Below are 263,014 nucleotides of genomic sequence, written 5' to 3'. Positions count from 1 at the left end.
CCTGGCTCAAAGTCTCTGATGTCAATAAACTTGGATTTGTTGATAAGTGAAATCAGTATTTACTGAAGAAGCACGTGCTCATACGGGAAGAAATATTCCTAATGAGAACACAGCGAGGGCTGCATTTGTGCTGTCTCATTCCCAGTCTGGGGACCATGTGTGCCTTTCCCAGTCCCTTCTGCAAGGCCAGAAGGGACCCCAGTGGTACCATTCCCCTCCCCAGCCAATATCAGCCTCCTAAATCGTGTGTCTGTCACCATGAACCCCAGTGGTGGAGCTGCTTCCATGCCATGCCCACAGCACCCCATGAGCTCAGGATTTGGTGCTGGGATGGCTTCACAGGCTCCTTCCCCCTTGATCTGCCATTTCCAGCACAGGGGGTTTTGGGGGGCTGTGCCAGACACATCCCTGGTTTTAGCAGCTCTTCCCACAGCAGCCAGCACGGATTAAAGGTCTCTGCCTTCACTCAGCTGGTTCTGGCTGCCATAAAGTTGGAGTTTGATATTTTAGAGGCACCTGATCTGTTCCCTGAAGGTGAGGAGCTGGAAGTTGATGTTCCAGCCCATCTCGTGGGGTCTGAGCCCACCTTTCTCCCTGGGGCAGGGGCCAGGACCAGTCCCAGGTGTTGCTGTGCTGCTCCCCAGGGCTGCAGGGGGGGAAGCACAGAGACACCATAATTTATGTTGTTTTATGGTATTTAACAACAAGGAATTACAGGACTCTCCTTGGTTATAAGGAAAAAAAAAAAAGTGATTCCTCTCCAATTGCCCAATATTTCCAAGAATTGCACAGGGAGGGGGTGAAACCTTCAGGCTGAGCACAAAGTGGTGTCACAGCTCTCTCCCCTCTCCCTGGCTGCAGCTGGGACACATCCTGCACGGATGCAGGGGTGGATCTCTTGGCCAGGGTCAGAAGGTGAGTCCTGCTGCTTCCAAAGGACAGACCTGCACTGTGGGACCCCCAGGAGCAGCTGGATGCAGCCCCAGCTCTGCAGAGACATCAAGGACCAAATGGGGTCCCTGGAAATGGGGTCATGGGGCCATTTTCATGCCTTCAAAATCCAGGATGGGGCTTTCTGGGCCCTCTGGAGCTTGGCAGGGAGGTTGTTTGCAGCCTTGGGGATTGATTCACGTGATGCCGTGTGCTGACGCCACAGATAACACTTCCTTTGAAGTTTGGGAAATTTCTCCAGAGCAAACACCAGGAAAAGAGAAATTAGTTAAATCTCAACTCCTACCTGGCAGGGAGAGCTGGGTCACCCAGGTCACTGCTCTGTGCTGCCTCAGCTCCCCCCATCCCACCAGACAACCTCTGTGCCCACCCTCATGGAGATTTTCTCTGCATGGTTGTTTCCATGGCTCCCTTCCATGGGAGTGCACCTGGCAATTCCTTGGGATGAGAGGATCATCCCTACCATAAACACCCCAGCAATGGGGATGCAGGACCAGCTCATCCACAGGATGCTTCATCCAGGAACATTTTGGGAGGTGGAGGCTGCATCCTGCAGTGCTTTCCCTGATGGTGGTGGTGACATCCAGGAGCAGGGACACATTCCCAAAGGCTCACAGGGACACATTCCCAAAGGCTCACAGGGACACATTCCCAAATCTCACAGGGACACATTCCCAAGGCCATTCTCTCCTTTGTGACCGCCTGTTACCCCGTGTTTGCTCTGCCCAGGGAAGCTGCTCTGCCCTGCCCCAGGACAGGGACATCCATCAGCCCTTAGGTGGCAAACACACACAGAATAAACACGGTGGCAAACACACACAGAATAAACACGTGCTGCAATCAGGGCGGCACGTGTGGCGCTGGCAGCACCGGGAATCCTCCATTCCCAGCCCGCTCCCGCTTGCTGAGTCTGCACCTTGGCTGCTTGGGAAGGTGGCAGGGAATGAGGGGCTCAGGGCTCTGCTGAGGGCTCCCAAACCCATCCCAGCACTGAGGCAGAACCTTGGCTTTTTTGCCAGTGGTTGGGATTTGATGTAAAAGCAAAGATGAGCTTTGAGGTTTGGGGGCAGTTTGGGCACTGCATTATTGGGGATCCCTTAATCCAGAGAAAGTGGATTAAGGGATCCCCAATAAAGGGGACACGGTAGGATTTATCTTTGCATCATTTATTCTTTGGGGAATAAACCAGCCTGTTCTAGCCCTGCTGTGTAGGGAAAACAATTTGGATTTTAATTGCTCGCAAAGCAATGGGTAGAACGCCCTGGTGGGAAACTGTTCCCATGTGGGAAACCCGTGTGCTGGAGCCCAAAGAAATGCCATGGGCAGGATGGGCACCCCAGGGCTGAGCTGCTTGGGCTCTGCTGGCAGCTCCATGCTCAGGGGTCTGGGATGCAGGTGTCACTGGTGTCCAGGGAGAGATTTGCAATCTCCCCCGGTGCTGGAGAGCAGCAGCAGCAGCGCCCCATGGGCACCGTCCCCTGCCCCAGGCACCAGGACGGGCTGGAGGAGGCTCCATCCAGCCCAGCCCAGCCCATTTCCACCCTCACTCCGGGGGCCCTTACGCACAGAGCTCCTGCCATGAGGCAGAGGACAAGTTACCAGGGCTGTTTTCTTTAATTTTCACTCTCAAAAGCCGCCCCAGACAGCCCGGTGAGCCGGATCCTCCTTGGATCCCGTTTCAAAGGAGAAGAATGGCAGGAATGTGCTGCTTTTTCCATGCTGCATTTTCGACGGGAGGAGCTGTTTACGGAGCACAGCTCCTTTCCCAGCCAGGGCTGCAGGAGGGCTCAGAGCCCCCAGAGTCCTGGCAAGATGTCAGGGCCAGGCTCTGCCTCGAGGGAGCCTCGAGGGTCCTGGATTTGGCCACGGGCTCAGCCTTTGTCCTGCTCAACTCCCCAAATCCCAGCCCCTCCATCCCTCAGGAGCTGATGTGGGGCCTGACAGGAAACATCTCCAGGTTCTGAGCCCTCAGCCCTGCTGCCCCTTCCTCAGCCAGCTCCTGCCCACCCAGCTCCTGCCTCCTCCTGGGCTCTCGTTCTGTCCTGCCAGCCCTGCCAACCATCTCCATTCCATGGGAACCTTCCTGAAACCCACAGCAAGGCCTCCACTGGGGTCACCAAGCCCCCCTCTCCCCTCTGCCTTGTATCCCAAGCCCAGCTGGTGCCTGTCTCTGGTTACAGGTGACATTTCTCCCTAATCCCAGAGGAGCTGAAGGAAACTCTGCTCTTTAGGAGGGAGCAGAAGGTGCTGGAGTTTGGGGACACGTCCAGGACATGGAGACACCTTTGTTCATGCTGGCAGGATGTTGCATGACCTGTGGGCAAGAGGATGGGATGAAAGGAGGTGGAAACTGGGAGCAGGAGATTTCCAGGTGCTCCTGGCTCGGAGCTGCACCGTGCTGAGCACAGGGATGGTGTCTCAAGGGACCTCTTGCCACTCCTTGCCTGGGTAACTCCAGGAACTGGGATTTGAGACATCCCGGGCTTTCAGATTCTCTGTTAATCAAATCCCAAGTGCTAAAAGGAATCAAGAGACATGAAAAGTGTTGCTGAAGAAGCAGGGGGTGGGGGAGGGAAGCAAATAAAGCCACCCCCCATTCCCCAGAGAAGGAGCAGCTTCTGCATCATATCTCATCTGGGAAAAATTATATTTTGGGAATTACGTGCTTCTTCTGAAAAGCCTTAAAGAGATTTAATAAAATGAGACAAGCTAATAATATAGGGGATGAATAGCAACCCTGGATTCTGCATCTTGATTTAATCAGATGCTTTTCCTCAGGGGGACAAGCAAGAACTATGGCTAAAGCCTCCCTTCCCTTCCCTCCCCAGCTGCTCCCCTCTTCCTCTGGCCATTCACTCCTTCTCCCACCCCAGAGGAGCAGCCAGAGCAGGATTTGGGGGCCCACAAGTCCCTGGTGTTCACCAGCAGCTGCTGGGAATGCGCAGCCCACGCTGGTTCGTTGGGAGCAGGGTAAGGAGCTGGACACCAGCTTGCTGCACACCCCCAGGGAGAGGGGCCCTGTCCAAAGGACAGTCCTGGGGGAGAAAAGCAGGAACTGGGGAGCCAGGAGAGCTGGGCTTGGCTCCATGTGCGTGGTTGCTCCAGAGGCTGGGAGTGCCGTGTGCTGCTGCAGTGGGGATGGGCCCTTGGTGGGGTGTGAAGCATCTGCTCAGCAGCTCAGGAGGGATGTGCCCCTCTCCGTGCCTGGGACAGCTGCAGGCTGTGCCCGTGCCAGGTGGGAAGGACACAAATGGCTCTCCCAGTCCTGTTTCACTGCTCAGGACCCAGGCCAGCCCGGCCCCGGGGGGATGATCCTTCCCAGCTCCGCAGCACACTCAGAAACCGAGCTCATGTTCTGATGTAATTGTCCTTTTCCGAGTATCCTCCGCTCGCCTGTGCCTGTGCCGGGCACCCCGGTGCCGCTCCTGCTTCCTGGAACATTTTGCTTCCCACATTTCTGCCGTGGTGCTGCTGCTGCTGCTGTGAGCTCTGTTTTGCTGCTGCACAGCTCGTCCAAGGCAGGCCCTGGGGAGTCTCGTGTTCTGTCGCCGGGATGTTTGTGTGACTTTCGTGGAATTTCCTTCCCTCAGCCACTTGCTCACGGACACAGGGTGGGTTTTGCTGGTTGGCAGGTGGCTGGTAAACCGAGGAGGGTGAAAATAGGGAGGGAAATAGCAAGAGAACAAGGATTGATCTGTGCTGGAGGTGATTCTGTTAAAGGTGTCGCTGGGGTTCGTGCAGAGCATCCTGCCTGTGGCTCCGGCTGTGCTGAGCTGCTGCATGAAAGGGATTCTATCCTCCAAAACCAGGCAGGGAGCAAAACATCCCACAAATAGCAGGGACGAACTCTGGCAGCCGCGGGGGAAATGCCCTTTTAGCTGCCTCTGCTTTAAGCCTTGGGCTATTTGCAGTCAGGTCAGAAATAGGTGGTGATTTGTAAAAGAGTCATAACTGTGGGAAGGCTTTGCCTTGCAGCGAGTGGATCCTTTATCATCAATCACTGGCAGCGGCTCCCAGCAAATGGGCTTTGCTCCTACAGGAGATGAGTTTGTGGATGAGCCTGGGAGGACTCAGCTAATGCTGTGTAATGCTCCCTGCTCGGGCTCTGCGTGACTCCATGGGGAGCTGGCCTCTGGGAGGGCACAGGCAGTGCCCACGGCCTCTTCTCTGAGAGCTCCCAGCACCAGCAGCTCCTCTCCACCCACCCCAGGCCCCTGACACCCTGTCCTTGCTGCCAGGGGCTCCCTGGCTCTGGCCCCACTCCACCAAGCCCACAGGATCCCAGGGCACATCTGTCTCATGGCATGCTCTGCCCAAAGAACTGTTTAGAAGGAGCAAATGGATTTTTTTTTTCCTGTCAGCCAGGAGCAGGTTTCAAGCAGGCTATTTTTACCTGTTCCTGACTCTATTAATAGTTGTACGGCCAGCAATAAATGCTGATCGAGAGATTCGATTTGTCTGTCCTCCAGAGGTTGCCACTTCCTATTCCCCCTGTTGTTTTTCATCAACTGCTTCAATTAAATGATCTTTTTGTTATTTGGGGTGATACACTTGGGCTTTGTGTTCGGCTATTAAACTTCTTGGCTGTCTCACACACAGATGGATAAACACAGGAAACTGTCCCACTTTCTCCCCTCCAAGTGTCCTTGTGCCTCCGGGCAGGATGTTTCCCTGCAGGCAGGGACATCAGGGGCTGTTCAGGGCTGTTTGAGCTGCTGCTCCCTTCCAGACAGCCACAGACAACCACAATCCCTCTGTAAGCCTTCTGAGGGTGTTTAAATTAATATCCAAGGGTGACACCACACTCAGGGGAGATGAGAAGCTCAGCACCATCCATTTCCCAAGTGGTGCTGATGAAAGGCACTGCTCTGCCCCAGTCTGTGTGTTCTGGCTGTCCCTGAGGTCCCTCTCTGTGTTATAGGTGAGGCTTCTGCTGCTCTGAACCTTATCAAAGCATCACCTTTTACTAAGATTTTTTTTTTGGTAAGTTGGGTTTTTTGAATATATATTTTAAAATTATTATTTTATTTTTATCATAGAACAGGCTGGGTTGGAAGGGACCTTAAAGCTCATCTTGTACCACCCCCTGCCATGGGCAAGGGCACCTTCTGCTAAGCAAGATTGCTCCAAGTCCTGTCCTACCTGGCCTTGGACACTTACAGCAATGGGTGCAGCCACTCTTGGCAACCTATTCCAGTGCCTCACCACCCTCAGAGGGAACGATATCTTCCCAGTATCCCATTTAATTCTGCCATCTGTCAGCATGAAGCCATTCCCCCTTGTCCTTGTCCTGTTCCTCCATCCCTTGTCCAAAGTCCCTCTCCATCTCTCTGGGAGCACCTTTAGACACTGGAAGGGGTTTTAAGGTTCCTTGGAACCTTCTATTCCCCAGGCTGACCATTCCCAGTTCCCCCAGTACAGCACTGCTCCCATTCCCATTCCCATTCCCATTCCCATTCCTATTCCCATTCCCGTTCCCGTTCCCATTCCCATTCCCCATCTCCATTTCCATTCCCATTCCCATTCCCATTCCCGTTCCCATTCCCATTCCCCATCTCCATTTCCATTCCCATTCCCATTCCCATTCCTATTCCCATTTCCCATCCCCATTTCCATTCCCATTCCCGTTCCCATTCCCGTCCCCATTTTCCATCCCCATTCCCGTTCCCATTCCCATTCCCGTTCCCATTTCCCATTCCCATTCCCGTTCCTGTTCCCGTTCCCGTTCCCGTTCCCATTCCCGTCCCCATTTCCCATTCCCATTCCCATTCCCATTCCCGTCCCCATTTCCCATTCCCATTCCCATTCCCGTTCCCGTTCCCATTCCCGTTCCCGTTCCCGTTCCCATTCCCATTTCCCATCCCCGTTCTCGTTCCCGTTCCCATTCCCGGCCCTGCCCGCGCTGCCGCCGGCCGGACTCTCGCCTGTCCCCTAGCGGGCAGAACCGGCGCTGCAGCGGCACCGCTCGGCGCCCGGCGCCGGGACCAGGACCGGGATCGGGACCAGGATTGGGACCGGGATCGGGACAGGAACCGGGACCTGAATGAGGGTCGAGGCCGGGGTCAAGGGAAGCCGCTGTCCTCAGAGCCTCCGCCAAGATGTCACCGCGCGGCCCCAGCCCGCGCTGCAGCCCCCGCTGGGACCGAGACTTGACCGAGACTTCTCTCTGCTCCCGGCCCCGCGCGTCGGAGCTCGCACCGAAAAGGGTCTTTTCTCCCGTTTTTCGGGCATTTGCACCGGGCAAATGTAAACCGGAGCAAAATCACGGCAGGGAGTGGCGTGGGACACTCTGCACCCCCCGCCCCCGGTTCCTGAAGTTTGGGGTCACCCCACTCCCCGAGCCCCGGGAACCGCGGGCCGGCTGCGGGGAGCCCGCACCGGGCTGAGAACGGGACGGGTACAAAGCACAGGGACCCCGTACTGAGATTCTAAGAGATCTTTTTGCAAACGGGACTGTGAAAGGGACCGGGAGTGCGAGCGGGAGTTCGAAGAACCAGAGTTCCAACCGCGCTGCGAACGGGACCGGGCTGTAAATCCCCGAGAGCGCAAACCGCGATGGGGACGGGATCTGTCAGTGCACCCCCGGGAGTGCGAACCGGGATGGGAACGGGACCGGGCTGTAAATCTCCGGGAGCGCAAACCGGGATGGGGACGGGATCTGTCAGTGCACCCCCGGGAGTGCGAACCGGGATGGGAACGGGACCGGACTGCGCAGCAGCGGAGCGCGAACGGGGCTGCGGACGGGACGGGGCTGCCAAACACCCAGAGCCCCAGCCGGGCTGTGAACGGCACCAGGCGAGCGAGCCCCAGCAGCGCGAACGGGGCTGCGAACGGGAGCGGAGCGCGCAGCCCGGAGCCCGGCGGGGGGCGCGGGCCGGGCCGGGCGCGGAGCCGGGCGCTGACTCAGCCGCCGCCGCCCCGGGCCGTGACGCGCCGAGGGGCGGTCGCTGCCGGCTCCATATAACGCGGCGGCCGCCGTGCAGAGCTCACACCGACCCTTCCTGAGAGGGAAGAGGGGCTGAGCAGCCGGGCAGGCAGCGCCTTCCTCCTTCTCCTCGTCTCCTTCTCGGCGCAAGCTGCGCTTTTGCCGGCGTCAATGAAACTGGCAGCGATGATCAAGAAGATGTGTCCCAGCGAGGCCGAGCTGAGCATCCCCGCCAAGAACTGCTACCGCATGGTCATCCTGGGCTCCTCCAAGGTGGGCAAGACGGCCATCGTCTCACGCTTCCTCACCGGCCGCTTCGAGGAGCAGTACACGCCCACCATCGAGGACTTCCACCGCAAGTTCTACAGCATCCGTGGTGAGGTGTACCAGCTCGACATCCTGGACACCTCGGGCAACCACCCCTTCCCAGCCATGCGCCGCCTCTCCATCCTCACAGGTACTTGTCAGGAGGTCCCTGTGCCAGATTTCTGCTCAGTTTGGGGATGGTTTTGCAGTCCTGGGAGGAGGGAGGTACAATTTTGAGTGTTCAAGTGGTTGGGCAGCTCGTCTTGGTGCTGCCTGGTCCTTCTCTCTCCAAGCCTGTATTTGGCTCAGGAGTGGGTCTCTCTGCGTCCCCATCCCTGCAACCATCTCACCTTCCCTCTTTGTCCTCAGGAGACGTTTTCATCCTTGTGTTCAGCCTGGACAACCGAGACTCCTTTGAGGAGGTGCAGCGCCTGAAGCAGCAAATCCTGGAGACCAAGTCGTGCCTGAAGAACAAAACCAAGGAGAACATCGAGGTGCCCCTGGTCATCTGCGGCAACAAGGGCGACCGGGACTTTTACCGGGAGGTGCAGCCCCGGGAGATCGAGCAGCTGGTGGGAGGGGACCCCAAAAAATGTGCCTACTTCGAGATCTCGGCCAAGAGGAACAGCAGCCTGGACCAGATGTTCCAGGCGCTCTTCGCCATGGCCAAGCTGCCCAGCGAGATGAGCCCCGACTTGCACCGCAAGGTCTCGGTCCAGTACTGCGACATCCTGCACAAGAAGGCGCTGAAAGGCAAAAAGCTGCTGAAGGAGGGCGGCCGGGGCGGCACGGAGGAGGCGTACGGCATCGTGGCCCCCTTCGCCCGGCGGCCCAGCGTGCACAGCGACCTCATGTACATCCGGGAGAAAGCCATCGGCGGCGGGCACGGCAAGGAGAAGGATCGCTGCGTGATCAGCTAGGAGCCCCCGCTCGCCGCGGGGAAGAAGGAAGGAAGGAAAGGAGGAAAGGAGGAAAGGAGGAAAGGAGGGGGGAAAGATGCTCGTTTCCAAATTGACTTTGGGCAGGTGCCCAGCCGGGCAGAGAGGGCGTCGCCTCTCCCCCAGCCTCCCTCCTCCCTCTTTCATCATCTCCCTCCCCGGAGATTTTGGGAGCGAGGGATGCGAAGGGGGAGGCTTTGGAGGGCAGGAGGGGATGTCACTGGGAACAGCCTCCTCCTCTGGGCAAAGAGACAGGGAAAGGGTGAGCTGCTGGGCAGCCAGGTGGGAGGGTGAGTGTGGAGGGCACAGACCTTGGTGTTTCTTTCCCTCCCAAACCACCCAGCCTCAGGCACTGCCTTCACGAGGGAGGGCAGGGGCCTGGTCAGCATCTGCCTGGGGCTTTGGGGTTGGTTCTTGATTTTATTTTTTTTTCCAACTTGAGAAGCTGTGCACGGACTCTGGCTTTGTGTTGTGTGTTCATCTGTGTCTGCAAAACACATGCAGAAGACACTCCTTAGCTGTTGCAAAGACATTGCAGAGTTACAGCCCCGATGGACCAAAAAACTGACTCTTGTTTACATTTGTCTTGTTTGATTTGCAAGATTTGGGGGGGGGGGGGAGCGGGAAGGGTTTTACAAAATAAAATAATAGGCACTTTATGTAGGTATTGTTTGTCATTGACATGAACAAAAAAAAAAAATCTTCAAGTGTTTCTACCGTGGGTGAAACTTGATGTTTTATTTTTTCTACAAATTAATAAAATCTTTTTAAAAATTACCCCTGTGGGTTTGCCTTTGCTTCCTTGCCCTATCCCATAGCAAAGCCTGATCAAGAGAAGGCCTGAGCTCCGAGGTGACAAAAGCAGCCTGTCACTCCAGCCCTGTATTGCCCCATTTTCCCCGACTCCCAGAGCAAAGGTTCCCGCCTCTGCGAGCCTCTGCGAGCCGCCGGGTTTTGCCACACAGGGTAAGGAGGGGCCGGGCAGGGAGCTGCTCGCTGCAAGGGGTCACCGAGCCAGCACTCTTTCCTCACTGCACTACGCTGAGAGTGACGGTGCTGGCAGCCCCATGACACGGCGGGCAGGGCATGTCACTGCCTGCAGTCACCCAGCAGACTGACATCACTCCCTTCCAAAGAGCTGATTGTGTTTCATGCTCTTTGCCGACTAACTAAGCGCACTTTAATGATGTCAACACAGACTGATTCATTGGCACCCCAGCTGGGATATTGTTTTTACTCTGCAATATGAGTAAAGGAAGTACTTTGCTCGAAAGGTCACCTTTACATCTGATGGTTTTTAATCTCTTCCCAATAACACGTTGCAGTAATCATTGCTAGAAGTGAAAGGGAAACGGGAGCACTCTTCAAAGAAAGCTCATTTTCAACCTCCGCTTCCCCCTCATGCAGCAGCACAAATTTGTGTTTAGTACATATTAATGGCTAAAAAAAAATCATACTGAAGCCACAAAACAACGGTGGGGGAGTGAGGCTGCAAAGCAAACCTTCTCGGTTTCACTTGAAACTTGGATTCAAGTTTACAGAGTTAACTTGCTCCTGAGCTAAGTGCCAGACATTTCTTTGGCAACAAGTTGTTTCTTCCAGCTCTGCCTATGCCTGATTTCACAGGAACAGCAACTGGCAAAAGAATGGAAAACATCATCCAGGCATGAGACACAGGAATTTATTGAGCTGAGACAGGCAATGGCTGGTGGAAAGGCAATTTCAGTAATAAAAAAATGTGTACATTGTGCTTTGTTTATCTCGGTGTTCTGCTTTACTCAGAGTTTACACACTGGCACCTTCCCAAAGAAAGTACTAGTACAGTATCTCGGTGGGGACAGAGTAAATCTCTGAGCTACAGGTGAGTTGCAAACATCCCACTGAGCAGAATGACCTGTTCCAGCTGCTCAAATGTTTGTGGTTGTGGGAAGCCCCTGGATGTGGAACTTACCTGTCCTGTTGAGCCTGACTTTATATGGAATAACTAAAAGCTTTTATCATTTATGCCCTTTGTTTTGATTCTTGCCCTTCCTCTGTTTTAAGAGGGAAAGATTTTGGAGCTGGGCTCAGGATCCCATGTGCTGCCAACATCCTGCCCCTGCTCCACCCACATCCACTCGGTGAACACACAAGAGAGGCAGTTTGGAACTTATAAATCTTTATTTGACTCATCTCAGACACAACCACCAATTGTTTAAAAAGAGAAATACAGAAGTAACTGAAGTAATCATTCCTCTTCCAACACACAGGGAATGGAAAGTGTACCAGAGACTCTTTCCAGGAGCAGGGCCAAACAGTTCATGCTTCCCTCTTATGTTCCCTTTTGATGTTTGGCCATTTTTAAGTAAAAAAAAAAAATTGCAGAAATGCCCCCTTTTTCACCAGCAGGTACTTTGACCCTTAGTGAGGAGAAAGCAAAATGTCTCCTGCTTGTTTGAACGTAAAAAAGAAGAACCTCACCCTGAGAGAAAACAGGAGATGGGATATATAAGTGCACAGTCCTGCAGCTGATCAAGGGAACATGCTGCTGCCACCCTCTCAGGAGAGCACACGGTGTCCTGGCCCAGTGTCACACACCCATGGTGCACACAGGCACAGCACCCTGCAAACACAAAACCTAAAGAAAGAAATGTCAACTTCTGCCACCCTGTTCAGCCTGGACAGGAGGGATCTCAGACCCAGAGAGTGGAGCTGTGTCTTTCCTACTCCTTGGGGATTTCAAACATGCAAAGGCTCTTGTACTTCTGCAGCAGCTCGTTCTTGGTCCGGACCTGCTCCCGCAGGTTCTGCAGCTGCTGCTGCTGCTGCTCTGGGCTCACCCCGATGCCAGGCATGGAGCTGATCAGCTTCCTCATCTCCTGGAACTTGTTCTTGAGCTCATTCAGTACCTGGTGAACATCCTGGCTGTCCTTGTCCATGCTGTAGAGGAGAGAAAATCGAGACACTGAGAATTCTCCTATTGAAAACGCTGTAATTTCCAATGCAACCAGGGTTTAAACTGGAATTCACTGGGAAAATTGCTCTTGGTATCTAGGTACACACTCCTGATTCACCTATCCCAATAAAATGACACATATGGATATAGACTGGGTAGCTACGGGGCAACCTGGTATCCTGCAAATTTCCAGCACACAATCCAGTCACCTCAGGATGCATTAATCAGGTTAGGAGCTGCTCTGCAGCTTTCAAACATCACCCTGGAGCAAGCTAAATTCTCCCTCTGAACTCCTGTACCTCTCTTTGGGGAAGGTAAGATTGCATATGTGTTGTGTGTAGTCACCTGGAAAAAAAGACCTCAGTCTCACCCGTGACCTGTTGCTGCTATAATACAAAAAAAAATCAATGCAGCCAAACAGCTCGACAGCAGAAAACAGAAACTGCTCCCCAAAGTGTCAGAGAGTGTCCAAAGGCAGAGAAAATGGTACTTGGGAGCTTTAAAATGAGTCTCTGGGGATTATTACTTAATAAAAGAGAAGCAGCGGGGGTTTTTTGGGGTTGGTTTGGGGTGTTTTTTTTAAGAGCAGCAGAATTGGCTCTGCAGCCAGCTCTGTGCTTTTCAAGGCTCAGTGTTGTCTGAGGCAGCGTCTGCCCTTGAACCCTCATTAGTATCTGACTCAGCTTTGTTAGCACCAGCAAGAAGTTTTACTGATTCCAGGCAAAAGCAAGTCCCCGCTTCCAGGCTGCCTGTTAACAGGGAGAGCAGGATTCTAATGGTCTTTGAAAAACTGGGAGCCTGTTCAATAGCCAGACCTAAAAATAAATCTGCTTGGCATGACCAGGGCAGAGAGGTGCTCGATTATAACTTTGGGGAATCGTGACATGGCTGAGAGCAAAACTTTTAAGCAGATGGCAGCCGCTTGTTTCAAAAGCCTGTTGGAACAAAATATTCATTATTCCCTTCTAAATAAAACTGCAGCTGGTACTATAATGTCTCCCCATTATGCAGGCACTCAGGGCCAGGTTGGCAGTGGAAAAGTACAGAAACAGACACACAACCAACCCCACGGCACATCTGGGGAAGGATGGGGTGACACTGCCTTTCATCCACCACAGCTGCAGGCTGGCTTTGACAGGGGCGTCCTCCCCACATCCCATTCCTTCCCCACTCAAAGAGAACTGACAGCTGCCTGTTGCCTGGTTGATGCAAAGGGGTAAATATTTCAGGGTTGGTGGGGTTTTTTCTTCCTGATGGGTAGTTTTCAAGCCACCAAAGCAATTCATGGAGAGGTAGGAGTGAGAAGGTGTGGGAAGAGCCTGCAGCTGCCTGCACTAACACAGGATTCAACACAGCATCCAACCACAGCCTGTGCTGATACAGTGGGCACAAAACCTGCCCTAAGGCACAGTGCCCTTCACCACACCAGCACAACCCACCATTCGTAGAGCCACACAGAAGGGACCTCAGCAGTGATGCCACTGACTGTGCGAGGCTGAAAACGCCAGCAGACTCTGTTTAGAAAAACTTTCTCCAGACCCAAACAACAGGAAACAGCACCCATCCTTGAATGTCAGCAAATGTACGCGATACATCCTCGCTCCGGAGCACAGAGTCACCTTGGAGATGTGTCCTCACAGCTGAGTCAGTGTCAGAACAGCAGGGCTGGGCTCTGCTACTGGAGGCAGAGGTAGAGGACAGCCCGTTTGCCATCTGTCAGGGACAGGAGGCACAGCATCCCACCGCTGGCCACCCTGGTGCCACCTTTCTGCCACAGTCGCCCAGGAAACGCCACACACCAAGCCAAGGGAGGCAGCTGGGCAGCAGGAGTGGGTGGCTCGGTGGGACAGGGCACAAGATATCCCTGGGACTGTCATCTGTGAGTCACTACAGCCTGATCAGTGACACATCACAGCCTGGGAGGTCTCAGCCCATGGCTATGGCCCACTCTGGTGATGTACAGGCACACACCTGGCAGGGGATTTAGCCTCACTCTATGGTCTGCACAGATCAGAGAGAATCAAGGTCGGGGGGAACCGGATGGCCTACAGCTAGCACAGTGGGGAAACTGAGCAAAATTACAGTGTTTGTGTTCTTATGCCCATTCTGGACTGGTGTGTCAAAGGTATTCATTGCATGGGCAATGGACTGGGCTGCTTGGGCTGCAGAGTCATTAAGGATCAACATCCCTCACCTTTTAGACATGTTTGCTCCAAGTGAAACATCAGCAGGACACACATCAGCTCCTCAATGAGTGCACAGGGAGAAGGCAGAAGACAGCAATTCATGCTTCCTATGCCCACTGCCTCACCCTGCCCAGGTGAGAGCACAGAGCCTGCCTGGATGGATTTCCGTGGCTGAGACATCCCCTTTCCGGGAATTCAGATAAGCATCTCTGGAGGGGTTATCCTGGCCCAGAAATACATCAGTTCTCAGGACTCTTGTACCAGCACCTTTCACCTGTACAGTGCTTATCTTGAGCTGGGAAGAGAACAGTGTATGTCCCACCGAGGAAGCCATCCCCCTTTTTACAACTTCCCAGAAATGGGCTGCATTCCTGATGCACTGCCTGCACTTCCTGAGGCTGTTATCAGCCAGAGTAGAGTTCTCTGGAGCAATAACCCAGCGGACACACAGTGCTCCTGCTCTGGGGTTAGTGGTGGGGCAGTGTACCTGGGCCATGGGAGCACCTGCACTGCTCAGGTGACCCTGACACCACCCAGGTAGGACTCAGAGTGCAGATGTGCTTGGGGCTGTGCCAGCTCCCTGCAACACTTTTCCCAGGAACTCCAGCTGAGATAAAAAGGGCGAAGGAGATGCTGGCAAGATGGAGAGCATCACTAGAAGGGTGACACCATTGCCCTGCTACCTCTTCAGGGCATCCTGGGGAAGTGAGGGCTGGGAGAGCATCACTTGAGGGAGGATCCAACAGCTCAGCTCCCTGTTCAAGGCACTGTGAGGATGCTAAGGATGAAAAAAACAACTTAGAGGAAACCCCATAACTCTGCTCCCTGTCCAGAGCGATGCTGGGAGCCGGGTAGCATCACTAGAGGGGGCATCCCATTGCCTCACTCCCTATGCAGGGTACCCCCGCGGATGCTGTGACTGGGAGAACATCACCGGCGAGGGCCCCCCTTAGCCCCGCTCCTCACGCAGGCCCCCGAGAGCTCCGGTGTGAGGCAGCACCGTCCGAGCGGTGCGGCTGCGGCAGGGCCGCGGCTCCCGGCAGGGCGGGGGGCGGCGGTGGCCGTGCCCGCCGTTACCATTTGATGATGTCGTGGACGAGCGGCAGGAAGGAGAACTCCTCCTGCGCGGGCGGCAGCGGCGGCGGCTTCTGCTCGGCGGGCGGCTCCGGCGGCGGCGGCTCCTCAGCGGCGCGGCCCGCGGGCCCGGACGCCATGGCGGGCCCGGCAGTGACGGAGCGGGGCGGGCCCGGCCTGGCTCCGCCTCACGGCCCGCACGGAGCCGCCGCCGCGGCCCTCACGGAGCCTGGAGCCGGGCAGCGGTCGGGGCTGGGGTGTGCGGCTGTGCTCTGCACCCGCACTGTGATCCTGCTGAGACTCCAGCGATCCCCCCGAAACCCCCAGTGATCCCCCCTAAACCACCAGTGATCCCCCCTAAATGCCCCCACTGTGATCCCGCCTGTGCAGCAGTGATCCCTCTTCACCCCGCCAGTGATTCCCCTGAGACCCTCAGTGATCCCCCTGAGATCCCTCAGTAATCCCTCCTGAAACCTCCAGTGATCCGCCAGAGACCGTCGCTGATCCCCCTGAAACATCCAGTGATCCCCCCCCAAAAACCCCAGTGATACCCTCTAAGTGCCTTCACAGTGATCCCACCTGTGCCCCAGTGATCCCCCTGAGATCCCTCAGTGATCCCCCCTACACTCCCCAGTGATCCCCCTGACACCCCCACAATGTTCCCACCTCCCACCCGAGCCCCACACAGCAGGTGGGGGATTGGAGGAAGGAGAGATTGTGAAATCCTGCCCCCCAAGGTCAGGGTGAGGAGAATGGGTTCCAGGAACCATCCAGGTGTCCCAGGAGCCGTTCAGGGACCACTCGAACCACCCAGAGGTCCCAGAAGACATCCATGTGTCCCAGTAGCCACCCAGGGATCCCAGGAACCATCCAGGGATCCCAGGAACCATCCGGCGATCCCAGGAACCACCCAGCAGTCCCAGGAGCTACCTGTGGGCTGGCCATGGCTCCCAGCCCCTCAGCACACTTGGATTAGTGTCCCAAGTCTCTATACCTCCCTATCTTTCAAGCCAAATCTGAGGGGGAAATTGCATTATTCTGTGTAAATAACCACAGCAGGGTTTTGCTGTCTCTTACATCCCAGCTTTTCAACATATTTTTTTGTTATTTGGAGTCCTCAGTTTGACTTTAATGCAAATGGGGATGATATGGGCTGGATGATGAGGTTGTGATCCTTGAAATGCCTTAAGGACAGATGTTTATGTGGGACCAGAATTTCTGCTCAAGGGAGGAAGCATGGCCAGCATCAGTTGGAGGGAAAGCAAGCTGGAGTGTTGGATGAGAGCCTGGGCTGGAGACTGGAGGAATCTGGAGGAAGAAGAGAAGTGTGATGTCAGGGTTGGGACTGCTGTGAAGCTGGGAGAGGGAGAAGAAGGGAGAGAAGGCTGAGAGAGCTGGGGGTGCTCATCCTGGAGAAGAGAGGACTCTCGGGAGAGTCCCTTCCACTCCCTAAAGGGGCTCCAAGAGAGCTGGAGAGGGACTTTGGACAAAAACTGGAGTGACAGTACAAGGGAGAATGGCTTCCATTCCAGAGGGCAGGGTTACCTGGGATATTGGGAAAGAATTCTTCCCTCTGAGGGTGAGGCCCTGGCATAGGTTGCCCAGAGAAGCTGTGGCTGCCCCATCCCTGGAATTGTCCAAAACCAGGCTGGACAAAGTTTGAAGCAAGCTGGTCTAGCAGAAGGTGGCCCGTGGCAGCGGACTGGAAGCAGGTGATCTTTAAAGTCCTTTCCAACCCAAACCATTCTGGGATTCTGTGAAGAAATGGAGCTCTGGTGTGACTGACCTACCTGCAGGGGGAAGAGGTGGCTCGGGATGGTGAGTGGTCAAGGCTGGGAGAGGGAGGGTGATGCCCCTCTGCACCAAGCAGCCTCAGTTTGCTTCAGTGAAGTGCTGCCCTTGTGTTCAAACCCCTGTACCCACACAAAGCATCACAGCATGGATAATACCAGCCACAGTTGAGAGAGCTTTTTTTCCTGGTTTGGCTTAGACAAAACGCATTATTTAATTTTTCTTTTGAAATAGGCCTCCCTGCTCAATGGTTATAGGCTGAGGAAGACTGGGAAGGCAATTTTCTTTTTTAAACCAATTTCTTTCTGAAAACAAACAGAGGCTATTTATACATCTAATGAGAATGCTGGCAACCATTTAAATGGGGGATATTGGCTGTTTGCTCTAAATATAGCAGATGCAATCGCTCACTTTGTTCCTACTGTCAGGAATAGATCCTGGTTCAGTAACTGATGCTGGAATGTGCAAAGGAGCCTGGGGGAGCCCAGATTCCACTGAACAGATCCCTGTGGGAAGGCTGGTGGTATTTATGGCCCTTGACTGAGCCAAGCAGGAGGAACAGGATGCTTTGTCCTTCAGATGGGGCTGAATGGTTCATTTCTGCCTCTTTTTAAGGGCTGTTTCTAAAGCAGGAGTTGATTCAGGCTCTGTGGGGGACACTTCCCTCTGTACTGTGCTGGTTTTAATTCTCCCCTTGGCTTTCTGGAGGAGGGCAGCAATAATTGCTGGGTTGCTGGATGCCTGCCTCTGATGTTTGAGTCAGGCAGTTGTTCCAGCAGGTGACAACATGCAGATACCATTCAGTACCTAAAGTGCTGTCAATCAGCATTTCTTTTTGCCTTTCCATTTCTATTTGGAGTCTCGTGTTCCCAAAGAGCTGGAACACAGCTTTACCTCGATGCTGTATCCCTGCCTTTTACCTTCTCTTCCTTGTGGGAACAGCTCCTCCAGCTCCCCCAGGTGACCCATGTCTGTCCTTTGGGGCTTGTTGTGTCTTGTGGCAAGTCCAGGGGACAGCAAAGGTGTTTCACAGTTTTCATTCTAGATTTTTTCACCTGCTATCAGTTCCTCAGCAGAAAGGTTTGAATGGGCAACCTGTGAAAACTCCATGTGAGGCAGCTAAAGCAGGAACAAAGACACTTAGTGATGAATGAAATGAATAATTTCCCCCTGGATTTGGTAATAAACCTGAAGTACAAATGATCGACCTGTTCCTCGATTTAATTGTGGCTCTTTGTACAATTCATTTGCTGGACAGGCAGTGTCTGAAATGTGTGAATGTTTCCAAACCATCTGATTTTCTGTGTACATTCATTGCTCACCCAGACATTTCATTAACCCATTATCCTAAAACCCAGCTGATCAAATAATCCGTATCCAGAGTATCTTTTGTTATTGCCTGTTTCTTTATGATACCAATGTTATTCTTTCTTCTCCTGTCATTTCTGTACAGATTGTACCTCTTGTCCTCTTCCAAAGGGAACTTTTGAGGTATTTACCACCAGTTATTTAATTCAGCACCAGGTGACTCTGTGCCTTTCACTATTTCCTTACAATGACTTGATGTTTTTGTATTGGTGGTCTGACATTTCACTGGGCTTCACTTCTTGCTGTTGGACCATCTGGAGCTTGTTGTGCTGTTGCCACCAGCTCTGTTATCATTTTTTACTATGTGGCTATCACCAGGTTGAACTTTATCTCTTCCTCCTGCTTCTGCACTGTATCATCAACTGAATTTTCTGTTTCAGTCTTGCTAAGCTGCCGTGGTGGGATAAGTCTGCATTGCTCAGTCAGGGAGGTGTTGTGGCCACCGGGGAGGGGGTGATAGGAATGAGAAGTTACTTGGCTGTGGTCGGGGCACCTTTTTGTTAGGTCATGGCTGTGATCCTGCAACTGCTCAGGTTTGTGGCTAAGATCTCCCTAATTTTGACCAGATGTGAATTTGGTTTTGGGCTCTGCCCTGTCTTGACTCCTGGGATCATTTCAGGCTCTGGTGTCTCAGTCTTCTCATGGAGGTGCTGATGGAAGTGGCAGGTCATAAGCCAAGCTTCATCCTTTGAAACCATGTTTTACCACAGGGGTTTAGGCCCTGGAGGTCTGGCTGCCCCAACACTCAGCCCAGCGCTCCCACATGCTCCCAGGGCTGCTGGTGCCCCAGGTGCCATTGAGATTTAAGATCTATAGAAGCAGCACCAAAGACATCCACATCACCCTAATGCCTCCTGGAGTCACTGATGCTGGGGAAACTGGGCTGCCATGGGAGGAGGGCCATCATCCCCTGACCCAGGAGATGCCACCCTCGAGGAGAGCCCAGCGTGCAGGACAGAGCTTAGGATAAGAGGTGACTCAGGAGGCTTGGCCAGGCTGCCTGTAGCAGCAGTTGGGTGTCACTGCAGGGCATTGGCCTGGCCATGCAGGCCAGTGCCTCAGGAGATGAATGCGGATGATTCAAGGCCACAGGGAGTGTGCAGTGACCTCCCCATGTTCTCCAATGCCACCCCAGTGCTGACCAAACACGGAGGCTGGCCCAGGCCACCCCAGGGGAGGCACCCTGGCCATTTCGTGGGCAGAGGGAGTACTGAGGACTTCTTGCACAAGATCAGCTACGCAGAAACATGGATCGAGGAAAACACGCAGGCAGAGCGGCCGCAGCCTGGCCCAGCTCCAGCTGCAGGTGGCTCTGGAGCTCACTGTCTCCTTTGGCTCTGTGACTGTGCAGAACCCCAGAGTGCTGAGTTCTGGGAGCCACCAGTCCTGCAGAATCATCCCACAGCCAGCCTTGAACACTCCAAGCTGTTTTCCACTCAGGGCAAAGGGGGAAAAGTCACCTTGCAGGAGCAAGAGAGGAGCTTGGAGTGTGAATTTGGGGTGTCCCTGAGGAAACCTATGCCTGCAGAGAGAAGTGCCCTTGTTACCACTGGGCAAAAGCAGCCCTGAATCCCTGCTGGCTCCTGCTGCAGTGTGGTGAGTCAGCAACGTCCCTGCCATTATTTAGAAATAATGAGTGAGGCTCCGAACACGTGCGGCCAAAAACATGAGGCAGCAACAGTTTCACTCTCAATATGCAATCGTGGCCTTAAAGCCATGCTGCAAGAGCCTGCACTGAAGGGCAAGGCTCAGCCCAAGCAAGGATTTCTCTCCTGAGCTCCTGGATGCCTACCCAGCATGGTGTTGGACTGGGACAGCACCTATGTGTGCATCCCTGTGCACATGCATCCATGTGTGCTTGTGCATTCCTGGGTGCATCTCTGGGCACATCCTTGTGCTCTTGTGTCCCTGTGCTTGTGCATCTATGGATCCCAGGGCACCACTATCCTGCACAAGGACACTGTGGCTGTCACAGAGGACTGATAAATTTACCTGGATGCACACAGTAGACACTCACTAATGGGGTCAAATTAAGGACATTAATGAAATCCCAGCTCCCTTTCTTGGAGTCAGTTCTTATTCTTCCAAAGTGGGTCAGGCTTTGTTTGTGTGTTTGTCAGGGTCCCTTCAAGTGTGGCAGAAAAAGCCATTACCTGATGCTGGAGCCCTTCAAAATATTTCTCTTGGGTTACTTAACACAGGGGGAGAGGAAATGAGCTTTTTTCAGACTTCATTTTGGCACCACAGAAAAAGCATCTGGTTAAGATTTTAGCCCATCCTTCACTTGAATTGCAAACAACATTTTGCTATAATTGGCCTAATTACTGAAATGAGACAAAATTTATATGGGCTTTGCAAGATCAGTCAGGTGTCCTCAAAGAATAATTTTACATGGCAGAGCAGTGGGTTTCTGGGGCAGCACTTGCACTGTGGGAGACATATCTTGGCAGGTGGAAAAGTCTCCCTCCAGCCCCAGTGAGAAACCATTTAATCCTTCTCCTGACCTGGGGAATGGTGCATCTCCGCAGGGCCATGGCAAGAGCAGTGTTTTGCTGAGCCTTTCTCCTCCTGACCCTGGGCTTTGTGAGCCCTGGGCATTGCCAGGATGCTGCCTTCCTCCCCCTGGAGCAGCCTGTCCCCCTCCTCAGCCACACCAGCAGCTCCCACCCAGTTCTGGCGCTGGCACCCATGAGTGGCTTGTCATAGTCACGTGTCCCTGGCCCCAAGGATCCCTGTTTGCCAAAGGCTTAATGTTTAGCTGCTAATAAACAAGGCATATCAGGGAGGTTTTGATGACCAGGGAGCTAAACTTTCCTGGGAAGTTTACTGACTCTTGTGGCACAAATAAGGCCAGGATGTGGTGACATTTTTGTCTCAGATAAAGTTTTAGAAGTTTACCAGAGCAGGCTCCAGTTCCTACTCCCTCACTCCTGTGCATTCCTTCAGTTGGTGATCCAATGCTCAGCCGTGTCCCATCCTGCCCAAAAGCTTTCTCTCCATCCTGGCTGCACACTGATTTATCCAACGAGGAGTTGTTTATTGGGGTTGGATTGGTTTGGGGGTTTGGCTCTAAGCAAATGCAGGGGAATCAAAATAAGGTTTTCAAACAATGTCAAGGGGGAAAAGAAAAACCCTCCTTGTTACTCTGACTTGAGAAATGAGTGAATTTGTCCTTTCTGCCTTTACCTCATGGGCATTTCTCAGCCAAAAGCCTGATTTTTTTCCCCAAAGGAATATGCCCTAAAGCCCAGCTCAGCAGCTACTGCCCATCTCAGTGACCACCAGGTACCCACGGCTCGATCCAGCCTGGAGCCAGGTTTTGCCATTTTCTACTTTGTGGATTAGCTGTGCCCATCCTGGCTTCTCTTGTGGGGGCATCCAGCAGAGAGGAGGCTGGAGAATCACTCAAAGCATTTCGATCCCTAACACCATCCTCTTCATCCTCTTACCCCAGTGTGGCTCAACTCATTCATCATTGATCCAAATGCAAACAAATGTCATTAAAGAGGGACATTTGGCATTCAGGTAAACACTGACCCAACCTCGCCCTCACTCCCATGCAAAACCAGCCCAGCTGGCACTGCAGGAAGCTCTTGGGATGCTCCATGCCCTCCATGGCAATGGCAGCTGCTGGAAGGTGGGCACTGCATCTCTCCCTCCCAGGGATTACAGCAGGACCTGGCTGCCGGCCGGCCCGTTCCGGCATCTCTCAGCAACTGCAGAGATAATTGCCATAAGTCTAATTGTTCCTGCTGGATAACGAGTGTTTTGCATCATCATCCCCAGCTGCCGAGAGCATCATCTGAGTTGCTATTTCAGGGCTGGAAAGCAGCTCCTCTGAGGCAGGAAAGGCCAAACCAGGCTGGATCTGGGCACCTGAAGCAGAGTCCACACGCCGGCCACAGTGCCGGTTTGCCAGGCTGCTTTGTTACTGTGCAGTTCTGCTCAGAGTGTGATGAGCTGTGTGTGTTCTGGTGGTCTCCCTATTCTGGGCAATGCCATTGCAGGCAGCAGGGTTTGTCACAGCCTCCCCATGCTGTTCCTTCAGGCAGAGCTGCTCCATGCTGCCAGGACACACGGCTGGCCAGGACCACAGCAAGTGTCACCCTCTCCCCCATGCGATGGGTTGGATGAAACAGCCACGTGGCAGGAACCCCTGACTGGGCATTGATTTCTCCTCCACCAACAAGCACTCTGCAAGATCCACCACCTCAGATCAGGGCTGCTCAAGTGCACGAGGCTGGCTTGGCAGCAGGGACGGCATTTGAACAAGGCAGGAGCGCAGTGCTTCTCTCCCTGCACCCCATCTGGCACCTGGAATGGCTGCTGGTAATTGCTCCGTGCTGCAGGATGTATTGAGCAGCCAGCTGTGGCATTCCCACTCTGCTCATGCTCACAAACATGTGGGCTTGAGGCAGCGTCAGCAGAGGCTGTGCATCCCATCCATCCCATCCCACAGCTCCCAGCTCAGCCCTGGGCTCTGCACCTCACTTGCTTTCCCTTCTTCTCCACAAACCAGCTGCAGACAACTGTCAAGTGCAAACCTTGTTCTCAGAGCAGCACCCCTTGAATTAACCCTCCTGCCTTGGTGGCTGGAAGGGGTGTGAGGACACCCATGTGGCAAAAGGGTTTGGCTGCCAGGTTGTCACTTGTGCCCCTCGTGTAATACACAAGCCCCAAGAAATGAGTTTGCAAAAGATGGTGCTGAGTTTGCCTTGGGAAGGGGTGGTTTGGTGTTTGAGATAAGAGTCCTAGGAGCTGGCTGGGAAAGGAGAGAGAGGAAAAAATGCATCAGGGCAAGAAAGGGGAGAGATAAGTGACGCATCTGGGCTGGGAGCATGAAGCCAATGGCCTTCCTGGCGCCATGGGGCTGCAGGGTGGCCAGATCCGGGCTGTGACAGCCTTGGTTGGAGCTGGCCCTGTGGCAAAGGCTGCTTGCTGGCCAGGCTTGGCAGCCCTCTGCCAAGACTGCAGAGAGCAGGGAGGAGGCAGCCCCAGCCAGGGACCTGCTCCGGCTCCTAAGGGCTGTGGGGAATGGGTGATGGGGATGATGATCCCCAAATTCAGGCACCTGAACCCCACTCTCTGCTCCATTCCCTGCCAGTGCTGCCATCCCAGGACACAGGATGTGGTCTGTACCAGGGCATGGGTTAGATGTTGATTTTTCACCTTTGGGGAAGCCCTGACTGTCGTACCAGCTCAAGCTATTGAGGCTGGGGTAGGTTTTGTACCAAACCCACCTCTGCTGCCGCCCAGAGGAGGGTTTGGATGGCCAAGATCACCCAGAGCAGTGTCTTCGGGAGCCAGCTGGGCGCTCGTGGCCGATTTTGTATGTTGTCTCCTAATTGCAGTTCTTCATGTTCCCTCAATGCAAAAGGCGCAGTCAGCTGGAGGACGGGAAGTGCGGGGATCCGGCAGCAGTCGGGAGCTGCTGGCGAGGGGGCGGCTCCCGCTTTAGCAGGATCCCTTCTCCCCCACCGAACCAGCCGCTGGCATTTCTCCTGCCACCACCTCCGTCCTCCTCCCGTGGTGCCACATCCGCTCAGGCATCCTGGCAGGAAAACCGGGAGCTGGCAGCAGCTCCCTGTCCTCATCCCAGCACCGCCCTGTCCTCATCCCAGCACCGCCGCACCCCTGCGAGCACACAAACACTTCTCTCCTGCCAGCTCCCTATTTGCAGCACTGTATATACAGTATAATCCACCCACGGGCTATCCAGCCTGTACTTGGCTGGGAAGGACAGAACATCCTTGTGATTCAAAAGGTCAAAATGAATGTCAATACATTGTGAGCAAGAATGCCAAATTCGCCTTGGGGACATGGGCTGCTCATAGGGACCCGGCTGTCGGGTGTGCTGCTCCCTAACAACAGGCATGGGGTGCCCAAAAAGCCTCTGCTTGCTACAGGGTCAAGCATGGCAACTATCCCTGAGAGTACAAATTCCATGGTGTGCTAACACCTTTGTCTGTTCAGCCCACAGGTCCCTGTACCCTCTTTCCACGCCTGGGTAGTGAGGGGGTGAGCAGGTTGTGATGCCCCTTCACAACCTGTCCCTTCCAGTTTCTGGCTCTAAAGCCCAAAACTCTGCCTCCTCCTCAGGGCTCTGGTGCAGAATTTTCTTCCCAGAGCTCGGGTGTGGTTGAGGTCCATGGGCAAAACACAGCTGTTTGCTCTGATATCCGGAAGGCAGCAAATCCCAGTGAGCACCAGAGCGGGAGAAACCACCCCTCCTCCTCCTCCTCCTCCCAGATGGAGTGAAACTGCTGTCATTTCAAGCCAGGCTGGAGTGGAGGAAGCTCAGCTGGAGCGGATGGCTGGGATTGATTTCCAAGTGACAGAGGCACTCGCGTGTCCCTTGAGCTGCCGGCCCTGTGCCTAACGATTTTCCCTGTTAATAATCTCCACTGAGCAGCAGCAGTGCAGGCACAGGGCACGGGGATGAGTGGGATCATTCAGAGCCTGACGTGGCAATGGCAGGTCCATGCTGTTCTTCCTGACATATGGATCCTTTCCATTCCTCCTCAACCCATCCCAGCAGGAGTGCTGCCCACAGAGCCCTTGATGCCAGCAGCACCAGCCCCCATAATGATGGCCCTATTAAATGAAAACAAAGTCTCAGGGCTTGGGGAATTTGGAGGGGAATTAGGAAACTCCTTCACAGTGGCAGAGAAACTCCCAGGAGCTGATGGTGTTTTGCAGGAGGGGTTTGAAGACTTTGGAGCTGTGCTGAGTGCAGGGGTTCCACAGTGTGTCCTCCTGGACACAGCATTCCCACCCACAGAACTATGGAATGGCCTGGATTAGAAAGGACATTAAAAGTCATGCAGTTCCAATCCCCTGCCATGGGCAGGGACACCTTTCACTATCCCAGGTTGCTCCAAGCCCCATCCAACCTGGCTTTGGACATTTCCAGGGATGGGGCAGCCACAGCTTCTCTGGACAGCCTGTGCCAGGGCCTCACCACCCTCACAGGGAGGGATTTCTTCCAAGTATCCCATCTAATCCTGCCCTCTGTCAGTGGGAAGCCATTCCCCCCTTGTCCTGTCACTCCATGCCCTTATGCAAAGTCCCTTTCCAGCTCTCTTGGAGCCTCTTTAGGCACTGTAAGGGAGTCTAAAGTCTCCCTGTCACCTTCTGTCTCCAGGCTGAACACCCCCAGCTCTCTCTCACCCCCAGGTGTCCCCACAGCAGAGCTGCTCCAGACCCCTGGAGCATCTTCGTGGCCTTCTCTGGATGTGCTCCAGCAGCTCCACATCTTTCTTCCCCTCCCTCTCCTGACACAGTGCAAGGAGCAGGAACAAGAACATGAACTCGGGCACATGATTCTCCAAACACAGACTTTTGGGGACACCCCCAGCTGTCACCATCCCAGTGCTGCCAGCGAGGAGCTGTGTCCAGGAGGAGCAGTGGGACACTTCTGTCCCTGCTGGAGTCGAGGTCGGGGCGGGCGGCGGGAGCTGGCAGTGCTGCCCAGCCTGGCAGGGCTCTCATGGCCCCGACCTTTCTGGCTTTGAAAACAGGATGGGAACAAGACGCACTTTTGTTTTCAGTTTGGGAGCTGGAACAGGACCTTCAGGCTGTTCCTGGGATGTTGCAGCCTCCAGGCTGTGGTGGGGGTGGGGACCAAGCTCTGACACCCCAGGCAACCTCATAGCTCCTTTGCATTCATCCCATTTTGTCCTTCATCAGCAGATCCCAAAGCTGTTCCTGTCCTCTCCCACAGCCAGGCTGGCTGGGGAAGCTCCCCTGGGAGCACAGGCAGGGATGAGCAGCTCTCAGTCAGCCTTCAGCTGGAAACCCCCCTGGCTCTCACCACGTACTCATGTTCTGGGGAGCCCAGGGAGGTCAGGGAGTTTGTGGTGCTGCTCCATGAAAAATGTGACTGTTGCCCTGGGTAGCACAGGGCACTCAACTAGAAAACCAGCACACAAGGATTCCAGGTGCCTGCACCTTATCTCACCTCTAAAACCCCTTGGTGGCCACCAAGGAGCTGCTGGCAGCGACCAGCTGTGGGGGACAAGGCTGGGGACAGGAGGGCAGGGAGCAGCTGGGGCTGGCAGCAAGGCCATGCTTATGCTCACAAAATGGAGGAAAATGGGATTGAATCCCACATCCCACCATGAGCAGGTTGGCTGGACCTTACTCAGGGAGCAGGGGACTCTGAGTCACAGAAACTGGGGACAATGTGACCCTGCACCAAAATCAGGAAGAGCTCTGGGCAGTCTCTCCCTGCACAGGGCTGGCAGTGGTTCACTGCTCAATATATCACCCATGAGGTAGGCACCCTCATCATCTGCTGTGGGTATTTTGTTCCTCTGGTGTGGCAAGGGAGATTTCTAGAAGAAAAAGTGAATCACTACAACCCCTGATGGCAGGAGGGCATCTGGCACTTTGTTGTCACCCACCACCTGCCCTGGGACAACCCCAAGGACAAAAAACTCGGTCTCTCTGCTTCCTGGCCCTGCTCCTTATCAACCTCCCACACCCACAAATGGAGAAATAATCTGCCTGGTTCCTGTGGAAGAGATTGTGAGTGGCCAGTGATGAGAAATCACATGGGTCCTGCCACGTTGGTGCACGTGCAGGTACACAGAGGCTCCTGCAGCATTTCCCAGAAAATCCTTGGATTGTGCCAGTAACTCTCATGAGCCCCTTTTGCTCACCCTCCATGGTTTTCTGCCCCCTTTGTGTGCTGAGATCCCATTTAATCTCTTCACTGACAAATTCATACCACCTTTTGCAGTCTTGGGTTTCCTGTGGCAGTTGTCACAGCAGGAAAACAGGCTTTTTTTAAAGAAAATCAAGATTCCCACAAAATTGCTACTGTGGGGACCTCAGGAGTTTACTAGGAAAACTAAACCTGATCTCAACTGCCTGTATCATGGAAAGCCAGGGTGAGGCTGTTTGTGTGTTCTGTAGTGTTTGGCCCAAAATCTCCCCAAATTCTTCTCCTGGCTGAACCCAACCAAGGCTGAGTGAAGACAGGTCCCCACAGGCCAGGAGCTGCTATGGGCCTGGGAACATTGGGGTTTGCAAAGCACAGAGCTGGAAAAGGGACACCCAGGGCAGCTCCATCCCTGTCCCCTTTGGCCACAGTCCCTCTGCAGGGCAGGAATACCCAGCATTTCCCTGAACCCCCAAACACGATGTATTCCTGCCCTGTGTCCCCATTGCCCTGCTCAGCTCCTTTTCCTTGTGCTGACATGAGGATTCATGCAGAAGTCAGGTCAGGGACCAGATTCAGCTGGGAGTGTGTGCCCTGCCAGAGGTTTGTGCCCCGAGTTGTCCCTGCACGGGTCCGGCTGGACCGGTGCCGCCCCGAGGTGCTGCAGTGCCAGCACCCTCTGCTCCAGGGCCTTGTTTGTGCCTCTGGGTGATGTTGTCCCTGTGAAAAACACGATCCTTGTTTTTGCTACCTCAGGGCTGAACTGCTGCCCTCCCCAGGGACGGGTCCCTGAGTGCTGGCAGGGATTTACAGCCTGCCATGATTTATGGTGGAGGTGGAGCGGGATAGAGCTGTCACAGCCAGCACCAAAGGAGCCCCGGCATTGGTCCAGCATGACCTTACCTGGCCATGCAGGACGAAGCTCTGAGGTCAGAGAAGTGTCCCCTGAGGACAGCAGTGGCATCCACAGGATGGGTGACAGTGTGCATGTGTTCAGTCACCCGTTCCCCTAGTGGAAAAAAACACACATGAGAATTTCAAATGCGAATCTTTGGCTCTAGTTCAGAAGTTTGCTCATCTGCCACATCCAGGAGGGACATGGCAGGAGCTGGCACTGCCACGGGGTACAGCAGGTGACCCAAAGACAAAGCAAGTCATGCGGAGTGGCAGCAGATGTGGTGTTGGACTCAGGGGAGTCACTCAGCAATAACACAAAGCAGAGGAGCTGTGAAAATACAGGGCTCCCAAGTAACTGGGATCTGGGACACCCCTGGCCCTCAGGGCACCTCTTCTCCTTACACCATCACCCTCCTCTGCAGGGAGGCAGGGAGGGGAGAGGGCAAAGCCAGCCCCAAGTGCCAGCTCCAAATCCAAGCCACTTCTCATTCCTCGACTGTCACTGCTCCCTTCCCATCCAGCTCCTCCTCATCCATGCAGACCTGCGACCCAGACAATTAAATGCATTCAATACAGCATCTTGTCTTCTGCAGAGTGTTGAAATCCAACCCTGGGTTCTCCCAGACTGTCTGCCCTCCTCCTCCCCTCCTGGGTGAGAGGTCTGTGGTTGCCCAGCTCTGTTTACTAACCAGGAATTTTTCCCCTCGAGCTGTTTCTTTATTTTCACTGCAAAGTGATGCAGAACTACCTTGACCAAGAGCAGGTGAAAGCCCAGCACTGATGCCTGCACCAGTTCAGACCAGCAAGAAGCTGAGCATTCTCCTGGGGGCATGGGATCAACATGAAGGGACATGGAGAGGTCCCTGCAGTGGGATCAGGTGTGCAGATTTGGGGTCTGCCATGAGCTGGAGGACACTGCAGTGGTGGCACGTGTGGGGTCACACTGAAGCCAGCGCTGCCTGGGGGAATGCTGGAGATCCCTTTCCTCTGGGGACTCCAGTGGGTTCTGGGGCTGTCAGGATGGAGCTGTCCCCCTTCTCAACCTGGGACAGCATCACCAGCATCCCTCCTAGGACAATTTGAGACAGTGGCTGGTCTTCCAGACAAAGAGCCTTTGGTGTTGAAATGCCTCTTGAGCAGCTCCATACCAGACTGACAACCAGCCCGTTCTGAGGTCACGCTCTTCCAGCTGGGTTGCCACCAGCCAGTGAGTTATTGCAGGAGGGAAGAGAGGATTTAGCCTTTGTTTATCTTTGCTGCAAAAAGCTGGGTGTCTCTCCCCCAGCCCTGAGCATGGATCTGAGGCTGTGAGCCTCACCCTACTCCCTCCACGGCCCCCATGCATCCCTCAGTGCCCTGCTCCTGCAAGGTCCCCACTGCCAGCGCAGTGTGTGTGAGCTCATGGCAGCCCCCTGCACAATGTAAGTGTCTTCCAACACATTCCCCACTCACCAGAGTTTGGGCAGACCCTGGATTATTCCCATTTTGGGTCCTCCCCAGGCTGGCCTTGCTGTGCAGAGGAATGGCAAACAGTTCCAGCACACAAGGGCTGTGCCAGCCCCGTCCCAGCCACGGGTTCTGGGAAATACCCCATGAGCCTGCAGGGTTGTACTGGCAGGAGTGATACCGATCCCTGTGGCTGATAACAGCCTTCCACGGCTCTGAGCCAGGCTCTCTGGGAGAGGTGAAGCAGTTCAGCCTCCCACAGCCCTAAGGAGAGGAAAGGCAGGTGCAAACAGCTAAAAATTAGTTTGGGGAGAGCCAGGGCCGTGCTGTGCCAAGCCCTGCTGCGTTCACAGCGTGTCTCAAAGACGGTGTCGGGCCCCAGGAGAGCCCCTTTTCGTGCCACAGACCCCCCACTAACACTTTCCACCTCCTGTGCTCATTTTCACCCAAATTACACTGGAGGTAGAAGTCAAAAGGCAATTTCTATGCGCATCAGGAGAATTGCTGATGGAGGATAGAGAGGCGAGACAGCCCCTGCTGAGAAAAACGCTGCAGCGTGAGCCCAGCCCTCCATCAGCCGCCGGAGCAGCCGCCCGGAGGCCAAACTTCCTGGGAAATCTGGTTTCCTTGGGCTGGCCACTCATGGTGTGGCTGGGTTTGTTTTGTTCTGGGCTTGAGATACCGGTGGGATGAAAAAAATGCTTTTTAAGTGTTGAATTAAAAGGATGATGCAAAAGCTGCAGGGTGCTTTGGCTGGGAAACGTGAGCGGCTCGCAGTCAGCCCCGACGGGGCTCGGGCTGTTTGGAGAACATGGGGTTTCTGTGATTAGGCTGCTCATATGACTCAATATATAACCACCAGTTACACAGTAGATTTAATCTTGGGTCAAAAGTCATGGATAATTCAAACCACGCAGAAAATGTTGATCGCCTGCTTGCCGGAGCTGTTTTTCTCTGCAATTCTTTGTTTGGGCTAAACAACCTCTGCAAAGCAAATGCAGCCTGGCTCAGGGCAAGAGTGGAGCCTGTCCTGGCTGGAGTAATCCCTGTTCTCACTCCAGGAGCTGTCTGCTCTGCCTGCATCTCACATCCAACTTTCTGAATCTCATTTCATCTCAGGCATTTGCTGTGGGGGAAAAATAAGGATGATTCACGCCCTAAACTTCCCATTGGAGGCATCCCATCAGTCCTCAGCCAAGTCACCTCATTGTTTGGGCAGTGAGAGTGCCTTCCTCACCCTGAGGGAGCAAGGTTGGTAATGCTGCCTGCCATGTTGCTGTAGTAAGTTGGAAACCTGGCTCCCTGCATTCTGTATTTCATTTGGTTCCTCTCAGGGACTGCTCCAGTTTCTTCTTTTGGGCAGTTTCTTTCCCGACCAAGTCACAAAAAACACTCTGGTATCTGAAAGATGCCAGTGGGGATGGTTAGGAATGTTCTGCCTGGTTGGGTTTAATGAGCAAAGGATTCCCAAGCAGGAATGTCTTGGAAACATTGATCAGGTCAAAGATCTGTGCCTGGTGAGGGACTGGAACTGGAACCAGAGAAGCTGTGGCTGCCCCATCCCTGGGAGTGTCCAAGGCCAGGTTGGATGGGGCTTGGAACCACCTGGGATAGTGGAAGGTGCCCCTCCCATGGAAGGGGACTAGAACCTCATGACCTTCAAGGTCCCTTCCAACCCAGGCCATTCCATGATTCCATGATCTTGAGCTCTGAGTGTGTCTGTGGGGGGAGTTTGCTGCTTCATGAACCTGTGAGCAGATGCTTGTCCTTTCACAGCTTTCCAGAGGCAGCATCCCTGATTTCTGGTGAGTTGCTTCTCTGCTAAAAGCTTCACTGGGCAGGAAGGGGAGAAGCCATCCTCCTCCAGCCTTGCAGAACACTGCCTTGCAGGACGGCTGTTTGCAGGGACTGCAGCGTCCCTTCTGCCGGTGCAGCAGACGTCACTGCTCGGTTGTTGCACAGGGACGAGGGCCTGTCGTGGAGCATGGCTGAGCTCATCCATCACTGCACTCCTCTGCTCCTCAGCCTCCTCTCAGGTCATTAGGAAGGATGAGTGATCCCTCCCTTCCCCTACAAACCCCTTTGCCATGCAGTGACAGAGAAGGATGTGAAGAGCCCCTAAGAGCACGGAAAAGCTTTTCCCTGTGGGAACACAAAGGAGGCAGGCAAGCAACATCCAGTCCATTTTGCAATCAGGAGGGGCACTGAAACAACCACCTCACCCAGGCCTGGGCAGGATGATGCTAAACCCCATCTCTGGGCAGAACCTCCTCCTGCCCTCACCATGGAGCTGCAGGCACAGCCAGAGGGTTTTACCAACAAACCAGGGATGTGAGCCTGGGGTAGAGCCAGCACAGCCTGAGAGGGCTGATTCCTCTCCCCACACATCTGCACAGGAAAGAGGCAAAGCCCTTGGGGATGAGGAGAGAAAGCACTGGAACAGGCATAAACAGCTTAGTAATAATACTAATGATAGCAGTTAGCACGTCGGCAGCGGTTTGCAGCGCAGAGCTCTGTACAAACATTAATTAGTGCAGGCAGACAATTCAGTGATATGGTTCCCATTTTGCCAACTACCATGGGCAGAGAACCGACCATCTGCTTAAATCCTCTTTAATTTAATCCCAGTGCCTTCATAGGAAAATCCTGAGTCCGTTTCAGCCTCAGATGAAACTGCCCAGGAAGGGAGGGACCCTTCAGACTCTCCTGGATGCCACCAAGGGATGTTTGAAGGGTGTTGGTGGCTGTGGGCTGAGCCTGGAGGTGGAAAACACACGGTGGCTGTTTTCTGTGTCAATAAATACACGTGGTGTGGCCAGAGCACCAGTGGTTTTCCTTCAGACACGTGTTGCTGGAGTCTTTGGGGTTTTCCAGTTGGAGGTGTAGAGTTGGTTTGGGCTATTCTCATCCTTTGCTGCCCTGCCTGTGGTAGTTTTTATGACTTGTTGGGACAGCTGGTTCATTAATAAAAAATAAAGCAGATGGGATTAAAGCCCTTTGGGGTGTCTGTCCTGGCTCCAGGGACACGTGTGGCTGAGACTGCAGGCACCAAACACCAGGATAAGCTCAAATTGCTGAAATGGGGGGTTCCAGGGCTTTTTTTCTTTAAGGATTATTGCACAACAAGCACAGACTGCAGCAGGGTTTGGCCAAGATAGGGGGTCAGGTCTTGGGGCTTGGTTGAAGCCCAGCATGAACCAGACACAGGAACAGCACCCCAAAAATTCCTGGGGGAAAAGCAGATATTGCAGGAGGGTGAGCCAGCAGGGTGAGCAGCTGGAAGCAGAGCTGTGATCACACCTCAGCACAGCAGGGCAGTGCTGCTGGGGGTGCAGCCATGCCTGGGGCTTTTTTGCAGCCCTCCCTTGCTCTACAGATAATTCCTAGGCAGGAAAAGAGGCAGATGGAACCACAGGGGATGGAAAAGGCCAATGCTCCCACAAGGAGATCCCCTTCTCCTTCAGCAGCAGGAAAACATGTTTGCCTACTCTTAAGCTAATATTGAAACCACTGAGCTTTCCCAAACACTGTGTCTGAATTTCCCACTGCACGTGAACTCATCAGCCCTACACATGGAAGAACGTGCTCAGCTGCAGCACAGGCTGCTTTTCCTAGGCTGATTTATCAGGATTAGTGGCTTTTTTTGTTTCACTAGGTTTATATTTAAAAGTCTATAATGGTGGAATTTTCCCTCTTCTCTGGGCAGATGGGTCCTAACATAGAGTCAAGAAGGGTTTGCAAAGAATTTTATTTTTTCTTTAGACAAAAGAGCTCCTGAATCACTTTGTCCCTGACTGAGCACATCTCATATTTCATCTAAATCCTGCACTGAGCTGAGCTGAACCTGCAGCTAGATTGCAATTATGCAGAAGCTGAAATGCTTGGCTAAATCAGAGCTTTCCTCCTCTCACCATCTCCCAGGGCCTTTTCAAATTATCCCCCAGCTCAGCCATGTTTGGAGTCCAGGATGGTGCAAATGGTGCAGATAATGCTGATTTCAGCAAGATCCTCCAAGCTTGGGCTCTCTCTCAGTTTTGTCTTGTGAATGGCATCCCCAGACAGCTCCTGCATCCCATCTCCATACCAGGTTGCCTTGTTAAGTGTCTGATTTTAATTTCTCTCAATCAGAGCTGGGCCCGAGCAATTACGTAGTAACGAGCAATTCATCCAGGGGGAGAGTGTGGATCTGGGTTAATTGGTCTGACAACTGAACTCAAGCCTTTCTGGTTTTGCCCAGTTTTCCTTATTTTTCTCTCCTTCTGCACAATCTCTGCAAAGCTCTCAGCCTTGTTAATTAAGGAGGTAACTTCACCCCAAGGGCTGTTTTGTTCTCCCCTTCCTCCTTCGAACGCAAGAATAAAAAAAGCAGCAAGAACGAGCTAGTTTGGGATGAAACAACCACCTCAGAGCAGGACAGAGCCGGCTGGAGTCAGACTCTGTGGAGCTGCTGCTGTTCTCCTGGGCTTTGGGGAAACAATGCTGCGTGGGGAAGGCAGGTGCTGGGCCAGAAACACTCCTTCAGGCACGTTTGACGTGTTCCACAAGCACACTGCAAAGCAGGACAGGGTGGAAAACAAGGGTCCCTAGGGCTGGGGGGGTTCTGGGTCATGGCTGGGGCTGCAGTGATGCAGATTTTTGGGGACAGGTGCAGGAGGGTTTATGGCTTCTTGGGAACATACAGCCCTAAAGGTGTAGGCATTTCTGAAACCCTTTTTGCTACAAAACACTGGCAAAAGCCCTGTCCATGGGGGGCTCTGCCCTGTGGCCACATCAGGAGGAGTAGAAATGAAGCTTTGCCTTTTTTTGTGGTCTCTTTTTATGAATTCCCGTGACAAAGCTGGGCTCTGTCCATGCTGGGCAGGGTGGGACACTCAGCTGTCAATTTTCCTGTATCCCTTAGACGTGGGCAGTCCCAACCCCACTATACAGGAACATATTCTCTGCCTCCATTTTCATCATCTGAATGGTTGTGGGCAACCCAGAGATCAGTTTTGGAGTGAGGAGATGCCAGTGATGTTGATAGTCAGACATTTCCCTGCAGACTGGTATGTCCTACAGAGAATAAACTGGCCCTAGGGCAGGGAATCAGTCCCAAAACATCCCCTGTGCTCTGAGGGTGGCTGAGGCTGCCACTGGCACCAGTGCCTGTCCCCAGGAGCCACCCAGGAGCGTTTTCCCTGGGATAAAAGAGGATGTGGACAAGACGCATGAGCAGGAAGCACAGCAGTGAGACCGCTCTGCTAGACTGGAAAAGGAAAATCTGTTCTAAAACAGGCACCCAAGGCATGAGTTTGCTTTTCCAGAGGCTGTGAGAGTCAGAGGGTCTGGGACTGGGAGCAAAGGAGATGCCTGCAAGAGGAGGGGTGGTAACACCTGGAAAGGTTCAGAGATTGTTCCTCAGGGCTCTTGGAGTCCTTACCTGGCATGGCTGTGACTGGGAGGGGAAGGAAGCAGGGCTGGGGCATTGAGCCAGGGGGTTCCCAGCTGGCCAAAAGCCTCGTGCAGGTGGGCACAGAAAGGGTAACACAGGCACCAGGGATCCATCCCAGTCCCACTGAGGTGGGGAGCTGGCTGAGAGCTGGGTCTGGCTGCTGCCCACACCTGGATGGAGCCTTCAGCAGTGGGATCACAAAATGGTCTGGGTTGGAAGCTCAAACACCATCCGGCTCCAGCCCTGGTGACAGCACTGAGCCCTGCCTGGGTGGCAGCAGTGTGGTGTTCAGGTGCTTTGCAGCACCAAGTCCCTGCCCTTCCCATCCCTTCTCCTGGGAAGGGCTCAGCCCATGCAGCAGGAGCTGCTCCTCATCCTCACACATCCCCTGGCACTCACAACAGGGCCCTCTTGCCTCACTTTTACTAAACAGAAGCCAACTCCCAGCCTCCACAGCTGCTGCCAGTGCATCTCCCAGCACTTTTGGGAGTTTCCCTGAGCTCTCTGGTGTTTTGAAGCCGTCCCCAGAAGCTGTTGGGTGACTCACCAGAGGGATGTGAGGGCAGCACAGGTGCTGCCCAGCTGAGGCTCCCACTGGGATGGCACGATGGAAAAATTCCATGGGCACACAGGGGCTCACAGGCTTGATTATAGCTCCATAGACCCTCAAATGCTGAACTACAGCCCTTCAATAATTACTGTTCATCTCCCTCCCCTGGATCTCAGGAAAACAAACCCAGCTCCAGCCCTGGTTACCTGGAGATGCTGAAAGCAGATTCAGGTGCATGGAGTATTGAACCCAGACACAAGTTCACCCCAAATCTGGCAAGTTAGAGTTTAAAATAGTGCGTGTTGAGGGTGTGTGTGTTCTGGGAGAGGAGCAGCACCGTTTCTCCAGGGCACCTTCTCCATCCCAGGATCATTGCTGGCACCCAGCAGCTGAGGAGGAGTGGACAGGTGAGGGACAGGGATGAGCTCAGGGTGGTGTGGGGTGTGCAAGCTCAGCTCCAGTGAGGTCTCTGCCCACGGTGTGGCCTGACAGCAGTGCCCTCCCCTATGACGGGTGTTTACAGAGCTGGACAGGATCCCTGGAGCCCTCGTGTCCACGTCCCTCTGGCTGCAGGACACCAGGGTTCTACAAGGTCAGACCCTTCCCCCAGCTGCATCCATGAGCTGGGGACCTCCAGGAAAAAGCCCTGAGCTGGGAAGCTCCAGGAAAAAGGCACTGGTGGGATGTTGCTGGCAGGTTTGGTGGTTGGTGGCCTCGTGCTCGGTCCCGGTGGTGCTCTGAGTGCAGCGTCAGCTGGATTTTGGCAGCTCTGAGCCCTGGCCCCTCACTGCCCACAGGCCTGGCCCCAGGGAGGCAGGGAGAAGGTGGCATGCTCACGTCTGAATACAACATGTTCCCCAGGCATGTTTGTTAACATAGTCACAAATAAACATTTTGCAAGATTTTTGCCAGGAGGACGGGCTTAATGTGTGTGGGAGCCTTGAAGGACAGGAGAAAGCCAGTGCAGCCTATCATGTGGGCTCTGGTCTGGCCTCCCCAGCACTGCTGGGGCAAGGGAAGTTGATTTCTCTCTGGGGAGTGCATTACTCAAGTCCCTGTGCACAAATTGAGAAGCAAATCCCATTAATCCAACCTGGAGGGAAATAATATCATGGTGCTGGGGGAGGGTGGAAGGGCCAGCAAAACCCACCAGGAACCACCCCAGTCTCCCTGTCCTCCCCACTGGCAGATCTGCCCCCACTCTGCTCCCCAAAACAGCCTCTGGCTTCAGAGTGAAGGAAAAGGCAAAGTCGTGTTCCAGCCCCTTGGGAGATTTCAGGCTTCTGGGGCAGGATGAGCAATCTCAGGCCTGGGAGAGCTGTGGGGTCCCAGGGGGAAGCAGGGCCAGAGCTGAGCAGGGACAGGAGGGATGCCCTGGGCTGTCAGGGGGCTTCAGCCTGTGATTTTTCCAAGGATATTTTCTATATGGACCCTATAGGTGCCTAGCTCATCTTCTAACCCACAAGTCATTCATGTTTTTGCCCATCCCATTCTCTGCCCCATCCAGCTGGAGAGAGAGCAAGTGGCTGGGAGGAGGCTCAGCAGCTGATGGAGACCACCCCAGAACATTTCCCCATCCCTGGGAGTGTCCAAGGCCAGGCTGGATGGCACTTGGAGCAACCTGGGCTAGTGGAAGGTGTCCCTGCCCATGGGTTGCAATGAGATGGTTTTTAAGATCCCTTCCAGCCCAAACCATTCCACGATTCTCTGATTTTCCTGGCGGCTGTGGCTGCCCCTCGGTAGCCCTGGAGCATCACCCAGTGCCGGTAATCGGTGCCTCCAGCGGGAGGGGCGCCCTGGAGCCTGGGCTGGGATAACCGGGAGGGCTGGAGGGAGGGATGGCACACGGCGCTGAGCGCAGGCTGGCAGCTCCACACGCGATCACACAGTCCCCTCTAGTGGATATTCCTCTTCCATCCACATCCCATCCACACGGATGCCCTGCCCGCACTGCCTTGGCACCGCCGGGCTCCAAACCTGGTCCCAGCAGTGAGCCTGGGGCACCATCCCGCTCTTCTCCTCAAACTGGGCACGGCGGCAGAGCAAAGCCCATCCAGCTGCCTCCAGCTGCTCCATCGCTTCCTCCTCTCCTTCCCCTCCTGCGTATTTGGGTGACTCATCCTCCCTCCAGCCCCGTCCCTGCCCTGGCTTTGTCCCACACCACCCGCTGCCCTTGCGTCAGGGCTGGCCCCGGCTGCCCCTGCGTTCCTGGCTCTCCCCTCCGCTGGGATTTCACACTGCTCCGAGGTATTTGGGCAGTGGCCAACATGAGCACGAGCTAATGAGCACCAGAGCTAATGAGCACCAGAGCTAATGAGCACCCACTGGCGACTGCTTCCAGGACCTGGGGCGAGCATCGCTTGTTCCCACCCTGCCAGGACCTGCTGCCTTGGGCCAGCTCGGGCTGGGGACAAGTGGGATGCCCTCAAGTGGGAATCCCCTGAGGGGGGTGAGTGTTTGCACATTTGTCCAGCAGCTCCTGCCCATGGGAACGGTGCAAAGGCTCCCACCAGCACCTTGAGCACTGCCCTGTGCCCTCTGTACCACCTCCTTACCCCTCCTCTCTGCCTCTGCCTGCTTTGGAAACTGCTTATCACCTGGAATTTATGTGATATCTGCAACCTGAGGCTTTCCAAGGGAAAAAAAGCCACGTAGGAGAGCGTGGAAGAACAGACACAGCTGCAGACCAGAAGTTCATCATGCTCCATCAGGATGCAGCCCTTCCAACTTGCCCCATCTTGTACTGGAAACATGACACTGGTCCCAGTGCCACCATCCAGCAGCCCCAGCTCAGGCAGAGCTGATGTCAAACCCCCTGCCCCCATCCCTGGGCCAGGGAAGGACGGGGTCTCCTCTGGGGAGCTGAGGCCTCCAGTGAAGGCCAGGGCAGGGGGGATGGAGGAGGAGCTGTGGCCCAACACTGGCTGCCAGGAAGCCCCAAAAAGCAGCTGGAAGGGCAGAGAGATGCTTGTTGCTAAACCAGCCCTGGAACAGCTCTATGGGCCCCACAGCAGCATCCTGGGGAGGTGTACACCCAGTTCTGTTTGAGCTGGCAGCTGAATCACCTTGTCCCCATGCTGGCCAGGAGTCCCTTGGTGTCCCAGCTCCAGCAGGACTACAGGTGTGACCCTGGTAACCCCTTGTGTCCCATCCTGGAGCCACACCAGTCCAAGGAGCACACAATCAGGTTCTGCCCTGTAATTCTGATTTTCCCAGCCCTGCTGGGATGATCCCACAGTCCTCCTTCCCTGGCTCTGGTCCCGTGTGTCCAGCTGGGCCATGGCACTGCTCACAGTGTGCAGGTTCTGGTCAGGCACAGGGATTCTCATGGCACAGCCCCATAGCAGGGAGGGGAGTCCACAGACACCTCACAGGAGTGTGTGGATGTGGAGCAGCCAGCAGTGATGGATAAGGCATAAAATCCCAGGGAGAGGTAGCCCATGGCAGTCCCAGCCCCTTTTGTAGCTTCTGCTCTGTGGCCCAACAGGACACACACTTCACACCTTTATTTATTAGAAAAGATCTTTAGGAAGATGAACTCTACTCCAAACCACCCCTTGGCTTTATTTCTGCCCACAGGGACTGTGTCTAACAGGGTGATGGCACTGCCAGGGCAGCAGGGCTGGTTCCAGGTTTTCTGGACAAGGGGACATTCCCAAACCTGCCCATCCCCACACAGAGCCACGGCTGGGAAACTGCAAACCCCAAACTCCATTTCCAGGCAGCTGGATGCCAAACAACCCAGTGTTTATTGCAGTGCTCCTCATTTGCCTCAGGTTTATAGATGTACATTCAAAAAGAAAAGCTCTGTGTATCTCAGCTGGACACAGACAGGCTCGAAGGACGAACGAGCCGATCCATCAGCGATGGAGTCACCTCCAGGTCCCGAGTGTGGGAGCAAACAGTGCAGCTACCAGCTCAGGATCTCTGTGCATGGAGCTGGAGCCTCAGGCATGAGAAACTCCAGCTCTGCTTTCAAGTATATTTGGTGTGGTGTATTTATCTCTGGCATCACATCTCACCACGGGGAAAAGTCCTGCTGGCCCCAGAGAGCCACATCCCTCGGGTCAGCCCCAGCCTCGGGGGAAGATGAGAGGTTTGGGCGGCTGCTGGAGAGATGTGCCAGCTCATTTTGGCTCAATAAGCAGGGAGAAGGCTCTGGGGATCTTGGGCAGCTCATATTTACAGGGTACCATCAGAAAAAAAACAGCTTGGACCCCATGAGGTCACCCTGGCTGCACAGAGGGGCCAACAGCTGGTGGAGGGCTGGTGGAGCCAGGGGGTTCCTGATGTTCAGCAGCTGCAGCAGCTGCCCATGGTGCTCCCACACTGTCCCAGTTCCCAGCCTGCAAACCCCCCAGCCAGCTCTTGGCCAGGGGGCTGCACATCCTAAATAGACCCCTCCAAACCAAACCCACCGCCCAGAGAAGCACACAGTGGTTTAAACAGGAAAGAAAAATGAAAAAAAAAAAAAAGAAAGAAAAAAAGATGCTTGTGGTATGTAAATCCTACTGCCCTGGGCCAACCATGCTGACTTTCTAAACAGGGCAAGCCCCAAGTGAAGAGAGGCCCCATCCCTGGCCCTGCAGCACCCAGGGAAGGCACAGGTTCCAAAGCACCAACTCCAGAACCCCTCCAGCTCCTGGGTACAGGAGGGGTCTGGCTGCCACTGCTGAATTACATTATTTGTTGGTTATGTAGCTTCAAGTTCATGTCCTTTCGTTGATGGGGGTCCACAGGAGAGCAGAGAGGCAAAGCAAAGGTGTGAGCACGGGGTGCAGGGTGGCAAATCCCAGCCAAGCCCTGGCCACCACCTCTGCCTGGGGGGTTAAGTGTCCAAGTGGGGGAATTTTACTGCTGCAGCCAGCAAGTCCTTGGGCCAGGGATCCTGGACAGCGTGGGGACACACAGCAGTGGGGGCCAATGGCCTCTGTGGTGTCAGCAGTGACACACCCAGCTCATCCCTGGGGCTCTGCCTGGGGTGGCTCAGCAGCAGCTCCCGCTGGGGACAGCCAGGCTGTGGCTGCCCTGTGGCAGTGCCACAGGCAGGGAGGGGATGCCAGGCTCTCCCAGCAGCTGGGATGTCTCTCTGAGGCCAGCAGCAGCAGCAGCAGCAGCTTTCTCCTGCCAGACAGGTGGCTGAAGTTCAAGGCCGGACTGCTGCAGGCTCAGAGAAGCAAAAATGAGACAAACAAGGGAGGAAGAGGCTGTGGGCACAGCTATGCCAAAACCAACCCTCTTGGAGCTGCCCCTTGGTCTAAACCCTCCCTTTTTGGGGGCCAACTGCAGCTTCCCAGCAGAGCTGGCTGCTCCCAGAGCTCAGCAGCCCCTGCACTGTCCCCTGGCAGAGGGGGCTGGACCAGCTGTGACCCCTTTGCACCAGCCAGGCACTGAACACCTCTGCAGGGGCCGAGAGCCAGGGGAGTGGGGCTGGCAGCACACTCTATCCCCAGACATCCAGAGCTGGGACATGGTGGAGCTGCAGAACAAACCACCCTGGGCACCTCTCACGGGCTCCTGTGCTGCTTTTGGCCAGGGTAGAGTTAATTTTTTTCACAGCAGCTTGTATGGGGCTCTATTTTCTGTGAAGAAAATTAACTCTACCCTGGCTGAAACCTGCACAGCTCCCCAGTCTTTAACAGCAACATCCCCCCAACATCTTCCATTGCAGTACGTGAGAACTGCAGAGAGCATCCATGGATGTGCTTGTGACAATTCCCAGTGCAGGGAGCCTGGACAGGCCCTGCCTGCTCTCCCTGCCCTTCCAGCCACCCCTCTCCCCAGACCCAGGCACTGCCAGGGGGAAAGATCTCCTGAGGCAGCCCCTTGGGATGAAACCTTGCTAAACAAGAGCTAAATAAAACACACACATGATCCCTGACCATGCCGTGGAGGGGAGGTGCAGAGCTGGTCTGTGCCATGCAGGGCCCCAGGCAAGGGCAGTGACACCCTGAGGGTGTCCATCAGGAACACCAGGCTGGCCCTGTGGGGGTGCAGATGCAGCACAGAGGGCAATGCCCCCTCAGCCAGGCTGTCAGGTCCACAGGCACAATCCTGGGCTGGGCTGGGCTGGGGTCTGTTTTTCAAGTCCAGGTGACTGTGGCGCTTCAGCTCACCCTCCTCTTCCTCTGTGCAGCAGGGACAGCCTCTGTCTGTCTGTCCATTCGTGGCTGTGGCCTTCAGCAGGACTCCACAGGGACACAGGCAGGTGGCTGCAGCCCCAGGTGGCCCTGGAGGCTGGTGTTTAGGTGGCCTGGCCGGGTGGGAGGCGTTTGCTGTCCAGAATGGCCTTCCAGTCATCAGCCCAGGAGTGCAGCCGGCGGCTGGGGGGCTTCAGCTGCAGGTGCTTGTTGTGGCAGGCAGTGAAGAGCACGTGCTCCCAGCTGGGGTTCTGCTCTGCCCCTGCAAGGGAAGGAAGGTCAGTGCTCTGGACAACTCCATGGGACACTGAAGTTGACTTTACTCCAACATGAAGACCTCAAAGTTACAAAAGCCAAACAGCACAGAAAGACCAAGACCCATCCCTGGCTGCCTCCAGTCAGTGCTTCACCCTCACCCCTTACCTGTTATATCAGGTCTGTCATCTATAAGCAGATCAGCAGAAACCACCGTCTTATCTCGTGTCAAAACAATCTGCTCAAGAAATTCTGGGCCAAAGTGCTTCTCCACCCAGGCATACTGGAAGGCAAGAGATGGCTGGTGAACTCAGGGAGGGCTGATGGATGGGGCAGGGGGTGGAGTGGAAGCAGCCCTGGCCCCCACACAGGGAGGATCTCTCTCTTAATTACGTTCATTAATGGGATGGATTTGGATGCTGCTGGAGTAAAAGTTCTTTGAAAGCCAAGCAGCTTTTGATGTCATGATGAAAGACTAAGACCAAGAACCTCATTGCATGCAAATGGATGGAACAGGTAAATTTTACAGCCAGAGGCATGCAGGGGTCAGACACCTTTCACTGGGCAGTGTGGATGGGAGGGGGAGCTGGGATTTGGGCTCACTCACCTTCTCATAAGGGCAGTACCGGTACTTCTTGATTGGGCTCGTGCAGATGAACACATCAGTGCTGCCACAAGGAGAAAAACAGGGCCAGAGTGTCATTCTGGGCCAGAGCAGGCAGCAGCCCCAAGCCAACCCCCACCACACACAGATCAAACAGATTTAACACATTAATCCCCCATCTCCCAGAATCCCACAGCACAATTGTATTCCCCTTTTCACAACCTTTGCTGGAGCAGAGAGCTGAAGGGAAGAGGCTGCACATGGCTGATCTTCTAGGTGACTGCTCCAGGAGTCAAAGCCCTCTCTCCCCTCCCTTCCCTGATGGCTGGGAGATATTTATTTTTAATGCTGTTGTTGTATCAGCACTTCTGCCAAGAGGTGGAAGTGAAGACACAGCTGCTCCTCTGTCCATCCCCACAGACAGGTTCATACTCACTCTGCCAAATTTGCCATTTGCTTCACAGCTTCCACAGCCCCAGGGAGTGGGTCTAGCTCGATGAAGAAGTTCTTGGATTCCCAGATGCTGATGGCTTTTTCCTGTGAGGGGAAAGCAAGCAGTTACTGCACTTCTTGCAATTTTTCCTGCATATGCATCCTCCTCACCCTTTGCTAGGACAGAGGAGGGGACAGGGAGAACAGTGGGAGCACCAGCTCCAGTCCCTCCTGCTCACCTCCCCTGCCTCTGTGGGTGCCTCTGCTCCCCACCCACCACCCTGCACCCACCCCATACAATTCAGATTGGAGATGGAACAAAAAAACAGGGTTGGTTTTGCCTCTGCAGCCCCACACACAGAGGGAGCTGCACCTTCCTGTAAGGCCAAACACCAGAGATTATCCAGATCCAAACCAAACCCCTCCAAGGGACAGATCCACGTGGATCCAGCTGACATGGCCTGGTGGCCCTGCTCTACCATGGTGCTGTTCAGGCACAGGTGCAGTCTGGCCTATTTGTCTCCATGAGATCACTTAAAATAGCAGCCAGGCTGCTCTCCCAGGAGCAGGAACATTACAGGAGGAACCACATGTCAGGATGAATGCAGATGCTCCTCCTCAGGGAAGCCTGGACAAGGTCTAGCAGGCAAATAGAGCATCTCCAGGCAAGGATTTGAAACACAACATCCAGGACAGCAGCCTGGGTGCACTGGTATGGCACAGGGAGAACAGAGAGGAGACCACAGGGAGCAAAACCTTGGGGTGAGGGCAGAGTCCAGGGGCTGCCTGCCATGGGTCCAGCACAGCTCTAAGGAACAGCAGCCCCTGCACTGCCTCAAACAGGTTAGCAGCTTGCCAGGTGCCAAGGAAAGCTATTATTTTGCACAAACACTGTCTCGTCAGGGAGGAGAGCTGGGAAGAAGCAGAAGTAGCCAAGCCCCAGTGCTGTGGTGCAGCTGAGGAGCTGCAGATGCAGAAATGCCTCCAGGCTCCATGGCAAAACCAGCCAGCCTGAAAGTTTGCCAGGAGGCCATGCAAACCTTCAAACTCCAGTTGCTCTGCCTCAGACATAGCAGTAATGGGATTTTATTTTTAAGATATTGTCTGTAGTTGCACGAGAGACCCCAGAGAAAGCCTCGTGCAACAGAGCACTTCAAACTGCACTGAAGTGTTCTCTTACAGCAGCACTTCCACAGCTATCCCGCTTCCAATTATGTCAAAAAGCATTCTGCAATCAAGCTTGACGAGGGGAGAACTATGCTCAGCTTGAGGAAAAGACCCACTCCACTCAAAGAGCCAGAAAAAATCCTTGTGACACCGTGACCAGCATGCTGACCAGCAGATGGAAAAATCCCCCAGGCTGGGAATCCCACCATGGGCCAGGACAGACCCTCCGCCCCATAAGGAATTTCCCTGCCTGTCCAGGGCTCTCCATCCCTCCAGGTCTGTGTGCTTGCTGCATTGCAAGTGATCTCCCTCCCTTTCTTTCAGAGCTGGGACCTGCAGCTCCTTGAACTCTTTGGCTCCTATTTTCTGGTCCCAGAGACTGGAATGGCCCACGTGTCTCTAGCAGCTCCTACTCACTTCAGCCCTGCCCTGAAACCATGGGGAAAACCAGGACTGCCCTGAGGTCAGACAGTGCAGGTTTTGCTACTTGTTCAGCCCAAGGTTTTGGTGGTTTTACATGATCACAGCAGACACAAGATGAGCTCACTTCATTTAACACATCCAAAGTAGTTAGGATCAAGGAAGAAAAAAATTGTTATCATGTGTTACCCCTGCCAAACAGGGGTTAGAGCAGCTGCTTTACTGCACAAATGATATCCTGCACTTCCCTCTCACCACTCCCAGCCAGGAAGGACACTTTATTCCTTCAGCTCATCAAGCTGTTTAGGACTTTGCCCATGGGAGAGCCCTGGACCTTATTCCCACTCCTTTCCCTGTAACCATCATACTCCTAACAACAGGAACACTTTTATTTACCCGAACACATTTCAGCCAGTGCAACTGTAACCCATGGATGAGACCACAGACATCCACTAGGATGGGAAATTTGTAGAGGCAGAAACCAACTCTCTACAGCAGTCAGCCTGTTGCTGAATGCTAAATTACAACATTGAGAGAGCTTCTGCTTTTAAGCTTTAATTATTAAACTGAATATAATAATTTCTGGCATGGAAGGGCTTGGGTTGTTTTAACCATAAGTAAGCCTTCAAATGAAGCAACAATTGCTTGGTTTGTTCTGAATCGCTCTTCTGCATCCCACCCCTCACATTGCTCTTGAGGAGCTAAATAATCCATCTAGGAATGGTACCAATCCAAATCAGAGCTAGAAAAACCCAGCTATACAATCTGGGGTATTTCAAGACAGATGTTCTGAAATACCCCCTTTCCTTGCATCTGTCTCCATCCAGGCATGCAGAGAAAAAGCCCACTAGACCATCATATCAGCCTGGTCTAGTGGAAGATGCCCCTTCCCATGACAGGAGGTTGGAACAAGATGCTCTTTAAGGTCCTTATCAACCCAACCCATTCTAGGATTCTAAGAAAGACACAGACGTGCACGAAGAAAAATAGATTTATGGGGAAAAACCCACTACTGGATGCCCTCCTGTATTTCTGTGGGAGCTTTTTGGTGGCCCCCACAAGGAACAGCACTGTTCCCATGACCTGGGGCTCAGAGGGTCCCTGAGGAGGACAAGCCCACGCGGGGGAAGCACAACTCACACTCAGCTCGGGTCCCAGGCGCCCGTACTGCTCCGACACCCAGAAGCCCCTCCGGTCCTCCAGGGCAATGTAGGGCTTGTCGGGGTACCTGGCCCTGAATTTCTTCAGGAAGCCTCCCTCGAAGTCGGCCAGCACCCCGTCCATGTCCACCAGCACCCGCAGGGCCCGGCGGGACCCGGCTGAGGGGCCCAGCCTCCGGCCCAGCCCGGCCAAGGCGCCGCAGCCCCGCCGGGGCCGCAGGTGCAGGAAACAGCTCAGCAAAATCATCCTGGAGAGGAATTTGGGGAGGGGGGATCTGGGGGGTTTGGGGCAGGGGACTCAGGGGAGGGAATGGGAGGATCAGGGAAGCAGGGCCAGGGCAGGGGATGGGGGTTTGGGGCAGGGAATGGGGCTCAAGGAAAGGGATGGGGGACTTGAACAAGGGGATGGGGGCTCAGAGTAAGGGGGTTCAGGGAAGGGGATGGGGCTTGGAGCAGGGGAAGGGGGCTCAGGGAAGGGCAAAGGGGCTTGAGGAAGGGACTGGGGAGCTTGAGGAAGGGAATGGAGCTTGGAGCAGGGGAAGGGGGCTCGAGGAAGGGGATAGGGGGTTGAGAAAGGGACTGAGGAGCTTGAGGAAGGGGATGGGTCTTGGAGCAGGCGATGGGGCCTCCCAGAAGCAGATGGGGGGCTCGGGACAGGGGATAGGGGGCTCAGAGCAGGGCTGGGGGGCTCTCCAAGCAAAGGGGGTGCCTCTATTTCAAGCAGGCACCGAGGCAGCGGGCAGCCCTGCCGAGCGCATCCCTTTGCAGCAGGAGGAAGGAGCGGCCGGGGGGTGCACGGGGGAGCGGAGGGGCAGCCGGGGGGGATGCAGGGACCCGTCCTGGCCCCCAGCGCGTCTTCCCCGTGCCCGCCCCATCCCTCCCCGGCAGCGAGCGCGGAGCGGCGGCGGGAGGGCAGCGGGGACAGCGGAGCTCGCCCCGACCCGGCAGTGCAAAGCCCAGTTCCTCTTCCCGGTGCCTGCCGAGCCCGGAGCGCCGGCACCGCCTTAAAGCGGCACAAGCGCCCTGCGACAGCGCAGCAGCTCCGCCGCCCGCCTGCCTTAAGGCTGCCCCGGCACCGCTGCTCTTCCCCTCCCTGCCTCAGTTTCCCTCGCTGTCAGTCTTTGAGATACCCACTCCCTCCCCATGCCCGTGTCTGCCTGCAGAGGTGGTGGGTACATCTGGGGACACACGTTAAAATGGTGATTTTCTGCATGAAACGCACTCGTTTCTGACAGTTCTTTGACAGCCGTGTGACAGGAACCCTTAAAAGCCGATCCCTGGAGCCCAAAGAAGCACGCACGGTACCAAGAAGGGCTCGGTGTTCTGATCAGACACCAAAGATCTGTTCAAAAAAACATTTTGGTGGTTAAAGCTGATGGAGAAGAGGGAGTTCTCCAAGTGGTAATGACAGGTTTAGGCAACCACTGAGCTGGGAAATAAAAGTTTCTGCTCGACAGCAATAATAAGATTCTAAAATACCTAATTTTTCAAGTCCAGAATGTTTTCAAGTGGAATGTATTGTCCTTGGTCCATAGAGAGGGCAAACTGCTGTTGGGATCGGGTGACCTAGGGAAGGTCACGGTGAGGGAGGAAGGAAGGGAGGGAGGGAGGGAGGGAGGGAGGGAGGGAGGGAGGGAGGGAGGAAGGAAGGAAGGAAGGAAGGAAGGAAGGAAGGAAGGAAGGAAGGAAGGAAGGAAGGAAGGAAGGAAGGAAGGAAGGAAGGAAGGAAGGAAGGAAGGAAGGAAGGAAGGAAGGAAGGAAGGAAGGAAGGAAGGAAGGAAGGAAGGAAGGAAGGAAGGAAGGAAGGAAGGAAGGAAGGAAGGAAGGAAGGAAGGAAGGACTGGCTGGACACGATGGTGATCTCAGCTGAGGCTGGGAGGGGAATGTGTCAAGTTCAGGTCTGTGTTTTGCTTTCACTTGCACCGCAGGCGTTTTGCTTCCTGCGAGGAACGGGATTTCAACACAGCTGGGTTTTCCTGACTAAGCAGGGAGGGAATGCATGCAAATTTATGGCTCCCCAGGGCAGTGGTCAGGGCACGGAGCCTGACAGCTCAAGGAGCATGTGGAGAACGCTCTCAGGCACAGGATAGGATTTCGGGCTTGTCCTGTGCAGGGCCAGGAGTCGGACTGGATGGTCCCTTCCAGCTCTGGATATTTTACAGTTCTGTGATCTCCACTCAGGCTTCCATCACCTTCATGGATACCGAACGACCAACACATTCCCTGCCTGCAACAGCTCTGGTACACGCTGCTGCAGCTCCGGAGAGATGGAAAATACAGAACACGTATTAACCTGAGGGATTTACATCCCATTCCCTGACACCAGAGCACACATTCCACGCAATGAGGCCCCGCCAGAGGGGACAAAAGGGATTAAACCTCTGCTGGTGCAGCGCGGCCATTCGGACAGCGGAAGGGACCGGCCACCCGTGTCGGGGAGGGCCCGGTGTCGGGGAGGGCCCGGTGTCACGGGTGGCTCGGTGTCATGGAGGGCCCGGTGTCATGGAGGGCCCGGTGTCACGGAGGGCCCGGTGTCGCAGGGGTCCCTATCGCAAAGGCCCTCATGTCGCGAGGCCCCAATGTCGCCGATGTCGCAGCTGTCGCGCAAGGCCTCGTGTCGCGGAGTGCTGACGCGCCGTGACGTCACCACCCCCCCCTCCGGCGCTGCTGAGTCACGGCCCCTCCCGCGCGCCTGACGCGGGCTCGGCGGTTGCCATAGCGACCGCGCTTCTCGCGAGAGGCGGCGGAAGCGGCGCGCGGGCGGCGGGCGTCTCGCGGCCCCCGCGGCGGCCCCTGATTGGCGGGCGGCGGGCGGCGGCTCCCGGCGCGCGCCGCTCCCCCCGCCCCGCCCCTCCGGCGCGCGCGGCCGCGGCGCGAGCCGCCAAGATGGCGTCGGCCCTGGAGCAGTTCGTCAACAGCGTCCGGCAGCTCTCGGCCCAGGGTGAGGGGGACGGGGCCCGCCGGGGCCACCGGGAGGACGGGGCGGGCCCACGGGGCCGAGGGAGGACGGCGAAGAGCGAAGGAGCTCGTCAAACCGCGCGGGTGGCGGGGCGGCGGGCCGGGGCCTGGCCGCTCGCACGGCGCTCCCTCAGGCGCGGGTCCGGGGCGCTGCACCCCCAGCGCGGCGGAGCCCGGGCCGGGGTCAGTTCGGGGCAGCCCCGAAGGGTTCCCGGAGGTGTGACAGGGCACGGGGGACCGGCGGGGCTCTCACGGAGCTCCGTGGGTCTCCCAGGGGTGGTTTCGGTAGCGGAGCCCGCACCGGCGATCCTGCCAAAATCCGAGCCTTTAAAATAGGGGGAGGAGCGACTATCGCTAGGACTTTAAATGGGATTGTGCGGCCCAGCCTGTCACCTCCCTAAGGAACGGGCAGGTTGTGATGAGTGCGGTTTAAAATAAATTTCTGAATTGTCCCAGTGTCCGTGCTCTGCGTTTGCAAAGCAGAGCGTGGCCAGAGAGTCCCGCCCCACCACGGAACTGTGTGACAGATCTGAGACTGTACCCACGTGTCCACAGAGGGTTTTAATAATCACGCTTAGAATTCCGCCCTTTCACTGCCAAATTCCTAATTTTACTGTGTGTGGGCGCAGCGTTTCCTGGTTCTTGAACTTTCCCTCTCTGTTGATGCTCTGTGAAATGTGTTCTGACTGGTCTCTGCCTGGGATGTTTTCTCCCAGATCTGATCAAAAATTGATGTTTCCCACCGTGGCCCCAGGTTTTATCTCTTGCAGTTCTTGGGTTGAGCTCCAGCTTTCTCTTACTCTGGTTGCACTTAATAAATACAAAGTGTTTCTACTTTAGAGACAATTTATATCTGCGGGGTGTGGGTACAAACCCGATGGAAGATGGATCTTTGTTCTGTAGTTGATCTGGAGAAGTTTCTGTCACAGAGTTTTGGGGATGCAGAAGGCTCTGGTTGGCCTTGTGGAAGTTCTCCCATTAGGGATGAGCCAGGGAGATGCTCTCTGTGAGAAAGTCCCCAGCACAGTAAGGACATGGATTTGTTGGAGCAAGTCCAGATGAGGCCACCAAGATCGTTGGAGGGATGGAGCTTTGAGGAGAGGCTGTGAGAATCTGGATTGTTCAGCCTGGAGAAAAGAGGAGGCTCTGAGGTGGCCTAATTGTGACCTTCCAGGATCTGGAGGGAGCTACAGGAAAGATGAGGAGAGATTATTTATAAGGGACTAGAGGGACAGGAAAGGGGGAATGGCTTCATAGTAACAAGAGAACAGGGTTAGATTGGATATTAGGAAAGAATCCTTCCCTATGAGGGTGGGCAGGCCCTGGCACAGAATTCCCAGAGAAGCTGTGGATCCCTGGAAGTGCCTAAGGCCAGGTTGGACAGGGCTTGGAGCCACCTGGGACAGTGGGAGGTGTCCCTGCCCATGGCTGAGGTTTGGGATGAGATGATCTTTGAAGTTCCTTCCAACCCAAACCATTCTGGGATTCTGTGAAAGTCAATCCAGAGCCAGCAGCCTGATGAGAGCACTCAGGAGCAATGTGTGTACTTCCTGACTGTCATTTGGCCACCTGGGAGGTGACAGGAAGGGACATTTAGTTGGGCCTGGTGCTGGAATTTCTGCTTGGACTGTAAATTGTTCAGTGTACGTGTGGGTAGAGGGATAGATCACAGAATCCCAGAATGGTTTGGCTTGGAAGAAACCTTAAAGGCCATTTCTTTTCAACCCTTGCCATGGACAGGGGCACCTTCCACTAGAACAGTTTGCTCAGAGTCTGTTTGGGGTTTGTTTTGTGTTGGGGTTTTAAGGGAATGCTAAGTGATAGAACTGTAGAAGGGGTGGATTTCTGGAACAGGGAGGACACCAGAATTAGGGTTTTGCAGTGCCTGAGCACCATGACCACAGCACAGACAGATTTACAAGCCCCATTCCTTCCCATGCTTATGCCTTTTCAAAATTCCATAGGGAGGAGAATGGTTTAGGAGGCGTTTCTGGGCTCTGGTCCCCCATTTGGAATTTTTGATCCCTCTGGCACTCCAAAACTAACATTTCATTGCTAGAATTTCCCTGCTTTTCCTCTCTCAAAGGAAAAGGCCAGAGAGCTGAGGGTAGTGTAAATCTCTCTGAATGGAGGCACTATTCCTCATTTTATGGAGACTTTTGTTAAGGGTGAGAGAACGTCTGTTTTTTCTCTCTAATCTGCAAGGATTGAACATTGAAACAATGCTCTGCTTTGAAACAATACTCTGCTTCAGAAGGACATAGTTTTAATTCATTCAGTAAATTGCAGGGAGGAAGAGTTTGAAAGCAGTTCATGGGAATGAATCTGCTTTCTTTATAAAGGTTTTGGGGCTTGCCATGCCTTCCTCATTCAAAGTAGTCACTTTTCATATAACATTGTAGTTTTAATTTTACAAAGTAAATTTAAGGACAGGTTTTTAAATATTTTTGCTGTAGGTACTTAATTGTAACTTTAATGTCTACTTCAAAAAAATGCTTATGAGCAGACCTGAAAGTTGGGTAGTGCTTGAGGACCAGCAAGGAACAAGCTCTGGTGTTTGTTTTATATTAAAAAAAATGTGGTGGGTAGAAAATTAATGCCTGTTTTATTAAAGAAAATTAAAACTTGGGGTGAATCTATTATTTCCTGCTGTTACATGAGGAAGCAGATTATAAAGAGGTGTGGGAATGGGTGAATGTTCTCTAATTAGGCTTTGACAACAATGCTTTTTATTTTTCAGGGCAAATGACCCAGCTTTGTGAACTGATCAATAAAAGTGGAGAGCTGCTAGCAAAAAATCTTTCCCATCTGGATACAGTGCTCGGTGCCCTGGATGTACAGGAACACTCACTAGGTGTTCTTGCTGTCTTGTAAGTGTTGCTTGCTTTTGATTAAATGCTAACACTTCAGGCAATGGGCTGAACTGTCAGACAGGCAAAGCCTTTTGTCCTGGCACAAGTTCTTGGAGAAGCTGTGGCTGCCCCATCCCTGAGAGTGTCCAAGGGCAGCTTGGACAGGGCTTGGAGCACCCTGGGATTGTGTCCCTGCCCATGGCCTGGATTGGAGCTGGATGGGCTTTGAGGTCCCTTCCAACCCAAACCATTCTAGGATTCCATGATAGGTGTTTTTCCATATGTGTTCAGCAAAAATATATAGAATGAGCTTTTCAAACTTTATTTCAGGGCATATTTTCACTGAGCTGTAAGCATGGAGCAAGATGTTTTATTCCAGTAAAAAACAGGCTTTTATCATGGGTCTTGGCTGTTTGTCTTTAGACAGCACTGAGGCTCTTGCTGCTGTCTGCAGTTTAAGATAAAATTGAGTTGCTTTGGGGGTGCTGAATTAAGGTAAAGATATTTAGTCCTGAAGTTCAAACTGGCTGTGTCTGACTTTAGGTGAACTATCTGCAGGTTTCACTGCTATTGTAAAATTCTCTTTTAAGGGAAAGATCAGAATTCTAGCACTTGTTCTGCTACTCTTTCAAAACAAAATACTGATAATACTGAAAATGATCTTTGCCATTGTAGTTTGCACTAAACTGAGAATTATGTTGTGCATAAAAAGGTGTTTTCAGATGTTATTGTGCAGCTACTGGGGAAATCCTATGCCCTGTCTCATAAGCACTTTGGATTTGTTTGGAAGCACCTACATGCAGAGACTTAGCAATGAAAATGAATCTTTTTATGAACCTCCAAGCAATAAATGAAAAACCTTTTGTTTCTTTGTTTCAGGTTTGTGAAGTTTTCTATGCCCAGCATCCCTGACTTCGAAACGTTATTCTCACAGGTGCAGCTTTTTATCAGCACTTGCAATGGAGAACACATTAGATATGCAACAGACACTTGTAAGTTGAGCCTAATTGCAGACTTGATATATTTTTGGATAGTTTGGCAATACTGATTTTTCACTGAGGTGTTTTTCTTGTTTGTTTTTTACTGTGTTTAGTTGCTGGCCTGTGCCACCAGTTAACAAATGCCCTTGTGGAGAGAAAACAGGTGAGCAAGTTTCATCTAGTACAAATAAGTTACTCCATACCCAAGGCTTCAAGAGGGTGTTACCAGCCTCTTACTCCATAAAGATTTGCCACTAACTTCACATCAAGTATTTCTGTGCAGCTCTTTAGTTAGTAAGTTTACTGAAAGGTAATAAACCAGACTCAAAATTCTAAATTTTCTCTAAGGAAAACCCAAAGAAGATAATTTTGTGGGGAGAAAAGTCACCTAAAAACATGTTCTCCCTCACAAAATAAGAGATCTGTAGTACCAAGAATGTTCTTCAGACAATGCATGGGTAGAGGAGGGAGCTGCAAGGGTTATTAGCACTGGTGAGTCAGTGATTTTAGTTTCAGTGTTATTCTCACTGGTGTTACATAATGTTCTTAATGAAATGCCTTAAAATATGCAGGAAACTTGATTAAGAAATACTTGACCAGTGATTTTGTTGCTAAAATCCTGACTTTTCCAGGCCACTTTGGTGAAGTCTAGCCTGAGACAGACCAGATCTGATCTCTGCTTCCAAGTGAAGTGAAGTGAGAACCTTGTCTTTAGTATTTGTTGGGAGTTTGGATGGAGTCATGGAATCAAGGAGGGTTTTTTATTGATACAGGTTACTGTTTTCCTGCTGAGATTGGCTTTGTGGAGCAAAATTGAGGACTTTATCCAGAGAAATTGTATAGCCAAGGTTAATTTTATTTTCCAAGAGACTGCGAAATCCTACAAAAAAGGAACCTCAAGTTAACTATTACTTAATGGAACCTGTCAATTAGTGTTATTTTTCATTTGTAAGTGTCAACATAAGATCCAATGTGCTGCCATCTATGAGAAATTATCTGAAAGAGATGTAATTTCTGACAGCCCCTGCGAGGAATTAGCATTCTCAGACAAGCCATAGACAAGATGCAGATGAACACAAACCAGCTGACCTCAATACACGCAGATCTCTGCCAGGTAAGGGCATCAGAAGGGCTTTTTGTGAGAATAAAAGCTTATAAAATACCTATAAAATTGCAAGGAAATGCATGTTTGCATATTGTAGTGTAAGAATGGATTTTCAACTGAATTTTTGTTTGGTTTGTTTTTTTTTTCCATCATTAAATAATATGATATACTGAAACAAAATCCATATCTGATATACATATTAATTAATAATTTAAAATGTTCAGTGGATGTTCTCAGATCTTTGATTTTGCTGATGACTTCAGAAATTCCTTTGGCATCCCTTCTCTGTGGGCTGAAAGTCACACTGAACTTATCTTGGGTGGTATCAGTGTAATATCCAGCTACTGTCTGCTCAAGTCTGCTCAAGACAAAAGTCATGTTTGTCTCAGTGCCTTTGGCCTGGATTTGTATTTCTGTCTCATTCTTGCCTCCTGGGATTCAGGGTTGGACAGGAATGTTCAGAGCAACATTTAGTGCTGCCAGCACAGTAGTCTGGCAGTCCTGGAGTTTCAAACAGCTTTGTTAGAGTTTAATTTCTTTAGGAGTCAGATAATTTCATAACAGTTCATAATCTGTGTTAAAGATTTTCAACTTGTGTTACTCCACTACTGACATACCCCGGTTTTTAACTCATGGGAGAGTGATATTTATGCAGTAGTACTAATTAATTTAGTTTCAATTCCTTCTCATGGAAACTTGAATGGAAATGGCTAATTTATGAAAACTTGATTTATTTTCTTGTAGCTCTGTTTGTTAGCAAAATGCTTTAAACCTGCCCTCCCGTATCTAGATGTGGACATGATGGATATTTGTAAAGAGAATGGGGCATATGATGCGAAGCACTTTTTATGTTACTACTACTATGGTGGGATGATATACACTGGGCTAAAGAACTTTGAAAGAGCACTCTACTTTTATGAACAGGTAACTTGAAATGATAAGTCTGAAGTGTGATGTCTGGAAAGGCAAAAGTAGATGGGTAACAGTGCTGAGAAAACATAGCACCTTTGAACTGGCACAAGCAGACTGTCCTTGGAGGTGTTTTCCTTTAAGAAAGTCTCTCACAGCCTTATTGCACCATAAAGCTGTGCACCTCAAAGAGTGATGCTAAATTTATCTCACTATAAATATTTTTCAGCTGCCTGCTTGAAAGTGCAGCACAGAAACAGGTCATGGGCTGACACATAGTTGTGTGTCCTTAAAAAAATAGTCCAGTGGTTTTGCTAAGGCCTTTGCTACTCTTATGAGAGGAGTTAGACTTCTTCAATGCTGTTATAATATTTGCTGGTTTTGCTTTATCTGGGAAGGAAACAAAAATAGTAAAACTGGGAAAATCTTGGCTATGAGAGAAATGCTGTGAAATGTGCAAAACAAATTGGTGCAGCATTTAATGAGGGTCAGCTCTTGAGTAGTTCCAGTATCATAATGATCTAAAATCCCTTTTCCCTATTCTGCAGACCTCTGATAATGTAACAGCTTTATAAAACCTCTTTGAGGGTCTGTGTAAATCCAGGTTCACAGGTAGCTACAGATGATTTCTGGTGCAACTTTAGATATATTCCAAGGAAGGAAGATTTGATTCTATCTGAGCAGGTCTATTTTAAGACAGGCACCACTGGAATGTGATATGTTTTGAGTAGCTTGTATGAAATTTCCTTTCTTTTGCATATGTCTGGATAATTAATTTTGACAGAAGTTAGTTAAGCTTCAGTGCTCAAGGAGAATTTCATATGTCACTGTGTCTTTTCTACATACAGCTTGAAATTGAGTTTTTTGTTCATGCAGTAACTACCAGGATCTACCAGTAAGCAGACTAAATTTCTGTTCCATTTCTTTCTCTCTTGCTTAGGCAATAACTACTCCAGCCATGGCAGTCAGTCATATTATGTTGGAATCATATAAAAAGTATATCCTAGTTTCTTTGATACTACTTGGTAAAGTTCAGCAGTTACCAAAATACACTTCCCAGATAGTTGGTAGATTCATTAAGGTAAGTATTGCAAATGCATCTAAATAATAGATCAACAAATCTGAATTTGTAAATGTGTAACAGTGGAAGGTGTCCCTGTCCATGGCAGGGGTTTGGAGTGAAATTAACTTGAAGATTCCTTCCAACCCAAACCATGCAATCATCCTGTGATTGTGTGATGTCAGTGATACATGTTTTTAAAATCTGACAAAACTTCAGGGTTGAATAGTACTAATCAATATTCCTTTCACTGATACTGAACATCTCTTTATAGCTTTTTATGTTAAAATTTAAAAAACACTCAGATTTCAATTGGCTTTCAAGCTCCAGTGTCATTAGGAAAAGATTTCACCTGTAACTTCATCTGATTGAAGCACAAATTGCTAAACAGTTTACTCCCAAACCAGCTTTTTAAAGAATAAAAGCTTCTGAAAAAACTGCGAGTTTGGAGTCTGTAAGCATTCAGATTAGGGGGTGTAGGGTGGGAGACAAAACTGCTACTGAGAGAGTTCTGATCCTAAGTAACACACTTCTAAACAGTTTGTTGATTTGTAACCAAGATTCTAGAGAGTTCCAAAATTCTTCTAACTTCAGAGACTAATAAACAAGCTGAAAACATTTTAAGGTAGTTTAGTGAACTGGTTTCACCCTCTGAGTCTCTGCTGTCGATGCTGTGACCCGATGTGGTCAGGGATGGATGTCTTAGAGGACAGAACGGGCAATACTTACCTCAAACTCAGCTGGTCAGTTGAGAGAGTTTTTTTCACACTGCTGTAAGTAAAACTGTCACACAAAGGTCCTGGAATGATGCTTATTAAATGTGACACTGCAGTAATACAGATTTTAGTGTATGGGGTCTGTCACTGCTGTAAAGCCACGTATGGGCACACTGGTTTTTTTATGAGAAATGCCCAAGCTACTTCAATTTACTTCAATGCCTGCATGGCTTCTAATGTTGGAGCACTGAATAGGTTTTGTGAGGCTGGGTGAGCACTGTGTTCTTCAAGGAGGGTTCTCATTTTTCTAATTGCAGCCTCTTAGCAATGCTTACCATGAATTAGCACAAGTTTATTCAACCAATAAACCCTCGGAGCTTCGAAATCTGGTGAACAAACACAGTGAAACTTTCACAAGAGATAACAATATGGGGCTGGTTAAGCAATGCTTGTCATCTCTCTACAAAAAGAATATTCAGAGGCTAACCAAGGTAAGAGAAACTGAGCAGTTTTCTTCTGAGAGTGTATTTCTGAAATATATTCAATTTAGAGCTAAATGATAACATAGTAATGTGGCAGAGAAATTACTTAAACTGAGATTTGTGTCTGAAACAAAGGAGAATGCCCTGTATAGGAAAACAAATCAGTTGGCTGCTTATGCATTATTTAAAAGGTGATTCAATCTGTTTGTCAGGGGGCTTTGCCCGTGAGGTTTTCGTAGATAATCAAAAAAGTGAGCGCTGCAACCCAGTGACCTTCATCCCTATTCAAAAAATAGGAAAACTGAACTTTACAGGCCACTTCATTAGAAAGGAGTGAGTGAATTGGACAGATTGGAAATGTCTGAAATAAAATGAAAACCAGAAGCACTGAAGTGATTTGCTCCTTCAGCTGAGAGATCAGATTAATCCTGAAAGGTGATTGGGGAAAGCAGTTTTTTTGCAAGCTCAAATGATATTTGCTGCAGTAAAAAAAAAAATCTCATAAGGACCTTTATATATGCATCTCTTGAAGGAAATTCAAGGGGTGGAGAGTCACCTTTTTTGTGTAAAAAGGTGAGAGAAGGAGGTTGGACATGGTCAGGACTGTCTGGTGTAGAATGAAATTGCAGGAATCAGTAATGACTCCGTAGGTGCTCAGTATAACAAATTAATGTCTGGAGAAAGAACTGACTCACTCTCATGAGCCCTTCAGTAATTGTGTGTTCCACTTGTTCCTTCCCATCAGACTTCCACAACCAGGTTACATAGGCCACGAAGCTTCAACAATAAAATCCTCAACATCCAGTTTTAACACTTTAAAACTTTGTACATTTCAGACGTTTTTAACATTGTCATTACAAGACATGGCAAGTCGAGTGCAGCTGTCGGGGCCCCAAGAAGCAGAAAAATACGTCCTCCACATGGTAAGGCCTCTGACTTGGGTAAGCTACCCCAAAATTAGTGTTTGGGTTGGCAGCACACATCCTGAGCAGGGTGGAGGAAATGCTGGCAGTCTGCTGTGGTGTTGAGACCGTTCTCAAAAAATCTAAAAAGCTGTTCTCCATGTAAGATAAGGCATGAATCGTGGTTTTGGGAAGCTGTGGGAAATAAAAACAACCAAGTTAAAAACAATTCCACAGAGAGTTACCTGAAATTCTGTTCTTTGTGATAACTTCCATTAAACCCTCTGTCATTTCAGATAGAAGATGGTGAAATCTTTGCAAGTATTAATCAGAAAGATGGTATGGTCTGTTTCCATGATAATCCTGAAAAATATAACAATCCAGCTATGCTTCATAACATTGATCAGGAGGTAAATCTTTTACTGCTTTTGGAATTCTTACCAAAGAGCCTTAGTATGTAATCAGAGAGCTGCTGGCAGAAGCCAGTGTAGTAACTTAGATATAGAGAGTGAGGACTGTAAATCACTATTTGAGTATTTCACAGTATTTTCATCGGTTTTAGATTAATACTTTCTGTCAGTGTGTTCCCTGTTTTGTCCTGCACAGCTTGAGCTGTTTCAGGAGACTGACTGCTTGCTGTTGGTGATGGGGAGATCCTTGAATGGATTGGAAAGATTGTTTTTAGAGTTTTAAACTTGAAGGATCGCTTCCATTGGCTCTCAATAACCTGCCTGTAGGTGAAGGTGGTTGAGCCTCGGGGGACTCTCTATCAATGGCCTTAAAAAGGGCTGTTAGGGGGACATGGATCAAAGAAGGGAATAAAAAAGGGTCTGACACTTCTGTTTGGAAGTGAGGGATGAGAACATTTTGATGTGGAACTTTGGTGGTGAAATTTATTGAAGATCAGGTACAAGCTAGACACAGTAATCAATTTCATAAATATTTTTAAGATGCTGAAATGTATAGAGCTTGATGAACGACTGAAAGCCATGGATCAAGAGATCACTGTGAACCCTCAGTTTGTGCAGAAGGTAATGGATTTAATGTCTTGTAAGAGATTCATTCAGTGCAGTGAGTGTGTTGTACTGAATGTCAGCATTTACAGTGTTGTCATTACACATTATTAATAATATGTGCATAAACATCATGACACATCGTAAAGATAATTTATTAATTTTGAAGGTGCTTTTCCCTAATTAATCCTGCAGTGATTTCAACCAGAAAATTAAGTGCATGTTATTTCATAGGCACTTTATTTTCCTGCCTGTTCACTTGAAAGAACTGTCATTGTCAAGCCTGCAGACCTGTTTCTGAACAGAACTAACTCTCTCCCTTTCAGAGTATGGGCTCTCAAGAAGATGACTCAGGGACCAAACCATCCAGTTATTCTTGAAATTAATGTTGCTCACCACTCCGCTTTCAAGTAAAAGCTTATGAAAGAATCACGCCTGGAGCAGGGCATTGAGGAGTTCCACAAAGAGAGCAGAGAGAACTGAGCTTTGCTTTTCACCTGGACATTAAGAAAACAAAAGAACACCCTCTCAGTACTGTATAATATCAGAAATATTCTCTGCAAAGAAAAAGGAAATCTCAAAAGAAACTTGAAAGTCTGTTGTGGATTTATTTATCTTCAAATTAACATTGTTAATGCATTAAATAATCTACCTTTTGTTTTAAAGGGTTTGAATGTTGCTGTGTTTCTGTAGCAGTCCTTCTCTTCTGCAAAAGAAAGTGTTATTCAGGGAAGAATACAAACTAGTGTTGGTTCACTGACAAGATAATTATTGGTTCATTATTCTGTATTTAAAAAGTTGGCTCAAAGTGCTGATTTATCATATGTGTGGTAGGGGCAGAGGGGTGGAGTTCAAGCAAATCATAATGTAGGGAATTTGCGTATGCCCAATGTAGCTGGTGCTGTCTGTTAAATGAGGAAATAAGAACTGTTCTTCCCAAAAGGATGAGGCTATCAACATGTCCTTGTAAGGAAGTTTGCTGCACAGTAGGAATCCTATATGGAAAACATACATGACAGCTGTTTATGATTTTAAGTTTCTGTTGCAAAATATCTGCTAATATTATTTGCTCTTAGATGAAACTTACTAGACCTAAACAAAAGGGTATTTGGAAAACGTTGATGTTCTGGAGGATTCTAGATAGGAAGTTGTTTACACTGAAAGAAATTTAAATGTTTGTTCCTGTGCAACTGGCATGAAGGTATTCAACAGGCTGATAGTTTCTTTGGTGGAAACCGGTATTTCTGCATGGAACATAAATAGAATTCTATACAGCTCTCAAAATGCAGGATTTTATTCAGATACAATGTGTTGGAATGGTACCTGGTTTTTAATTTACTATTTTAAACTTTGTTATTGGATTCTTTAAAGTGCTTCGCCCCTTAAATCAACGGGTTGTTTAATCTTCTGTCGTTCTTGTGTATCTGAAGATTCTCACTGTTCAAACATCTTCCTGTCAGGCAGAAATAAACCTGTCATCAAGTCAGAAAATGAGAAGCTCAGCAGCCACTGCTTCCTACTGAACCACCTGACCAGGAGCTGCTTGCTCCTGCTACCCTGCCAGCTTTTTGCCAGGTGGGAGCTGAGCATTTCTGGCTCTTGCTGTGTGAAGTTTGTATGTATTGAGGTCACCTGTGCTTGAAAATATTCCATTTGTGCTTCCAGTGCCGATACAGAAGTGTTGGGATTTTCACTTAAAACCGGTGTCACCAGTTTAGCAGAGCCTCTGTGGCAGCAGGGTGCTGCTTTGTGGTGAAGAGAGGTGTCCCAGGTTGTGGTTAGTGGTGAAGGACGTTTTTAAAAGTACAAAACAGCAGTTTAGTATTGAACACAGTGGAGGTCCACAGTGTGAGCAGCTCATCACTTCCTGCCTGAGAGAATTCCATTGGGACAACTTTTATATCTGATCTTTAAGCAAAATCTTGGGGCTTATCATAACTCACAAGTCTTGTGAGTTAACTAGAAGAGATCTATGATTTTGAAGGTTTTTATCCTAATTAATCCCGCAGTGATTTTAATGCTGAACATTGGCCATTTTCCCCTCTGGTCCCATGGAAGTGTTAATGAGTAATTAGTGATGCTGTGGCTCGAGCCCAAAACAGGGTGTTTGTCACAGCCACATGTGGCACTCACAGAAGGGACTGCAAACACTGACCCCAAACCCCACCCATCCAGAAATGTGCCTGGCTCAACTCTCCTTGCCAGTGGCTCCCTTGCCAGGGGAGAAGGTATTCAGGATGCTGTCATGGAGTCAGAAACAAAACAAGAATGTCCATTACTAGTTCCTATTAGTGAGCATGGATTTACCTGCTGAGATCTGCAGGATGGTTTTCCAGCTGTGGAAATAGAAGCAAACTAATCTATGCAGCTGGTGAATAGCTCTAGATTTTTCTCTTATCTTGCCCAAAGTAGATAAAACAAATCCATGCTCACATCAAAAGGATGACAAAAATAGCTGTGTAATAATTAAAAGTGATATATTCCATTACATATCTGATTTTTAAGAGGGCAAATGCTTTTAGAGAACTGCTGAGGTTCCTTTTCTGGCGTGGATAGTTGTGCTGTTAATGTCTGAATTCTGTTAGAAATTCGAAGTCAGGTCCCACCTGTAGAATCAGTAGATAAAGCATTCACCAAAAGTGCTCCAGGGAAGGGCTTTTAAGTCCTACTTTGATAAACACACATGGCCTGGCATCTGCACGTCTTGAGATAGCACTGAAATTAAGTCAGATTTTTAATGAAGCAGCTCCTGCCAAGTCTTGGAACTAATTGCCTGGGCTGTGGTCAGCTGAGAGGCTTCGAGAACACTCGGGCTTTTTGGTTTTAATTTGCATTTACTGCAGGGAAGGACTTTTGCTGAAATCTAGGAACACCGCGTGCTGTGCTGCTCCCAGTTTGGGCTCTCAGAGGTCCTGTGGCTGTTCCTTCCCAAGCTGCATGGTCACAAGATGTGTCCAGGGAATACTGAGTGCATGCTTTGATATGTGACTTTGATTTTGATGCATTTTAATTAGCAAAGACACAAAATGCACTTCTGAAGGCAGTGTTAGATGTGCAGCTGCAGTTCCTAGCCACAGGAGGGGTCTCTAGGCCAGTCACAGTGAGAGTTTGAAATGTTTCTAAGAAGGAATGGTTGAAGCTGTTTGTGTCCAGCCCCCACTGCTGGTTTTGTGCCACTGAGGAGCCCCAGTGTGTGACCATCACTCCATGGTGTAACCCCAGCTGCCTCCTCCTCCTCCTCCTCAGCTCCCCCGAGTGTCCCACAGCACAGCCACAGCCCCGTGTTTGTGTTGTCACAGGCCATCTGTATAACCTAGGAAATGTTCTCCCTGTGGAGAGCTTAGTCCTGACAACTTGTTTAAATGTGCTATTGGAAAATAAAGATAACAAACCAGTCCTTCTTAGTTTGTCTTAAATGAGATTGTAGGTCTTTTGTATTTGGGGTTTCCGTAGTTTTTCTGTGGGGGATCTCTTGTTCTGGTTGCTTTTCAGGAGGTGATTTTGGCTGCTGGTTGCCTGCTGTGTGTGGCAGTGCCCTCTGCTCCAGAGGTGTTCAAGCCTTGCTGGTGGCTTTTCAGAGCTCTGCTGAGCAACTCCAAGTAGAAATAATCTTTCTTGAGTGTCTTTCTTGGGAAGTGCTGCTGCAGGTCCTTGTCTGAGATAGGCTTTGGGATTTTGGATGGAACACTTTTACTCTGAGCAACCTGGTCCAGTGAAGATGTCCCTGCCCACAGCAGGGGCTGGGAATGGGGTGGTCCATAAGGTCCTTCAAACCCAAACCATTCTGGGATTCATGTCTGAATCCCTGAGCTCGGTGTTTCTGTAATAATCCATCTTGCTGATCATCTGCCTATTGTTTTAATCAGAGACATAATTATTAGTCCATGTGTGGCTGTGCTTGGATCCAGAGGTGTGTCTTGTAGTGGTATCACCAATAGCTGCTCTTTCTTGGGATTAAAGTACAAGTTTTACTCAGTTGAATAATCTATGCTGTTATCTACTTGAAAACTTACTACTTTTGTTCAGATTCAGGTATTTAAACCTCTTTAAGGGGCAACTCCAAGGAGCAGGGAGGAATCTGGTACTTTATTATTTTGAAGCCTAACAGTTCATGTGGAACTTGGTTTAGCTTTCCGTCATAGATTCTTGGAGGTAAATAATCCTTTAATACTTAAACTTGATACCCTGAAGAGAAACAGGAGTAGTTTAATGGAAATGAAGAGCCTGAACAGGTTTAACTTGGGCGTTTGCTCCCCTGCCCTTCCCGGGCTGTACGTGCGCAAACACTTCCACGGAGCCGCTTTATAAATCGTTAAACGACAATATTTCGAAACCTTCATCTGCCATAATCTTACATTCTAAGCACTTTAAGGAATTAACACAGACGGTGGGTGCTGAGTCTCCGATGAAGAAATCGGGCCGAGCCTGCGGGGAACACGGCACCGCCCTGAGGCCAGGGCAAGTCCCGGGAAGGGGCTCTGCGGCAGCTGATGGCGAAGCTCGTTAACGCGGCATACTGCAACCCCGTCCCGGTCCCTGTCCCGGACCCGACCCCGATCCCCGTTCCGGTCCCGGTTCCTTCGGGGGCTCCGCCCGCGGCCACCCCGGCTCCCCTCCCAGAGCCCGCGGATCACGTGACCCACAGCACGGTCCGTACCACCCCGCGGGGGAGCGCGGCCCGCTCCCCGTGTGGCACATGCGGGTCGCTGGCTGTCGCTCGTCCCTTCTCGTGTCCCCCGTGATCGGAGACCTCTGCTCCGCTCTGCGATGTGACAGCTGGGCAGCTGTAGCGCGGGAGGGGAGGATGCGTCTTCCAGACCTCCTCACACCCCACCTCCTTTGAGGTAATGGCTCCGCCCGGCCCCTGTGGACAGGGCGGCCCTGGGCCGAGCCACTGCGGCAACCGGGGGGTGGTGGCTCCCTGGGAGAGCGGCGGGACGGCCAGCTCAGTCCCGCGGTACGAACGGGTTTCTCATCTCTCTCTTTTTTACGTTGTTCTCCATTTTCTCCCTTCTCCGCAGCGGCGGCGGGCGCGCGGGCAGGGAGCTGTCTATGCCTGTCCCCCCCCAGCTGGCGGTGGGGGTGGTACGGCCTGTGGGTCAGTCGGTGTTAGGCGCCCGCGGACACGGGACGGGCCGGGGGAGCCGCGGTGAGCAGGGGCTCCGGGCACGGGAACCGGGGCCGGGCCGGGCCGGGGGTGACGGGGCACGGGGAACCGGACACTGGACCCGGCGGAACAGGCCGGCCCGGGTCCGGCAGGGCCTGAGGCGTTCGGGTCCGTGGGCGCTCAGCAGGGCCGGCCCGTTCCGGCCTGAGGCTCCGGGCACGGGGGGCTGCTCTGTGCGAGCTCAGCCTTGATCCAGAGGAGGCCACCAAGCTGATCGGGGGGAAGAGAACCTGTCCTTTGAGGAAAGGCTGGAATAATTGGGATTGTTCATCTAGAAAGGAGAAGGCTTCGGGGTGACCTAATTGTGGCCTTCTAGTACTTAAATAGAACTTACAGGAAAGATGTTAAACGATATCTACAGGGGTCTGGAGTGACAGGAGAGGGGGGGAACAGCTTCAAATTGACAGCAGGGTTAGATAGGATGTTGGGAAGAAATTTGGCCTGTGAGGGTGGTGGGGCCCTAGCACAGGTTGTCCAGAGAAGCTGTGGCTGCCCCTGGATCCCTGGACGTGTCCAGCTCCAGGCTGGATGGGGCTTAAAGCAACCTGGTCTGGTGGAAGGTGTCCCTGTCAGTGGCAGGGGGTTGTATTGGATGATTTTCAAGGTTGCTTCCAACCCAAACCATTCTGAGATTCCCTGAACCTGTTCCTGTGATACTGGAGGTATCTGGGCATGAGGGATTGGTCCAGCCCCATTCCCCCCGTGGGGCCTGAGGTGTCCTGGATCAGTGTCCAGCATCTGGGCATGGCAGGCTGGGTTGTTCAAGGCCATCCCATCAGCAAACAGAAGATTGGTCCTGGATCGGTGGAATTCCCAGGGAGGTGTTGCAGTCACCATCCCTGGAGGTGTTTAAGGAAAGACTGGACATGGCACTGAGTGCTCTGGTCTGGGTGACAGGGTGGGGATTGGTCACAGGTTGGACTCGATGGTCTCAGTCTCAGGCTGAGCTTAAGTCCAGCTGCTCGTGGTGTGATGCAGAGCAGCACTGGCAGCAGTGAGATCCCGTGGTCTCCCTGTGCTGACCGTGTCTCTGTCCCTGCTGCAGGAGGCCTGGCGGCTGCGCTGAGCCCTCACTATGAACGCCATCGTGGCCCTGTGCCATTTCTGTGAGCTGCACGGCCCTCGCACCCTGTTCTGCACCGAGGTGCTGCACTCGCCGCTCCCGCAGGGCGCTGGCAGCGGGGACATCTCCGGGCAGAACGAGCAGGCCGAGGAGGAGGAAGGGGGGATTCAGATGAGCAGCAGGATCCGCTCGCACAGCCCGGCCGAAGGCGCCAGCGCCGACTCCAGCAGCCCAGGGCCAAAGAAATCTGACATGTGTGAGGCAAGTGGGGAAATCGGTGTCCTTGGCTTGGCTAAAGGGCTCTGGGATTCTCTGATGTAAATTGAGTTGTTTAGAGACAAATAAAAATTTGAACAGCACTGGTTTTTGTATGTGTCAGTGCCAGAAGGTCTCCAAGTCCTCATAAACTGCAAGCTAGCCCTAACTCTAATCCTAATGATCCATGACAAGAGGATGAAGGAGGTGTTGAACACATACACCTTGACAGGACCTTGAGGTCTCTTTGAACTCTGTGATCTGTGATTCTCTTGTCTTTGAAATGCTTTCCTCATCCTTGAAGAGCGTTTGCTTTGTTAGATTAGGTCAGATAGTTTATTAATAGTAATTTTAAGAGCAGTATTGGTTAGGAAGCAAAAAAAAATGCAAACACAATTAAAACAATAGGAAAAATACATATTCTTAGTCATTCAGGGCTGTTCAGCCTGGAGAAGAGAAGATTGTACAGCAACCTTCCAGTGTCTGAAGGGGCCTGCAGGGAATCCAGAGGGGGGACTCTTCATTGGGAACTGCAGTGACAGGACAAGGAGTAGTGTGTTGAAACTGAAAGAGAGGAAATTTAGGTTAGGTATACTAAAGAAATTGTTCCCTGTCAGCGTGGTGAGGCCCTGGCACAGAGAAGCTGTGGCTGCCCCATCCCTAGAAGTGTCCAAGGCCAGGTTGGATGGGGCTTGGAGCCACCTGGGGTAGTGCAAGTTGTCACTGCTCATGGCAGGGGGTGGAATGAGGTGATCTTTAAGGTCCCTTCCAACCCAAACCATTCTATGATTCTCATTCTTCTTATCAGTACTTCCTCTGATATATCTGTTATTTACTTTCCCTTCAGTTGTGGCCAGTTTTGCTTGGCCAGTTGGTTTCACAGCTGCTGTAACTGAACTTTACCAGCACCAAGTTCACAGTGGAATTAAATAGTGGAAAATGAGCATAAGATCAGAGAAAGTATATCAGAGTTTTGTGTGAGGAGCTGAGTTCAAATCCTGACCCTGACTCACCTTCCTTGTCTTCTGAGTCTTTGTGTTCCTGTCCGTGTGTGTAAATAACATTTTATGGTGTTTTGGAGGGAACAGTCAGAGCTCTTTGGAAACCCGAGGTACCTGCACGCTCATTTATGGCTGGATTTGCTTTTCTGCCTTCAGGGCTGCCGCTCTCTTGCAGGAGGACACCCAGGGTATGTCAGCCACGACAAGGAGACCTCCATCAAGTACGTCAGCCACCAGCACCCAAACCACCCCCAGCTGTTCAGCATCGTGCGCCAGGCCTGCGTGCGCAGCCTCAGCTGTGAGGTACCTGCCTCGGGGCACAGGAAATGCTTCAAACCCAAGATGTTCCATTGCTGCTCCTGCCTGCTCTGTGCAGACTGAAACATGGAGGGAGCCAGGGGGAAAGACACAGAAGTCTGTTTATTGCAGGATTGGTGGTATTTTTTAGCTTGATGTTTGATGACCTCAAGAGTTCCTTCTTCTCACCTTGTGAGGCTAAAAATATGCCCTCCTTGCTTTTTTCCTTGTGCTTATTATTTGTCATTGTAAGATAACTTGTTTTTTGTAAAAACCTCTGAATGTGGTGTTGAGTACCCTTTATCGACCATTAATATTCATCCTCTAATAGACATGAAGGAAAAACCTCACAGATTAATGAACATTTGTGTGTCAGGATCAGCAAAATTCCTTCTGGATACTCAGTATTGTAGTTGAATGGGGCTGAATTCTTAAAATACAGTTAAATTGAAGGATTGGGAGTGTTTGTAGAATATCTCTGGAAGGCTTTGACCACAGTTTTGGGATAGTATTGTAAAAAGGCTTCATTTATTCACCAAGTGGGTGTCAAAGTGCAGGGAGCTGTTTAGTTGGTTACTCTGTGATGTGTTTAATAACTTTGATGTGTGTCCCTTCCCTTCAGGTCTGCCCAGGACGTGAAGGCCCTATTTTTTTTGGAGATGAGCAGCATGGTTTTGTGTTCAGCCACACCTTCTTTATCAAAGACAGCCTGGCCCGAGGTTTCCAGCGCTGGTACAGCATCATCACCATCATGATGGACCGGATTTACCTCATCAACTCCTGGCCTTTCTTGCTGGGAAAAATCAGAGGCATCATTGATGAGCTCCAGGGCAAAGCACTGAAGGTGGGTCAGTCCCTGTGACTCAGTGTCAGTGCAGCATCATGATCCCTCATTGACAGCTGAGTAAAAAAGCTGATCCAGCTCATGACAGGGTGGTCATGAAGATTGACACAAGGCTCAGGGAGGTCATGAAGATTGACACAAGGCTCCAGGGATGTTTATCCCCATCCCTGGAAGTGTTCATGGCCAGGTTGGACAGGGCTTGGAGCATCCGGATCTCATGGAAGGTGGCAGGTGCCTGTGGCAGGGAGTTTGGAACAAGTTGATCTTCCCAACCCAAACCATTCCAGGATTCAGTGTCTGGGGATGTAGGAGAGAAGCAACAGGAAGTTGCAACACTCAGTGCTTTTCACAGGCCTTGTAGACAGCAGCTTTGTTACAAATGTAATTAAGTAAATCTGGGAAGGACAATGATTTTGGAGCACAAGTGTTACTTAATGATAGTTTCAGTCCATCTAAGAATAAGATGTCCCTTCTTTCTCTCTGTTTGCCCATGACTGGACGAGCGTGTGTGACACACCCTTTTCACTTGCTATTTTTGGGGTTTTTTTTGCCTGAGTTTTGCAAACACTGAACCTCTTTGAGTGTGTGAGCTGTTCCTGCTGTGTGTGCAGGTGTTTGAAGCAGAGCAGTTTGGGTGCCCCCAGCGTGCCCAGCGCATGAACACGGCCTTCACCCCCTTCCTGCACCAGCGCAACGGCAACGCCGCGCGCTCCCTGACCTCCCTGACCAACGACGAGAACCTCTGGGCCTGCCTGCACACCTCCTTCGCTTGGTAATGCACTGCTGGGCTCAGCCTGGGCAGCTCCCTCCTCAGGAGGATACTGCCTGAAACAGTGGGAATGGGATTTGAGTGTTTGGGTGTTTTTTTTTTTTTTTTTTTGAGGTAATACTCAGACTTTGCTAAGTAGCATCTGAATTGGAAGGAGCCAACAGTGATGTCTTTAGGACAAAAAAATGTCTTTTTGCTGTGAGGTAATACTAATGGAAGCCATGGCTATGCAGATGGAAAGGTTTTGCAGTGTGGAAGAAAGGAATAAAAGATGCTCCTGCCCCCAGTGTGTTGCAGCTGGAATTCACAGGTGACAGACCATGGTGGTTCACCTGGCAGTGCCCCTGTGCTGGATCAGCAGCGTGGGAGATGCAGCCATGGGGCTCTGGGAGAGTCCAGTTGCTCCAGTGCCTGACTGGCTCAATAAACTTCCCTGGAAAGATGCCACAGGGAGGGTTGCAACACTGGCATGTGATTTGGGTGGGGATAAGCATGCTGCACAAAGAAATTCAGAATGCTGGGGTCTGGGTGACTTTGTGTGGCAGGGATTGTAAGATGGGCTGATAGTCCCACACTGAGGAAAGCACAGGGATGAGCTGGAAGGTAGCACAAAGTGGTCAGTGCTTGGCTGTTTTGTTTGACATCATGACATCAAGTTTCTTACTGGATTGTTGCACCTGGCAAGCTGCATGACTCTGCTTCTCTTCCTTTCAATGTCTCCAGGCTGCTGAAGGCTTGTGGTAGCCGGCTTACCGAGAAGCTTCTGGAGGGAGCACCCACAGAAGACACCCTCGTTCAGATGGAAAAACTTGCAGGTGAGACAGAGGTTTCCAGAGCTGCAAAAACCTTCTGAGAATGCTTTGAATGATGAAACACTGAATCCTTTGATCAGCATCTTAAGCACAGCCATTGCTCATCAGCTTCACCTTCCTGGTAGTCTCTCCCATCTGGAGATGGCTCTGACAGGAATGTGAAATCCAGGCACCTCAAAGGCTCTCTGCATGTGGTGTTTGTCACTTGAGCAGCAGAGTTGCATCATCAAGATTATTGTTCTCTGTGGCTGGGCTGGCCCTCCCAGTGAATCTTTACAGCCAGAAGGATGTGCAGTCACAACATATGGATTTCTTGCTTCTTTTTCTACAAACTTTCTAAAAGTAAAGTTTATTTGGGTTTTTTTCCCTGTGTTGAGCTATTTTATTAACCATGTAGACTAGAATCTAGAAAAGCTTTGTCCATAACCTTTAAAATAAGAATAGAGAACATAACTAATCAAAAAATGTTACTTCAGTTCTGTAGAAAATGAAAATTCCTTCTTGACCCTTGAGTAGTTATTTTTTATCTGAATTAACACTTAAGTGTGTCTGTGCTGCTGCCAGTACTTTCAGTTACTGTGTTCTGAGCTCTCTCTTCCCACATACACCCAAAATCACATGGCTGCAGCATGTGAGCACTTTCCACTTTCCATTCCTAGAGAGGAGCAATTTTTATGACCAATCTCCCCCTCTGTTTTTTTTTTTTTTTAGATCTGAAAGAAGAGTCAGAAGGCTGGGACGGTTCTGAGGAAGAAGAGAAGCCTTCTTCCCAGCCAGATGTTGTGGAAGGGCAGGAGCTGTCCAAAAGCTCCCCTGAAACCTCTCTGGTGCCAGATTGCAACAGCTGGAACGTGGCTCACAGAAGGTTGTCTGTGTTCCGCTCTCTCAGGCACATGAGACAGGTAACAAAGGCTGCAGAGTTCACAAGCTCTTTTCTCCTGATAACGTTTATTTTTTTTAAAGATACGTTTATTTCCTGCAATCTGCACATTCCCTGGTGCTGTGGTTCAGCACAGTGCCTGCCCAGCCAGGAACATGATGTGAATTGCATCTCTGGGCACGCTCCCTTCCTCACGTGGGCCTCTGGTGATCATCAGTCATGTGGGGTGGGGTCAGATGATTTCTCTCAAACTCTGCACTTTTCTTCTTCCCAAGAGCGGTGACGGTAATTTAATACAGAGGTTCTGCAGCTCCTGCAAAGCCAAGTAATATTTGCTTTTTAAAAAAGTGTTTTAGAGGGAAAAATAATTTACAAATAGAAAAAAATTACTCTGTATGGTTCTTACTTTTCTCCTGTGCTTCCTGTGACCTGGCTGAGAGGGAAGGTTCATGTGTCCAAGGTTCATGTGCTAAATTTCCATGTCCATTCCTGCTGTTCAGGTCTAGCCATTTTCCTGCCTGTCACTCATGTTTTTAACAGGGCAAACTTGACATTCCACTCACGTTTATAACCAGTGCAGAATGGTTTGGGTTTTTTTTTCCCCAGGTTCTTGGGGCATCAGCATTCCGAATGCTGGCTTGGCATGTTCTGATGGGGAACCAGGTCATCTGGAAAGCTCAGGATATGGATCTTGTCCAGTCTGCCTTTGATGTCCTACGGGTAGAAACCTTTTCCTTTGTTTCTTGGCTGCATATTTTAAATGTATTTCTTTAGTACTCCAGCCTTTATAATGATCTGCCCCAACATGTGATCTTGTGTAGAGTGTGTTCTAAATTATGTGGTTTTGAAAAAACGGCAACCAAAAAAAACCCCAAAAAACATGCACAAAACAGAATCCCCTCAACCTCTGGATATCTTGCTTGTCCTCAGCAACTGCAGGGGCTCTCAAGCTGAATGGGTTGCTTTGATTGCCCAGATGAGGAGCATCTGCCTAAGCAGTGCTCCATGTCTTAGCCTGGAAGCTGAGCTCCAGGTTTAGCCCTGGGGGTCAGGGAGGGAATTGTAGTTGGTTGTTCAATTCCAGAGTTTCTCTTGGCTGGTTCCCCCCGCAGACGATGCTGCCCATCGGGTGTGTGCGCATCATCCCCTACAGCGAGCAGTACGAGGAGGCCTATCGCTGCAACTTCCTGGGCCTGAGCCCACACGTCCAGATCCCTCCCCACATCCTGGCATCTGGTAAGAACCTCTTGCAGAACCCTCTCCTCTCCCTAGTCATGTTAAAGAACACTACTTTTTTTTTTTTTTAATAAGTATTGGCTGCATGAAATAAAGCCTGAACCACTTCGTTTTGGTTTCCCCATGTCTTTGCCTGCTCAGTGACTGAAAGATGTGACACCTTCTCTAGGCCAAGCAGGGTCTGTAGCTGTGTTTTAGAATCTGGGCTAGCACAGCTCATGCTCTTTTGGGCTCTTGTTGCTGCAGAGTTTGCAGTCCTCGTGGAAGTCCGTGCTGCCACCCGCTCCAGCCTCTACCCAACCCTGTTTGATGATGAGCAGTCCCTCAACAAGTACGAGTTCCTTGTCACCAGTGGGAGCCCCGTGGCAGCAGATCGAGGTGGGTGATGGAAGCAGAAAGAGCCTCTGTCACTGAGATTAAAAGAGCATCTTGATCTTTAACTGGCCCTGAAGGAGGTTTGGGTAGAAGTCAGGTCAGTATTCAGCTGGAGTTCAGCTGCTTGAGGTGAGGTTCACCACAGTTTGTTCAGTTATAAAAGATTTGCTCTACCAGATCAGCATTTTGCCTGTTAATTTTCATAAATGAGAAATGAATTCTGTAACATAGGTATAAGAAAAATTGTAGGGAAATTCTGTAACCCACAGTGAACACTTTCAATCCTGAGATACTTGTGTGTTTATTTTGAGTAAGACTAACTTGTAAGGACCATGACATCACTGATTTTCCATGTACCACTTGGTAGTCAAATATCACTGATAGAGAAATACCCAGACTTTTCTATTTAATTTTACCTACTTCCTTCCAGCAGTTGAACACTTGCACCTAGAGGTGATTTGAGTCAGGTCCATCAGTCTTGTCTTTTCTGGGAAGTCTTAATTTAGATGAATTTGCCTCACTGAGTGTCTCAAAAGACACAGCACATGGCTCATCCTTCCTCTTGGTCCCTGAAGACAGAGATGCAAAGCAGAGACTTGCTGCTCTCTGCACAGTGCTCTTCCTGTTGTTGATCCCACATGTATAAATACACCAGTTTATTTTCCATCCAGTCAGTGGCATGTCCAGAAACTTCTGCACAAAAATAGTCACTGCAAGGTCTTTTCTCCACCACAGCATCAAACTTACTAGGCCATGGACTGCTGGGAAAAAAGTCTCCTAGGGATTCCAAAAAGTGGTCCAGGAATGCCTTGGGTTAGTTGCTGGTTTATTTTTTCACTAGGCATCCTGGAACTGCCCTTAACAAGAACATTGAATCAAGTATAAGTTGAGGGTTTATATTTTTATATGTATGTTTGTATATTGTACAAAGGAGCATGAAGGTCTTTTCATAACCTTGTGTTTTTAATGATCTTTTGATAAAGGCACAACCAAAGCTAAGCAGGAGTTTAAAAGTGGGTCTGAAGAAAAAACAAAGACCCCTGAACCTGTTTGGATGTCCCAGGGTCCTTCACTAAACTCCATGTTGCTTCTTAGCTCAGATGTTTTTCTAATAAGATTTCCCCTTAGCTGCTCTTCCATGGAAATGAAATCCCAGCAGGCCACTGGGGGATATAGTTAACAATTATTAGTCATAAAGGTGTAAGCAGTAACCTTTAGCTTGTGTGTCCTCTTTCTCACCCTTCCCCCTTTTTCTGATCCTGCAGTTGGCCCAACAATCTTGAACAAGATCGAAGCTGCCCTGACCAACCAGAACCTCTCTGTGGATGTTGTGGATCAGTGCCTTGTTTGCCTGAAGGAGGAGTGGATGAAGTAAGTACAGCTCCCTTGCTTTCAGAGGAGCAGCTTTGGCACTGCTCCTGGAGCAGCAACAGCAGAGTGCAGGACACACTTCAGTCAGGTGACTTTTGCTGCAGTTCAGTTGGATTTACAGGAACAAATTAAGTCAGGAGTCAAGAATTTCCTACTCTAGTCCTAACTCTCTTTTTGGCTTTCAGCAGTTCTTGACCTTTATGCTTCAGTTCACACATCTGTAGGTTACCTGCATGACAACACCTGCCTGCCTCACCCAGGTTAGGAGGATTAAACCTGCAGATCCCTCTGTGCCTGTCAGTGTGGCCATGGCCCAGCACAGCTGACACCCAAACACATGCCTGGGTTCTGCCTTCAGGCTCTGCATTTCAGAGGTGCAGGTAGCTGTAAAGGAAGACCAGTCAGTCATGTGAATAATTCATGGAACATCATGACTTTGTGAATTTACCTGAAGGCAGAAGGGCGCTGGATGTGTCTCCCAGTTGTCACAATTAATTGTTCTGCTTTCTGCTAGAATGAAAAAACCAAACTAGAAATATGCCCGTTATTACTGAAAATGAGTCATCTCCTTAAATAATCACCCTTCTCTATCAAAGCATGAGAATAGTTTCAATGAAACACTGGTTTGAAGTTTTTATTAACATTTAGTTGCAGTAGGTGCCAGGAGAAGCTCCAGCTCCTCTTTGTTCCCTGTTTGATGGCATGTGAGTCCATTTGATAATGACAGGAATCTCTTGTTCCTGCAGTAAAGTGAAAGTCCTCTTTAAGTTCACTAAAGTGGACAGCAGACCCAAGGAGGATACCCAAAAACTGCTGAGCATTCTGGGAGCTGCAGAGGAGGACAATGTCAAACTTCTCAAGTTCTGGATGACCGGCCTGAGCAAAACCTACAAGTCCCACCTGATGTCAACAGTTCGCAGCCCGACGTCCTCAGAGTGCCGGAATTAAAGGTGCCCAACTCCCCTGCTGCCTTCAGAGAAGGGCAGGGACCCCTGGTTACCTCTGCTGAGCCTGCAGCTTGTGCTTTAGGTGGATAGTGAGGCTTCATCACTATTCTCCTGGTCCTCAAACCAACTTGAAGAGTGACTTGAGTCTTTTCTACTTGCTGTGAGACTGGACTAATAAGTGCTAATCCACAGTGCTGCTGTCTCCCCAGGAACTCAGCTCTCAATCTAGACGTGCACACTCAAGACTAAAACACAGCAATGCTCAAAGAATCAGCTAAATTAATTAAAATCCCATCCTGTCCTCATTAAGCATCATGGTGTGGCAGCAGGCCTCACCTTTAGGTTGCTTGGCAGGCCTGTGACAACATCCAGAACTCCTGGGAGTGCATATGGGTAATCTCACTGAAATCCCACATAAATCTCCTCAATGCCTGAGAGAACGAGAACCAAAAATAAGAGGCACGTCACAGGGTATGGATCACATGTAAATTATTTCAAACCACTTTGTGCTCAGATTTAAGAGACTATTTTCTGCTGTAGCATAAGTCAGGATATCCCATGGGAGTCCTGTCACTCCTCTTTATTTATTTATAATCTTAACTTGAGACGGTTTTAGCATTTGCTTTGGAAATCTTGTCTGGGAGGGCAAATTGTAAAATAAGAAGTCTCAAAATGCAGCCTGCTTGCCTCTCAGAGGGGAAAACACTTGCCTTGATTTGCCTGTGGTTGCAGAACTTCCAGGTAATGAAGATAACCTTGCCAGGATAAGGTTCTCTTCTGTCTTTTTTAGCTTCCTAATAAAGCAGAAGAGATTCAACCTGTAGGTGCTCCCTTATATAACTCTATAGTAGCCATTTTTGCTTAATAGTTCCTGAAAACGTTGGTGCATTTTTTAATTACCTAACCAGATATTCCTTAGCTGTTCTGTAAGGAATCTCTGTTTCTGTTGTGAAGTCTGGGGTTTATGTCTTTTCTTTTTGTTTTTCTGGATCATTATTGGGAACACTTGACATTACCACAGATGTTTTGAACAAGCTAAAGGCAGGTTTTATCCAGGTGACCTTCTACACTCACTCAAGCTCAGAGAGGATGTTCCAGCTTGTCACAAATTCTGTTCTTATATATAAAATATGGAGGTTGATTTTTGTCTGGAACATCTGTAAAATGGAGACAGGCATTAAATCTCATAAGAGCTATTTTTGTAAAATGAACAAAGCCTGGTTTTGTGTTTATTTTCAGTGTGTGTTTGTATTGTGGTGGGGGAAAGCAGCAGCTGATCCACAAAAGTCCTACATCCTTAGCCTAGATCTAATGTAGAGAATTTAATACTGATCTTTTCCTCTTATTTTTGTATTAGTTTCTTGTAGACTGACCTAGTAATCTTTATTTTAAAATTATTCTGGTCCAGTCCAGAGCTGTGTAACAGAGCAGCTGAGACATCATTTGACATTGAGACCTTCTTGATTGCTGAACTGAATTTGTCTTTTAAAAAAACAGCTCTCCCAAGAAATCCAGCATCAAAACCTAACCTAGTGCTTCCTTCCAAAACAGTAAAAGGGTTGGTCACAAGGTCGAGCCCGAGGCTGCTGCTTCTCCCTTGCTCCTGGTGAGTTGTGCAGGACGTTGATCTCTTTCCATCCTGACCTGATGGGCTGTCACGGACAAGCAGACTCGGTTTTGAGCCAGGGCAAGGAAACCATTAAAAATGCCCACAGGAAAGAAGGGGGAAGAGCTGCCAAGTCAGTGAAGCTACACCCAGCTGTGCTTGCCTGCCAGAACACATCTGTACGTGGGATTACCAAACGATTGCCTGGGCAGGTTCCTGCAGCTCGCAGGTGAGGCCGCGGGTGCTCCCTTTGCCGTCAGTGAGAGCTGGAATGTGCACAACTTAATTAACAAAAAAATCATGTCTGCAGACATCTTTCAGCACCCTCCTTCCCTCCAAACGATACGCCTCGGAGACAAACTGATCGAGGCAGGATAATTCTTTATTCCACTGTGATTTCTGCCTGGCTGAACCGCGTGTAGCTGGGAGCGAGGTGGGAGCGGTGAGTGCTGCAGCTGCCGTGTGATGGAGCCAGTGCTGGGTCACTGCTGCCTGCAGTTACAGACAAACCCTTCTGGTACCAGTTCTGCCACCCCTGTCCCCTCTGCTGGGCAGGGTCCAGCAGCTGATGGTCCCCCTCTATTCCACCCTCATGAGACTCCACCTGCAGAGCTGCCTCCAGCTCTGGGCTTCACGACATCACAAGGGCGTGGAGCTACTGCAGCGAGTCCAGAGGAGGCCACAACGATGCTCCAAGGATTAAAGCCCCTCTGCTCTGGGACAGGCTGGGACAGCTGGGGGTGTTCACCTGGAAAACACCCAGGGAGGCCTCAGAGTCCCTTCCAGAGCCTAAAGGGGCTCCAGGAGAGCTGGAGAGGGACTTTGGATGGGGGCCTGGAGGGACAGGACACAGGGAATGGCTTCCCACTGCCAGAGGGCGGGGTTGGACGGGATATTGGGAAGGAATAGCCGAAGGTGTCGCTGCCCATGGCACGGGCTTGGAACTGGATATCTCTGAGATCCCTTCCACCCAAACCAAAAAGGATGTGAGGATGTGCTGCGTGTTGGCAGCATCCGCTGCACGGGCTCGGGGTGCGGTGACGGGTTCGCTGTCAGGGTTCCGGTACCTGGGGAAGGGTCGGTGTTCGGGGAAGGGTCCGGGGCCCGGGGCAGGGTCGCTGCTGCCGGGATTTGGGAGCCCGGCCCAGCCCCGTGTGGCGGCCGCTCCTCCCAGCGGGCCGCTCCCGCCTCCGCCGCGGCTGCGCGGGCCGGGCCGGGCCGGGCTGGGCCATGAGGGCGGCGGGGGCGCTGGCGGCGGCGGCGGTGACCGCGGTGGCGCTGGCGGTGGCGGCCTGGCGGCGGGCCCGGCCCGTGCGGGAGGTGCTGTTCTTCCCCTCGCGGCCCTGCTGCATCGAGGCGCTGCTGGCCGAGGCGGCCGAGCCCGGGGCGCCCGCCCGGCCCTGCCCGTGCCCGCTGCCCAGCGGCGACACGGCCCTGAGCCGCTTGGTGCGCCGCCTCCTCTCCGCCCGCCGCTCGCTCGACCTCTGCCTCTTCTCCTTCTCCTGCCCGCAGCTCGCCCGAGCCGTGCATCTCCTGCACCGCCGCGGCGTCCGCGTCCGCCTGGTGACGGACGCGCAGTACATGGGGCTGCACGGCTCCCAGATCGGCCGCCTGCGCCACGCGGGTGAGCGCGGCGGGACCGGGGCGAGCCCCGCTCCGGGGCCGGCCCTGCCCCACTGCGGGCCCGGTGAGCCCCGAGCTGTGTCTGACAGGCCCTGTGTGTGTCTGTGTGTCTGTCTGTGTGTCTGTGTCTGTGTCTCTGCAGGGATCCAGGTGCGCCACGACCAGCACAGCGGCTACATGCACCACAAGTTCGCCATCGTGGACCGCAGGATGCTCATCACAGGCTCCCTCAACTGGACCACCCAGGCCATCCAGAGCAACCGCGAGAATGTGCTGGTGGTGGAGGACGCCGAGTACGTGAAGGCTTTCCAGGAGGAGTTTGAAAGGATTTGGGAAGAGTACAATCCTGCCAATTACAGGTTTTTTTCTGAAAGGCAGTAAATGATAGAGCTGCCTCACAGGGCTAGTGGAGCATGGTAACACCCACAGAGTTTATTATTATTATTATGTATAGACATCATTGTTTTGTCCATCTGGGTGTAACTTTGGTAAATATCTCCAGAGAAGTGTTCTCTGCCCTAAGATGCCACAGATCCCTTGCTGTGGGTCATTCCCGTGCTAGAGGGAATGACACAACTGTTTGGTTGTGAGGGTGACAGTGACAGAGCTGCATCCGTAGGCATTAAAACTTTGGGCAGTCTTGTTCCTGTGCCCTGGTGCAGAGTAGGTGTGTTCCTACAGTGCTGAGCTTGTCTTTCAGTGGTAAAGGGAACATTTTTCAACTTGGGATATGGAATGGAATTGTAGCCAATTCCTAATGGAATTGTAGCCCAAGGGCTCCTCTACAGTGAAAAGGAAGGAAGAGATAAGAGGGCTACAGCGGAGTTAAGAGTTTCTATAGATTAAGTGCCTCGGTTACATTTCTTGTTGGCATTAATTGTTGAAAGTTGGTAAAAGGAAATTCGTGGGAAATAGCAACAATTTTTAAGTTTTGATTGTGTACATGTTTCTTTTGGTTAAAGGCTGGCAGAGCTCTGGTGTAAAAGATGTAAACAGCTTCTCTTCCAGCAAGGAAGCGTAGGGAGCTCTGGAAGGAAATGAGAGAAATGGTTCTTTGGGATCAGGGTTTATCTGGAGAGCAGACACGGCTGGAGTTGGGTCAGCACTTCAGGTGGGCTCTGGAAAGCCCCCTCGGTTCTTTCAGGTGTTGGGACACCTGTCATGGTCTGTGCCCTCGGCTGGCAGCACCAGCCTGGGGACAGCAAGGGGAGGGAGGTGACATCTCTGTCCCCACAGCTCAGTGTGGAACAAAGATGATGTAAAAACCTAAGAATTTCAAACTTAAAATAGTGTCTATGTAAGAATTGTTTTATACTGAATAGAAAGTGCCTTAATATCTCTCAAAATGAAAAGAGGTTTTTATATTCTGTTGCCATTTTTGTTTCCAGTAGTGCTGTGATTGGCACTGTTAAATAAACCATTTTCACTGAAAACATCAACAGCCTCATCTGACTTTTTCATTCCAATTCCTGTAGATCCTTATTATGATCCATGGACATCCCCAGATTTTAGATTGGTTCTGAGAAAGCTTTCCTGGGGGAAAGAAAATTATGTTACCTGTATGGAAGCACCTAGGGAAGGTCATTCTCCAATAAATCCCGTTCAGCAGCACTAGATTTAAACTATTTAGTAAATATATTATTGCTAATGTATAATATATTATAATATATTATATGATACATTTTAATATAATATTAATTATTATATTAAATATAATAATATTATTATAAAAACCATCTCCCTTTTCCTGCTCTGACCTCTGCCCTGTTCTTTCTTCTTTTTAGAAATAAACCTGTCACACATGGCATGCAAAGGGTGGTGCAAAAATAGTTTATTACCATATAGTTAATGTAAAGTTAGGTAATTATATTTACAAAGTAAAAATGATCAGCTACATCCAGGGGAGCCTAGCATGTCATACAAGGTTTGTAAGGAATAAATACAGTGAGAAAAGGTGACGTTTCTATTACAGCGAGCAGTTGATCAGGAATGGTGGCTCTTACAAAAGCACTGGAGAATAAACTGGGAGTGGAAGGGAGAAGGGAAGGAGACAGGAATTCACACACGTGGAGGAACAGGAGCCTTCCACACCCTTCCCCTTTGCAGGGGAAAAGACGATGCTGAGGCTGCAGCATCCCAGCGCCGCCCCAGGGCACAGCTGGCACAGAAACAGCCCTGGGACATGAATCCTCCACCCCCAGTGCTCACAGGGCCCGGGCTGTCCCCAGACACAGGGCACAGATGAGACCCAGAACCAGTCCCCACTGCTGTCAGTGGGGGGAAGCTCTGCCCGGACAGAGCCAAGGCCGAGCTGTTCCGAGGCCACTGGAGGAAAACCGGCCCTTGACACCTGAACTGCCACATCTGACACCACCCTGAGCCTCACAGAGCTTCCTTCCCCCAAACCTCCATCCTTCCAAATGGTTCTTTAAACTCTCAAGTCATCCAGAACTCCAGGAAGGGGGACACAGGCCAAGCTGGAGGATTCCTGGTTCCTACTTACCACAGTCTCCAGTACTTTACATGCTTTGCTTTCTCTAGGTGAGAACAAACAGTGAGCACTCTTGTCCTGCACACAGGGTGAAGAAAGCATGAAGAAAATAATGCTAATTGCACCCATTATTCACGAGTTCAGAGCCAGCTGGGTTAGTTCAGCTGGTACCAACTTGTCAGGCTTCTCTATTAAAACCCACACCCTCTGTTTCCTCAGCAGCCTCACACTGAGGTTCTGCAGCAGTGCCTTGGCTCTTCTTGTTGTAGTTCCACCAGCTGGAAGTTACACAGTGAGTTCAGCTCGTGGCCAGGCTGCTGTGGGATGGGTGTGTGTGCAGGGGGGGCTGTGGCTGCTCTCTGTAAAAACAGGGCACAATTTGCACATGCACAGCGTTGATGCTGCTATCAAACACAAGATTATTGAGTCCTCTGAGTGGGAAAAAAACACCCCAAATTTATAGCAAAGAAAGTTACAGTGGTCAAACAGGCTGTACACAATCTTCAGACAGGTCCCTTCAAAGCAAAAGGCATAGATCAGCAGAAAAGGTTTGAAAAGGTTTTTATAACAGTCCTCAAACACCAAAAAAGCAGTTTATCAGGGCAGGTGGGGTGGGTTGGACATGTTACACTCGTTCCTCCTCTCCCAACCCACTCAGGGGCCTCTGTGCTAAAACAAGACTTAAAAATCAAACCACAACTCAGTCACAAAAGAGAACCCTCTGCAAACTGCTGAGGAATAAATATTTACACTGCACTGCTTGGAATACTATACAGGTATTAAATTACTTTTGTTTTTAAAAAAGAAGAATAAGAAAGCTTTTTTTTTTTTTTTACCTGAAAAAATACAGAGCAAAGGCAAGCTTGAGTGTCCACATCAAACTGAGTGTCCAAGCCAGGACAAATATGCAAAGGTCTTGTGGAAGTACCATCAAATAGAGCAGGTACAAAATGTGAGCACTTTTACTGCAGCCTAGTTCTACCAAAAAAAGGGAATTTTCTGGTTTGTAAGCCAGCACCAATTCTAAGCTGTTCTATTTTTGGAACAAATGAACACAATTTGCTTCTTTTTTTAATACATGGGCAAAGAAAAGGTGACATTTAAAGAAGGATTCTGTCTGGATCAGGGGTGATGGTGCAAATGGGAGGAAAATTTTACTCAGGAAAAATAGATTACTTGGAGCCAACAAGGCTCCAAGACCTGTGCCTTTGCTGCACTTGAGTTTTCCTAAACCTCCCTTTTTGGTGCTATCAATAGTGAGGAGTGATGCAGAATGCAGCAGCTTGCCCACACACTTTCTAATTTAAATAGCCACTGATAATCCCAAAAGATGGATGAAGCCTGGAGCAGGAAGAGGCAGGAGGGTGACTGAGTATCACTGCTATGAGTAAAAGGACTTCTCCCTTTATTTTCAAGTACTGGGCTCTACAGCAGGAACATTTCAGTCTGGGGCTGTTTATTGGTGCTGCAGGTTCTTTTTCTTTACAGAAAAGGCAGGTGAAGTGCTGCCCCTTGCCTTGGAGAGATGCTCAGACTCGCCAGAGCAAGCCCAGGACCCTCAGCAGGGGTTCAGAACATTTGGCTGCATAAGGGACCTTCCTTCCTCCTCTTCCTCTCAGTGACCCCCAGAATTCACAGCTCCCACCCTAAACACACCCCAGACATCCTTCCCAAGCACTGCCCCAGAGGGTGCAGCTGATCCTGATGATGCCAAGGCCACTGCTCAGCCCTGTCTGTACAGCTGACCAAGACTCTCCATTTACTTTTCCAGAGGAGCCCATGGAAAATGTCTGCTCCTACAAGCTGGAGCACATGAGCAGGATTTGCTGGGGAATCTAAGAAAGGGCAGGGTCCACATGGCAAGAAGGAGACCAGGATGTTCTGCTTGGTTGGCTAAAAAGGACAAAATGCCACCCTAAGTCTAAAGAGAAGAGGAGGAGGAGGAGGAGGAGGGTTCTCCTAGAGCCAGTGACACCCTGCAAGGGAAGAGCAGTGACAATGACAATCCCAAATCCTTGCTGCCTCCCACAGCCTCTGCCAGGAGATCAGAGCTCACCACGGACAGCAGAGCAGCCAGAGGTGATCCAGGTGCGTGACAGCAGGAAGGCCCCCAGGTTCTCCAGATCATGGAAGTGCTGTGGTGAGCTCGGATGCAGAGGCTGCCCATGCACACACCTGAGGGCACTGCTGGCGAGGGAAAGGCTTTGTGTCCAACAGGATGAGCACCTTTCCTGCCCTGCTGCCACCTCCAGGACCTCCATGCACACAGAGCATCCCAGCAGAGCAGCTGCTGTGTCCCCTGCAAGGTGCTGCCATCCTGCCTGGGGACAACCAGGGCTCCTCTGGGCAGGATCAGCTGCCCAGTCCTGCTGTGAGGTGCCAAGCTGGACACTTGGCCATAGCAAGGCCACACAAGCTGGACAAGAGCCTGACTCCCACCGTGGTCCAGTGACACCGTGTCCTGCTGAGGGTGCTGCTGGAAAAAAGAGATTCTGCTCCCAGGAGGATGAAGGTGACTCTGGCAGCTGCCGTGGTCCAGCCTGGCAGGACTGGGGGGGGCTTCACCAGCCCCGTGGGGCTCTGAGAGCTGCACCTGTACCAAGCACCAGACCCAAAACCAGCAGGGAAGCACCAGGAGCTGCTGGCCTCAACCTTGGCTGCGTGCCTGAAGAACAAGAGGAAGCTCTGCTCCGGGTGAAGGCCAAGATATCTTCCACATCCCAGCCTGAAGAGGTCACTCAGCACCCAACCAGGCTGGGAAGCCAATGTGCCAGAGTCTCCTTCAGCCCTGGTGACCTTCCAGGTGGCATCTTGAGATTTATCCAGGGATGAAGCTCCACATCTGCAAAGCAGCACAAGCTTCTTCTAGGAAGCCTCTGCTCAGCTGGCTGTGACCATCTAGTGCTACCAGCTCCTCATCCCCTGGTTTGTATGCATTTATCTGCCTCATGGTGCTAAATTGTATGTTTTAAATACAGAAGCTATTAGGACTGAGAAGGTCTGAAGCACATACTGGTTTTGAGATCTTTATTTCAGGAAAAGATTAAAGAATTAAAATAGGAGCTGCCCTGCTGACAAGAAGAGTTGAATTCAAGAAGCTGGTAAAAAAGGAGCATTATATGCATTGAGCACTGTGCATTTTCAGTCAATATTGGCTCTACTTTCTACTCTACTTTCCTTTGACTAGGAAAAGGGAGTTTCACATGCGCACAGACCCTGGGATACACGGGATTCGATGAGAGGAAGGGAGTAACAGCAAAAAAAAAAAAAGAAAAAAAAAAGGAAAAAAAAAAAAAGGAAAAAAAAAAAAAAGAGAGTGCTGGGCTTGATCTAACAGAGGCAAGAAAGTGATCTTACAGCTCAGCCCCTGAACACCAACTCCGGCCACCAGCGAGACGGGAGCGAGGACGCGCCGGCGGGGCCAACTCGATGGTGCACTTCAGTAGCTGCAGCTCCCCATCCACAACCACCTGGGCAGCCACCCAAGCTTGCCAGGCTTCGGTGGCACCTACATTCAGGACACGGCACAGTCACGGGGCAGGAGAATCACTTCTTGCATCCTTGTCCAGCGAGATGTCAGTGTGGTACCTCCAGGCTGCGGGCGCCGGCACGGACTCGCGCTCCCCGACAGCTTCCCCCCCTTGTAGGTGCAAGTAATGCAGTGGAGATCAATGGTTGGATCAGGCTCCTGGTGTGCTCTGAGCACGGGGTCTCTAGACAGCAGTAAGAGCTCGGTGTGGCTGACACCACCCAGACCCTGCTCGCTCTTCCCGACAGAGCTATAGCTTATTAACAGGCTGCTGAGCCTTAATACTGACACTTAGTGTAATGGTTTACAGTAAAGAAAGGATTCTCCTACAAAGCGCCGAAGAGAGGGCGGGGGGAAAACCCCACTCCAATCCCTTCCTCTCCCTCTCAGAGTCTCTGGAGCATCTCACAAGCAGGGAAAGGAGCTGGGGAGGCGAGGGGAGGCACCGCCACCGCGGCGCCGGGTCCCGTCGGGGCGTCAGGACAACGACAGCGAGGACATCGTAAGGAACAGAGACAAACGGTGCTGGTGCTGTGCTGCCTCAAGCTGGGAGGTGCGCGTGGTCAAGCGGAGCGGGGAGAACTAGTCTTTCTTCAAGTCCCTGGATTCAAAAAGCTTCAGGCGTTCTTGCACAGTCAGGCCTTCCTTCAGACTCTGGCAGAGACAAAAGACAGAGAGCGGAGTTGGGGCGGGGGCGGCGCTCAGGCCCAGCCGTGGCAGCAGGAATGGGCTCCTGGGCGAGGATTAGTGGGACATGCTGAGGGAGAACACACGGTTATGGAGGGCAGCTACTGCCTGGAGACAGGGTGAGATTGCAGATGAACCAGGCGACGGACCAGAAGCAATGAGAGGCACATCATGCTGCAAGCAGGATTAGCTGACTGGGGAACGACCCCCTGTGCTGGGGTGACTTTATGGTGCTTGTGTCCCCACTCGTCTGGTTAGCCCAGAAATAAGTTTTGCACCTTACAGACCGGTTCTGAGAGTGAAGGGGGGGAAGAAGAAGCATGCAGAAATATTTTCCCAAACTGGTTGGGGGAGAGGCCACTTGAATCTGCTTTCTAGAGGAGCCCCTTTGGAGGTTCTCTCCCAAATTTGCCCTAAACCAGGACACCCCCGGAGCTCACAGGGCAGCGCTGGATGGGGCAATTCCAGTAGGGGAGCCCCAGGCAGGCCAGCTGGGATCTGCTGTGCTGAAGCCCCAGGATGCTGAGCAGGACCTGCAGGCTGGTCCATCCCTGCCTGCCCCACCATACAGCACCCATGGGGACAGTCCTGGCTCCACTCCGTGCAGGATTTGCTCAGGAAACCCTGGAAACTGCTGTGTGCTGCCAGTGACCATCCCACCCCTCTCTCACCCCACCCTGGGACAGCCCACAGTTAGAAAGAGGACTCCCAAATGCTGTTCAGGCCTGGCAGGCTCTGATGGCTGATCCAATTCAGATGCAGCATCCAGATTTCAAGGCACAACTCTCAGCTGGCCAGCAGCCCCCTGGCATTTGGAATTGTAAAATCCATCAGCTACACATGAGGACTCAGTAGCACAGTACTGAGAGGGGCAGAAACGCAGAAACAAATTGCCCGACTCCTGTAGGACAGCTTTAAATTGAATCCAGTCTGAGGGGATGCACCAGCCTAATGCCAGCACCCTCCTTCCTGCAGCCCCAAACCTGTGGCACGAGAGATTGAGGAGAGCACAGCATTAGGTGGTGAGCTGTCCCTGTAGATGAGGAGGCACAGCCACCTCCCATCCCTAAAACAGCCCCCATAGCCAGGGCTCTGCCCCTCTGTGCCCCACTGCCTGTCCCAGCCCCACAGCTCTGCCTGCCAGCCCAGGCCTTGGAACTTGCAAGGAATTCATGCTGCAGCTGAACATTATTCACTTCACAGACCAAGCCTTGGCACCTTCAAAGGCACAGACTGGAGGGATGGAAATCAGCTCCTAGGAGGAAATTCTGAGGGGACTGGGATTTTCTGGCCTGGAGAAAAGAAGGCTCAAGGTGACCTTGGGGCCCCTTCCAGAGCCCAAAGGGGCTCCAGGAGAGCTGGAGAGGCACTTTGGAGAGAGCCTGGAGTGACAGGACAAGGGGGAATGGCTTCCCATAGCCAGAGAGCAGGGTTAGATGGGATATAGGGAACAAATTCTTCCCTGTGAGGGTGGGCAGGCCCTGGCACAGGTTGTCCAGAGAAGCTGTGGCTGCCCCTGGATGCCTGGAAGTGTCCAAAACCAGGCTGGATGGGGCCTGGAACAACCTGGGACAGTGGAAGGTATCCCTGCCCATGGCAGGGGGTTGGAACCCTGGATGGTTTTTCATCCCTTCCAACCCAAACCACTCTGTGATTCCATGATCCTATTATCAGGCAGCCACCTCCCTTCCCTGGCTGTGGGACTGTTCTGCCACAGCAGCAGGTTGGACTTTTGGGCTGCATTTTCCTTCCCATGTATTTATCAAGGCAGGACTCCATGATAAACTTGCCCCAAGGCTGTGCAGATTCCCATGGTTACTGTATTTCTGGAAATGTTTTTCCTCCCACAGGCCCACGAACACAGAAGGGCTTTGCCAGGCAGCATGGAAATGAAAGCACTAAATTTGACTGAATTTCCAAATGCTGTGTGCTCTCTTTCCAAGGGGCAGCAGAGTCTCCTGGGATGAGAGTCTCTGAGCACACACTTCCTAAAGGAAGTTTACTTTGGGCCTCCTTAAATGGGAGCAGCTCATGCATTCCAGTTCTCACATCTGATTTCTCAGTGGATGGAAAGAGACACCAGGAGTCATCAGCCTGTTCTGCCTGATGGCACAAATTCCAGCAAATTCAGCCCCCAGGCAGTCCCACAACCATTTCAGTTGCTGATGAGGAGAGCCTGATGAAGTGAGACTAATGTAGGATGATATCTGTGATAAAGGAATCTTCCACAGACTTCCTGGGGCTCTCCACCCACCGTGCTGCGAGCTCCCCTCTCCTAACCTGCCTCTGCAGGTGCTCCCACCTCAGTCCTTGCCATGGGCCAGGAAATTCACTATTACTCCAGCTAATGGAGATATCTGGCTCATTAGAATCAGCCTCGTCTCTTATCAGCTCCCTCCTTTTGCTGGATGAGCTTGGAAGCCTTGGAGGCTCAGGGACGGAGAGCAGGAGGAGAAAGTTACTGGGCAAGGAAAACTCTTGCTCAGGCATGGATCAACCTGAAAAAGCAGCAACTGTGGGTAAAGGAAATCAGAGCAGTCCAGGACATTCCCTCTGCAGCTGAGGTGGCTGAGACCATTTTCCATGCTCCAGGCTGTTATGGGAAGTATACTTAAAGGCATCCCAGACTATTCCTGCACCTGGCTAACAGCAAAACAGGTGTTTTCCTATGAGACCTGGACAGTGCTGGAGTTTAGTCTGAGGCATGCAAAGTCACTCAGGCATGCACACTCAGTGTCCCACACTCCCAACACAGTAAACAGAAAACGTGCTCCACCATGTCCAAATCCTCTCTGTGACGATGAGCTGTGTTGGTGAGGGTGGGAAGAGCAGGAAGACAAAAAGCCACATCCCCCAGGGAAGAGGCAGAGAGACTTTGTTCCACACAGATCTTGGGTACACTGGCTTCTCCCCTCCCCTTCGCCTTCACCCAGGAGAAGAATTAGCAGTGACTAAACCTGTCAGTCAGTCATTGAGAGAAGGAGGGCTCTAGTTTGGCACGGAGGTGTGAGCAGTGCATGCAGAGGTTGGGCCGTGGGCGGGTGCCGTGTGTTTACCTACGTGGCAGGGAACCTGGACTCGGGTTCATTTCAGTTATCCCATGAGACCTGCTCAATAACGGACTGTTGAAGGAAAAAAGCAAAATAAAACAAAACAAAAAAAAGAACAAAAAACAAAAGAAGAAGCTCATAAATCCCACATGAATTTGCGCTGGTGCAGCCCCAGCCCCCCCGTCCCGCAGCGATGCCCTGGCACTGCCCCTGCTTCTTCTCCGCTCCTTCCCCACCAAGTAACACAAATGGGGATCACACAGAAAGTGATCTGAGTTGAAGTGGTGAAGGGAAACCCAGCATCAGAGTGGCCCAGCAGGTCTGGGCTGCCCCAAAATGTGCAGAAGTCCCTCTCTGTTCACTGGGTGCAGTGCAGACACCCCGAGCTGAGGAGCTGCTGCTCGTAGAGCTCCAAGTGTTTCCCCACGTGGGCACCAAGCTCAAAGCATTTTGCCTGCCCTACAAGGGCTCAACCACTTCAAACATCAGCAAGAGACACCAGGTGAGAGGCAAAGCAGGTTTGCTCATGCTGAGCTTCCTCCCAACTGCCCTATGTTTAATGCTGACTCCTGATCAGCATTATTTGCCCTTCCTTATCTCCAGTCCCATATGATGGAACTGGCTGCCAAGGAGAGCTTGGCACAGCATCACTGGGCTTTGGGATCAACAGCAAGCACAGAAGGATCACAGAAGCACAGGGCCATCTGCACCATGTTAACACACAAGCAAAGTGTGTGTTAAATATGTCCAGGACCCAGACATTGCTGATACACATAAAGACAAAAAATCTTGCAGTGATGAACACTACAACTAGAATGATGTGCACATTTCCACCTATATTTCAACTGAAAAGAAGGAGCAGATCCTGGAATAGTCCTCCTGTGAAAGACCAAGAAACAAGGAGAACATCAGCCTTTTTCCCAACCAGGGAGCAGCTTTGTGCCTCCATCTGAGCAAGGTCTGGAGTAGGGGAATGGGCCCTGCCTGGCTGCACAGTCAGTCCTTTTGCAGTAAAAAACCATCCAGGCTAGCACTAGTGGCTGGGAAATTCTTAATTTTGTTCCCCTGCCCATTTCTTCCCATTTGGGATCCCCATCAAAGAGAAATGCTGGGCATTCCTCACTCCCATCCCACTGGGCAGGACATCTGAGCTCACCTTTGACCTGATATTCCTTAGTTGCCGGCTAACACTGGATCTGTCTTTCTTCAAGAAATCAGGGTTGCTTTTTGATTTCATAATATCTGGGAAGAAGCAAAAGAAGTGGGATTAGCCTGGTGCCTACTGCCTTCCTGCAAGGACAGGGCTGAGGCTCTGCCCTCCCAGCCCAGGACAGTGCCCCGATGAGCCCAACTCTTAGTGCTGCCCCAAGGGCAGAGGGGGCTTTTGGGCATCCCTGCATCACGAGGTTTTCCTGATGCAAAACCCCAGAAGGCTTTCAAAGCCCATCAGCTTTGGGCTGGAAGGCCAAGTCCTACACTCAGACCCATTCCTGCACAAGGGTTTGTACTCCAGGATTCCCTGTTAGCTCGGGACACCCAGGACTGCTTGGAGCTGCTGGAGGAGGACTGACCATATCCCGATACAGTGGTGTTCACAGGGGATTTCTCTCCCTGAGCTTCTGTGGCTGCTTTCAGCTGCTCTTTCAACCTGCTGATATCACAGTCTGCCTTGGCCTTCACGATGCTCAGCTCCGTGTAGATGTCTTTGTACTTGTCGCTGGCGTATTTCTTATCCTGGCAAGGGAACAAGAACAACCCCATGGAGCCAGACAGACAGCTGGAGCCCAGGGGTTTGTGGATGCACTCAAGAGGAGCTTGGCAAATGCTGATGGAAGAAGAGCCGGCAACGGGAGAGAGGCTCGGCCAGGGCAGCTCACGCCTCGGAGCTGCTTCCAACAGGGAACGGAGACAGGCTGAGAGCTGAGAGCCAAGGGCCAGCACACAGTGCTGCCCGTGCCTGCAGCCCCTCAGCTACAGGGCTTTAGTGGCTTTTCATTTTAGCCAAGACACAGAATTCAAGTAGAATTCCCAGAAATGGCTTTGGTTTGTCCAGAGCAAACCAGTTCCACTGCTGTGAGGCTGGGCAGATCTCTAACACTGTTTGTTTGTGCCAGTTAAATCTGATCTGATGTGACAGTAAATGGGGAAATCAGGCTGAAAGGGATGTTTTCCCACACTGTCTCCTTTGTGGGGTAAGCCTTAAGTTGATACATGGTGATTTACTGATGACATCAAAATGGGTATTGAATTACATTCAGGAGAAAAATTAAATATGGTTTCAAATCTAGGTGTAAATGGGCTGAAATCTAAGCACAGACACTCAGGAGCAGAGCACAGTAAGAGGATTTGCAGAACCACCCCTGGCATTACCCTCAGTGCTGTCTGCAGCTCATCTTTGAGGGAGCTGATCTCCTGCTTCAGGTACTGGATTTCGGATTCTTTCACCCGCAGCAGGACCTGTGGGAACAGAAACCAGGATCTTTGCACCCAAGCAGACAGTGTGACACCTTCTGTACCCAGAGCAGCCAAACCAAGGGCTGGAGACTCAGCCCCATGCCAGCACCACAAAGCCTCTGGTCCATCCATCTTCTGCTTCTCACAAGAAAACTCCTCTGGGGAACTCGCCCAAGCTTGCAGTGCTGATGCTGATGCCCTGCACACCCCAGTTTCTGTCCCCCACTGCTCTGCATGGATTGCATCCCAGGGACAAGCAGGGGCTGCAGAAGGAAGAGTGAGTGTCTGGCTCAACATGGTGAGGAGATCAGGACCCCAGAATCTCCTGGCCTCATACAGCTCATGATAACAGTGCTGACCAGCCACGAGAGCCGACTGGGGACAGATGGCTGTGACACCTGCCAGCTGTGACTCTCTCCCAGGCTGTGTCCTGGGGTACACAGCACTTGTGCCCACCCACGTGCCTGTCTGCAGAGCTCACCTCCAGCTCGTAGGCGTCCTTGCCCTGCGTGAGAGGCGACCCAGCAGCCTCTCCCCCGCCCTCCCCGGTCAGCAGGGTCCGCAGTCGCGTGATCTCCGCAGCCAGGCGGTTATTCAGCTCCTGGGGAGAGGAGGAGAGCCCTTGTGGGAAGGGGGAGCAGGGCCACAGCTCAGCACGGAGCTCATGGTCAGCAGGGCAGGGAGCCTCACCTGGTTGTGGGCGTTGAGCTCCTGGTTCTCCCGCTGGCACTGGCGGAGGGCCTGCCTCTCAGCCTCCAGCGCCTGCGCCAGGTGCGCGTTCTCCAAACACTTCTGGGAATACTGCTCCGAAAGCACCTCCAGCTCCCGCTGCACCGACTGCAGCTCCTCCCTGCACAACACACGTGGGGGTAGTGCCCTCCCCACACACACACACATCCCCATTCTTCCTTCAGCATCCCAGGACAACCCAACAGGGAGCTAAGCACCAAGGATGAGGATTGCATATTCCCTTTGGGGAAAAAACTCAAGCCCAGAGCAAGTCAACTCTTCCCTTTCCTGGCAGAGCCATGTTTGGGCACCAAAAGGGACAGGATGTCATCCTCTCAGAGATTAAGTGGCAGAACTTTCTCAGGTTTCCAAAAATTGAGCTGAGATCTACCAAAATCTACCAATGCCAAGCTCTTCCTTGTGACGGTCGGGAAGCCCTGGCAGAAGTTGCCCAGAGAAGCTGTGGCTGCCCCTGGATCCCTGGAAGTGTCCAAGGTCAGGTTGGATGGCGCTTGGGGCAACCTGGGATAGTGGAAGATGTGCCTGCCCATGGCAAGGGGCTGGAATGAGATAAGCTCTAAGTCCCTTCCAACCCAAACCATTCCAGTATTCTAAGTTTGCTCTGGGCACTCAGGACCAGGTATATTTGCACACCTCCCCAACTTATATAGACGTATCAAGGTTGATAAGGCTGACAGGCAGCCCTGCTCAGCTCCCACGGGAGGACAGCCTTGCCATGGAAAACTCAGAGCTTTCGCCTCACTTTTTGAACAACCCTGCTGCTGCAGCTGTGTGAAAAGCAGCCCTGGCTGCCCATCTGCTACTTCTGGGGACCATAAAGGAGCTGTTTTGTATAATGTGCAGACATTGACCTGAAGCCTGAAAGATTACGGGCAACCAGGAGGCTCTGATGGATGCAGAAGCCCCTGAAATAACCCCAAACTCATCGCCAGAATCAAATGGGAGAGGAGGGCCCCCCACACATGATCTCCCTGCCAGATGGTGACAGAGGACAGGGATGGCCTTACAGGTACTGCCTTCGGAGGGCCTCGATGTCGGCGTTGACACTGCTGATCTGGGAGCGCTGGGACTTCTCCAGCTCCCGCTCCAGCTCCTCCCGGTGCGCGTTCTTCATGGCTTCGATGGCTGCGAGGGGCAGCACAGGGTTAGCACCCAGCACCCCCAACCACAGCTGGGTTTTTGTTCATTTCTTAAAGGAACAAAACATCCCTGCAAATCTCCCACTGCTTCATGGCCCTTTCAGTCTGTGCCCCAGCTGCGAAGGGGCTTCTGCAAATCCTGCTTTTGAACAGAGTCCAAATGATTGTCCCCTTCACACATTGTTTCCTGGACTGTGGGACTCCTAATGTAGAGCCCCTGAACTCCAGTGTTTCAACATTCCCTGGGGCACTGAAGAATTAATTCAGTGTGGAATTGGCAATAATTTAACACAGGAATCATTAATGCCTTTCAGAACTGGAATACAAAACAGATCAGACTGTCTAACAACCAAAGACAGGGGTACCAAGCCTGGAGAAAGACCAGGAGATGAGCACCAAACCTGGATGACCAGGAGGTGAACCTCCACCTAAAACATCTTTCCCACAAGCCCATTCCCATCTCCCTGTGCAGCCCACCCAGCCCTCACCCCATCCCTGCCCTGCTCCTCAATGCAGCCAACACCACTCCCGTGTCCCCACCGCCACTGTCCTGCCCCACCATGGGGTCCCCCTGGTACCTGAGATGGTGGCAGCCGTTTCCTCTGCCAGCAGGCGATCCTTCTCCTCCCGCAGCTTCTCCAGCTCCCGCTGGTGCTGCCTCTGCAGGTCCTCGATCTTCTTCTGGTGCGTCTCCTCCATGGCTGCAAAGCCCCTCTCACATGTTGCCTGCAAAGGGAGGAGGGGAAAGGGTTGGCCCAGGAGCACAGGGTCGGTGCCATGGCGGTGGGGAGCCCACCAGGAGCCACAGCTCAGCTCCTCAGGTCCAGCAGGGATCTTCTGCTCCCCCAGCCAAGGAGCACGATGGACCTCGCAAAGGTCAGGGCTTGCTCTGCAGTCGCTTGACCCCTGACAGCTCCAGGGAAAAGGATGCACAGGGGCACACCCAGTTGGGGAATGCAAATATATGGAAAAAAACAATCAATAAAACCCTTCTGTGCCCCTTCTGCTCTTTTCAATGCCTGTTTTTTTCAACCTCTGGGTGTAGGGAAGATGACGTGACAGCAACAGGATCTTAATTCCCAACCAAGTATTGCTATAAATGCTGCAGGGAAAATTACTTGCTAATTGAATTACTAGGAAAGAACTCGAGCCAGGACACAGGAGGAGCAATTTGGGGAGTCGGGATTCACCAGGGGTGAGGTCCTGAATTCCTGCCTGGTCCTTCTGTTCCCAGCTCAGCTGCCAGCCTAAGCATATCAGATCCTGGATGGACACACGGCTGCAGGACACGGACAGGAGCAGCAAAGCCACAGGCAGGCCCAAGCCACGAGGGAAGAAGGGGCACACACTGGGGACAAGGTGCTGAGCCCCATCAGGCAGCTTGGGACAAACCTGATGCCAAGCACTGTACAGGGCTTTACCCCTTAATGACACAGGCTGGCTTTATTCCCTATTTCAGCTGAGCTCCCTTTGACTAACACCAGTGTTTTCCATGCAAAGTGAGAACTGTCACCTCTGGGACCCCATGGGAAATTTTAGGGGGACAAATTCACTCACCCAGTGGCAAAAGTGCTCATGACAGTCCAACACCACTGACCCTCACTAACATACATCCCTCAGCATCACCTTCTTGGCTAATGCTCTGTTACCTACACCTAATCCTCATTTCCAATTTTTAGCTTTGATGGGTTTTTCCCTCACATTTAATTTTTAATCCTGAAGCATTCTTCACTTTCCCAGCCTTGTTTGTTTATTTGTTTTTTTAGACTCCTAACTCAGTGCCAGAACCTGCCTGGACTTGGCTGTGGCACAGAGCAGCCCTGCAGGATTCTTCATTACACCCAGAATCATAGAATATGCTGAGTTGGAAGGGATCCACAAGGATCATCAAGTCCAACTCCTGAAACACCTCGAATTTTGGAAGAAAAAGGTGCATACTCTACCATAGGTCTGGCTGTAGATTCACTATTTAATGTATTGTAAATGCATTGCCATAAATCCACGTGTACAAATCACCATCTCATAGAATCACAGAATAGTTTGGGTTGGAAGGGACCTTGAAGCCCATCCTGTTCCACCCCCTGCCATGGTCAGGGACACCTTCCACTATTCCAGGTTGCTCCAAGCCTTGAACCTGGTCTTGGACACTTCCAGGGATGGGGCAGCCACAGCTTCTTGGGGCCACCTGTGCCAGAGCCTCACCACCCTCACAGGGAATAATTTCTTCCTAATAATAAATGTAAACATACCCTTCCTTCATCTAAAAGCCATTCCCCCTTGTCTTGCCACTTCATGCCTTTGCCAAAAGTCCCTTCCAGCTCTCTTGGAGCCCCTCTAAGCACCGGAAAGGTCTCCAAGGTCTTCCTGGAGCCTTCTCTTCTCCAGGTTGAGGAGTTATGTTTGTGCTACTAATATTACATTCTCCATCAGGTTCTTAAGAGAAGAATGAAGCACATTCAAGCCTCCAGTTTGGGCAGGCTTCCAATTGCTTGGTTGGCTTTCTGACCAGCACTGCTTAATTCCAATGGGATTCAGCAAAACTACTGCTCTCCCAGGATAAAACCAGCTTTTGGCTGGAGCTGAGCCACACTTCACCTCCAGCTCAAATGTGTGCTGGATCTTGTGGCTGGAAGCAAGCTCTCCCACATTTTTGCTGATTCTTAAGAGCAACTGGTCTGTGAGAGCCTCACTGGCACAGCCTCTGCATCGCTGCCCTTTTGCCTTCCTGTTCAACCTGGCAGCCTCCCCTGGTGCTGCCAGAGTCCTCTACAGCCCTAAACTCACTTCTGAACTGGGAATGCTTTCCTAGGAAAAGCAAACCACCAAACCCATTTTTTTTTAGATGCTGGATGATCTCAAACCAGTTTTACAGCCAGCCTGACTCGTGGGGCAATTTGAACGGTGGTATTTCATTGCCAGTGGGTTTCTCTGCACCTCACCTGGATGTTCTGTAACTGTGCACTCTTTGTTGTGTACAGAATTACTGTGTCCAACACCAGCATGGTCCTTGCAGCCTCCTGCAGTGGAGATCTGCTTTTCTACAGAATTTGGCATCTGTTTGCAGCTACTTTCCCTAGGAACATACATTTTGAGAGCATCAAGTTTCCATTTCATCCTGCATTTTTGAAGGCAGCAGAGACAGATTGGAGATTTGATCAGACTGGGAAAGACAGAGCTGAGGAATGCTTTTAGAGGGAAGCCACAAACAAAATGTAGGAGAAACACTGAGGTCTTCGTGTTGAAGGAGAGTGTGATGTTATCGAGCTACTTTGAAACTCTCTCTCTCCCTCTCCACACAAAGACCACCTCTGGAAATCCACCTTCCCAAGCCCTGAGCAATGCATTTAGAATACTCTAGCATGGAGGAAAAGGAAACACCATGCTTTACAGAGGCCTGGATAATACCCTGGGGCTTGTTTCAGCATGCTGGCTGTTTCAGGGGATGGCTGAAGACCCTGGGACTGCACGTGCCCTCCCACATTCTCAGCAGCAGAAGGCAGTAAGTGTTAAACATATCAAGACCTTTAGGTTTTCAAAGTCTTTCTGGTATTTTTCCCTCAAAGTGGAAGCGTTCCCCTCCAGATGTTTGTTCTCCAGCTCATCCCTCATGACGTTCATCTGGGCCTCCAGCTCCTGGATGCGTTCCCTCAGGCCGTGCATGGAGTCCGGGTCGCTGCCAGGGTCCTGCCCGGTGCCACCCCCCTCTCTGGCCACCCAGGCGTCCCCAGAGCCTGGGGCCACCACGGGGGACGCCTCTGGGTGCTGCCTCTGGTACTCATCGAGGGTCTCTTGCAGGCGCTGCAGGTTCTGGCTGTAGTGCTCTTGCAGCGCCTGCAGCTCCTCGCCGTGGATGACCTGCAGCTCCTTGATCTTGGCCTGGAACTTCTCCTCCAGCGTTTGCATCTGCTCCAGGTGATACTGCTCCATGTTCTGCTTGTCACGGACAACGGCGTCCAGCTGGTTGAGCCCCTCCACCCTCTCGGCCTTCAGGGCATCCTCGGTCCTGTTGAGCTGCTCGATCACGTTTCGGATCTCCTCCTCGTACCGCCCCTGCAGCTCGCTCAAGCTCTTGCTGTGCTCGTGCCCTTCCTCCTCCAGGAGCCTGCGCTGGTTGTCCAGCTGGGACACCTTTGCCTTGAGGTCGGCGTTCTCCCTCTCCAGCACGGCGATCACCTCGCTGTACTCGCCCTGCTGCTTCCTGAGCAGCTCCTCGTACTCGTCCCGCAGGAGAGACACCGTCTTCACGCGCTCCTGGCACAGGGCATCCATGCTCTGCAGGGACTCCTTGTAGGATTTCATCTCCCTCTCGTGCTCCAGCCGGACTTTGCAAGCGGCATAACAAACCTGAGCCTGAACAATGGCATCGTGGACTAACAGAGACGAATACCGCTCCAGGTCTCCCATGCACGAATGGTAGGAAAGACTCTGGGACATCTTCAGGAGCTTCTGACAGTCTCTCACGGCCTCCTCGGGAGGCAGAGAGAGTAAGGCAACAGATATCTCCTTCAGAACATTGGATTTGTCCTTTAGCTGCTGGGCAAGATCTTCCTGAATGGAAACAAGAGCTTCACTACTACGGTCTGGGGCACTGCCAGTCTCCTCCACCTTGGCTAATTCCTGGCACGGCACCATTTGGACATGGCTCCCATCCCAAGAGATCTGGGTTCTTTCCGAAGCATCTTTCTGTATTTCAAGTGCTTCAGAAATCTGGTGCATAACTCCATCAAACTCAGGAGTCCTGTATGCTTTGATGATCTCCTCCAACATGCATTTGTGCTGCTGGAGAGCTGTTTTGGTATTATGGAGCTCTTCTTCAATTGCTTTTAACCTCTGATGAAAAGATTCTCTCATTTTCTCTGCAACAAACCCAAGTTCTGCCTTGATCAATGTAGCATCTGCTACAGCACTGAGAAAACATGGGGAAATGCCCAAACTTGTTTCTGTTTTACCCTCAGCTTCTCCTTCTCTAGTGCCCAAGTGTGCTCTCAGCTCCTCCACCTGGCTCCAAAACTTCCCTTCCAGCAGCAGCTTTTTAGACAGGACGCTGGCCAAATCATTGGCTGTATGAGAAACACTTGCTGGCTCCAACAAAGCCACCTCGGCCGTTCCCTGGATCTCTCTCAGAAGCTGGGCTATCTCAGAGCTCGCGTTTTTCAAAGACTCTGCTATTTGGTTGATGAGAGAGGCCTCAAATGCCACCCTCTCAGAAAGCCACCTCAGCTGGCCGGTGTCAAACACATCTGCTTGCTGCTCCTTGGAGATGTGCTCCTCTTCTCCCAGATCCCCTCCTTCTGAAGCGGGGCTCTCCGTGGTGAGGCTTTCACTCTGCTGATACTCTGATGGGACTGGTGCTCCGCTCAAGGCTTGGATTGCATTTGATAAAGTTGTTTCCATGCTAGACAGAGTAACAAGGAACAAATCACCCTCTTGATCCTTGTCTGATTTGGGCAGGGATCTCAGCTGCTCCCTGCACTTCTCTAAGCAAGTCAGCGCTTGATCGTTTTTCATCTGGAAACCTCCCAGCTCGCTGACGTGACTTTCTATGAGCTTGAACTTTTCCTGCCTCTCGCTCTCCAGCTGTGAGATCAAAGCATTGACTTGGGACAAGCTGGTCTGAAGCTGTTCCCGCAGCTGGGACTCCGTGCTGGCCCACTGATGGTGGAGGGCGATGAGCGTCTCCTGGTTATGGCCGTGCTGGCTTTCAAGCTTCATCGTCACATCTTTGAGCTTCTCCTCTGTAATGTACAGTTTGGTTTCCAGGGAATGGATGATGGAGAGATAAGTCTCAGAATCACTGGTCCCTGATGAGGGGTAACCCAGAGCTGGCTCTGAGGACATGCTTTCTTCAGACAGAGATCTGTCCTGGCTTGTGTCTGAAGAGGTACTGCTTGTCCAGTTTTTCTCTGATCCATCTGGATGGATGTATTTTTGACACTGGATGCTTGAAAAACGGATCCTTTGCCTCTTGGCTCCCATGATTCCTACATCAGGCTTTGCTAAAGCTTTCTGAACCAACTCTTGGTCCTGGAGCTCTACAACTTTAGATGGGGAGCCAAATTCCTCCACTTGCCTCTGACTGGTCTCAAGAACCTCATCCTCCTCCTCCTTCAGTGCGTAAGTCAGAGCTGGGAGGACATCCTGAGTTTGCCCCAGTTGGGATGGATGACTTTCATCCACCTCAAGACTGGGGCCAAGGTCTTCTGCCTCCTCAGCACATGGACTTGTGCCCACACTAGCTAATTTCTTTAAAGCCTCCTCCTTGGCCTTTAGCTTTACTTTAGCCTCCTCTAAACTGCTATCTAAAGCAACGACTTTAACCAAAGCCTCACTGAGATCTTGATCTTTCTTCTCCACAATTCTCAAGTGCATTTCCTTAACATGTCTCAGCTCTTCTTCTTTCTCTTTCAGCACCTCCTGCACCCCCCGGAACTGATCCGACACCTCCTCAAACGACTGCTCCAGATTGTGGTAGTTGGTCTCTTCCATTTTCAACTTTGCTTGTAGCTTTGCAACTTCATTATCCGACTCAGCCACCTGATTCATGAGCTCGTGGAACCGGCACTTGATCTGATCTCTCTCCCTTTCGAGCTCCTTGATGTGCTCAGCAAGTTTTTGGATGCTGGCCTCCTTCATGGCCAGCTGCTCCTCCAGCTGGTGGACGAGCTCGCTGCCTTCGAACTTGGCGCTCAGCTTCTCCTTCTGCAGAATCTCCATTTGCTGCTCGCTGTTCTGCAGCTGATTCTCGTACTCATTGGCCTTGTCCTCCACCTCCTTCAGGCTCCGTATCAAAACCTGCTTCTCCCTCTCGCAGCTCTCCAGCAAAGCCTCATAGTTCTTCTGCAGCTTCTCCTCCATGAGGACCCGTGCCTGCTCGCTGGCGTTCAGCTGCCCGCTGAGGTCTGCGATCCTGTCCTGGAGCCGCTGCACTTCCTTCTGGTGGTCCCGCTGCAGCGCCTGCTGCATCTCCAGGTCCCGCAGCTCCTGCGTCTTCTCCAGCAGCAGCGCCTCCGCGCTCTTCAGCTTCTGCTCGCTGGCCTTCAGCTGGGAGCTGAGCGCGGCCTCGCCGTGCTGCCACTCCTCCAGCTGCTCTTTGGCTTTCTCCTTCTCGCTCCTCAGGTCACTCTTGAGCTTGGCCAGGGTCTGCTCCTTGATGGCGAGCTCGGCCGCCGCGTTACTGAGCCTCGCCTGCAGGCTCTGAATCTCGGCCTCGTGGTGCCGGATCACGTCCTTGGCCTCGGCGTAGCTGCGCTTCAGCGACTGAATCTGCTGATTGATCACCTCTTGACGCTGGCATTGGGCTTCCAGCTCGCTTTGGAGGTCTTGGTTGACTTTGTGAAGCCTCTGCCAGGCACCTGATGGCGAGGCGGCCACCTCGGTCTTAAAAAAATTGATTAAATACTAGATTAGTAACACTCTTGGCTCTCCCTTCTGAGTGTCACACCTCTGGCCAGGCAGGCCATGGAAAAGTTCCTCACAGCGACTTGGCTGCTACTCACTGCTCCAATTGGGATGATTTGTTCTTGGCACAATTTGGTTTGTTTGACCAACTTTTTTTTTTTTTTTAATGAGCGACAACTGCTTTCCAGTAACAGAAAACACTGACCACAACATCAAAACAGCTGTACAGTAACAGGCTAAATGGAAAAAAAATAATAAACCCAAACTCAAACAGAATAAAAAAAACAATGAAAAAGAAACACCAGCAGCAAAACGGAGACAGACAGACAAAAGAAAAATGCCAAGGATGATGAGGAGGAGGAGATGAAACAAGGTGGAGGAGAAAGGAACTGCTTTTTTTTTAGCAAGTTTGTTTGTTTGTTTGTGAAACAAAAAGTGCACAGTTCAGGTAATACAGTCCACCAACCAAAAGCAACAACAGAAAGTGAGGTGACAGCAAATGACATCACATTCCACCCATACATGGGGTGACGGGCCAGCCATCGTGGTGGCGATGTCATTTCTGTGCCGGCCAAACAGGACTGAGTGGCTGCTCATGGTTTTAGAGAGATGCTGTTATGCTAAAGCTTAGGGCTACGGAGGATCTAATTTCTCTACCTGCAAAATAAAATAAACCAACAAAGGACAAAATAAAAAGCCCGACAAATGGAGGGAAGGAAAAGGTGTGATGAGAATGTAAAAATGAAAGAAACCAACCTTTGTGAGATTCAAACCAAAGCAATGGAGCATGCAAAGAGAAAACTCACAGAAAGCGTCATGCAAAAGGCGACAGAAATTATGTATCTTAAAAAAGAAAATACACAGACAGGAAGAGGTGAGAGAAGCACAGCGTTAAGCTTAGGAATTTGGCCTGCCTTGCTGTACTCTGGTTGCTGATTAAGGAAAGCCCACAGATGTGACACTCAGTTATGTTAAGTTAAATTTCATGCTTTACACCAAAAACATGCAAGAATATCTGTCTGGGACAGGTTAGTACGTGCCCCCTCCCACCCACAGTGGCCGGAGCAGGTGATGTCTCCAGCCCATCTGCCAGGAGCAGGAGCTCCTGGTGTTTCTCCCAGTAGGGATTAAGGTTAGGGTGCCCCATCCCGAGGAAGCTCAGAGCAAGAGAGGGGTTACACGAGGCCAGAGAGGCTTCAGTGCATGGCACATGCATTGGAGGGGTGGCTCAGCACTGCCTCACGGAACAGGCAGTGCATGGGGGTCCCTGTGGGGCTGGTCAGGCTGCCAAGGAGGGGTTGGTGCCTCCCGGGCAGCTCAGGAGGGATGGGCTTGGCAGCAGTCAGGCTTCTCTATCAGCCCTCCTAACAGACAATGCAGGAACTTCCCCAAAATCAGGCATGATGGGGTGGGCAGCATGAAATTCAGAGGGGGTGTCCAAAAAATGCTGTGATGTTTGGCTGCAGAATTCCCCCAGTGGCTCCACTCTCTCCACCCCAGCAGGGTTTGGTGGGGTTACTCCCTTCTACAATAGGACTTTAATCCCTCTGGTTCCCAAGAAACACAAGGGAAATCCCCAGAACAATTAGATTGGAGCAGGCAAAAACCTCCAACCTTTCCAAAAACCCTCTCCAACTTCCAGGTCCAAGTTTGGGTCACTTCTCTCTGCAGCTCAGCCTCTCTGCAGGCTGTCCCCCTCACCATCCCTCCTCGTATTGAGGCACTGTGGCCAACTTCAATCTGATGGTGGATTCAGCATCCAGCTTTTATCCCCAGTCCCTGATTTTTCCAGGCTCCAGGCAAAGGGAGGTCAGACACCTCTACCCCAGGGAAGTGGGACTTAGTTACTCCTCCAGCTCTGCCAAGTGAAAATGGAACTCCTCCAAGCAGGCACTGTCAGCTCGGAGACTCCAGAAATGAATTAATTACTCCTCCTGGGAGATCATGGGCAAGGAAGGCAAGATGTCCCCCTCCCTGGGCTGGCTCCACTGCCTGTGCAACTTCTTCAGGGAAAATTTTCCTGTGAGAAATAAGGATGCAAGGTTTGGCATTGACACTGGGTTTTGCTGCCGTGGGAGTGCAGCGTGCGGCAGCGCGCAGCCACTTTGATCCACAGCCAGTTTGGTCAAGTAGATTTGAGCAGGTCAAAATGCTGCCCCTGCACAGAACAGGACTGTGGACCCCTGAGAGCAGCCAGGAGCTGCCCTGCAGGTGCCACAACTCTCCCCAGGCACGGATGTTCCCAGAGGAAGGGCTGGAAAAAAACCTCCTGTGTTTGGATGAGGGGAGGAAAGGTTTTCCCAAAAACCATCCTGTTTCTTTTGTCAGATCCTCCAAAACTCATTTCAAGGCTTTGCTGAGCAATCTTGTGACAGCAGAAACCACCAAAGTGATCCAAGATAACAGGTCATCCCAGTGCAAATCCCACTCTGGCTGCAGGGAATGTACCCAGGAGATACATCTGAGTGTCCTGTGTTTGCCTGTGTAATGGGCAGACAAAACCCCCAGCCAGGAACAACTGGTGGGCTATAGGATGCTTGGAAAGCCTGGAGGGCACCCCACTGCCTGAGGGGAGAATCTGGGGCACAGAAAGGGAGAAACAGCTGTTGCAAAGGCAAACACAGTATGGGATGCATCAGAGGTGGACTTCACTGAAGTCCCATCTGTCTGGCTCTGTTTTGCTTTCCCTTGGGAATGCTAACAGGTAATGCTACCTTCTACTCCATCCCAGATCAGAGGTTTCCATAAGCAGATGACTCTGGTAGTGCTACAGAAATAGCCACGTTTGCAAGAAGGTCAAATCTCTGGGAGCTCAGTGGTGGTCACCCAGGATGTCCCCATGAACACCGAAGATGGAAGCCCACCAGGGATCCCTGGGGCACAGGGAAGATGGATCTCCATCTCCTCCCTGCTCTCCTACCTGCAACACGTAGCCCTCCCGGGCGCTCTGCTCCCGGCCCAGAGCCACTTTCAGCTGATCCTGCAGGTGCCGGTTCTGCTCCAGGAGCTCCAGGGCCTCCTTCTGCTTCTGCTCCAGCTGAAGGGACATGAACAGAGACAGCGTCCAGGGAGTGGGCAGGGGATCAGCCATAACGAACAAGTGGCCCGAGGGGACACAGAGCAGAATTAACGGAGCTTTTGATGGCACCGCTGCTCTGCTCTGCTCTGGGACCTGGATTTCATTTTGCCAGGAAAATCCCTCCCCTCTGAAAGAACTTATTTATGCAATAGTGTAATTTGCAAAGCTCACTGCTGCAAAGGATGAACGGCACCAGCTTGTGCCAGGCACAACCCTGGCAAATCCCAGCCCAGTTCAGCTCGGTGATATTCCTGGTTACTCCATAAGAAAAGGTTACCCCTTTCATTCCCACTAATGCACCTTAATCCCAGCTAACAACAACCTTTGTTATCCAGGGCACAGAACTCTTCCAAGTGAGTTGAGTCTCCTCCATTCTTTTCCAAAAATCTTAAGACTATTCGATGTAGGCCCCACAAAAAGGGAACTTTTGTGTTGTGTGCTACAGCTCCTGGCAGTTTATAAATGCAGACACAAGTGTCTATAGCTGCAGAGGCACAGAGGATTAGGAGCTGGAATTTGTACCCATTTTGTCAGAGACAGGCTGGCTACAACCACCACAAATCAGGCTATGTGGGCTGGGAGGGTAAGGAATTACCAGGCCATAAGAACAGCCCCTTCTGCAACTGTGGGAAACTTGAAAGCTACCGGCAGGGCTGAACACGAATAGATTCAGATCTGTGCCCTGCCAGCTCCCCAAGGAACCTATAGCACCCCTACTAGTTGCTATTATGAAGGAGGAATATTTATAGCTATTTTTAAGCCTATATCAGGCTCCCTACAGTCACCCCAGTGGCCTGAAGGCCATTCTGGGAGGCAGCCTGCATCCTAAACACCCCTTTACCTCCTTCTCCAGCAGCGTGGTCAGGTGCTGCTTCGCCAGCCCCTCTTCCCGGTCCTCGGTGTGGGCGAGGTGCAGGGGCGTGATGGGGATCTGCTTCTCCTCCCGCAGCGGGGTGGTCTCCACCTGGTGCCAGCGCTGCTCGATCTCCACGTGGACGTTCTGTGGTTTGATGTCTGCAGGGACAGGCAGGATCCTGTCCACCTCCATCCTCAGCGCCTCTTCTGACCCTGCCCCGTCCACGGCATCGATCATCTCGAAGCGCTTGCGCCGCTCCTCGCGCCGCCGGGCCCGCTCCCGCTCCAGCTCCCCGGGGTCAGCGTCGGCAGCTCCGGCGTCCCTGGGGAAGGCGGCCGAGCCGCTGCTGCTGGAGGAGTCTGCAGCGTTGGCACGCTCCTGCACCAGGGCCTGCTGGATGGGGCGGAATTCAGCCCAGTCAAAGGTCTTGGAGCGTCCTTCTCGTCGGCGCTCCCGGGCACGGCTCCGCTTCTGCTCCGTGTCCAGCTCGGCTTGTTCCGCATCCGGCTTCTCGCTCGGCTTTGGACCGGTCTCGAAGGAAGAGCCTGTTTTGCTTTTCTCTTCCGGCAGCGAGCTGTGAGGACAGAGAGAGGGTGAAGGAAAGCGTCAGTGGGTGCTGGAGACAGCCAGGCGCTGCCATGCATGCCTCCAAGAGCCGGGTGGGAAAGGGCTGCTGGAAGCCCAAGCCAATGCCACGTGGGTGCCCCTGCCCCTCCATCTCCCCTCGGGCGCAGGAGCTGTTGCTGCCCTTGCCCAGGATGTGCTGGTGTGCAAAGCCTTGGTGCAAGCGGCCCCAGCTGCTCCTGGGACACCTGGCACCCAGAGAGTGGCTGATCCCAACCTTGTTCCTCCTCGGCAGCCACACTGGGGCCAGTGACCATGAGCAAGCAGCGACCCACGGCTGAGGCAGCGACCCCAAACTGTGCTGTCAGAGGTTCCAACAGCTCCTCCAGCCCCCAGGCTGTGGGGCTCCATGCACACCCCAGCTGGCATGGCCATAGTCACGTGCTTGTGGGAAAGATGCCACCAATCCCACCAAAGCCAGGCTGGCTTCAGAGCTGTGGGGTGGAGAAGCACAGAGCAGCTCTGAGAGTCATGGGAAACAAGGCTAAGGTTCCTCTTCAGCTTGGAAAAGTATTAATGGGTCCATAACTTCTCCGTGCCACTATCTGCACTGAAGGCACAGACCTCCCCGGGGCACCCAGCCCCACAGGCAGCATGGGCAGCCCCCCTGGCACTGGGCAGCCCCCTGCAATGGGCAGGGGTGAGTGCAGCAAGGAGAGCACATTATTCAACACATCACAGAAATCACTGAAAATGCCAATTTCTCAAGCAAGGAATGATTTTTAGTTCTGAGTTAGAGGGTGGTGGGTTGAGGGGGGAGACATACTCATCAAGCAAGGGAAAGTTAATAGGGGAAGGCAATACCATTTCTAACCTACAGATAATCCATAATGCAGTATTAGCTTATCAAATACGGACATGCCAGCCCTGTAACATGCAGATCAAAATTAAACCAGAAAACAGCAGTATGCTAAGTCTGTGGAGGAAGCCTGTCCCAAGGGAGTAGTGGGCACTTGCTGAACTCTCTTTGCTACCCAAACCTCCAAAAGTTGCCTCCTAAGGCACAGTCCTGCTGCTCAGGCTGACTCCTGGCTCTCCCTCCTTCCAATACAACCACAGCATCCCCAGCCTCCAGCAGGGACTCAACAAGCTTTGTGCAAGATCTGGAAAGCAGCTCACTGGGCCCTTCTCTACAGACTCTGACCCACAGGACCACATGCACAGGGACTACTGTGATCAGCAACAGCAGCAACAGCAGCAGCAGCAGCAGCAGCAGCATCACAGCTTCTCCCACCTGAGAAACACACCCCAGCCCCCAGCCAAGAACCTCATGGATGTGCATATGCCCAGAACAAAGGATGGAGCAGAAGACATGGCTCTGTGTGGGCTAGTATCTTCCGATGCACTGTCATCCAGCAGCAAACCACAGGCTCAGTAGAGCTGGGTTTTGAGAGACTCTGGCAGTTACAGGCTAAAACCAGCTCAGAGATAATTCCTTCTTCTGTGCTGTCACTTGCAGCTAATAAAATAAACCCAGAAGGCACGACGATGAAATGTCACTGCTCCTCACCCATGATACTGCACGACTCCAAAGCCAGGCTCTCAATCTGGAGTCAGTTAGTGATTACAGCTGCATTTTAAAGTAAAGCAGAGATGAGAATGAGTCTTAAAATGGAGAGGAGTGTTAGGAAAGAAATTGGGGTCCTGAGGCCTGCATATGGTGCTGGGACACAGATATTTTGTTGCTCTAAATCTCACGTGGAAGAACCTTGGCATTTCTAGAGGTGACATCTCTCACCAGAGCTCATTTCTCCTCTGCTGCTTTCCAAAGGGCAGGGGATGTGGGTCAGGGAGCAGAGGGATGGCTGCTGGGAACGAAGTGAAGACATTCAGGAGGTTGACCCAAAGTTTCTCATTTCATCTCCTGCAAGTGCCCCACGGCTATTAATTCTGCTCAATCGTTTCACATCTCCTCCATCACAGAGAAATTAATTCATATCACACAGGAAGGGGGTGATCTTTGCCTTCCAATGGTATTCATAGGTTAAAATAATAAAGCTTTTTTTAATAGGGCTGGGAGTGGTGCAAGCTGCAAGCTGAGCACGCTGTGGCAAGAAGAGCACAAAGGTTGCAGGGGACTGGGGTGCACTGGGGAACCCAGCCTCACAAGGGCTGTGAGCTCAACATGGATCCAGTTCTGAAGCAGCCACTTTCGTTCATGGGGGTATCTTCTATTTGCCCCATCATCATTAGCAGACTGTAATTAGTGCCTCTGCAGATTGCAGGGCACTGCTGAGGGCAGGGAGCAGTGCAGCATCTGCTGCCCATGCTGGGCGCTGACACATGCAGCACTGTAAACCATCATTAGGGCTCAAGAAACCAAGACAAGGAGTGTTTGGCTGGGTGGAGCCACGGCAGCAGGTTAATGAGACACATCTGAGGGCTGCAGGAGTGTGTGGGACCATCCCTGGAGGTGGGTGAGCACTGCTGCCCTCCTGACACACTGAGCACAACACCCCACCACTGTGCCAACACCCAGCACCCCTCCATGCTGAGCCTTGGGCAGTTTGTCCTTCCAGCAGCCCCCTTCACCCTCTGCTTCCCTGGTGCAGAATGCAACGGCATCCCAAAGCCAGGTGGGATGGGCTGGGATACCCCACACTGCTGCAAAGGGCTGCCAGGCAGGCACCAGTGAACACAGCCCTGCTGCACACACAGAGCAGGACTCCAGCAACGTGACTAACCCACGGCACCAGCTGGGTGGGAAACCACAGAAGCACACACACATCATTCCCTTTTCCGAGCTCAGGATTGGCTCACAGTCTGTTTGTGCAGTGGAACAAGTTACTGCCCAACAGGGACCTGCGCCTGGACCCTCTCAGAGGGAAAGCCAAGTGAAACCACTCTGTGTGGGCTTGGAGCAGGGGCAGACAGTGAGCACAGGGCTATCGTGCTGCAGTAACCTGTGAGCAACCATAAATACATCTGGCTCTTTAAAGGCAGAGAGGTCCCCTCAAATTTCCTTGGTCTTCATCTTCGTATCTAGTCACATCGGAAGATACCAGTGTGGGGAAATCAAGGGTCAAGACCAGGTTGCTTCTTCCCTTCTCTCTGGTTTTTATTTAAAGGAAAAAAAAAAAAGGAAGGGGGGAAGAAAAGAAAGAAAAATAAATGGAAACTGCAGGACTTTCCATCCGAGGTGCAGAAAAGGAGGAGCATGCAGTGAATCACAAGATATACAAACCACAGAACGTTAATACAGGAGAGAACACAGTTTTCCAACCTGGGCTTCAGCACGGATAGTTTCAAAGAGAAGTTTTTCCTGGGATTGCATGGAAATCAAACATATACAGGAGTGAGGAGAAAGGCGGCTTCCATGAGACCCCTGTGATATCCACCAGAGCTCGGGCACGGCTGGGAAAACAATGGCTGAGGGCTAAGCAGGATGGGGAAGGAGAAGCTCGAGCACCTCCAGGTCAACAGCACTGGGTGAGAAGAGCCATTCCATCAACACAGGAACAAACCTGGCAAAAACCTGCTGGCTGCAGCTACAGTAAGGACAGGAGATGGAGTTAGTGGTGTAGCTGTGTCCACACAGCCTGTAAGAAGTGGCCTGTATGAGTGTGGCCGGCACAGACAGCTGTGAGGAGGCCAAACACCCTGAACACGCAGCCAGAAGCGCCCACAGAAGGTACTCTGTGACGCAGGAGGTCCCCTTCCTCTGGCACTGACGCAGGAGGAGACACCAGCATTACTACAGCTTAAGGGGGACGAGCTGCAGCAGCTTTCTGCAAGATCAGAAGAGGAGGGAAGATGATTTCCTGGCTGGAGTTTAAAATAGATCAGAGCCAAACGGTTTCTAAACTGAACCCTGAGCTCCTGCTGCTGTGACCCATGGAGGGGCTGGGCAGCTCGTGCTGAACAGTAGCCAGAGGAAAGGGTGAACCCAGCACAACTGAATCCAAGTGGTTTCACAATACCTGGTGGGAATCCAGAGGAGCCTTGATATAGGAACAGTGTTTCATATTCCTACACACAAATTAAAACCACATTTTCAACCCTCTTTGAAATCTGCACGTGTAAGAATAACTCGGCATATCAGCATCCCCACAACGCGTATCCAAATTAAGCTCAGAGAGATGTGAGAAAAAGCTGCAGCTTCCAGGAACAGACAGGCTCAGAAAGAGGAAAGAAAAGGGATGAGGGATGAGTTACTCCTGCACAGCAAACCACAGAGCTGCAAGGGCTGCTACAGCCCCCCTTACCTTGTTACATCAGGAGCAGTGGTGGGGCGAACGTGTTTCATGATGGTCTGGATCCAGTTGCGGCGGATGCCCGATGTCATGGCAGAGAGGGTGAACTCCCCTTCCTTTGTCTACAGAGAGAGAAAGAACAGCTCAGAGCAGGTGATTGCACCCACCACAGCAGCTTCCCAACTCCCCAAGACCACCCTGCACCCATTCCCAAGCCCCCAGTGCTAGGGCACTGCTTGCTGGCCACACAGAGGTCAAACCCAGCCCCTCTGTCCCCCAGCACACTCTTAGTGGAAACTGGCATTTCCCAGCAATCAGGATGATTCTGCCATAGGTGAGACTCTAAGGCTGTGACAAAATCTTCACTTTCCCCCTTCCTTTTCTGACAGTCAAAAAACTGGCTCTCAAACCCAAGGCACAGCTCTCTGGAGCACTGTGGGGGGATGCTGAGTGGCCTCTCTTGGGTGTCTGGGGAGATGTTCCCTTTGTCATGGACAAGCATCCCCATCAGCTGTCCTGCAGCTGGACTCTTCCTCCTCCCCACATTTCCCTTACGTGGATCTGGAAGCCGTAATTCCGCTGAACTGGGTACTCAGTGACATCATAGCACGTGGATAAATCGATTTCTCCATCCAGGTCAGCTGCCTGCAGAGGGAAGAGGTAAAATAAACAACAAAGCTTTGCAGCCCCAAAGTATGGTGGGTTTGGAGGAAGGCACAGCAGGCCCCTGAGAAGCACAAAGCCCTGAAGGGGCTTCCAGGACTTTGGCATCTGGGAATGGGGGCACTGAGGGAGGCAGTGACCTGCCCAGGATCCTTTTGGGAGCACCAGGAGCTGCCCTGTAATGGGCTGAACACTGACAGAAGACACTCACCTCCTCTGCCACTGAATCCCGGTAGTATCTCAGGCTCTGGTCAGTCAGCACAAACCAGTGCTTCTTCCACTAGGAAACAACAAAGATGGAGCAGTTACAATCCTGCTCCTTCCCCACCACCACAATCACAGCTGCTTGTCACAGGTCAACCATCAGAGCCGGCCTACAAGAGGCAGCTCAATGCCTGTCCCTGCCAGCTCCACACATGGCTTCATCAAGGCCACTCCATGGGAAAGGGGAACCCAAACAGGCAGCAGTGCAAGGGACAGTGATGGTTTGCTGCCCCCCTACACAGCACCAGATGCTGCACATGACAGTGACACCATGAGAGCCACGGGGCAGTGGCAGCCTCCCCATTAGCTCCACTGCAAGATGAGGCTTTTAGGGACTGCACTTAAAGCTTTTTTAGCACAAAAAAAAAGTAGTAAGACATTCATATTTTATCTACAGTACCTAGAAATTGAGTTGGGAGTCTATTCCTAGCTCTTGCTCTATACAAATCTGCCTCCTGAATGCTTCCAGCACAGGCTCACCCAAGGCAGCTTTCAGTCAATAAAGCACTTGCTCCAGCTGCCAATTCCCCTTTGGCTGTCTATGGATGTGTCCTTGGACCCAGGGGTACCCACAGCAGAGCCTGGGCCAGCCCCAGCCACAGGCAAACTGCCCTCATTTTCCCTGAGAGCTGAGTAGGAGGGAAGGAAATGCACGGAAGGGGTGGTTTGCAAACAGCCAGGGCCATCCACGCTGCCCTGGCATCAGTGCCCAATCCCAAGGCTCCAATAGGGCAGAACATCCTGCATCCCTTTGGGAACTGGCAGCAGGGAAGTGGCACCAGCTGCTTCCCTCAGAGCCATTTATTTATTTATTTATTTGTTTTTTTATTGCCATTTCCCTGGCACTCAGGAGACTTTACCTGAGCCTCATTTCTGACACAAAAGAGGTCGCTGGGTCGCAAGGGAGACGAGAGTAATAAATAGGGAACAGGAACATGAAACCAGTGCTGCCATCCAAGCTGCCCTGGCTCCCTAGAAACCCACAATATGATATCCACCTTTGAAACCTCCCCAGGACAGAGCAACAGCAATTCCCCCTTCGAGAGAAGCCCAATACTGATCTACCCAGGACACTGGGGCTCCATCAGCACCGAGAGGTGCTCCATATGCAGCCAACACAGGATGTTAGAGTGAGCTGCCAGAAACAGGACTGACCACAGCACCAAACACTGACATGAAGGGCAGAGCTTTCTCCTGACTCACCTGCCCATCCTCATACTGCTTTGTCAACCAGCCCTTCTTGAAGTTCAGCAGGTCGGGCTGGAAGAAAGGAGAGAGGGATCAGGAGAGGGAAGAAATGTCTGTGCCCAGAAGGCAACAGCAGTGAGTTGATAAAACCCAGCAGAGCAATGAAAGAGACAAAACCCAGTTAAATTCATAGAATCATAGAATAGTTTAGGTTGGAAGGGCTTTTTAAAGGTCATCAACCCCAAGCTGAATCATTACACTGCATGGTGGCTAAATGTTTGCTCCCAGGAGGAATGGAGACCTCTGCTCAGTTGATTCAGGCTGTTCCCTTCCTACCATTTCTCCTGCAATTTCCTACTGCTACACCAGCATTGCAGAGAAAGGATAAACAAGGAATTAGCAAGACTTCAGGCAGTTTCACCCTCTATTATATATCATGAAAGAAAAACGATGTGCTATTGATGCAAGGCTGCAGGGTTCAAAACAGGCTGAGTTCCCAAGGCTGGAAATACAGGGAATCTGAGCCCTGCACCACCCAAATGACACCTGCTTTTCCCTCCAACGTGGGTGCATGGGGATGTTGAATTCCTGAAGAAAGCAAGCAGGACAGCGTGGGATAACTGCTGCCAGCCCCTCCTCCCAGCCCTGCCTGTGTGCAGGGAAGGATGTGGTGGAAATGCTTTCACTCCCCTGAGGCTGAGCTCCTCCAGCTGCTCCACGTGCTGCAGAGTGGAAGAGGAAAACACAGCAGTGTGTGAAATCCAGCTGCAGCATCTGAAATGGGCTACAGCAAGGGCAGCAGTGGAAATTGGGTCTGGGAGCCTGTTCAATCAAACCTGTGGGGCAGCACATCCCATACTTGAGTGATCCTGTGGTGGTGGGAACCCAGTCCTGCACCACAAAAACACAGGGGAGAGTATAGTATTGCATTATAGAATATTTTGGGTTGGAATGAACAGTAAAATCATCCAGTTCCAACCCCCTGCCATGGGCAGGGACACCTTCCACTATCCCAGACTGCTCCAAGCCCCATCCAACCTGGCCTTGGACATTTCCAGAGATGTGGCAGCCACAGCTTCTCTGGGTAACCTGTGCCAGTGCTTCACCACCCTCACAGGGAAGAATTCCTTCCTAATATCTAATCTAAACCTGCATGACTTTCTTCCCTTCACTAGATAATGTGCATTGCCACTTCATATGCACTTCTTGACTTTTTATTCCCACCAGGAATTTAAAAATCACTCTTGTGGCTGCACAAGTCTAAAGGAAAAGCTCCAGAAACACCAAGCTACTGCATTTTTCTGATAAGTCCTTGAACAGAAGCTGTCCATCCACAAAAAATGCAACTTGTATTTACAGTAGCTCTGTAATCTATTTGAGAGATTAGCAAGTGTATTTATTTTGTCCCTACAGAAGGGTGGTGAGGGAGAGGAGAGTACTTTTTGTTTATTCTGTACTGCGTGCCTCCAGGTCTGGTGAGCATTTGAAATATGCAAAGGGAGGAAAGCTCAGGAGGGAAGGTTCAGCCCTTCCTTGCAGCCTTCATCCCACTCACACCCACTTCCAACTGCATAAACATCAAGGAAATGGCATTAGAAAACTGGGACATGTGTTTGCTGAGCCTGGTCTGTGTCCCTGCCTCTGGCAGGGGAGCTGGAACAAGATGATCTTTAAGGTCCCTTCCATCCCAAACCATTCTGGGATTCTGTGGTCCTATGAAAATACCACAGTCATGACACAGCAGCTGGTCCAAGTCCAGAAACTGGACTGACTCTCTGCTGAGTTGGAAATGCCCTGATGCAGCCTCTGCTGGGGGACACCATGGGGCAAAGAGGGGCTCTGGCCAGGTGAGGTGACCCCAGAACTTCTAGGGTTACCTACAGCACGAGTGCCTGACACATCACACAAAGCATGGAGGAAATGGGGTATTCCAGGGGAAAATAACCAGAGCAGGGTCTGCTTCCCAAGCTGCTGCTGTAGTCTAAGGAAAAGTGTTCCTCACAAGACTCTCAGTTTTAATTTCTGCAACAGGCAAAAAGTCTGGCACTTATCCAGCTGGGCCCCTGAGGCTTTCAGCATTGGTCACCCCTGATTCAGGTCCCTGAACCTGCTCCAAGTCTGAGTGTATCCCATGCCCCATGTGCTGGCTGTGAGGAAAGCAGCAACAGTCCAGTGTTTGTGGCCCCTGCTGGGAAGGGCCTCTCATGTCCTTCCCCAAGGCAGGGGACACCCCCCTGGTGGCTCACCGTCATAGAGGACTCCGTGGACCTTCTGTCCAGTGACTTTGCCCTGCGGTGTGGGGACAGAGGTGACGCAGACACGTCCAGGATGGAGCCCACGGCTGCTCCTTCACAAGTGAAGTCCTGTGTGAACAGCATTAGCCCAGATCAGTGCAGGAACTAGGACAGAGTCCTGCTCTCTTGGCTCATGGCATAAAAATCTGCTTTATTTAAGGGGCATCTCAGGCTCAGAACAAGTGTCATTTCCTTAGCAATACATTTTTTGTCCTTTCAGGCATTAATTTGTTCTCATTATACCCAAGCAAATCTGGGACTCTCAAACATGTTTCTTTTGTTACTTCACCCTATCCTGATGTATCCTGCCATGCCAGATCTGAAGTTTCCCTTTGTATAATGAAGAAAGAAGAGACAGCCTGATTTTCCACTCCAATCTCCCTGGGCCAAGGGAGCAGAGCAGGAAAAGTCGCACACACTGAGCACACACAGCGGTTCAGCTCCTGCAGTACTCCAAATCCACATCCAGGGACAAGCCCTGCAGCTAAACCCTCTATATCCTGGGCTGCAGAACTCCAGGTTTTATCTTCCAGGATTGCTTGGCTGAGGATCTTACCCGTTTCCTTGGGAAAACCCTCTTCTCACTCCTGCCCTGCCGCGTCTCGCTGGACAGGGCGGCGCCGCCCGGCGCGCTCGTTTCCATGTGCTCTGCATTCTCAATATCCAGTGCCTCGAATTTCTCAATCACCTGGGATCTCCTGCAAAACAGGGACAAAAGGGAAACCAGAGATGCTTTAAACACAAGAGCAGCAACTGGGTGGAGCTGTACAACCCCACAGGTTTAAGGTCGCAGAATTGCTCGACCCAGAGTTCATGCACACCTGGCTTGTGGTCACTGTTTCTCTGTGAGCTCTGACACGGCCAAATCCAGGGTAAAAACCCTGATCTGACATCATTTTACCCACAAAGTGGGGAAAAACCTCACATTATTCAGGTCTGCACCTAGCAGCTCCTTCAGCAACTAGAAACCCCTCACAAAATTTTTATCTGTGACTTTTACAACCCTTTGGGGGATTATGGAGCAGCTTTGGCTTAAGCTTTGCCTCTACTCTCTAGCACTGGGGTTCTCAATTGCATCCCAGACCCGTGAGACATCACACCAAGCTGGGGTGCAGAGGTAATGATGGCTCTGGGTCTCCCAGTGTGTTCACTGCAACAGGAACCCTCTAAAAACTCAGCCCCACATGGGGAACAACCACAGGACTGCATGGAACAAGGGATGTCCATGATTCTGGCTCACAGGATGCACCTGCTGAAAGGACCTGAGGAGATAAGGAGCACCCTGTACCATGGCAGGGCACTCCCTGCAGAACCTGGGGCCTTTCCCTCCTCTTAACTGGGCTGAAAATCCAGTTGAACATCAGGGAGCACGACCTGGGCTCTCAGACACTGCCTTGGTGGCCCATGGCACTTGTGTCTCTGAGAATGGAGAACTATGAAGAAATGTGGATGGAGCAGGAGCCAACCCTGGATCAAACCCAAATGGGATTCTCTTAAGGACAAGCAAACAGGTGGAATTAGAAGTGCTGTTTCAGCATGAGAAGCTGCTTGCTGACCCACAGGAGAGGAATTTCCAAAGAACCTGCTCATGTCCATTTTTGCATTTCCAGGCGTTCAGGAAAGTATCAGCCTCAGGTCTTCAATCACAAACTGGGAATATAAAGCAATAACCCACCACCAGCACATGCCAGCTGTGCTCCAAGCTGTGAGGCTTAAAGTTCCATTTCAAACCTCCCCAAAAAACTCTGTCCAGGTGGTTTCTTGACACAAAATTTGGACCCACATGTGCCACATCTAAACTTGAGGCTGCTTGCTCTGTATGAGCCTCTGATGTGCATGAAAATCACAATGGCAACCACATGAGGGATAACAGGTTATCCAAAATAAAAACATTTTTAACACTTTCCACAAAGAGGAACAGCAGGTTAAGGGTTCAAATACCATGAGATGTTCAGTTTTCAACCAATATTCTATAAATGAGACAACCAGTCTGAGCACATCCCATCTCCTGGGGGGCTGGGGCCCCCCACTGCTGCTCAGAGCCAGGCTGCCAGGACACAACCAAAGAGGAAGGGACAAAATTGGTGGGGAAGACGTTGCTTTGTAAATTTAAAGATCTTTGATGCTTTTAGGGGACATCTGTTCAGCCCCTGCTGCCTCCCAGTTTGCAAACTGGGAGTGGGTAGATCCCAGGCTCGTACAGAGCTCCCGATTATCCCTGGGATGTTCTGCTCATGAGATGCCTGACACAGGCCAGGCTGTGGAGCATAAATCCATGTTCTGGGTTCACTGACAGACAGGGAACTGTTTTGGAGTCACATTCTTTTAACCCTTTTTATACTGGCCCAGCCTTCTCTGAGTCTCAGTTCAGGAGGGAGGAAAAGGTCCATGAATTAACACTGTCTGTGCCCTATTAGGTGAAGGTCTGAAGAAAAACAAATCAAGAGGAAAAAAAAAAAAAAAAGAACAAAAACCCAACCAAAAAAAACCCATAAAAACAAAATCAAAAGCAGGTTGATTTCTCATGAAAGGGGCTGCACCACCAGGTTGTTCTACGGCTTGAGATTGAGATGAGATGGTAGCGAAGCAGGCGAAGTAAAGGTGGACACGTCACACAGCAACACAGCAGGAGAAGGTGGAGAGCAACAAGACCTGGAAGAAAACAAGGCTGGAAAATGAATGAACAGAAGAGGAAATTATATATCTGCATCTACATACAAAACAAAATCAAAATCATTCCAGTCATTCATTATTGAAAAAAGGAGGAGAAAAATAAATCACGGCAACCAAATCACAGCCCCAAGGGTTAATATCATCCAGATTACAGGAAAGAATCTTTTTTTTTTTTTTTCCCCATTAGATCAACATTTCAGAGAGGTTACTGCCAGAGATCCTGGAGGGATGGGGAAGGAATGGCTCTCCTCCCCTCCCCACGTGTTGGATTGAGCTGCTCCCTCTGCACAGCAGCTCTGGGTGGACAAAACAAGGCTGGGACAGGTATGAAGAAGCTTTTTAAAAGCTGTGGTGCCATTTAGTGCTTTTCAACTACAAAAGCTCATCCCAAGGAATTCCTTGGCCATGCAGGCTGTTAATCTTTTCCAGGCCACTAAACCCAGGCTGCAGATCTCAGCTGTTAGTGGAGGGGGTGTGCAGTGGGAAGGAAAGCTCAAAAGACCAGGACGAGCTGTCATTAAAGTGATTTTCTTTGATTGGAAGAAAGGCCTTTATTTTTATTGGATTCATTCATTATTTAGCATCAAGAAAGATAGTGAGTGTCAGGAAAAGAAAGAGGCATTTCCCAAGAGGTCCACCAGAATGATGAGGATAGTTTTACAAGGGAAAAAAACCTGTATTTGGGAGAGCAGGAGCTCCTCTGTATAGGGAAAAGCAGAATTCAGAGCAGAGCTTTACACCTCAAGAAACTCCAGAGAAGGAATTTGAGCAAGAAAAGTCTTTTAAGCAATTTCAGGCAATTCTGCTGTTAATTGATGCTAGAAATACACCTCAGCCCCTGACCACACTCCTCCAGCAGATGTGGCTGACACCACAGTGAACTCTTGCCAGTGTGAGAAGAACATCAGGTCAACTGGGAAAGCTGTGGTTTTACAGGCTGCACCCTGGAATTGTGCACAAAACCCCAAGTTTGTCAAACAGAAATCCTGAGATGTGCAGGAATTTATCCCTGCAGCTGCAGAGTCCCTCTGAGATATGGAGACTGCTGTCTAAAGACATTCCTGCAGCTCTTTTCAGCTGTGATTTTTGTGTGCAACACCTCCAGATTCATCCATGGGGTTTCCAAAGAGCTGCCCCTGCCCTTCTGCCCTAGGGATGGGTCTGAGAGGGGAGACTGGAGATGGCTCCACCTCTCTGGCCTCAATCCCTGTCCCCCAGCCCAGTGTGACACCCTGGTGGGTGCTGCAGCCCTGTCCTGCCACGTGCCAGCAGAGGGAACTCGCACTCTGCTGCTCTGCCAAAACCATGGAGATTATCTCCTCTTTCCTGGTTCTGAGTGGCTGCAAGCTCAGACGTCTGCATGGAGGCAGAGTCAGGTATAAGTGGTCAGCACAGAAAATTCCTGGCCTTAAATCATGTAATATTTCTTGTGATAAGGAAGCAGGATGAGAAGCCTTGGCAAATGTTTTTATCTGGAGCAAAGCCTGCAGGTGTGGCACTCAGGATGCAACACTGGGTACCTGAAATAATTATTTTCCATCCACAGCTCTGACACTTGCACTGATTTACACACCAAAAAAATGGGAGGAAGAGCTGAAAATACCAACAGAATCTGAGTGAGTTCATTTGGCTGCACTGAAGGGCAGATCTGCACGATGCTTGGCTGGTGCCTTTAGGGTTGGCATGGGACAGGTGTTCCCAGACATGTTAGTGGGTTACTGAGAAGGATTATTACAAATGGTGTTAAACCAGGGGGAAAAGCCAACCCCACAGCATGGAAATGAGTTATTGTATCTGCCCAGCCTCAAACAGCACAGTCTGAGCTCGGAGGAGAAAAATGAGAGGGACACGGGGACTAAGTAAACTCAAGTTAAAAAGCAGCCAAGCCAAGCTGAGTAGGGTGCTGGGGAATGTTAATTCTCTGGTGCAACACTGGACAGTGTCTGTGTGCCCTGTTGGAGTCCACTGAGCCCCAACATGGCTGTCCCAGCTCCAGGACACAGGGCCTCTCCACCCACACGGCCAATTCCCAGGCTACCAGAGGAGAAAACAAATGTGCCCATCCCTGAACACCCACTGAGCCATCCCTGCTCATGGCACATTCCTCCAGCACTGTGGGCTGTGATCCATGGCCAAACCCTCTGGCAGGTAGGAACCCCTTCCCCTTCTCTCTGCCATCACCCCCCTCCCAAAAGCTGGACCAGGTTCAGCCCCGTGGGCAGCAAGACCCCAGTGCCTGGTGCAGCTCCTGCTCCTCTCTCTGCACCCGTTCTGCTCTGATAAAAGCCCTGGGCTGATGCAGGGGAATTGCTGCCAATACTGATAAAGCAAAAATACTGTTAACAGCCCGAGCCAGGCTGGGAAAAACAGAGTTTCCCTGGGAAAAGGCACCCACCAGCAGGCAATGAGTGGGGCTGACATTAAAAAAGGACAGACTCTGGCAGCAATGTCCTCTCCCAGGCCCTGTTATCTGTTATAATTCTGCTCCTCAGTTCCATGCAGGATGATCCCAGTGCTGCAGGATACCCATAGCAAGGGACTCTTGGCAGTGGAGGAATACACTGCTCTGCCAGGCTGGGGACAGGCACTGGCCAGGGCATCCTGTGCAAACAAATGCACCAGGGACACAATGTCACAGGCAGCACCAGCTCAGCCTGAAAACCAGAGCCACCAGCCTTTTCTCAGCCCTGTCCCTGGCCAGGATGGCCAAGGTGGTATCCTCCTCCTCCATCCTGGGGAAAAGCCAATTCCCAAGGCAGACAAAGCCAAACCCAAGCTTTCCTCGTTTATTCCCAGTCCAGCACTCCCTGCACACATTCTGGGCCAGGTTTGGGATCGTCCTGCCGACTGATGGCACCAGCACAAGGCTGTGCTGCACATCCCAGACCTGCTCCCAGCTCTAGGAAGCCAGTCTGGAAAACAGTGCTTGAGGGGCTGGGAAGGAGCAGAGGAGAAGCTCCTACTGAAACCGTGCGAGAGAGAACATGCCCGGAGGAGAAGCAGGGCAGCAAAATCAGACTGGCAGGCAGCCCTCTCGCCCAGGGCCTGTCTCCCAGTTTGCTCCACTGCCCTCACTGCACAAATGTGTCTCTCCCAGGGCGAGTGGAGCCCATCCTTGGCCTCGCCCAGAGGGCACCCGGCGTGCGCTGCGGGCGCCCTCCCCGTCCTCCTCCACACTAAGCTGTTTTGCAGCCCGCTGAGCCCTGCCTTGGCACTGCACCCACCTCTCCCTCCTCTCCCAGATTAATGCTGTGACATTTTGAAACCTCTCTCAGCTCATTAGGCAGTTGCGTAAGGCACCTGGCACTAATGCCACTAGGAGAGCTAACCTAATTAATGGTGCCGGCTGCCAGCGTGTGCCGCCAGGGTGGGCATCCAACACCACCCAACACCAGGGCAGCTTTACATTAAATACTAGCAGGAAATTCTTCCCTGTGATGGTGGGGAGGCACTAGCACAGGTTGCCCAGAGAAGCTGTGGCTGCCCCATCTCTGGAAGTATTCAAGGCCAGGTTGGATGGGACTTAGAGCAACCCGGGATAGTGGAAGGTGTCCCTGCCCGTGGCACAGGGTGGAACTGGATGAACTTTAAGGTCCCTTCCAACCCAAATCATTCTACATCCCCAGAGCAGCCAGGCAGGGTGACACCTCCCCATTACCAGTATTAAAGACATCCCACCACCTGGTAAGCGTGGACGGGCACCCTTAAACCCAGGAGCACTGAAAAACAAAGAGGCTCCACCCAGCAAATTCCACCTGCTCCATCCAGGCTGCGCTGGGAACGCAACCTCAGGGCTGCTGGAAGCATGCAAGGAGATAAGCCACTCATCCCTTACCTTCTCTCATTCCCAAAGAGCCGGGCCACTTCTTCTCTGCCAGGGCTACGAGCGCGGGTTCTCCGCTCTAGCCGCTTCCTCTCCACCTGGAAGGCCTCACGATTACTGATCCTAATGGCCTTGGGAACGTCGGCCAGGGTGGTGTACTGCCGGCTGGCTTTAAAAGAAAGGGGACGCCCCGATTTCTCAGCTCCCCTTCCTACATCTCTGCTGTTGGAGTCCTTGTGCATGGGGCAACTGCTCTTCGAGTCCAAGGAGTTCAGAGAGAAGCTGTGAATCATTCGGTCGCCTGATCGGATACCTGGGGAAGGAAAGGGCTGGGCATGCTCCTGTGAGGGCGATTTGGGATAACTGTACCTGTTGTTCGGGGTGCTGGGGCTGGGTGGGCTTGGTGGGGGTGGCAGTTGCTGCTCTTCCAGCTTCGAGTCTTGTTTGGTCTTCTCCAAGGAGAAGTACCCGCTCTCGACACGCGTCTTCCGCCCGCAGTCTATCCGGTCCCCGTTCATGGAGCTCTCCTCTAAGGGACAGAGAAGTCACCCTGCTTGGTTTCAAGTCCAAGTTCTGCTTTTAAGAAAGAAACACCCTGATTCCACCCAGGACAGGGGCAGGTGTGAGAGCAGAGTTGGTCTGGGTACCAGCCCCATGCGGTGCTATCTCCTGCACCCTTGGCTTTTCCACCCTGAGCAGCCCTCATGCCCATGGAGATGGTGGGATGGTTGCAGGGAACTGGGGATGCTGATCCAACCCTTGGGCTAGGTTTGTACAGATGAAAGATCTGAACTTTCAAACCAAGAAATGGGCAGCTGCAGTTACAGCTCTGTATCCATTTCCATCCCTGTCCTTCCCAGCCTGGCAGCAACCACAACTCCATGGGTGCAAGGCAACAGACACCTCATCCATCTCCATCTCTCACCTTCCTTGCTGTCCAGCACGGAGTCCTTCATGGAGCTGGCAGCCCCAGCCTGGCCTTGCATGGGGCTCTGGGCTGGGCCAATACCACTGCCCCCATCTGCTTGGTCTTTGCCCCTCATTTCTTCCTGCCAGAGCGTGGACTTGGTGGCAGGGACCTTCTCAGCGCTGGGAATGTTGCTGCTGGTCACAGCCATCTTAGCAGGACCAGGCTCCTAAAAAAACCAGTTGACACAGGAAGTTAGAGAGTTTGCCCCAGCTCCACTCTCAGGGTCCCCAAGGGCTTGGCCCCAAGGTGTGAGCTCCACATAGCTTGGGTGCTGTCCATGACACGTCACAGCAGGACAGGGATGGGACAGTGACATGTGTCAGTGCTTTACGCCCTTTTAAAACATTCCTCCATAATCTTCAGTGCTTCTCTGCTAACAAGGAGCTCTGGAGCCCATCAGATGATGGATGATGCCCCTTTGGTGGCCACAGCCTGGCCAGCCCAGGTTCAGAATGTGACCCAGAAGGGGCAGCAGCTTTCCCAACTCCTTCCTTGGCTTTGTTCATTAGCAGATGTTTGGCTGTTGTCATATTAAACTTCTGCATTCACAGATTATTTTTCTTAAAGCCACCCATAAATCAATGACAATTAACTTCCCTTTGGATTGTGGGAAGTTCTCCAGCTGCTTCTTCCCTTTCCATGGAGCAGAAGGGAATACAGGAGTGCACAAACAAACAACTGAAAGCTGGGAACAAGGGCTGCAAAGAGCACCCTCTCTATCCCCTCCTCCCACATGAGGTGGGTTTTAGCCCTGCACCTCCATTGGCATTTGCAGGGCTTTGCCAGAGCCACCAGGGATCTCCCAGGGAGTGTGTCCTGGCTCCACACACAGCCATGTCAAGCAGCAAATAACCTCAATTAAAAAAAAAAAAAAATCCCCTTGGGAAATTTCACACTAAAGGAATGCAGTGTTGGAGGTAAACGATCCAGAGTTCACGGGCATCCTGCTCAAGGGGACTCTGCTCAGGCAGAGGATCAGGCCAATCTCCAAGGTCCCTTATACTCTCCTTCATTGATCCAAGCCCAAAGCTAATCACCAGCTCAGGATATATATCTTTATATATCTCTTACACACACCCCCATGTAATTATTTGTAGATATGTATTTAATTAGGCAGAGATGTGGGCCAAAAAGAAGTCTGTGAGGGAGCAGAGACATTAACTCTCTCCTGCTCATGGGTATGAACAACTCCAAGAGGCAGGATGCACCAAAATCAGCAAAACCAGCCTCTGGTTGCATGAGGTGTGTCTGGGCACGCTCTGCTTACCTGAGCCTGCCACACCCCTGTGCAAACTCAGGGCAGAGCCTCAAATCCCACATTTCAGCCCCAAACCCTGCCTCAGGTTCCCACGGGCAGCAGGCAGGCACAGGCATTCCAGTCTCTCCCAGTGCTGGAGCACAGCAAAAGCTGCAAGAGAAACCTGCCCTTTTCCCCCTAAAATTGCAACCTGCTTGCAAAGAAAAGTGAAAACACCTAACGCTCCCTGTCCAAAAAATCTGCAGCAGGAGTGGTATTCCCTGCATTGCTCCCACCCTGGTGATTTTGCAGAGGGATGATGCAAAATGATGGGGAGAGTTGAAAATGACCTTGATGCTCCAAGAGCATCCAGCTGTAACCAAGGTCTGCTGTACCACAGACAAGCAAAAGCTATGGAGAGTGAGAAAAAGCAAGAATATAAAATTCTTTTTTTTATATATCAGAAAGGTGCCCACCCCTCCCTAAGCAGCTCTAAGACATAATCTACTGCCTGATTAGTGTGTGGCCATCTTTAGGAAGAATGCAAGCTTTCTCAACCAGCACACGGAGAGCAAGCTGAACAGCAGCCAACTTCAGGAGAGGCCATTTCACAGAGGAGAATTTGGTGCTCATTTTCTCCTCAGCATCCTCTTTCCTTCCCTGGACCAGCCACCTGCATCAGCAGGATGTGGGAGACAGAGGGAAGATGCTGCTTCTGCCTTTGCAGGCTGCTCCTAAGTGCCTGACACAGCACAGCATCCATCAGCAGCAGTTCCCACATGGAGGTTGGTTTTGCAAAGTGAATTTGAGCCTTTTTCCAGCACCATGGGGATGGAAGACATGGGATGGAGAGAGTGCAAGAAGGGTAGCAAGCAAAACAGGGTGGTCTGTCCCAAGACAAGAGGGCAGTGTGCCACAAGGGTCCCTGGTCCCCATCCCCAAGCACCTGGGGAGCCCATCTGCCCACAGGGAGCCAGCATCCTTCCCACAGCCGCTTCCCTTATTTGGTGCTCAGGAGCTCAGATCCTGTACGGTTTCCAAGAGGTTGCCATGGTGATGAAATGTAACCCAGAATGATGTTTTTCTGGCTCTGCGCCTCTTGTCGTCTCCCCCCCGTCCCCCTCCTGAAGCCAGCCTGGGTTTAGTGGTGCACCCTGGCCAGGGTGAGCATCCCTGCCCTGCTGCATCCACTCCCTGGGGTGTCCCAAATGTAACAGTCCACTTCTTGGGAACTGAGGATTGACAACTCATAACATGAAGGGAGGAGGCATCTTCCCTGGAGCATCACCAGTGCCAGCACTTATGGGGTTGTCCAGGCTGTGAGGACCCCAGACCCTGGCAGGGGGTGGCTCAGACTTACAGCTTGGTGTGCAAAAAAGGATCATCCCCCCACTAACATTTTTCCCACCGCCCAGAACATCTTCATCCAGTGGAGTGATGAAAACTTATTCAAACAAACACTGTACAAAACCAATCCATGGCCCAGTTTGTACCAGGGCCATCCCTGGAACTTCATCAAAGAGGACATGAAAACCAAGGCTCAGGGGAGCCCTGACCAAGGCTCAGGGGAGCCCTGGTGCTGGTTTTGGTCCCCAGTATGGCTGGAGGAGCCCTCCCAGCCGGTCCCCTGTGGTGGTGGGACACACAGCCAGAGGTCAGGCGGCCTCAGGGACACGGCTGTTCTCAGCCCCGGCGAGGGATGAGGGTGGCCCTGGGGTCACGTTCCCCATCTGTGGGACTGTCCCCCATTCCAGCCACGTGGGAGCCAGGCAGGAACGAGTGAGTCAGAGCCGGCCCCACTTTTTACCATTTATAGTCAAAGTGAGCACGAAGCCACTGGCGGGTCCCTGGAGAGCCCAGCTCCGGCCCCCGGAGCTCCCAGCCTGGCCCTGGCCTTTCGTATTTTCCTTTCATTCCCATTATCTCTGGGGTCATCTCTAAGGGAGTAACTGGAGCCCGATGGAATTTCATCCTGTTTCTGAGGAAAAGGCCCATGAACAGCACCTCTCCCTGGTCCCCCTTGGGGACCATGCGGCTTTCTGGCCACTCCCAGGATTGTGTGCAGGGGTGGCACCACAAAACAGCACACAGGGGGCAGAACGTGGCCCCAGAGCAGCCAGGAAAGCAGGAGTGTGTGAGCCTGGAAGTGATGACCAGGAATTAATTCACACTGATCTGCTGTCCTGGTTTGCCCCAGCTCTCACCCTCCACACAGGCAGCATCAGAGGGTTGGTGATCCCAATGGCTTGGGGGGATCTACCCCAGGACCAGAGCAAGGCCACAGCCCTGAGAGGGAGGCAAGGGACTGGGTGACAGTGTGTGTGGGTGTCCCTGGGTTACCTGGGGAGTTGGGGGCTCTACCTTCCTCTTCTTCTTCTGATTCTGCTTGTTTGTCCTGGGATAGACGATGAGCATCTCCAGCCACCTGCAGGCAGAGAAGCAGAAGGTGAGGTCTGTGCCACAGGGACAGGAGTGATGCTGACCTGGCCAGGGTCAGCTTGGTGAACAATACCCAGAAACCATCCCAAGCAGCTCCTGGGGGAAAAATAAGGCAGGAGAAGAGGGATGACCCCAGGGTGCTTTGGCTCAAACCCTGCTCTCTGCAACAGTGAGGCCACAGCCAAGGCTGACATGGGGCAGGGATTCAAGGATCCTGAAAGACAGTGGAGAGGGACAGAGCCTCCAGCAGGGCTGTCCCTTGAGCCATGCCAACACCCGCACACTGCAGACAAAGCGCTTTTGTCCAAGGAAGAGCAGCATGAACTCGGCATTGAGAAGTCCTGTGTCCTCCCACCGTGGCCTGACAACCTGCCCCCGCATCTCTGAGAACTCCACAGGGATCCCTGCACCACTGGGAAACATTCCCACTTCAAATGTCCCTGCTCCCCTTTCCTTCTCCCCCTGCTTTGCACACTGCTGCTGTAAAGTGTTCAGAGATGACAACATCAAGTGGGGTTTGGTGAAGCAATGAACGCCAGAAGCACAGAATGAACGTGAAACCAATTCTCCCCCAGCCAGGGAAATCTTCCTGTCGTGCTGCAACTGCAAACAAAACCAGCCTGGCTCAGCCCCAGAGTAGGACTGCTGGGGGATGATTAATGCCTGCAGTCAGGAGCAAAAGCACTGCTTCAAAACCCATTGCTGGGCTGATGAGCAATAAATCAGCCCCACCTCACTCCGCAATGCCTCTCCCTCCCACGGCTGGCAGGACCAGCAACAAAGGCTGAGCTGGGAACCAGAGCGTGGGGAGAGGGTGGAGAGAGCAGGCCATGGGGCTGGCCATGGTTTGGGGCAGTCAGTGCTCCTGCCAGGGAGGAGAGGAGCTCACTGCCCTGTGCTGTGATTCCCACATGGCTCTGCATCCTGGCTCCACAGCCACTGCAGCACATTGCTGTGAATGGGGCTGCGAGGACAGGTTTGTCAATCTAAGGTCCACCTGTGCTCTCTTGTCTCAGTAGGGCAGGGAAATTTCAATGCATGAAAACACTCATCTGGTCAAAATCACAAATTCTTGGTAGAAAGATGTCTATTTCAACAAGTATTTACAGAACTAGGGGAGTCTCGACCGAAGATAAGGCTTGGAAATAGAAATCTCAGCAGAAAGTGCTGACTCTGCTGCTGCCAGGGCTGGGGGAGGCAGGAGATGCTGTGCCTTGGGAACAGTGGGAAAGAGCAAGTGTTCATCCCTTCAACTTCCTGCTGGAGTTTCAAATGTCAAATTTTGGGAGGGAGGCACTGAGCTCTGGGCACTCCATGTGGGAAAGGCTCTCAGGTGAGCAGCAGCACAGCCACTGTCACTGTGTGCTGGCAGCTGGGCTCTCCAGGGCTCTGCACCTTCACCAGCACCAGCTTCAACCCCAGCTGCCATGTGAGTGATGGAAGAGGATGTTTCTAGGTCACCAACCAGCACCTGGAGTTGGGAAATTCACCCTGATTTGCTCATTTTAGTGGTCTAATCTTCAGTGTCACTGAGCCACTGCATTCCTGTGACATTTTAACCACCCTTGGAGGTGAGATGATTCCCTGGGACCAGGGAGGTGGGGAGCATTCACCCCAGGATTCCACATCTGCCCAGGGATGGATGAGGACTAGAGGGTGGATAGCACTCGGGGTCAGACATGCCAGCCCCAGAATTACAGGACCTGTACCAGTGGGCTGGATACCTAAAATGGGATGGGATCCCTAAAAGCACTGTGGGGTCACCCCAGCACCCAGGATCAGCCTGGGTATGCACAGCCATAGGTCCTACCCACCTTCCTCTTCCTCCTGGCTAATGGAAGAGCCTGGGAGTGGCTGAGCCCCAGCTCTGCACTCACCCACTGATGATCTCCTTGTTCTCAGCACGGATGAAATGCTCCTTCTCCGGTGTCAGGATGCACAAGGAGAACTTCTGTCCTGTCCGGCCCTCCCCGTCCACCACGTCCGTGCACTGGTTCATGTTGATGGTGCCCTGGGGGAGGGTGGTTGGCTGCGAGGGAAAGGAGAAAGGAGCAACTTTAAGGAGAGAAGAGCACAGGAGTGCAGAGCTGAGCCCTAAAAGCTCTCCTGGAGGACACCAGGATCCTACACATCAAGATGATTTGCCCACAGGTAACCAGACACAGCAAAGCTCTGTGCCACACATCTCAGGGACACAGACCAACCAGTACAACTCCTGCCAGACCAGCCTGGTCCACTGCTGCCACTAAGGTGCTTCTCCTATGCCAAACATGCAGGGAAGGATGGCTGCCTTGTTGTGGCACCCAGACACTGAGGAAGGGCACCAAATGGCTGGCTTTGCTCTGCAGCTGCAAGCCATCTGGGCTGGTGGGGTGGCACCTGGAGATAGGGGTGGCAAAGCACCAAGGTCCCACTGTCCTCAGCACAGGATGGCTCAGGGATAAAGAGACAGACACAAGCACCAGGTTTTTTTCATTAAAATTTAAAAAAACCCACAGAGTTTCCCAGGGAGGGAGGGAGGGGCTGCAGCATGGAAGGGACCTTGCTTGGTGGGTTTTCTGAACAGTGTCACCTCTCAGCCCCATAGCTCCAAGGAGACCTGGTGAAGTGGGACAGGTGGTGGCCCCTGTGGCCCAAGGGGACACTGAGGGACATCCAGAGGGGTGTCAGCACTGACAAGAGCTGACAGGTCCATCTGGAGCAGCGCTGGCTCATCCGATTACAGCGTATCCACCCGTCCCCAGTGCCTGCAGCCCTCCCCCCCGAGCCATTCCATGGCTCCCCTGTCCCCAGCCTGCCTGTCCCCACCAGGCTCGGTGACACTGGGGTCCTTCCAGCACCCCAGGGCAAACCTGCACTGGGACATAAATGACTGATGGAAAGATCCCTCTGAGCTGCCAACAGCACCAAAAGAGGACCTAAAGCAGCCTGTGGACACTCTTCACCCTGCCAAAGCCTCCTTGTGCCCTCCAGATGGCCGGGCCAACAAGGAGACAGATTTCTGGCAGATGCTGTTAAGGTTTTTACCATGGAAACCAGCTCCCCTGCCAGCAAAACCCCTCCAAAAGCAGCCTGTGCCATGCAAAGAAAGGGTGACAGGAGAGAGCTCAATGGCCACAGCCTACAAACCCAGAAAATTCAGATCATTCTCCCAGAGCTCCCAGTTTAGCCATCTGTGGGTGGTGGGAAATAGCCCCTTTCCCCAGGAAAAAGGTTTTTCCCTGCAGCTGTGTCCCTGGGTGGGAGCATCCTATGACAGCCCAGGGGTGGCAAGGAGCCATCACAGGTGCTGCAGCACTGGGTACATGAACTGGACCAGTTGTACATCAGGGACACCAAACTCTCCTCTTCTCCTTGTGGAAATCAGCATCCAGAGACCCCCCCAGGATGGAGGGAGAGCAAAGCCCAGCCCAGACTCCCAGCAGGGCGCATGCCCAGCCTCCTGCCCTGCACTGCCACGGGTAGTCAGCTCCTAAGAGGATTTTTTTGTCTTAGACAACAAAAATAAAACCCCGCTTTCCGGGAGCTATAAAAACCCAACGGAAAAACTTTCTCCTGTTCCAAGTGGAGTCTTAGAAAAGTTTTTGTCTTGCTGGCCTCTGGCAGAGCCAAGGCCTCCAGGACTGTAAGGTCCAGGTCCAACCTCCTTCCCCTCCCAGAGCAGTTTTGCACCAGGGAATTCAACAAAGACAGGGGGGTGAGGAGGAGGGAGGGAGCCCCACAGGGGGATCTTGGGTCACTCAGTCCCTTGACGCCTTGTAAGGCCCCAGAGGGACTTGGCAGGGAGCTGGCACAGGAGGAGAGGAAGAATCAACACCCTGCAAGGCCATGGCAGTGCAGGGTGGCTGCTCCTGCTGCCCACACCCAGCCCTGACCGAAGCGTTGCCGGCAGCAGAGGAGCCGGTTTGGGGGCTGGCCCTGCAAAGTGGTTTTGCCACTCAGCCCTCCTTGTGAAGGGTGAATGCTGGCATCTTGCACAGCCTGACACATGAGTCTCCATCCACCACTGCACCTCTGAGCCAGAACACCAGGAAAGAGCTGGGAACAAAGCTGGGAGTGACCCTCTTGCACCTGCGGCCCCGGGGATGAACCCTCCATCCCACTGCAGCTCCCCTGCACCCCACACCCCTCAGCAGCAGATGAAACCTGACAGACCAGCAGCCTCACTCACTTGGGATGTAAATTCCTTTACACCATTTGTTTCCTTCCTTGGAGGCAGCACAGGCACTTTGAAGTGAAGCAAAATGCAAATGGAGCCTGGTGGAAATGTGTGTGTACACACACAAACTGCACCAAGGAAAAGGGGATGGCTCGGACCCCTTCTTCACCTCTGAGCAGCTGTTTCTGGGCTGGAGGGTTTCTCAAGGCTGGGGAACCTTGGAGAAGGATGAGCAAAGCTGGTCCCTGGTCAGGTGAGGACTGTGTGGCTCCAGCAGTTGGAAGGAAATAAATAAAGAAATGCAGAAGCAGAGAAGTGTTGCATGGCAGAGACACCAAAACAACAGGGCTGGGATTTCAACCAGCCCTTGGAAGAGCAGATGCTTTGATACAAGGCTGAACCCAGCATCAGACCCCAGCGTGGCTTCGTGTCTGGGCAAGGCAGGAGTGGATGCTCAGCCTCAGCTCCTGAATGCTGCCAGTCCCCAGCTGAGGGACAGCCCTGTCCCCAGGCACTGGTCCTGCCTTTGCTCTCTCCCATTGCTGCTGCCAATGGGATGGAGCCCACAGCTACCCCAGAACTGGATCTGGTGGCTGGGTGTGTCATTTAAGGGTAGGAGTGGAAGCACACGAGGGTGTACCTCTGTGGAAGCATCATTAAGGCCACCACCACCAGCCCTCCTTGAGGCCACCAGTGCCACCAGGTGCCTCCAGCCCAGCCACCGGAGCAGTGCCTGTCCCTCACCAGCACAGGAAGAGGAGCACTTGCATCACACGAGCAGCTCCAGCTCTCCAGGCTGCCAGTACCAGCAGAGGAACCAGAGACAAGAGACAATTGTGTTGCTGTTTCCCTCTGGAGTGACAGACCCCTATTGACATACACACGTGCTCAAAGTGTCCCTCTCCATAACACACAAAGCCTATAGAGAACTCTCCTCCTCCTCTTCCTCCTCCTCCTCCTCTCCCTCCCCTGGGTGCCCAGGCTGTGAGTCATGCCAGGCTCTCCACATCAACAACATCAGCAGCCTCTGGATGAGGTGCAGGGATCTTTGGATGGATGCTCCCAGGATGCAGAGCTCAGCAACTGCAGCAGCCCCCTCCTTGGGCAGTGGAAAGGAGTGAAAGAAAGAATGGGGACCTCTCAGAAGCTTGAAGGAAGAAATCCCAAGCAGGGCATTACTGCATCATGCTGCACAGTGCTGGATGCTTCATGGGTGATGAACTACTAGGTACAGGAGCTGATGCTGTAAATCAAAAGGGTTTATCTGCAAAGTCCCTCATTTCCATAAGGCATTGCAGGGCTGAGGTAGAAAACCAGGATTATATGAGCTAGAAAAACAGGATTATGTTGATTTTTAAAATTCTGATTTTTTTTTTCCAAGGACTTTCCCTGTCATTTCTAACACATGGGGATCATAGCAGCTTGATACAAAATACAAGGGAGCTCTGCTCAGGAGCTGTAGACAGGATGTTTTGGAGCAGGTAACCCCATGGTCAGGCTCCTGAGGAGGGGCTCTGCCATGGCCCCCATGGGACATGGCCAATGCCCAGCCCGTTGTCCAGGGCTATTACACAACATGGGTTGATGAAATCTGGAACACAACCTTTAAAGAAAGGCGATGGGGCAGGGGGGAGGAGGAAACCAAACAAAAGGGACATTTTACTGTCTGCCAAGAACCAGGAGGGGAAGAGGAAAAAAAAAAAAACACAAAAAACCCACAACCATTTGTCTATCTCGCATGGCGGGCTGGTTGCCTTGGCACCGGGGCCTGGCTGTCCCAGGGGAGATCACAGCTCTGCTGTCCCACTCTGGGCTCAGGATCTGGCAGCACTGCCCTGGCTCCCAGCACTGCCCTGGAGCAGCAGCGAGCCTGCAGTGCCTGGGGAAGAGACATCCACGCTGCCTCCATAAATGTGTCTTGACAAATGTTAATTCTCCCAGCTAAAATATTCATGAAGGTGGCTGCCGAGTGCTGCTCGCTCACAGCACTCCCCTGTGCTCTGCAGATGCAGCTTCTGTGCCTGCTAAAGCTTCCCCCATCCCAGTGCCTGGGCTCAGCTGATCACAGTGCTCCAGGCAGGATGCAAACAGAAGGGAGCAAGACTTTGCTGTCACATTGTCACAGGCACATCAGGGCAACATGGAGACAACCACAGCTGGGCAAGGGCACAGACAGAGCTTGGACACGCAGCTCCCAGCACCAGCATGGCACTGGGAGCCTAACCCAGAGCCACATCCACCATTTCCACCTGGAGGCCATCAAGAAAGCACCAACTCCTTGAAAAGTTACAGAATTGTAGAAACACCTCCAACCATTAACCCATGGCAATGCCAGGTCCTCCACTAAACCACGTCCCTAAGCACCACATCTGTGGGTTCTTCGAACACTTACAGGGATGGTGACTCTACCACTTCACTGGGCAGCCTATTCCTATGCTCGACCACTCTTTCATTACAGAAATTTTTCCAAATATCCAACCTAAAACTCCTCTGGAGCAACTTGAGGCTAGTTCCTCTTGTCCTACCAGCTGTTATCTGTGAGAAGAGACTGACCCACACTTGGCTACCACCTTTCAGGGAGTTGCAGAGATGCCTTTTCAGATGTAGAGTCACCCCTTTTCAGCCATGCAAGGCGAGGCATGACCTCCTAAATCCCACCCTGGGGATGTTCTGTGCACACACACAGGGCTGGCTCAGCCTGCCATGAGCTGCCCAGGTGCCAGGCTAGGATGGTTGGCACAGCAGCAGGGCTTTAATGAGCCTTTTGGGCTTCCTGCCACCAGGCACGAGGCTCTCGACAGGGCCACAACGGGGCCGGAGCGCTGCGGTGGGCAGATTTATTACACTTATAGATCAGCTGGCAGGCTGAGCATCCTGGATTTATTAAATTAGACAAAGAGGTTGAAAACAACCTCTGTGGGCTCTGCAAAAGGATGGACTTGGACTAGAGGAGTCACCCATCGAAGGGCAGCAGAAAGTTGTGCTCCCATATCCTCATGGCAGCTCTGCTTTCCCTGTGCCATCCAAGCAAGAGGCAGGTATCTTTTCTTGGCCACCTGAGCTCACCTTTCTCAGCTGCAAACTCCTCTTTCACAGATAGAGGCACAAGCAGTGCTCTGCAGATGTGGCCTTGGCACCTGCCAAGGTGCCTCTGTACCGGCAACAAACCTGTGCCAGCACGAGAAGGGGATGGGACACTTGCCCTGGTGTGCAGTCAGCAATGCAGAACGTCCCCCAGATGGACAAATGCCACAAATGCCACTTCCCCCAGCTCCACCACAGATTTCCCCACTGTTGACCCTGGGTTGCTCATCACAGGTGCTGACAGCCAGCTCCTGGGATTTGTTTTGCTGAAGGAATTCCCCATAGCCCCAGGTCACCCACCCCAAAGAGGTGGGATGGGTTAGCAAGTGCCACACACACCTGTCCCTGCATTCCCTGAAGAGCCCTCCTGAGCCTCCACCAGGACATAAAACAACATCAGCTCCCCTTTTACCAGTGGGATGGAATTTTCTTCCTCGGGGAGCAGCTTGAGAAGGGGGTGAAGTGCAGGGGCTGGGCAGGAGAGTTCAGCCAGGGGCCGCTTTTAAGCGGAGTCGGTGTTTATGTCCACAGACAGCGAGTCTAAACACTGAGCGAGGCCGGGAGCTGCCTGCAAACTGACTGTGTGCACCCCTGGGCTCCTCTCCCACCCAGTGCCACCTCAGCCAGGCATGGCCAGCACCCATCCCAGGAGTGCCCAGGCAGCAGCTTTGGGGCCACACATCCGATTTGTAGCCCCATCCCCACGGGCACCCATCCGGCCAGCGGGTGCTGGAGCGGAGCGAGCCCGGCCCGGGCTGTGCGGAGGCTGGAGCCAGCTTCTCTTGGCCTTATAAGGCTATTTTCGCACTGCTCTTGCAGCTCCCAGCTGCTCCCCACTCCAAAGCAGGGTCGGAGTTGGCAGCCAGAGCCTAGCCTGCCTCCTTCCTGTTAACCTCTTTCCTGCTGAACAGCCTCTGAGGGGTCTGTGCGTGGTGGGAACAGCCATGTCCAGTTCTGGCACAACCAGCCGTGCTGGGCAGGGAGGGTCAGCAAACCCACTGGTGGTCACCAAGTGGGTTCAACCTCCCTCAGCACTGGTGTCTGACCCTCTAGGTCCTCAGCAGCATGGACAAATCCAGGAGCCTTTCAGGGAAGCTTGCAACCACGGATACACACACTGCACTTCCAAGGCTACTGGAGAGGAAGAGGGAGAGAGATGCAGAAGACATTGGCACCATGATGGGAAGGACAGCAAGGTCCCACCAGGGTGGGGTATCCAAAGGCTGCTCTGAGCTGCCATCCTGGCTGTTTGTGGACCAAACTAAAAGCCAAATGTTGTACAAAGAGCTCGGAGCATCCACTCAAGCCCTATCCCAACTCTCTGGGGACCAAAGCAGAAGCCCAGAAATGCACAGGCATTTGCCACTCCTGCAGTGCCAAAGGCACCACCTTGCAGCCCTGCAAACCCAAAAGTCATTCTTTCCTCTTGCTCTATGGGATTTAGATGCATTTAAAATGCAAAATGTCCTACTCCCCTCCGAGGAGGGGGGTAGGAGGAATACGTGATAACATATCCGACCCCATCTGCTCCCAGCTGCCAGCGTGGCATCTTCCCTGCTCCCAGATGCACAGGCACAACAGCCAAGGGGGAAACAAATATCTGCAGCCTTCCAGCAAGTTGTCATGGTAATCAGCCCGATGGCAAAAACCCAGCAAGACCACGGACAGACCAGAGCTTGGTGCAGAGATCACGACAGGAGCTTCCTGGAGAGGGAACTGCAGTTGTTTGGAGGTGGGAAGGAAAAATGGGCTTCATTTGCATCTTGATACTTGAATCTTAAATTGCACTGTTCCAAATTGGCCTTGTCAACTTTATCCTCCACCCCCTCGGTGTAGGAGACGAGTCCCAGGTGGTCCCTGCACCGTGTGCCAGGCACACATGTGCAGGAGCTCAGCACCACCTCAGTGCTCACAGCCTCCACAGCAGCAAAGGGCTTCACCAAACACCAGCAGCCACAGCTTCCTAAGGTCACCCACACACCAAGATGGCCATACACACAGTGATGCCAGTTTTGGGCACAGCTCAGGAGGAGGAAAGCTTGGATTGAAGCAGGATGACCTCTACCCATGTTGGCCAGCCCCAGTTCCAGCTGGAACTGGATTTCTGCTTCATGGGAGTGAGGGAACATGACCAAGGTAATTGTCATCCAAGGAAAGCAGAAAATTAGATCAATCAATCCCTGTACCTCCCACTAAGTAAACTCATCTCCCTTCCAGCCTAGAGGGAAAGGAGGGACGCATCTCCTCCTCCCCAGCCATCTCACAACCTCTCCTGCAAATACAACCAAACAGAGGCATCAGTGCAAAGACACAGGGACAGACCAAGCCATCAGCAGCATCACAGCCATGAAGAGCCACCTCCAACAACCATTGCTGGAGCTCTGGATAATTTCAGGCCCTGCAGCCACTGTGGTGGGGTATCCCCAGGACTGTCAATACAGGTCTTGTACTGGCACTCAGCAACTGCAGAGAAGGAGACAACAGCCCTGGGGATCAGCAGCACCAGATCCACCGGAGGCTTGGGCAACTCCCACGGGCGCAGATGCTTCAGTGGAAGTTCTTGAATCCGGCCAAATTAGTCTGGAAATCTCATTATTCCCCAGCACTGTTCTTATGAGCTTTGCAGAGCTTCCTGCTGGGCTGGGAATACCAGGAGGCCGGGCTCCCAGGGCCCTGGGGGTCTGCAGCTGGAGGTGTGAGGGTTGGCCAAGCCTAAGAGCTTGCAAGCAGCAGCTACATCCTGCACCCCACACTCTACAGAAAACCCACACCCACTCTGCGTTGCTTCCAGCAACTTCCAGACCAGCTTGGACCCTGCAGACCTTCCCAAAAGCCACGGTGATGGCTGGAGAGAGTTTCTCAAACTTTGACCATTGGCCATCCCACCAAATAGTGCAAAATGTGAGCCTTCTGGGCAGTTCAAGGAGAACAGCTCACAACAGGCACACACATGACTTGTGGGGCAAGGAGACCACCCAGCAGCAGCTTGAGCTGGGCTTTGCTGCCACAGGCACAATGTGGTGGAGGCACTAACACTGATAGCAAAGAGCTGTCCTGGCCAGGCAGGCACCACCAGGTTCACAGGCAAGTGGCACCTGGGGTAAGAAGTGCTTTAAATGCCCAGGAAAAATTCACTGTTAACACACAAGGCTGCTGGAACTGTCCCAGGGTAGCAGCCTAAACCTGCTGCTCACATCTGGCTCCTGTAGAGGAATACAGGGAGAGGAGGGAATTCACAGCCATGTGCTGCTCCCAACCCCTCCTTTGGGAGCAGCTGTGCAATCCCAGCAGAGGGGGATGAGCACAAAAGGTTTCTCCATGCCCCATGCCTGGGATGACAGAGACTTCACCCCCCCCAGCACTGGCCTGTATATGGCATTAACCACCCATGCAAGCCAAACATCCCCTCCCTCCACACATCTGCTCCATCCATAATCCCTGCTGTCCCTCCCCTAATGGGAAAGCAGCCAGGAAAGTGAACCAAAACCCTAATTATATCCCAGTAGCTCCCCAGCGCCCTGGTGATCCCTGTGCCTTTATCGATGCGATCGCAGCAGGGCTGATGAAATGTGGAGGAAAGGGCCAAGGCTGGGTGTGCTCCAAAACCCCACCTTTCTCTCCAGTCACACCATCACAACAGGTGGAAATCCTGCATGAGCTCAGGATGCTGCTGGGACACTTCTAAAGCCACGCTGCGTGCCTGTTCCCTCTGCCTCCTCTTCCCAAGGACCAGCCTCCCACAGCAAAGGGAACAGGGAGGAGAGTGGGGACAGCCATGGGTCACAGTGGAACAGCAGCCCACGGCCCCACTGCAGCTTCCCAGGGCTCTGTTTGGCCATAAAATCACGAAGAGCCACAGCTACAGCACCTGGAGCCACAGCACCCAAGGCCTGGGGGGTGCAAGAGCCAAGACCCCCAGGATCATGCCACAGAATGGTTTGAGTTGGAAGGGACCTTAAAGTTCATCCAGTTCCAGCCCCCTGCCATGGGCAGGGACACTTTCCACCAGACCAGGTTGTTCCAAGCCCCATCCAACCCAGCCATGGACATTTCCAGGGATGAAGCAGCCCCAGCTTCTCTGGGCAACCTGTGCCAGGCTCTCCCCACCCTCACAGGGAAGAATTTCCTCCCTGCATCTGCCATGGCAGCAGAGATGTGGCATGGCTGGGGGGTGCACGCCAGGAAAACACAGAAGGGAAGAAACCTCCATGCAAGGTGGGACCTTCCCTGCTTTCCCCAGCTCCTGGAGCACCCCAAGCTCCACATGCAGCAGCACAGGAGGAGCTGTGCTGCCTGCAGGAGCAGAGCACAAGGCTGTTAACACACTCCCACAAACCAGCTCCTGGATGGGATCCTGCAGGAAGGAGGTGAAGGGTAAGTGAAGTTGCTGCACATGTGATTTACCTATGGTAATTTCAACTTTCAGCAAAGCTGTCTGGCTGTTTTATCTCGTTGCCTGCTTGCAGTCAGACTTCAGTGACTGCAGGGAAGAGCCTCCTCTGTAGCTTTGAAGAAACAGGACAAAATAAAAAGATCTTACAAAATACATATCACCAAGAGCACGTTCACATGCTGTTACCTGGTCCTCCATAAAGGAAAAACAGTATTCTGATTATTTTTTTTCTACTTTTGTATCTTGCAGCCCATGGTAAGTAAATGAGCAAGACCAATAATCAAATCTGCCTGGAAATTTTCATTTTTCACCAGAAATGCCTTAAAACAGCACAGACAAAAGGGGGAAGACTCCTGCAAAACCCCTGCACTTGGTAACCCTGAGAAAAGCTGTTTACAAAACCTCACTGAAGACCTCAGCTTGTCTCCACGCAAGTTTTAACCTGACGTCCCTTTTACAGCCTCCAAACCTGATGAATAATTCATGCCCGGGATAAAGCAGAAATATCATATTCACCAATGCTTACCTAACAGAGAAACAAAGATTGAAAATAAGTAATTTATTAACCCCGAGCCGTGCTGCTGCTTGAACAGAGGGCACAACTCAGGTTTTGGTGGAAAAATCACTCCTGAGCCGAGGCAAGAGCACGCTGAGACCCCCGTTCTCACCACGCGCCAGCACAAACACGCCTTGTCCTGGACTCAGTGAGATGCCAGTGGGGGGAAGCCCCCCAAGAGCAAGGCTGGGAGCTGCCACCCTCCTCCTCTTCCTCCTCCTCCTCGGGGGTCACAGCCACCTCTGCTCTGGTGGGGAGCCCACAGCCCTGCACTCGCCCACGGCTCCAGCCGCTTTCTCAGGCATTCCAAAATTTGGCCGGAGTCTCCTTTTGCAGCACGCCCCCCTCCACGGCTGGACGCCTGCCTAATTGTGTATTTATTTATTTCTGCATTTTCCCAGCTCCCCGCACACACTGCCGCAGGGTGGAGGGAGGGGGGGGGAGCCAAGGCCGGCTCCTAACACGGACCCAAAAAAAAAAAAAAAAAAAAAAAAGAGGGAGTGCAGCTCCCCACATTCCCCGGAGGGTGGGAGGAAGCCGGGAAGCGCAGGGCTGGCTGGGAAAGGGGTGGGAGCGGGGGCAGGAAGGGGGGACGCCAGCGGCATCGCCCACCCCCTTCGCTTTGTGCGCGCTTGGGGAAATTAAAAATAGCTGCGTCCAAAGAGTGGCTGCAAGCGCCACAAAGAGCGTGTTGAGCGGAGGCAGCTGCAAGCTATTTGCTGCCCCTGGTAATCAGCATCTCGGCTTGCAGAACCCCTCCGGCCCCCCCCAGCCCCTTCCTCCCCTGCCAGAAGCTTGCGCTGCCTTTCTCCAACCCACATATGTCATGTCAACAATCAATGAATGCAGGATCTCTGCCGGGGAAAAAAAAAAAGGGGGAACGCGCTTTGATTTTTGGAGCAGCTTTGTTGCCTTGTTCCATTCATGTCCTCGTCCTCCTCTCTGAGCTGTCACTGAGGGGTTTGCAGCACTGAATCCCACCAGTCAATGCCAGGATACCTCATGATGCTCAGTGGGAAGAGGGATGTGCCAGCTGCTGGGATGCTGCTGCTTCCAGGAGCAGGGAAAGGGATGCTGTTACCCAGCATCACCCAGGCTGCAGACCACAGCCTCCTTCAGGTCCTTCCTCACCAACCTGATACAGTGGAAAGACTTAAACCCAACCCCATCCCCACCACATGGCTGCAGGCACCTCGTTTCACATCCCCTCCCCAGCACCAAGCAACACCAGGGCAAAAAACTTGTAGTTTTGTTGGTTCCTTGGGTGGTTTGGTCGTTCACACGTGCACTGGCACAGCCACCCAGAGACTGGGGGATGCTTGAGAGCCCAGCACTGCCCTGGCTTGGAAAGAGTTGGGATCAGGCACCCACCTCTGCCCCTTCCTCTGCTGCCTGGGGGGACCAGGGGGCCCATGCCAGGGTAACTGCTCAGCCTCAGCTGTGCCATTTCACTGCCAGCCCTGACATCTTCCCTCCTAAATGCCATCAGAGCTTGATTCCCACATTAACCTTTTCCAGCAGATTCAATTTTTCCTTCACCAAGAGCCTGCAGCCAGGCTGGAAGCCACAGGTCCGGGAGTCACAAAGGAACTCCAGCTGCTGCAAGTGCCTGTTTCACTCTGCCCCCCCAGAAACAAGAGAAATGCAATCTAAACTCCAGCTCACTTCCCTCACTGCTCTGGCACACGTCTTCTACAGAAAAGTCTTTGCTAGGTCCCGAGGGACGAGGAGTGGGGAAAAAGCAGAAGGATGGAGCCACTTGAACCTGTCCTTGCTGCTCAGCCTAAGAGCAATTCCAGCTTTGTGGCTCGCCCTGCAGAAGACAATAGGAGCTGTGTTGTTTCCAGGAAGGAAGCACCTGGGCCAGGTCATCAAAGCAGCAGCTTGTGTTAGGAGGTCGCTGGCTGCATCCAGCTTTCAACTCCACTTTCATCCTCTTTCTGCCTGTTAACTCCCAAACCTCCCACCACGGATTGTTTCACACCGGGGCCTCTCGTGAGAGGGTCCTGCAGCCATGGAATGTCCTTCTTGGGGGGCTTGGATGTGGACAGCAGTGATCTCCAAAGCTCACAATAAACCCAGGCACTTTTGGGGCCCTGATGATGTCCCTGGCCATTGTCAGTTGCCAGGGACTCCTGATGGAGCCATCCCTGGAGGAGAGCTTCCTGCTCCCTCAGCCCCCTCCCAAATTCTCCTTCTGTAGCTCAGCAGTTTTACCTTCCCAAACTAAAAGACACAAACCAGAAGAGGGTTTAGCAAATGTAGGGAACCATTCCTGGAGGAGCCCACGGGTGTCCTGACAGCAGAATCCACCTCCTGCAGCAACTGGGGCCAGACACTTGGAGCAGAGAGAAATGGCAAGACATGAACACCCCAAAGCCACCCTTATGGGATCCCCATGTCCAACCCCAGTAATGACACTTGCATCAGCATCAAGACAGACATTAATATAAAACCACAAATGAAGATTTGTGTATCCTCCTCTCACCCCCTTCGAGGCTGCTTGGTCCTGACTTCAGCAATGCCCTGGGGAATGAGTTCCCAGGGCTCCCTGTAGGTTCATGGATTTTTTTCCCCCAAATCAGTATTGAAAATTAAACACAACAAATTCCTCAAAGATCTCTGAGCTCTGTTCAGAGTCACCAGCACTTGTGTTCTCTCTGCAGCTCCTCTAGAGCAGTCACAAGCATGTCCCCTCTCCCTGGTGTCCCTTTCCTGCCCAGCTTCCCTGAAGGAGAAAGGATTTCTGTTTCCCAATTTTCCCATCATTTCCTTATTGCTACCGCATCATCTATGACATACACACCAAATATCCCACATAAAACCTCACAGATCATCATCCACCCTGACTTGACAACATCCAGGAAAAAAACTGGGATGCGGTGTCCCTGTCACTGTCTGAGCCTCACACAGTCACTCCCACCCAGCCTTTCTGTCTCTGCTTACTTTAAATTTCAAACATACTTTGATTCAAGCCAAAAGCTTTTTTATGCTAAACAGAAACTGAAAGTCTTGATCTGGCAAACAGAGGCACTGGCAAAATTGTGTCCATTGGGGGAAACCACTGGGGATGAGGGGAATGGGGTTTGTAAAGCCTGGTGCTCCCACAGAGGAGGGGGCAGGGAGAGCTTGGAAACACTTAAATGGCAAAATGTGTGGAAAAAGTAAGGACAGAGAGGCCAGGATGTTTAAGGTTTGTTTTTAATCCCTGCCAATGAATTTCAATTCTGTGCCAAAACTGAAGTAAACTGCTTTGATCTAAAAAGGAGGGGGAAAACACACACACGGGCTCTTGGCTTCCTAAAACAATACAGATGACAAAGGAGGTAACTACAATGAAAATCAACACAGCACAGCTCTGCTGACAGTGACATTTTAAAATGCCCCTTTCCTCCAAATAAAGAGGTGTTTGGAGGGGGGTGAATTAGGAAACAATAATCACACAGGTCTGTGGATCACAGCATCAGCAAGCATGCATCCCTTCCTCTGATCCCCCTCCAGCTGCCACCAATGCTTACAACACTCTCCTTTTTTACCCATTTATCAGTTCCTTAGGTTTCTGTGGCCAGGAATGGGGCCAAGCAGGTCTCCAGATGTGACCCCACAGCCCTGCTGTGTAGTGCCAGACCTCCCACCTCTGAGCTGGCCTCTCTTCTCCTATTTATACACCCAGCCCAGGGGTCCCTCTGCTCCCTAACCATTCCCAGATGCCAGGCTGGCCTCGTTCTCCAGCTCACCCCAGTCCCATCAGCTCCCAGCTCCCTCCTGACCTCCCTCCCTGCCATCACAGGCTGGAGCAGAGATGTCTGCTCCATTGTTCTGAGGTTAATGACATTATGATCCATCTGAGTTCCTGATGTAGGAGCAAGACCACCCTGCTGTGAGTTTGGGAAGGGTCTGCAACACCACCATGGAGGACACAACCATCCAACCCCAGCAAACTCTGGTATTGAGGTGGCTGACTACTGACTCAAGCATCCTTCTAGATCCCTTCCCAATTTCACAAAGCAATTTGACTCCAGCAAGTAACAGGTAGGGTAGAGATAGAGCTCACACATTTCATCAAGCTGGGAAGTGCCAGACAGACTGAGGTCAGCTTGTTGCAAAATGGGTATTTCATGCACAGAAATGCTCCTCCTGAATCCCTGCAGAGAAACTAAAAGAGCCCAATCAGAAGATGCCCTCACCTTGCCTCTCATCCACAGCACCAGTGAGTTTGAGATGCTCCCAGACAAGCCTCAATTTTGTCCTGTTTTCAAACTAACATATGCACAAAGCAAAAAGCCTCTAAATTAATAGTCTTAGCTACCAAAAGGAAGCCTGATGTGACACGAGAATATCCCCAGGGAGGATGCAAAATGCCAACCTAGTATAAATCCCAGCTCAAGAGAAGCAGCACAGGGGTAAACTGAGGCACAGAGACAAGGCCTGGCTTGGATATGCAGTGATGCATTAAGAAGCTGGCCTGGAGATCCAGACCCACTCCTCTGACCTGCCCCAGGCACGGGGCTGGATCCATCCCCAGGCAGAGGCTGAGGCCCCAGGCCCACCTGCAGGCCCAGGGAGGGACATGGCAGAGCTCTCCATCCCCACAAACCCCTCCTGCCTTTCCATTCCCACGCAGGCTGGCTCTATTTATAGAGACCTCGGCTGCTAATTATAGATCACAGCAATCAAAACAAAGGCAGGCAAAAGCTCTGCACTTGCCACTCGCTGGCTCTGGCCCCTGAGCCCTGCACTATTCTTGTGGCAGCTCCCAAATCCCAACCAAAACCTCCCAGAGCGCCGCAGTGCCGGGCTGCTCTCCCACGGCAGTGGTTGCACTGGAGACCACAGGCTGCTCTACCAGGAGAACTGAAACTTGTCCTTGGACACTCACAACACAGCAGCTCAACCCCAAGCCTGTCCTTTCCTGCTTTCCCTCAGTAAGAGTGGCTTTGTCATCTTCCAGCTGCTGCAGAGAAGCACCAGCCCTGACATCATCAGTCCCAGCATTAATGTTTATCCAACAGTAGGAGCAAGCCACCATCGGGGTGCAATTGTGGATGTTCAGGATGGGAAGGCATCCCCAAGTGATCACACACCCTCCACATCCACCCACAGCTGAGAGGCAGGAATTTCTGCACGTCTGAGCAGGCTCAGCTTAGGCAGGGCTCAGCAGAGCTGGGAACAGCTGCTGGCATGGTCCCTGCAGAGGAGAAGGGGCTGGGATCTCCTGGGCATTCCCAGTGGCCAGGCTGGATCTGGGTGCCACCAACTGCACCCAGCCTGAAAGGGAGACCCCAGGGAGAGAGTCTGGCAGCTCAGTCTGGTCTGAGGCAGTGAAGGTCCAGAGCCTGTGCAAATTCTCCCCAATGCAGCCATCATGCAGAACTCATTTTCTTTTCAGACTGGAACTATGGCAGAGCAAGGACAGACAGAATGACTGACACAGAGAAAGAAGGTGGCCAAGCAGGAGCGCAGACTCAGGATCAGCTCTGGGATATCCCTGGGCAGGTCTCAGGAGAGAACAGGACAAGCAGGACAGCTGGGGCCTGCTTCTCCCACCTTCCACGCCCAAATGCTCCAATCCAACACCAAACTTTACCCATCCCTTGGCAAAAGGCTCCCTGTGCCCAGTGCTGCCCCATTCCACAGTCTCTGAGTACCACAGCACCAACATCTCTGGGGACTCCCTGAGGTCTCCTCAACCTGGGCTTGTGCTTTGAGCTGCCCCTCCACACCCCACTGCTCTCCAACCTGCTGGGAGCCAGGAGCAGAACCTCCCTGGCCAGGCACAGGAACATCTCCACCAGCATCACCAGCCCAGGACTCCCCTCCCAGGCTCACTCCTTCCTCCAATTCCACTTTTAATAAGAGCAGAAATTGCCAAACCCACAAAATTAACGTCTGAAAGGTTCAAGCAGAGCCATTCAATCCCAGCCTGCCACTGCCTGGGAGGTCTCCTGCTGCATCAGACTCTCCTGGGATCCATCACACCACAAGTGGCCATGGGGCAGTGAGTCCAGGAGCCAGCACAGAGCTGTCACACTGCCCAGGACACCATCCCATGCTGCACATGTGTACCTTCCCTTTTTTGTCTGTATTTTTCCACTTTCTCCCTTCTCAAGGGGAAAAAGCCCAGCAGGTGCCCGGAGAACTGCGGGATGCTCCTGCTGTCCTCTGGGTGCTCTCTGGCCCCTGTGGCACAGGGCTGGGGCACTGCCTGTCTGCTTCTGCCCAGATGTGGCAGAACCTGGGGGAGCTCAACCTCCTCAGGATGCAAAACAGCAAAAAAATATTCCAGGTTGTGTTTCCCAGCATTTCTGCACCTCTACCCTCAGACTGGGCAATCTCCCTACTCCACCCAGACACAAAGCACCCTCCTGTCAATGTAGGACAGGAAAAAGCAGCCCAGTGCAGAGCCAGGTTGCAGACACTGAAAATGTATTAAAGCCTTCACTGCTCCTACCAAAGTCATTTAAATTATTTAGGGCACTTGGACCAACCCCAAGTAAAAATACAAACAAACACAGCATGAAATCTGAGCCACACTCGCCGAGCCTCCTCATTCCACGGTGCCCTCACAGGAGGTACTGGAGGAGGACCAAGGCACACTGACCTCTCAGGGAGCCTCCCCACCACAGACACAGGTCCCCATGTGTCCCTGTCCCACAGGTGTGCTCTCTCCAGCTGGCTTCCTGAGCCTCCTGCCCATGGCAGATCCCAGCACATGGGTGTCCACTGCGCCAGCCTGTTCAGCCTTGGGCACCCTCCCGTGAGCTTCCTGTAGCCAGCAGGATAGATCAGCAGGCCTGGGTGCTCCTGGGACTGACCTACTGGGCTCTTCAGCCCCACTCTGCAGCTCCCAGTGAATGGGTTTGCCTTCCTTTGATCCCCTTTTACTGCTGGGAGCAGGGCTGGTGACAAGCTGCAGCTCCAGGGCGGGTGGGCAGTGGGAAGGCGTTCCAGCTGACCTACTTTCCACGGGCATCGCTAGGCAGGGCCTCCTTCTCAGACACTGCCAAGGTGATTCACCACAACCAAAACCCAGCTGGCACCGGGAAACTGGGCAAAAAGGAGGGGGAACAACCTTGGGGACCCCCCTCCAGCACTTCCTGTCATCGTGGGATCTGTCAGCAACCGCGGAATCCTGTGCCAGGAGGGACTCACGCACCTCCGAAACACCCACCCGTCCTCTGCAGAGTGACCACTGAGCTCCCACACAAACCCAGCCTGGCACAGAGTCAAACCCAGCGAGCACAACTCTCCTCCAGCTTGGCAGAGCACTCCAAGGGCAGCAGATAACCCAGCTGATCCCCAGAACCTGGACAGAGCCGGGCAGCACTCACCATCTCGTCGAGGGCATAGCGCAGCAGCCCATGCTCGTAGAGGATGAAGAACCGACGCTGCCATTTCTGCAAGAGAAGACATGAGGTGGGTCATGGCAGTGCCCACCAGCCCCTGGGCCTTGCTGGGAGCACTGGAGCTGCACATCAGCTGGCAGGGCTCTGCCAAAGGTCTGTGTGCATCAGCCCACATTGCCCAATGCTCACTGCCTTGAGCTCTGGCAGCCTCGGGACTTTGACCATTCCCTAGGGAGCCTGTTCAGAGCCTGATCACCCTCTGGGGGAAGAACCTTTACCTAACATCCAAACTAAACCTCTCATAACTCAGGTTCATGCCACAAATACTGGGGACACCAGAAGGATCCCCAAACTAAATGTTCTGAGCCCTCAGCTTCATCCTGCACCATCTATTCCAGCATCCAGTGCTGGAGAGTGACAGGGTGTCATGTCACATGTCCCCCAGCAGCACATGAGCTCAGTTTGGATGGTGGCTGCACTCCTGGCATGGCTCTGCCCAGGCAATCCTGGCACCACGCTGGCACTGCTGCCTCTGCAGCTGCACAGCAAATCAGATTGGAGAACTGATCTGGCTGGAAAACTGCCTTTTTTTTTTTTTCATGTGTGCCAGGTTGTTTTCGGCCAAGAGCAAAAACTGGTTGAGCAGGCTGAAATAAAAAAGTCCTGGATTCATAGCCCCAGTGCAGCAATTCTTATCTCACTTTTCTCAGCCCTTCGGGCAAAGTCCAAGGTGCTCAGGGACAAGCAGAACTAGGGAGGACCTTGTGGACCTCCACAAGCCCCAGCTTAGCAGGCAGCCTGGGTTCTGGGGAGAGCCAGGTCCCATGTCCCCTTTATGTCAGGCCAGCAAGCCTATGACAAGCTGTGACTCCAAATAACGACCCATATACCCCAGGCTGAACTCAGAACCCAATTCTTGTTCATTCAGGAGCCATTTTTTTATTACAAACAGCTCCCAGAACATTTTGGCTGCATGAGGGAGGGTTCACGGACCATTGCCATCCCTCGCACGCACAAGACAGCCCCATCCTGGCAGCCTCAGCAGCAAGCTCCCTGCAAGACAAGCAGGACAGGCTGGAAGTCCTTGTCACAAGCCAGCAGTGAAAGGACCTCAGCCTGGCCACATCCTTCTGAGCCTCACACCCCCCAGGACAGGAAAGTGGGGGATGCTCCAACCCCACAGGATGCTGCTGTTTCTGCCAGGCATGAGAAAAGCCCTTTGGGAAGGAGCTGAGTGTGTCCTGCTCTGTCTGCAGGTCCCTGCTGCCAGCACTTGGCTTCAGAGCTCTGCAGGTTAGAGCAAATGGGAACCACCACTCAGCCCCTTCCTTGCTGCAGGACCTGCCTGACATCAGCATATCCACACTAGGGGATGGGATGCAGCCTCCCTCTAAAGCTCTGGGCATGCTCACAATGAGCTGCAGAAAATAAAGTAGTTGTTTCCAAGCCCCAAAGGAAAACTAGGTGCTTTTCTGATGCTCACAGCACAGCTCAGAGTCACACAGCCCACACCCCACTGGCCTGAGCGCCTTCCTGGCAGCATGGCACGTGTCAGACAAACCAGAGCAGCATCAAAACATCAAAAAGCAAAAGCAACAAGCAATAAAATTGCACAGACTGAGCCTGACCCGCACCTGCAGTGCCCCAGGCTGCTGCCCAGCACAGGAGACCTTGCATCCCAGAGAAGGCATTCCAGCCTTGCTGCCAGAAACATCTCCCAGCTTCCTGGTTTACACAAGAGAATGGGAGCATGGAGGTGCCTTCAGCACTCCCAGGGTCACAGCCACCCCCATGGGCAGGGACATGCCCTCCTGCCACCCCCACCAACGTCATGGGCAGGGGATGTCTCAGCTTCACTTACCCGGGAGCGATGGACGGGGTTGTCAAAGTCCGTTCCTTCCGGGGCCAGCAGCAGCCAGCCACCATAAATGGGTTTGGCCTGCAAAGAAACAGCAGAGGAACACTCACTCACAGCGGAAAACGGCTCAACACAGATCAGCACCACAGGGAATCGATGGTCAGGGACCAGGGAAACTGCAGCAGCCCCAGCACGAAGGCAGCTGTGTGAGCTCAGCCTCCTGCACGCAGGCAAACTCAGCCTTCCCAGTGCAGGGAACGTGGTGTCTGATGGCAACCCGTGGTGTGACACACACTGTGTGCCAATGGGACTGAGACGAGGACTCGGGAGGAGGCAAAACCCCAGGCACAAACTCCAAACACAGCTGCTCCTGCATGGCACCGTGCCCGGAGCACCAAGCTCCCGGGTGCTGCCGAGCGGCACAGCCCATCCCCAGTGCGGCTCTTCCCGTCGCCATCGGCAGCGTGCCTCTACTCCAAAGCACAAACACACTCCAAAGGAGAGCTCGATGTTTTCCGTTCGTTAATTAAGAGAGGAAAAACTACCCAGTGCTGGCAGTTCTCCAGCTCCCAGCCGCTTCCCGTGCTGTGCACATCCAACTCCTGCTTCCCTGCAGGGCAGCCCCTGCCAGCCCGCTCCCCCCAGCGAGCACACAGGAAGGTCAGAGCCAGGAGGAGGGAAAACAGCTCATTCAGCCAGCCGGGAAGAGAAAGGGAAAGAATACTCGGAAAGAACCTTGCAGCACTGCCGTATGTCAGTGGAAAATAAAACATCCAGGCTCTTTCCACCGATGGCTTGGATGCAGAAGTGGCCAGGGTGAGGCTGACCCACGCCATGGCAGGCGGTGGGATGGGGATGGGCACCGGGCATGTCCTCCCACGCAAACTCCTGCGGGCACCGCTCCCGCTGCCTTGTCAAGCTGTAAACGATGAGCCAACACCTGGCAAGGGCTGGGGCCAAATCCTGCTGCAAGAGTAGCAAGACATTGCCACACCAGCAAGCCGGCTCCACAGATACCAAGAGAGACCAGGAGGGAGGAAATCCAGAGCAGAGCCAGCTTCAGGAGACCCTGGGTCTGGGAACACTGCTTTCCACCATGGAACATCCACGCACGTCCATCCTGGCCCAGCCAAAAAGTCACAAGGACACACACACTCCCAGCTCTTCTCTAACTGATTCAATTAATCTTGTTGCTTTCATTCTTTTCTGTTCCTTAAAGTTTAAAACTGTTTCCAATTCAGTACCTCCCCTAGATTCCTCCTGCCAGTTTGTGTGGTTTTGTAATGTTAAAAAAAAGTTTCCCCTCTGGAAAAATCCCTGCAAACAATAGAAGAAACTGCCTATGCACCAGAAACTGTCAAATGCATGAAGCACTGAGTAAGCAAACTGGAAACACGCCGGAGGAGACCTTTTACTGTTTATAAAGTGAAAAGAAATAACAAAATCTCTTATCCCCTCCACAATATGACATACCAGCTCGAGGTGTTGCTCTCCCAGCAGCTGGGTAAACATGATTTGAGAAGACCTTCCTTCCTTTCCCCTTTAAATGAGATTTAAACCAATGAAAACAAAGCGCTCGGATTGGGATCCAATTTGGGGGAGTTATGGGGGCCCAGGGCACCCCTACACCTGTTCCCATGACCCCAATGGGGGCACAGAAAGGCACTTGTGTGCACCACCACCCTCCCTGGGTTTGGCAAAGGGCCCGGAGCCTCCCGTCACCCCTGCCCAGCTCACCTGGATGCCGGTGCCCTGCTCGCCCGTGGCCCCCATGCCACCTCCAGCCGCTCGGCACCACTCTGTGCCCAGCTCCGTGCCCAGCTCCGTGCCCGGCTCTGTGCCGCCCACGCTGGCAGCGCCCCGCAGGTGAGCCAGGCTCTGCCACTCCCCCGGCACACCCCGCCCCGCGCCCCCACCCAGAGCCGCCCGTGACGCATCCGTGCCCACGCCATGGGAAGGCTCCGGAGGGAGCGGGGGATCCCAACGCTCCCTGCCTTGCTGGGATGTGGCCACGGCCACCCGTGTGGCCTGGGAAGAGCCAGACATCCCAAATGTCTCTTGTGTTTTATAGGGGGAAAGCAGAATTGCAAATCGCTACTGATGACCCGTCAGAGACCCTTCAATGGGTCACTGTGACAAGAAATGGGGACCCCGAATTCCCGGGAGAGAACTTGGGGTGAGTGCTGAGCACCTGGGGCTTGCGAAGATCTTAGGAGTGGTCTCCACCATGCAGGAACAAGAGGATGACAGTGACAACAGCACTTGATGTCCCCAACGCTTGGCATCATGACGCCCAGGCACACCCTGGCAATGCTGCGGACAGCCGAGCTGCGGACAGGGCTCAGCTCTCCTCCATCCCCCAGTTTTCCCCTCTATGCCCCAGCGCAGCTCCCAGCCAAGACCAAGCGCTCAACCCAGCAAAGCCCCATGAGAAAAACTCTCCCTGACACAAGCCACAGCACTGCAGCCACCCCAGCCACTCTGAGCACCCCACAGCATCCAGCCTGTGTGACAAGCAGCAGGCAGGTCCCAGTGACACACCAGGGACAAAATAACTGTGAAACCAACAGGGGACATCATCACCAGGGCCAGCAGCAAGCAGCCCTAACCCAGTATTACAGGCATGAAGTCCTGCCCTACCTCAGCCTGGCTCACACCCCCCAGCAGCCATTAATTTGCCTTCAGCCATTCCAATTTTAGCTCAAACTGTCTGTAAATAAACACCAAGCACCTGAAATATACACCCTTAACACAGAGCACGGTCATTTCTGTACCAGCATCATAAAAAAACCACCAGTGGGCTACACTTATTTTGGCAGGAGCATCCAATTCCAGATATTGAAACCAAAATAGCTGAAAGGTATGAATTAGAGCCAGGCAGCGTGGGCAGCCTGGTTCCACCCATCAACAAATGAACACGCAGCAGGGCTTTTTAAAGCCAAACCAAAACAAGCTCCTGCTAAAACCAAGCAATGCCCAGAGAGATACAAGCCTAAATGAAAGGGATATGAATTAGCACACGAAGTGTCTGAAATAAGCTCATCACACCTGCATTGGAATGGCCGTGCTGAAGCAAGGTTTAAAATAAACCCGATGTGGGAGGTAGGTCCTGGAAGGTGCTGGAGCACCAGGATGGAGCTGGAATCACACGTCCTTTCCACTGGCTTGGCTTCCTCTGGAAAGCTCCTCAAGAGGAAGAAAATGCAACAACCAGCACTGAGCAAGACCTGCGAGCAAAAATTCCTTCTTCCAAGGAGATTTGTCCAACTTCACATTTAGGGATGGTGTTAGAAACAACCCCAGGGTTCCCAGGATGCCTTTGACCACGCAGGGCCCTGCTTGCCTCCTGGCAGCTCCGGTGATATCCAAAGGGCAGCTTCACGTAGTTTCTCCACAGGTAGCAGCCACACAGGGTGCTCAGGCACTGGGTGGGTGGCTTTGCTTTTCTCCAGAAGGTACCTGGCCGGAGGGTGAGCCACAAAATGCTGTGGGAGAGCAGAGTGGAGAGCGGCCGCTGATGGAGCTGGGGTGGGGTGACACTCACCCCACCATCAGGTGAGAGGTGTGGCCGGTTTGCAGCCCCACAGTGCCCAGTTCCATCCCTGGGACTGCTGGAGGCTGACTCAGGCAGAAACGCCCCCACGTCACCGCTCCGCTTCCTGTCACACCTCTGGGAGTGCCCAGGTATCGGATCCCACCTTTGATCTGGCACTGGAGCTGGGCTGTGGGGCACACCAGCACCTCACCTGCCTCTCAGGTCGCTGTTCCAGCCACTGCTTCCATCCCCTCGGCCCACAGCCCTACAGTGCATCCAGGGGGAGGACGCTGCCTCCAGCCCAGCGCCGGCAGCACGGCGGGTGGGAGGAAGCGGAGAAGGAAGCGGCCCCAGCTGGGTTTACACAAAGCTGTCAGGCTGCTGTGCTGATGCTGCCCAGGCATGGACAAACCACCCCAACCAGCTCCACCAGCACTGGGAACACAATTCCCAGCAGATGGGGAACTGGGCTTGAAGGACGTGCAGAGCCACTCATCAGTTCCCAAAGCCCAGGCTGATACAGGAACCCCTGCACAGCCCCAGGGCCACAGGACACCCGCTTCCAGAGGGCAGGATGGGTCACAGGAGCGTGGCAGCCCATGGAGCACCAAGTCACAGGGCTGGAGGTGGGCTGTGACACCAACCAGCTGCCTGTCGGACAGGCTTTCACACCTCCTGTGTTTTTGATGGTACCTTCAGCTCTTCCCTCCCCACACAAACCAGCCAGGCATGACAGGACCCAGCAGAGCCACACAGCACCAGCCTCACAGTGCTGCAGGAGTTCACTGCACAGGGTGGAACAGGAGAGCTGTACCAACACCCACATCCCCTCTTAGGGCACAGACTCAACCGCATGGCAGAGTAGCCCCATCCCTGCTGGGGTGCTGCACACCTGGGTGGGCTGGGATGCCCCCACAGCCAGTGCCCACCCACCCCACATGTTCTGAGGGAAGCCCGAATCCATTGCCGGGAGAGACTCCTGGCTCGGAGCGCGTGGCGGGAGGGATAATCTGTTTAGGCTGCCGGCAGACGTAATCAGCCTGTCTCGGGTGGAGGCAGGGCTTGTTTTGTTCAGGCTTGGCAACTGAGCGGGAAGGGGAAGAAAAATGGATTGCTGCATTGGAGCTCTAGGCTCTGCCTCCAGCACTGGGAGCAGGGAGCCCTGTGCACCAGGGAAGTGATGCCAGGGCTTCCAGCAGCCCCACAAAAAAATGATGTACCCAACCCACCTAGGCTGGGGGTGGATCCAAGGTGGAACTTGTTCCATCACCTTTATGGGTCAGCCCCAATATATTCACCAAAGGAGCCTCTCTGACAGCAGTGCCTGCTGCTTCCCACGCCCAGGGGAGCACAACAGGGTGACAGCTCTCAGAGAGGGGGGACAGTAAGGTCATCGTTGCCTGTGTGCTGTCTCCTGATCCACTCAGAGCTCTCCAGAGGCAGGGACCCGTTTCTGGCACAGTTCAAGGAGAAAGTCACCACAAATACTGTGGTTGCAACCTCAAAATAGGAAATCTGGGCCGTTCCAGCTCCGCTCTGCTCTCAGTTTTGCACACCTTGGAGCCAAGAGAACATCGCTGATGGATGAGTCGGAGCAGCCGTCACTGGGCAGGAATGGGGAAGGTGACACGGTGTTCAGGGAGGGAATGGGATGCAACAGCCAAGCAGGCATTCCTGCCCACAGCATGGCTTCTAGGAACTGAGACAGGCATCACTTGATATTCTATGTGCTCCCAGGGGATGGCAGATGGAGACCCACCAGAGACCCGTGACCACGGCTGTCGGGAGGCTCTGCAAACACTGCTGTGCAAATCCATGCTCCAGCAGCAATCCCCAGAGCCAGGATGAATCCCAGCCTCAGTAGTTAAGCTGCTTACATCCCTGTTTTCCTGCTTCTACAACATTTCCCCTCTGCTGTCTGTCACCTGGTGACGCCAAACCCCAGCGCGGAGGCTGCAGTGCTGCCTCTGAGCATCCACAACCATTCCTGAAGCAAAAACACTCTCCCATCCCCCAGCTCCTCATCCAAGTGGCTGCTAACTGCCCCTGGGTCCAGCCCAGACAGTGCTTTTTCCACGACGAGACCTGGGCAGCTCCTGGAGGCCACCCTGGATGATGGGGAGAGTCCCCTCTCCATTCATATCCTGCTCTTCTGCCAAAACACATTTGCACAAGGCAGGCATGAGCTGGCCACTGCCAGAGCTGCAAATCCCAGGATTTCACCACCAACACATCTCCACATGCAGCACAAGGCCAAACCAGACTGGACAGACTAGAACTGGGGCACAAGGAGCACCAAGTGCCACTGCCACGGACCAGCTGGTGGGCACTGTGCATGGCAGAGCCCTCCTGGCACAACGCTACCACTGACCCAGGTGTTGACAAATCCCAAAGGACAGAGCTGCCACAACATTTTGCTGTGTGGGCAGTGGGAGTGACTGACCAACCAGAGGAACAGGAAGAGGAAAGGTTGAATTTACCCTTCATGCAAACAGCATCCAGCCCCTTTCTGCAAACACCCCTGGTCCCAGGGCTGTGCTTGGGTCCGAGCGTTGCCATCGCCTGGGGCAGTCAGAGCAAGAACTGGCCGAGCACGGCTGCAGAACGCACGGGGAATTGGCCAAACAGCAACAAAACAAAGCGGGACAGAATGGACTTTGCAATTCCAGCTCCTTCTCGAGCAGCTCCAAGGCGGTGTGCCTGGCAGCCAGCAGGCATATCTAACCACTTCCCACCACTGGCCTGCCTCAGCGCCTGGGAGAAGCCACAACATCTCTCCACAGTGCTGGAGAGGGGATTTATCACTCCGTCGGCTGCCGGCGCAGATAAGGTGAGGCGCCATGCAAAAACCCAGCAGCAAGTGAGTGTGAGCAAAGGGGACGGTTCTCCAGCACCCAAAGGCGCCACCACGTCCCTTCCCTTGGGCCAGACAGAGGTTCAAGTGCAGCCCAAATCAACACCAGCATCCAACACAACTTCCCAACAAGTGCCCGCTGCCCTCCCTGCCTGCACGTCACTGCCCCCCCCGAGCCCCCTTGGCTGTGCCCTCCAAGTCCCTGACCTCCACAGCCACCCAGAGAGGCAAATTTGACATTTGCAGAGAAATCTCCCCCTGTTCAGTGCTAATAATCAGTCAAGTAGAGGCAGATTTTTGCAGCATGATACAAGCAGCGGGGAGCAGGGAATGCAAACACGGGGGCTGCTTTCCAGGAAAATGGGGGCTTTTCCTCCCAAAAAGGAGCAGAGCTGGAGGGAAAAGTGTGGCCGGGACATGATCCCTCACCCTGTCACCCTTTGGACAATGCAAGGAGCCAGGACAAGACCCCTGGAGCACAGGGCATCCCAGCCCTATGGATGCAATGTCCCAGAGCAAAGCCAAGCCTGTGACCCAATGCTGACACGCTCCAGCCTCAAGGCTGCTGGCCACCAGCTGCTCAGCATCCAGAACAGTAGGAAAGTGATAATGTCCAATGGAGAAGGGATGGAAATAACCACCCCCTGTCACTGGGCAGGGGTGTCACAGGAAGAGGCAGTGGGAAAAGTCTGTGAGCTTTATTTTCTAACTGGGTGGTCCTCTGGGCATCTATGCCATGATGTCTAATAAAAAGAAAAAAAGAGGGGAAAAAAAAGACACTGGTAGCTGGAAAGACGTCCTCAAATTCCTCTATCTGTGCCAGTCCCCACTCCCCGAGAGAGCAAATGCATGGAGAAAATTAAAAGCAACTGTTTTACACTCTGCTCTTCTTCCAATTCAGGCCAGGCAAAATTTTTAGGTTAATTCCCAGCCTGTCCCATGTTGTTGGGAGCTTCATCTCACAGACCAAGGAAATGTGTGTGCAGACATGGATTGGCCTGGAACAGCCAGTGTGGAGAGCAGGGACCCCATGGGGACACCCCCATGAGAAAAGGCTGCTTGGGAAAAGGGTCCCACTGGACAGGCTCTCTCTTGGAGACAGGAGGGGGACCCTGGGAACCATCCATTCTCCCGGGGCAGGTTCTGGAAAGTCGAGCTCCATATGAGGTTTGCAGGTGGTTACAGAGGGACCGTGCAGTGCCAGCATGGGCATGTCTTGCCAGGAAAGTGGAAATTCCCACAAAAAGGGAATTTCTGCCTGGATGGGAAAGGAGCAGCATAAGACAAGCTGGCAACAGGTGGGTGGCACAGCCACGACACAGCCACCAACAGCACCATGCCTGCCAGCAGCCAGATCCTGCCACCACACAGGATCAAGGGATCTGACAGCCCACTACCCACCGCAACAGATTTTCCCCAAGGGAGAACAGCTGCGCCGACTGACCCAGTTTTTCCCATGCTGTGTGGGCACCCCAGAAGGTCAAACACAGACTGTGGGGGGCAAGGGCACATCACCTCCCACCTGCAGCCCTGGGAGGGGACCAACACGTCTCCAACAGGTGGTGGGACCACAAGAAGCTGCCCCAAATCACGCCGAGCCCCGTCCGGCAGCACAGCCACGCACAAAAACAACTCGTGAACGCAGCGCTCCCGGGATTAGGGACTTAGCGTCCGCACAGCCCTTTGAAGTTGGAAGTGCTAAGTCTGATTATTATTAGAGAGCTCCAGCTCATTAATCCTGATGTTTGGGGCTGGATTTCCCCCCTCCCAGCCCCATTCCTAAGCCGGTTCCCGAGTACGACGGAAATCCACTACTACCACTAAATATTTGTGACTCTTTGCAAACACACTCTGGGTCTGTGCCCCGAGCGGCTCTAGCGCCCTGCAGCATCCCGGGAAGCAGCGGGGGCAGCTCCTGACACGCACGCAGGTATTTTTATCTAATAAAAATCCAAAAGGGACACGAGTGCGTAAGTGTGAAGTACCTTCACCTTTCCTCCAAGCCAAGTACAAAGGTCAGATGACTCCAAAAGACTTTCCTAGCCTGACTCTAGGTAATCACCAACACTGTCCCTTGTCCACGGGGCGAACAGGACATGCTGGGCACTGAGCCCCCACGCTGCAGAGTGGGACCCCTCAACCCGAAACGTTTGAGTGAAAAAGGCAGAAACATTCAGAGCTGTTAAATGAACCGTTATTCCTGGGTGTGCTTCGGAACGAGCACACCCCCACATCCAGCCAGGCTGCGAAACGGGGCACAAACCGGGAGGGAAGGCAGGGAAGCGCCGGGGTGGCCGCGCTCGGGGGGCTGCTGGGCACGGGGAGCTGCGGGCAGGGCGGGAGGTGCGTGCGTGCATCACACACTACCACAGCCACCATCTTATCTGGGAAGCGGGATTACTTCACCCCAGCTGCAAGGGAGAAGCCGAGCGGGATTGCGCCGTTTTCCCAACCGGAGCCCCCCGCGCACGGCCAGGATCCGGCCACGGCGCTGACCCCGACCCCATGGGAACCGGACGCGGGGCGGCCCCCCAGGGCCACCCACCACCCGGACGGGAACAAAGCCAACGGGGGGCTGCCCGAAACACGTCCCCAGAGAGGTGGGTGGCCCCAGAGAGGTGCGTGCGATGCTTTGAGCCCCCCGACAAAAGTAAATAAGCTTTGCACCAGGAGGCAGCGCAATCCCCGGGCAGCGGGAAGGGGCCGGCCGGGAGCGGGGGGCTCTTCCCGAGCCCCCTCCGGGACGGCTCCTTTGTCTGGGCACGGCCGCGACGCTCCGCGCCGCCCGCCCCTTTCCCGCACACACCACGGCATTTTTTTCCAGTTACATTTTTTCCATATTAGCCCTCAGATTTCACGATGCCCCCCCCCCCCCCCTCCGCCGCCCCCCCAGCGAGCGCAGCAATATGTCTGATCTCATTGCCATAATAGGATCGGGAGCGGGGATGGCAGCCCTGGCCCAGAAAGGTGTGGGAGGAGGGAGGGCGGCCCTGTTCCCCTCACCCCAACACCACGGACGGGCCCCCACACCCCAAAAACGCCCCCGATGCCCCAAACACCCCCTGCCATGGGAGCGCCGGGCTTGGGCCTGCATGAGGCCTGGGAGGAAGAGGAGGAAGATGAGGAAGGCCCAGCCCTGGCAGCCCCCCAGCCCTCTCCGGAAAGGGGCTGGGGTCCCCTTCCCATGTCCCCGGGAGAGCAGGGGGGTGTAGGGCAGGGGGATCATGTCCGGCACGTCCAGGAGGGGACGTTTTGTTTCCAACCGAGTTTTTCCCAGGACTTTCTGGATCGCCTGATGGAGCTCACAGGACACCCCTCACCTGCTGCCGTGCACCCAGGAGGGGACGGGATCACCCCAAATGGCCTCAGGGGGTGAGGTCCCAGAGGAGGTGGCACTAGGGTGAGCCATGGCCTCAGGGACCAGTGGGCACTGTGGGTGCTCCGTGGGACACATGGGAATCTGGGGGGCCAGCAGGCATCCCATGGGATCTCTGGACACCCTATGAGACCAGAGAACACCCAAAGAGCTCTTGGACATCCCATGGGCTTCGCAAATACCTGTGAGTCCCTGTGCTGTCTGTGGGGTCAGCAGACACCCCAAGGGACCACATGGGACCAGCAGGCACCCGCTGGAATCACTGGATACCCTATGGCACCAGAGAGCAACCACGGGGCTCCTGGATACCCCATGGGATCCACCAATACATGTGAGTCCCTCAGCTATCCGTGGGATCAGCAGGCACCCCACAGGACCACGCACCACCCATGGGGTCAGCAGGCACCCCATGGGACTCCTGGACACTTTATGGGACCAGAGTGCTCCAGAACACCCCACAGAACCCATGGATACCTGTGGGTCCGTGGGGTATCTGTATGATCAGCAAACATCCATGGGGTTCCTAGATACCCTGTGGGACATGGGAGCACCCTTGGAGTTCCACAACACCCCATGGAATACAGGGATACCTGTAGGTCCCTGTGCTATCCATGGGACCCCACAGCATCCCTCCTTACCTGATCCCACAGGACCCTACAATATCAGTGTCTAGCAAGCAGATCCCCTGGGGATCCCATGGGATTCTGTGCCAACCACGGGGACAGCAGGCACGCCCCGTACCCCGTTCTATCCGTGGGACCCTAGGATGTCCATGGGACCCTATGCTATCCATCGGGACACCCATGGGACCCTAACCTACCTACCCAGGGGGCTCCCAAGGTACCTGTGGGACCCCATGCTACTCACGGTGCCAGCGGACACCCCATGGAGACCCAGAGCGCCCTAGGGGCGGGACGCCGCGGTAGATTTTGGGGGGAAAACAGTGGGTTTTGGGGTAAGATCCCACCTGGTTGAGATCCTCGTCGTTGAGCAGGTGGGACTCGCGGGGCTTGAAGCAGTTCTGGCACTTGCTTTTGTTGAAGATGTTGGCCTGGAACTTCCTGCAGGGATTGTCCTTGGCGGCCATGGCGCGGCCCGCGCCCGCTGCGCGCCCGCTCAGCGCCCCGCGGAGCGCCCGCCCGCCGCCGCGCCCATCGCCGCCGCCCCGCGCCCGCGGGGGGCGTCACGCGAACGCAAAAACCGACACAGAACCCCGAGGAACACGGCAGGAAAAAATCAAAAGAGGGAGCGCAGCGCAGGGCGGCCGCCTCTGCTGCGGCTCAGCGGGCGCGCATGGCCGGGCGACGGCGGCGGAGCGCGGAGGGGCGGCGCTGCCGGCGCCGTGCGGGCCCGGGCCGGGCGGGACGGTGAGGGGCGGCGCGGGGGTCGGTGCGGCGCGGGAGCGGGGCCGGGGCCGGGTGTGCGGGCGCTGCGGGAGCCGCTCCCGACTGCGCCGTCCGCAAAGTTTCCAGCGCCGCGGAGCCAGGCGGAAAAAGGGGCGGGGCCGCGGCGCGGACAGACGTGCCCGCCCGCCAATGGAAACGCGCCTCCGCCCCTAACGGATGGCCGTGCTGGCCAATGGGAAAAGAGGAAAGGGGGAGGGGCGGTGCGCTGACAGCTGGGGCAGGATCGGCCCCCATCGGCTCCGCTCGGCTCCTATCGGCTGCGTTCGGCTCCGCTCGGCCCAGATTGGCCCGGCTGCGTTCGGCCCGGCTCGGCTGCGTTCGGCCCGGCTCGGCTCAGCCCAGCTTGGTTCGAATCGGATCGGCCCAGCTCGGTTTGGCTCAGCCTTGCACAGACTGGCTTAGCTCAGCCCAGCACAATTTGGGGGCGTGTCTTAGCTCAGCTCGGCTCAGCTCAGCCCGGCCCAACTTCCTTCAGCCCGAGTCAGTTCAACATGACTTGGCTCAGCCTGGCACAGATAGACTCGGCTCGGCTTAGCCTGGCACTGCTTTGTTTGGCTCTGCTTGTCCCAGCTCAGCTCTCTTCAGCCTGTCTCAGCACGGCTCAGCTCAATCCAGTGTAGTATGGCTCAACTCAGCTCAGCTCAGCTAGGCTTTGCTCAGCTCAGTTTGTCCTGGACCAGCTCAGCTTGGCTCAGACCCGTGCAGGAGCATTGTCCTGTGGCCCCCATAGAGCACAGTGACCTCCCCACACAGCCCATCCTCAGCCATGAGACACATGGTGACATGAGGTGACAATCCATGGCCTTGTCCCCAGCCCTGGCACACGAGGGTCACCAACTCTTGGGCACTCAGATTAGGTGGGGACAATGTCCCTCACTCTCCTGTGGCACTCGGTGACCTGCAGCACTGGGGACAGAGCGGGGATGAAGCAGGGACAGGGGTGCACATCCCAGCTCAGCCACGTCCCTGCTGTGCCACCGCCCTGGGGCCAGCTGGGAGCTCCTGTTTGTCCAGTGAATTTTTATCCGGTGGAAACCGGCAGGTAAATATTCCTGACCGGCTGATAAGGACCCAGTGTGAGGCCACAGGCTTGGCCTCCCAGCTCTGCCCCTGGGTTCTGCACAGAAGCACCAAGGAAGGAACCTCAGTGCCTGTGGAGCATCACTGGCTCAGGAGAGAGCTGGGAACGCTGACCCTGGCGCAGAGGGACGGGGCAGAGGTGCCAAATGTCACCTCCAAAATGCACCCAAGAGTGGCACACCCTCCCCCAGTCAAACCTCAGCATGGCACAGAGCATCTCCTGCTCATCCCAGGGCTCCCGACTGGTGTGGGATGGGGCCCTGCTATGAGGAACAGGCACGTGGATCTTCCTGGATTTTTGGGGCCAGGAAAAACCTGTCAGAGAGGAGGTGATGGCTTGGTCCCCTCACGCCTGGCGCTGTCCTGGTGTTTGATGTGGGACCTGGCCTGGGCGGCCTCGCCACGCCGGCTCCGCGCTGTCATCCCCAGTAAATAGAGCCCAGCACAATTGCCTGCGTGTTTATTAATTTTTGCTTCATCAAAGGCAGCTTTAATCATCCCTCTCCCTCCTGCCAGGGCCACTCGCAGCACACACCGTGTGCCACGGATTGGGATGGGACAGCAGAGCACCAGTGACCCCAGTGCATCTGAACCCACGTGGTGATCCCAGGCTGGGGGTGACACCAGCCCCACACACCTCACTGTTTTTGGAGGATTTTCCCCACCTTTTCCTTGATCCTAATGTTATAAAAGCAGCATGACCCTACCCCAGGAAGAGAGGATTTTCCCCTCTGGAATGTACAGACCCTGCTGCCCTCACGGTGGGTCCAGGGTTCACCTGGCACACGACTGTGGAAATTCTGCTCTGTGGAGAGGGGTGGATGATCTTCTCAACCAGCTCTGCTCCCTCCCTGCTTCCATCCCCAGTGTTGGTTTATTCCAGCATTGCTTCCTGAGGACCTGGCATCCCACAGCTCCTACAGATGCCCAACATTTCCTTTTCCATCCAAAAGCCCCTCTGCAGCTCCATGGACACCTCCACGTGTCCTCTTGGTCCCCAGCCCTTCTCCACCTCCTCAGGACATGGACCCCCAGACTGCAGGAAGCCTCCAGGAGGGAAGGGGCTGTTCCTTCCCTGTTTCCAGGGATCAGGGAGCTGGCAGAGGGCACAGAGCAGTCCCTGCAGGCTGTGCCTGCCCCGTGGGCCGGGGCCGTGACCTGGCGCCGTGCTCGGAGCCCGCAGCTCCCCGCGGGACGCTGGGGCTGGCTCCAGCCTCTCCAAAAATCCAGCGGAACGGGACGGGCTCCTGCACAAACCTGTCGGGCCGCATTCAGCCGTGCCGAGCCGCCCGTGTGCCACGCTCGCTGCTGCTGGAACCTCGCTGCCACATCCCCTGTGTGCCCCAGGTGCTGGCGCTGAGGTCCCCAAGGTGTCCCCTGGGGTGGCTGTCCCACCCCATCATCCCCTCCCATCCCATCGCTGTGGCAATGCCCGGCTGGGGCTGCCGTGTCTCTCCAACCCAAAGCCGGTTTTTTTTCCGGAGGAGTTTTCTTAAATGAGGGCAATTAAAACAATGGGAAAATGGAAAGTTTTTGTCAGGGAGCCGCAGTGGCAGAGGGGGAAGGTGCTGCGGTGAGTCAGCCTTCCAAAAAGAAGCCCCAGCGCCAGGTAAACAAGCTGCAGAGCAGGAGCTGTTACTCACCTGCCCCAGCTTGGGGAGGCACCGGGAAAACCCTTCCGGAAAGGGTTCGGCAGCTCCAAATCCCCCCGGAGAGAGGAGAGCAGCCCCTGCTCCTGTCGCCGGCAGCTCCATCGCTGCCCCTGCCCGCCGGGATGTCACCGCTCCGGGGACATGGGATGTCACCGCTCCGGGGACACGGCCCCGTGGCTCTGCCGTGTTTTCCCGGCCCTGGTGCCGCACATTTCACATTTTTCCGCAGGGCCGGGCAGGAGCAGCACAGCCGGGCGCTCCTCCCGTGTGGCCATCGCTCCCCACGGGACCTTGGGCAAGTCCCTGAATGCCGCCGTGCCGCCAGCCCGCCGTCATTACCGCGGTGCCAGACAGACAGACAGACAGACAGACGGATGGATGCCCGGGGGAGAGGGCAGGAGTCACGGCTCGGAGCGGGCGAGCCCTGGGATCCACACTGGGCCCAGGGTTGGGCTGAGAGTGCTCCCCCCTCCTGCCCTGCTCCACCTGGAGTGGGAGCATCCCATCCTGTGGGATGCTGGATGCAGCCCCTGGGGATCTGCAGGGATCCAGAGCCTTCCACAGCCCTGCCTGGGGAATGTCTGGCAAAGGAAACATTGACCAAAGGAGGATTGGGTGCCCCTCGAGCCACCGTGTGTCTCATGGGGTGAGACCCACAGGGGGGAAATCCACATGGGGTGAGAAACACCTTCCTGGATGGAGAGAAAGGCCCCTGTGCCCCTGAACCACAGAGAGTGGTTCAAGCTGCAAGAGACCTTAAAGACCATCTTGTTCCACCCCCTGTCCCAAGGCAGGGACACCATCCACTAAACCAGGTTGCTCCAAGCCCCATTCAATCCCGTTTTTCCCACTAGGAAAACTAAAAGAACCCAAATGATGCACTGGAGGAAACCCACAGCACTCAGCTGCAGCTGATGGAGTCCAGAGGGGAGGATGCAGCTTCCATGGGGCTGGGAAAGCCCATGAGAATGGTCCAGAGCAAGAGCAAGCTGCACATGCATGCAGAGGCTTGAGCTTGTCCCAGAAGCCACAACAAATCCTGTCCCACCATGCAGAAATTTCCTCTTGTCCAGAGATGCCAAATGTCTGCGAGTTCATACCTTACTCCTAAAATTGATTAATTACACCCACAGCTGGGTTATCAGTGCCTGCTGCTGCCATCAGCCCTTGCTGTGCTTTAGCAGGAAAATCCACATCTTTTGCTCCCACCTGGTTTTCCCCATCTTTTGGCTGCTGGGCAGGGCAGAGGGGATCTCCCTGTGAGGCTGCCTGCCCTGCCAACCCCCTCTCACCTCAGCATTCCTGCTGAAAACACCACCCTGTGCAAACCCAGTGCTCTCAGCCCCCTTGGCCACTGCCCCGAGCTGCCAGCGCAGCCGTGGGACGTCTGCTCTGCTGGCTCCATATAATGCAAGTCCTACAAATGAAAATGTCACATGGCCCTAAATTAAATACTTTGGAGAAACCCATTATAATGCAGCAGCACAATTAGCTTTATCAGCCAGCCCAGAGTCATGCCAAAAAACCAAAGCCGACTCACTTGACAGGAGCTGCCATCCATGAAACCAAGCTAACGACCTTAATTATATTTTTAGCTTCTAATTTTTGGCTGACACCATCCTCAATTACCCAGCCCATAATTTGTGCAGGGACGGCGATCAGCCTCACCTGGCCTGTAATTCCCAGGATCAGCCCTTTTATCCCTTTTAAATATTAAATTGACTCCCACTGGCCACCCTCCAGTCCTCTGGAATTTCCCCAGGGTTTTAGAGTTAAAAATTAACAGCAGAGCTCCTGGGCAGGCTGCAAACCCCTTCCCATGAGGGTTCTGCCAGGAAAGCACCTCTCCAGAGAGAATTCAGCAGTGAGGACGAGGAGTTGTTCCCACCAGGTCAAAACTCCACGTAATCAGATCAGCTGTTCTGGCCAAAGATTGTTCTTTGACTCATCTCCCTTATCCACCACCCACGCTTTACACCTCAGCACACAGCCCTGGCACTGAACCCTGCTCCTTCCCTACGCATTTTTAGGGCTTTTTCCTCATTTCTGTGCCAGACCTCAGCCAGCTCAGGTCTTTTCCCATCTGGCCATCCTTGGTCTCCAGCTGGCTGCTGGGTTCGGGGAGCACAGCCTGGGTAAAATTTGGTAAAATTTGGTAAAATGCTTCCCTTTTCCTGACCAGTGCTGGGTTTTGGCAAGGAGGCTGTTGCAGCCCCACCCTGCTGATGCACAGGGGCTGCTCTGGAGCCTGGGTCACCCAGGGCTCACCCACAGCTCTGGCACAGCCTCTGTGAGGGTCAGAGCCTGGCACAGGGTGCCCAGAGCTGAGCATCCTTGGGGTGATGCCCCAGGGGTGGTGCCAGGATGAGGAGCAGAGGGAGAATGGAGCGGTGTGGGCTGAAAGGGGGGCCCTGAACCCCCCGGATCCGGAGGTGCTGGAACAGAGGTGCCAGGGAGGGGCAGGAGCAGCCGGGGGCCGCATCCCACAGGGACCTGTCCTGGGCTGGGTTGGATGGGCCTGGGGCAACCTGGGGTGCTGAAAGGTGTCTCTGTGCCTGTCGGGGTGGAACTGGATGGGCTTTAAGGTCCTTTCAACCCCAACCATTCCATAAATTGTGATTCCCTTTGGCCGGGATGGAGGCGTTGGAGGATTCCGGGTGCGGGGACAGCCGGAGCCAGCGGGAGCCGGGCTGGGCTGGCCAAGGGTGCCATCTCCTGGGGACAGACACACAGAACAGAGCGACAGACACACAGCACAGAGCCTGGGGACAGACACACAGCACAGAGCCTGGGGACAGCCGTGCCCAGGAGCTCCGGACAGCAGCAGGGACAAGGAGCTGCACCCTGGGGCTGCGGGGGACAGCCCGGGCACCCGGGGGTGGCCTCAGAGTGGCAGTGCCGCAGCACGGTCACGGCTCTGCCCAGCCCCGAGCGCCCCCAGGGCCCCCGGTGACAGCCCTGCGGTGACTCTGGCTGTGCCGTGAGGGGACGGGGACAGGACAGGGGGATGCCCCGGCACAGGCACATCCCGGCCCCGGTGTCCCGCGGGGAATTGGGGTGACAGAAATGAGCCCTCGGAGCGTTCTGCGCTCAGCCCGACCCGCAGCCGGCAGTTTCGGCCGAAAAAGGCTCCTCCTCCCCTTCCCCCAGGGCTCCTGTTCCCCTCCTTCCCCCTCAGCCCCTTTTCTCAGGTCCCGAAGGGAGCAGGTGTGTGAGCAAACGTCCTGCCCAAGGCTCGGCACTGCTAAAAGCAGCTGGGCTGAGGGGAGGAAATCATCCCAGCAAAGCATCCCCTAAAAGCTTCAGAGCCAAGCATTGCCCACCCTGTCTGCCTGCTACCTGCAGTTCTTTCAGCACTGCCACCGGGGCAAGAGCCCAGCAGAAAACTAGATTTCGTTGTCAGGAAAAAACTGGGCTCTGTCACCCCAGAGAGAGTGTGGCACCTCCAGAGCCAGGTGCAGATGGGCACTGAAGGATGCAAAACCATGTGGGGGATGCAGGGGATGCAGAGGGATGCAAAGCCACCAGAGGGATGCACGGCACTGGGAGGATGCACAGGGAGCTGCTGGTTTGTAAGAATCCTGGCTGATGGGAACCAGTGAACTCAGCAGAGGAAGGGTTTAATCCAGAAATCCAGAACAGGGGCCTGGTGGTGGCTGCCCAAAGCACAGGAACAACCCCAGGCAGGGCAGGGTGGCAGCCCCTGCCTTGGCTGTGAGGCAGGAGCTCCTGGGGCACCGTGTCTGGAGGTGCTGGGCAGCCACAGAGCCCTCAGAGGCTGCAGGAGGGGCTGCTGGTGTCTGGGGCACCGGGGGTGAGGAACTGGGGCACACAGCCAAGGAAATGGGGCTCCAGCCCCAGAGCTGTACAGCTGAAAGCACACTGCCTGCTCCCTGCTCAGCGAGGAGGGACAAACCACCCCCAAGTGCTTCTCACTTCCCTCTCGAGGGCTCACCAGGGTGGAAACTGCGAGTCTCTGGTGCTATTTACAGAGGTGAGTTTCCCCTGCAAAACCCCGAGAGCAGTGGGCTGGGGCCACCTCTGCAGGGCCATCTCCTGCTCTGCCACACTCACCCAGCTCAGGCAATGCCAAAATCGTGATTTCCCTCCCAGGGGGAGGCTCAGCACAGCAGTGATCTCATCCTCTGTGCCAGATACACGACGTGTGGTGGTGTGGCAGTGTCCCCGTGGCCGTGGTGCCTCCTCTGCTGGCCCTTGCTCCAAGCCCTGAGGTGCTCTGGATGGTGCCAGAGCCGCTTCCCACCCTCCCTCAGGATCTGGGATCTCATGGGCCACATCCAAACACGAGGTGCTGGGTTCCTCTGGGCTCTGCTCCCCCTGAGCAGGATCAGCCTCCAGGGTCCCTGCTATGGACACGGCAGCAAAACATCCTCTGGCCTCTCCAGCTCCACGTGGCAAGCACAAATCAGGAGCTTTTGAACCAAACAGAGGAACCCTTGGTGCTGCTCCACGAATGCTTTTAGTAACAGGTATTGCTGCTTCCTTCCTCCTTCAGCTGCTTCTGCAGAAAGGTCCCTCTGGGCTGAGCTGAGTCACGGCTGTGCCAGCACCTCGTGTGCTGCCAAACCATGCCCAGCATCCCTGCAGGAGCAGGGACAAACCTCTGGAGGCTGCCAGCAGGGCAGAGGTGGCTCTTTGCCTCTGTGAAAACAAGAGGTGCTATTAATGTGCTATTAATGAGTTATTAATGTGCTATTAATGAGTCGTTAATGTGCTATTAATGAGTTATTAATGCTCTGTGCCCCCAGCCCAGCCAGGACTCAGCTGCCCATGCAGGGCATAGCACAGCCCTCCTGCCTCCCAGATATGGAGGCACCTGAGAAAATCAGTGTTTAGGATGCCTCACTAAAAAAAAGAAAAAAAAAGGAAAAAAAAAAATCAGTGTTTAAGGCAACTCACAAAAAAAAAAAATCAGTGTTTAAGGCAACTCACAAAAAAAAAAAAAATCAGTGTTTAAGGCAACTCACATGTTCTGTGAGTTGTGAGCAGGGGACAGGACATGGCTTGTGCTGACCATGCTGGGGACATGGGGAGGATGGGTGCTCCCAGCAGTGCTTGGTCCTGGCAGGGTAAAACACCTTTCCTGGCAGGGTGAAACACTTTCCCTGAAGGAAACACCCCCCTGGCACAGGCTGCAGCGGTGGAACCACCCCTGGAGGGATTTGAAAGGTGTTTCAGGGTGGCACTTGGGGACGTGGCTCTTCAGTGAGTGTGGCAGTGCTGGGGACATGGCTGGGCTCAGTCTGAGAGGGCTTTTCCAACCCTTGTGATTCTGGGATTCTGCTGCAAGAGCAGGTGCTGAGAGCTCCCACTCCACCAGGGCCCTCTGAAATGTGCCCACCTGGCCCAGGACACCTGTCCCTGGTGCTGGTGACACATCAGCCCTCAGTGTCCCCCACGCTGTCCCCAGCAGCCCAGGGACCCGGGAGCCAATGCAGGGCTCTGAGTGTGCAGCCGATTTGCATGGAAGGGACAGGGGGAAGCCCCAGGAAATGCAGAGCCAGGCATTAACCAAATCTCTCTAATAATAACCCTGGGCCAGGCAGGGCTCAGTGCTGCAGCTCCAGGGGCCATGGCTGGAGCCCAGGGGGAGTAGCCACTGCTGGAGAGCCAGATGTGAGTGACCCATGGAGGGGCTCTGGGGTGGGCTGAGGGCTTTGGGCTGAGGGCAGGGGCTGGGCACGCTCCCAGGGCCAGCAGGGAGGGGAGGCTCTGCTCAGAGCTCCCACCCTGCTGTGGGGCAGGAGGGGCAAGCACAGAATGGTTTGAGTCGGTGGGGAGCTGAATTCTCATCCAGTCCCACCCCCCTGCCATGGCAGGGACACCTTCCACTGTCCCAGGCGGCTCCCAGCCCTGTCCAACCTGGCTTTGGACACTTCCAGGCATGGGGCAGCCACAGCTTCTCTGGGAATCTGTGCCAGGGCCTCCCCACCCTCACTGGGAAGAATTTTTCCTGATAACTTATCTCAATCTACCCTCCTTCAGCTAAAAGCCATTCCCCCCTGTCCTGGGGTTGCTTAAAGCTTTGCATGAGGGGTCTGTGGGGGAATTCAGAGGGTCCTGGTGGTTGAGAGGCAGAGGGAAAGACTCACCTGGCTCTGCTGGAAAATCCATGGCTGAGAGCTGAGGAGCACCACATGTACCTTGGGACTCCCCAGGGAGGGGAAGGTCTGTCCTAGAAGAGACCAAACATCTCCTTGGAGGTGTCCTTGCAGCACCTGGGAGGTGCCCAGGCTGCAGCCCCTCAGCTTTAGCACAGCCCCAGGTCTGCCTCCCATCACTTATCCCATGGGAAACCCCAACCCAGGCCAAGGGTGGCTCAGCCCCCTGCCATCCCCTGCCAGCCCTGGGGGCTCCTCTGGGTGCAAAGCCCAGGTTTGGTCCCAGAGCACCTGTGGAGAGCAGTGGCCTGAGCCTCTCTCTGCCCTGGGGTAGAGGGCAGAGAGAGGCTCCACAGAAAGTCATTATTTAATTTTATGGCAATGTTAATTGAACAGCTGGGAGTGTCAGGGCAGCATCCCAGTGCAGAGAGGATTTTTCCCTGGGAATGGGGGGGTTTCTCTTGTGCTGCCCCAGGCAGGACCCAGCCCATCCTGCAGGGAAGGTTCTGGCTGGGCAGGACAGATGAGCGAAGTGCCCAATCTCAGTCCTGGAGAGAGAGGAGAGATCCTGGAGGAGCACAGGGGATTTTCTCTATAAAAATCCAAGTTTTGGCTCTGCCAAAGCAGCAGCTCAGCCTTTGGGCACGCAGAGCTGACTCTGCAGCTTGGGGAAGCTTTGAGCCCTTGGGGCCCATCAGCACCAGCATCTCCCACCCTGCAGGAAAGAGCTGCAGCTCCAGGAGGGCTCTGCGGAGGGATGAGGCTCTCGGGGCCCTCTCAGGCTGCAAAGGGCTCATGGCCACCACTGCCCCCCTCCTGCTGGGTTTGAGCTTCCTGCAGCTGCAGCCCCTGCATGTGGCACAGCACAGGAGCTGTTATCAGCCAGCCAATGCTTCTAAATGTGAGCTCTGGATGGTTTTTATGCTGCTGAGAGCTGCTCCTATGCCTCTGGCATCACATCCAGTGCACAAGGGCACTGGGAGCACTGGGGCAGCAGAGGATGGGACAAGCAGCCCGTGACAGGGACAAGAGCACATCCACCTCCAGCTGGCACTGGTTAAACTGGTGCCTAAAGTCTCCTGGGGATATTTCCCTCCTTCTTCTGTTCTGAGATGTCTTACACATCAGCCTGGTTTCACTATGACACCAGAACACCCAAGAGAAAGGGCAGGAATGACACACAAGGTGGTGGTTTGGTGCTTTCAGAAAAGCCTGTAAGGACAGGAATAGTCCCCAGTGCTCCCTCTGGCAGGTGCAGGGACCCCCAGACCCCCAGGGCACAGCTCAGGGCCACCTCCAGGCCAGGGTAGGCTCTCTGTGTGTCCCCTGGGACTGGCACAGGACACACACAGAGCTTGAAAAGCAGATTTGGCTGTGTGCTCCTGCTCAAGCCTGGCACCAGAGAGGGCTGAGGGACAGCCAGGATCCCCCTGCCAGGGTCCCAGCCCCAGAAAGGGACGAGGTGGCTGCAGAGCTCCCTGTGGTGGCCACCCCACACCCCCCTGTGTCTCTCTGCAGCCATGGATGGGCCACGAGCGGGGCAGGATGCCATGAGGAACTGCACTGACCAGGAGTACTGGGACACCCTCGTTTCCCAGTGCATCCCCTGCAGCCTGGCCTGCAGGCAGTCCCTGGCCAGGAAGTGTGATGCTGTGTGTGGTGAGTGCTGGGCTGCCCCTGCATGGGAGGGTCAGGGATGGGGCCAAGCTGGGAGGGAGGATCAGAGCCTGGGATGAGCCCCAGGGCAGGCTCAGAGCCAGCTCAGCCTTGCAGAGCTTCAGGCCAAATGCACAGGGGGATGTGACAGCTCCCCAGGCATGGGCTGGAGCTGGCAACAGCTCAGGACCAGGGGCGTGCATCTCTGCTCCCTTCTGGGGTCACCAGGCTGCACCGGCACTCCTGCATTCCTGTTCCCTATTGGGGAATTCCCTATTCCACCCTCCAAAGGCAGGGATGTGGATAATGACAAACCCCTGGCCTGGGACAGGCCCTGAGGTGTCCTGAAAACACCTGGGGAGGAGGACAAGGGACAAATGAACTTTGGTGCCCAGCCCTGTGCCAGCACCCTTCCTGGAGTCACAGACTGAGATGGCTTCACCCATCCAGGGCTGATTCAGCAGCCACAGGTGAACATCTCCTCCTTGAGGACAGGAGATGCCGTTCCTGGCATCCTGAGGCAGGTTTTGGTGTGTCCCAAGGAGCTGTGCAAGCTGGGTGAGCCCATCCCCTCCCCTCAGCTGCCAGCAGAGGCCTTTGCCCAGCTCTGCACCCCAAATCCCGGGTCCGTGCCCCTGGCAGCCCCGCAGGGCCGTGGGGAGCAGGCAGGGCCCCCCTGAGCTGCCAGAGCAGCGACCTGGGCTCGTCCTGCCATGCATTGGGGTGGGGGGATGAGCTGAGGACACCGTGATCATCTCCCTCCCCTCTCCTTCCCCAGAGTCCATGGACTGCAACAAGAGACCGGGATTTTACTACGATGATCTGGTGAAGAGATGCATCAGGTGCAGCTCGGTGTGTGGGCAGCACCCCCAGGAATGTGCCCCGTCCTGCGAGCGTGAGTTGGGGAAGGGGCACCAGAACCCCCCTTTGTCCTGGGACTCGGGCTGGGGAAAGCAGCCAGGGCCCATTTCCCATTTCCTCCATCCTACCCTGGCCTTCCCCTGCCTGTGCTGGTGTTCAGAGGCTGGGCAGCTCCCAGGGCAGGGGGAGTTGGCAGCCGTGGGTCCCACCCGGCTGAGCTGCCCCAGGGAGGGGCAGCAGGAGGGGAGAGCCCCAAGATCCCCAAGTCCTACACTGGGGTTGGGGTCCTGCACCCACCTGAAGATGTGGGAGGGTGTGAATGGGATGTGGGAAGGGATCTCCTCCACCTCACCAAGGAGCCCCAATTCCTTCCCTGGGGTTGAGATGATCCCTGAAGGTGTGGGAGGGCGTGAATGGGATGTGGGAAGGGATCTCCTCCACCTCACCATGGAGAAGTGCCAGGGGACAGAGGGGACGCAGACAGAGCTGCTCCCAAACTCCTTCCCAGCGCAGGGCACAGCTCTAGCAGCCCCTTCCCTGCCAGAAAGGCTCCCCAGAGGCGTCTGAGCCGCCCTGTCTGTCTGTCCGCCCGCAGCCACGCCCGCGGCCGTGCTGGAGCCGGAGCCGTGCGCGGAGCAGGAGCCGTGGCTGGCGCTGTGGCTGCTGCTGGGGCTCTGCCTCGCCAGCCTGGGCTGCTCCCTGCTCCTGGGCTGGAGCCACCTGCGCAGGAGGGGAGAGCCCGGCTCCTGCCAGCCCAGCGCTGCCCCCTGCCACTGCAGGGAGGACCCTGCCAAAGGTGGGTGACACCGGGACACGGGGGAGCTCGGGGGGCAGGCTGGGGCTGACAGAAGAAAGCAGAGCTGTTTGTGACCGTGTTCACAGGGGCCTGAGGATGAGGGAAGAGATGAGGGTCTGACTCCATGTTTCAGAAGGCTTGATTTATTGTTTTATGATATATATTACATTAAAACTATACCAAAAGAATAGAAGAAAGGATTTCATCAGAAGGCTGGCTAAGAATAGAATGGAAAGAATGATAACAAAGGTTTGTGGCTCAGACTCTCTGTCCGAGCCAGCTGGACTGTGATTGGCCATTAATTAGAAACAACCACATGAGACCAATCCCAGATGCACCTGTTGCGTTCCACAGCAGCAGATAATCACTGTTTACATTTTGTTCCTGAGGCCTCTCAGCTTCTCAGGAGGAAAAATCCTAAGAAAAGGATTTTCCATAAAAGATGTCTGTGACAAGCTGTTTCCTAAAGGGGAGGGAGAAAAAGCAAAAACAATGAGAGTGAGCCTGGAAGAGGAGCAGGACTGGAGCCCTGTTCCCGATTCTCCACCCTGACCACTCAGTCACTCCCTCCCCAGGCACAGCTTCCCTCTTGGAGCTGCTGCACCTCTCCAGTCTCCATCCAGAGGCTGAGGGGACTAAAGCCAACTCTCTTCCAAAATGAACACCTGAAAACAAAAGCCAGCCCTCTTCCAAAATGAACACCAGAAAACAAAAGCCAACCCTCTTCCAAAATGAACACCTGTCCCACAAAACCCCAGTTTTAGTTCTGCAGCCAGAGGGGCTTCACAAGTCCTTGTGTTAGGAAGAAAAAGAGAAAGGATAACGTGGAACAATTCAACATGGAAAAGGTGGTTTCATTCTTCCTCCTTTTCTTCTCTGCTGCCTTTCCAAAGAAAAAAATGCCTACTTACCTCTTTCTGCACACACATGACACACACCCATGTTTACATACATCCACCTCAAAGCCATTAATGTCAAAAATCACAGAAGACCCCATGAGCCCATGGGACACCTGGAGTCACTCCAGGGACTGTCCCTCAGGCCATTCCTGACTGCTTTGCTGAAGCACACAGGGATCAAAGGGTCATTTTTAAGATAAGCCACCAGGTTTGGAGAGATTCTCTGGGTGTTCTGGGTGGTGCAGTGAGTCCATGCTGGAGCTGGGTGTCCTCTCCAGGTCCAGGAGCAGCTTTTCACAGGCTCTAGGGCAGCACTCCAGAGCATTCCCAGGTGAAAGCTGCTCCTGGGCCCCTCAGCTGATGCAGTTTATTTACAGATGGGCTGGTGGAAGCCGGCAGTGTTGCTGAGGGATTCACCAGCATCAGAATCCCAGAGCCAGTGGAAACCTGTGGCTTCTGCTTCCCTGGACATGGTTCTGCTGTACAAGAGACCAAACCCTGCCCCAGCAGCTCCGGCCAGCCTGGGGAAAGGGCTGCTCCCTCCTTCTCTGGGATCTGCAGCACGGGCAGTGCCGGGGCGCTCCCCAGCCCTGAGGACGGGCACTTCAAGATCATCTGCTCTCCTGCCCAGGAGAAGACACCCATGGTGTGACCACACAGGGGTTCCAGCACGGGATCACAGTGGAGGGATGCTCTCCCTGCCCCCAAACCAAAGCTGCTTCACCCTCTGGAACAGCCTCTGCCCAGCCCGGGCTGCAGGACACAGACAGGGCTGGAGGTTGCACAGAGCTGTTTGCTTCCACTCAGGAAACCAAATTCCCATTATTCTTGTGCACTCCCAGTGAAAGAAGTCACTTCCCATATAGCAGCATCTGACTTCATCCTCCAGCTTGACCTGGGTGCATCCCAGCCCTTGGGGACATCTCATAGGGGCTTTTCCTCCTGGTTCCACCACCACCATCCCTGCAAAGGATCCCTGCTCTCCTCTCCCTGCCTGGAGATTCCTTCATCAATCAGAACAATGTTCACCACAGCTGTAAACCTCTCAAATGTGGAATTGGGTCCAAGGATTTACTGGTGAAATTGATAAGGAGCCAGTGTGGGAAGCTCCAGTGCCAGCTTCCAGCACTGCCATGGGTGATGGTGAGGCTTTGCCTCGGGACCAGGACACGATGCTGCCCATGAGGAGCTGGGACAGGCACCATAACCCTCAATGGAACTGGGTTTAAATATGAAAATTCATCCAAGGCTGAGAACTTTCTAGAAAACTGGATTTATGTATATCTGACCTGAGTTATTCTGAAGAGCTGGTAAAAGTGGGGAATCAGCTGGAGATAAAGCTGCTTTGAGAGAATATTTTTATCTAACTTGGCTTTGAAAGCTATCACGGAAAAATAGGGGTTTCAATGTGTAATTTGAAGTTCTCATTTCCACTAAAGGAGACTGTAGGAATTTTTTTTTTTTTTTTCAAGGAATCACTCCTGGTAGGAGCTCATCCCCTCCACTGTCTTAAACTAGAGCTTTAAACTTGAAAGAATAAATGTAATTCAACATATGCACACCTTGGTGCTGGGAAAGCAGACACCCGGAGAAAACATGAGCAGAGTTATAACAGATTCTACCCCTTCTATATTACACTTTCCTTTAAATATAAATACTTCCTTATCATTAACAAAGGCATCACCTGGGAGGTTGAGCTGCCTCTCACTCTGCTCACCTCCCACAGTCCATGGGCCTCACAACATCCAGACCTTCTCTACGTCCCAGCACACCTGGAGACTCCTCTTGGCCTCCCCTCTCACATCAGCGCCTTCCCCAGCCTCGGCTCCCTCCTGGGGAATCTGCTCCAGGGCCCTCTGCTCTCCTGCTCTCAGCTCTGTGGTTTCCTGCTGCCTCAGCTCCCACAGTCTCCAGCTCTCCTGGAGCCCCTTTAGGCTCTGCAAGGGGCTCTGAGCTCTCCCTGGAGCCTTTTCCTCTCCAGGTGAGCACCCCCAGCTGTCCCAGCCTGGCTCCATGGCTGCTCCAGCCCTTGGAGCAGCTCTCTGGACTCACTCCACAGCTCCACATCCCATTTTTGGATGCTCCACTGCTCCAGGTGAAGGTTTTGCACTTACCTTGGGGCAGCACCAGCACATCCTCCCCTGGCACCAGGGCTGGCAATGCCCCCAGCTCTGTGCCCCCTCTGCCCAAACTTCCCAGCAGGGAATTCAGGAGAAGGAGAACCGTCAGCAGCAGCCAGGGCCTCCCCAGGCTGCCCCTTCCAGCAGGGAGCTCCTGGGGACACGTGGATCCAGTCCAGCTCTGGTGCCCTACAGACCTTCAGGTGCCACCTCCAGGAACCCCTGGCCATGGCATTTACACAGAGATTCAGAACCTTATTTAAAAACAGGACAGAATTAGTGAACACGTGCCACCAGTGTTGCAATTAGGGCATCCCTGGAGGATCAAGAGGCATCAATTATTCAAATGAGAAGGATTTTAGGGCCATGCCTGTGCTAGTGAGAGCAGGAGCTCACCCTGTGTGGCCCCAGGAGCCCCAGCTGGCTCAGGAGGTCACTCACCTCACACCCAGGCAAAGCCAGGGCTGGGACAGGGCTGCTCCTCCTGTCACTGTGGGGTGTCTCAAAAATTGGGGAAAACACTCATCAGAGGCCAAGTCCTGCCCAGACACAAGAGGGGAAGATCCCTCAGCCCCCTCCTTGTGGGAATGTAACTGCAATTATCAGCACAGAAAAGGTAACAGAGAGCAACTTGAACAAATTAGCAGGAAAACAACAAACACCCTTAGCTGGAGAACCAAGAGGAATCAGTGAATTTTGGCATTTTACAGCCACTGGCCAGCAGCTCTGAAGGATCATACCTGGAGACATCAGTCCCAGCAATTCCAGATGGGACAAGTCCAACCACATTGGGAATTAAGGACGCTGATTCTGAGCAGGATCCCCTGCCCAGGGTTTAACCAATTCTCACATTTCTGCTTTTTCCATCAGACACCAGCATCAGGCAAAGCTTTATCCCTACTCCAGAGGCTGAGGGACATGAAAATGTAGCTAAAAGCACTTTCTGGCTATTTTTGTGTCCCCTGTAGAGCTGTGTTCACTGCTGGCAGGTATCAGAACACACCCCACCGTGAGCCTGCATGGCTGCACCACTCTTTGTTTCCAGTCATTTCTGCAAATGCCTCCTCCCAACAGACCCGGCTGTGCCGATAGAAAATGTGCCTCAAAATAAACAAGTCAAGCCCAAAGTGCTCCCCCGGCTGAGGAGCTGTCACTGCTGGCTGTCAGCACGTCAGGGAGCCTTTGCTCACCCTCCCTTGGGCTGTTCCAGCGTTTTCCTACAGGCGATGCTGAGGGAGTTCCACGGAGGAACCTCCCAGGAATGATTCAGTGCAGGAGCTGCAGGGCTGAAGGGGAGAGAGGGGCTGTGTGTGAGAGAAAGCAGCAGGAGGGGCAGCGCTGCTCCAACGCCAGCAGCTGCTCTCCCATTTTTATAGGAAAAGGGAAAATGCTGCCCCCTCCTCTCGGAACCGGCGTGGATTTACTGCTGCTGGAAATAGAACCTGGTGTGATTCGGGCAGGGACACGGGGGCTGGGCTGGCAGGGGGGAGAGGGGGGAAGAAAAGAATAATAGACCTTTTAATACCCTAAGAATTCTGCTTTTGAAACCAGAAAGAGAGCCTTGAAAGCTCCCCCCGAGAACCATCTGCGCCGGTGCAGCCGCACAGAGCAGAAGCCTCTCCACCAGATGGGCGGGGAGGAAAAATTAAGGGTGATTTATACGGCTGCCTCGTCCCTAAACAATTTGTTCCCGAAGGCTTAACAAAGCCGGCTGCAGCAGCTCCGCCGGCTGAGCGTGTGCTGTGGAAAAGAGAATTCATTAAAAGGGCAGCCAAAGGCTCAGAGCTCGGCGCCACAAAGCGAAGGCAGCGCCGGAGTCATCCTCACCCTCATCACCCTCATCATCCTCATCACGCTCACCGTCGGCCGCCGCGGGGTGGCAGTCCCGGTCCGGCCGGGATGCGGTGCAGCAGCGCTGGGGATGATGAGGGCTGGCTCGTTGCTGCCTTCCTCCGCAAGCTGCTGCATTATTAACCAGCACGGAAAGCATCCGCACGGTGCCGCGCTCGCTCGGGGAAGGAGGGGCCCCTCTCCTGCGGCTCCTGCTCAGGAATGCTCGGCTCAAAGCGGGCGGCACCGAGCACAAATGGAAATTAAATTGTCACATAGGCAAGGGAACGCGATGGTCTCGGCAGCGCCGGGCACCCCCGCACCACACCCAAGCTCCTGGGTCTGGCTCGAGATGTTCCATTTGTCCTTTCCTCCTCCGTGCCCTGTCACAGAGGTACAAAACCTCCTCGTACTGTTCCAGTCTGCTCCTGTAAGATGGGCATTTAAACCCAAACACTCAATTTCCTTATTTTCCTGGGTTTTTTTCGGTATATCAGACTGTGTTAGACACCTGTACCTCATTCCTGGAGCACAGAATGAAAGGCTTAGATCCCTCCCTGCCTTTCCACACTGGCAAAGCTGAGGAATGCCTGGCTGGGGGTTTATGCAGAGATTAAAGATCAGAGCAGCTGTGGCTGCCCCTGGAAGTGTCCAAGGCCAGGTGGATGGGGCTTGGAGCAACCTGGGAATGTGGAAGGTGTCCTTGCCCATGGCAGGAGCTGGAACAAGATGATCCTGAAAATCCAACCCAAACCATTCTGTGACTTTTGGTGTGGCAGCAATTCACACAGTGCCCAGCTGACACTTCACCCTCTCCACATGGGAGAACAAAGCTGGTTTTGCTCTTAGCTCTGTTCTGAAGGTTTCCTCTCCCAGGCTGTGATTCCACCCCTAGCCCAAGCTCCTGAGAGTGAGATCCAGCACGAGCAGCTCCTGCTGGAACCTCCCCACAGCAAGAGAGGGGCAGCAAAGGCCCCAGAGCTGAGCTGAGAACTCCAACACACAGACTGTGCCACTGCAAGAGGAGAAGAGCACGTGAAGAGTTAATCCATGTGGGAGGATACAAGGAACCAATACCAGCCTAGCACATACCAGGAAAATGTGTTGTTTACTTAGAGCACTGCAGAAGGGCTCAATAGCAGCAGATCCATCGCTCAAAGCTGCCCCGGCAGCGACCATTCCCAACAGATGGTACATTTTTCACCACTGAGGTTCTCTCAAGTGTCAGATATATATAAATCCACCTTTGGAAAGCAGCAGGGGGGATAAAAAACCAAACCAAAGCCAGCAACAACAAAATAAGCGCTTTTGAGAAATTCAAACTTATTCACAGGATTAAAAAAAAAAAAACCAACAAAACAAAACCAAAAAGAACCAAGACCACTCTTACAGTATAAACACACCAATTCATTCATTTTTACTGATGGTTGCATTTATGAATTTCATTCTCGTGAAAAAAGGGAATAAAAGGAAAAAATTAAGAAAATAGCTATTTATAGAAAACAAAACAAAAAAGGGCTCAAACAACAGAATCTGTGCTGATGCTTTTGGATGAGCAGTCCGATGGCATTGAACATTACCTGTGCAAGCAGGCATGCTTGAAAACCTGTCTGAGTACTGCAGCTTCAGTCCCACAATCCAGGATTTCTTTTATGGTTGTTGGAAAAAAAAGAGCCTAATAGTTTCATACTGTATTTATTTAATAACTAAAATTCACAAATAAAAAGATACTTGCAAAGTCCTTTAGTTGTCTCATCCCCTCCTCCTCCACTCTACTGCTTTCAGACCCATATGCATAAAAAAATGGGTTTGGATTTTTAATTTTAACTGTTATATGATTGGTCGTTGGAGCTGAAGCACCAAATGGAGAAGATGCTTTATGGAGATGAGGGTAGAATCCTTTGCCTTCCCACACACATTTTTGGAGGAACACGGGAGATGTACCAGTGCCCGGACTCCTCTGCTCCCATTTCCCCCACCCAGAGCATTCCTTTCATTTTATATTTCCTCTGTTAAGTGACTGACTGCAGCCTCTTTTCCCCCTTTCTGTCCTCGTGGGACTGCACACACGTTGGACATTGTTCATTTCTCACTCTCCAGGCTGTGAGTCAGTGTCAAGTAGGTCCTGTTACAGCTCAGTGCGAGTTGGTTTGTAATGGGTCTTTTCATTTCAGGTAGGTTTGTGTGTCGATTCAGAAGGCTTGAGTTGTTTCTTCCTTGTTTACATCTGACAAGCTGCTGGATAAGGCTATTCATACTCCAGGAACTGTTTGTGATAGAACAGCAAATATCTGCAAGAGAGCAGAGGGACAGTGGCAGTTCTGTGCCAAAGCAGATGAGTTTCCATTGATGCAACCATAAGACATGAGGGCTGTTAATTTTGGTTTTCTTTTCAATTTGAGGCGATTCCAGGGACACTAAGCAGGGATGAGAAGGAGGGAAGCCAGCTGACATAATTTTACCAGCAACTCAGGGAACTGAACAGCTGTACACCAAAGAGGAATCCCATGGATGCCCCATCCCTGGAAGTGTTCAAGGCCAGGGACAGGGCTTGGAGCAACCTGGGATAGTGAAAGGTGTCCCTGCCCATGGCAGGGGGTTGGAGTGAGATGAGATTTAAGTCTTTTCTTAGCCAGGCCATTCTATGATTCTATGGAAGAGTCAAACCTTGTAAAATCTACTCAGGACCTGAAAACTCTGGAAGATTGGATTCTGTTGGTGGTCAGACAGGCAGCAACCATTTAACACTAATGTGACACAAAATAAAGGTGCTTTAAGGTACAGCTGTTGCTTCAGAGTCACCCTACCACAGATCAGATCAGGATTACTGCAAACTGCCTCCCATTTACTGGAACAGAAGCAAAATGAAGCAGCAGCCATGTGGGTGAACACTCATGTCCCAGTCAAATATCTGATGTGTCAGTCTGCACTCAAATCTGGTGTTTTAAAGGATGAAGTTCCTCCTGACCCCAAGTGCTGTGTGTGTACTGGTACAGCAGGGAGCCCAGCCCCTCAGCAGTCACACAGAACAGGGGAACTGATCTCCACACAACCCTTACCCACCCTGACACAGCCTCAGAGCACTTCTGAGATGGTCCAATTGTTATAATTCCATCCAAGCCCTATGGATTCCCTCACAAGATGCAGAGCTACTGTGTCAGCCTTTATCTGAACCAGGGAAATGCATCAAAGCTCCAACCAGCCTTCATGGGCAATAGCTGTGTTGTACATCCTCTCCTCCTTGCCTCTGGCAGGTTCTTCCATGGGCATAACCCCACCTGAGCACCAGGCAGGTGTTACTGAATTACAACAAACTCATTTCTCTTCTCACCTCAAAGCAGAAGTTCCCTGTCAAGTCATTTAACACTAAAATTCAGGTATTATAGATTTCTGTTTTTACTTCCCGATTGAAGTTTAAAAAAAAAGGAAAAATGGGAAAATCTATTAAAAAAAAATTACAACCTGAACATTGTGCCTGCAGCAATTCTCAAAAATGTCATGAATAATTAAAACAGGAATGGTAAAGACTTATCTCTGCAGTACCAAGTCCATAGTGGAAAATGCAAAATAAAGACTTTAGATTTTAAGTTGCTTTTTTCTTGGAACATACACCAGTCCCCAGTGCTTCCCTCAAACGAGGAACACCATGGTGCTTCCTTGAAAGATTCTGCTCTGTCCTCCCAAAGCTTGTGTAATATAAATATCAGAAGCCATAATGTCAATCTGAGATTAATTTAAAGCCATGAGCTAAGAAACAGCTCATGTTCTCTACCTGCCTCCCATAGAGCCTTGCTATTCTGGGTCACAGCACTTCCTTAATGGATTTTCATCCAATCTTTTACACTCATCATAATCCAAAGGTTCTGCAGGCACAGACTGGATTGTGTCACAGAGGTAAGCACTGCTCCTGAACTGGGTGATCACATCACTTTGGTTTTCAGAATCCCTTCCATTAGCAGGAGTTTGGACACGAGCAGCAGTTCCAGACATTGCAGTCACCTGATGTCCCTTGTCCTTCCCCTTCCTTTCCTTCAGCAACTCCAGGGTTGTAAAGCAATCATGGATAAATGGAACTGTGCAGTCTCCATGCTGAAGCACTGAGCATTACAGGCGATATTCAAGAGAGAAATTATCCTTCTCTATGATTAAAAGGGTTTTTTTAAAGTAAGGAAAATCCAACAAAGGTCAAAGTTTGCCTTCCTTTCCCCTTCCCAGGGGACCACTTACCCTTCACTGTCTAGCACATCCTTAATGCTTGCCTTGGTGATAATGGCATCATCACACTTGAACCACTGGTCCTTGTGCTGCCTGATGAAGCTGGTATAGTGCCCACTCTCCAAGGTTCCCTGGTGATTAACTACTGCAAACAAGGAATACCTGGGACAGGAAACAGACCATCAATATGTGCATCCAAAGGGGGAAAGAACACACATTTCACACAGGCAGAAACTTTTGTTCATAAGCACATGTAACAATGGTAAAGGATCTGATCCATCAGTAAAATACCAGCTCTAACACTAGCTGGGAAGAGGGTGGCCTTGCCCAGGGCAAAAAAAAAGAAAAATTTCTCTTTTCCTGTCTTGCTATTTTTGCAACTCTTCAGTCTGGTGATCACTGTCAGCTTTACCAATACTGGCTACCAAATTTGCTTCTAAAATAGATCAATATTGGTGCATTCCTGAAGAGAAACACTGATTATCCAGTCTGACCTTCTACTTTCCTGATTTACTCTAGTGAACCAGAAAAAATGCATCTGAGGTATGGGAAGGAGGTAATCTTAGATATTTCTAATGATAAACTGCTGAACTGATTAACTGCCCTTAATCTGCAAAGCCCATACTTATTTTGAAATAATATATTCAGCCTCAACTTCCAGCTCTCAGATGCTGCTGTGCATTTGCCTGAAAACTTGCAGGCCTACCTCTGTTCCAAAAAAGATACTGATAAGCAAGTTGCTCTCTTTTTTTTTTTTCCCTTCTCTTTTTTTAAAAGTGCAAGACTGAAGTCTTTGGCTCTTTTGTTCTAAGGTAAGATTTTGTTTCCAGTCTTAAATACACTAGTGGCTCTTTTTCAAGCATTTTTCACTCTCTTTAACTCTTTTATAAAATGCTGCCCTCACACTTTGTGTGTGGCACAAGCACAGCTACACAATGGTAAAATAATCTCTCTAATCTCACTTGATATTGTCCTACTCAGGTTGAAAATTCACAGAACTCTTTGACACAGTGGTGCCACAACAAGGCACCTATTCACTGACTGCCTACAGAGCCACTGATTTAGAGCCACCCTCTCTAGGGGAGCCCTTGAATCCATCTGGGATGGACAGCACACTTCAGTCCCAGCTGGAGCCTTCTGACACTGCCCCAGCTCTTCCCTGGCACCCAGATCCCTGAGGAATCCAGAAGTCTTTGCTCTCATTACCTAAATCTGCTTAATTTTTAACAATTTCTCCAAGTTAAGGCATGTGCAAACCACAAAAGTGATCAGCTGTGTTACCTTCAGACCTTTTCTAGCACTACTGAACACCCTACATCTAATGATTCAAGCTCTGGGCTCACATAGCATCTGCCTGGTACCTGCCTGGTGACACCTGCACTAAGACCTGGTTAGTTTGATTTTACATCTTTGTGTGATTCCAGCAATGAAAATTGTAATCTTATTTAACTGAACAAGTAAGGTTTGTGTGACCATTTCTATTCCCATAAAGGGTTTCAATTACACCCCCTTTACATTCTTGAGCAAGTCCCACACCAGTCCATCATTTATTCTGATTGGAATCAATATCTGCCCAATAGACCCCAGGATAACTGGGATCACCTACTCCTGACTTTGAGTGTCAGTGTTCTAATTACTTTCTTTGGTCCTCTGGAACTCCCTTTGCCATTACAATAGGAAGAGGAATATTTCAAGGCAACACCCATCCCTTGTAATAAACATTGTGACCACAGCATTTCATTTTGCCCACAGACCATTTGAGGGCATCACCCTCAGCTCTGGAACAGACGGGCAGGCACTGCAGTGAGTGAAGCTTTGCTTTGCAACCTTCCAGACTTACTGTGCTGTCAGATATGGTAATGCACTGGCACTGCAGGATATAAAGCAACACTATCTCCTTCTAGAAGGCAACTACCTTTCACAATAGGAGGCATGGAATGTACCACTTACTTATTATCATTGTTTAGACTATCCGTCGGCTGCTGGTACTGCCCGTTCATTCTGCTCTCTTTACTGCAACACACACACACACAAAAATCCAGTCACTTAAAGCAGTGGCTCCCCAAACCCAGGAAATGGCTCTGACATGACACACAGCCTGTTTTCTGAATCCAGGTCCTTATTCCAGCTGAGCAGCAAAGGGCTGATCAGGATGCTAAAGATGCTTTATTTGCTCTCACAGCAGTGATACATCACAAACACCATTTCTCCTCCTGGTCAAGGCTCCAGTGCTGCAAATACACATCTGTTTACGTCAAATGTTTTATCCAAAAAGCTTCAAAACAGGTTAAGAAAAGATTTGTATTTGAAACCCAGGAAATTATCTAATTACATCAATCCTTTATCTTGTAATGGGTCAATCATCTTGGCTCTGACTTCTGAATTCATTTTGTGTTTTGACAGCAGCAATAGGATTATGCTGTTGATTTCCTAGCTGGTGAAATTCAGACTACTGAGTTATGCCTGCTGATTATCCCATCTCTATTCCATTATGCTGGATACCTTTCATCAGCAGAGCCTGTTCTATCCAGGGAGAATTCACCACAGAGGAACAAGGAAGTCTCAGAAATATATTGGAATAAACCATATATTCTTAACATAACAGTATTTAACAGAGCTTCAGGGCTCTTCTTTCTCTCTTGGTAGAAGCATCTACTTTTTTTCCTGGGAAATAAGGAGTGCAGGCAAAGCTTGGAATTATAAGTAAAATTTCAGCATCAAACAGAGTCTCTCTGTTAAGAGATACCACAGTTTGGGGCTTTCTGCACTGCTTCAGATATAAATTAAATCTGAATATCCTCTTGCATATTTGTATGAATGTCTGACAAATACTTTTTAATTAAGCTGATTAAATTCCTTTCATAAAGGTGCATTTATATAAATGCCACGTCTTCCACAAACCTGGGAGGTGGGAGAAGTCTTGCTGTTTCTATTCTAATCTGGACTATGTTTTTGCTTCTTGCAGCATTCTCTAAACAGAACTTGAAGGTACTAAACAAAAACCCCCAGATTTGCTTATGTGCAGGAATAAAAAGTAAGGATTTTTATAACTTCAGGAATACTGGTTAGGGATTAGGCTGGCTCTGTTCTGGCCAACTGCACAGGATGGCAGGTGGGTGGGCACTGAGGGGATGGGACCAAAGCAGGGATCTGAAGGCAGGATGGATCTGGGTCTATAAATTGAACAGGCAACAGAAACATAACACACATTAATTAAAGAACCCCATCACAATGTTTAAATATAAATCCTTTTCAGGCACATGAAACTGAACAGTTTATCTAAAAATGGGTTTAGACAAGCTACACCTTCCACAGAGAAGCTCATGGCAGAAGTGTCCCCACAGACACTGTTCTGTACCCTCAAGAATGCTCCCTGTTTTGTGCTGCATGTGTGTGAATGGGAACCAGTTCTGCTCAGCTCTGTGGGGGGGTTTGGAGTGGGAACCCACCTGGAAGCCATGAAAGGTGTCATGTCCAGCTCCAGTGGAAACGAGACATACGTAGTGATCTTCCGCCTCAGTTTGGCTGAGTGTTCAAACCGCTGCAGGCAAAGGCAAGAGGTTTCTTCTTTAGAGAAAGGGTAAATTTTATCTCTTTTATAAATGTCCTAAGCTTAGAAACAATACCATGAAAGCACATTAGCAGTCACTATGCAGGGACAGCCCCAGAGTTTTCCTACCAGCTCTGTGGGAATGTCCATGTAAATAACAACACATTTCTCGCAGGGGAAAAAACCACCATTGGTGGGCTTGATGTTAACACAGTATTAATTAATTATTTACCTTGATATCTATGCATACAAACCTATTCCCACCTGACATCAAAGAAAAAATATATTAAACAAGGAGAGCACACAGAGCCTTTACCCAAAGCAGTGTTCATTTGCACCAGGGCTATTCAAACCCATGGCTGCTGCCTACCCTGGCTCACAGAACTGGTGACAACAGAATTTGCCTTCAGATTCACACTCTGAATCCACCCATCCCATCATCTCAAGTGATAGGAGTCAAGCCTACACAGGAATACCCATTCAAATTAAGGCAAAAAATGGAATATGCTAACAAAAAAAGCCTTGTCCCTCAGCCAAAAGGGGCCTGCAATACCCATCACCCTCTCCTCATCTCCTTCATTGAACATTAAATTGGATCAGGAACAAATACCAGAAAGAGATGAATGAGTTTCTATATAAAGGCAGCTTCCCTCTCCATTTCTCAGAAATTCCTCTCTATTTACACTTCAAGTTAATTATTTTCCAATTGTGATGCTGTAACAATTCCCTAGCAACAGATCCAGATGTGAAAAGCTGAGACTTTTGTAATTCTTATCTTTTGTGTTTCTCTCTTGCGTTAACACACAAAATGAAATTTGCATTTTGCATAGACAGGACAACACAATTACTTAGGGAAAGTTATTTATTTCCCAAAAAATCTTCAGTCATTTGGAATAACACAAATACTGAACTAAGTATAGGAAAGGAGTGGAGCACACTTGACTTGCCTCAGAACTTTTTCATGCTTTTCCTTCAATACAGTGGTAATCTTTCAGTGAAAGTGTAAAAATTGTACTATGTAGGATGAGGGGGTGTAAGTGGAGATTGGTTTCTGTGCTGGTTCAGGTTTTGGACCAGCCTTCCATCCTGTCTCTAGATTCAAGCTGGTTAACCTCCCCCAACACACTGCAAAGCTACATCAGAGATAATGTAACACTATCTTAACAGAAAACCTAGCTGGCAAGACAAGATGTTCTTTATATTCATTTATGTCATAAAAGTTTAGTCAGTGAAAGCCAGAAGACATGTCCAAGAATTCAGCTCATCCTCTCAGAGAGGAAATCACATCCTTTGCTCTGTTGGCCCCCTGTGAACTTACTTTGAGATGAAAACAGGCCACAATGGGTAACTTCTTCATAGTGAGTTGTTTGGTAGATTCTTGGTAGCTATGGCAACCACTACATTTGATTTTGGCACTGCTTCCTAGATGTTCTGGCCTTGTAAACCTAAAAAAATATTGAAAAGCAAAGGAATGCACAAAACAATCAGATGGTTTTTGACATGTGCTGGAAACGCTTTCACTTGTGGGTCACTGGCACCACAAGAGACAAGAGTCAGTGGGTTTTATGTAATTTTGGAAAAACCTACAATCAAACCAGAATAATGTAAAGTGCCATGGCTCAGATATCCAAATGTGACATGGATCATTGCTCTGACTTGCACTGAAGTGAATCAGTGGCTGAGAAAGGAGCTCAGTGTCAGTTCATCTCCTACAGCAGAGCAGCTCATTTTCATACAGAAAGCAAAGAAAGATCTTTTGTTTTCAAACTCAAAAACATTGATATGGAAGACACTCTTCTGCAACACACTATCCTACCTTGTAGCCCTCCAGGGCTGGGATCAAAGCTCTGAGATGGAAAGGCCTGTAAACACAAAGTTCTTTGGAAAATACAGATACCCTTCTAAAAAACCTTTGTTGACCAAAATCTCTTTCAAAATTTTCAGACAGAACTGCTCAAAGGAGCCATGGGAAGAAACCATTAGGGAACAGGGAAGTGCTCACAGAAAATGGACTACCTCAATGTTCTCACTACAAACTAAAGCAAAATCCCTCTTTTCCAGAAACTCAGCATAGAAAGGCCAGGACCATGGACTTTCCTTCCTGAGTCCTTTCCTCCAAGTTTAGATTTTCAAAAAGCAAATCAACCATTTCCCCAGAGGCTGCCTTGTAAGTAAGATTTTTGAGATGAAATATTTCAAAATATAGATTAAAATTTTAATTTTAAATTTCTTCATGAAATGAAGAATGTGAGGGCAACACTGTGTCAGTTTGTCCCTCACCCTCACTCTGACTATGGCCAAAGCAGCACTAAATGACATCACAGCTTCCTGACTAATTAACAAGACTTCCTTTACCTGGCCTATGTGCCATCATTCTCTGGTTTTTCTTTTTTTTTTTTTTTCTTTGTATTTGTTTAACCATTTGCATTTTGGGTATTCAATACTTATATAGATAAAAGGACCCTGTAATCACCTGTAAATTGTGGGGTGTATTTGGGAGTTATCCCACAATAAACACACACTTTCTAACTTTAAACTGTTGGAGAGTTTTTGTCTGTCACAGTTGGATATCAGAACTAGATCAATATCCCTAGTGGGAATGGGATGTACCAAAGTTATGAATATGCATTTATATTTTGGGTATTCAATACTTGTATAGATAAAAGGACCCTGTAATCACCTGTAAATTGTGGGGTGTATTTGGGAGTTATCCCACAATAAACACACATTGTAACTTTAAGCTGTTAGAGAGTTTTTGTCTGTCACAGTTGGATCTCAGAAGTAGATCCATATCCATATTTTTAATCAATCAATACCTTCTCAAGCAGTCTGTGAGGGTGGTGGTGCCCGACACGTGGCTTTCCCCGTTGACCACGCTGCCATCGCTGCCCGGACTCAGCGGCCAGAAGGGGGTGGAGGAGCCTGGCAGATCCAAACTGATGTCCCAGAACGGGTCTATCGTCGTGGAAACGCCACTGTGGGGACACAAATGGTTCCACACATGTCATCCTCATATTTTCTGAAAAATCCCTTTGCCAGGATTTTGCTCCTGGGAAGCTGAGAAGCCTCGCAGAAAAATTAAAGCAGTAATTATCTGATTCGCTTCTCCTGTGTTTTGCTGCTTTGGAATGTGGCTGGAGATTGTTTATTCAACATGTGAATTGTTTTGATTTAATGACCAATCAACATCCAGCTGTGTTGGGGCTCTGGAGAGAGTCACAAGTTTTTCATGATTATCTTTTAGCCTTCTTTAGTATAGCATAGTATAGCATTCTTTAATATAATATAGACCATAAAATAATAAATTAGCCTTCTAAGAACATGGAGTCAGATTCATCATTTTCTTTCCTCCCCATGATGGGGGCCCCAGAAAATACCATACACACCCCTTTAAAGGAAGCCAAATGAAGTGCTTCTCTCTCGCTTTGGGGTGCACTCCAGGTGCTTAATTTTAAGGACTTTGGGATCTCCATCACCCCTAGAGGGCACTCAGAGATGACAGAAAATAGAGCTGCTCCAGAGTGTTTGCCCACAGTGGATCGTTTCCCTGCATATTTAAAAGCTGTATGTTTGGGGAAATGTACATGATGTATTAAAAGCAAAATAAAAGTATTTAAGACATTCTCCCACTCACTGGAGCCCTGAGACTCAAAGCAGAGCTGCTCTGAGACAGAGGCACTACTGACCAGTATAAACCAGTGAACATCTGTGACAACAGCTACACGCCATCCAACTAGTTAGCAAGCTGGTCTTGTCTGCTCAAGACATGGAAGATTGTGCTTGAGGCTACCTCATAAAAGAGAAGGCTTTAAAAATACTCTTGCTGTCCAGCAGTGCACTGAATTGAGCTTTGCAGTTCCTCTCAGCATCTCCTCCAGCCTTTGGGATTTGAGAGGCCAAAGAGTAACTGCAGCAAGCAGTAGCTCGTGTTCTCCATCAGAGTTCTCTAAGGACAGCTGAAGACAAGTCAACAGCCAGACTGTGGAAAAAGCTGCTCAAAATTTTAACTGCTATTGATTCAAATCTTTTCTTCCAGCATCCATATTTTTAACAGAAGTTCAGGGGTCTAAGCTCCTTGGTGTGTTTATTTTTTGAGTTCTCTCTTCCCCTAAAACCAGTGTCTTTCACTCTGCAATCTCATTAAGCCTTCAATATTCTGCCTTTTCCCTCTGCTTCATTTGTGCAAAAGTTGTCAATTTCAAAAGGAAACTTCTTTTGTCAAAGTTTCATCAATGTTAATATTGTGTCATAACAAATCAAGCTTTGCATTATCACATAAGGATTCTGTGGCTCTACCAGGCAAAGAACAAAATTTCCTATGTTTTCCTTACAGTAAATCTTTTGCAAATCCCTCCAGGAAACTGAGAATAAAAGCAGATTCAAACAAGCCCAGCCCATGTGCAGGACAGCAAGAATGTGAGGCAGAACAAAAAACAAGAACTCTGACTTCTGCACTATGGCAACACCAAACATGTCCAAAGAGCAGTCAACTTTTTCCAGTACAGAGTAGGACAATAAATACCTTTTTCCATACTCTTGTAAAGGCTTTTTTCTGGTACCTGAGATTACATTAGGCATCAGCCTCCTTGAAACCCCTCTCCTGATAATATATTAATATATGAGGCTCCTGACTGAAAGAAAATGTGGTTCTATATCGGAATTTTCTTCAAATGTATTTGCAATGATGTATTTTGAAATTCAAAGAGATCTTGGAAGTATTTTCTTTATGAACTTGGAAAAAAAAACCTTTTCCAGACGAGTAAAAGGTTTGTGTGCATAAGCCTCTAGTACTTCCCTGGCAGCTTTTTAGGTATGTCTTACTATGTGACAGTTAACTGGTAATTGGTTGCATTTAGCTGACAGAATGATAGAATTAGAGAATCCCAGGATGGTTTGGTTGAAGAGACCTTAAACATCATTTCATTGCAGCCCTTGCCATGGGCAGGGACACCTTGCACTAGACCAGGCTGCTCAGAGCTCCATCCAGCCTGGCACTGAACACTGCCAGGGATGGGGCAGCCACAGCTGCTCTGGGAAATCTGTGCTGGTGCCTCAGGGTGCTGCACTACCACAGTTCTTGTCCTTCTGGAGTTTTGCCAGATTTATTGGTGTTCAAGAGAGGAAAGGTTCAGTGCACTGCACTGGAGGGGTGCAGGTTTGAATCAGGATCAGAAGTGACTTACTGGCAGACTTGACAGGTAACATCCGACTGCAGTCCGCCTGTGAAGATTTGGTCTATGATGCAGTTACAGTGGTTGGGGTTGTTGGCCTTCTTCCCATTATCATCACCTGCAGGAATGCAAACACAGGCTCAGAAGTCAAAAATCCTTGGAGGGAACAGTGGTTTGTCTTGGACTGTGTCTCCAGTAACTCTTTCTAACTCAAACTTACACTGCAAGTTCACAAGGATAATACAGAACCCTGCAGAAGTTGTGCACTGAAGGAAACAAGATTGGAATTCCTTGAAAAATATAGAAGATAACCAAAAGGTGACTAAATGTAGAGGTGAAGCTTTAAGCCATAGAAGTTCTTAGCCAAACCCTTTCTCAGGGTATCTCCCTTTACAGAGGTTTGCTTTGCACTGCCTGGCATAAAGATCAGCTCCTAAGACAAAGGAGTTGCCAAGGTGGTTCATGAAAATTGATATTTAAATTTCACAGCGGCAAATGGTTCTTTTTTACTTCTATCCAGTCAACTTCTGTGAGTAGAATGAGGAGAGTTTGTTAAGAGCCCCTCACCCCCAGCCCACTGCCTCCATCAATGTGCACCTTCCATGCAGGTTTTTATCAGTGGGAAAATGAAAGATGTCCTTATCTGAAGGGAGGAGGTAATGCTGTGTCCTCCTCCAGCTTCTCCAGAGGCACAGTGAGCACATTCCCATCTTTGAGGCATCACACACTGTCACTGCAGGTCCCAGGGGGAAAGTGTCATTTTTAGGACTTGAGTGCTGAGATTAGGCCAATTCAACTTTCTCACAATAACCAGAGTATTAAATAACCAGAGTATTAAACACTTCTGCACACAGTTCTCAGCTTCAAAGCCCTCTCCCTCCATTCCCCAAGGTGAAGTAGGAATGACACCCTTTTCCTTGGATTCCCAGACTGTCCACTCCTTATTTTCCTTGGGTAGGACAGAAGCAACTGGGCTTGCTTTGCAATCAGAGATGCACACACCAACTACCACACAGCACCAGCTAATTATTTTTTAAAATACATCTCGAGATGTTTTTCCATCTCCTTCAACAGCAACTGCTACAACAGAATTAAGTTTGGACAGGTTTCCCAGTGTATTTAACTTACTGGGAAGTATTTGATTTCTGAAACCGAAATGCTAAGATTGAAATATTGAAATACTCCTCAAATCTCTGCTACTTCTCAAAACTAATTATTTTCTACTCAAGAATGTCCAAAAAAAAACCACCTGAAGAAATGAAAAGTTTCTAAAAGCAGGGCAATAGACCATTTTCATGTATTTAAGGTGCTCTAGCTGGAGTTTTCTTGTAGTAGGAACAGATAGAATTGTATTTTTTTTCCCAGTGAAGCTTTAGAATTATGCTGAAAAGTATTATATAATAATCTGGCAAAGGTTCCACTGGATACTAAGTGTGGAAAAGCAGTCATAGGTGATACCTACTAAGCTGCAATGGGCCACTTGAGTTAATTAGATTCTAAATGCCTGAGGAAAGTTCTCCCTCAGCTGCCAGATTTAGGCTTTAGAAACTTTTGTTTGAATTGCCAAGAAAAGCACATTGTTTCCTTAAAACGACTCTTGAAGAAAATGCTCTAAAATTAGATTTCAAGTGTATGAGGTTCAAGTTGGGGGTTATCACACCCAGTCTGAGGTGTTTCTTGATGGGAATTTCAGCTAAATCTCACTGAACTTAAGAGCTTTTAAAGGGCTCAATTATGCTAAGCTAATGAAGAGGGCATACAGGATAGAGACTGTGCAAGGCATCCTTCACCTACAGAAAAAGCTTCACTTATATTCACAAGCATTAAAGAAAAAAAAATCAAAATAGAATTAACTGGGTTTTAGTCAAAGCTCTACTTTTCCTTTTTAAAGAGCTACCACATGCTTGTAATCTCCCCATTTCAAACATTGTCTCTGCTTTGTTTTGAGGGGGCAGGAGGAGGAAAGCAGTGCTGAGAGCTTTTCCCTGGATCACAGGTACCATCCCAGCTGGACACCTTCAGCAGACAGGCATTTCCTCCCACAGAGAGAACTGAGCTCTCCCTTTTCAATTACACAAGTCAATTAGGATCAGTGATGAGAGGGTCTCAAATGAATATCCTGCAAGCTCGTTCCCAGCAAAACAGAAGGGTATTACCCACTCAACATTATTTCCCATGACATTTGGTTGGAGAGGAGGGAAAAAAGAGTAAGATTACCACCTACACACACTTGTCAATATGGAACAGATGCTGAGGGGAGGTATATTATGCAGCTGAGAACTAGAAGCTGCTAGATTGTTGTGCTCAAGTTAAGGTTCCCTTCAAGATTTCTGTCTCCCAAATGAGGTTTTAATTTCAGATATTTTTTGGGGTTTAAATCTGGCCCAGGGAAATCAGCAGCTTTTAAGAATGGTCAGCACAGGGCTAAAAGCAAACTTAAAAATACATCAATGTACATATTAATGTGATTATGAGAATAGCTGAAAATTGAATTTAGGAGTTTGCACTCAAATTAAATGCAACTCTCAAAAAACCCCACACAGGTTACTACTGTGTCTGTGAAATAGCCAAGCATGTTAATCTATTTCAAAATAGGCATTTAATATACCACTAAAGGTAAATAATACACAGTAAAAACAGCTTAAAAATACACAACATTTTAAGACTGCTTTTGGTTTTGATATAAAAATACAAGTTTTGCCTCAATCTTTCATTCTGTATTTGAAATGAGAAATGGGAAGTCAGGAATTGTCAGATTTTAAAAGAGGTATTTATCAAAACAAGACATTAATGTTAATATTTCTGCTTAGCTTTGGTCCCTGGTGTTCTGAACAAGTGCTTGTTATTTCTGACAAAGCAGTGTACACACAAATCTATATGGATCAGAGGAGATGACATGTTTCACAAGCATATGCTCTATCAATTCCTAAGAATATCATACAGAATTCACAGAGCAGGGCAGTGTTTTCCTCCCAAACCTCAGTATACCATTCTTTTTCTGGCTTCAGATTTGTTTTGCAGCACTCCTTGTTAAAGGTGAATGCAAAATGCTTCAAGAAATCCAAATAAATGAGGAATAATCAGCTTTAAGGTACTACTTTAAAGGTCCCTTTTTTAAAACTACTGAATCAAGTTTGGGATAAAAACACAGATTACTTCTATTTTTTTATCTTGTTTTTTGAACCTTTGTGTACCAATGCCCATCTCTGCCACTTGAGTGCTGTTGTTTCTGCAATGAGTACAGAAACCCCCACAGCAGTGATGCCCCTGGACAGAACAGTAATTTTTGGCTTGCAGTATTGATCCTTTTAAGAGATCAGTAATTCATGTCTAAGTTTCCCCAAGCTTGAACATGTCTGAGACAAAGGTGGGAAACTAAAAAGTGTCTGCATGATTGGAAGCTCACTGGTGTGGAAGTTTGCAGAATCAGAACCCCAAATTTATCCCAAGCACTGGGGATAGAGATGCATCTGTCATGTTGACTAAAAGCTCACTTAATGCTTCACAGCCTGGGCAGAAATACAGATTATTTACACTATTTTTTCCACTAAAATACTACTTTCCAGTTAGATCACCTGCCTCCAGCTGTTGAAATGAAAAAGTGATGCACAGGCAAGATGCACTCGTCCCCTTTTATTCAGAAATATATTTTTTATTGCTCCAGCAGCACAGAGGAGCCCATTGAGGGTTTAGAATGTGCCCTGCCCAGATGCCACAGCTCAACCCAAGAGTGCCAGCACATCTATCACCCCTCAGACAGGATTTACATGGACATCAGACAGGTATCCTGGCCTTCCAAAACTCCACAGATGCCACTAAAACAAAGTATAGATTCAACCAGCATTTAAAACACCAACCAAATCAAAACAAAATTGCCTGGGCCGGCCTGCCCACATAATCATCTCAGGGCAGTTGTAGGATTACAAAATGTATCTTTAAATGGACATCAAAATCAGGTATTTTTCTTAATTTAGGCAGTGAAAAATCAACAAATATTCACAGCTTTGTCTTCGCTTGCACTAAGACATTTCCTAGACAGCTGAGTACACAGAATGGACAAGGATAAATGACTAATGGCAGCCAAACAAACATCACTGGATATTTATACCTAAGGAATACTTTCATTTACTTTGGTGCCTGAAGCCTTGGTGATCATGAATAATGGCCAAAAACTGGAGCAGAATTTCCCCCATGACTTTATTTTATTTCACTGTGTGTTAATTGTAAAACTTCATTACTATTGACTGGAAGCTTTAAAAGCTTTTTTCGTTCATTAAAATAAATATTTAATATTGGCAGAGGAGGCATTATTTGCTTATTGTAGCTGTAGGACATATTCTCACTATTAGTAATAATATTTTTACATCTGCACACTTCACATGCAAGTGTGTCTGTGTGGATACACAAGTGGGAAAACTTTCTCATTACACTGAAAACTAGTTCATTCCAAATGTGGTTTTGCATGACTATACTTGAAATTCTGTTTTAGATTAACTTGTTTGGTTCCCACACAACTGCTCAACCGCTTATTTTAAATTACCTTGATGTGGTATAGATTATTTACTATGATTTAATAAAAGCCTCTCTATTTCTTCAGAAACAGAAATTTGAAAACCTGACAGAAGAGATATCAAGGAAGATTCTTAAAGTCAAACCACTTTTTTTTTTTCTAAAGTCTTTTCAGATTCTTTATCATTTTGAGAAGAGCTCAGGGACCTTTACTATTGCAAGTTTTTCTTTTTACAATTCTGAGACACAAATACTCCTTCATTAATTAATGAGGATGTGTAGAAGAAATATGAGCATTATCTTATATCAGAGATGATGAAAAAACTTCAAGATTTGTTAGACTGATGGCTCAAAAATTTAACATGAACAAAGAAGTGCTTCTGTTTGCAGCTGAATTTATTCAGAGTTAAGAAGTCAATATTTGGTTAGATTTTGTTCCTTACTGGACTTCCACACCAGTTTAATTTGGATTATTGAAATCCAGTTAGTGGCTGTCAAATGACAGACATTAATAACTACAAAGGAACTGCTCTGTGTGTTCCTGTCCTTAGCAATACTTTTTTTGGAGAAGATTCTTTTGGAAGCACCAATTATGGATGTGAACAAGCCCATCTGCTGCCATGCAGGGCTAGCTCAGAGATAAAAGCAAGATTCACAATGGTTCAGGAAGCAGCAGCAGCCTTCCCTTGGACAGTCCTCTGATAAGCCAAAAAACTAAACCCTAAGTGCTTTTCCTTGAGCAAAGCTGAGTGCTTAAATCTTCTTTTTGATAACCAAGGACTTTTTGTTTGTTCTGTTAGCATCAACTCTTCTACCTTCCCTTGGAGGAATAGTAAAAATTTCACTGGTGCAGTAAGTGAATCAAGTTGGAGCAAACATTGGCAGATTGGGAAATTTTCAGTTCAGCTAACAAACAGAAAATACATAATTTCATATGATGTTACAAAATCAAGACTTAGATACTTCACATCAAAAAGCATGATACTGAATAGTTTTATTGTATTGTACAATTACGTAGTGTTCTATACAGACTAATAAAACAAGATACCACAGCCACCCATTGCTCTTCCTTATTCACATTTCTGTAAGCAATTTGGTATCAGAAATACAACAGAATCACATTTAAGCAGAATAATAGTATTAAGTATTAAGACATAACCTCTACCCTACGTTATTTTCATCAGTCCCATGACACACTGAGTAAGAGTTCTAACTACTGAAAGTATAAATAGAAATAAAATGGCAATTTAAAAGAAAAGACAGTGACTCACAACCAATAAGAGAACATCAAGATGGTGATTCAAACCAATGTACAGACTTGTCTGCTTCTAACTCTTGGTACTTTTTGACAGTGGGGATGGTTTATTTATTTCTAAATATTTGAAGTCTACCGAACATTTTTAAAGGAATTTGCTAAGAGTGCTGCACTGGCATTAGACTTGGTTTAAGAAGAGATGGTTCTACCTCCTTTGGATGCAATAATCCTTGTTGACTGGAGCCTCAGGACAAGCCTTACCTTTGCAGTGTCTGTGTAGCACATCTAATGCAGCAATGAGGAACTCGTGTGCATCTTGTTGCTCGTACCCTGCTAAATGCCGTGCGTGAGTCCATACCAGGTGCAATAACCTATATGGAATGTGAGGAGATCGGTGCCCAGAGTAAAACTGCTCAAAGCAAAGAGAAGGACATGACTGTTAACAGCTTGCACAGCCTCAGTGCATTGCATTATTAAAAAGTCAAATGAGAGCAATTAGTCAAATCAATTTAAACCGTTTAATTCCGATGGCCTTAGTAATAAAGGAGAGAGACGGCTTTTGTCACAGACTACTGGAGAAGTGATCTCAGAACTGAGGAGCTCAGTTTTCTCCCCTGAAATTCCATCAATTTGTGATGGATTAGCCTGAAAAATGTGGGGGTGCAGGGAGTGGGGTAGGCAGACACAAACATCACTCACAATTTGCTTACTGATACCACTGACTTTTATTAAAATAGCCTGGGGAGGAAGGAAAGGAAAAAAAAATCCTGCATGTGAAAAGGATCACCAATTTAATTAATAAATTAGGTGAATGAAATGCCTCCTCCCATGTCAGAACAAACACTGAAGATGAGAATATTAGATGCTGACTGTCAGCCAATCCCTGACCCGTGGCAACTCTGCATCCAAATGCTGTGCACACTCCAATTTTATGGAAAAATTTCTAAGCAGGGCAGCAGCCTCATGCCAGTACTGGCCTTTTACTGTAAAAGGCATTAAAAACAACTTTATTGAGCCAGCTGTTTGCAGAGCTGAAGGTCCCCACTCAGTCAGTGATCCCCAAAGCCAGCTGCCATCCCTGCTCCAGCAGGGTGTCCCCTGCCTGGGAATCTGGTGCTGGACCAGCTCCTGCATCTGCTCCAGTCAAAATCTGATGAGCTGGCTCCAGAGTGACTAAAACTGCCCCAGGTGATTCTGCCAGAAGCACATTAGAGACTGCACAGATGAATCATTCAGTCAGCACAGCCTGATGTCAAACACTGCTGCTGCTGCTGGGGGTGACACAGCTGGGGAGGGAAATCAGCACAGGCAGGAGGACACTGCCCACAGAAACTTTTTAAAATTAAAAACTAGCCAGGTCCCAAATGAAAAAACCCAAACAAACAAAAAAACCCCCAACCAACCCACCCCAAAAAAGCATGCCAAAAAAAGCCACCCATGCTAAGGGTCTGCGTTTCCCTGGGTTGAGTTTAGCCCTTCCTTTATCCCTGTACAGTAACACCAGTTCCAAAAGCAAAGCAGGGATGCTCGTGGTATCCCTACAGGAGTCAGAAAAGGCCCAGAGGAGTTTATTCACTTGACAGAGTAACATTTTGTTTTTAAGAAGTGAACATTTGTGAGTCATTTTGCCTTCCCTCACCTTCAGCAAAGGTATCTGCCAGTAAATGCTGCCTGCAACACCACAATTATGTTTTCCCAAGATCCTATCAAATCCATGGCAGTTTCTTTTCAGTTACTCTTCCCAAACAGAAGAGAGTAAGGGGCAAATACACAGAACAAAAAACAAGATTTAAACCCCAGCAGTATATAATTCTCATCCTTATTGGAAAAGTGAGCTTCCTTCCCCAGCCCTGAGTTTCTCCCTGCACAGTCTCTGAGCATTTTATGTAAGTCCAAGCACAGGCACTGTGCTACAAACCTGCTGAGAGAAAACACTGTATTTTAAGGGACAAGTTGGCAAAAGGCAGCACAATCTTCATCTAATCCTCATACTGGTAGTGTTTCCTATATGATTTTAGTGTATTTCCTCCCACAGAAATTTCTTCCTCACAATCTCCACTTTTCCCTACCAAGAAGCTGCACCTCTGCAGCCAAACACCACAAAATGCTCCTATAAATACAAAGATCAATAGTTACTCTGATGCCAACAAGGATGACACTGAGGGACTGGAGCAGGAGTGTGGTAATTGAAATCTGCTGATGCAGCTGCTGCTCAACATAATTCAGGGAACTGCAGCAATAAAACTTCCCTGTTCTGTCACTCCTTACAATTAGTCCCAGAGCTCTCTGGTCATTTTAACCACCAGCACTCCATGTAATTACTCCACTGCAGACACAAGGCCTGCCAGCAGATTTTACATTCTCTGCTGCCTCAGTAGGATGAGAAGGATCTGACATGAAGCTTTATCAAATTATTAACTATTATCACACAAAAAACTAGAAACCTGCCTGGTAGGAATGTGGAGTGGGGGAAAAGCTTCACTGCTCAAATAAGTATTAAATATAGCAAAGAATCTGAGCACATTCAATAACAATATTTTAACTGGAATGTATAAAACATCCATCCCATCTCTGTCATTTCCTTGCTGCTGGGAAAAGCAGCCTATCAGAGCAGTTCCAGTCCACAAAAAGGAAAAGAGTCCATGTAAAGTTTTATTCCAACCTTTTCACTGAAGTGTGCAAATATAAACAATGATGTACTTGCAAGTCACCTTTAAAACACAGCTGTTAAACAACTGTTAACTGTTCCAAACATAATTTAAACATTTTTTTTTGTTTAAATTTGTTTTCAATTCAGCAGTATCAGTTGTTTATATTGGAGAGAACTAGTTTGAGCAATTTCAAAGTGCTGGGTAATACACTGCTTAATTGCTATTCCAGGAAAAAAAAAGGAGGGGGGGAGAAAGGAACAAACCAACCAGGATTCAAAGCCTCCATTCTTACACAGCCCAAGTAAAACTAATTTTGTTTTTCCACTTGAAACACTTGCTGTTGCATTCTAGAAAGAATCTATGGAGGATTTAGAAGACTATAGGCTTTGTAATTTGCATTATTGTTACAAAAAACATACAGAAAACAGTGAGGTTTTAAACAAAACAAGACCCCACTGTACACATCTGTACTTATTTCTCCTCCTCCTGCCAAAAACATGCACAGAAGTTTCTCAATTATGTGAATGAACAGATTTATAAATTTGATTTATCCTGCACATGTATCTACTGAACAGTCTCTGAGCTTTGTAATTATGAGTTTATTGGCAGAAATCCTGTACCAGGTTCAAGTCCAATTTGAGAATTCAAAAACTCCTCTTGGAAATTGGTTCTCAGTAAAGGCTTCAAATTTTCTGGCAATTTACAATGGATGAAAGGACTGGGCAACACATGGAACACATGCAGGAGAACACCTTCTGGAGGCTTCCCAAAGAACAATGTTCAAAGAATCACAAAATACATTTTGCTTGCATGAACTCTGTATGTTCTACACTTATTTCAGGGGAAAGTACCAAATTTTACTAAACCAGCACAAGCTCTCTATTTTCCATGACAAAATGCAAGGCTTCTGTCTATGTAAAGAGCCCTAACTGCATTTTTCTCCCCTCTAGTACCTTTGTTGTAACTTATTTTATACATAAGTCACTTCCACAGTATCATCTTCAGATATCAAAGCCATCAATCATCTCCTCCTTTTCCCTCTTGGTCCCCACTTCTCAACTCTTCCCATGCTTGTGCCGTGTGCTGTGCTAGGCTCACAGGGATGAGCAATGATGGGAAGAAGGCAGGGTTTGTTCCTTCCACCTCGGAGTGGATGCACTGCATTCTGCTCCTCTCCCATTCCTGCTATCCCAGTCACAGAGCATGTGAGACACAGATCTACTCCCACCTTCCTGAGTGGTCATTCTGGAAAGGATTTAGATAAACTTTAGGGTGTGGACCAACTACACACAAACACCAGCAGGCAAAAAGGAGTGCACCAACCCAACCCTTTCAGCCAAAAGGCTCAATGAATGGATTGTGTGTGTTCCATCTTCCCCCTGCCCAGCCTCATCACTATCTGTTACTCCCAAATCCTTTTCATTCCTTTTCTTATGCAGTGTAAGTCATGTCATGATTTTATTGAGAAATGGGTTTCGTGTAGCACAAAGAAGAATGTTAATTGATGCAGTCAGATATTTTTAAAACAAACAGAGCTCAATGCTTGGTGTGTCTGCCAGAAAAGCTACCAGGAAAAAAACACCTCAGTCCTGAGAACCATCTGACAGTCATTACTCACCACCAACCTACTTCAAGGTGGAAGAACTTTGTAGCTTCCTATTTATCACAGAGAAATCACTCAACCTATATAACTACATGATCTTAAAACAAAAAAGAAATAAAGTGGGATGGGTAACTTCTGTTTAAGAGGCAAAAGAGCAAAACTTGCTTATTTATATATAGTAAGTTTTATTTAATGTTCAAAACATTCTCTCTTTTCCTCCCTGAGAGCTCCCACTCAGGCACTCTCCAGATCCCCTGGCATTCCATTTGCCTAAGATCACACCTTCAGAAAAGAAGGGTGGAGGGGAGATGAAATTAACCCTTGCCCTGATTGTTTGTCCCTGGGTAAGATGCTTTGGGATAACCACACCAGTTAATCCTGGTGGGAAAGCTATGTAGAAACAAGACAGAACCTGAATCAAAGTTTCCCTGGTAATTCAATTACAAAGGAATTCTCAGCCATAGCACTGAGATCTCCTGGTTTGCCTTCCTTTGCTCAGACCTCAGCTCTGCAAAGGCAGTGACAGAATCTTCACTTCAACCACTGCATAGAGCTGGGACATGAAACATAACCAGTCTGCTCCAAAAATTGCCAGATTTTTGGTTTAATTCTGAATGCAAAGAAATTAAAACTCACTGGGAACAGAACTGTACAATGGGTGCTGACAGAGCCAGAAGCACAACAAGGTATTTACTGCTTTTGAGTTTAAATATACCAAGTTGGTTACAGACCCAACAGCTTTGCTTAGGAGGATTAAGCTCCAGTTTTACTTCTAGGAGGTTGAGTCACTTTCTGTGTCCTCCCACAGCACATGGCTGCAGTATTTAATGTGAAATAAGGACAGGGACTATTGCTGTCTGCACAGTCTGGTGTCACAGATATGGCTGTTCCCTCATCCATACACCCTCATGTTGCAGAACATTTAATTAATAGAACTAATGCAAGTGTAGGCATGAATTTTGACTTGAAAATGAAGGCTGAGCTTCCCAAAGTTGTGTATGAAATGAAAGTTGATTACAATTGAAACTAACACAATAACACAAATGCTGTGTTTAAGCCCCATTTTGGGTAACAGCCTGTTCTTTGTTCCATGCTCACAGTAGAGCAAAAGGCATCCTGAGCCATCAACAGGGCTCCACACACAAAAATGGAAACAAAAATCATTACCTAGAGAGCCTTGATCTTTCCTGCAGCCTCTCAATCTGTAATGTAACACTCATTTCCCCTTTCCCAAGGGATTTAAAAAAATGCATGTGTAAATAGAGTGTGGTGATGTTCAGCAGTGTGAGACTTTATATCACTATTTGATGAAAGGATAGCAAGAATATAATAGTTCCTTATTTTTAAAGAAGGAAATAAGTTTCTCTATTAACAGTCTACAGAAACTGGTATTTCTATACCATGACTGATTTTTTTATCTAGGCATTGTGATATTTCCCCACTTAACTGCACATCTGGTTTCAATAATCCTACAGCTGCTACCTCTTGGTCTGCCTGCCTTTTGTTTTTCCCTCCTTTCCTGACAGACTCAGAACAATTGAAAAATAGAACAAAAAATAAGAAATATAATATACAGCTAATGATTGATTAGCAGAATGAAATGTTGCAAATCCTCAGAAGTCTTGAGTATAAGCAGAAAACAACTTTGTACTGGAACAACTAAAGGGGCTTTACTTTCTTTTATGTATCTTTAACTCACCTGCAGTGACCAAAAAGAATCATCTCTGGTGAAAAAGGCACCGGAGTAAAATCAAATTGAAAATCACAAGATAAAGGTAAAGCTATTTTAGGTTGGTCCCTGTCAGAATCAACTTCCATGACAGCACATCCACAGAAAATCTGCTCTGTGTACAGACATCTCCAGCAATTTTAAATGCTCCATGACAGCATGTACACTAAGCTCTTTCTGGTTTTTCGGTTTTATTTTACTTACCAAGAAAGGAGATCTACCACTGAGAGAAAGGCACAAAACTGGGTTTGTTTTGGAAGACATCTTAAAACTAGGAGCCCATGTCCACCCACAGTCCTTACAATACTGATGTGGAATTATGACAGATAATAAAGCTCTTGGACCATTTATTAAGGAAAAGCCTGTGCTTGTCTCACACAGCAGGAACCAGACCTACAGAAAAGACACACTACAAACAAAGCAAGGCTCCTGAGTGGGAAAGGGAGAGAAGTGCAGCTTGTACAGGGAAGACACAAACTGTAGCAACACATTCACTTCTCTTTATCCTCCTTCCTGGCCCTTACTGGGTTGGCATGTAAGAGATGACAGAAAAGATGTTTCTGCTGGTGAACAAGCACTAAATTGAGATCTTTAAAATATTCATACAGACCTACATAATCCAGTACCTTAAACCACAAGGATGTATACTACTGCTTTATTCTAACTCCCATTATCACCTGAAGAGCTCATGACATATTTTCCAGTTACAACTTGCACCTTTAATTAAAGCACACATTCATCTTTAAGACTAAGGATTCCCAGATCAGTCTCAGAAGAACAGGCAGCACTGTAATTATTTCCAATACCAGCTTTGCCTAAACAAGGGTGACTTCACAATAGGACTTAAAAGCCATTAGTTTCCCTTTCAGCAGCTGGGTATTTTTGACAGCCAGGTCTCAATCTTTACTGCTTTGTTCTGCTACATTTTGAGGGGAAACAAGACTTGCATTCCCTTTATATTTGCAAATAGAACACAATTCCTTTTGGGGTAAGAAACAGCACCTGTAGCAAGGTGATGCTTTGTGGCAAACAGCACTCACCTCCTGAAAGAGCGTAGACATTTCACAGACCAGACATGAGCTGGGGCTTTGCATTTCACATTTGTGCCTGTCGGAGAGGAAGAAATCTCGCAGCAGTGGAGTGTGGGTAAGTGCCTGGACAATACAGTTCATAAAACATGTGTTCCCAAGATTGATTAGCCCTCGTAGACCTATAAAGACAGAAAGGGGGAGGGGATGCATAAGCATTAGCAAGTTGAAAAAACAGTAGATTTGCATTTTTATATAGTTTTCACAATATTGCCATGGATTTACTGTATTACATGCACAGCTCCAAATACAGTTTTATACTGGTTCAGGGAGGCTATTGGTAATTTTGTACTCAAGTCACAAGAAGCTGCAGAAGCTTTTTGAACTACACTAGGATTTTTTAAATTCTAAGAAATAAGGAAACCTAGAAGTTCAGCAACACCAATACCATTATTTTGCAATGGCTGTTGTGCCCCATGTCACCAAAACATGTCCCTCCCCAAGACTGATACCGAAGTGCAATGACAACAACTGCTAAGTCAGTACAGTAAGAAACCAATACATTTAAAGACATCAGTGAGTAAGTTTTCAGATTGCTTAAAAAGCTTTCCCCCATGCAGGTCATGAAGCCAGAACAAGGTTCTTGTACTGTTATAATCATCATCTTTCTAATACAGGCAGCAAAGGAAGCAGCCCTAACAAACCAAGTCAGGCTGTGATATCCAATGCAGACTTCTGAGATTTTAAACCCAAGATCTGAACAGAACAACTTTCAAAAAAGAAACTCTGAACAACACTAATTCCACACTCTTTTTAGGTAAATTAAACATTAATCTACAGCATACATCAAAAAATTCAACTTGGCATAAGAGGATTCATCACACCTTAAGTCAAACCTTCAGTAATGCCCAGAGACGATTCCTTGTGCTTGAAAACCAAGATGCTTAAAGGAAAGCTCTTTTGTTGCACAACAGAAGAGAGGTTAGGAGTGGGGAAAGCTTTTCAGTCATTTTGCAAGGTCTAAGTGAGAAGAAAAACATGCTCAAATCCTTGAGTATTCTTCCAAAATATTAACATAATACCACCATACAGGAGCACTAAACAAGAAGAGCATCAGGTGGCCAAGAATGCTTATTTTTAATCAACAACTTACTTTGAAATGAGATAAAATGCACCGATAGATACAACTCTGGTATTGATTTAAAATCAACACAGTCCTCTTCTGCAATAAAAATAGGATTACTACAGAAACATTGAAAGAAATCACAACAGGATTACTAGTCACAGAACGAGGAATTTCCTTGTTATTCCATGGGATGAAAAAACCCCTCAGCTGGCAGTGCTGTGGTAATTAGAAGTGGTGCAGTTCCCGTGCAGTACAGCAGATAGTGCTCCAAGGGCTCTTTAGCATCCTGCAGCAGGAGGGGGTGTGGTCCAGTTGCTATGTTACCACTGAGAACAGGCACCACAGCAGCTTGGACTGCACCCGGAGCTGAAGGCAGGAACACAGAGCACTCCTGGATCCTTTTTCCTGTACCTAAAGCAGCACCGACCTGCTTCCAACGGCTTCCTGTTCCTTCTGTGTACTCACAGGAAAAAGTTTCTCATTATATTACAGTGACTTCTACTGGGCAGAAGCTTGTTGCAATTATTTGTTTGATTCTCATGCTGGGAGGCAATAAGTGTGTGCACAACATTAGCAGAGTGTTAAATAGTTAATTTGTTGGAGCAGCTTGAAATACTGTGTGATGCTTCAGCTTGGTCCACAATCCTATTTCAATTCCCAGTCTGTGTCTCTGCAAACAATGTCACAACAGGAGGGGGGTCGTGCTGTGCAAGTGGAGAAACATTTTGGTACCTCTTGCCTACCTCTCCCCTCGTTTTCTGCCATTTAAAATTGACTGGATTTATTCAAATCAAGGCTGTGCTCACAGGAGGTTGGAAGGCTCCCTGACATGCATTTTGAGAAGCAGAAGATTCTATTCTCTCCCTATTTCTGCCTCTGGTTAGCACCAGATTTCAAAGCCAGCCTGTTCAGCACAGAAAACTAGAGGAAAACCAGTAGGAAATCTAGAGATTCCCCCTAGCACTTTTTGGTGTCTAATAGAGCAGTCACAAAAGCAAACACATAAAGGCAGCTTTTTGGAATCATTTATTAAGCATCATTTATTACATGCCTGTGGCTGGACCGTCTTTCCCTGTGACCACAAGAATCAAATCTTCCTTAAAGTTGCCACCAGGAGACAGTTTCAGGCATCAAACTCAGAATGTTCTTGGCTTACTCTGCTTGCTTGGTCTTTGCTGTCAGTTTTTCATGGATCTAAATGGAGCAATTCATGTGCTGGGACTTCAATTGAATGAACCAAGACAAAGCAACCTGCAAAACAGACAAGACTGAAATGTGAATACTCCAAACCCCAATAAAAATCAGAAAATGGTGATTTGTAGCAAAACATGAGAACTTACTCAGTTGAAAAGAGAAAAAGGAAAGCAGCACACATCAGTCTTATCCTTGTGGGAGCAATGACTGCTGTACAGTCTCTTAAACTGGTGTTTGAAATGAAACAGGTATGAGGAACTACAGCTCAGGTACTGCATAAGTAATTGCAGCACACTGGAAAACATCAGAATTTGATGTAGGTAAACTTAAGAGCTGACAGAACTCAGAACAACACATCCTCTTGTGCTTAACTTTTATGGGGAATAATGAGTTTTGTTGGAAAGAAAAACAGCTAAAAATTAAAGCCTGTACAGCACTCTGGTCAATAACATACTGAGAATGTAAAAGCTTTGTGCCTGCCACACCTATTCCCTCCCCTTTAATAAAGCCTGGCAAAGCCTGGCTGGAACAGTCAAGCATTGCAACATGTGGGTCATAAATTAACAGAAAAATAATGTGCCAAAACCTCACATGCAGCAGTCCATTCATGCTAGAGCACCAACAGTGGTCTCCACCAGGCTCTAATCAGAACACAGTGTCACAGCATAATAACAAAGCTCTGGGACTTTGCAAACTTCTGCTGTGCTTCACAGCATTGTCTTTATTTTTGTTTCTTATGAATTGTTCTGAAATGAGCAAGGGCAACCTGTGAGATAGTTAATATTTTCTACACATGCATGTGTGTTATTGTGGTAAACGTATTTCACAGGAAAGAAGTTTTAGCTCTGAACCATGCTGATACAATTGTAAATATTGGAATCAATTAATGTTGCTGAGAAGACAAAATTGTCATGTATGGTATAATCATAAAAGAAGGGAATATCCTTTAATCATCATGCATGGAATACAGACACTCCTCTCATTCTGACAAAAGCTGGGCAGGCAGGGCATAAGCAAAGGCAAGAAATCTACTTTTGCAATGCCTTGAGCACAGGGAAACCCATCTGGGAAATTCTGTACATTTGGTCTCAAGACTGGGTTCTGGCTGGGTTCTTACCTTTGTCAGCTTCAATTCTTCCATCTTCTTCCAGGAGTGGGTTCTGTTCTTCCACTGCTCAAAGCAATAGATCTGCAACACTGGGCAACAATGGTTGCTGGGATGCAGGGAGATCCAGAGCACTGGTCCTGCCAGTACACCCACGCAGGGGAGATGAAAAATCCAAGACAAGATAAGGAAATTCCACTTCTCCATGAAATGCAACTCTACAGCTATTAGAGGTGGGGAAGCAGGGAAATGAGAGGACCACACATGAATATCAAATACAGAAAACCCAATCTTGCCCTCACTGAGGAGGTTCTGTTTGCCTCTAAACCCAGGCTTGGGCTGGGACTGGAAAGAGCAAACAAACCAGTCTGAACGGATGTTCCCATGCAGAAACCTGGGATTTAGTGGAATGAAGGTTCTGGAAGGAAGAGCAGCAGTCAGTGGACAATGCACCTTGGTGAGACAACCAGGAGATGATTCAGATGCACCCAAGCACAGCCAGCCTGAGATCCTCTCTACAGGAAGCCCAGGTTGGCAACACCTTAGAGCAATCCTTGTCCCCTACCCCCAGCTCTCCATCTGGTGTTGATGCTTCCCTGCAGCTCCATCAGACAGTGTCACAAGTCAGTGCAAGCTGAGGAAGAGCTCACTGAAATATTTAAAGGCAGTTCAACATCACATTTGGAAACAAACAGTGCAGCACAGCAGTGAAGATTTCTAGAATAATTTTGGGTATTCATCCCATGTCCATCCAACAAGAGCTGGCAACAACATTTAAGAACATCTTTCTGAAAGTATTTCAGAAGAGGATGACCCTACTTCCCAGCACCTACAACTACAACCAAATTCTCTCAGCTCTCAGGTTTTGGCTGTAGAACATATCACACATGACCTGAATGGAGCTGCCACAAACAGTGGCCCAGTCAGACCCAGAGCTGCTGTTCCACCTGCATGCCTGGAGCAGCAGTTTTGCTAATGGGGTTAGTGACAGCAATTATTTTCCGAAGCTAACCCCTTCTGAAATGTTAATACAAAAATACTCATTTCAGAAAGCAGCAGTATACAGATATGTGAAATTACAAGTCTACACAGGAAAACTCATCACATTCTGTGACACCAATGATCACGTGAGTACCAAAAAAGCCCCAGCCATGCAGTTTGGTCAATTTATTCCCCAACACTTCAGCTAAGCATCCTTCCTCAGGGACTGAAACCCACAGTAAAAAGGAACACTGAGGCAAATGAATGATAACTTTTTCTTTGGATGTTCTTACAGAACATTTTTTACAAACTTACCAATAACACATTTGGGTATTGTTTTGACAACTGTTTAAGAAAAAGCTACAGAAACTTTTGCCACAGCCAAACTGAATGAAGAAATTTCAACCACATGATCTTAAAAACTAACTGAACAATTCAACTACTTCCAGCAACACAGAACATGCAATCTACCCAGAAAGAAAAATATCATCTTGGTAGGGAGAAGAGGAAGCAGAAAATATTGGTTCATCAGTAGATCTTTTTTTCAATAGAGTAGTTTTGACAGCAATACCAAGCAAGGGATTACATGACAGATTAAAGAAGTGGAGATCAACACTCAGGACAATAATCTTCCCTTGCTGGGTTACTGCTGAACCAGGTGAAAACATGCTCATGGCTCCCTCTTTTTTATTTTTCTGACTTGACTCCTTTTCTCCAGCTATTCAGGGCTGCCAGGTCAGTCACTGCTCAGTTTGAATCACTGTAAATCCCTCTGGAAACAAATCACCTTCCCTGAGCTGTTCCACCACCACCACCCATCCACCTCACCCCCTGAGCTATTCAATCACCAACAGACATAACCTGGAGTGTTTCACTCACTCTGCTGCTCTACCCAACTTTTAAGCTAAGCCTTTTAAATCACAAGTCAGAATAGAGTTCTAGAGCAATACATCTTAATTTAGAAAACAAAATCTGCAATACATTTTTTCAATTTTTTTCTACATATGTTATATTCTATACATGAATATTTCACTGTATCACTCCATTATCTAAAAATATTTCTTGAATATCATAGATATGTGTGTGCATATCAAGATTCAAAAGTCATGTTGAATGCTGCAGTTTTGGAAGGCTGAGAGGATGACAGAGGACGTTGTATTTAGATAATATTGTTATAAAAATTTGGATTTCTTTTTCCTGTTTTAACTATAAGTATTTTCATTTGTCATCGACGGGAATGAAATAAAAACCAGCCCCTTCATCTGAAAGTCCTGATAATACAGAAGACACTGAGTCCAGAAGCAGTCAGCATAAGACTATGAAAGATAACTCGTGTAAACAGAGAGAAAATAAATTATAGGACTATTTTAGATACACTTCATTGTGCACTGCATCAAAACCTACAAGTTTAGCCACCCCTACACAGCAGAAATGCAAATAAATCAGAAAAGGCTTTCTGAAATGAAAAAAGTCATCATAGGAAAAAGAAGTGTTTGAATTTTAAATGAAACCCCATCTTTAACTTTCCCATTTCCAGCTAAAAGTTTCTGGATCACTGCATTTTTTCTATTGCTATTGAAGTAACAGATTGCTCAATAGCAAAAAATTTGCTTATGTGTACAAAAGGAAACGGTCCATGAGTTTAGTTTGTATCTGGTTGAGAACCCTGGAGTCCAACTACAGGAGCTGCTACACTGGAGGGAAGGAGAAATGCCATGAGTGGCACATGTATTGCAAAACCATTAACTGTAGAGAGAAAACAATATAGTCATTATTCCTCCTTGGATGTATCAGCAGCACCAGAAGACAAGGACTGTTTATAAGGCTGAATCATCAAACCCCAAAGTTCTCAGCCTTGGTGTGTCACTGCTGTACAGAGCTGGAGGAATTCATCCTCCTTACTGACCTGTTTCACTGTTAACACAGCTCTACCCCGAGGCAAACCCGGCTCAGGCAGTCCTGTTAAAGGTGTGATCCAGACACAATTCACACCCCACCTGAGCAGCTGACAACCAGAACCAAAAGGGGAATGTGTCCCAGCACTGAATGCAGGCTGGCACCTCAACCAGGTGCTTGGCATGTACTCACTTTTCCTAAGGTACTCGTTCCTGGCCAAGGGTGGTTTTGTTTTTCTAAAAGAGAGTTAATTTCCCACCTTCCAGATTTTAAGTGGTTCAAAATAAACAAAACAACACAGCGATCATATTTCCCAGTCTGCAAGAAAAATCTTACCTTATGTGTTTTGATTTAAATCCAACGCTTAAAAGCATGTTCAAATACTTTATTCAGGCTCACAGGGCAACTTCAAGTCTTTTTTTGGATAATTTCTGGCATATTTGTGTGCAACTGGGCAGTTCTGGAGTGACCTCAGCATTCCTAGGAGACTTCCAGATTTATTCTTTATGTTGTGTTAGAATTGCCATTCAAAAGTGAATGTTTTTATTCTTTTTCCTCCATTAAAATATCCATAAACCCATGAAAAGTTACCAAATGGCAACAACCCACCTGCATTACATTGCCAGGAGAGATGCACAGTGAGATTTGCAGCAGTTCAGCAGCAGAGATTAATGCATTTTCTAGCACATCCATGAAGAGGACCTGGCTCATCCACACCACATGGAAACAACAGCACTTACTGAGACACCAAATATGTTTTTCCAGCATTTAGTTTGCCCCCACCCCTCTTAGTTGACAGGGAATTGTTTGCATTCACTATTCTTATTCAATAGCTTCAGTGACATCACATAATACACACTTAGAGAAGGGACAAACCACATCAGGACAGTGCAAATGTAATTGGAAGACAAAACAATAACTCAAGAGCAACTTGTTAAAGGGCAGAAACTATCTGAAATCAATTAAATTCAATAAAAACAATTGCAAAGTAGGAAACAAGGAAAAATTAAGCAGACAAACACAAAATAAGGAGCGATGGCTACAGTAACTCAGCCTCAACAACTTAATCTTGAGCTGTTCTTCTACAAACAGCATTTTGGAACTTAACAGGAATAGAAGGCCTGGAAGTCATTCTGCTCTGGTGACAGGTAAACCTCAGCTGCATGGTGTCTGGAATTGAGCACCCATTTAAAAAAGAAATTATGCAAAGTCAAGAACATGAGTAAAAATTTGTATGGAATTAATATTTGAGACTGGAGAAACAACTGAAAAATCCACTGGCTGAGTTAATTAATTAAAACCAGATAGTGTTGGTGGAGGAACAGCCAGGCTGACAATTTTCAAGTATGTTACAGGCCACTACAATGAGACTGTAATTAACTCTTGTGACCTACCAAAGCTATAATAAAAAAAGACTGAGCTCACAAGAAGTAAAATTTAATTAGATATTAAAAATAATTGTCTCAGTTAGAAAACACTGCAATGAGGGAGTTTGGGACTCTGAGTGGTTGGAGTGGTTCCAAAGGCAGCTCTGTCAGCCCAGTGCACCTAACTCAGGAGAGGTGTTTGATATCCTTCCCTGTGTCTCACCCTGAGACTGCTCAGACTGGTATTACAGTTGGTACAAAGCACACAGCCCAGCTTGGCAGGAAGGTGAGGGCATTTCCACAGACAGCTCAGCCCACCTGATGCCAACTGCAAAAGTGGTGTCACAGAAAGGGTGAACTGAACTCATCTCCTGCACACAGCAATGAGTGTGTGAGCAGCTTCACCCAGCTCACAGCAGGCCAGGACACACAGACAGTGCCAGAACACGAGAGGGATGCAGGAGCTGTCAGAGCCTCCCAAAACCAGCCACCCCTCATCCCCTCTCCTGTGACCAACTCCCAATGCAGGCAGGTGGCTAAAAGCCACAGGCTGAGCAGTGAGCAGGAATGAGATCCTCATTCCTGGATCCCTACTCAGCCTCATGGCTCTGGAAACCAAAATTACCTGCCCTGCTGCCACTCAGGCAAGGCTGGAGAACAGGTAACAACTGCTGCTGGAATGAGGGCTGCTAACTCTCCTCAATGTTATTTTTAGACTGCATAGGTATTCTGTGCATGGGCTTCTGCATTTGTGGCTCAATGCATCACTCTCTCCATTTAGTAATGCACAAGAAGAGTCACAGGATAATGCAAAGAGATCCAGGGGGTCTGGTATTCATTACCTTTGTGTCTCACATGCGTGTGTCACATGTCACTACTGTGTGTCAAGGAAAATTTAAGTTTGCACCTAACAAGACAGTTTAAAATCAATTCTGGAGGAGCTCAATGGAGTTCCTGTATTGTGCTGCACCTTCACTTAAAATCAACTCCATAATATTGACACAACACTGGACCCAGGGTTCAGCATAGGAGATATGTGTTTGTAACTTATTTAAACAAAGAATTTCTAGCAACGACACAGAAATAACCAGCAACAAAAGGAGATGAGATTCAAGAAAGGTTGTCCTTTGCCAGATTTAGGAGCAAAATGACATCTCTAAGCAATGACTACCAAAGATGGCTTTACTACAGATCCTTCCCCAGAGCAACAGCTTGGCCTTTCCACACATCCTACTCGGACACATATTGTTGGAAGAACCTAAGGGCAAGTGACATCGCTGGAGCAAACACATCAAACAAGTTACCAAGAGCATGAGCCAACACCAAGTGTATCATTTTATATTATTACTGCTCAGATGAAACCTCCGAGCCAGAAATGACTCCTGAGTGTGCACAGTGTGCCAGACACACAAAGTACTCTCTATACTTCCAACATGTACATCTTTGAGCCAATTCCCAAACTGATGATGCCAAAACAGGAGCCTTTCCACTGCCCAGAGGAGTTCCCATTCCCTGCCTTAGGGCACACTCCCTGAGATTTCATTTCCTGGGGTTGCTCTGTGAGCTCAGCAGTGTGCAAGCACCGTGTTCCTGATTCTCTGAGGGCTACTGCTCAGCTAGGATTGGTTTTATTCCTGTTTCTCGAGGCTAAGAGCACTTCACACAAAGCAAGTGATCTCCTTGGATGGTGTGGGCTGTGAGGTTACAGCCTGTCACTACTTTGCAGTGGCTGCATGCCCAGACTAAGACCAAGCACACAGACAGGAAGGACAGGAGCACTTGATGTCCTTTAAGTTCTCCTCCTTCTGATCTGGTGGCAATTGGCTCCTGTGTGCACACCCTCAGCTTGGTAAAATGAGTCAGCAATCCTAAAATATCTGGCAATACAAACAAACAAACAAACAAACAAACAAACCCCTTAAGGTTAATTTTTCATATGGCCTGTGTAAATAGAGAAACTGTTTCAAGCAAGACAAGGGATTGCAAGTATCTCTTCCCTCTGAATTTGAATTAAGAAACACGTTTCCAAAACAAAATAAAGTGAGGGGTTTTGACCAAGCCACTGAAAAATGCATTGAATCTTGCACTAAAATCACAGGAAACAGCTGCAGAAGTTCTTGAGATATCACCTGATCTGTGCCTATACCTCAATGCAGAATTAACAGTACCTGTGTTATTCCTGACAAATGTTTCTCTGAATTGTTCTTAGATCTCCCCAATGATGAGATTCTGCAATAGTCTCTGATGCCTCTTGTATTCTGAAGTGCTCCAGGGTCTCATCTTTGTAAACAAACTAAGAACTGCAGCAACATTAACATGGAAGATACACATACAAGACCTAGAGATAAGCTCCCCTAGTGCTAGAGCTTCTGAATTAGAATGAATGTAATGCTGCAAACAGCAACAGCTTTACAAAAGCTCCAAAAATGAGGGAGGAGACAACTCGTCCAAGATACTGGGTTATCACTGGTTTTTCTATCTATATGGATTTACTGTCTCCCACAACAAGCTTAAATTTAAAATAAATGTGGGGGAAAGGAAAAGGGGAGTTAAAGGAAAGGATCTCTGCATTGCATGAGAGTAGTTTGGAACCTTTTGGTAAGTCATTTCACAAGATGAGGACCCAGGAGCACTCTACAAAAAAAGGCCCTTTTTTTCCTTTCAAGGTCATGGAAAATGCCAGTTTTTAGATCTGTAATTTTGTATTTCAGCATTTTTATTGACCATCTGCATTGTGAAATTGTTTTTCTCTCTCAGGTGTCAGGAAGAAACCAATGCAGCATGTTCTCAAACCCAGAAACCTACACAGCATGTAATCATCCACAGCAACAATCTCACTGTTTGATTCTCTCAGCTGAAATGGAGGAAGCTGAAAAAGACATTAAATTCTGCAGTAGAACTTGAACCAAACTTCTCTGAATTCCTGTCCTGGCATATCAAGACCCACTGAACAAATTCTGCCTGTTGTGCTTCAACCTGATCCAATCTCTGTCAGGATCTCTGAGCACTGAGCAAGCACTGGAGAACGTACACACAGGAGAAGGAAACATGTCACTGGAAATAACCACATAATCAAATCTGTTACTAAATATCAAAGGATTGTATGATCTCTGTAAAATATGAAGATCAACTGGCTGGAGGAGAAAGACAGAATCATAGAATCCTGGAATGGTTTGGGCTGGAAGAGAGTTTAGAGATCTCAAAATTCCAACCCCCTGCCATTCATTCCACTGGAGATGTGGAAGCATGTCACAACAAAAGCTTCAGAAACAAAAAGGCACTTATTCCTGAAAAGCAGAAAGACAACATGAAATGTCACATTTAAGCATATGCATTGAACAAAATGCCTTCATTTACTGCTGAAGCCAGAGACCTCTCAACTGTGGTGCTTGTTGTATACTCAGATATACAAAGCTGAACAAATTAAAAGTTAAATAAAGCTATGGAGAAGCTCTCAAAGCAACCAGGAGCTGCCCTGTCTCACAGACCTTATAAAGTTCAAGACATTGAAGTCCTAAGAACCAGAGCAGGAAAATAATGATTATTCTCATAGTTGCTGGAAGGTCAGGAAGAATAGACAGAAGATATCCAGCATCAAAAAAGTAACAGTAGCAGGCAAAGAACAGGAAATATGTTTGTGAAAATGCCTGAATGATGGATCCAGAGCTTTATGACATGGCCTTTAACAGCCAGTTAAGCTGTAGACCCTTCAAGGTGTTTTCCTCTGGCAAAAGAAAAGCTTTTACACAAAACAAAACACTTCAAAAGGTGGCACAGAATAAAATATTCTCTTTGCCCTCCCCCAAAGCAGCCAAAGTTAAAAGCTCAGCGAGCTCTTCTGTGCTCTGCACAGAGCACAAGGCTTGCAGAGAGAGCCTTGTGCAGATGGCACCCATAGAGAACAAGAGGTACTCCCACCAAACTGACAAAATAAAATTCACACCCGCAGCCGTCCTTTCCCCCCAATATCACACCATATGCTGCCTACAAGTTTTTACCCTTCCTCCAAACAGATTTCACAAATTAATAACTTAAGGAGCAGGCTAAGTGCCAATGAAATTAAATGCATCCAAATACATTAATATGCACAAATTATTGTTGATGAACTGGCACAGAGCTCGTCCAACAATCCACAACACACAAACCATGCCACATGCTGTTTATGCATATTCCTGCTTGCACTATATACTGTATCTACCTTCTGGCCACATAAAGCCAACTCTGGAAGCAGACAGGAAAGAGCAGAATGGAAGGTCAGAGTAAATATAATCCAAAAGCAATCCACAAAAGAACAAAACTGAGATGGGGATGATTGGCCTTGTTGAAAACGCCATGCTTGCTGTGCTGACACCGAGTTAATCAGGTGAAAATACAGTGGTAAATCAAGGTTTATTTCAAATTGTTGGCTAGAGAGATCTATGGATGCCATCCCTGAAGTGTCCAAGGTCAGGCTGGACAGGGCTTGGAGCAGCCTGGGATAGTGGAAGGTGTCCCTCCCCATGGCAGGGGGTAGAACTGGATGAACTTTAGGGTCCCTTCCAACCCAACCCATTCTGTGATTCTATGATTTTTTAAACATAAGAAAATGAAGATTCTCATGCTAAGGACACAGCTCTGCCCATGACAAGCCAACAGGCACTTCTCTACAACCACTACAGCTCCATGGGCTAATTCTCAATTTCCATATCTGTAACAACAAATACCTCATCTAAATAAGGTATCTGTTCAGAGGGCCATAAAGAGATTCTGGCTAAGTGCTGCTGTTGGGTTTTCCTTGGTAAGAAAATTCAGATTCTGATAAAAACCCATTCAAACAGATGACAAAGTCACTGATACCAACTGCATTTTTTATTGAAAGGCTGCTGTTTTGACTGCATACTGAAGTTTACATAATGACTTAGTGAAGAAAACACGGCACAGGGAAAAAATTAACTACCAGTAGAGAAAGAGGTAGGACAAATAATTGAGTCAGCAAACATTTTACACTTGATATCAGCATCTATGAGGGGAAAGAAAAAGAAGGGCTTTTCGGGCTGCTTTTTATTTAACTGGATTTAAGTGATGAAGTTTCACCTGAAGAAGTGCAGAGCACAGTTTAGGAAAATCAAATCAAAACACTGTCTGTAAACTAAAAATAATGTGTCTGGATCAGTAACAACCATGGATCTACTTCTAAAAAGTCCAGAGCAGGAAAATCAGGTTTCAGTTGGAAGTTTGGAACATGATCCAAGCCCTGGATCAACAACCTTGTCTTCTAAGGAATTTCCCATTGTGCAAATACACACAGGATATCTTCCTTTGCCTCCAATCCCCAAGAGCCACCTAGAGTTACAAAATTAAAGTATTTTCTATGCAAGTAGGAATGGCAATTTTCCAAGACAGGATAACAGAAAAATTCAAGCCCAACTGCAATTTGCTGATTTCACATACAATTTGTACAGTCTGCAGGGGTTTTAGCTGATGTGAAATGAAAACATCAACAGGACAGCTCATACACTTAGTGACATCAGCTCCTCATCTTCCTGAAAGAGGGTCTAAAATCCAAACAAATATTGAGGTAACAAGATCAGAACCCCCCTCATTCCTCACTGGAGCTGGCCAGGTGGCAACAAGGCATTCTGAGGAAGTGCTGTTCACCAGTCAGCTCTTCAGACGCTGACTGATCTCTGACTAACAAAAGTTTCTACAACAAAAGTTTGCTCACTCTAAGCAGGAAAATGCTGCAGGGACTTCACTGATAACTCTGATGTTCCTAATCTTATTCAGGAACAATTAAATCACAGATAATCAACTGCTGTGCAGATAAACCACACACACTGACATTACTGCAGTGATGCAAATTGCTTTCTGGCACCAGCTTTGGAAAACCAGGTGACAAGTTCCCAGACAGTCAATACACAAAAAGGCAACTGCAGCATCCAATCTGGAATTTCTCCTCACAAAGCCTTTTGCAGAGGAAAGCTTCTATTTTATATTTGATAAAGAGCTAAATTTAGGAAGCTTAACAAGATTTTCAGACAGTACAGCTCTACAAACTTTAGAGAGCAAATCACTACTTGTATTTTAGAATTCTTAAAATATTCACATCCCTCTAATTTTTCTTAGAATTCCCTGGAGCTTTAAGAGGAAAGGGCTTTTAAAATTTATTTTTAGGATCAGCTTTATCAATTTTAGACCTAAGAAATGTATTACACAATGGTCAGACATGCTAAGCTCGTGACAAAGTAAAACAGGAACAGAAGACTCTCTCTATTGATATGAAAGTATCTTTCTTTTTTTTTTATTTTACCAATCCAACCTTTTAAGAAACAATTTTTCATCAAGAAAACCATTTTAATAATGAAGTTAATATAAAGAAAGCCAAAGAGGAAACATTCACCTGAGTAGTCTTAAAGGTGGTTTTCTTTCCTTCATCACACAGCAATCTAAAGGAATTTAAGAATCAGAGATTTCTATTCAGGATGCACTTTGTGCAGTCATAACTTCAAATATCAAAGCATTACTGCTTACAAATCAGTAATTTAAATTTAAAGCCATAGCTAAAAATGTGGTGCTGTACCAAACCATATTTTTCATTCCACTTTTCCACTTGAACTACCTTAAGTGCCATCCAAGGAGAAGAAGCACACCTGAGTGCTGCTACATTCACAAAAAACATCCAAGTACTAATGCAGCCTTCAACACTTCCAAGTTAAGAGAAGCAAAAATGCTTCTGCTGGCTTGTCTAGAGAACAGAAATATTTTCCAGGTCACTGTTCCTCTTCCCTTGCCACCTTCACACAGGAGTTCTGCAATATTTATTCCACTGATGCTCTTTGGCCCATCAGGCTGCTCAGCGCTGCAGCTGCCAAACCCACCTGCTAATCCCAGGCAGTTTTGGTTTTGGACCTCTCCATCCCATCACTCCTGGTGAGGAGGATTTGCTCAGTCTCCTGGAAAGGTTTGTCTCCCCTCTGCCTTTTTGCAACCCTGCAAATGGGAATCCCGGGTGGCTGCTGCTAATTACCCATGTGCATTGGGAGTCTAATTCTGCCTATTGTTAATACACCCATCTTTAGCCACAAAGTCACTTCATATGCTAATCAGAGAGCAGCTGATCCCAAGTTAATATTTCATATACTCAGGAGAATGGATCTGCTGGGGGTATTAATGACAGCAGAGCAAGAAGAGCTTGGAAAATAGTTCCCAAAAGATATTGTATCACTTCTGGTTCAACCTCCTAACAAATAATTTGCTTGTGAATGTGGAGCTTTGTCCCTTCTCTCCCCTGCAGCGGGAGGCCACTTTACAGACAAGAGGAGACTGAATAAATTAATTTTTTTTTTCTTTTACAACGTTAGAATCTAATTTAATAGCTGTTAAGTCTTACCTAATTTTTCCATGTAAAAGTTTTGGTGTTTATGGGATGTTTGAAACATCAGTTTCAAGCCAAAATCAAGATGAGCATTTCTACGAATATTGAACAGTCCAAGACACTACCCAGTCCTGCTGCTGAGAGCAAAATAATTTGGGAAATTTCTATGTTCCCCACAATATGCCATCCCTTCAATCTGATTTGTGGAAAAAGCTGTGGCAATACAATGAAAAAAAATCAACATTCAAGTGTTGGAGGCAGAACAAGGTCTGAGAATGTCTTGAGGTGACACAGCTTCCACAGAGCATGTTTATGGTCTGAGTGGACATGACATTCCTCCTGAATCTCCTGAAATGCAGAAGCTCCATCAAAGTGCCAAGTCAGGACACCAGAACATGAAATGTCCCACACAAAATCCACACTGCAAGGGTTTCTCATCGTGGCTGTTTGCCTGTAAGACAAGTCAATGTTTCCACTTGGTTAACAGTGTGTTGCAAGTCCCTTTGAAGGTCCTTATGTGCAGTATTGGGAACAACCCTGTACATCCCAAAAGACAGGAATCAGCACAGTTTCCACAGCCTGCAGAAGTGCCCAGTGTGAGTTCTCATTTCAAGAGCAATTTGCTCAATGGCAAACTAGAGATTCAAGTCAAGTTACCTGCACTATCTTCTTACGAGATGGGGAAAGTATCTATGAGATGGAAACACACAGCATTTTAAAGAGCATCAAAGAAAAACTATGGATTTCTGGTTTTTTCCTCATTTTTTGAGGATGTGAATAAGAAGTTCCTTCTTCAATGGGTTTCAAATTGTCACTCAAGTAGAAAAATCAAAAGCTGTGAGTTTTGCCCATTATTTCCTCTAGTGAACTACCAGTTCAAGTCTCCATTATAAGATATTCATCTCATGTCTGAGTATTCTTCAGTTTTAATTCATGGTGCTGATCAAAGACAAAAGATCCTGCAGCTGTACAAAAGTTCAAACAGCTCAAAAAGCAGCAGACACATCCAGCTGTTCTGAGAAGCACCATGAGATTGCGACAAATCTGGGATAAAAAAATTCCCTTCATGTACCCAGAATGCTCAGCCATGGAGTAAACATCCACCTAAATGAGTGTCATGCACATAATACAGATGTGACAGGCAACTGCAACAAACATTGTGTCACCTAAGTGTGGTTTAGACAGGAAAAACATCAAGTTTAACGTATTTTATTGTCAGGGCTCAAAATCATATGCAGATCCTTCAAATACAAGTTCTGTACATACTTTCAAGGCCACACCTGCCCAGGTTTCAGTCTCTTGTCCCATGTATTTTAGTTGTAACACTGATAAATTGTCTTATACAAATGCTGAAACAAATGTTGGCACAACCACCATTCTAGGTCATAGCAGAGCAGCAAAATGCTCCACACCCAAATGATATCTGTGGATCTCTGGGGTAGGATAGAAAGCCACAAACCTCTCCCTGGCCCTCCTCTTAAAACAGCTTTAAAAAGAGGATTTTATGCATAAAAGGCAGCTGGTTATGTTTTAACAGACTCTTGTGTAAACAGAAGTGCTCAACAGCTGTGCAGCGCCTATCAGAGATGGTTATCAGCATCATTTTCATTTCCAGAACCAATAAAACTGGACATCATGCCTATTCTCTGTGCCATTTACCTACCTCAGAAGATAAACTGGATTCACTAATATCTGCTATGGGATTGATAAAAACCTGATTTCAAAAGAATTGAGTATTAGAAAAGGAGAGAAATGAGACTGTCCAGCTACTGCAGCATTTCAGTCTGCAAATAGGCTCTTCACTGATCTGAAACTGCAAATAGACAAGTCAGAGTGAGGGGAGGGAAGGCAAAAAGACTCTGAAGCAGATTTATATTTAGCATCAGGTTAGGTGGAGAGAAAAGGCTCAAGGACAATGGCAGGTCTTTTCTTCCTTGAGCTAAACCCCCAATGCATTTTTGTGAAAGAAAGCAAGTCTTCTGCTTTTAACTGCAGCCCAAAACTGCATTATGGCTCCTGGGTGCTTTGATTTTTTTTCTTTACTTTCTAAATCTCAGCACACAGGCAGCTCCAGGGCTCAGGAGGAAAACTCTTAAAAGCAGGCCTGCAGAAGTGAAGAGATCAGTCAGTGCCTTGTCCCCGTGCTCCCGGAGCTCTCCCGCCCAGGCAGCGCAGATGAGATTTCACACCACCAGACACGGCCTTTTTAAACAGCCTGAAAGATTCCAAACCCTCCAAGAGCAGGCAGAGCATTCCTTCTGATTGCAAAGAGAAACACTGAAATGTGCTTCAGTTCTTCACAAAGGTCATGCTAACCTTCAACATTTTATCGAACCTCTTCCCCCCTCCCCAGCTCTATTATCTTTACTAATTTGTAATGTTCTTTACAAAATATACTGGAGTTTCTCAGAACACAAATCCCAATGTGAACATGATGCAAGCAATCTTTGCTTAGTTAATTTTTCCTAGGCTGTTTAAAGTTTCCAAAGTCCAGATGTTTTTCCAACTGTCTTCTCTGTCCCACGACTCTGAAAACATAGGTTCTTTAGAATTACCATTTTATATACATTTTCAACTTACTCTGTGCTTCTCAGTCCATTTTTTCCAAATAAATATACACATACTTTGGATTAAATGACTTGCTGCATTAGAAACATGACATTAGAAAGCTTTAGAAAGGATGTTCAGTGTATTTTGACAAATGCAGACGTGCTGAAAGCGTGACATGTTCCATGAAACAGTACAGAACTTTAAAACTGTGGAAAAAAATTCAGTTTCCTACTTGCAATGTCTATGGCTACACCTCCAACCTTGTACAATTAACAAACATGTACCATTAACCATTTTTTCCAAACCTCACCATTAAAATGTTATTGTGCATTTAACAGCATAGGAAAATGCCCAATAATCTTAATGAGAGCTTCTCAGGGAGCTAATTTTAACCCCCTGCTACCCAACCTAGAAACAGCAGGGAAAACATTGGAAGAACTGTTAATTTTTATCACCTTTAGCCAAACATTGTCCAGCCAGATGCAGATGAACACATTTCAGAGAATTCTTTGCTCCAGACCACTGAACTCTTAAGCATTAAACCTTTGAGATGCATTTCAAACCTGCTATTTGACACCACTGGAGAAATAAAATCACTTTTCAGAGCTCATACAACATTGAAGAGATCCCCTTTAGAGTGTAAAACACCAAGAAGGAATGTGCTGCTTCTGCTAAACCAGATTTACCAATAGACTGCTTTGGTCAAGGATGCACCAGCTACAAGATTTCCTTTCACATCCCTGCACAGGATCTCTGATGAAGGCTGAGCTGAGATAGTATCAGTGATTTCTCATTACAAGCAAGTTGTCAAAAAAAGGATTGTGTTTTGTAGCTGTTACACAGCTCAATCATCAGCAGTACCTGCACTGACAGAGCAGATATCCTTCCACAGCAGGAACAGGTAATGTAAAATAAACTGACTTTGTTATTCTAAAGCTTACAGAAATCCACCACAATTACCAATGGAACAACAGCACAGAATTTGGAACATACAAATCAGTGATAATTTGGCTCCAGAAGGGATTTCTGGAACTCACCTATGGTGCAGTTTGTGGTTATTTTTCTTCGCTTGGGGTTGTGTCGTAGCAATTCTAACTCTCTCTTGGTCGGCTCCCATGTTGAATACTTCTCTCCAATGCCTAAGCAGATAAAACAAAGTTTCAGGAAGTTCTTTAGTAAAAGGATTAAAAATTCTGTTCAAGTCAAAACTTTCAACGTGCTGTCCATTAGGTTAGATACAATTTATGCACAAGTTAAGGACATTGACTGCTTTTTATCCCTTCTCAAAAAATATGGTCTGAAAAGGTATCACAAAATTTTTGAACAAAGAAGAACTAACATAAGAAAACAAAGGTACTTCTTAACTTATAAAGAACAGCTAGGCCAATAAACTTCCCATTATTGGATTATAATCCTCCTTTCAGATAAAAAAAAAGAAATTCCAGCACAAGAATAAACTTGCTATTACTCAAAAATACATTTCTTTGTGCTCAGAGGAGGTTAAATGACACAACCAGCATTGATGAACTTGCCAAGTTATTTAATAAATCTAAACTGATCCAACTTAATGGACAGATAATCTTTAGAGAACAGCAGAATTTAATAATTCAATATACTGAACAGTTACTACATGTATATGCTATTACACAGAATGACCTCTCCTTAAACTATTAATGAAGGATTAGACAAGTTTTAATTTTTGACATTCACTTTGTTGACATATCTAATGTTATCTAAAAATGAAATTAGTAGTAGGTTTAAACACCACCCTCCCTCCACCAACCAGTCAAAACTCTCCAAATATTAAACTACCCTTTCTCATGAGCTAAAATCTGTCATTTTTCTTTTTGAAGACCAACACTGCATTTTCAGAAGATTTCTTTTGCTCAAAGGAAAGTGCAGTAGAAATGAGCCAGGTCAGTAGTATGGAGACCAGATTTTAGATCAGCACAGAGCTGTGTTCAGTGTACACCTGATACAAGAAAAACACAACAGTGAAGACTCATGTGCTGACCAGCTCAATACTGCTGCAGCTTTCTATGTAGCACAGAAATTGCTGTGCAAGGTCAATTATTGTGAGTCACAAAGGCATCTTGGCATTAAAAATAAAGAATTATAAGATGGCAAGCAGTCTATTCTAAAACTGAGAATTAAAGTCAATTAAGAGTTATTTTTCACAGAATGCATGGAGCAGAAGCAGCGCTTTGCTACAGAAAATAAATTATAAATCATACATATGAAAAGGATAGTAGAAAAATATAGCTGGAGGCTTACACATTCTGCATAATATACATTAAATTTTAATAGCTCTTTGATCTTCATTTTCAGAAATAGCTATGCTTGTCAGAAACTACCCTCCCAAAAATGTTCAATTCATAGTTACTACTGACCCTCCAGGTTCTACTAACACAAGGTCTCATTTTTAGATTCTCAAGGACTAGAGAATTCTTATTTACACAAATACACCCGTTTCTCACTTTATTTGATTCAACAACAGATTATGCAAGGAACTTAAGGGACAATATCAGAATCCTTTTCCTTTCCATTTCCAAGGTTCAGCATCAAGCTACACACCCAGGAAAACCGAAAAGGCAGGGAAGGACTGAGACTGATGAGATAACACAGCTGCAATGCTTTGGACACACTGCACGTCTGCAGAGACCCTTTGGAGGTGCACAGATGGACACTTCACAGGGATGGAACATTGGCTTCCAACAGCTCTGGCACTGGATGTCTCCAGCAACCCTGGTCATATTTGTAATGCTCCCTTAGGAATTCATATAAATTCATTGGTAACACCTTGTTAGCAGCAGCAATTGCATTGTGCAGCTGTAAATTGCTGTGTTTGGGTTCACTACAGTTAAAACATGGCCAAACACAGCCAGTCAGTGTGATGAACCCTGAGAACAATTAAAAAATAACCCCTTGGATATGTTTAAGTCCTGGTTTAAGTCAAATACAACAAAATTCATACCTGGAAACACATGTGCACTTTAGGCATGCAATAGCTCCACGTATATCAGCAGCACTATTAATATATATTTATCTATCTATATATAATTATATAGTTTCAATACTGTAGAGGATGGGACTAAAGCATGTCACAAGAGCAACTCTAAGTAAGGTCAAACATGACAGACTGGATTACTTGTAAAGATTCTGGGTGAACGAAATATTTGTTCAATTTAAAAGAAATGAAAGGAAACAAAACACCATGTGCAATTAATGCTACAAACAGAGCAAACCAGACAGAAAACATTCTTGCAGAAGCCTTTCATTAGAAGGAGCACAAGTTAAGTCAGACACAGAAATTAAAATTTGTTCCATTCCAGCTATATAACTTAGCAGGAATGCTGAGGTTATATTACTCTTGAAATTTGGAAAAGGCAAAGCCATTTATTAGGAATGGTTTGATGTTTAAAAATGAAAAACTACAACAAAAAAATAACCAAGACACAAAGAAGGAAAGAGGTTTAATAAAAAGGTTTTATAACACTCACAAGCATGCCAAAAACTCCAATATAAACTACCTTAAACAAAGATTCGCAAACCATGCACAGGTCACCATTTACAATTAAAGGAAAGTAGTGTTAGAGAAGTGAAAATTAGTAATTTAAAAAATGCTGCTATAAAATAGTCAGAGATTCAAGTCAGCATGTGAAACCTCCATCTAAGAAATTATTTTATTGGGTGAGATACTCAAATTGGCATTTCTCAGAGAATTCATCAGGGGCATAGGGATGAGTGAAGGAAAAGGCAATGAAGGCTCAGCTTTATAAAAGTCACAATTTTTCAATCATTGTTTACTTTGCTAAACTTCAGCAAATTGCAACTTTTCCTCTCCCAAAAATTCAGACATTAATTAGAACAAAGGGCCCTGTGTATTCTCACCTCCCCTGTTATTAATTTTCAATACCAAAGGAAAAAATTACTGGCCAAGTTGTAACATTCAGAGTTACATCAGATAACCCTGAACTACAGCTGGACTGGAGAACTCAGCACACTGGGAGTTAATACTACAGGAGTATGAAATGAATCTCATGATATTTGGGGGTTTTCTTAAAGTTTTTTTTTTTTTTTTCTCCAGGCATCATGTTGTTATGTGAGCATCTATTAAAGTATAAACTACCCTTCAAGCACTGTGGAGACAAATTTGAACATTTCTGCATTTACCCTTCAGTTTTTAAGCCAATCAGTTTCTGCAGACTGGATTCACTTCTGAAGTTCCTGAAGTTGGCAACAAGATCTGAGGTAAATTAACACTGTGGTAGCAATATAAACCCAAGACACTGACTTTGGGGTTTGCGCTCCTCTTGACATTCAGTTTGGAGCAAGAAGGGATCTTTGAGATGACAAGAGGGAGGGAGCACAGAGATTGGAACAACAGAGAGAGAAGGAAAAAAAACCAGACATAGTTCTCCATTATTTTCTCCCATGTACATCTCTCATTCCTTAGATAAATTTTTGAAGACACATGTGGTTTCATAATAAAAAGACGTAAAAAAGAACCTATGCCATGACTTTAAAGAAAAAAAAAAGTCTACATTGCAGACTCCAGTAATTTGAAGTGTTGTTGTCTCTTCCTTGATTTGCCATCTTCACTGGTCACTACACATTAGTTCTCCAGGGACAGAAGATGGAATGTGCAGATTCACACAAATATGCATTTGTGTATATATATATATATATTTAATGTGCCATTCAATAGTCATTTAATCAGTACAGAGGATTCCTGCCTCACAGTTCCTCTGGGTGATTCTTTGACCTTCTCTGCACAACTCTGTGGTCCAAGATGACCAGTGGAACAATCTTGTAGCTGTAATTCCCTGGAATATAAACTACAGCAGGCTGATGTCCATGGCAGGACAAAGTGGCTGCATCTCAGTCCACAAGGCACAAGTGTATCAATTGATAACTAAGAAATTACTCTTTAAATCTGCATATTTAAAAGTAAGAAACTGAGGGAGGTTTCCTCTTCTATGGAATAATGAAGATCTGTTGTTGCAGCTGATTCGTTTGGTGCCCCAAACACAGACTGAAGGAATTTCCAGAATAGGTGCAGAGCTTGGATGAAAGGTTTTTTAATCTATTCCCATTCTGTCTTGCTTTGAAAACCAGTGCTTTGTATTAAAAGATTTTAAGGTGTATTTCCTTGTTCTAGGACCCACTATCCTCCTTTCCCCTGACTCCCTTCCCTCAAAGAGGGAACAAGCAGGAAGCAGACTGGGATCTGTAGTAGGAACCAAGTGAAGGCAGCTATCTTTTGAGCCAGCAGAAAAGCTCTCGTTAATACGATGTTAGCTGCTATTTTTAAAATTGGGAATGAGGTTAAGAATGGTTTGAAGTCATATCAGCCCTGACTAAGGCTGTCACATTGAAACAGGATGCCATGGATTCCAGAAGAGACATTACTAGACAGAAGTCATCTGTCTTCAAATACAGACTTTCCCACTTTAAGAAAACGTACCCCCCAGAGGCCACTGGAAATGGAAGATGACAAGCTTTTAAAACTGATGCTTACAAACTACTCAGTTTCGAATAAATGATATTTCCTTTCCAAACAAAAAAAACCAAAACAAAAACAAAACAGGGGAAAAAAAAAACAGAGAGAAAAGGTTTGTTTTGGAGGAATTCTACCAAGGAAAGAGCATATGAAATCAAGTCTGCTGCAATTATTCAACCACTGGAACATATCCAAACAAGAGGAAAACGATTTGCACGATAAAACTGGCATTCTTAGCTGTGATTCATGTCTAGAATGGCAGGATAATCAGCAAAGGGACGCTTGTTAGTGAGGTGCGTCGCCAGCCCACGCCTCTTACCTGTCATTGTACACTGGTAGTGAGAAACCACTGTTGGGGTGAAGGCTAAAAAAGAAAAAATTAGGGAAAGCAAACTGAATAAAACAAATGTGTGTACATATATTTGTGTGTAAATATTTCTACATAGATACTGTGCGTGTACCCTGAAAGCACAGGTGTGTAAGTAAGCTGGAATGATCTATTTCAAAAAAAAGTTAAAAAAAAAAATCACACACAAGGGTGGCATTTCATGTGAGGGGAACAGATTTATTGCCTGTACCACGTAAATAAGCCTAAAGGAGCAGACTGTTACATTCTCTACCTAATACAGATCTAACTTTCGATATGCAAGTTTTTTGCAGGATTAATGTTAGATATTTCTGTATTTTTTTTGCAATTAAAGATAAAATATTTTTGCTACAATTAGGTGTGGTGCACGTGTTAAACCCACAGTCTGACTCCTGGAAAGGAAGAACACCTCTCTCCCATTGCCTGCACTACTCTCTCTAAAGAGTTCTTTCTTCCCCTTAGTGGTTTTTTTTTTTTGCCACTGAACAAATGGGAGGGACAGGTATGATTAAAAACAGAAACAAGAAATTCAGGCAGGAAAACCAAACCTTGTAATTTCCAAGCTTTTCGTTGTTCTTCTTTGGCAATTTGTTCCATGTCTTTGTCGTATATGTAATCTTGACACATAAAGCAGTATATACCCCCATACAAAAGGTCTATGGCTGCAAAACAGAAGGGAAGTTGGGGAGGAGGAAAAAAGATGTGAGTTCATAAACCAGAAGGCATTTTAAAGCAGGCTTCCAAGTCAGGCACTCCTTCTTCCAAGCAGTCCACAACAGAAGAAAAATCTGTACCTTAGAATCTGGAAGGGAAAAAAAAAAAAAAAAAAGAGAAAAACCCAGACATTTTTCCAGTTTCAGTGCGAGTTATTCAGTTGCTTCTGGCACAGCAAAAAACTGCACAGGACAACAAAGCATCAGCTGCCTTCAGGCTGTTTGTAACCCACAATTTACCTTTCAAACACCTGAGTTACCAAGAGGCATCAGGACAGTGACTGACTACAACACACACAGAACCAGCCCTGTAAGAGCTGATATATGAGTCTGAACTGTCTGTTCCTAAGACTTCAGCCATTTCTCTTCAAGGCCATTAAAATAATTAGGAAGCACCTAGTTAAAATACAGAGGAAGGCTCCAACAGAAGACAGCACAGCAAATTCAAAGCTATTTCTCCAGGGGAAAGGTTTTCCAGGGTAGTTTATGCCACAGGTTACTTCTGTCTCAATTTTTCATTTCACACACCCTTTCAGAATAAACAAATGAACACTGACCAATGTTAAAAATATTTTTCTTGCACAACCTTAAACAAAAGAAAGCCAAGAAACAAAATAAATACCTAACTGAGAAATGTCATTTTACTCCAACATATACCATGGAAAAAGTGCAAAGTAATCATAGTAAACTGCTGATTTTCAATACATAGATATTAAAAAAAGCCACAATCACAGGAAAGTAAACAATCTGTGAGCACTAACAAATCTTACTAAAACACAATCTGCACCAGCAAACAGCTAAGAAATACATCATCCTTCTCCCTCAAGTGTAGAGCTTTCATTTATTTTGTTTTTTAATTCCTTTTATTTCCAGATAATAGCATTATTAGAACAGTCTTACTGCAATGGGAACTTGTTTTAAACCCAGGAAACCATTACCACATTAGGCAGCCTGCAAGAAACAGCATGGAATTACTCTGAAGTGCTCCATAAGCCAAACCACATGCCATGCAGCAGGAATTCTGCCATGGATCTCAGCAGGCAAACACAGGTGAAGTCTCTGTGCTGCCTTGTCAGTGGGGCAGTGCTTGTGGTGAGGGTTTTTGGTAAAGTTCCTTTCTAACCCCATCTCCTCCATCCTTCTCAGCCTCTACCCCCATACAACCTGCTGTCCCTCTTCTTTAGTCTGTTGCAAGCTGGTGTTTTTCCTCCTTCCTCTCTTTTAAAATCACCTTTTCAATGATTATATCAACTGTTTGTTACTTCTCCTATTATTCAATAATCCCCAATTACTTTAAACAGTTTTCATCTCGCTGATGTGCTCCATTCTTCTGTTTTGCTTCTTTGGACCACTGAGTTTGTGGAAGAGGATAAGGGCTGTCACCTCATGTAAAGTCACAAATTCAGGATTTTCATTACCTTGTGAAATGTCCCAACACCAGAATATTTCACCCTGATGCTCAGAGGACTGAATAAACTCCTTTAGCAGAAAACTCCAAAAGGAGACAAGACTCTGAGCTGTGGTGGAGGATCAGTAATGAAACACTATGCAACTGCAGGGGTGGTATATCACAACTTACAGAGTATTAGAGTTCTACAATATTTACTCCACTACTTATTGCATTACCACTTCTGCAGAGTTTTCTACAAAAAAAGCTGCAGAAAATCCAAAATATTGGTGTAAAAACACAAACCCAAATATTGTTCTCCACATACTTTTAAAACATCGCACCAAGAGGCCCCTAAGTAACCGAACAGGGCTGGCAGAATACTGAATAAAAAGGACTCTGTGGGCACTAATAGTTGTAATTTACCATCAGAACATGTAGGCATAGCTGTGCTCAGAGGATTCCTTACTTTTCCTTTCCTCCTGGATTGACATGCCTGAGCAATGAAATAGAGATGTCAAGATCTAAACCAACAAGAGAGCAGAAGGAATTTCTGGTGTAAAGGATCAGAAAGTTTCACAGAAACACTGGTGGAGTTAAAGCTGTAATTGTCCAGCACCTGATTAAGGACTCTTGAGGAAATATCCTCTCTCCAACACACTTATGGGAACAATGCAGTTGTACATTTGCCAACACTTCCAATGTGTTTTTAATGACTGCAGGGGGTTTTGGACAAATTACCTCAAGCACCAATGCCAAGGCAGCCTCACAGGCCTGGCCACAGCACGGAGCAAGGGCAGGAGTTTCGCATGGAACCCAAACACGGCTGCTCAGGAAAAGAGCCCACTAGGAAAGTTTGGGAGTTAATTGCTTCAGGTTAATGTAATTTGATTTTTTTTCCCTTGAAATACACTTAAACTTATGCTGGCTGTCTTGAGGTGAAGAAGAACAGAGGAACCACTGAAGGGACTGTTTTACAGGCAGAAACTCTACCCAAGCAAGCAATTCCTCAGCACTGACTGAAGTTACCACACACAAAGGACAAAGTCCACACAAAACTTTCTCCCTCAAAGGACTGGGGGCAATGAAACATATTTCACCTCTTTGTTAGGCTAAACCTTTTTTGTTTTAAACTAAAGTGCCATGAAGCTCTATCCCGAACTGAAACACCTGGCCAGAAAATTCCATGAAAAACACGACAGTAAAGCATGAGAACGCACACATAGCAAACTTCAGCACTGGCATTTGTGTTGATATTTTAGATCACAAAACTAACAAAAAGGCCTCAAATTCATAAAAAGTTTGGGAACTACCAACCTAGGAATAATGCCCAGGTGGTTTGGATTAACCCACTGCCAAGTCTACCAGGATGCCCCACATTCCTCACAATGAACATCTCTTTTAGGAAGCTCCTGTGGAATGGCTGCTACTCCCAACTTCCAGGATCTGCTTCTCCTAAAACTACTCCAACCCTTCTCTCAGGAAGGTACAGAGGGATGAAATCAGTGAACTTCAGTTTTAGCTTAACACACATGGCAGAATTTATTACCCTTGGAAAATAAAATATACAGCAAGTAGAAATCTACCTTTTTTCACAAGCAAGAACCAAAAGCAATTTAAAAGAATCACAATGTCATTTTATTAAATTCGATCAATCTACATTCCTGGTTTAGGAATTCAAAGTACCTGCTTGGTGATCACAGGCAGAGCAATTTAAGAATGAAAAGACCTCCTGGAATGTAACATTTTTCTCTGCTTTTATACCTTCTGTCCTGACAACAAGTTTCCCTTCCTTTAAAGTCTGATCTCCTCGGACTCCTTTACATATAAAATTATAAGCAGCTGCAACCCAGGAGAGGAATGAAAATATATTTTATTTTTCATTTAAAAATAAAACTATCAGCCTGGAGAAACAAGAAGGCAGCACAGAAGATCATGCAGGAACAACAACAACTTTATCTATGGTGCAAGGAACACTAAGTTTTAAAAAACAACAGCTCTGGGGTGCAAGTTTAAATCTGGCAGCAAAAAGTCTTCAAACTGTATCTGGGAGCCAAGTAAAGTGTTTTAGTTAAGCCCAAGTGCTTTATTTTTCCAGCTATATCCACTGATGTCCTTGTGAAAATGTTAGAGACCAGTCAGGATGGGAATACAACAAAAGCAGGGAAGTGTGCCACATCCAGAGTGTGCACATCTCATCAAGGTAAAAAAACGTGGATGTTCAGTGTTTGAAAGATGCAGGTGAAAAGAATTGACTTTGCTCAGTGGGAATGGGATTTTACCATAATATTTGATACCATTTATCAGATAGGAGACATTTGTGAATCATGTTGTGGGATCATCTCCCTTGGATCACTGGGTGCACTCGAGTAGAAAAAAAAAACCTCCAGCAGCAACTCAGAGTTCAGGTCAGTTTTTACCTGTACTGAAATTAATTCCATTGTGAATTTCACACAGAAATCACACAGAAATTCTAGGTTGGAAGAGACCTTTAAGATCATCGAGTCCAACCCATGTTCTAATACCTCAACTAGATCATGGCACCAAGTGCCACATCCAGTCTTTTTTTAAACTCTTCGAGGGATGGTGACTCCACGACGAATTTCTGTGACTCAGTCTTGCCATATTATCAACCTCAAATCAACACTGTCTGTTGCATTTCCTTCAACTTCTGCAACAAAAGAAGCCAAATTTGCAATTCTTTCAGACCATTTTAAGCCAACATCCAAAGCTAATTCATGCTGCCTGATTTCTCACCTTGAGTGTTAATCATTAAACTCATTCCAGGTAATTGGCTCAGGTTCCCAAGAAGTGATTTGTTAAACTTCAGCCAGTTCTCCACTGCATCTTGTGTCTGATCTATCAGCACAAAGCAGGCATCTGATTGCCTTCCTCCTGATTTCCTGGCACCTGGAACCTGCACCACAGCTCAGAATTCCTGAACTGGTAAGAAGGGAGGAAAAGAGGTGGAAAAGGGACTACGCCTGCTAAATTATGATCCAGCCATTGAGAACTCCAGGTATTTACTGTCAGGGTAAAAAAAAAACCAAACAAAAACAAACCCCAAACTTCTTTCTGTTGCCAAAATCTTTTAATCCACATTAAAAACTACAGTCATAGTCAAGCATTATCCTTCCCTCTCACATTCAGTATCTTCTCCTAATACTCAAGGCAGAACTATTCCATTAGTGCTGCTTTTTCTTCTTTTTTCAAACCGGGAGTCATCAGGTGGGAAATGTTTTTGTGGATCTGAAGTCGTCAAGATGCCTATTGGCCCCATATGGATCTAGAATTTGAATGTTTAAATTCCTTTTGCCTACAATCCAAACATGGCAAGCACCCAATATTATCCTGCAAACCACTTAACACCAGGAGCCAAATGGGCAGCCCCTGTGCTGTACACTCTATGATGGTTTAGAATATCATCCTACAACTCCATATGAATCCAAGCCAGGAAAGATAAGATGAAGAAAAAAATGTCCTGGCGTCCCTATGGAATCTAGATAGAAAATGTGCTTTTAACTGTTAATTTACAGGAACCACAGTGTGTCAAAGCATTTTATGTTAAGTTGTTATGAGTGGAATATTAATTCCAGCTCCTTGACCCCATTCAGAAATACATGGATTGTGAGCCCTATAGCAGTGGGTTTTTCTGCAGCTACAGTGTGTGGGCATTAAAAAAACAACAATAGAAAATATTCACTCAGAAAGAACACTAAAACTTCATTTGGTGTCTGCCCAGGAATTTTCAGTCCCAGTCAGAAAACTGATAAATTAATCACTGCTGCAGTTTTGAGATGAACTTTATAGTACCAACCTCTCTTCTCTTTTAGAGCTACTGTTCACAGACATCTTCCTGCTTCTGCTACTCTGGGACTAAGTTATTGTGTATTTTCCTTCACTGAGCAGCTGTAGAAAAGATAAGGAAGAGACCATCAATTTTTACAAGGATAGAATCCACCAGCAGGTTCCCCAGGTGCTGAATCTGATTTGGAAGGATTATTTAGGAAGATGACAGAGTATGTTGATGGCACACATTCATTTAGGATAATCAAAATAGCTCCAGAAGGATTTCAGGTTACTTAGCAAATAGGCAATAGCACCAAGAGTGAAACTCCACCCACTAAAGGGGCAGACACCAATTAGAAAAGAAGTTTTGGAGTCCCTGAATTTAACTCCCAAGTAAAAATATCAGCTCTGTGTTGAACAGCAGGTTAAGAAGCACAAACTAGAAGTCATGGAAGTATTAACTAAGAATGCAAGTCATTAGCACAGCAAACTTCTTAATCCAAAGGGCTGGCACCAGAAATGGACACATTAGAACTGTGAAGTATGATGGTGATATTGAGAATCATACAAAAGTTTCAATAAGAAAAGGTAAAAATTGTTCAGGTTCCTAGAGGTGGGGAAAAGGAAACATCTGACAGGATCAAAACCAGGAAAAATCCCAGAGGAGCTCAGTAAGGACTTTGCTCTGAGCATTTCACAACTCCTGACAAAAGACACACAGAGCCCAGTGGGAGTATCAGACTGTCCTGGAGGCTGACTGAGAGGGACTGAGCAATGCAGAGATAAAAAAAGCAGCTCCTGTAGCTGGATCTTACCTCACCTACCCATCACCCACATCCACAACTCACAGAACACATTAAATTAAGTCCAGCATTATTAATATACATTGAACAGGAGGCAGATCCAAGAGCACAGGAATCCCTGTAAAGTCAGATTGTGAGTGCCTAATTCATATGGCTCAGGCAGGCAGAGATAGGAAGGGATGTATTTCAAACCACTCTGGAATATGATGCTGGAGCCTCCTGAAATACAGCAGAGAGCTGCAAACACATCCCTGCCATGCTCAGACAGCTGTTACAGCTGAAATCCATGGTATTTCTTACAACTGTGATTAAGTGTGCAGCTCCTGCCTGTCTCCATGGAGACTGATGTTGGCTCAGCAAAAAGTCACCAAGTGCTTTAAAATAATTCCTCTTCGTTTTGAAATTTCAAAGCACTTAACTTGTTTTTGCCTATCAGATGTTATTTTCCCAACTAAAGCTGCAGCAGGAAAAGCAACCAAAAGTAGTAAAAAGCAACCACTAGTAAAACTACAAAAATATTTTCAAAGCTCATTTCACATGCAGCTGGAAATTAAACACCAAAATATACATTAAAAAAATGGAAAGAAAGGAATCTCCAAAACTAGAAATCAAGCAGTCACTTGCACAATCTTCACATTATGTTTATTTGTGCACCAAGTAATTTATATTTAGCTGCAGAAGAATACTTTTTGGGATTATTCAGTAAAGTATTTTGTGCTTTGGCTTAATTAACTCTTGCCCTTTTTATCTAAAGGCTATTCCTTTTGGGACATACCTTTTCTGACACAGCCTTAATTGTCTAACACCAGGACAATAACCACAACAGTCCCTAAGCAAGAGCATTTTTAAGAATCTCCCTCCTCCACAATCCAGTTTTGGTTTTCCTTTAAGGAAACACAAGCTAATTCACTACAGCAGACAACAGCAAATTCTGTCTTGCAGAAAAAATAACTTGAATTTAAGCTTCCCAAATACATAAACAGCAGCTGAGAATGTGTGCAATTATAAAGCTTTTTTAAAAGGTTCTCCATAAATATGGTGAGTTTAGTGGTAAAAATATTACAGTGTTTACAGAGTGTCCACAGATAAACAGGTAAATACTGCTGACAGTCTCAATTTAGCACAGTATTTTTTAAACCTTAAATGTGGCCATAAACTAGTATTAGCACAAAAGGTTGTTTTATCTATCTATATATATACACACCCACACACCCCTTTCACCAGAAATTCTTCACGTTTACCTCAAATAATTTGCACTTCCACATTGGTAGAGATTCCAAAAAAAATTCAGCTAATGAATTGACTTTAAAAGCTCTTTGAGATCACACTCTGCAAAAAGCAATTAAAAACGTTACCCAGGGTTGGGTTGGTATTTTCAGTTTCCAAAGAATGGCTGAGGTTGGTAGGGACCTCTGAGGTCACCTGGTGCAGCCCCTGCTCCAGCAGGGCCACCCAGCACATCCAGGCTGCCCAGGCCCATGTCCAGAGAGATTCTGAATAAATCTGGGGATGGACCCTCCACAACCTCTCAGGGCAGCTTGTTCCAGGCCCTGGTCACCCTCGCAGTTTGTGATAACCAGACACAGCTTCCTGTACTTCACTTTGTCCTGCTTGCCTCCTGGACACCACAGGAAAGAGCCCAGGACATTTTCTAACCCCTCTTTCAGGTATTTGTACCCATTCATGAGGTTGCCCTGAGCCTCTCCTGTGAGCTGAGCAGTCCCAGGGCTCTCAGCCACACCATGATGGAATTTTCAGTACTATTTTCCAGTATTCTGTTTTTCAAGACATTTACAAGCTTAAACTATACCACTACTGAGCCTCATCTTTTTTCTTTCCTGACACATATGGAGGAAGAAACTATAACGATCTGCTGGTTTAAATAATCTTTTCCATAAATAGTAAACTTACACACCCATTTCTTAAGCACAGGAGTACACAGCTCTGTTGGCCTTCTGGAGCTTCTCTGTCTTCATGGAAAATAAAGTTTGTTCCATAAGCACTTTAGGATATATTAAATTAGGAATGGTGGCCACGCTGGTCAAGAAGAAATTTATGCCATGAAATAATGCATTTTTTTTCCTGTTTCTTACATAACTCCACCAAGAATGTATTTTAATTTGGAGAAAAATTATATTCATCCATTTTAAAACAGAATTTTAATATGGATCAGGATTTTGCATTATAACTCAATAATGTTCTGAACTCTAAGCAATAGATGATTTGAAACAAAACCCAAGGCTTTTGGCTTTGAACATGAAATAGCACCAAAGATGACAGAACAGAACTTGTTGGCCTTGAAACCAGCATTTTATGAGACTGTTGAGGGAAAGGTAATCCATATGAATTAAACTGTTTTGTTACTACTTAGGTTACTGACCCCAATAGAAACAAGAAGCCAACACAGAAAAATGAAGGAACTCCCCCCGCCTCCAAACTTCAGCAGTTTAAATAATTCTGATTGCTACTCGATTAGCCTTCTTTGTGATAGAAATGATGGGTGTTTTCCTCAGCAATAAAAGAAGTGAGCATGACCTCCTGAAAAAAAAAGTTTACTGAAATAAATGTTCTAGTTCCAGGCATCAAACCCACCACTTTTAACACTTAAAAAAAAAAAAAAAAAACAAACCAAAACTCTGCCTCCTCACATTTTTATATATGACATTAATTCATAAATACCAAGCCACTAAGGAAATTTTCAGCTGTGAAGATAAACTTAACAGTGATGCAATGGAAGTTTAAGCACCAAGTTTAGAATAATACCACTAAACTAACCCAAACCCCAAATAAAATTATCTCTCTGCCTAATGAGGTAAGTACAAGGAAAGATCACTTTGCTGGCCTGGAATGGAGAGGGATAACAGCGAGGATGATGAGCAGCACTGGGATGGGAACTCACCTAAATTGTGTCGCTTTGTCTTCGCGTGCTCGTGAATATGTTTCTTTGTGAAACAGCCAAAGAAGACACAGTAGAGGCAAGAGTGGAGTCTGTTCAGGTGGGCACCACACATATGACAAATGCACGACTTTGCCTGAAACAGCAACACAGACACAGATTGTGAGTGCCAGGAGCATCCCCCAGCCCAGGCACAGCTCTCACGGCCACCCCTTCCCTTCCACTCTGGAATGCTGCAAACAGCAGGGAAATTGTTCTGTCCTCATGTGCAAAACCAGCAGCTGGACATGACACAGGAAACTCCTCCATTAGTCCAAGAGATTTGCAAGTCCAATCAGGGAGCAGCTCTCATGATTCAGGTGAACAGCAGAGCCCAGGGAAAGGAGCTGCCCAGCAGCAGGGAGGTTAAGGGGTGAAGAGGCAGGAGTTGGGGTGGTGGGACCATGGCAGGAACTCTGCTTTTTTACACCACCAACCTCTCCTTGATGCTCTCAAGAGCTGTAACATAACTTGAACATTAAAATGTGTGGGGGTATTTGACATTTCATTTCTCTGCTATAAGATTCTGCCAGATTCCTTCATTAGATTACATTAGTCCAAAGCACAGTGGCATAGTATCAAATCCATACCAGCCAGAGTTACAGAAGTTGCCTTTGCCATTCTGAGACTGGCTTTGGACCAGGAGCTGAAAGCAATTAAAAGTTTCCCCAAAACTACCCAGAATGGGCAGGAGGAAAGCTGCCCTGATTCATTGGAAATTAATAAGCACACACCCCTGATACAACAGTCAATGATAGCAATATATTTTGACAAGTGAGTCCTAAGGACTAAAAAAGTCACTGGAAGGTTTAATAGACTTTTTAACTCTTAATCGTATTTGAAGCACTCTAAGCCAACTGCATCCAAACTCATCTCTTAGCATTAAACTAAAGTACTTCAATAATTTTTTTAAATTTTTCTGTTTAATAGGAGACTTAAGAGAGTTTCGAGAGTAAGTCTTTCACTCAACCACATTGAAAGCAATTTAGGTTCAATACCATATGACTGGAAGTTACATACAGGAGAAATTCCTTGCAGTAAATTCACTTTTCATCTCAGAACTACATTCAGACCTATGTAGGAGGGCAACTGAACTTCTGTAACAGCTTAGAACTACAAAGAACACTTAGAGGTATGTCTGATTTTACAGCCTAATCTGAAAACTCTTTCTTTGCTTGTCAATATAGAAAGACCCTTTTCTCTTCATACTAAAAAAAAAAAAAAAGAATTGGGATTACTAAAATCCTAAGATATCATCTAACCCAGGCAGTGCATTTCATCAAAAACAACCCACAAAATTCTTCAGTAATATTTGCCCAGTCTGCCACGACTTAAAATTGCTGCTGAATAAATGATGCACAATCTTGTTCTCTAGTCTGGCATTTTTCTCTCAGAATACTTTTGGCTTTTAAAAAAAAATCATCAAAGCAGCTTGCAATATGTTCCACCATGTAATTTATTTTCAAGCTCCTACAAATTAAGACTTAAATTCTGAATCTCACATGTTGTGTATTCAAAGTTATCATAAGTTGTTAGGGGAAAATGTTGAATCGAACTCCACACACCTACAGAAAGAAATATTTTAAAGTTGGGCCAAAAAAAATTCACCACCACCAGCACAATTTCCATCTTTAGAAAAATGCTGCAGAACTGTCAAACTGTTGCCTAACGGCCGCTCGTTGGCTGCAGAAGCTAAATAGGATCGGCCTATCTGTTAAGATTGCTGCTATGACAACAACTCCAGCAAGCAGCTATTTTACTGAGCCAGCTAAAAATAAATCTTTTAGCATGAAATGTATTGTAAACACATGACATAACAAGCATGTAAAAGTTGGTCATTTTAGGCTAAAAGGCAGAAAGTTCGTACTTTAAAGAGTTTTTATTGCAATGGAAATTAAGAGAATTGAAGAATGTATAAGGAATTTAGTGATAAGTTGAAAGAGTAGTTCAATGACCTCTTGAGAGGAAGCTGTTTTATCCATATGCTCTATTTGTTCAGTATAGCTCAAGGTGGCTTTTCAAAAGTTGTAAGAAAACAAGGTTAAAAGAGAGAGTGAGGAAAGAAATCAATATCAAAAACCATAGTGGCTATTCTTAACCAGATTAGCTGTCTCCTTGTCATCTGTCTGTGCTTTTAAACAATTTGCTAAGTTAAAACAAAGCTGCCACTCTCCTACCCCACCCCAAATAATCAAATTACTTTGTTTCATAATACTCCCACCCTGCTCACATCTCTTGAGGCTACAGTCTTAAGATGAAACAGAATACTGCAAATGAGTAATGAGAAGCAGTTGGATCCATACAGTCACCAGCTTGTTTTAAAACAGCATTCAACTTTTAAAAAAGGCAAGTTAGGTCTTGCTTATGGCTGGATACTTTAGGGAACTCAACCAGGATTTCAGCTACAGAATCAACCTGTCACTCCTCCTCCCCCAAGATACAGGAACATCCCTTGGTTACCCAAGAGTTTTCCCCTTCCTTCACACTCTCTCCCACTGTTATCCTGCTTCCTTCCTGTATTATCCTCACCCTCATCTCTCCATCTTTCACCCCATCATCCACAATCCCTCATCTTCATGTCCCCAGCCACTCTTCCTTCAATTCACACTAAACCTTGGTCTGTCCCCCTTATTCTTGCTCTGATATTCCAACAAACCACACAGAGAAACCAGAGGAGGCAGTGAATGCTCTCCTTCTGGAAGAGTACAATCACTTTTTAAATGACAGGAGAGAATGGTCCTGCACAATACAAATGGTGTATGCACATACAGAGAGTTACTGATAGTTCTGACAGCATCTCAGTTCCTCTGCAATTGAGGAACTCCCTCAATTCCTGTATTGGTACCAGGGCTGGGCTAACCCACAGGCCCAGGTTCAGCCCAGCAGAAGAGGGTGCAAACATCAGTGCCTGACACACACAGGGGAACTGGCTGGGATCACCTCTAAAGCAAGGCAAGAGTTCAACAACTGCTCTCAATGCTGTGAGCAGTCATGATACAAAATGAGTTAAAAAAGAAAGCAGCAAGCATCACTAGGCCAAAACCTAGAGTGCTGACACCCAAATCTTCCCAAATTGTCAGAACAGCTTATTACTAGTTTACCATCAAACCATCAGAATAGCAGTGGAGAAAATGAACACATCCACTGATGTTCTGCTACTGCACTTCTCAGTCCAACAATTCCTGCTCTGCCGTCCTGGGCCAGCTCAGGCTCCACCTAAAGCAAGAAGGTCACACAGGGCAGGAGCATCAGTTGTTCTACAAACCCACAAACCTGTTCCAACCTCATGTAATACTGGCTCCTCAAAGCAGCCAATGGCAATGGGAATTGAAATAAACCATCCCCACAAAGCCAACAGTGCAGGGAAAGCAAGAGGCATCCAGTGACCTGAGCTATTACAAACTCTTCTTCCACATTTGCAGCTATTTCAGAAATAGCTTTAGAAGTACAATTTTTATTTAACTGTATATTATAAGGGGAAAATATCTTTTTAGACGTTTTCCACTGTGGTACATAGGAGTCTTGTCTCTTATGCTCACACTAAATATATCAAAGCACTTGGAGAACAGAGAGGTTTTTTGCTACAAGCTTGTAAGCCAAAGACCTCCTACCTTTCACAGTCTGCAAAACATCTCCACCACAAAGGTACAGGGGAAAAGATGGTCGAGGTAACACTAACAAGACAGTGGGAGGCTTGGGAGGTTAAAAGATCACAAGGAAGGTGTTGCTTCCCTGTAGGTGTTCACAAGCAACTCAAAGAAGCAGATTCTTAAGGCAGTCTTAGAGCAAACACGAGTTATGGATCCCTGGAATGTTTGATCAGGTACAAATTTGTAGCATTAGGAAAGTAAAAGCTTCCCAAACCGAATCTACTTTATTTCCCCATCTTTTAAAGTAAGTCTTTTTGTGTAAAATAGATATAATGCTTAGACACATCAGAAAAAAGAGAAAGTATTTAATTTTCTAACATGTTATAATCATTACTGCAAGTTTCTGGTGGGTATGCTTCATTTTCCAGCCCAAACCTTCTTCAGAGACAACTTTATTCTCAGTCTGCAGAGATTAAGGTGTTTGTTGGGCAGGTCTGCAGATGCCTACCCAGAGAATACAGTTATATGTGGGAAATGCTGCCTCCATGCCCAAGTTTGCCACCAAAACCTGCTTTGTTCCCCAGGAACAGTGTTTGTGCTCCAGAAGTGTTACCTCAGCTCTGCCAAACTATTCCTTACAAGGTTGTGCTTCAGAGCACTTGAAAGAAGGTGAAAGCAACACTTGTGTAGAGCCTTAGGAATCTGTGACAGTTCCTGCAATAAAACTCTGCTTTCTTGAGTCCTTAATCCCTTACAGACACATGAACAAAGCGATGAGACTGAGTTAAGGTTTGCAGTGTTCATTACCTTAACAGCAGACCAGGGGAAAGAAGAAAAAACAAATCCAAACCAGGAAAGTCAGAGACCTTAGACTGAAATTTTTTTAATATTAAGTGCAAATGCCTTCACTGGGCCACAGATCAAGACACTGAAGCAAAATTTAAACATTTTCTCACATATTCAGTGTTCCAGACCTTAATATTCACATTTTAGGAACAGTCAATCCTCTCTGGGAATTTTTGCCTATTCTATTCCCCTCGCTATGTTTAGATCACAGCCTGGACACAGAATTTTATTTTTATTCTTATTCATTCATCTTGCAACCAATTCTCTCCCAGATCTAAAGCAGCCACAGCAGCTCACGTTGAGTGATGAACAGTGTGCTTCCCTTGGCCTATTTTTTGAAAGGAAAAAAGAACAGATAATCACAAAAGGCCATGAAACCAAGCACTGCTGAAGATGGAGACCCTGTGGCTGCTCCAACAGCGGAGTTTCTTCTGCCCTGTGGGGGACAGAGCCAGTGGGAAAGCACAGCCAAGAGCATTCATTGCTCCTGAGTACTCTGCATGCAGCTCAAGAGAAACAAAAATGGGTCAAATCTGCCTTACAACAATTCTGTCACTCCTTAGTCTGTATTTACTCCCAGACTCCCCGTGCTGTGCTCCTGACACCAGTCTGTCACAAATCCATCAAACACCAGTACAGGGGCTGGGACATTGCAGATATTTAAATAATTAAAATTTCAAAGCCGTGTTCTTAGAGTTGAAGAGACAAAAAGAAGGTATTGATTCTACAGCTCTCCATGATATGGCATATAAATCACTCCTCCACATGCTGATAGGATGATTCAGTTACTCTGAGTCAGTGCACTGCTCTGACACATCAGCTTTAAATAGTTTAAAAATCAACTTAAGTATTGTTCACTCACTTCCTGCAACCAAGTCTTAATTAGAAAGATTGGAAATGTCAATTTTGTCTTTAAAAGAACATGCCACCAATATTGTAAATTTTATTTTCAGACCCACTGAGGTCAGGGGTACCCATAAAGGTTTTATTTGTACAAGCAAACTGTGCACTAGTTACAGAATTTTTGAGTTTGCTAAGTGCTCAGAATATCACAGGTAACTTCATAAACTGGGTTATTTTAAAGGTTTGTTTAGACAGCAGCAGAACCAAAAAAAAAAAAGGCAGAGAGGAGATGTCTACACAGCTCTCCCAGACTGAACAGGACACTTGGCTCTGACCATCTGCTTGAAGTTTGAAGACAACAATATCACAATTTATAATTAAAGATGAAATGGCCTAAGCTGTTAAATAACATCACAGTTCTCAGATGGAGTGTAAATAAAAATATACCATTATGACCATGTGAGCGGCTTGCTGCCGATCCCAGTGAGTTCTACTTCTGTCTGTAACTGAAAAAACTGTGGAGGAGAAAAAGGAAACTGAACATGCTGGAAAGCAACTCGAGGAAACTTTTCCCCCCTTTCATCTGATAGGGATTACATGCATGGACAATACTCAAAAGAAATACTTATTTCTGAATTCACTCTGAAATGAAGACACGTTGTTAAATGAGAACCATGCTGTAGCCAAAGTCTATCCAAGTTACAAAAACACGACTTTGGTTCAAGGGCTCTCATCCAGAGAACACTGCAAGTCAATCTACAACTACATAACCCAGATGAAATTAATAATTATGTCTGGGGGCAAAACACAGAACTGAGAAGGTATCATTAATTCTACATACAGATTTTTCTCCAGCTCTCCTTATTCTGGATGATGTGTGTTACTTCAAGAGATGGATATTGAAACCCTGCAATTTTTTAAACTTTTTCCATTTTTTGTTTTACACAAAATTCTGCAACAGGTACAAGGCTGAAATGAAACTTGGGAGGAAAAGAAGAGTTGTGCCATTTAAAAGACAGCATGAGTTAGAGGAAAAAATAGGAGGATGCTCTAAAAATGTGATTCTGCTTTTCCTGTACATAGTCACAGTAGTAAAAAGTTGTATTTCAACAAGAACAAAGCAATTCTCTGGAATTCAAATGACTATGCTGAAATTGCCTCTTTGCTTCTCCTTTGGTAGGTGCTCATCCCCTCCACCAGCATTTCCAAACCTAAATGATTTCTCAAGTACTTTATAAAAGATGCAGTTAAGAGCCTATTGTGTTTTTAAAGCATTTAAATAACGGACCTTATTCAAATTAAAACACGTGTCCTTCTCTAGTAAGGTTCTTTGAACAGTGGGAAGTCTATTTGCCTTGTGAAAACACATAAGCTTCTTAAGGTTCAACTGCACGGCTCTTTCTTTCCCTGGCTATATCCATAGCATGGATACATTCTGTGTGTTGATTTTTATCTATTTCCTGCAATGCACCACTGCAGCAGCAAATTCCACATGAGCACAAGGGCCCTGCCAAGACCGCAGCAGTGTGTGCTCAGATCAGTGCAAAATCTATTCCTTTCCCTCACCATTCCCCCATGTCAGCAAATCCTGGAAATGTTTTTAAATGTCCTATTAGGTAACATATTGATCTCTTCTGTGGGCACGTGACTGGGGAAGCAATTCAAGGAAGAAGCTGAAGAGCCAAACCTGCCTGATTCTGTGCAGAGTCTTATCCAAGCCTGCCCAGGCTGCCCAGAGATGACTTTTTGCCCTGTGTAAAACTAAGAAAAGGGATTCTTCTTCCTATGAAAACAGGAATGCTCTTGGGAAGTTTGCCACAGTACTTGGATGGAAATATTCTAGATAAGCATCCTTTCAGAAAGGAAAGAAAAAAGAAACTTCAGGATCAAAGCCCTAAGAACTCCTACAGGCTCATTTGGAAAAGCACACATATTCCAGCTATCTTTTCTTTAACTACTCTGTGATAGCCATAAAAATACAGACACTTAATTAGCTCAGATCAAAGTCAGAGCAATTCTGCTGGTAGGAAAGATGGATGGGAGGGTGCTACAACACAGATTCTCCATGGTGTGACTTACTAGTGGGACAAATATGGCAAAAAAAGACAAACAGTAGAAAATGAGCAGCAGTAGAATGACAGAGGGCATCTATTAGTGACTGGTTGATCTTTAAAGTCCCTTCCAACCCAAGTCATTCTATGATTTTAAAAACCCCAAGGCCACACTGAATAGGGCACATCTATTGCTGATTTGTCAAAACTTATTTGAGTTCTTATACATGACACATATGAAATTAGAAATTCTGCTTGTCTAGTTCCACTTATGATTTTAAGAAGTCAGCACCTGAGTATTTATGTTCAAGAATTCTCCAAGCCAACCTGCACATTACTGCTGAGGAAGAGCCAGAGAATGCAAACAAATTCTCAATGTGCTTGCACAGAACATGTTGGATATCCAGTAAGCTGAAGCTTTTACTGTTTCCTCACACCTTAATACAAAACAAATTAATAATTCATGCTACCAGAGCTAAATAAGAGGTCTTTCATTCACTACAAAACTTTTATGCTAATTTGCAAGCCTAAAGTTATGGAGATAAGCTAGAGGTAGTCAGAATTGCAATTCACCCTTTAGAGGACAAGATTTAGACAGATGGATATTCTGAACTCTACAGACAGGCAGGTCAGCATAGAAAAACATTATTAAAACATTATTAAAGTAATATGAGCATAAAATATGTTCTGGAAGAGAAAAGGAGCTTAGATTTCTCACATTAAAACTGGTAAGATGAATGAAAGCATCTGCAGAAAAACAGCTGGGAAAGAAGCATTCTCATGACAGGGATTTACTCCTTTATCCATTTAAAGAGTTTGCAAATTGCTGCAGTCCCACAATAATAGAATAAACATGAATCACAAAGTATTTCGGAAGGTGGGTGATAGATTCTCAGCAAAGAGCTTCTGTCTTTTTCCACAGAGTGCACAGCCAACTATGTTCTAACACTTGGGGATGTATTTAGAACGTGAACTTGTTTTGCAAAATATGTGCATTTTACCCTCCTCCCAAAGGAATGAATTGGGAGGAAGGTGCTGATCAGCTGTGACTGCCTCTCAGGATCAGGGCACAGGGAATTCTATCCTGTGCTTAAGGAGAGCTCAGGAAAGGGGTGCTTCCCACACAGAGAACTTTGGAATCACATGTATGGAAGTGACAAGCAACAAAAATGTCATCCAATGTGCCCCACTGGTATCAGGATTATTAAAGACACCACTTGGTTATTATGTGTTTTAACAAGGTTTCAGCTATAGGAAGAGCTGTAGGATGTAGGATGACAACATCATAGAAGCAAGTTCTGCATTCTTTCCTCACTGCACTTTGTTGACTACATCTAAAGAGATATCTGATTTTTTTTCCTAGCAATATCCAAACACTCAACACTTTGTTTGTTTGTTTTCTTAATGTACCAATCACAAATATTAAGTAAAAATCCATATATTTCCTTCTTACAACTGCCTGGAGGCCATTAATAGATTAGTTATATATTAGGGTCATTGCTTAGTTCAGGCAACCTAAACTGACAAATTTCTGAATTGACATTTTTTAATTGGAGCACACAGAAATTCATCCTGATATTTGGCATAGTCTCTTCTGTAAATTACTAAAGGAGTGCTACTAAGTAAAAAAAGTGTTTGGTTTTTTTTTAAGTCACATGAAGAAATCTACCCTTTTTTAATAGTGCAAATACAATTATCTGTGTCTTTCTGAGGTGTCATCCTCAGTAATTTTGACTCCAAAAAACTTAGCATGATTCTGATCAGTCACAGTTTAATAAACATGAGGCAAACCTGTAAGTGAATGGAGTTGACATCCAGGCCCTAAATCTGTCCACTGACATTTGTGTAAAGGAAAAAATAAAAAAGAGCTCTAGAGCTTCACTGCAATGCAATTCTTCAAAAAGCAGCAAAAAGAACCAGCAGAGAGATTCAAACCTTCACCCTGACCCCACTCACAGAGCTGCCTCCAAGGACCAGAAGAACATTTGTGTGCAGGTCAGATGACACTCACAGCAATGGGACAAGTTCCTGCTCATAGCAGCTCTGAGCTATGTGAATTCACTAAAAGAAAAAAAAAATCTGCCCTTATATCTGTGAGAATAAGTATCCAAACAGGGTTACAGAGATATTTTGTTGGTAGTGGTTTTATTCTTGTTGTTATGGGTTTGGTTTTTGTTTTTAATTTAATTTCCAAGCAGCTGCTCCATCATATTAAAAAAAGCTCCACTGAAACTAACAGCCAAGCAGGAATTGGCCAGAGCTTTGTATATTTGACGAGTACTATATGAAAAATGTTCATATTCAGCACAAAGTCTGAACAAAAACATTATTTTCCACAAATTCATGGAGAACAAACTTGCACAACAATTCCAGTGTCACTGTTGTAGACTTGTAAACAATGATTCATGAGTATTTTGAAACAGATTTTCTATTTCATATTTTACCTTCTAACATTTCTTCTGTTCATTCATAATTTGGATCAAATTGGAAAGATTTGGCTGAATTTCAGAGTGTTTGAACACTTTTTATCAACTCAAGGTAGCTGCAAGACTGCAGCAACCCTGGAAGTTAACCCATCAGGAGACTCCAGCAAAGTGCTACATGTTGATGACATTCATCACCACCTCCAGCAAAAGATACCAAGACTTGACAAGAACACTTTGTGCTGACCAGCCAGGCCCCGCTCTCTTCACTCATCTCCTGCATTTATGAGAGAAGTGCTAAACCCTTAACTCAATGTAGACATTCCCTCCAACCAAGGCTGATCCCTTCAGCTTAGCCCCATTCACATCCCACCAGTATTATTTCCACATCTTCCTTTTTAGTAGGCTGCTTGGTTATATAATGCTACCCACTGAAAGCAAAAATGAGTAGATTATAGTGTTGGGTTTCATTTCTGGACATTGAGCTTGGTTTGTCATTTAATGTAAAAAGTGTTAGTTTCATTTAAAGCATGGCTATAAAAATTAGTTAAGACAAAACAAATGTAGACTGCAGCAACCAGCTGGGCTCAGTGGATAGGAAAGCTTATTAGGCAAAGCACATGCTTTTAGCTAGAGCACACCTCTGCATTCCAAAAAGAAATCCCAGCAGGACAGCAAAAGCTTTTGCAACACCAGGATAAGAAAAGCAAGCAGAAAAACTCCCAGGCTGTTAATTACAGTCAAAGTCTATTTCATAATATCAACAACAGATCTTTCTCCCTGTTTTCCTGTCCCTTTAAAGGATGGAATAAACCAAAACCAAGGCACCTCCACTCTTTGCCATTTGACTTGCCATGTTTTAGAGAGAAGCCTGTCTCACCTCCCTCTGCTTCCCAAAGGAAGGGCTTGGAAGGGCTGCAGAAGAAAGGGTGAAAATACAATTTGAAAGTGCAGGAACTAAAGCAAGCCTTCCTTCCTTGATGTAAAGCATGAAAACATAATGTGGGCATTAAATAACCTGTCTGTGTAAACACCAGTTCCTTTCTGAATTGATTAGTTTACATGAAATTCTAAAGCTTCTATTAAAATATAAAAGATGAAAAAGGAAGATGATATTTCAGTTGAAGTGCTACCCAATCCTGGCGAGATAAAAATCCATCTGCCTTTATACTACCAAATACATCAAATCCTGTGTTTGCAAGAGTGTGTGAAAAGTAAAAAAAAAAACAAAAACCAAAAAACCACAAAACCCCCACCCAAACAAACCAGAAAACAGAACAATTCCTTAATGCTGTACCCCATAGAAGACTCATCTTACAGAGCAACTGGGCAGTTCCAAGAACCATCTCTGGTGGCCAGTTCCAAGCAGTTGTCAGTGATATTTCAAAAGGGGCACAGCTTTAAACCTAAATAATTGAAAATCTGAACTCAACTCTACAAAAATCCTAAAACGCTTCCAGCTCCTGGAACTGCTCAGAGTTCTGCAGAACAGGAAGCACCAGGACAGAACACTTCAGACACGATGGCAGCACCTCTTCATTCACAGGGCATCTTTGTGACAGGGCTTCAGAACTCATAATCTGCCACTGCCTCACATCCTCACAAAATGCTTTTTAAACCAGAAAACAACAACTCAAGTTACAAGACAGCAAAGCAAAATGTTTAAAGATGTCAAAGAATTTCTTGAACCTACATCCAAACCAAAAATGCTTATAAAGCTTAGTGACCAAGACCTGATTTTAAATAGAAACAGGAATGGGTTCACCTGCAGCAGTTTAACTCCTGCCCTTACAGGAGCCAGGTCAGAATTCAAACACAACCCCCTCACCTTCAAGGTGCTCTACAAGCCCTTATGTCTGTGCCCTGTCTGTAAGCAAGAAAAAGTAACACACTACATAATATATGACATTTTCCACCTCTTTTTTTTTTTGTGAAGACATTAAGGTTCCTACTAGAGATTTAATTTTGTCCACTGCCAGAGAGCTAGAACAGTACTCTAATGTAAAAGACAATTTGCCTGTCAAAGTTAATAAATTAATCCAGTTATTCTTTTATTAATCACACAGAAATTAAGGATGAAATTAAAAGATTCTCTAAGAGAGGGGAGATTTTTCAGAAACTTTACAGGCACGTTCAAGTGGTTTTCATCAGTCCTGCAAATCCATTCCATGGCACTTCTTCCTCAGTAATGAAGTAATTGAAATTAACGTGCCAAAAGACTGAATCAGAGCAGGATTTCCTGACATCCCATTCCTGATAATCAAGCGATGGCAGTGGTAATGAGGGGGGGAGAGTGATACCTACACATGTTTAACCCAAAATCTGCATTAGGACTTTGCAGTTCACCACTCCCAGGCAAAACTCATGGAGAAAAGATCAGATCTATTAATATTCCACATGACCCTTGGAACAAGTGTTTGCACAGCAAAGTCATCACTGCAGTTCTGCTAGACACAAGTCAACTGACAACACTAAAAAGCAACAAGGAGAAAAAATCCACATGGTGGACATGTCAGGAATACGATGAAGAAAGAGGGAAAATAGAACTCCACCCAATGTGACAACTTCCTAGATCAAAACTGCTTCAGCCCATTCAGCTCCCTTTTCTTTCATTGGCTTTTGGGAAATTCTGCATTTTGGAAAGAACTAATCTTCCTTCTCAAATGAAAATACAATTTATGTACATATACACACACAGGTATAATGTGTTAATAAATGTAACCATTTTACTTAGAACAAAGAAAACAGAATTTGAGTCCTAATTTCTTACAAAGACGGTTTCAGAACACAATTTATATACTCTTAACATTCAGCAAATACCAAGTACCAGGGACACATTGCAATTTCAATTAAAATAATACCTTAACACAAGAATTGTCTGTATAATGGGAAAATACATGGGTTTTTTGTAGAGGCTTTGATCTATTTATTAATGCCATGGATATTCAGTAGTTCACATTTCATCCTTGGACAAAAGCAGATTCTGTAAGAGCTGAGAGACCTTTAAGAAGAGAAAAAACACAGAGGGAGAAACCATAAGCCATCACTGGAACACATGCACCTGACAAATGAGGAGCACGTGGCATTTCAGGAATACCAGTGCCTGCAAAAGATGCTTGAAAGAAGAGAAGTTGCTTATGCATTCCAGGTGATTGCCAGCAGCTCCTGGGGCACGTGGCACTGATTCACTCAGAACCACAGCTCTGCCACATTTGTCAAGCACAAAAAGACATGACTTAGATTCTACCTGGCAATAGCAAATACTGAGCCCACACCACGTTCATTAACACTAATAATTAAGATAAGTAGCGTTTCATTTAGCAAAAGGGCAAAAGCTGCAGACAGCTTCAGAAAAAGAATTACTCAGATATAATTTAGAGCTTATTTTATCAAGAGAGTGTGAGGGTACTTGGTACACGTGAACTTTTGTGCAAAGCAGAACACAGAAAAGTTCAGTTGCATAAATATAATAATCATGTGATTTAAATAACTTCTTTGGAAAGCAAAAATCATCTCTCTGAAGACTCCCAACTAGAAAAAATACACTAATGAAAATTGGAACACACATTGGTGAAACAAATTGCTCTTTAACTTCTATCACAAACGAAATTCATCTTTTAATCAGAGAATAAGACAACAAATATCAACAGCCAAACACATCCAGAGAAATTACAAAAAAGGATAAAGGGAGAAACCATCATCCATATGGTGTAGCTCTGCTGCTCTGACAAAACACAGCAGACCCTGAAGCCTCTTTAATTGATCGTTAAATTAGTGAACCTGAGGCTTAAAAAGGCAGAGAAAGAACAGATTCTGTACTACACTGGATACCACACACCTTGAAGCATCTCATGTTACCATTCTCCACTTTTCCTGCCCAAGGTTAAGCAAATTACCAGTGACTATATGTGTGTGGGTTTTTAACATATATACACACACCAAAAACCCCTAATTAAACGTCAAAAAAAAAATCCACTATAATGGTTCTGTGCATTGAAATGAAGGATTAAAACCTCAAAATTCAAACTGAGACTTTCAAAAGTTAACATCTGGAAATGCATTTATAGAGGAATAAAAAAACCCAAGCCCTGAGCTCCACCCAACGACAACATCACAAAAATGAAATAAGTGCCCTTACAGGATTCTAAATAACAAAACACATTTTCTCATCATACATTCTGATCTCTCATGATACAGAATGAAGTTAATAGGAGCCTGTCGTGAGACAGTGGGATTGAAAGAAATTTCATAACCACTTACAATAATTATTGGCATTTTTAGTAAAACAACAGATGAAGTCACAGTATTATTAACTCTGATATAACAGAGCAGTGAGTGTTCAGTGGACCAGAACTCAGTCACTGAATGCAGACTGACTGGAACAACCTGAGGAACATTTTTTTCTTTTATGATTAAGACAATACCATGGAGAATGGTAAAACTTTACTGCAAACAACTACTAAACCAGCCTTTGCATACTTTTTTTTACTTTTTAAAATTAATTACTTGTACAATATGTACATATAGAACACCAAATCAATGTGAGATTGCCTGACAGATGAGACAATACAGTACAGAAAGTTTAATGAGCCACAGACTTAAGAAAGAACCAGCCACACACTTCAAACACACAAACTGCTGGAAAAACTAATAAAATTAATGCTTTGTTTGTTGAATGTACATGAATTACAATTACAGTTTTATTGCTCTGTATTTGTTCAAATATACTCCAGTGTTCCTTTACACAAATCTACGCTTCAAAATAATCAATTGAGTAATTAGAAACACTGTAGAGAATTAGTGCATTGAGTAACATTTCCATAATTTCTCCTAAGAAATGATTAACAGATATTAGATAGCATGAGCAGTGCTTTTGAGGGACTTAGGGATATACTCATTTGGTTTTCCAACTGAAGAAAAGAATTCTCATTTCCAACTGGCTTCCCATCAGCCAATATGTTACTTCAAGACTCTCCAAGAATAAGGAGTATTGGTACAACCAAGGAATCTTCCATGCTACTACAGCACCAAGTGAAAGGGTTTTGGGTTTCGGACTGATAGAAAAAGTTTCCTTTATTATGTGGTTTCAAATTTGAATTTTAACATATGCATTAAAAAATGGACAAAAATCAAGAAGGTCCATCCACAGGAAAGAGCCAGAACTTCCCTCTGAGCTGAGTCTACTCTGTGATTTCTGCTGACTTTCCAACGTCCTTCAGGGAAATCAAACTTGGCCAAAAGTTTCTGTGCCAAGGCCTCGTGTTAACAACTGTGTACAGAACACATTGCTGGGATGGGCAGAACCAGCTGTGCCACCAAACACCACCCTGACAGAATCAGCCTGAAATCCCATTTCTTCCTTAAGGTCTGGAGGGACCATCACACCTGAACAGAGCTCTGGGTTGTTCTACCACACTCAAGTAGTGAATTCCCTGCCATATCCTCATTCAGGGGTTTCCTAAACAAGCAATATATTAAAAATACTCTTCCCTCATCATCCCCCCACCCAAAACAAAGAGGCTTTGCCTCCAACTCTTCCACATTTCCTCACTATTTATGAGATGTTGTACAGGCTGCCATCTCCCATTATTTTCCATTAACTTATTTCCCATACAGAAACTGAAAGTTTTGTTGTGTCCCAAGGTAATTATTCTATCAAGCACAAGACTGAACTCCAGAGAAGCCCAAGTTCAGGCAGCAGCAAGGGCTCTGTGGGTCCTGCCTTCCCTTCTCAATTTCAGTTCTCTACCCAAAAGGAACTGTGGATGGTCTGCTGGAATCCACAGCTTCCCCTTCAGCAGGGAATCCATCTGATGCAATCTCAGCAATTACCACATTGCATTCCAACAGGGAAACATCATCACAAGGTAGGGCTCCACAAGCTCTGCCCCAAAGCTGTAAATGACTGAGGTCTGAAATCAATCAGTTCAAGCAAACAGATCAACTTAACACTTCTTGTCTCCCAGCTGAGCAACTGAATTTGGGAGGAGGGAGCAGCTGGACGTGAAGATCTCAAAAAGCAGTCTCACTGGGAAGGAGGGAAGTTATGTATTTATCATTTGCTTTCCTTCTTCCCCATATCACACAAACCTTAACAGTTTTCAGAAACTTCAAATTATTTATTGCCCTGACCATACTAACAAATCTTCTTTGGCAGATGAGACACATTTTTACACATTCTTCCATGGATCTAGCCTGTCCCAGCTTCCAAAACTCAGACAGAGTTACCAACACTTAGGGAAAACATTAGCTGATATAGAGCAGCTCATCAAAGTCCCAAATCCCTCACCAAAGTTAACATAGCAGCAGACATTTGTGTGTGCTTGGCATTACTAAAAAGAAAAAAAGAAAAATAAAAAAGACATTGTATTTGCTATTAAAAATAACCGCAGTGCAATCTGAACGTTGGTATGAACAGAGAACTCATCTGTCTATTTGTTCTAAACAAATTCCTGTTCCTGCACTCACAGAAACATCTATAATGCACAGATTGAGCCTCAATCCATCATTTGGACGTGGCAGTGGAGGCCAGAAACAGAACAGGGAACTCAACCTTTCTCCCTTCAGCTCCCAAAGCTGTGCAGGCTCCCCCAGCAACAGGAACTGTCTGGGCTCTTAAAGCCCCTGCACATGGGAAAATGAAAGGCTGATACAAACACAAACCACAACGGCAGGATAAAGGGAAACACAGGAATGAGGGAGAAAGTGAATTATAAAGTCTTTTATCTGAACAAAAGCCAGAACTTCCTTGGCATATTGCACTTGAAAAACCAGTTAAGAGCTTGAAGCAAAACCAAGGGATTCTTCAGGAGGGTATTACAATTGCAAATCACCAGTAATCTCACATAGATTAGAGCAAAAATATTCCAGGAGAGCCAGTACAGATTTATAGTCCTGATCTCTTGCTTTGTCTCCATAGTTATAAACATGGCTGGTGTTCTGGGGACAAATACATGGCCTTTATGCTTTACAGAGGGATTAAAAAAGCATTTGAGAGCATTGAGGCCTCGGGCCTTTTTAGAGTACCTGAAACTGCTGAAAAGCTCTCCCTGCCAAGCTGAGAGGTGATTTGCTCAGGTCTCAAAGAAGCCCTTCCTAGTTCTGATTTTCAGGGCAGTGTTTCCTGTGATCTGGAAGTGCAAAGAACTGAGGCACAAGGAATGAAAAGCAGGGGAGCTCTGCATGACACACAACGTGTGGGTAATAATAAACTCTCCAACACTGCATTTTTACCTGGATTTTGTCCTGTGGGAACATATTCAAAATAATGTAACCTCTATGGCACCTTCTCTTAAAATACAAGAGAGGATAAAATTATTGGTGACACAATGCCCAGCCACTGGATATGAAGAGATTTATGCTGGAAATACATTGGGAAAATGTATTTCTGTCTGACTAAACAGTCAGTAAATCTCACCTCCCTGGTAATCAGACACCACCGTGCCCAAAATGTAATGGATACCTTGGGAAAAAAACCTACATAACTTGCATTTTTCTACAGCACATATATAAGAGCAAATATTAAGTTGTTACAGGGGACTCAGATCCTGTACCAAAAATCCACTTATTTTCCTCTTCAGGGCTCTACATCTCAGATATAACTAAACCAAACACCATCTTTAGGCCAGTGCTGAGATATGATGATATCCAGACATCACAAAGGTTCTCCTGCTTTTGAAAGATCCTAAGGACACAGATGGCAGAAGCTCCAGTTCTTCAGAATTGAGCCAACCTAGGCACTACCTCTTAAAGAAAACAACATTTCCACAGCACCCAACTATGGCAGAGAACCCAACAAACAGCAGGGGAGAGACTGTTAATTTCCTTTTTTAAATTCCCCTCATCCTACCTTAAAAGCTTTCCTTCCTTTTTATCCTGAACACAAACCAGATCTTCCCTGCATGAAAAACCAGAAAAATTAGCCCCAATCAGAAGTTCATCCACATCTTTACTAGTGTTACACAGGAATGTGTTTCAGTATATAATAGTTTTTCCTCCCTGAAGTCAGAGCAGCCATAAAAAGGGGGGAGGGGAGGTTGATTGCATGAGTTCTGCAGCATCTGGCTATGCAATAAGACTCTTGAAATAATTTTCTCTAGTGTAGCATATAGCCAACAAATCTGGCAAGAAGCAACTTTCAGCATGTGTTGCTGTGACAGCAATGAATTATCACCCCAGTCTGCAGCAAGATTAACACTTACAACCTTGGCATGAGGAACAGTCTGCTCAGACTCTGTGGCAGGAGTAGTGCTCCATGCTTAGGCTCCAAAGGGTGGGCTCACGTTAAGAAATTAGGAGCACAGAAATGCAGCATTTGTCTAAACTGTAAACAAACAGATAATTTCTAGGGGGAAAGGCAGAGTACAGCCAGAGAAGTAGGAACACCAAGGAAAACTCATGGTATGGAAGAAAAAAAGAATTTTAAAAAAAGTAGCCATTGAAAACAAGGTACTGTCTGTTGTAGAGGATTGCTCCAAAGAACAGATACAGAACAAAAATCAGGAAACAATGCACCAGAATCCTCCTGCTTGGCACAAAAGCATTGAAGCACCCAGTCAAACCAAGCTGATGTGAAATAAGTGACACTGAAAGCTTGGTGTGATCACTGAGTCCAACTCAGGCCATTACAAAGTCTGTCAGATCTTGTGTGCTCTGCAGCAGAACTCACCATTACTTGTGAGCTAAGGGCAGGTTCAACACCAGCTTTGGCCTCACTGGAAGGTCAGGGAGGAAATTACATCAAAACCATCTCTCCTAAGAAGTGAATGGATGACTCCTGGTCATCCATTCCACTTTTCCAGCTAACTGACCACAAAGCAACCTGGAACCAAAGCTCCTTACCACAAGTTCTTAAAGCAAAAACTGCAGAAGAAGTGAAGGACAAAGCTGAAGAACACAGAGTGGAATCTCCTTCCTGCCTGAACACTCACCACACTTAAATCTTCTGCTCTGTAGAACTGTCAGAACTAAAGCATGACTTCTGCTCTTTGATCTGGTTTGCTACATTTTTTATCAATAAACAGTTTGGAAATTCCACCAATCATCAATTTCAATTCTAATGCAATCTCTTTGCTTCATGAACCAGAAGAAAAGTACATTAATGCTGGTAAGAGTTGATTTCACATATTATGTGTTCTACTTTCAAGACCTTAACTTGAAGGAAATACTTTGAGCAGTTAAGCAGTGTGAGTTGAAACATATGAATTGGTGAGGTTAAGGGATTTAGCACTGAGGAAGAGCAGGACAAAAGGATTTCATATCTTGAAAGAAAACTTATTCATTAGTATTATGGATATAAAAGTATTTAAAGTGACAGGAACAGTCTTGCAGGCATCACACTCAGCAAGGGTTTACATAGAGCAGAGCTTTCTGCATGACAAAAGGAAAATGTCACAATTTCCTTGAAAAGCTTTATTTCAGATACCTGTAAGTAGATATAACACACCTGCAAAAAAGAGTATTAAGAGAACAGTATGTGTTGAGAATTTTGTAAGGAAGCTATTACAAGTCATTTACTACCTAGCTAGGAAATTACCTCCAATTCCCTGTGATTTGAAGCTTCTCCAAGTAAAAAGGTAACAAAAATATTGTGTAGCAAAGAGAAGCACACGCTGAGTAAAAACAGTTCCTGCAAATGAAGGTCACTTTGAAAAAACTACTTTGTAAAAAATCAGGGAAATGCATCTAAAGCCTTTAAATTATTTCTCACCATACATTTCTTCCCTCTGCTTCATTACTTCAAACTCGTGTGTCCTTCAAGATAGACTCAGCCTTAAATCACTTGCCCTGCTAACACAAGACTGAATGATCACTCCCAAACCTCACTCATGTCCTAACAGATCACAAAACCACCATCATTCCTTCTTCAAGAGCAGAGATAAATTCTATTTAGGCTGAAATATGGTAACTACCATTCTCCTTGTAGTTCATTCCTCTAGCACAATCATCAGGGCAAAGGAGCTACAAGGCACATCCTTCCTTCCCCATTCCCACTCATATCCAGTTCTGGAGATTGTCAGGGAGAGTTGACTCAAAATATATTGTTCTTCCAGTAAGTCCTTTGTACATACTATCAAGTTGGGTTTATTATCTTATTTAAATCAGACACTTGAAATATCTGCCCAAAATAGTCTCATGTGCCTCAGCTCAGGGGGGTTTTCAGCTGCAATTCTGCATGAGGGGTTGTACCAACTACCTGTGCAGCAAATACCACCACAGTAAAATCCAGGCTTGGCAGCTATTTTGGGTTCCTGGATTAGAAGTGTGAGCTGCATTAATGGGTCAATAAGAACAAAGCCTTCTGGGTCAAGAGAGTGAAGAAACCTGTTTGAGCAGCCACCAGGGAATTGGATTCTTCAAAGAGTTTCACCCATTTATTGTCCTCATCTCCACAAGATGCAACTATTCAAACACATGGGTTTTGTGGGGTACATCTTGTGCAGATGAGGTCAATCTACACTAAGATTGTTCTGGAATACAAAAAAGCCACAGGGAAGGGCTGAATTCAATGCAGTAACACCAACAACTGATTTCAATGGTATACTAAGAAATCAATTTTTTTTAATAAAAACTATAAAGTCAACTAGGCAAATGAAGGGATGCTTTTGTTTTTGAGCATATCTGAAGTTGTCATTTCAGACAGTGGAATGAAGGATTTGGGGTTTTTGTTTCATTTTAGTGAAAAAAAAATCAGCATTAACAAGCTTTTTCTAGTCTGAGTATCCTATGGATGACAGCATTTTTCAGTAGTGAGGAAAAAAGCAGGGCAACACATCAGGAACCACCACACTTAATCAAATTGAAAAAATCTGTCTCAAAACCGAGCATCTGTACGTGCTATGGAATTGAACATTTCACAGATACAGTACAGAAGCATAAACCAGGAAAAAGGAGATGCTAACACATTGAAAATGTTCAATGGCTGAATATTGAATTATGAATCTACTCCAAAAAAAAAAAAAGCCTGACAGATGCCCTAGGCCAGTCCTTTCCACGGCTGCACCAGCAGAGCAGTAACTGAGTCCCAGGACAGCTCTTGCCCAGCGATCCCTGGCGGGGCTGCAGAGGCTGCACCTCTCACGACCCCGGCAAGGGAAGCACGTTTGGCTTTCACTGGAGCGCTGCTGTCTCCATCTGGCACAGCGGCCCCCAGGGCTCCAGCCAGCTGGCACCGCCCGGAACCGCCTCGGGGCTGCTCCACGCTGCACAAGGGAGGAGGCCAGAGGAAAACCAGCACCATAAAGAGATAATTTACAGTCCCATTATCCCATCATCCCCAACTACATGCAGCAGGAGCATGATCTAGGCACACGGCCCATGACCACATGCTTTAAACCAACAAAAAAGTTACATCAGCTTACTAGAGGTTGATTATAAAAGACGGAAATCTTAACTTAGAGACGGGCCTGTTTAAAGAGGGACACAAGTGGCTCATAACTTGATTACTTGGAAAAACACTATTCATTTCATTAAATTAAACATAATATGAAAAGTAGATTTACTGTAATAGCTGATCACACATTACAGGCATTCCACACTCCACGATTCATTTATTTTTCACAAGGAAACTGAGGTAACTTATTTGCATACAGGAGTAATGTACTTACTCCTTGCAGACATAAGACAAGTTTCATGTATCAGGCTCAGCCCACTCCTGTGAGAAGAGCAGGTACAAGCACCCCACTGCAGCACTAACAGAGAGAGGTTCCTCCACAGAACCTTCTGGATGCAGTCAGTATTAGAAACTCTTTACAGAGGAAGCCACCATTAGGACAGCACTCACACAGGGTCTGTCACTGGCACAGCCCAGAGCACAGCAGCAGTTTTTATTCAAGCTGCCACATGCAGCTCCCAGTGTCACTACTCGGGTTGGTGAAATATCAGTCAGAGGAGGAAAAATGTATTTTCATCTTTATCTGCTCTTTCTGGTTCATGGCACAACCACACAAACATGACACAGCAATAGTACAACAGCAGCAATGTGCAGAGCTGGTAATTCCTTACACTGTTAAGGAAAGACACTTGTTCACCCAGAGCTGAAGAGCTGGTTCTCATGTTCTTCACTCACCAGTCTCCATGAGAATGCACAGAAAGGTTCAAATTTCACATCTCTTGCTTTTCTCTGATAAATCAAATATTGCCTGTCCCTTACCTCATTGGCATTCTTCTCACCCAAGCCATTTACCAATTCCATCATGTACTTGTGTCTCACTGGAACCCATATCTATAACTAGTTTCCAGATTTCAATTGAAGATTTTAAAACTTGTCAGATTTGCTAACCCACCTTCTCCTTAACATCCTTTTCACCACTGCATAAAACAACTTGTCTGCCAGTTTCAATGTATGGGTACAATGTGCTTACAGAATTAAACTGCTTGCTTTATAAAGAACTGCTGTAATAAAGTAATTCTTCATCTTACTGCAAAAAATTGGAGTTCTGATTTTCTACAGTCAGATTTTTGCAGTACACGGCCTAAGGCAGACAAAGAAAACATCTCCTACTCCCCAAAATCTCTCAATAAGGACATAATTATTACAAAGAGATGCAGAAAACAAATTTAATTTACTGGGGCAACTCTAAAACTTGCATAGCAAGAAAAGTTCTAAGTAGCAGAACTACTATGTGACAAGGAAATACATCACGAAGGGCAGTAAGATAAAATTATGCTGAACACAGTATAAGATAAATTTCCTTGGGGAACAGCCTCATCATTACAGAGGAAAATCTTGTTCCTCTTTATGCACAGAACTGCAGGAACTTTGAAACTATTTTCATGGCATTTCTCATCCTGTTCTCCACATCAAGATCATCCCACAACCAAGAACACAAAATGTAGTCATGAGTGACCAAAGAACTGAGTGTTCATCGTGCAGATAAACATTTCCCATAATAATCTCTCGGGAGGGGATGCTTGCTGAGGGAGCACGGCAGAAGTCAGCAATGCCCAGAGGCCAGTGTGAATGAGAGCTTCACCCTGGCCACCAGGACAGAGATCCAGTCAGGGGCAAAACTGGGCAGTAATGTGAAAATAATGAAGCACAGCAAAGAAAAACATAAAACCTTAAGACAAATTTTGCATCTGTCCCTGGAGGGCAGAGGGTCACAAAGGCTCACCTAACACAAACGAGGTACTGAAATCAGTCAGCTATCTCAGCTGTCTGCACTCACTGAGCTGTCATACATCTGCTGTGCAATAAATCTCACCTTTATTTACCAAGTATATTGTAGTAGACAAGGTCCCTTAAATTCTGACTTGCAATGCAACAACGAGGCTGATTGCAGAGGACAGAAGTACAAACTGTAATTAGACAAACTTTGTGAAATAACATCAGGCTGTACAAAGACACAAGGAGGGAAAGATACTTTTAAAACAGAAGTTGGCAAGGGGGAGGTAGGCAAAAATAAAGCTTATAAACTGCTGCTTTCTTTCCTTGTGCTGATAAACACTGAAGTAATTCAAGTCTGTACTTGATTCAAAAACAAAAGCCCTTTAAAAACAGAAGCAAAACATACATATAAAAGCCCTGGCAGTCAATTCAGTGAGATGAATCCAAAGCCAAACCCTGTTTAAAAGAGGCTACTTGGATGCATGAACTTCTGAGTGACAAGCAAGGCAAATGGAACTCGGTGCCACATGGGTGTTTGATCCTCCACCATCCCCATCACTAAACTACATTCAAATGCTGCAGGCTCTTTTATGTGTTTAAGAAAAATAAAGGGACTAATAACTAGGTGATTTTTAAATATAATATATTTTAAACTATGGATTAATACATGGATGAAAACATGGTTTAATATACTAGGGAAGAGCTGCAACACAGAACTCCAGATGAAGGCACTAATGACAAAGAAAAGATATTCCAATGATCTCTTGAATGAAATGCAGATTCATGATCTCTACATATTAATTCTACATAAACACAACTCACTGAATGTATGAATAGTTACATTTTCACATCTTACATGTATGTGCAGAAGAGCTCAGCTGTGTGATCAAACCAACCATGGCAAAACCAGCGTGGTACAAGGACAAGACCATTTAAGCTCAGTCAAATCCAATTCTGACTTCAGACTTACTACCAAGCAATGTCAGTTAGTGAGCTGCCTCTCACCACTACTCGAAATATGAGGATATTTAATATATTTGTCATGCTTAATGTCAGAATTTGTGTCAGGATATGAAAATTTGCACTAGCCCTCAATAGTTTCATTAAAAAGACACTAACTACATTTTAAGTAGTTGAAAACAACTCTTGTTACCAATATCCACTTTTTCTCTTTTTTTCAAGTTTCACCTTGTCTAATACCCAATTTTTTTATTCAATGACAAATTTAGTGCACTGTAGATCTTCACAGACATATTTCCCACCAGGGATATGCTGACATCACCAGTGATACTATGCAAGAGGTAGACAAGAAGAGCCACGTTAATTTCAAGCTCCATTAAACACAGGAAAGGAAGAATAAGAGGAGGAAAAGTTCTCTTCAGCAACTTTAAAAGTAGCAGAGACGGGCAAAAAAAAAACCCAAAAAACCGGGTTTTAAATAGCATTACTTATCACTGAGAGGTTTTAAGAAAAATAAAACCAAACCTTAAGGAGCATTCTACTTAAGTAGAGAAATGGAAAATCTAGAGTATTTGCCGTATTCCACACACAAAAGAATGTGTGACAGGACTGCTTGCTGCTAATCAGTTATCAACTGATAAAGTGAATCTCAGGTTACTTTGAGTCAACTGGTGTCAGGTAACAGTTCACTTTACAGATCCTCAAATAGGTCTTGAGACAGATAAAATGATTCTTTCTCTTCAATGAGAGAGATCAGCACCATGGCAGCTGCTCCAGCACTAAAGTAAACCACAGATCGTTCCTGTGTGCCAGTTGCACTGTGTGCTCCCAGTCCCAAACAGAACGCAGGTCTATGTAACTCTGTACATTGATTCTATTACCAGCTAATGCAGCAAAGTTCTTAGCTTGAATTAAGCCGAGTGTACATAAAGGAGTGCCAAATCAATAGGTAAGAGAATACAACTACCAAGACAGAGCTTTCATCCAGTCAGAACAGATCTATCAGCTTCTAGAACCGTTTCTGCTAAGGCAAGGTTCCCAGTTCAGGCCTCTTGGGTAACATATGGCTCTCCCCACACTCCAACCCTGCTTGCTGACAGCACAGGCCAGGATAACAGAATAAACTGGAATGTCATTAGAGCATTTCACTCACTTGCTGCATTGTCCACAGGTTAACGAGAGACTGAGACAGTGGCTCCAGGCAGCTCTTTCTGTCCAAGTCTAGAAAGGTTCTAACAATGGCTCTTCGCAGGGTGGGGGAAAAAATAATTTTTTTTAATAATGTTTTGAACAGGCCAGTGAGATGTGTATGGGTCACCTTTAGACTGCCTTTCTCCTGATGTATAATAAGAGGACATATGTATCTCCTCACCTTGGATGCTGCTGTGGGCTACAGACACATTACAAACACTTGGAGAACCATGGGAATATAGGTAATAAAAAGCCCAAACCCACCGTTTTAAAGTAGCTGTCAGTCAAGTGAAACAGGAAGGTGTGGCTAATAAAAATAAAAAACAACAGCCCTATATCTACCAGGAAAAAGAAAGAAACCAGTTTCTTCAGAAGAACTCATAGATCTGCATATGAACAGGAAAAACTGTGGGTGCTTGGTTTAATGTGGGAAACACAAGGTTTTAAACCGAGTTAATGTTTCTCTGGTTTAAAACAAATCAGCCACCACTGGGAATCAAACTAACACTTGCAAGAGTATTTGTAATGAAGAAGGATCCCCAGAGTCCATTCCAAAGGAAAACACTTTTTTTTTTTTTGCTCAGCTCAAGGAGCAGTAATTCAGGAGAAGGAGAGTCAGCAATTCACAAGCAGAAAACTTCCACTACCAGTCAGTAACATTTGCCTCAAAATTTGTTACACCAGTTACTGAAACAGAAAATCCTCAAATGAAAGGAGGAGAGTACAAGGTTTGCAAGCAATTTGCAGCTCTGGTTTCACCTTAACGCCACAGATTAAGGCTTGAAACAAAAATGAGGCTATCACCTAACCTTTGTTTGGGGTTTAAAGCTTTGATGGCTTAAAATAAAGCTCGACACATAGTCCAGCAAATCAAACAAAGCCATTCCACCCTGCTCACCTTCACACTACTCCCTGTCATTTCAGTTTAAAAGCTTTCAGCATTAAGCAAATAAAATCGTTGACTGCAGACAAAATTAAAGAGATGCTACAACTACTCTGACAAACAGCTTGGTTATGAGCAAACCTTTGACTACTGATAAGACTACAGGAAAAAAAAGAAATAAGCCTTCTTGTCCAACATATCCCTATTTTGTCCTTCATCAGCAAGTGCAGATCCATCTTCTTGCTCTAAAAAAGGGAACAAATACAAGTAGGAAGAAAACTGCATTTACTGTCTCTCCCATCCATGTTAAAAAACAGAGAAGTCCTGATGGCTCAGATCCCACAACTTAAAAATTGCTATTCACCATCTTCAAATTCATGGTGCAGGACTAATTCCTAACCTTTGGCCCAGAAACCAACAAGTGATTTAAAAAAACCCCCACAAAACAGGATACAAAATAGGGCTTAGCACCACGAGGAAGAGGAAGGTCCTGTATTATGTTCTTCAGCACCAGAGACATAAGCTCAGTGGAGCATTCTCAATCTGGCATATCCCATGTACACCAGGCTCTGCTGAGTAATTTCAGAGCTAAAATCTCATGTCTGGGTATCTCTCACACCAAAGGTCATGTCTTCACACTGAGAGAAAGAGAACGTTACCTTCAGCAGGTCTAAGGACCTTTTAAATCCTTAGTGGTTAGGAACTAAGGAAGATTGCTCAGGTGTGAAACTGGAGACCTCCTGAACAATGAAGCTTGCAGTTGATTTTGACACTTCTCATGGGCATTCAGGGAGAAGGCAGCTCCCACAGCACATGGCAAAGAAGAACATCCTTCCTGAGTCACACAGTTCACTCAGGCAGCCACAGCAGAGTACACAGCTGAAAAAGAGACATGCTTCTTGAATCCTGGACTCCTCTTTCAAGTGCTCCACAGGATTTGGAATCCAGAAGCTTGGTGCACACGCTAAAAACGTTAAAGAACAACAAGCTAAGATTTCCTCGTTAATTTAAGCAATCCAAAGACCAAGCCTGTGAAGGTGGCACAGCCTGGTGAGGCTCCTGGCCTGTCTGTTACAGTACAGAGCAAATCACCTAAGCAACACCTCCCTGTTCCTGGACAGGTACATGGGGCAAGGCCCCTGGGAAGCAAATGTGCCTCAACAGGCACAAGATGAGAAGTTCCACCAGTAGCTTACCCTGAAGACTGCAAGGTCACTTTAGCAAGAACATGACACACTGATTTAGACTGTGAACCACAATACTTGCTACTGAAAAACATGAAAACATGACATGGTAGTTATCTGCTAAGTTATTTTAACCTTTTCAACTTTGAAAGTTAGGAAATGAACAAAAGTCATTTCAGGTTTAAGTCTAAGAATTGATTATCTGTCAAAATATTACAAGGAGCCACACACTGAAGTCACAAGTTCATGGGGAGAATGATACCTGATGAAAAGTCATCACATAAAAGCAAATGTTTCTTCATATCTGAAAGGATCAGTTGGTCTATAGGACCCATGTAAAGAGAGAATAATGGGAAAAACAAGAGAAGCTCTCAAACAGGCAGAAATATGCCAGAATGCAGCTGCTGTCAATGAGAGCACAGCCCCTGACAGGCAATTATTCTTTGATCTATTGGCTGAAGCACTGAACAAACATTCTGAAATTCCACACAGAACCTTGTGCATATCACAACTCTGGTCACAATGACCAGTTGACTTTTATCATCAAGAGCCTTTTCAGGGCAGTGATAGTAAGAACCATTCAGAATGAGACAGTTTTCCTCCAAGGCGTATAGTCCAGGAAGAGGGAATTTAATCATAAATTCAGTTGCCCTTCCAGCAATGAAACCATTACTTACCAACTCCTGGACACAAAGATGCATCTACATGTGTAATTGCTCACTGATGGGGACAAAAGCTACATTCAGCACTGCAAAACAGATTTTTCTCATCTGTAATTCTAAAGGAATAAGCCAAGTGTTTCAACAGAAAAAAAATGGAAAAAGCTGACATGAAGGTCTACACAAGCCTTTTCAGCATCCTCTGTCTGCTCCGTAATTCCTGAATGGGGAGTAGTGGTGACAAATTTAAGGATCTCTTCTGGAGTGTTACTTAATTAAGTGTGAGGTAAGTTTCAGATCAAAATATTCAAGGTAAAGTCCATGACCTACAGAAACATGAGCTTTGCCATCAGGTTATTAAACAGATTCTAACTATGGCAAATTAAAACTCAAGAGTTACAAGTCAAAGTCCCAACAATGAAAAAGTCCACCCTAATTTTATGTCACTTCACACACAACTCGAGGTCTAAAACCTAGCTCCAACATTTAATCACAATAACTATCATTTCAAGAGTCAGTCTTTGGATTTCTCTGTCATTTCCCGTTCCACTGTCTAGCATGACAGCTTTGTCTTTGCTTAGGCTTCACCACCAGCAACACAATTGCACCACGACAATCCCTGTGCCTAGAACAGTAGTACAAGTGCTGCACTTGAGTGTGGCCAAGATGCAGTGAGATGAGGCAAGTCCCAGCCTCGCTCCTCGCTGTGGATACAACAATGCACCGTGATGACAGCTCAAATCCCAGCACAGCCAACGCTTCGGGAGCAAACACACTGAGAATCTTCACCAGAATCCCAGTGCCTACAAAGACACGTACATAATTACCTCCTGGTTCTGACTGAGGATTGAAATGCATGTTCAGGAGACAGCTTTCCCACTATAAAGCAGGCTTTAGAGCCATTCTGCTGGAAGCACTGGCTGTAAAGCAAACTGAACCGTGAGCTGGAGCTCGTAAAAGCTTATTCACAGAAAAGGTGCGTATTAAACCCGAACAGCACAGCACTAAAATGGTCTGCCAAGGCAGAACGCGGTGGAGGTACGGCACGAGAACGGACCCTTTCTGCCCCCTGCAGTTCCCACTGCTCCCTGGATTTTCAAGGCAGGCTTAGGAGGGACAGTAGTTACCATTCTAGAACCAGAACCATTTACATCTGGCTCTCACCAACAGCCAAGGCATTTTTACACCTACCTTCATCTGAGCAGCAGTTAAACTGCCCAGTGCCTTCCATAAAGATCAATTACATATATGGAATGTTTCCTGTGATAAACATATAACGTGACTGTCCTTAATCATGCAATAAAAAGAATATCACTTGCTAATAAACCTTTAATTTAGCCTCATCATTTCTTTGATTAGGATTAAGAAGAATCTTCACCAATGAAAAGGTGCTCTTAAGCAGTCGCGGCTTGCTCCTAAAATATATATACACATATACATAATATATGTGTATGTAAACTATTAAAGGACAAAAGATTGCTTTTGAGTTATATGGACTATCTAGGTAATTGTATTTCTAGTTATTAGACTATAAATACACCACCAAACAGAAAACACCCTTTTCCTAATTTTACATGTAAAACTGTCAGGCATGCATATGTACAGGGAATTTCAGTGAATTAAAATTCCATGGAAGAAGGTCTCATGTTCATATACATAAGGGGTGAATAAAGTACCATAACTGTCATTTATAGACTTTCTTCAATCCTTACAAACATAGACAGGGAATTGAATCCCAATTTAGCTACCCAAAATGTTCCCCCATACTGATCATGTACACCCACATATTTCAGGTGGGCCGGATTCAGAAACCCAATTGTTTTCATACTGGCAACCTGCTTAAAAAAAAAAAAAAAGTGGGGGGAAAAGCATTTTTAGCATGTACTAGGAAAACTGGTGTTTTTCCTGGGCTGACAGATAATTTTGAAACAATCCTGTTCTGCTTTACGAGCCTGGCTGTGCAAAGAGGAAGTGAGAACAGATTGATTACAATGGAATATTCTGTATTTTCAGCTGTTTTCTTAAGCAATGATGAACACATCCCTGCATTAGATTTCGGAAGGAAAAAGCTGTTGCAGCACACAAGACGTATGCAGGTTACACAGGATGCTCCGTATTTAGAAAAAGGTAATTCTGCTAATGAAATTTTATTTTCATTCTTCCACATAGCACTTGCTTTATATTTGCCTGAGACATCTTCATACCTCACTTGCCATTTTTTTCTTCTACAGCACAGACACTATTTTTTCTCCATTTAAGCTGAAAGCACCATCAACTACATCCCAATTCGTATTTTAACATGCTATAGGCTAAATAAACCCAGATTTTGACTAATATACTCCATAATATTGACCCGTAGGGAATTGTAAGGTATTTAAAACAAGTCTGGCTATACCTTGCAAGGCTATCGAGTAATTAAATCCATTTAAAACGTTTTTCTTCTCAGATTCCATTTTTTCCTCTTTAGGTAAAAAAATTGGGAAACTGGATTATCCTGAGAACATGAACTGAGCACAGAGAAATGGTTTGGCACCTCACCCTTTAAGTCCATCCTCCATGCTCTAGTTCTATTATGAATAATAAGCTGAGCAGCTTAATGCAAAGCACTGGGATCACAAAGTTTTCAATGGGTTGTTCCAACAAAAACACAATCCGTGCTGTCCCAAACCCCAAGTTTTGCTCCGTGTAGCTGCTGCCTTCCCCTCCTCAGCCACCAATGCGACGACTGACAGAAATCTGCCAAGTCACTTTGAAGTAAAAACTAGTTGATTCTAGGGAAAAACAGTAATTAGTTGCACAGTACATAGAGCAGCCCTCCAGAAGCATACATGTGTATAAGGATGTTATTATAGGAGATAGGTGGGGAAAAGCACTCTTCCTGCTTTTTGCCTGGTTTACAGGGATTTTTCCCAGGCGCCAACCCCTCCTACCCTTCCCTGTACTCCAGGCTGAGCCAGTTCCTTTCCCCACGCCCCACCAGAGCAGGAATCTCCTTTTCCAAGTGGATTATCAGCACGAGCAGCTTTTTTTTTTTTTTTAAGGAAAACCACACACATAACCGAGCGAGCCGCAGCCCCCGGCGCCGGGACCCGCTCCCAGCCATTGTGCTCCGCGCAGCCCCCCGGGCTCGGGCGCGGCCCCGCGGGGCTCCACAAAGCTCCGCCACAGGCCGGACGTGCCCGGTGCCCCGGGCCTCCCCTCCCCCCGGTATTCCGGGAAACCTCCGGGAGGAGGAGGAGGAGGAGGAGGAGGAGAAGGAGGAGGAGGAAGCGGCGGCGCTGCGGAACAGCCCCGCTGCGGAAAAGCCGCCGGGGCAGGTGGCAGGGAGGGAGGCCCCGCCGGGGCTGCTTCCCTCCTCCATCCCGGTGCCCCCCCTCGCCATCCCGGAGGCACCGAGCGCTTCCTCCTCCCTCCCCCCAGGACCGCGTGCGGGAGCTCGGGCCCACCTGCCCCGTGGGGAGGGAAGGAGGGAGGGCTACAGGGGGACCGGACCCGTCCCCTCCCCGAGGCGGCGGCGGGTGGGTCGGGGAGGGAGGGAAGGAGGGAGGGAAGGGAAGGGAAGGGGGGTGGATGCGAGCCGCCCCCGGTACCTTGCGCTTCCTGGTCTCGGCCGAGCCGCTCCACACGAAGCACTGGTAAATCGCCCGCAGGTTCTGCTTCCAGTTCTCCACCTTGAAGCCGGTCACATGGCAGCACCCGGCCGCCGGCGGACTCATGTCAGACCCCCCCACATCAATCCGCCCGCACACGGGCCGGGCCGGCGGGCAGCGAGCCGGCCCCTTCCCCCGCCCCGCAGCACCGACACGGGCCGGGGCCCCCCCGCCCTCAGGGGCTCCGGCCCCTCACGCCGCCGCCGCCGGGGAGCCGCTGGCACATAGAGCCGGGGCTCCGCCACGGCCCCCCGGCTCCGAACAAAGCGCGGCGGGCGGGCAGCGCGCACTCCCTCCCGCCCTTCTCCCGCACACACAAAGATGGGGCGCTCTGAGGCGAGGAGAAGGAGGAGGCGGCGGCTGTAGCGGCCGCTGCCGCCCCCGGAGTGGCCGCCGCTCCCTTCTACCTCATAGAGGCCGCTGTGGAAGCGGCGGGCGGAGGGGAAGGGAGGGGATGGGGGCGCTGGCGGCGACGACCCCGGCCGCGGTGAGAGCGGGCGTGTGTGGGGAAGGGGGCGAGTCCCCGCCCGCCGCCGCTCCGGCTTCCCCCGCCGGCGCCCGCACGGCTCTTGTCCCTTTAAACCGCCCCCCCGCCTC

The 263,014-nt window shown here is 48.8% G+C and overlaps 9 protein-coding genes across 19 annotated transcripts; 5 read left to right on the top strand and 4 right to left on the bottom strand.

Moving 5' to 3' along the window:
* Positions 1 to 7,934: 7,934 nt before the first annotated feature.
* RASD1 (ras related dexamethasone induced 1) lies at positions 7,935 to 9,897 on the top strand. 2 transcript variants are annotated; one of them, XM_066560679.1, is made up of 2 exons: positions 7,935 to 8,333; positions 8,623 to 9,897. In XM_066560679.1, the coding sequence occupies exons 1-2, from the start codon at positions 8,048 to 8,050 to the stop codon at positions 9,195 to 9,197; spliced, it is 861 nt and encodes a 286-aa protein (XP_066416776.1). In that variant the 5' UTR covers positions 7,935 to 8,047; the 3' UTR covers positions 9,198 to 9,897. The 2 variants fall into 2 exon arrangements, with proteins under 2 accessions (XP_066416776.1, XP_066416775.1); XM_066560678.1 differs by having other exon boundaries at positions 8,552 to 9,897.
* Positions 9,898 to 11,261: 1,364 nt separating this feature from the next.
* Positions 11,262 to 15,456, bottom strand: MED9 (mediator complex subunit 9). Its single transcript, XM_066560783.1, has 2 exons — positions 15,319 to 15,456; positions 11,262 to 12,039 (listed from the first exon to the last, which is right to left on the bottom strand). The coding sequence occupies exons 1-2, from the start codon at positions 15,453 to 15,455 to the stop codon at positions 11,823 to 11,825; spliced, it is 354 nt and encodes a 117-aa protein (XP_066416880.1). The 5' UTR covers position 15,456; the 3' UTR covers positions 11,262 to 11,822.
* Positions 15,457 to 39,193: 23,737 nt separating this feature from the next.
* NT5M (5',3'-nucleotidase, mitochondrial) lies at positions 39,194 to 46,565 on the bottom strand. The gene is made up of 5 exons (XM_066561110.1): positions 45,622 to 46,565; positions 42,899 to 42,999; positions 42,466 to 42,526; positions 42,027 to 42,141; positions 39,194 to 41,865 (listed from the first exon to the last, which is right to left on the bottom strand). The coding sequence occupies exons 1-5, from the start codon at positions 45,886 to 45,888 to the stop codon at positions 41,708 to 41,710; spliced, it is 702 nt and encodes a 233-aa protein (XP_066417207.1). The 5' UTR covers positions 45,889 to 46,565; the 3' UTR covers positions 39,194 to 41,707.
* A 1,933-nt stretch (positions 46,566 to 48,498) lies between these two features.
* On the top strand, positions 48,499 to 62,022 carry COPS3 (COP9 signalosome subunit 3). Its single transcript, XM_066560680.1, has 12 exons — positions 48,499 to 48,582; positions 51,340 to 51,469; positions 52,331 to 52,443; positions 52,545 to 52,594; positions 53,453 to 53,545; positions 54,281 to 54,460; positions 55,386 to 55,526; positions 56,539 to 56,712; positions 57,540 to 57,626; positions 57,902 to 58,015; positions 58,556 to 58,636; positions 58,945 to 62,022. Exons 1-12 carry the CDS (start codon positions 48,528 to 48,530, stop codon positions 58,996 to 58,998), a joined length of 1,272 nt encoding a protein of 423 aa, XP_066416777.1. The 5' UTR covers positions 48,499 to 48,527; the 3' UTR covers positions 58,999 to 62,022.
* Positions 62,023 to 63,357: 1,335 nt separating this feature from the next.
* Positions 63,358 to 74,867, top strand: FLCN (folliculin). 3 transcript variants are annotated; one of them, XM_066560659.1, is made up of 12 exons: positions 63,358 to 63,462; positions 64,831 to 65,109; positions 66,261 to 66,407; positions 67,024 to 67,245; positions 67,857 to 68,017; positions 68,738 to 68,829; positions 69,538 to 69,728; positions 70,313 to 70,426; positions 70,819 to 70,942; positions 71,189 to 71,320; positions 72,583 to 72,688; positions 73,435 to 74,867. In XM_066560659.1, exons 2-12 carry the CDS (start codon positions 64,861 to 64,863, stop codon positions 73,634 to 73,636), a joined length of 1,740 nt encoding a protein of 579 aa, XP_066416756.1. In that variant the 5' UTR covers positions 63,358 to 63,462; positions 64,831 to 64,860; the 3' UTR covers positions 73,637 to 74,867. The 3 variants fall into 3 exon arrangements, with proteins under 3 accessions (XP_066416756.1, XP_066416755.1, XP_066416754.1); XM_066560658.1 differs by lacking the exon at positions 63,358 to 63,462 and adding an exon at positions 63,503 to 63,575; XM_066560657.1 differs by lacking the exon at positions 63,358 to 63,462 and adding an exon at positions 63,709 to 63,767.
* Positions 74,868 to 76,471: 1,604 nt separating this feature from the next.
* PLD6 (phospholipase D family member 6) lies at positions 76,472 to 78,303 on the top strand. The gene is made up of 2 exons (XM_066560899.1): positions 76,472 to 76,865; positions 77,007 to 78,303. The coding sequence occupies exons 1-2, from the start codon at positions 76,472 to 76,474 to the stop codon at positions 77,243 to 77,245; spliced, it is 633 nt and encodes a 210-aa protein (XP_066416996.1). The 3' UTR covers positions 77,246 to 78,303.
* A 4,337-nt stretch (positions 78,304 to 82,640) lies between these two features.
* MPRIP (myosin phosphatase Rho interacting protein) lies at positions 82,641 to 154,933 on the bottom strand. 7 transcript variants are annotated; one of them, XM_066560617.1, is made up of 25 exons: positions 154,794 to 154,933; positions 144,065 to 144,142; positions 142,189 to 142,254; positions 124,543 to 124,694; positions 122,567 to 122,651; positions 118,945 to 119,155; positions 118,389 to 118,548; positions 112,080 to 112,221; positions 111,476 to 111,592; positions 109,245 to 109,301; positions 107,989 to 108,057; positions 107,670 to 107,759; positions 107,127 to 107,236; positions 102,283 to 102,871; positions 101,283 to 101,399; positions 94,487 to 98,341; positions 91,543 to 91,690; positions 90,833 to 90,950; positions 89,766 to 89,925; positions 89,557 to 89,676; positions 88,992 to 89,078; positions 88,193 to 88,355; positions 87,778 to 87,863; positions 86,628 to 86,693; positions 82,641 to 83,538 (listed from the first exon to the last, which is right to left on the bottom strand). In XM_066560617.1, the coding sequence occupies exons 1-24, from the start codon at positions 154,911 to 154,913 to the stop codon at positions 86,661 to 86,663; spliced, it is 6,933 nt and encodes a 2,310-aa protein (XP_066416714.1). In that variant the 5' UTR covers positions 154,914 to 154,933; the 3' UTR covers positions 82,641 to 83,538; positions 86,628 to 86,660. The 7 variants fall into 7 exon arrangements, with proteins under 7 accessions (XP_066416714.1, XP_066416715.1, XP_066416712.1 ...); XM_066560618.1 differs by having other exon boundaries at positions 86,632 to 86,693; XM_066560615.1 differs by lacking the exon at positions 86,628 to 86,693 and having other exon boundaries at positions 118,032 to 118,548.
* On the top strand, positions 152,839 to 169,853 carry TNFRSF13B (TNF receptor superfamily member 13B). The gene is made up of 5 exons (XM_066560623.1): positions 152,839 to 153,050; positions 165,605 to 165,745; positions 166,521 to 166,637; positions 167,199 to 167,399; positions 168,676 to 169,853. The coding sequence occupies exons 2-5, from the start codon at positions 165,607 to 165,609 to the stop codon at positions 168,948 to 168,950; spliced, it is 732 nt and encodes a 243-aa protein (XP_066416720.1). The 5' UTR covers positions 152,839 to 153,050; positions 165,605 to 165,606; the 3' UTR covers positions 168,951 to 169,853.
* A 4,074-nt stretch (positions 169,854 to 173,927) lies between these two features.
* USP22 (ubiquitin specific peptidase 22) lies at positions 173,928 to 262,534 on the bottom strand. 2 transcript variants are annotated; one of them, XM_066560721.1, is made up of 14 exons: positions 262,358 to 262,533; positions 230,994 to 231,126; positions 221,951 to 222,064; positions 221,355 to 221,399; positions 216,570 to 216,671; positions 197,972 to 198,141; positions 191,210 to 191,357; positions 185,197 to 185,302; positions 182,830 to 182,988; positions 181,332 to 181,458; positions 179,913 to 180,004; positions 178,414 to 178,476; positions 176,476 to 176,625; positions 173,928 to 174,539 (listed from the first exon to the last, which is right to left on the bottom strand). In XM_066560721.1, the coding sequence occupies exons 1-14, from the start codon at positions 262,481 to 262,483 to the stop codon at positions 174,497 to 174,499; spliced, it is 1,578 nt and encodes a 525-aa protein (XP_066416818.1). In that variant the 5' UTR covers positions 262,484 to 262,533; the 3' UTR covers positions 173,928 to 174,496. The 2 variants fall into 2 exon arrangements, with proteins under 2 accessions (XP_066416818.1, XP_066416819.1); XM_066560722.1 differs by lacking the exon at positions 221,355 to 221,399 and having other exon boundaries at positions 262,358 to 262,534.
* Positions 262,535 to 263,014: the final 480 nt, after the last annotated feature.

This window comes from Molothrus aeneus, chromosome 16, assembly GCF_037042795.1.
Source record: "Molothrus aeneus isolate 106 chromosome 16, BPBGC_Maene_1.0, whole genome shotgun sequence".
Lineage (NCBI taxonomy): Eukaryota > Metazoa > Chordata > Aves > Passeriformes > Icteridae > Molothrus > Molothrus aeneus.
The sequence above is the reverse complement of the archived record's forward strand: the minus strand, read 5'-3'. Positions and strand labels throughout refer to the sequence as shown.

What these genes read in the sequence shown, in the direction of transcription:
- COPS3 (XM_066560680.1), top strand. Translation starts at nt 48,528, where the DNA reads ATGGCGTCGGCCCTGGAGCAGTTCGTCAACAGCGTCCGGCAGCTCTCG. An exon ending in CCGGCAGCTCTCGGCCCAGG is followed by an intron (nt 48,583 to 51,339) that starts GTGAGGGGGACG and finishes TTTATTTTTCAG; the next exon opens with GGCAAATGACCCAGCTTTGT. An exon ending in TAGTTGGTAGATTCATTAAG is followed by an intron (nt 55,527 to 56,538) that starts GTAAGTATTGCA and finishes TTCTAATTGCAG; the next exon opens with CCTCTTAGCAATGCTTACCA.
- RASD1 (XM_066560679.1), top strand. Translation starts at nt 8,048, where the DNA reads ATGAAACTGGCAGCGATGATCAAGAAGATGTGTCCCAGCGAGGCCGAG. An exon ending in CCGCCTCTCCATCCTCACAG is followed by an intron (nt 8,334 to 8,622) that starts GTACTTGTCAGG and finishes CGCCTGAAGCAG; the next exon opens with CAAATCCTGGAGACCAAGTC.
- USP22 (XM_066560721.1), bottom strand. Translation starts at nt 262,483, where the DNA reads ATGAGTCCGCCGGCGGCCGGGTGCTGCCATGTGACCGGCTTCAAGGTG. An exon ending in GTTACCTGTCAAGTCTGCCA is followed by an intron (nt 182,989 to 185,196) that starts GTAAGTCACTTC and finishes GTGTCCCCACAG; the next exon opens with TGGCGTTTCCACGACGATAG. An exon ending in AGTCTAAACAATGATAATAA is followed by an intron (nt 176,626 to 178,413) that starts GTAAGTGGTACA and finishes TTCCTGTCCCAG; the next exon opens with GTATTCCTTGTTTGCAGTAG.
- MPRIP (XM_066560615.1), bottom strand. Translation starts at nt 154,913, where the DNA reads ATGGCCGCCAAGGACAATCCCTGCAGGAAGTTCCAGGCCAACATCTTC. An exon ending in ACGACGAGGATCTCAACCAG is followed by an intron (nt 144,143 to 154,793) that starts GTGGGATCTTAC and finishes GTTTCTTTGCAG; the next exon opens with GCCAAACCCATTTATGGTGG. An exon ending in AGCTCAACGCCCACAACCAG is followed by an intron (nt 89,677 to 89,765) that starts GTGAGGCTCCCT and finishes TCCTCTCCCCAG; the next exon opens with GAGCTGAATAACCGCCTGGC.
- NT5M (XM_066561110.1), bottom strand. Translation starts at nt 45,888, where the DNA reads ATGATTTTGCTGAGCTGTTTCCTGCACCTGCGGCCCCGGCGGGGCTGC. An exon ending in GCCTGGGACCCGAGCTGAGT is followed by an intron (nt 43,000 to 45,621) that starts GTGAGTTGTGCT and finishes TTCCCCTCACAG; the next exon opens with GAAAAAGCCATCAGCATCTG. An exon ending in GGTACTGCCCTTATGAGAAG is followed by an intron (nt 42,142 to 42,465) that starts GTGAGTGAGCCC and finishes CTTGCCTTCCAG; the next exon opens with TATGCCTGGGTGGAGAAGCA.
- MED9 (XM_066560783.1), bottom strand. Translation starts at nt 15,455, where the DNA reads ATGGCGTCCGGGCCCGCGGGCCGCGCCGCTGAGGAGCCGCCGCCGCCG. An exon ending in GTCCACGACATCATCAAATG is followed by an intron (nt 12,040 to 15,318) that starts GTAACGGCGGGC and finishes TCTCCTCTACAG; the next exon opens with CATGGACAAGGACAGCCAGG.
- PLD6 (XM_066560899.1), top strand. Translation starts at nt 76,472, where the DNA reads ATGAGGGCGGCGGGGGCGCTGGCGGCGGCGGCGGTGACCGCGGTGGCG. An exon ending in CGGCCGCCTGCGCCACGCGG is followed by an intron (nt 76,866 to 77,006) that starts GTGAGCGCGGCG and finishes GTGTCTCTGCAG; the next exon opens with GGATCCAGGTGCGCCACGAC.
- TNFRSF13B (XM_066560623.1), top strand. Translation starts at nt 165,607, where the DNA reads ATGGATGGGCCACGAGCGGGGCAGGATGCCATGAGGAACTGCACTGAC. An exon ending in ATGTGCCCCGTCCTGCGAGC is followed by an intron (nt 166,638 to 167,198) that starts GTGAGTTGGGGA and finishes GTCCGCCCGCAG; the next exon opens with CCACGCCCGCGGCCGTGCTG. An exon ending in CAGGGAGGACCCTGCCAAAG is followed by an intron (nt 167,400 to 168,675) that starts GTGGGTGACACC and finishes GTTTATTTACAG; the next exon opens with ATGGGCTGGTGGAAGCCGGC.
- FLCN (XM_066560659.1), top strand. Translation starts at nt 64,861, where the DNA reads ATGAACGCCATCGTGGCCCTGTGCCATTTCTGTGAGCTGCACGGCCCT. An exon ending in AGAAATCTGACATGTGTGAG is followed by an intron (nt 65,110 to 66,260) that starts GCAAGTGGGGAA and finishes TTCTGCCTTCAG; the next exon opens with GGCTGCCGCTCTCTTGCAGG. An exon ending in CTGCCTTTGATGTCCTACGG is followed by an intron (nt 70,427 to 70,818) that starts GTAGAAACCTTT and finishes TTCCCCCCGCAG; the next exon opens with ACGATGCTGCCCATCGGGTG.